This window comes from Labeo rohita, chromosome 8 (assembly GCF_022985175.1).
Source record: "Labeo rohita strain BAU-BD-2019 chromosome 8, IGBB_LRoh.1.0, whole genome shotgun sequence".
Lineage (NCBI taxonomy): Eukaryota > Metazoa > Chordata > Actinopteri > Cypriniformes > Cyprinidae > Labeo > Labeo rohita.
In genome coordinates this window covers 9,453,013-9,741,370 of record NC_066876.1, presented here as the reverse complement: position 1 = coordinate 9,741,370, position 288,358 = coordinate 9,453,013, and the positions used below count along the sequence as shown (strand labels likewise).

The 288,358-nt window shown below is 35.9% G+C and overlaps 8 protein-coding genes across 25 annotated transcripts in view; 5 read left to right on the top strand and 3 right to left on the bottom strand.

The window, feature by feature from the left end:
• Positions 1 to 56,038, top strand: part of LOC127170172 (membrane-associated guanylate kinase, WW and PDZ domain-containing protein 2) — a 101,233-nt gene extending 45,195 nt beyond the window's left edge. For 2 of the 6 annotated variants that reach the window (XM_051117980.1, XM_051117978.1), the window contains exons 4-17: positions 8,622 to 8,741; positions 11,651 to 11,824; positions 22,545 to 22,728; positions 23,235 to 23,305; positions 25,132 to 25,299; positions 28,055 to 28,583; positions 29,658 to 30,228; positions 30,324 to 30,387; positions 31,627 to 32,007; positions 45,567 to 45,767; positions 46,833 to 46,900; positions 47,006 to 47,155; positions 47,814 to 47,952; positions 54,463 to 56,038. In XM_051117980.1, the coding sequence (XP_050973937.1) occupies positions 8,622 to 8,741; positions 11,651 to 11,824; positions 22,545 to 22,728; positions 23,235 to 23,305; positions 25,132 to 25,299; positions 28,055 to 28,583; positions 29,658 to 30,228; positions 30,324 to 30,387; positions 31,627 to 32,007; positions 45,567 to 45,767; positions 46,833 to 46,900; positions 47,006 to 47,155; positions 47,814 to 47,952; positions 54,463 to 55,544 (3,902 nt within the window). In that variant the 3' untranslated portion in view covers positions 55,545 to 56,038. Of the gene's footprint in view, positions 1 to 8,621; positions 8,742 to 11,650; positions 11,825 to 22,544; positions 22,729 to 23,234; positions 23,306 to 25,131; positions 25,300 to 28,054; positions 28,584 to 29,657; positions 30,229 to 30,323; positions 30,388 to 31,626; positions 32,008 to 45,566; positions 45,768 to 46,832; positions 46,901 to 47,005; positions 47,156 to 47,813; positions 47,965 to 50,066; positions 50,171 to 54,462 lie in introns of all 6 variants that reach the window. The other 4 variants (XM_051117982.1, XM_051117981.1, XM_051117983.1 and 1 more) reach the window with 4 other exon arrangements.
• A 5,384-nt stretch (positions 56,039 to 61,422) lies between these two features.
• Positions 61,423 to 161,684, top strand: iqsec2b (IQ motif and Sec7 domain ArfGEF 2b). 4 transcript variants are annotated; one of them, XM_051116892.1, is made up of 14 exons: positions 61,423 to 63,161; positions 145,486 to 145,768; positions 145,854 to 146,180; positions 148,727 to 149,772; positions 149,912 to 150,073; positions 151,120 to 151,242; positions 151,490 to 151,656; positions 151,808 to 151,947; positions 152,118 to 152,243; positions 152,392 to 152,491; positions 155,288 to 155,449; positions 155,737 to 155,934; positions 156,105 to 156,175; positions 158,465 to 161,684. In XM_051116892.1, exons 1-14 carry the CDS (start codon positions 62,716 to 62,718, stop codon positions 159,674 to 159,676), a joined length of 4,563 nt encoding a protein of 1,520 aa, XP_050972849.1. In that variant the 5' UTR covers positions 61,423 to 62,715; the 3' UTR covers positions 159,677 to 161,684. The 4 variants fall into 4 exon arrangements, with proteins under 4 accessions (XP_050972849.1, XP_050972851.1, XP_050972852.1 ...); XM_051116893.1 differs by lacking the exon at positions 61,423 to 63,161 and adding an exon at positions 143,347 to 143,859; XM_051116894.1 differs by lacking the exon at positions 156,105 to 156,175 and having other exon boundaries at positions 61,428 to 63,161; positions 158,465 to 158,629.
• Positions 161,685 to 165,038: 3,354 nt separating this feature from the next.
• kdm5c (lysine (K)-specific demethylase 5C) lies at positions 165,039 to 191,665 on the top strand. 4 transcript variants are annotated; one of them, XM_051116849.1, is made up of 28 exons: positions 165,039 to 165,648; positions 167,620 to 167,770; positions 168,678 to 168,755; positions 168,874 to 168,996; positions 169,542 to 169,712; positions 171,237 to 171,371; positions 173,123 to 173,179; positions 174,787 to 174,907; positions 174,989 to 175,230; positions 175,695 to 175,853; positions 177,343 to 177,462; positions 177,556 to 177,714; positions 177,796 to 177,977; positions 178,079 to 178,241; positions 180,013 to 180,132; positions 180,296 to 180,490; positions 181,288 to 181,469; positions 181,582 to 181,706; positions 181,919 to 182,151; positions 183,416 to 183,801; positions 185,328 to 185,466; positions 185,570 to 185,752; positions 185,990 to 186,112; positions 186,368 to 187,135; positions 187,233 to 187,284; positions 187,381 to 187,580; positions 190,515 to 190,662; positions 190,752 to 191,665. In XM_051116849.1, exons 2-28 carry the CDS (start codon positions 167,624 to 167,626, stop codon positions 190,769 to 190,771), a joined length of 4,731 nt encoding a protein of 1,576 aa, XP_050972806.1. In that variant the 5' UTR covers positions 165,039 to 165,648; positions 167,620 to 167,623; the 3' UTR covers positions 190,772 to 191,665. The 4 variants fall into 4 exon arrangements, with proteins under 4 accessions (XP_050972806.1, XP_050972808.1, XP_050972807.1 ...); XM_051116850.1 differs by having other exon boundaries at positions 165,040 to 165,648; positions 185,573 to 185,752; XM_051116851.1 differs by lacking the exon at positions 173,123 to 173,179.
• A 155-nt stretch (positions 191,666 to 191,820) lies between these two features.
• renbp (renin binding protein) lies at positions 191,821 to 202,084 on the bottom strand. The gene is given in 12 exon segments (XM_051116853.1): positions 191,821 to 192,380; positions 193,616 to 193,703; positions 193,836 to 193,967; positions 196,655 to 196,830; positions 197,024 to 197,105; positions 197,239 to 197,463; positions 197,648 to 197,788; positions 197,791 to 197,828; positions 199,179 to 199,254; positions 199,387 to 199,462; positions 199,804 to 199,909; positions 201,913 to 202,084. Coding segments are annotated over 11 exon segments (1,212 nt in total). The 5' UTR covers positions 199,905 to 199,909; positions 201,913 to 202,084; the 3' UTR covers positions 191,821 to 192,303.
• A 172-nt stretch (positions 202,085 to 202,256) lies between these two features.
• On the bottom strand, positions 202,257 to 207,099 carry si:ch211-218o21.4 (actin-associated protein FAM107A). 5 transcript variants are annotated; one of them, XM_051117630.1, is made up of 5 exons: positions 206,964 to 207,099; positions 206,195 to 206,442; positions 205,999 to 206,110; positions 204,242 to 204,416; positions 202,257 to 202,968 (listed from the first exon to the last, which is right to left on the bottom strand). In XM_051117630.1, exons 2-5 carry the CDS (start codon positions 206,382 to 206,384, stop codon positions 202,852 to 202,854), a joined length of 594 nt encoding a protein of 197 aa, XP_050973587.1. In that variant the 5' UTR covers positions 206,385 to 206,442; positions 206,964 to 207,099; the 3' UTR covers positions 202,257 to 202,851. The 5 variants fall into 5 exon arrangements, with proteins under 5 accessions (XP_050973587.1, XP_050973585.1, XP_050973586.1 ...); XM_051117628.1 differs by having other exon boundaries at positions 204,260 to 204,416; XM_051117629.1 differs by having other exon boundaries at positions 202,257 to 202,965; positions 204,260 to 204,416.
• Positions 207,100 to 210,372: 3,273 nt separating this feature from the next.
• On the bottom strand, positions 210,373 to 234,249 carry zgc:162200 (uncharacterized protein LOC558638 homolog). Its single transcript, XM_051117714.1, has 10 exons — positions 234,093 to 234,249; positions 231,855 to 232,147; positions 227,992 to 228,204; positions 227,094 to 227,246; positions 223,608 to 224,057; positions 219,891 to 220,751; positions 219,219 to 219,398; positions 217,023 to 217,174; positions 214,521 to 214,854; positions 210,373 to 211,593 (listed from the first exon to the last, which is right to left on the bottom strand). Exons 2-10 carry the CDS (start codon positions 232,086 to 232,088, stop codon positions 211,588 to 211,590), a joined length of 2,583 nt encoding a protein of 860 aa, XP_050973671.1. The 5' UTR covers positions 232,089 to 232,147; positions 234,093 to 234,249; the 3' UTR covers positions 210,373 to 211,587.
• Positions 234,250 to 236,462: 2,213 nt separating this feature from the next.
• ren (renin) lies at positions 236,463 to 248,258 on the top strand. 3 transcript variants are annotated; one of them, XM_051116485.1, is made up of 9 exons: positions 236,463 to 236,578; positions 238,658 to 238,808; positions 238,932 to 239,055; positions 239,188 to 239,306; positions 239,590 to 239,786; positions 241,460 to 241,582; positions 242,828 to 242,972; positions 243,714 to 243,812; positions 247,242 to 248,258. In XM_051116485.1, exons 2-9 carry the CDS (start codon positions 238,674 to 238,676, stop codon positions 247,401 to 247,403), a joined length of 1,104 nt encoding a protein of 367 aa, XP_050972442.1. In that variant the 5' UTR covers positions 236,463 to 236,578; positions 238,658 to 238,673; the 3' UTR covers positions 247,404 to 248,258. The 3 variants fall into 3 exon arrangements, with proteins under 3 accessions (XP_050972442.1, XP_050972441.1, XP_050972440.1); XM_051116484.1 differs by lacking the exon at positions 236,463 to 236,578 and adding an exon at positions 237,557 to 237,716 and having other exon boundaries at positions 247,245 to 248,258; XM_051116483.1 differs by lacking the exon at positions 236,463 to 236,578 and adding an exon at positions 237,557 to 237,716.
• Positions 248,259 to 258,132: 9,874 nt separating this feature from the next.
• csf1b (colony stimulating factor 1b (macrophage)) lies at positions 258,133 to 288,099 on the top strand. Its single transcript, XM_051118164.1, has 9 exons — positions 258,133 to 258,407; positions 259,907 to 260,020; positions 260,117 to 260,179; positions 260,651 to 260,821; positions 268,638 to 268,824; positions 268,981 to 269,117; positions 276,115 to 276,161; positions 276,720 to 276,760; positions 284,240 to 288,099. The coding sequence occupies exons 1-9, from the start codon at positions 258,369 to 258,371 to the stop codon at positions 284,293 to 284,295; spliced, it is 855 nt and encodes a 284-aa protein (XP_050974121.1). The 5' UTR covers positions 258,133 to 258,368; the 3' UTR covers positions 284,296 to 288,099.
• The last annotated feature ends 259 nt before the right edge of the window (positions 288,100 to 288,358 follow it).

Genomic DNA, 288,358 nt, shown 5'->3' with positions numbered 1-288,358 from the left:
TCCAGATTTTAAAACAGTTGTATCTCAGCCAAATATTGTCCTATCTGAACAAACCATGCGTCAGTAATTATTTATTCAGCTTTCAGGTGATGCATAAATTACCCTTTGTATGCTGTTAAGGTAAAGAGTACAATTTCTGCAAACTAACACAAAAACAATAGCAAAAATAACACAAAAATAAGTTTCTCCACATTTAATGACACAGATTTCATTCAGCCTATAAATAAATAAATAATAAAGTAAAAAATAAAAAATAAATAAAATAATAAATTTCTCTCACTTCAATACAGGTCATTTAAAAATACAAATTTCATTCACAGTGATATAGTGAATATTGTGATTATAGTGGTGTAATGACTATAATAGAGGTGTTCTGTTAGTAATAATAGCTGAGCTATTGTAATGCAGTGCTGCCAGGCAGGTGTTGTATAAATTTATGGGAACGTTTTTGTTTTGTCAGCAGTTTCTTTTCATATCTTTTCACTCTTTTTGTTACCGTTTTGGCTTTTACGTTTCATATACTCTGAGACCAGCTCTATCAGCTCTACTGACAGCTGAGTATCTTGAATGCTTAATTTTTATCTAGTAGAATGTCCAAGCAGCTCTTTTTTCATGCAATGAAAGTGAGTGATAGTTGTCCCATCTTTAAATGTACCTTCATTCAAGAAAGTAAGTCATACAGATTTGGAACGACATGAGTTAATGGTGACAGAATTAGCATTTTTGGGTGAATTATTTCTTCAGTGTAGAATATAGCTGTGTAGATCACTCAGCCTGACCCTGAAGGGGCTTTAGTGTGGCTAAACAGAGTGGACAGGAAGGCCTGCCGAGTCCTCCGGCTGAGAGCTCTAGTTTCATCTGACAGAGATGGAAAATAGCAGAGTAAACAGTCTGCATGCCTCCAGCTTGGTAGTCATACTTTACCTGTCCAATATATGCAGCAGTAATGTTGACAGTAATTGGTGCGACGTGAATGCATAAACCATCACGCCTTGATCTAAGGTCAAAAATGAAATAAATAAATCAATGCAAATAGCCAGAGTCAAAGCCTGACCTTGAATCTGCTGACAAACATGAAAAATGTTAAATCCTGTGTTGATTTTTAGTGTTATATTGTGGTAAACATATTTTGTTTGTGTCTGCATTGTGTTAGTGGACTTATTTTAAGTCAGTATTGCATATATTGTTTACAGTCAATTTACAGTCCATCCAATTTCTGAATATTCCAAATGGGTTTGATCATAAAAAGGCAGTGTGTATTTACTCTAGGTACAAATTGCCAACAAAAGGTGTTTTTTACTATTGCTCAGATAATTTATCAGCATGTGATTTCTATTAACACTTTGTATGAATATCACATATCAGTATTTGCACTTAGTGTGAATATGATGCTATTTGTATCTGTTTACATTTGGCGCACATGGTATCCAGCACTGTTTACAGTCATTGTAAACAGCATATAGCTTCTTTTGAATAGCTGCTGCCCAAATATAATTATTTAAATAACAAAGAGTATAAAAATAGTTTTTACTAATTCAATATAAACTGTTGCCTAGTATATGGGTTATGCATTTTTGTGCTTAATAGAATCACACTCTGTTAGCTTAGCAACATGCTAACATCTCAACTGAAATCAGATGTGATGCAGAGTTGCTACCGATGTAGAATGTTCTAAATTGGTTACTTTTGAAGTTCTGTTTCTATTAGGATGTTGCCAAAAAAAAGTGTATTCGCATATCGGCAAAATTTCACAGGTAAAAAGTCCATTGTTCATTATCACACTGCTCTTTCTCTTGGTCATTGTGGCAAATTTGTGTGACCAATTTGAACCCGCTGTGAAATCTGCTTGCGGAAGTCTTTCATAACCATACAAAATTCCTATATGCGTTGATTCCCATTGAAATTACTGGATTCATGAAAATTTGCTTGAAGGTGACATGTGGGTCATTCTATAATTAGGGGTACATTTAGAATTTGACAGTGTGAAGAAAAACATTTCCTGTTTTCCAAAAATCCCAAACATGACTTTACATAGCTACTTTAAAAAATCTATATTGTATAAAGTGCTATATAAATAAAGGTGATCTGTAGGAATATGTGCATAAAATACCATCTATGTTTGCTACCGTCCATCATGTTACCTTTACTGGGTACCACAGTTGACAGGTAACTTAGTTGACATTTTTAGTGTTTTGGGCCTATGCTCAACAGTACGACTGAGCCTGGTACGACTGAGCATATGGTATGTTTAGAAATATATTTTCATAAACAAAACATAAGGTTTAGTTAAATTGTCTTGTTAAAATTTGCAGCAGTAATACTGGTGTAACACTGTTGACGGTCAATGAATCCACTCTGACACAGGTTTGCTAGTTTAACCAATATTAGGGGAAAGAGAGAGAACATCTAGTGTTTCATCCACGTACTTCTAGATGAAATATCATCATACTTATGCAAGAATGGGACAAACCATTCCTTTTTGAGGGGGGGTTTTCTAGTGGGTAACTTAATTGACAAAGGTTTTTCGGACACAAATAAAACAAGTTATATCACAATAAACACTTATCTAATCTAACTGAAGGCAAAACTATTAAATTAATTTATATTTTAGGTCATTAAATGCTTAAATGCAGAGTAGAATGAGCAACTTTACAAAATCGGACAGCTGAATACCAGGGTTGTATGTGATATGAATATGATTTTTGAACAAAAGATATGGCTTTTTCAACATATAGTAATGCAATTGGGAATAATATAATTTTGTAGTAGAAAATTAAGCATCGGGGCTTCATATTGATGAAAACGTATTAAAAATATACTTCATGGACATGAGATGTACCCACAATTACAGAATGACCCATATCATGAAAATTTGATTTTTTCCATGTTTAATTGCTATAATCAAGTCTCCAGTGCATCTACCAACCTCCAAAAAACTTTAAACATTACTGCCCCTTAATCTGCATGTTTCCACCCACAGGGCTACCATTATGTTTTCGCAAGCGACAACAGTCTACCAGTTCTAACACCATGGCAAAAGTTCAAGCAAAATACTGTTACAGAACTAGCACAGAACACTATTTAGAGTCAAATTTTAATTTCTATTACGCTACTGCCACACTGATCTAATATAAACATGCAATTTCTTTCCCAGCTGTTTAATTTCACAGTTTTTGTAACTCGTGTGTTTTTAACATGAACTTTTGTGTATTTGACAGTTTAAATGCAATAAGACATGAAAGAGAACTTAGTTTAGTTCTCACATGCCGTGTGACTGCTTCGGATGTGTTTTCAAAAAACCCTATATCAGAAGTTTAAGTGAATATGGGAATAAAACGCATGACTTCAGCACAATTGAGCACAACTGATGTTTTATAGCATAATATCTGAGCTACGAGCTGTAAAGGCACAGCCTTGTTCTGGAAAAGGAGGTGGGGAGCAGCAGCTCATTTGCATTTAAAGAGACATGCACGAAAACACGTTTGTGCTTCCACTCAAAATAGGCATTTTCAGAATGATATAATAAATGATCTGTGGGGTATTTTGAGCTGAAACTTCACAGACATACTCTGGGGACACCTGAGATTTATATTATAGCTTATACCACAGTAAACATGACTGCGGTTTTATACAGCAAGGCAGCTCACTAAGAGAAGAAGTGCGTGTCTAGTCAAACGACTGCAGTATAATGACTGTATTAGACAGTGTATGACTGTATCAGACCATTATTACATAAGGTCTGTCTCATATAGCTGTAGGCAGGAGTAGAGTGTGCAAATATGTTGCAGTAATGCATTCAAAATACAATCTGTATAGTGGAATACTTAAATCTCCAGCATACATCTTCATTTCATATTTATATTTCATTTGATATATATATTTTTTTTATTTAATTCACTTTCTGATTATTATTTTCTGTCTAGATTGGATTGTGTAATGCAGATTATCCCATCATTCCCCATTTCAAGTTAATAAAGAGGTCAGCAGTATGCATACAAGCAGGTTTTAATATCAATTTTTAGTAGAGCAAATTCATTTTCACTATATGTCCATCTGACCCCCACCACAAATGTTTTAGGATGTATTTTCAGATATTAAAGTCATTTTGTATTGATTCCAAATGAGGGCACATTAGAATAAAACAAATATAGCTGCTGTTCAATTAAACCAGAGGCATTGAACAATAGTCATTGACTGGGCCAGTGGGCTGAGAGAGAGTTCACATGGTCCACTGCTAAAGAGGAGCGCAGGACATAAAGGATTAAACCGCTTAAAGGAATTAAGAAACGGTCGGCCGTTTATCAATTATTCATGCAATAGAATCAAATTAAATGGCTTTTATAATGGGTAAGTACAGAGGGGGTCTCTTTAGAGAATAGATTGCACAGTGCACAGATTACTCTGCTTTTGTATGATGTTCAATGAACTTTCCAAATCAATTGGTTTGATTGCGTTTTGAAAAGTATAAATTACTGTAAAATTCTTTTAGATGTCAGTGCTGCTAAACCGATGCTTGAAAGATTGTTTGAAGTTGCATCATTTTCCTTTCGGCGTCATGTGCTTGTCATTATTTTGCTTTTTGTTTGTGCCTTAAGGATAGTTTGTGGTTCTCCACCACAGTGGAAATAAGATGTATCAGTACGCCTTGCTGAATACCCCTGTACTAATGTAGAAGGAAGACTTCTGCTGAGTGTGAACTGAAGTGTCACTCTTGCTCTTGTCTAGCTGTAGGTCTGTCAATCTGTCATAAGAAGGACCTTGAGTATTCTGAGGTCAGCGTGAGGTTATTTTATAGAAGGTCACCATTGTGACACTAAGGGTCAGAAACCTGACAAACAATTAATGAGCTCGTTATTAATTCATGGAGGGAGAGAGCCGTAATGTGTTCTCGATGTCTCTGATGTGTGCTTCAATCACTTAGCTGGAGCTCTGAGAGAATTATTCACACTGAGCTTGTCTGGTGTCTGTGAGGAAGTATCACTGCAATCCTCTCCAACCTTTTGGGAAATTTGCTGATATTTGTAGACTTGTAAAACAGTGGAAGATCTGGAGAAGAATATTTTAGCATATTTGTAATAGTAGCAAGCTGTTGTTTACCTTTCAAGTCTATTTCAGTGACCAGAAACTGTTTTTATGCCACTGACTGTACTGCCATCCCATTACTACTGTATTTTTATATCAAAATATACAAATTTGCAGCTTGATTAAGTAAAACAAAAAAAGTAATAACAAGCTATGTACTAAATCTATAGAGCTTGTTGGATAAGTATGTACAGTGTATAGCAAATATATAGCTTATAACTGTATTTTCATATATATTTTCACTTATTTTGTAATTATTTGGAGTTTTCCTTTGCGTATTATCACTTGAATTTCTGGCTTACAGTTTTTCTCAGTCGCTTTGGTGCATTTTTCAAATCTGAAATGAAATTCTCAATACTACTTTTTCAACCTCCACATCATCTAGTCACTTGTGCACATCATAATAGCAGTTTCTCATTTTTTTGAACAAGTTGCGATTGCTTTGGTACATTCATGCAATTGATTATGTACATTTGTCTGCGTTTTCCTACATTATCAGTTGCTAATGTCATGTTGCTCGAAATGTATTATATAGTTCTCTGTGCAACAGTCTTACCCCTCAAAACATCTAGTCATTAGTTCATCGTATAAGTCATTAAATGCAAAATGGTTGATATAGTTGTCATAAACTGTCAAGTATATTTTCTACACATTCCTGTTAGTCTATTTGTAAATTTGCCATGCATCTTGACTTTCACTAATAAGGGAATGCAGATTAACCAAAAACAAACCTGTTCTCTAAAATTCCTCATACAGTGCTGTATGCAAAAGCAAAGTTCTGCCTAAGGGGTGATTTCTGTGTTTGTCTTTCTAATTTTGTATTTTCGCTTTTGTGCATCTGCCATGTACAAACATCTGACAGACATCTGTAAGATGTCAGTTTTACATACACTCTAAATCATAAACATCTTACAGTAAAGACATCTAATAAAAGTCTATTTGACACCTGGTAGGAAACGTGCAGGTGAGCGAGCACTCTAAAAAATAAATCTTGCAAATGTAAATGTAGATGCAAAATAGACTTCTTAGTGATGTACGTGTACTTTTAGAGATATTTATTTTTCTTGTCTATCACAATGACTCTGTAATGTGTTTTTTTCTTTTCTTTTTTCTTTTTTTTTGTCCTATCCAGTCTCTTTCAATCAATATCTCACATACAGTAATGTGTAAATTTGTACTTTTTTTTAAATGTATATATCAGATACATAAAAATTGCAGCCTTCTGCATTTCAGTACAATAACTGGCATGCAAACTATTGCCATAGTTTACATCAGGTAATGCTAATAGAGTACACTGTTTGATTGACAACATGACTAAACATTTTTACTATCTTGTTTGTGAACAATGACACAAGGACTTTTCATCCTGCAGGCACTGATATGTTCATTGACATGCATACTTACTTTTGATAGATGAACTAAAGATTTTGAGTAAGTTACAGGCTTTTGCAGGTAATCCATTGTGTTGTGCTGTTTGTACGAATTGTTTTGAGAAATGCACATACTTCTTTGCAAATGTTAAGGATGATTTGAGAAATGCACCAAAGCGACTGAGAAAAACTGTAAAGTAAAATATAACGGTATTTATGAGAAAACTGAATAAACAGCATCTTTTCCTGCAATCTTATAAGATGTCAAGTTGCAGTTATGAGAAACAAAGTCACACATTTTGAGATATAAAGATATGACTGTAAAATGTAAAGCACAATTTTGAAAAATAGCCACAAATTTTGAGATACACAGATATTATTGTGAAATATGAAGGCACAATTGTGAAAAACAGCCACACATTTTGAGATATAAAGTTATGAAGGCACAATAATGAAAAACAGCCAAACATTTTGAGATACAGAGATATGATTGTAAAACATGAAGGCACAATTGTGAAAAATAGCTACACATTTTGAGATATAAAAATATAATTGTGAGATAAAAAGACACAATTGTGAAAAACAGTCACAATTCTGAGATAGTAAGGTCTAGTTGTGAAAAATAATTTTGAGATTGGTTAGATATTAGACACAATTGAGATCTGAGATATAGTTGTGAAAAATAATTGCAAAATTAGTTTTTTTTATTTATTTATAAATGCTGTATATAAGATCTATATACAAGTTAAAATTGTGATATATAATTGTCTAAATGGGAAAAATAGTTGCATTTGTGAAACACAAAGATCACATATAAATAATAATGGCAATTGTTTTTAATTGTAAATTTGTAAGAACGTTTGAATTATACTTTTTATGAAATATAAAGTCACATGGTAAAGTGCAAATGCTGTTGTGAGATAAAACATCACTGTTGGGAAAAATAAGGTCACAATTAACTTTTTATTAGTTATTTTATTTTATTTTATTTATTTTATTTTATTATTTAATTTCAGAAAAAGGCTTCCATAAAAAACAAATCTGTTGCAAACAGACTGACATTTCTTACGGAAATTCAAATCAAATCAGTTTACAATGAAGACACAGAGAACATTTATTAAAGAATTTGTCCTCATAATATTTGCATACTGTATTGCATGTGCTCTTCTTTCTGGCATATATTTGTATATTTGTTTGATCGTTTCTTTCTTACATCTATTAACCATCTATCCATCTCGTTACGTGTCCCCTGGCATGGAAGAAATCCGCTCGATACGGTCCAAACAACCAGCGGCCTGCCGCTTTGATGGTGCATCTGCAAAGCGCACAGCAGTGTGCTTGTCTTCACAATGATCTATGATAGTGTCAATAAATTCATCGTGTATATTACTGATTATTAAACGAACATGCAGTTTGCAAATGCATAACACGTGATATGTACAAACCTTTCCAGCGTTCACAGCAGTATCCTGGCCCAGAATCCTCACATTGCGTGTGCATTAGGCATTGCTTAATTTTGTACACACACATATGCTCCCACACACACCCTTGAGGCCAGCCTTAAATTAGACAGACGATGCATTTCGCTCTCCCCGCTCCGAGTGTCCTCTTGTCTCGCTGTGATTGACATGTGGTGGGTGTGGCGGTAAGTAATTCGGTCTAATCATTCCAGCAGGCCCCTGGCTGTGTGAGCCGCGGGTGAATATATCAATACGCACACAAACAAACACACTGCAGAGTGCGGGACCTCCGAGCGAAGCGCTGGGACTAATGTTCATGTTGTGATGTACTGGGGGATTTCGCTTATCAGACTCTTAATTAGAGATATTGAAGCAGAAAGGAGGTAGGATCTGTGTGTGGTAGAGGAGCGATAAAGAATTTGTGATTGATGTTGTGTCAGTGTGGAGCCGTTCAAAGCCTGCGGAAAGAGGGAGGGCCGTGTCAGATTTTCGAGGCTGGATCGCTGTAATTGGTCTGGGCTGTTCATAGCCCTGTTAACTTGTCAGTCAAGGCTGGATGGAGAGGGGATAAGATGCCATCTTAATCTGAAAACGCACACACACATAGAGCTGAAGGCTGTAGTACGGGTCAGCGATCTGTCAATAGTTCTGTAAGTTATTTGGGCTTGCTGTATTTAACATATCCCTTGGTTTTTGATGTCACCCGCAGGTACGACTAGACAGCCACGAGACGGCGAGATCACGGGAGTCGACTATAACTTTGTCTCCGTTGAGGAGTTCTTCTCGCTGGAGGAGTCGGGGGCGCTGTTGGAGAGCGGAAAGTTCAAAGGTCAGCTACATTTATGACCCTGTGCCTGAATAATTTATAAATATAAAGAAGAGGAAATTAATTATGTGGATGCTTTTAAGGTCATGCATTACATCTGTGGTGCTTTTTATCCAGTGTTGATCTATTGATTCACAGTTCTAAGAGCTCCATTTACACACATCAACACGCATCAACACAACTGTTGTGTTGGCAATACTTGTCAGTCCAACAGCTCAAAGTTAAAAGGGATCATTCACCCCAAAATCATCAATTTATTTTGATTCTCACACAAAGCTGTTATGACTTTTGAAGCGTGAGCCTGTTATGGTCATTTTTAGTTCTTTTTGGAGCCTGATCATGGACTTTTGTTGTTAGTAGGAAATTGTTGTCCTGGAATTTGTAATAAATAACTTATTTTGTGTTATATGAGACAATATATATCTGATATCAAGAAAATATGATGATATGGGGCCATAAGTCTGAGACCACTAGTGAAAAAGCTTCAATTTTGCATTTCCCCCCTAATTTAATATTAATAGATACTTAATGTTTTTTATATTATATTATATTACATTATATTATATTATATTATATTATATTATATTATATTATATTATATTATATTATATTATATTATATTATATTATATTATATATTATTATCAAGGCAAGTTTGTTTATATAACATATTTCATACATTATGGTAATTCAGTGCTTCAAATATAAAATGGATTCAAATAATCAAAAAAAAAAAATCACAAAAATAAAAAAAGAATTTTTAAAGTAAAAATTATTTAAAGAAAATATTTAAAATGGCTTAAACACTGAAGATAAAAATGATTATACATAAAATACAGATATACATATACACAAAATACATATTATCAGCGTAATTTAAATAAAAATTTGAATTTGATTTTTTTTTTGTTTTCAGTTTGTTAACATGCCTTTTAATGGTATTTTTTTATATTTTAATATGATTGAAGAATTAAGCTACACTGACAGAGGTCTTGTAATATGACACTAATATCTAAAATACAGTTTTATCACAGATGAGAAAGTCAAAACGATCACAGAATAAGTGACCTATGAATAAGTACACTGTAAAAAAAAGTGTCAGTTTAACTGTAAAATATTGTAAAAATGATACATAAAAGGTTGCTATAGGTTGTTCTGTACATATTTTTACACTTTATTGTATTTTTTACAGAATTATTCTGGCAAAAGAATATTGTATTTATTTATTTATATATTTGTGTTGTCTGTTATTCTTATATGGTAACACTTTACAATAAGATTCCGTTAGTTGATGTTAGTTAATGTATTAACTAACAAGAGCAAACAATGAACAATACATGTATTACAGTATTTAGTAATCTTTGTTAATGTTAGTTAATAAAAATACAGTAGTTCACTGTTCATGTTAGTTCACAGTGTATTAACTAATGTTAACAAGCACAACTTTAACATTAACTGACATTAATAAATACTGTAGAAGTATTGTTTATACTAAAGTAGTTAACCCTTTAACTGTCACTCCCATTTTTGAACAGAAATGAAAATGCAAGCTTAAATTTTTATAATTCATGAACAAAAACATTTTGTAATATGATTTTGATGTACATTTTCCATGGTAATGCAATGTCTGATTTTAAAATGGTCTTCAAATGATGAATTTTGAGATTTTAAGTTTTCAACTGGTACATCATTTCTTATGATTGCTAAAGTGTGATAGGGAAAAAGGCAACGAGAAAAGTCTTTTTGTGACAAAGATCAGACCTTCTGTTATGATGTAGATTTTAGAGGTGCACTCTTGTCATAAATTAATCTACTAATGTACATAATTCGTAACACAAAACAGTGGAAAAATATCTATTTAGGAGTCTTTGCCGTCCCATTGGGGACGGTGACAGTTAAAGGGTTAATTAATCAACCTTAATGTAAAGTGTTACCCTTTATATTTAAACAGCATTCAGCCTTAGCTTTTAAGTCATTTTCTACATTCAGTTTCTACTTTGAGCCACACAGTGTCAGAAAAGCTTATTGTCCATTACACAGGTAATATACCCTCTAAAATAGGCATTTCAGGCCAAATGTATCGTAATTCAATGTTCAGTGTGGGATAGGAAACTCATTTGTCTTTCAGCATCATTACTGAGGGCTCTGTGACACATGTGCCTTTAGCATGAGAGTTATGGCTCTCAGGGGCAGGATCACCTACCTCGCCTGATTAAACGAATAAAATGAATTAGCATAAAAAATGCTGCCGCATTTACAAAATGCCATAAACGCCATTCTCACTTTGCCGACACGGCGAGATATGATTTACTTACCACTGCAAAGGCAAGTTACTCAATCAATAACAGATGGAGATCGGGGTTCAAAACTCTTGAAAGGTCTGAAGATATAATGTTCCTTCTGTTGTAAAGTATTCCATCCTTGAAGTGGTTTCTATGCTTTTAGAGAATATACTATGACAATATAAAGGATTATCATGTGTTATTAAGGTGACCTTGATTCAAGATTTTGTTTAATGCTTGGCTATTTGTATTAAAATAAGGCTATTGATTCACTCTGCAATAAATAATACCTCATATCCATTGCTTTAATCTAGCATTAAATGGATAGTTCATCAAAAATTAAAATTCTGTCATTAATTACTGATTAACCCGAAAGACCTTTGTTCGTCTTTGGAACACAAATTAAGATATTTGATGAAATCCAATGATTTTCTGACCCTGCGTAGACAAAAATACAACTACTACATTCAAGGCCCAGAAAGGTAGTAAGGACATTGTTAAAAGTCCATGAATGCATGCCAGAGGCTAATGCAGAAGAGAAGAAATTGTTAAATAAAGTAATAACTGCCAAGCAGTATAATAACTGTTCCTGGAACACCTGAATGACGTTTTTTTATATTTACTGGATTAGGGAACTACTACGGAACCCCTCGTCCGGTTCACATCAATCCTGATAGTCCTCCCATCACCTACCAGGAGCACCGCAACCTGCTGAGAAACTTCCGCACACGTAGCAAGTCCCTCAGCAACCTGGAGAAAGCAGGCGAGGAGGGCGACAACAGCGAGGAGGACTCAGGTCTATCAGGTAGGAAGAATATATCATTCACAGCATGCACCTTGTGTTTATTAAATGTTTTTGGTACATTTGTTACAATACTTTCATAAACAATCCCTCAATGCATTTGATTAAAATGGCTTTATGAATTATGCAAATGATTATGCAATTCTCAAATGTCTTTATTAGGGGTTTGAGCACATAGTGCTGAAACCCTATTGTAATTGTAAGGATTTTTATTATTATTCCACGCTAAAACTGAATGGGCAGCCCAAACCGTAAGGTCTAGAGAGCTGAAACTTGGTCAGATGGTAGTAGTCTGGCTCACTACTCAGACACAAAGACCTAGAATCGGCCTATAGGTGGCGCTACAGCGATTGAAAACTGCTCATAACTCCTAGAACATTTAGGCTCAAGTGTGTTATATCATTGGAATCCTTGGCTCAATCAAAACAAAATGGCTATCTCCAATTTTATTTCCGGTATGCACATTTTTCCGCCATTTTGAAATTTGTCAAAAACCTACTTTTGCGAACTAGTCCTAGGTTTTTCGCCCGATCGGAACCAAACCACTGCAGAAATATTCTCTGGACAGTGAATATAAATAATTATCAAAAACAAATTGAACTTTCGACTCACGGTCACAAAGGAGTGCCAAAACGTTTGAAAGAGGTGGGGCCAGTTTTACTAAAATGGTTATAACTCATGAACGGAATGAGAGATCGTCATCAAACTCGGAACACATGTGTATGAGATCAATCTTTGGTCAAATCAAAACAATTGTGGAGCTTGACCTCTTGGTGGCGCTATAAGAGCTAAAAAACATGAAAAAGACTGTAACTACATGGTCGTTAGTCCAATCGACTTGAAAATTGGTATGCAGTGTCTCTGTCCAGTGTGCCACAACAGTCTATGAGGACATTCATGTATCTCAAAAAACATGGCTGCCATTGGCCAATGAATTTGAGCACCTATTAGATAAGGTTAACGGAGGCCGATTGGAACGAAACTTGGTGGGCATGTTCGACTCATGGCCCTAAAGGTCTGTAAGAATTTTGAAAGAAATCTGCCAATAGTTGGTGCTAACAAGTTTTTTTGCCTCTGTAATTTTGTGGTGTTTCACACATCCGCACAATATGCATATCATTTGATAAATCTCCACATGGTGAGTAACTTTGCCTCAAGAATCATTGCAGTCAATCCAATTGTTCATTACATATTCACAAATATGTTAAAAACGTACTTTTGCGAAGTACCTAGGTTTCCTAGGTTTTTCGCTCAGTCTCAACCAAACCACTGCAGCGCAGTTCTCCAGACTCTGTAGATCAATAATTATCAAAAAAATGTTGAATTTTGTCCTTTGGTTAGCTATAACCGGGTCATTTAGAAAGGGGAGTGACCAAAAATACCTAAAAGCCTATAAAACCTAAAAAACACCTCAAAACTTTACAAAAATTGGTGAGAACATGTGTCCGGTGACTCTTAACAAGCATACAAAGTTTCATGAAGTTTGGACTATAGGTTGCACTATAACAGTTAAAAAGGCTTCAAAAACACAAGCTGTCTATGGTAAATGGCCTCAAATTGCTAAAAAAAATGCACATATATTCACACAAACACTAGATCTTCATATCATATGATAAATCTCCTCATTCTGAACAACTTTGCCTCTACGACCATTGCTGTCAATCCAACTGTTCTTTAAATATTTGATATTATTTAAAAAAAAACTACTTTTGTGACCTAATCAATAAAACCACTGCAATAAAATTCTATGGACACTTTAGATAAACAATTATCAAAAAAAAAAAAAAAAAAGTTGAACATTTGCATTTGGACAGTGATAACAGGGCCACTTAATAAGATGATCATGATCTACTGTAACCAAAAGTCTAACAAAACAAAACTAAAAGAAAATAAAAGTTAGTTGTCATATTTTGATTTGGACTACACACCCTAAAACTATAGCGCCTCAAAGGCCTTATATGCCCGAACCCTGGTAATTGCTGCTTGCAGCTATATTATTCATATTGTGTTTTGGTAAGTTTGTGTATATGACATATAGTTGTAAATGTAATTTATATTTGTGTTATGTCAAATTATATACAAATAAATATTACTGTAATTATGTAGTATACATTTAAAATGCATAACATTTATATTTTATTATATGCAATTTTATTATATAAAATTATATGCAATTTTATGATTTAAAAACACATTATCTGAAAAGGAATTTAAAGGACTTTAAAGGAGAATTTTCCATTGTATTCTGGTGATGTTGGATTGAGTTTAAAATGACTGCAATATGTGATTTCTATTATATTCTGAAGTTGTATACAGTGCAAGTCCTAAGGCCCGTTCACACCAAGACAGTGGTGTAGCAAGTCGGCCCCGGGCCCATGTGCCAAAAAGTTGTACGGGCCTCCCAATCATTATGGACTCCACCTCGGTTAACTTGTTGATTTTTCTTAAGTACAGTACATAACGCTACGTGAGTAATCACAAGCTGCTTTATTTATGGCATAAGTGCTTGGAAGTAATATTTAACGTTTTCAACTCCATTCATTATTTGTGGCATGCAAGTCTCAGCCTATAAATTCTGTCAATTTTATGATAAAATACAAATAATAAATGTGTTTTTACACTCTTTGTGAGAAACTATGTTCGTCTTTAAATCGATGCTTTTCCTCTTTATTTGCAGTTTATAAACATGAAAAATCATTTGAATGCATGTTTAAAAAATTAATAAAAAACGATGTCTCATGAAATCAATCAATCAGTTTAAAAATAAAACGTCAATAAAACATCTTAAAAAAACAAGATAACATTTGGCCTACCTCAGAAAAGCCAACAAGCCTACAGTTGAAGCCTACATATTTATTGCCAACATTGTTTTATTTGGGGGGTGGGGGGGTGGAGTAGGTGAAATTTTCACATTAACTTTAATGTTGCAATGTATCATGATTTTAGTACATAAATTCTTTCATTTTAAAGTAGTAATTTAAAGCATTTTATAGATATATTTATCGTGTCTGTGAGGCAAATATTCAAGTTTCGGATCATTTTTGTGAAGCATTCCTCCTCAAGAGACGGCAGAACGCGCTTGCTTTTTTTACTTTACGAAAGCACAAGGTTTTGTTGATATTGTGAGTGCACACAATTGGATATGGAACCTTTTCAAATAAAAGAGACCTTTTACAGTTCCAAATGATGTATTACTCTTACCTTTATGAACAAAAATAATGACGTATTTTAGGTTTCCACTGTTAAAAAAAATGCAAGTGATCATGGTGGCACTTTCATGTCCTGCAAAGCGCGCTTTAGCTTTCACTTGCCAAGCAAACGATAGGATATGCATCTAACAGCGCACATTTATCTAAATTAAATGTTTAAATTACTATTGAGAAATGCATCAAGTGTTTTATGTCTACAGATTTTATTTTAGGCGAGTCGTGTTGATTTGAGCATCAGTGCTCAACTCATTGCCGCTGGCCACTTGGTCGTTATTTTAAAAAACAAAAGCTTGAATTTAACAAACATAAAATGTTCCAAATGTATTTCTAAATTAACTTTAATAAAGAAACAAAACAAAATCTAGCCACTTTGCCATTAAAAACCAAAACGGAACTATTTAATGGCTGCAACAGCAGCTGTGTAATAAACATGGGCTCTGTTCTGATAAGTTGTCGGACAAGGGCAGGGCTCGGGCTTGAGCGTCTCAGGCCAGGGCTGGGCCCGTGCAGGGCTCTATCATTTCAATTAAAAGTCCCCCCTCGGCTCAGCAGGCCCTCAATCTGCCCGAATCCATAAGCACCTGCATACCAAGAAGCTACGCCCCTGCATCAAGAAAAAATTGCCCTGAAAGTGATTCCAACAATATAATTTCTCTGTAGCTGTGGTATGTGGTATGCTATTCTTTAATACTGGGAACATGTTTTTAGAACTATAACTTTATTGTTATCTTTATAGTTATCGTCTTTGGTGTGTACATTTCTATAAGTACAAGATACGTAAGTCTTTTACTTATACTGAATCCTCTAGCTTACAGACAATATGGGTCATATAAACACAAAATAGTTATGTGTTTCTTTCAAATTTAAAATATTGAATGAAATCAAAATAAGCTATACAGTTCTAAATAATTTAATTTAAACTTGTCAGATCAAACTGATGATGCCCAGAAGTGCTTGAGTGTGGCTGTAATTATTATTCTCTGTCTTTCCATTGTCTTTCATGCTCAGAGTGACAGCAGAATAGTTAAATAATACCAGCAGCTTGTTTCAGTCATTGTTATCCCGCTCTTTTGTGAGCTCTAACATATTCTCTTTCTTCTTGAGAAACCTGCAAACCTGTGTTCGGTGTGTTATATTTTAGGTTTCCTTGTCCTTTATTATTATTCCACCTTTCCCTGACATTTGGATCTGAGGAGAATGTGTGGGCACAAAACACAATATAATATATCACAGAGGCTTGTCACATCATTACATGGGATTACCTTGTTATGAAACCCACCGATTTTCGATATATTTGATTTTCTTTTTTCTTTTTCGAAGACATGATTAAAGCACATATGATTTGTATTGAAGACAGACGCTGTATAATCAATGTTGCTTGCAAAGCAAATAAAAGGTCAGTGTGGCATCAATCTCAGCTTCTGTTCTCCCTGAATGCTGGAGAAACAGACCTGGCACAGGTTGTTTTGCAATAAAACGAGCTTTCAAGCATAGCTTAAAACTATTAACCAATTGCTCTTGAGAGACTGGTCCTTGAACAGCTCAGATCCCAGTCATAGACCATCTGGGCTTTACTGCAGTCTGCCCACAAGCCACACCGTTGACAGGATGCTGTTCTGACCTACATACTCCACAGGGCATGGATGCTCCCACCTTGAGAAAGATGGCACCACTGCCAGGATGATGTCTGTCTGGTTAGGTTTCATTTAGAATCCAGTATCTTATATTTCCAGTATCTTAACGCCATTCTCCTCTCCTAAACTTGAGATCCAGTTTATGGTGATGCTCCCACATTTAAGAATGCAGACTCCCCTACCTGCCTCAACCACTTCAATAGGTTTGAATCACAAATAATCAGATTTTCATTGATATGTACAGGTAAGTGTTTATTAGAAACCAACCATTTAGCATAATTTCATTAGTGGGTAACTGATATATTGCCAAGGCTGATATATTGGCCTATGTTTGGCATTTTTTTTAATTATCACATCAGCTGATCAACTTTCAGTTGTTTTTCTGTTTGGCTGATATTTCAGAAGCAGGACTTTTATTTTGACAACTTTAAATCCTTGATTTTAAAGTATGCTGCATTATGTCTAGTTGGTTGCTATGTCATATTTATATCATATTTACTATGTGCTGTATGTACAATTAGCATTGGAAACATACTTGGATTACATAATCAAGAAGTCCATATCTAAAGTATAAATCTGTTTTCTATTTATTTTACAGATTTATTTTATAAATATTTCCTATGTAAATTTATTTAGTTTTTTTTTTTTGTGAATTAAATTTTAAAATTGATTCTCATTAATTTGATTTGATTTGATTTTAATCATTTTAATGATATATTTTAAAATGAATAAATATTATGTAAAATAAATATAAATTTCATTTCAGCAGTTGTAATATGGGTGTTTTTATTATCTTTACATTAAATAACATTATGTCATATATATAACTATTACCTATATAAATTTATCTAGTTCATTTTTTTTCATGTAATTAATTAATTAATTCTCATTAATTTAATTTTATTATTTTATTTTATTTTATTCATTTTAATGATATATTTTAAAATGATTAAATATTATGTAAAATAAATATAAATTTCCTTTCAGCAATTGTAATGCGGGTGTTTTTATTATCTTTAAATTAAATAACATTATATCATATATATATATATCCCCAATATAAATGTATCTAGTTCATTTTTTTCATGTAATTATTTTTTAATTACTTCTCATTAATTTAATTTAATTTAATTTTATTATTTTATTTTAATCATTTTAATGATATATTTTAAAATGAATAAATATTATGTAAAATAAATGTAAATGTCATTTCAGCAGTTGTAATGCAGGTGTTTTTATTATCTTTAAATTAAATAACATTATATCATATATATAAATATTCCCTGTAAATATAAATTTATCTAGTTCATTTTTTTCATGTAATTAATTATTTATTTAATTATTTATTTTTTTAATCAATTCTCATTTATTTTATTTTATTCTAATTTGATCATTTTAATGATATATTTTAAAATGAATAAATATAATTTAAAATAAATATAAATTTAATTTCAGCAATTGTAATGCGGGTGTTTTTATTATCTTTAAAATAAATAACATTATATCATATATATTGGCTTTATATGGGCTATGGCCACCATGCTCGCTAAGATATTGGCACCGGTAATCAAAAAATCTATACCTTATCTATCTTAACAGTTCAGCAGGTGCCACATTTCAGCACTGATTGTTTTGTAATTTTTGGTTAAAAGTAGGAGTGTGACGAGTAAATGATATAGCTTTAACAGTTTGATTTATGCATCTGTACATTTATAATAAGAGTTAAATTTAACATTTCAATGTTAGTAGAACGTGTCGGCAGCAATGCAAAGGTCATGGGATCAATTCCCAGTAGCTACTGAGGTACTTATAAATGTAAGTGCAGTGCAAGTCGCTTTGGTTAAAGCAGCAAATGCATAAATGTAACAGTTTATGTAGGTCACTTATTTTAAAAAATTCTCGCTATTAACAAAGCATTAACTACGACTTTTGCCTCAATAAACTACTAATTTGCAGCTTGTTAATAGTTAGTAAGGTAGTTGATATGTTTAGGCATTAGGTAGGATTAGGGATGTAGAATATGATCATAAACAGACAATCTGCTAGTAATATGCATGCTAATAAGCAGCTTAACAGTGTGAATTGGTCCCTATACTAAAGTTACTTTATTTACATTTTGCTAAATAATTCCATATTGCAAAATAATACCATAATTTTTTTTTGTTCTTCTGCACATGAGTTATATTGAATGTACATATGGTATTTGGGGAAAAAAATGAAAAATTCATAGCCATATCCATCATGATTACTAAAATAGCATCTGTATGCCAGAGTTCATAGTATCATGTGCCTCCTGGTAAATATCAGTGCTGTTAAAGCAGATTGAGTGTGTATATATATGACACTCCAGCCAAGGGTGTGTGTTTGTTTACAGCTGGGCTTATGATTCTAGCGGGAATATGCTAATTACCTCAGTACAGAGTACAGGTTGCAGATGTTCAGGTCCCAGCTGGGGATCCTTCATATCCACTTTTCTTTGTATACAAGCACATATGGTATTTCAAGTGATATAAGAGGATGTCTTTATATTAATGAATAGATATTGAATGAGGTACAGGTTTTCCATAGATGATTGAGCAGTCATTTTCAAATATGGATGTTGGCTTTTTACTGCAGTTGCACATTATAGAGGCACAAAACAATTGAAAAAAGCTAGCTAACCTTTGGTAAGCTATACCGAGTTTCATTATTAACCCAAAACTATTTTTGGTTTCGTTTTCCAGCTAAACTGTCATTTTGGTTTTGGTGAAAAATTATTTTCAGTGCATCACGACTTATGCTAGGAAGCAGCACAAAAGTTAGCCATCTGGCCTTAGAGTTTGTCAGACGACATTTTAGAGTTGACAAAACTGTCCAGTCAACTCTTTTATAACTTGTTTGTCTGTGCACTTTTGTCTGGCCCTGGTGTCTTCACCCCATGGGCAGTGGCACAGATGACAGTGGCATCGATCAAAGCATGACATTGAAGCCAATCAACAGAGGAGGTTTACATACCGATCTGTCTCTATGGATTAAATGTACCGCTCTGTCTCTTAGATGCTGACCCGGCTTACAGTACATTTCATAGCTGACAGTGAAACGATTTCCTTTAGACTGTAGAATGAGGAAAACTTGGTTTTGCTTTTTAGCTGAATCAAATTTGTGAGAGAACATACACAAACAAACACCACATACTGCAATGTTTTTGGGAGTGACAAACATATTTAATTACTTCCTGTTTTATCATTCTCTGTGTGTGTACGAAATATAAAAGTTACTTATGAACGGCGATTACTGATATAATGATAAACACTGCAATGTTTTGGCTGTATATGCAAGAATTATGACAGTTTAATGCATTTGAATGTCAGCGACAGATAAAAAAGTGCCCAGAAATTTTAGTTTTAAAATTTAGTTTAAATGTCAAGTGCTTAGAAACTCTTTGTACTGTTGTCGGTTTAAAAACAGTTTTAAAACAGCATGTTTTCCTTACCTTAATCAAGTAATTCATAAACATCATTAAAGTTTTTGGGGATTTGTAACAAATTACAGTAGCACTTTATTTTATTTACATTTTATTGTTCCTCATGTTCCACATACTATGTACTTATTATAGTGATTACAGGTAATACTAACTAGGTAATAACTACTAACCTTAACCCTATCCCTAAACATAACCCTGCCCCATTACCTTATATTATCAGTATTTTCTTAGGTAAGTACACTTTAAATACACTGTAAGTACATGTAAGTACATGTACTGTAAAATAAAGTGCAACCCAAATGACATTTCACAACCTGATCTAACTCAGCTATGACATAAAAATATTAATTTGCCTGATATTTTAAGACAAATCCACTTATGTAATTAACACTTATGCCAGGCTACTTTATTTTTTTCTGATCATGATATGGATAGTAGTATCATCCTGATATGTTCATTTTATGAACAAAAAACAATCAAATAAATAAAAATAAATTTTAATTCTGAAATTAAAAGCATGCTCTTGAAGTCGTCAAGCCATTTTGCATTAATTGTAGTTGATGTACAAATTTTTTGAATAGATTAATAGAAAAGGATGCAGTGTTTAATTACTGAAATGATAAAAAAAAACACCTATTATTGGGACCTTCCATAAACATGATTTTTATACTGTAAAAAAAAAAATTCTGTCCCCTGATCCTAACCCTTACAGAAAACATATATATATATATATATTTTAAATATATAACTATATATAACTTCAATGTTATATATGAAGTTATATAAAAAATATAACATATGAAAAAAGACATTATTTAGCAAGCCTGTAACCACCTATATCAATCATTTTAAAAAGATTTTTTGACAAATCCACGTAATTTACCATAGAAATATTATGTGTGTGTTTTTTTTTTTTTTTTTTATTGTTTTATTGTTATTTTTATGACTGTTATAGGGCCAGCTGTGATCAAGTCTTCTTAAAACTTTGTATGCTTGTTTAGAATCACCTGACGCATGTGCTCACCAGGTTTTATGAAGTTTTGAGTTTTCCTTTAGGCTTTTAGGATTTTGGATAAATTTGGACAGGCCCCTTTTCTAAACAAAAAATAAAACAATTTCAACATTTTTTGATAATTATTGACCTAGGGAGGAATTGTACTACAGTGTTTTTTCCAGATTGAGTGAAAAACCTGGGACTAGTTCGCAAAAGTAGGTTTTTTACATCTTCTCAATCATTTAACAAACATTTTGATTGACAGCAGTGGTTCTAGAGGCAAGGTTGTCCAGAATAAGCATTTCTACCATGAATATTGCATGTATGTGTAAAAAATCGTGCAATGTACAATTGTTTACGCACTTGAAAAATGCAATATCGCCCCCCCCCAGTTGCAGAATTCTTTCAAATTTCTCACAAATCTTTGGGGCCATGAGACCTTAGGGTCTAACAGGCTCAAACTTCATCAGCCAATGACAACCATGTTTTTTTTTTGTTTTTTTTGGAGATAAGCAAATGTTCTTATAGACACTTGTGGTACTTTGGACTACCACAGTGCACAGAGATTTTCATCTTGATTCGACAAATGGTTGTGTAGTTATAGCCATTTTAAGTTTTTTCCCTCTTATAGCGCCACCAAGTGGCCAAGCTCCGAATTTTTTTCCTGTGACCTCAGATTAAGCTCTTACATAGGTGTTAGAAGTTTGGCGACCATATCTCGTTTCATTTTGAAAAGTGATTCGATAATCACTCTCCAGAGAATCTTTCTGCACTGGTCTGATCCCAATTGGGCGAAAAACCTTTGACTAGTTCGCAAAAGTAGGTTTTTTAAAAAATGCAAAATATCCAAAAACTTTGCTATGCCTAAAAGTCGAATCTGAGGCATGTGTTTTGTTCTGTGTGAGCCAAGGATTCCAATGACATTACACACTTGAGCCTATGTTATGAGCGATTTTGTATTTTTGTTTGCTGTGGCGCCCACGTCAAGGCGATTGGGACGAGCCTTGGTCACGTTGTTGGGGGTGTGAGTACTACCATCCCTCCAAGTTTCAAGTCTCTACGACTTACGATTTGGTCTGCACAATCAGTTTTACGTGGAGATTGCTGATTCATGACCATTCTAACAATTACAATAGGGTTTCAGACACACAAACTTGGGTGATATAATAATAATGTAAATGGCAAACTATGAATAGATACCTATGAAATAGTAATACTCAATAATAGTTTCATTTAGCTTTGTTTTCTAGCTTCCCTGTGCCCAATGGGCAAAATAAACCCATTTAGAACTGAATAGAAAAGAGAATGACTTGAAGTAATAATTCAATAAACGTGCAAATCGCAGCTTTCACCCAGAATAGTGTTTGTGTTTCAGTAAGCCGTGTCATTTCACAAGCCTTGTTTTCTGTTCATTGGCGTTTAGGTGGTTCGGCCGGGGCGAGCAGTGCCCCCGCCCCCACATCATCCCCCAGCCAATCACGAGATTCAAGCGGAGGAGACGGCAGTGCCTTGGAGAATGGGCTCGGACCCCGTAGAGGAGCACGGGTGACAGGGTCGGAAAACTGGGAGATGATGTACAGCGACTCAGGGAATGCCTATTACAAAGAGTAAGAAGATTAATGATGTCTATATGAATGATTTATACTGTGTTAGTGACTTGACTAAAGTTTTTAGAGGACTAAAAAGAGCTGATTTTGCTTCAGAAACAAGATTTTACACTGGATATTAAGGGATAGGTTATCCAAAAAGGCAGAGGATAAAAGAAAACATTTTGAAGAATGTTTGTTGTTTTTGTCTATAGAAAAGTCAATAGGGTCCAAAACATTGACATGTTTTGCATTCAACATATACCTCAATTGTTTAAATTTAAATTGGTTTGTCATGTTTTATTGACCTTGCAAAGTTTAGATGTTGGTTTTCCATCAGAACCTCCAAGCGATCAGTTATAGAACAATGTAATGTATATAATTAGAGCCCCCATAAAAATGTACTAGCAACACAATTATTTAAGTACTTGTGTAAAATGATTTGCCTGTAGTCATTTACAGTAGTGCTTTAAATGACTTTCCTATTTGACAACACTGACATCTTGTGTTATGTGTTTGTCTCGCAGCCATCATCTAAAGCCATCCTATTGGCTTAATCGCCGAGCTCACAGCAGAGACAATGTCTGTATGACTGAATGTAAGACTGTATTCTATTCTATTCTATTCTATTCTATTCTATTCTATTCTATTCATGTTGCCCTTTTGCCTTGTTTCCATTCAGGTTTATGTCATGCAACCGTTTTAGATGTAAATAGCCATAAATATTTGGTGTATGCACTGTTTTTATTTTATGCAGCCACATTAGAATATTTTCTTGACAGAGTATTTGAAAAAAAAAGTATGAAGAAAAAAAAAAGTGAGAGTGCTCCCTTGACTCCTTTTTGTTTATATATAAAGTGTATATAGGGCTGTCACAGTGCAATTAGCATGACACCTATTTCAGTATTTAAAAAAAAAGACACCTTTAATGATCATCGAAGCTCAACAGGCTTGAAATATCATCAATGAGCCAAAAATTTCTCTCTTCTAAAAAAACCCATGAAAAATGTTTGTAAGGTAGGCCCATTCTGGGTAATTCTTCAGTTTGCTGCATTGATTAATTCAGGTAGTAGCCTAATATTTGTGTATTTTTTATAGTATCTACACATGAAGGTTTTGACATGTTCTTAAAGGGACAGTTCACCCTAAAATGAAAATCTTCTCATTAATTACCCTCATTTCGTTCCAAACCTGTAAGACCTTCGTTCATCTTCAGAACACAAATTAAGATATTTTTGATGAAATCTGAGAGCTTTCTGACCCTGCATAGAAAGCAATTCAATTTAAATGACATCATTAAACAGTTGATGTGACATCAGTGGTGAAATGAAGCATTGTTGAAGTCGTTTTCTTTGTGCATAAAAAGTATTCTCGTAGCTTCATAAAATTACAGTCAAAACTTAATTAGGGTGAGTAATTAATGACAGAATTTTCATTTTAGAGTTAACTATCCCTTTAAGTATGTGTTTACTTGCTTGCGTAACATGATGTGTGACTGTGTGGCTAAAATGTGATTTTGAAGAATGTACTGGTCATTCTTTACATGCAAATACACCGAATGAACGCTGAAGCTTTTAAGATCATGGCATGCCAATCAAATGCTAACCTGCCAACCAGATGAATAATTTCAGACATTTATTTTAAAAACTCTGTGGTCTTTTAAATATATCAATGAAATATATACTTAGATTACATATTTATGCTTTTTCATATTTGCACATACCTAAAGTGGGGATATATACTAACTTTTTATAATTTATAATGGTATAGTATAATTTAGTGGTTTAGTAGTCTTTAATAAGAAAAGAGTACAAATGTTTGCTGAATGTAAAATAGTATGTTTCTAGTTTATGAGATGCAGTACATCTTTGCTAACTGTAGAGGGCAGTGTGAATGTACATATTTTAAGTTTTAAGAATAAGATGGTCATAACAGCTTCAAAATTGCCTGCTTTAGGTGTTTTATATTTTGTGCTTCCTACCTATTCTTACAGTGCTGCATGCGATTCTGCTGTTTAATATCTTACGCTTGAACATTTTGTACTCAGACATGCATATGCTTACCTTTCTCTGTACTTCTACCTCTCTTTTCCTTCAGACATTTCACATTCATGCATTTGGCAGACACTTAAAGAGTTACAAAGCAACTTACAGTGCATTGAAGGTATATATTTTTGTCAATATGTGTGTTCCCTGGGATTTGATCCTATGATATTAGCATCATGAGCTACCAGCTGAGCTATCGGTACAGAATTTAGATTCACTCGTCTCTGGAAAAATGCTATGTTTTTCGTCACCTTTTACCATCCATCTTATATAATGTTAGTCATTTCTTCTTTTCTTCACTCTGTTGATTCATTTTTCCTAATAACTTGTCTGCCGCCGTATTTAAACTGGTCACCATATTTTTGTTCTTGCATTGCAGTGGCAGAGTTTACAGACCAGCCGAGTGAACTGAAAGGCTTCTCCGTTCACACTCGTCTGGTTAAGGGTTCACGAGGGTTCGGCTTCAACATAGTGGGAGGCAGCAGGCGGAGGGAGTTCCTGCAGATCTACAGCATCACTCCCGGAGGACCTTCCACCCTTCACACAGGTAACAGCCCACATCTTTCTTCAGCCGCCCACTGCAGTACAGCACTGAGTGTAACAAACAAGGGCATATTTATGTTTTCTCTATAGGCCGCTGCTGCTCTCTCGCTCTTTATCGATATTGCACTTTCTGTCCCACAGTGGATTAGTGTTGTGATTGTGTGATTCTGTTGAACGAGTGGCTCGATCTCCCTCTAATCCTAATGGCCTGCATGGAGTAATCCAGCTATCATTTGTGCCGACACACGTTTATAAGAAAAACATGATATTATGAACACGCTCCCTCTCACTTCGCTGTGACGTGCATACCAACATACAACTGCGTGCATATAGGAAGTCTTTTTGCTCATTCATAAAAACACACCATTCAGATTCACAGAGCATTATAAGATCTGTGCATTTTGCATATGACAATAAAACAGTTATGAGAATAGATCACCCACAGGGACATTAAAATATATATATTTAAACTTACAAGTGTGTGCACATGTTTTTGTGACATATTAGGACACTAATTTGTATAATGACATGGGTATGACATAGGTATTACAAGGAGGAGGTGAATTATGAAGGACATTATGAATGTCCCCATAATTCAAAAGGCTTTTAAATCATACAAAATGGTTTATAAAATGGTTTTGTAAAAATACGGTTTATACAGTATAAAAACAACAGAAGTCTATGGAAAGTCTCCACAATTGTGAAATATAGAAGTATGTACGATATGTACAGTATATTTAAATATCCAAAAGTAGAGTATAATATTGTAAAGTGTAGTATAATTTAGAATGTAGTATATACTATATATGCATAGGGTTGCAAAGGGGTGGAAATATTCCGATAAATTTCCTGAAACTTTCCTAAAATCCCTGGAAGATTCCAAAAAATCCTGGAATGTTTCCAAAATTTCTGGAATGTTTTCTGGAAAATTTCCACCTTTTTGCAACCCTATATATGCACTGTAATACCTTAACCTGTAAAATGATATGCATGTTCAAAAGTTGATTTATTTATTTATTTATGAAATTAATGCTTTTATTCAGCAATACATTCAAATGATCAAAAGTGAATGTAAAGAGAATTATGTTACAAAAAAATCTATTTCAAATAAATGTTGTTCTTAAATGTTTCTATTCATTAAAGAATCCATAAAAAAGTATCACTATTTCCACAAAATATTAATATTAACTGTTATCAACACACATTGATAAAAATAAAACTAGAGTAAAGTTCACAAACAAACTTATAGCTGGCTTGAAGCCTTGACTGAAAGTTTGAAGCAGTTGTAAAAGCTTAAAGTTCAGAAGTGTAGTTAGATAATATTAGCATGTTTTTAGCATTATTAGCATGTTGTTAGCATGTTTCTAGCATGATTAGCATATTGTTAGCACATTTTCATGCGTTATTAGCATGTTGTTAGGATGTTCTAGCAGTTATAGGAGGTTCTAGTAGGATTAGCATGTAGTTAGCATGTTTTAGCATTATTAGCCTGTTGTTAACATATTGCTAACATGATTACCATGTTAGCATGTTTATGGCATGTTTAGTATTTTGTTTCTAGCATGCTTTTAAGATTATCATGTTGTTAGCATGTTTCTACCATTATTAGCATGTTGGTAACATGTTGTTAGCATACGTTTACACATGACTGGCATGTTGCTAGGATGTTTTTAACATTGTTAACATGTTGTTAGCATGTTTCTAACATAAGTATGTTGCTAGCATGGATTTAGGTTTGTTAGCATGTTGCTAGCATGCATCTAGCATGATAGCATGTTGTTAAAATGATTAGCATGTTGTTAGCATGTTTCTTGTATTGTTAACATGTTTCTAACATGATAAACATGTTGCTAGCATGGATTTAGGATTGTTAGCATGTTGCTAGCGTGCTTCTAGCATGATAGTATGTACCAGCATACGCTGTTTTTTTCACCAGGGGTTGTTAAAATGATTAGCATGTTTCTTACATTATTAACATGTTGTTAGCGTGTTTCCAGCATTTTGCAAATGATGTTAACATGTTTTTAACATTAGTTAGCATGTTGCTAGCATGTTTTAGCATTGTTACCATGTTGCGAAGACGATGAACATGTTGTTAACATGTTTCTTGCATTGATCGCATGTTATAAACATGTTGCTAGTTTGTTTCTAGCATAATTAGCATGCTGCTGGCATATTTTAACATTTTTACCATGTTGTTAGCATGTTTAGCCTGATTAGCATGTTTCTAGCATGCTTTTAGGATTATCATGTTGTTACCATTATTAGCATGTTGGTAACATGTTGTTAGCATTCTTTTAGCTTGATTATCATGTTGCTAAGATGCTTTTGCATAAGTATCATGTTGTTAGCATGTTTTAAGATGATTAACATGTTGCTAGCATGTTTTTAGCATTATTAGCATGTCGTTAGCACGTTATTAGCAGCTTAAAGATGTTTTTGAGCAGCAAACCAGCCTATTAAAATGATTTCTGAAGGATCATGGGACATTGAATGGAGTCATGATGCTGAAAATTCAGCTTTGCCACCACAATAATAAATGATATTTTTAAACATTTCAAACATTTTAAAATGGAAAACAATTATTTAAAATTGTATTATTATTTCACAGTGTTACTTTAAAAAAGTCAACAACTCAAAATTTTTAAATAGTAGCTTGTCAAATCCATTAATTGAAGATAGTTACTTATAGTTGTGGTTGAACCTTCATAATATGAACTGAATGCAATATAACTCTTTTCGTCTCTTGTCTCTTCCAGCGGACATTCTGGTGTACATCAATGATACCTGTGTGCTCGGTTTCTCACACAAAGACGTAGTGGAAATGTTGAAAGCCATTCCGGTGGGTCACACTGTGGATGTTGTTGTCCGAAGAGGCTACCCCATGCTCTATAACTCTGACGGCTGTCCTAAGATGCCCAATCCTAGGCTAACGGCATCCCACGACCAGTCACTGCATCTACCTCCACCAACCACCACCCAACCCCAGCCCCAGCCTCCTCTCCCGTACGCTCAGCCACACCACAACGGGCTTATGTGGTCTGATTTTGAGAGGGGATCCTCAAGAAATCTCAGAGTACGGGCATCAAGGTTCAGTTTGGATGCTAATGGTAATTCATCACCATTTGCTTCTCCTCCAAGACAGCCATCGTCATACCAATACTCTAACGGGTATGGGAGTGGATTCCTGAGACCACCACGCTCTGCCAGAAGCATCAGGAGGTTACAGAGTTCAGAACTGGCCAGCCAGAGTGACAGCGAGGTGGTGTCTGCAATTGGATCCCATAGGTGAGAGGATTTTATATATGATTGTCATCGTACTCTACCATTCAAACGTTTTGGGTTGGTGTTTGACAGAAGTCTCGTATGCTCACTAAGGCTGCATTTATTTCATTAAAAAAAACAGTAATATTGTGAAATATTACAATTGAAAATAACTGTTTTCTATTTGAATATATTTTAAAATGTAATTTATTTTTGATGCAAAGCTTCAAAGACTTCATAAAACATATAGCACCTGCTAGTTGATACAGGTAAGAGCTAGAAATAGCATTTTAGCTTAGAATAATTCTAAATCTTGGCAAGATGGCAATTTACACTAGTTAAACTATTAATGCTAGTTTAAACTATTTATGCTGCTCAAAATGTACATAAGACCCTACAAAAAAAAGACTTCTTATACTAATTATGGGTGAATTATTTTCATGGAATGAGACAGAAATACATTATTTGCAGCTGTCTATGCAATGCTAAAGACTAAAGCATCTTTTTCTTAAAAAGTACCTCATGAAGAACATCACTTATGAAAATTAACCATGATTTTATAATAGTAAAAGTGTAGTTATTTTTATTTATTTATTTATTTTTGGCGTATTGTTTACCTTCTGTATAACTAGTTTTACTACAAATACCAAATACCATGGTTAAACTATGGTTAATGTTGCAAAACCATGGTTAATTTGTGGTTACTATGGTTTAACTATAGTAACCATGTTTTTTTTTTTTTTTTTTTTTTTAAATAATGTTGAGCTGACCAGCTGAATGAATGACCAGATAAAACCAGCCAACCAGCTTAGGCTAGTTTTAGCTGTTTTGTTGTTGTTGTTGTTTTGAGCAGGGAACAATGCCCTCTGTCTTCTAGTAAGAGTGTTTCAGTGCTGTTTAAATTTGTGTTTTTTAAATTCAACTATATCTGATTACCAATGTTTAAAATGTACCTGAATTCAGTTACTTATATTTTCTATTTTAAATATGTACTGTAAAGCTGTATTCCATCTCCCCAACAGCCCTGATTATGATACATCATGTCTATTGTGAGTTGCTTTGCCTGACCACATGCTCTCTTTCTTTTTATCTTCTCAGGGCCTCGTTTATCCGTAACCACAACAACAACTCTCTGTCCACTCCGCCACCTCTCCGCCTGCACTCCTTCAAATCTTCTGAGAGTGACCTTTCCTCCAGTACTCCACCGCCCATATCGCGATTGCCCCTACCCCACAATGAAGTAAGTCCAGGCCCCATCGCTTTCTCTCCTGGAGGTGGAAGACGCTACTCCCATTTACGCAAACCCCAGCATTCACTGCTCACCCCACCTAGCAGCGCCCATTCTGACGGGCCTTATTTCACCTTCAACGGCACAGCCAGTGCCAGCAGCGGCAGCCCGAACAGCAGCATTCCTTCACCCGGAGCCATGAGCGCTGTGATCGGCAGTGGAATTGGAGGAATGGCTGCAAGTGGGGAATTAGTTCCTGTTGCTTTGGCTAAATGTGAGAGGGGCAGCAATATGGGGTTCAGTGTCACGGCGGGAGGTCACGGAGGAAGACAGACCCTCGTGAAGAAAGTCTGGGAGCACAGACAGTGTAATGGATTGCAGTCTGGAGATGCCATTGTGAAGATCAATGGAGCCGATGTACAGAGTCTCAGCTTTGCACAGGTAGAGATAAAAAGAGAGAATGGTATTTAACTTAAGATTTTTGTTATGGTGTACTTTTATTATTGTATATTTATTGTTGTATGCTTTGATTCAAGGTCCAAAGGATTTTGCAAGAACATACTAAAAAGGGAGAGGTTATTCTTCTGGTTTATAGAGGGGGTAAGTTATATGTTGACCCATTTCATAATACCCAGTGTCCACATTTAAAATATGGTATTTTCCCCATTTTTACCTCTAAATAAAGCAAATATTTCTCTCAGCAAATATTATTTTAATTTAATTTAAATTTTATTTTATTTTATTTTAAAAATTGTAACATTTTATTTTGAAGAAATAAAATGCTTGTCTGCAATAGATAAAATCAAAGCATCATATATAGTGGAAAGCCTTATAGCCTTTCAGCAAATATTTATTTTATTTTATTTTGTTTTATTTTATTTTATTTTAGTTATTTTATGTTTTTTTTTTTTCTTTTACATTTTCAATTTTATTCTGAAGAAATAAAATGCTTGTCTGCAATAGACAAAGTCATAGCATTATATATAGTGGAAAGCCTTATAGCCTCTCAGCAAATACTTAATTTTATTTTACTTTACTTATTTTATTTTATTTTTGAAATTTTAAATTTTATTTTGAAGAAATAAAATGCTTGTCTTATAGGCTGTCAGCAAATATTTTATTTTATTTTATTTTATTTTATGTTTAAAATTTTTTAATTTTATTTTGAAGAAAAAAATGCTTGTCTGCAATAGATAAAATCATAGCATCATATATAGTGGAAAGCCTTATAAGCTCTCAGCAAATATTTTTTATTTTATTTTATTTTTTTATTTATTTTTTACATTTTTTAAATTCTTTTAAATTTTCAATTTTATTATGAAGAAATAAATGCTTGTCTGCAATAGATAAAATCATACCGTCATATACATCATATACATCATAAACCATATAAGCTCTCAGCAAATATTTTATGTATTATATTTTATTTTATTTTTAACATTCAGAATTTTATTTTGAAGAAATAAAATGCTTGTCTGCATTAGATAAAATAAACTTTCTTGTTTGAAGTTTCATTCTTTCGCAATCCATTATTTCATATTTTATTTATTTATTTAGATATAGATATTTTTTGTTTCAGTTTAGTAATAATATGGGGTCCCATGATCATTTGACTGTAATTTCTCAGCCTACATATGTCAGCCTATTTTACAATAATAACATTAAATAGTTACATTTATCTGCCGATACTAATAAATTTTGTATCACTAATCATAAGGTTTTGCTCAAATGGCAAAAAAAGCTGCATTTTTAGATCCAGAATCTGAATAATACTTAATAATTGTGTAAAGTCTTCATCCCTAATCATCAAATATGAATCATTTCGTCCTTTCTTTGTAGGCCCCTCGCATTTCTCCATTTCGCCTAACTCTGTGCGACGACTGACTCCTCCCCCTCCTCGCTCCGCCTCCGATTCCGAAGTCCCTCTTACTGACTCCATGCCATTATCGCGCAGCTCTTTAACCCCACCCTCTCCAGCGCTGGTGCGCTCCTCATTGGTCCAGAGCACCAGCTTCCTGGATTCTGTTCCCGTCACTCTCACATTGGAGCCACGCGATTGGATGAGTTCAGAGGAAGGCGGGACGGTGCTCAGTCCCAGAGTAAAAACAGAGGAGAAAGAACAGCCCCCAGTCTTGAGAGGATATGAGGTGGAGCTAAAGAGGAAGCCAGGTGAAGGCTTTGGATTTGTTATCGCCTCTCAGGATGTGGAGAATGTCAAAGGTGAGTGTAATGCATCAGTAACCTGTTGCTAAAAAACCTGTTCAGAGACTGTAAGTTTTCAATGCTTATATCTTCTAAATAAACATTTTGTAAGTGTCACACTAGCTTATAGAAATCCTTAAGGCTAACATAATCATACTCATTTTTCATGGGGATTTTAAAGTGGCCATAGTCTGTTATGTACATAATTGGGCTTATTCAGTGGCAGCTGTATTAGGTTGACTGACTGACAGCGAGACAGAGGCCTGCCAACACTGAGGCCTGCCAGCAGTCAGGCCCGGATATACCCAGCCCTCCTTCCCCCTCCCACTCTCCCCTACCTAAGCCCACAATGACCTCATTTTGCTCAGTGTTCCTTTGGTTTTTATTGAGGCCATGGCATCACTAAGAGCATCTAAAAAAGTGCCTGTCCCCAATGTCACAGCTGTTTCCATGCATATCAATATCTCAGATGCTTCTCTTCTTTATGATTTGATTTGATAATCTTTTTGGGAGTATGCGCTGCCTTGATGTTTTACACACCCTCAGCATCTAAGTTAGAATGAGAGTTAACATTTGAGATTATAAATGTGTTATATATGGAATAAATAAAAATTCAACTTATTTATATTTTAATTTTATGTTGTAGAAGCATTAAGATCCTGTGTTTTTTCTTCTGCCTGAGCCATAGTTTGTTGGTTAGTTTGTGATGGCAGTTCTGATGTGGGCAATGCAAGATCAAGTTTGTCTAGTAATAAAAAGAAATGAAAAATAGCTTAAAATTAAACATTTGTGCCTACACATGTGCATACATGGCTTACTCTTCCTGTCTTGAGACTGTGATGTCTGATGAAACACTGGATGTGTGTGTTTGTGTGCACGGCTGTGCAGAGGAGCATGAAATACCATCAAAACATACTGTATGATGATTGTAGAGCTATATAAAAGTCATAGATGATGTCAATATAAGAAATGTCAGGGCTGACACTGAGAGAATGATAAAAAGAGAGAGAATTATGTCAGCAAGCAAAACATGAGTTACAAGATCAATGAATCAATAAGAGTGATTATCCTAGTTGTATCACTGCCAGTTGATCTCTTAAAGGGACAGTTCACCTTAAATAGAAATTCAGCATTATTTCTGAACCTGGACCACAAAACCAGTCTTAAGTAGCATAGATACATTTGTAGCAATAGCCAAAAATACATCATTAGGATCATTAGGAATCATTAGGATATTAAGTAAAGATCATGTTCCATGAAGATATTTTGTAAATTTCCTACCGTAAATATATCAGAACTTAATTTTTGATTAGTAATATGCATCGCTAAGAACTTAATTTAGACAACTTTAAAGGCAATTTTTTCAATGTTTTTTTTTTTTTTTGCACCCTCAGTTTCCAGATTCTAACAAACCATACATCAATGAAACGCTTATTTATTTAGCTTTCAGATGAAACCTTTGTTTCTTAGTTTTAGCCCTGGCTACTCATTTTCAAACAGTCCAAGTGAATGGGGACTGAGTCAGTCAAGCTCCAATATGACAAAAACAGCACCAAAAGGTCTCATAAAAGTAGTCCATGCTGCTCCGGACCTGAAGTTTAAGTGTTGTGGAGCCATACGATAACATTATGTTAGAAAATCACAGAAAATCTATTTATTTATTGTTTCCTTTTGCTGAATCTCTATTTACCTTTTGGTGTATTTATCACACAAAGTTATAATATGGCTTCATAACATTTGGAATATTGCAAAAAGTATGGACTGCTTTGTATCTCGTAATGTATTAATAGCCACCATAATAATACAAAGACAACGCAGGGTAACACACCGCACAAAAACAATACAATAAACATTCGCAAAATAACAGAAAATGTAACACAAAACACTCTAATGTACATTACTGATAACTGAAATAAGAAAAATAAAAATAATAATAATGTAAAATAAAATGATTTGTGTGATTTGTCACACTGGGCTTCTTGGAATGTCCCTTTGCTGTTTTTCACTGTAATTACATTATTTGTTATACGTTAATATGTTAATTCATAGTTTTTACTTGCAAATCTTTTTATATTTTATAATATTTTACAGCACACACAACCAGTCAAGATTTTTAATGTTTTTTTAAAGAGGTTTCTTCTGCTCACCAAGCCTGCATTTATTTGATCCAGCAAAAACAGTACAATTTTGAAATATTTTGACTTTTTAAAATAACTGTTTTGCATTTGAATATGTTTTAAAATGTAATTTATTCCTGTGATTTCAAAGCTGAATTTTAAGCATCGTTACTCCAGTCACATGATCCTTCAGAAATCATTCTAATATTTGGATTTGCTGATCTTTTGATCTTTCTATTAATCAAAGAATCCTGTTTTTTTTAAATATGGATAATAATAATACTAAAAACTCTTGAACAGTAAATCAGCATATAAGAATGATTTCTAAAACAATCACGTGACACTAGAGACTTGAGTAATGATGCTAAAAATTCAGATTTGAAATCGCTGGAATAAATTAGATTTTAAAATATATTAAAATAGAAAGCAGTTATTTAAATAAAAATATTTCACAATATTACTGTGTTTGCTGTATTTCAGATCAAATAAATGCAGGTTGGTGAGCAAAAGAGAATTCTTTAGAAACATTAAAAATACTTTTGACAGGCTGTATATTTAAATGTAATGTGATGAAAAATCATTTACAGTTTTGCATTACAGTTACAGTTAACCAATTAACAGTTTTTTACTGTAGCATTTTTATTTTTCTGTGAAAATGTATTTTTAGTGTATTTTTATTGCTTTGTGTCATTTTGAAGCTTGACAGTCCCAGTCCCTATTCACTAGCGTTATACAGGAAAAAATGTGAAGTATGTTTCTTAAAAATCCATATTCTGTGTTCCACAGAAGAAAAAAAGTAATGCAGGTTTAAAATGATGGATAAATATTTACATAACTTACATTTTTGGATGAACATGCACTATTCTCTATTTCATGGTGCACCAGTGCTATCATATGTACTGTGCTGACACAGCATTCATTTCAATCACTCGCTTTTTTCAATCGCTTTTTTATTGCCATGACCAGGATGCATCAGCAAAGCCAAAGTCAGATTACACACATATGTGCATGTAGGTCTCGCTCTCTCTCGCTGTCTTTCCCTGATCGGCACACCCCCCGCTCTGCAGTGGTCCAAGGATTAAATCGTTCGTTTCGTTCGCTCTCTTATCGCCCCTCCTCTTATCTCCATCGCTCTGTCTTTATTCCCTCCTTTTCTCTGCCTGTCCACCCCTCTCCCTCCTTCCCTCCCTCCCTCTCATTCACCGACTCCAGATGCCAAAGGAAAATGAACCCGTTACAGTAAGCGACTCGCTCGCACGGCGAGACACAGGCTCGTTCTGTTTTGTTTTCATTTGCTTGTTTGTTTGTTTATGCCCTCCATTCGTTTTCTCATTATGACCCTTCCGCGTGATCGCTCTCACATGTGTTGGGATTTAAGCGGAGTGTGATCCGGGATCGGGACCCTGCTTCCACACACAAACACACTACCACACACACACACATCAAGCCATGCTGGAGAGACTGCAGTCTGCCTTGAAAAGTGTGAAGGACTCTAAACGTAAATATATATTTTTTGTTGATTTCATCCCTTATTTCTTAAACTAATAACTGGCTTGCTGTCACATTTCTGTTAGGAGAATGTTAGCAGTGATGCAGATGTTTTTAATGGCAGAGATATGTAGTGCTTTACAGAAGGTGATTATTATGGGATTTTATAGGCTTTAAGGCCTGTTAATTTTAACTGTTACGGCATGATATCTGCAGTGTGTTTATAAAGATATGTGTTCATACGTTGAGTAATAATTTATATAGTTTGTTAGGGGATAGAAATATCTTTCACTCAGTATAAAAACAAGTTATTGGAAAGTCCTCACCATCACAGAATAAACGTTATGTGCGTATATTTTGTGTATGTGAAAAATTATTTACACAACAATAATACATGTGTATGATTTTATAGTTGTTTTGTGATGCTTCTGTGTGTTTTTGGCTTGACAAAATTAGTTTGGTGGATTTTAAGGATTCTTAAGGCCCAAAGTGTGACTGAAACATTCCCCTAGACCACCAAATACACACTTACGCACATATTATCGTGACAGTGGAAAAGCCCACTGCGTTTCTGCTTACGGCTTCAGGTATAGCAGTACTGCATTGTAGCTAAATCAATAGCACATCTGCACATCTTCTGTTCATTAACTAGCAAGATAAGTGAGATATTATCTTCGTCTCATTCTTGCCAGTTCGTATTCATGCACTGCTTCAGTTGAGACAAAGTGATATATTTTAGGCAATCATTGCAGTAACTGAATGCTGAGGCTTGTAAGCTTAAATTATGTTTTGTAATTATTGTCTCATATGCATTTGATGAGTAATGTATTTCTTCGACAGACAGCTTTTTCCATTTGGTTACAGTTCCAAGTTTGCTGACTCTGTCAGAAATGTTTGTGTATGCTTCTTACAGGTTGTAAACACGTTCCTCATGTCATGAGTGATTAGTTTTTTGGTGCTTTAGTAATTGTATTGAATATCATTTTTCACTGAAATACATCAGATTATGTAGGCAATGTGAATTGCAAATGTTTTATGTTGACTAAAGTGGCAATTATGCCAACATAAAGCTATAGCTATATTCAACAGCATCGTTAGTCAGCTATGAACAGTTTTCATTATTTCTACAGCCATAACTTGCCAGATCCGTTTTGTTGGTAGTACTGGGAAAATTGCTGCTGCAGTGCAACATGGTACATAATGAGCATCTCACATACACTCTGTGTCTTTCTCTTGTCCCTCTCAGTCTCTCTCTTGTATTTTAGTATGCAGCGCTGGTCTTCTGAAGTGAATGGTGTTACAGTGCCAGCCAGTGCATTTCAGCAGCTGTGGAGCACTTTTATTATTGAGATCAAGATGTACAAAGACTGCTACTATATTAAAAACTTTCATCAGTGCTACTTAAAGGCCGCCCAGTTTGTATCACTGCGCTCGTCTGTGTTTGGTTCAGACAGACTGTCAGTCTGTGTATTAGTTGTGATTTTTCAGTGACACATAATTAGACAGTAGATGGCGACATGTGACTGTCTTTATGAGTGAATGAGTCACTTATTTATTCAACTGGTTTGTTTGAAAACACGGGTTTATTCGGGAACTGAATAAGTAACTGTTTTATGAATCATTGAATCATTCACTTTGATTTATTTTTTTTTTTCAAAAAGAGTAGTTTACTCCAGAATGAAATGCCACTACTGTGTGTTGCTTGGCAACTCAACAGTTCATTCACTTTTGAATTTGTTTGGAACTGTTTAGGTTGGCGGAGCAATAAGTGACAAAGTAACAGACAATATTGCATCTATATTGTGGCGAAAAAATTGTGTCGACTTTGTACGATTTCAGTGACTGGTAGGTTTAGGGGCAGGGTTAGGTATAGGTCATTCGTACAAATTCATACGTATTGTGCAACTCGTAACATACGTACATTTTCGCTAAAATCGTATGAATTTGTACGGGTGAGGTCATACGAAATTCATTCGAATTAGCCACCTTGTAAAATATATAAGAATTGCAGTGAGATCGTGCTGGATTTTACACAATCTGCTTGACGTTGGGTGTCGTGGGGATTCGCAAACAACAATGGGCGTCCGGACGCAAGATTCATGTAGTGTTATAGTGGACGACAACCGATGCCACGTCTGTGGAGCTTCACAACGTCAACACAGGAAGCATGTTTTATTTTTTCTCAGCTGTCCACAACGAGTTCTGTCTCCTCTGTGACACTGGCCAGTAGGAGCACAGAAGTGCCTTCATACATCCTTTCAAACATGCCAAAATGAAAGAGAGACAATGATATCGGTCCTGCTAGGTGGAAATTTACAATGTATTAAATGTTCGTGGAGCTATGGCAATAATATTCCTGCATTTGTGATGTTTCCTAGAGAGACTACTATAACAGAGTTAAAAAAGATGAAATAAACACTATTTTACCTCAGTTCTCTTTGACAGTTCATGCTTTCCTCTTCATGCAATCCAGATTTGTGTCCACTGTCAGGTTTTCTTTCTCATTTGGGCTTTTCTGACAAGACAGGGCAAAATACACTGTTTGCTAGCCATTGTTTGGTTACGCTCATGGTATCTTCTGTCTAGTCCCGCTGTATTGATGACAGCACACATGTTGTTAAAAATGGAAACCAATGAATGGTCGGGTAGTTTATGTTTATAAAAAAAAAATGTTTATTGTTCGTGACGAGATTTTAGGAGTCAAAATAGCATATTTTGACACATCGACTTCTAACCAAAAAAATGATGCAGTCTGAGCCTCGCTTAACTGTGTATAAAAGCAGTGTCACACTGGCAATCTGTTGGTCTGAATATCAGCACAGCTGTGATTAGAAATATTTTTGCTCTGTTTTACTGGAACAACATATACAAACATACAGCTGGGGTCAAAAGTTTACATGCATCTTGCAGAATCTGCAAAATGTTCATTATTTTGCTTATACATCATATTTTTTCATTTAGTACTGCCCTTCAAAAGCTATAGAAGATACTTACATGTTCCCCAGAAGACAAAATAAGTTAAATTTACCCTGAACTTTGAAGTTTTCACCCCCGGCTCTTAATGCATTGTTTTTATTTCTGAAGCATCAGTGAGTGTTCCACAGTTCCACAGTTGTCCTCAGCGTGAAAAGACGGATCTCAAAATCATACAGTCATTGTTGGAAAGGGTTCAAATACACAAAAATGCTGAAAAACCAAAGAATTTGTTGGACCTGAAGGATTTCTCTGAAGAACAGCGGGCAATAATAAATAAATAAATATCTTATTCAGGTCAGTACTAAATAAATAATTGCATGCATTTTGTATGATCCCATTTATGTTGGCAAAATAATTAACATTTTGCAGATTCTGCAAGGTGTATGTAAACTTTTGACCTCAACTGCTAAAAATGATTTTTATTAATGGTCTGGAGAGAATTAGCATAAAAATGGCCTCAAAGCAAACATGGACTAAAAGTCAGGTCTGTTAAAAGTGTTATATTTGTGGATGTGAATGAGAAGTATTTTATGCTGTTCACATGCTTCAGCTTAACTCCATAACTTGCATGCCTGTATGAGGGTGGTCCAGTGTTTTCCAGGATATCAAGACTAAGTGTATGTGTCTGTGTCTTAAAATGTGACCCATTTGTCTGCATTAGTGTAGGAAAGCACAGGCCAACAATACTTGAAGTCTATTCCATGAGGACCTATGATGTTTTGTTTTATTTCTGTGCAAAACAAAGCCATCAAAGATCACGTTCTTAAAGGAATAGTTCACCCAAAATGAGAATTCTGTCACTATTTAATCACCATCATGCAGTTTCAAACCTGTTTCTTTCTTTTGCTGAACACCAAAGGAGATATTTGTAGAATGTTGGTTTTAACTTCCATAGTGTGGGGGAAAAAATACCATGGTCAGTTGTTATCAGCAAATGTTTGGTTATCAAAATTCTTGTCTGGTGAAGAGCCACATGGTTGGAAATGTTACATTTGGTGAGAACTTGCTATAAATATGCTATTATACTCTGGATTATAGAGCGACTCCTTTTGCTTCCTTTATACCAACATTCTTCAAAATATCTTCTTTTTTATCAAAAGAAATGTGGAATACAAAATTTAAGTAATTATAGTTGGTACTTTTTCCCATTTCACTCCCTATTGGCATTAGCATCAAAAAGAACATTTTGGACCCTGACTGCAATGCAAGTATGTTTATAGTTGAATGATTTTGTGCTCTGCATGCAGGTTAGGTTTTCTGGGTCTGATGGCCTATATAATGACTGACTCAACAGAACAGCTGCTTCAACTGAAAGAGTAGCAAAGGATGGGGATGGACGGTTTGAATAGAGAGGTAAATGGAAATGGAAACGTAAAGAAATGAGAGGAAAAGGAAGTGACAGGTGACATTAGATGAAAGGAAGGAAAGTGAAGGGCAAGAGTGTGAGCAATAATAAGGAGAGGCTAAACAGTTGAAAGATTTGAAAAAAATGGTAAGAGGTTATAGGTTGTTAATAATTCATGTACATTGTCTTAGCAACAGTAATTCAGAACAAAAGTAAATGTGGCCTGCTCTTTATACAGACTCACACATATACGTCAGCTCTCTCATTCAGCACTCAAGTGTTTCCGGAGGCTGATTCTGTATGACTCACACTGGATGCGGCATTGTGTGAAAACTAATGATTTTCAGTGACAGCCGTGATTACGACTGTCCTCCACTCATTTTGTAACTCCACTTTCCTGTTTTTCTCAGCTTCACACTCTCTCGTATTGAAAGGACTTTGTTATTTGTTATTTATTAATTTAGTGATTTGTCACATAACAGACCCAACAATAAAGATGTTTTTTTTTTTGGCTGGTCAGACCAGTAGTTCAGAATTTTATCTTCTCTGCCACAAAAAATATATTTAATTTTTATAATTATTATATTTTTATGTCACATAAGGTATACTTAACAAGCAGTTTACAAAACTATGTATTATCATTTATAATTAATTATTACAATTTTGTACCCATTCTGTAATAACTGAACCTTACAAGACCTATCAATCTTTGACCAAAAGATAACACAATTCATGATTTGTAAGAATAATTATCTGAATTTATCTTCCAAAAAGTGACATAAATCAGTCAGTCAAGCCAATTTTTTTTTTTTTTAATTTTCAACCATAGAATGTCGTTTTCTTCCTGAACACATATGTTGAATATTCCTATCATTATGCAGAAATTACAATGGGAAATATGCACAAAAAAGAAAACATTTTTTTTTTGACAAATATACATGCCGTTCAAACATTTAGGGTGGTAATTTTTTTGTAACTTTTGATCAATTTAGTGTGTCCTTGCTTAATAAAAGTATTAATTTGCTAATATTCTGATTTGATACTTAAGAATAATTTCTTTATATTATTAATGTTAAAAAGAGTTGTGCTGCTGAAAATTTTTAAATTAATAAAATTACTAAAATTATTAATTTATTTAAAAAAAATCTTACTAACCCCAAGATTTTGTAGTATACATATAGTGGTAAAAATAAATAAATAAATAAAATAATAAGTTTCATTGTCAGAAGTATTTTGGGCAGGTATGTTTTTGAACAGTAAGATTTTTAAAGATTTTTAAAGAAGAAGATTTTTAAAGAAGTCTCTTCTGCTCACTAAGCCTGCATTTATTTAATCCAAAGTACAACAAAACAGTGAAATGTTGAAATATTTTTGCTATTTAAAATAACTGTTTCCTGTTTTAATATATTTAAAATGTAATTTATTCATGTGATTTCAAAGCTGAATTTTTAGCATCATTACTCCAGTCGCACGATCCTTCAGAAATCATTCTAATATTCTGATTTGCTGTGCAAAATCATTTATTTTTATGTTGAAAACAGCTGAGTACAATTTTTTTTGATGAATAGAAAATTCAGAAGAACAGCATTTATCTGAAATATAAATATTTTGTAACATTATAAATGTCTTTATCATCACTTTTAAATAATTAAAGCATCTGCTAAAAATCCCCCCAAAAAAAAAAAAAAAAGATTCAATAAGATTTCAGAAAAGAGTCAATATATATTTATATATTGACTCTTTTCTGAAATCTTATTGAATCTTTTGAACGGTATATGTGTATAATGTTACAAAAGCTTTTTATTTCAAATTAATGTTGATCTTTGGATCTTTCTATTCATCAAAGAATCCTAAAAAAAATGGTAATGTTTTAAATATTGATAATAATAATACAAAAAATATATGTTTCTTGAACAAACTGGAGTAATGATGCTGGAAATTTAGCTTTGATCAACGGAATAAATTACATTTTAGAATATATTCAAATAGAAAGCAGTTATTTTAAATAGTAAAAAAAAAAAAATTAAATTCTGTTTTTGCTATACTTTTGATTAAATAAATGCAGGCCTGGTGAGCAGAACGAACTTCTTTTAAAAAAAAAATAATAATTCTTTCGACTGGCAGAGTACCTATGGTTACAGCTTAAACAGGTTGTAATCCATTACAACGCATGGTATTGGGTGCTTACCATGTTTTTGTGCATTTTGGAAAATATTGTAAATTATTATAACTGTGGTTAAATTCAAACATCCTATTGTAAGCTGTATTATGAATGCATTATATATAGGCTGTACGTAAAGTGCTACTTTATCCTTCTTTTCCAGAGTGACTTATTTTTATTAGAGCAACAGTCCCTCCAGAGGAATCAGAAGTAAGTGCTTTACTCACGGGCAGATTAGTGATGGAAACTCCAAGCTCTTTTCTCTTCTTATATTGGCCATTATGGGATTTAAGCCTTTGGGTTTACCAGCCTGGACATTTAACCTCTAAAATGCCTCCCCATCCACAAAAACCCAGATCAAAATGATTTATTAATAAATGTGAGCAACCATGAGCACAGTTAGACTATATATAATCACCCATATCATTTAGTCTTAAAGGTACAGTGCAAAAAGAAAGGTCACGTAAGATTAAATTACAACCGCTTTTGGTGCATGAAATCTTAAGTAACATTATAATGTGTAGAGCCTGGACACTTAACATGAAATCCAGACAGCATTAAAAGTCAAATGGTACTTGGATTGTCATTAACATATGGTCTCAGTCAACTCGTGTTTTGAGTAAGAGCAGGATCTGTAATGCGTAACACCTCCTAGGCAGATCTTACATTGGCATCAGCCCAGCCGAGTAATTGAATGTCATGTTAAACCAAGACACTAATGCTAGTTCTTACAGAATGATATCCCCCTCAGGCCGGGAGTATGGAGGGAAATCAAAAGGTTTAGCATGAATTTTTCCCTTTGAGCTAAATCGAGTCAGCATTAAGCATCAATGAAGATTTCTGTTTCTCCACACACTGCTTACAGAGGTTCATCATCCCCAAGAAAAGAAAGAGAGATGTGTGTGGGCATGTGAACATTTGTGTCTCCAACAGAGTGTGCGTGAGTTTGTTTCTAAGTAGGTCGGCACAGGACAAGTTTCTGTTCTCGTTAATGGCGCACACTAATGGAGACAGGCAGATTGACTTAAGGGACAGAAATGTGGACTCACAAGGTCACGTCCCTATAGTGTCTCCACGTGACTTTTGGATTATTATTGCTCTGTGTGTTCACAGCCCATTACCTCTTACTGATTCAAGAAACTTCTGGTTTAAACTAAACAACTGGTTCTGTTTTAATGGAAGGCAAATTTTGTGAACTGCAACTTAACAAATGTAGGTACATCTGTTCAGATACAGTACTAGGCAGAAGGTTGGAAACACTTTTTAATTGGATGGTTTAATAGTTTAAAAGCATCCCAGCATGCACCTCATGAAGGCTGGTTGGTTGTTTGAATGTCCAGAGCTTGAATGTAGACAAAAGACAGCCAGTTAACAGAAGACAGATAAAAACTGTTTGTTTGTTGCTGCATACTCCCCACACTTTTTGTGTTGTTTCAATGTTTAAATAACTATTACAAAAGTAGAAAAATGTTGGTTTCCTTGTTTTGTTTTGTTTGTTTGTTTTTTATGTTGTCTGCTTTTTTGTTTGCATTGGGTTGGTTTCATTTTGTTTTGTTCTCATTCTTGCATTTGTGTTGTTTCATTGTTTGAATTACTATTATAAAAAAAAGCAAAAAAAGTTGGTTTCCATGTTTTGTTTGTTTGTGTTTTTATTTTGTCTGCTTTTTTGTTTGCATTGGGTTGGTTTCATTTTGTTTTGTCCCTATACTTGCATTTGTGTTGTTTCATTGTTTAAAATAACTATTATAAAAAAGAAGCAGAAAAAAGTTGGTTTCCATATATATATATTTTTTTTCCTTTGTTTGTTTTTTATTTTTTTCTGTTTTTTTGTTTGCACTTTGCACTTTTTTTTTTTTTTTTTTTTTTTTTTTTTTTGGTGGTAATAAAATAGACCTAAGCAAACAATAGACTTAAAATACATATATAAACGCAATGAGGAAATAATAATTTGTTCAAATAAAATATCAAAAACAAATAATCATTTGGTTTTATTGAACAAAACACTTAAAATATATCATGTAATAAAACAAATAATCATAACTTTTGAATATTATGTATTATATCAAATGCCTGCAGAGGGCGCTAACAGCCTGACAATTGTTTTTACACTTTACAGGGCGATCTAATCCTTGTTAAATATTGAATAAACAACATTTAATTCAAAATTCCACTTATCCCGCAGTGCATTATTTATTTAACTGAAACACACAACAGCATTATGCTTTATTACGTTTTTTAAGTGGTTTTAATATTTCGTGCATCCTTAGAAAAAGTGGCATGTGCCACTTCTGGTATTTTTATATCACAGGCAAAATGCAAACAAGGATTTTTTTATTATCAAGTACTTGAATTTAATCGAGGAATCGTGACAGCTCTAGCAAGTAGAAAAAAATCAAGCCTCATTTTTTCAAACATGTTTCCAAAAATTAAAATGGCCGAAATTAAATGATCCATATTTCTAATGTACATCATGCTTCAGATTTCACTTGAAGCATATCAGAGGTTTAAAGCTTTGAAAACAATATAATAACTACCAACATGCGGCTTAAAGCATAAACAGTTAATAGTTTCTGGTATTTGTCAAATATTCATAAAATATTTAAATATTTAATAGCATTTATTTCATGTGAATTAGAAGCTATTAATGAAGACATTTCAAGTAAATTGCTACAATGAAATGTTTAAAATGTAAAATTATTTTTTTATTTCTGCAAAATGTCTCATTTCTGAATTTCAGCTCTAGTTCACATGTCTGTAATCTCTTATCTGTCTGTAATCCCTAACATCATATCAGCACCTTTAATGGACTGATGACTGTGATTTTAATGACTGTAAGGATTTGTGTTAAATCTGCATTGATATTCTGCCCGCGCGCTGCGTCACAGGTTTCTGTAGGTGACATTCAGTGTGATTTGCTGAGAGGATCTGCAGCAGCCACAGAATCTCTGATTCAGCCGTGTATTAATGATAGATGCCTTTAAAAGCCACCCTGGAAAGAGTCTGACATTGAGCGAGAGAGAGAGAGAAACTTTTTTTTTTTCCAGCCACACTGATGAATAATTTCCCACTATCTTTCTCTCACAATCTTTCTCTCTCTGTCCCATTTGAATCCCTCCCACTTTACTCTTCCCACCCTCCATCCATCATCTCTCCCGTTCCTCTCCAGAGGGAGAAATCTCCACAGAGGTTTCTTTATCTGCTTTGCCTTAGATAATCCATCTTTATTCCTAACTGTGTGTGTTTCTGTGCAAGTATTTGGTAACTGCTCGTTGTGTGCTTAGGGGTTGTTTATTTAAAAGAAGCAATGTGATTTTTCTCCTCTTGTGAAATGACAATGTATCAGAGGTATAATTTTTGACTCTCTGATGAAAAACTACCAATCATTACCCTGGCAACCACTCTTGCATCCCAACATAGTATTGCGGTGGTGACTTTTGCACAGTCAACACTCATATTAAATGAATGCCATTTATCTCTCTTCGCTCTGCAGCAGCGTCTCTGCTGCCGCACAGGTTTGTGACGGTACGCAGAGGCAGCCCGGCGGCACGCAGCGGTCAGATCAGGCCTGGAGATCGTCTGGAGGCGGTGGATGGGAGATCAGTAGTGAATTTACCTCACAGAGAGCTGGCACAGATACTGAGGAGAGCTGGAAATACACTCCGCTTGACCATTGTACCTCGCGCCAGTGCTCGTGAGTGTATTATTTTATATACACTACCAGTCAAAAGTAAAAAGATTTTTAATGGATTTGATCCAAAATACAGCAAAACCATTATATTGCGAAATATTTTTACTATTTCAAATAACTGCTTTCTATTTGAATATATTTTCAAATGTAATTTATTCCTGTGATCAAATCTAAATTTTCAGCATCATTACTCTAGTCACATGATCCTTCAGAAATTATTCTAATATGCTGATTTGCTCTTGATAATTGTTATTATTATCAAAATGTAAGATTCAAAAGATCAGTATTTATCTGAAATAAAAAGCTTTGTAACATTTTACGCTATACCATTCAAAAGATTGAAGTCAGTATAATTTATTTATTTATTTTTATTTTTTTGGAAAGAAATTATGGAAATTAATACTTATTTTCACAAGGATGCTTTAAATTGCTCAAAAGTGATGCTAAAAACATTTATAGTGTTACAAAAGAATTTCTTTTTCAGATAAATGCTGTTCTTCTGAACTTTCATGTTTCTGAAGAAACATGAAAAAGTTCTACTCAACTGTTTTCAACATAATAATAATAATAATAATAATAATAAATATTTTTGAGCAGCAAATAAGAATATAGAAATGATTCTTGAAGGATCGTGTGACTGGAGTAATGATGCTAAAAATTCAGCTTTGAAATCATAATAATAACAATAATAAATGTTTTTGAGCAGCAAATAAGAATATAAAAATGATTCTTGAAGGATCGTGTGACTGGAGTAATGATGCTAAAAATTCAGCTTTGAAATCACTGTTAAAATTACATTTTAAAATATTTTCAAATAGAAAACTGTTATTTTAAATAGTAGCATTATTTTTAAAAAATGCACTGTTTTGCTGTACTTTGGATCAAATAAATGCAAGCTTGGTGAGCAGAAGAGACTCAAAAAAATTATAAACTTTTGACTGGTAGTGTACCTGAGATAATAAAAAGCAGTAATAGAAAAACTAAGTTAGCATTTCCATATTTTTGTTTTTAAATGAGCCATGAATAACATCACAGCAAAAACTTATCCTAATACCTTTCTCTTGTCAGATTCCACAGAGCGAGCAGAAAATGACACTGATTATAAGAACAGGAAAGCTCACAGGTCAAAACCAAAGGTGAGCAACACCTTCACCTTACAATGCCTATACAAAATCAATGTGGCAAAAAAGACAAAGAATAACTCTTTTCCTCTTTTTTTTTTTCCACTTTGAAACCCAAAGCAGGATGCCACGCGGTACTACAGTGTGGAACTGGAGAGGGGTCCCACTGGATTCGGCTTCAGTCTGAGAGGAGGGAGTGAATATAACATGGGCCTCTATGTGCTGGGGCTGATGGAAGGAGGACCAGCTTCACGCAGCCACAAAATACAGGTGTGCTTTGATCTAGATATACTTTTGGTGATAAAATTATACAAAAATGCCTGAAAATACCACTTTTAGACAAATTTAAAGGGACTAAATAACGAAAATGGAAGGTATTTAGGTTAAGGTTTGAAGCTCAAGAACAATAGAAGTCAAGAGGACGTCCTCTTTTAGATAGCTATATTAGCAGGTGTTGTGTGAGTGTGTTAGAGGCTACAAATTGTTGCAGGTGTGATAGAGTTTAAATATATTAGTAATGCAAGCCTCGCCATCACATCTTTGAGATTTTTAAGCTATTTTATCATATAAATCAAGTCTTATGCTCAAGAAGGCTGGGATTTTATTTGATAAAAAGTACAGTAAAAAACAGTAATATTGTGAAATGCGATTGCAATTTTTAAAAAACTTTCTATTTTGATATATTTTCAAATGTAATTTATTCCTCTGATGCAAAGCTAAATTTTCAGCATCATTACTCCAGTCTTCAGTGTCACATGATCCTTCAGAAATCATTGGAATATCCTGATTTGATGCTCAAGACACATTTTTTATTTTTTTCAATGTTTAAAACAGTTGTGCTGCTATTGATATGATGTTTGTTCTCTGTAAAATATCATGTAAGTAACACAGTTGTGGCTCATTTCTGTGGTAATTGTGTATGTTGTAGGTGAGTGATCAGTTGGTGGAGATCAATGGAGACAGTACAGCAGGAATGACTCACAGTCAGGCTGTGGAGCAGATCAGGACTGGAGGAAGCAGGATACACCTCGTGTTCAAAAGAGGAAATGGATACGTTCCTGACTACGGTAAGACAACAGGTCAGAGATCAGCTGAACATCACATTATCATACATCATCTAAAACATGAGATAGTCAAAATGAGACATCGCTGTTATGATCAGTTTGATGTCACAAATGCTATTATGGGTTTTCAGATATTAAATAACATAATGTGTTTATGTACAAAGCAATAAGCCAATAAGGCTGTACAGTTCCACCCACTAATATTGGCACCCTTGGTATTTATCTTTTTGATCTTTCATTCAAAAAATTCACAAAATTCTAAACTTTCATTGAATTAAAACAATTGAAAGTGGGGAGAAACTCACATTATGAAATAAATGTTTTTCTCCGTTGTCTGTTGGCTACCATTAATGGCACCTCTAGAATTTCTTATGAGTAAAATATCTCATTCATATTAACATTTTGTAGCACAGCAGGGTGACTGATATTGTCCAGCCGTGACTTCCTGTTCCACAGAATTATAAATATTAGAAACACAAAGGCCAAATTTCTTTAGTCATCTATCACAAGGAGTAAAACCATAGAGCATTGAAAATCCCCAATTACAACATCAGGGCAATAATTAAGAAGTTCCAGTCAACTAAAGATGTTACAAATCTGTCTGGAAGTGGACGTGTGTCTGAGGAGGAGAGTTGAGGAGGAGAGTTTGAGTGGCCAAAAACTCTCCAAGGATCACAGCTGGAGAATTGCAGAGATTTGTTGAATCTTGGAGTCAGAAAGCCTAACAAAAATATATCAAACAGCCCCTACATCGCCACATGTTGTTCAAATGGGTTTCAAGAAAAAAACTCCTGGCTCATCCAAAAACAAACTGCTGTAACTTCAAATGGGACTGGCTTGTGTGGTCAGATGAAACATAAACCCACGAGATGAGTTTGCTGCAAACAGGCATAACAAGTACCCCACATCCATGGTTAAATTTACTGCTGGATCTTTAATGTTGTGGGCTTATTTGTCTGCCAGAAGTCCTAGATGTCTTGTTCAGATACATGGCATCATGGATTCTATTAAATACCAACAGATAAACAATCTAAACCTGACTGCCTCTGTTAGAAATCGTATAATGAAACATGTTTGGATATTCCATCAAGACAATGATCTAAATTAAACAAAATCAACACAAAAAATGTGTCACTGAGCACAAAATGAAGCGTCTGCCATGGCTGTCTCAGTTCCCTGACCTGAACCATGTAGAAAATAAGTGGGGTGACCTGAAGAGAAGAAGCACCAACAAGGATCTGGAGCGATTCTGGAGGAAGGAATGGTCTCTGATCTCTTGTCAGGTGTTTTCCAAACTCATCAGACATTATAGGAGAAATCTCAAAACTGTTATCTTGGGAAAAGGACATTGCAATAATTGGGTGCCACTAATTGTGAACTAGAGAAAAACATTCATTTCGCAATTTTTTTGAATGAGAGATCAAAAGGATAAACAATGCAGATTTATTTTCACAGCCACCTTTGCTCATATTTACCAAGGGTGCCAATATTAGTGGGCAGCACTGTATGTAATAGTAGTTTAACCATGCATTGTTATGTGGTTTCTTTATTGATTTCTTTGTTGATGCAGACTTGTGTATAGAATGTGAATGAATTTAATGAACGGTGTGGTTAAAAGTGATTATGTATTTATGACCTCATGGTGCTCGTCCAGTCAAATCGAGTTAGCTTTTAATGTTTATAGTGTTTGTTTTATTACTGCCGCTGTACAGATATTGAATATGTCAACAGTCTTCGGCTGCTTATTAAAATGTATTTCTCTTTGTCTACTAGCTTACTAACAGCTGTTCTCTGTTTTCTTATTTGGACTTTTTCCTTTTCCTATTTTCTTTGATTTCATATTTTGATGTTCCTTATCCACTTTCATTAACAAATAATTTATGTTCTACTGATTTGCTTTTGATTTTGGGTCATCTCATTTGGTTTGCCCTTCATCATTATTTTTCTTTTAATTTTCATGTTCTTTGATCTTTCTTTGTCTTTGTTTCCTATGAACTTTTTTTATTCATTTCACTCTCTTTCTAACTTCCACGAGGAACTTTTTTTCAAACCGTAATGGTTTATTTTCATTCTTTCGGCCTTCCCTCTTTCCCTTCCTCCTCCTTCTCCTCCTTTAGTGGAGCTCTCCAGTCTCTCTCTCTGTATGACCAACTCCAAGCTGGGCGAACCGTGTTTCTATGTGATTGGAAGGACAGAAAATACGCGGTTGGTAGCTGTTCCTGTTAGTTCTCCATTTTACTGTTTCTCTACATCCCTCTCATATTTCTCTGTCGTCTAAACGTCTTTGACTGTGCTTGCCGGTCTATACACCAAGAGTCACTGTGTCATCCTGTTTTTGATGCAGTATAACAGGAGAGGTAATGGGTTAAAAAACAGCTGTTAATGGTTGTTGGTAATTCCAGATAAAGCTAGGTAACTTGCAGTCTATTATATTTTTTAATATGTGACCCTGGACCACAAAACCAGTCAAAAGGATATTTTTTTTATTATTATTATTAAGAATTATACAACATCTGAAAGCTGAATAAATAAGCTTTCCATTATGTATGGTTTGTTATGATAAGCCAACATTTGGCCGAGATACAACTATTTGAAAATCTGGAATCTGAGGGTGCAAATAAATCAAAATATTGAGAAAATCGCCTTTAAAGTTGTTCAAATGAAGTTCTTAGCAATGCATATTACTAATCAAAAATTAAGTTTTGATATATTTACAGCTGGAAATTTACTAAATATCTTCATGGAACATGATCTTTACTTAATATTCTAATCATTTTTGGCATAAAAAATAATAATTTTGACCCATACAATGTATTTTTGGCTTTTGCTACAAATATACCCATGCTCCTTATGACTGGTTTCGTGGTCCAGGATCACATATTATTTTATGACCGTCTATATACTGTAGGACTGTCAATCAATTTAATAATGTCATCAAATTAATGATATGATTATAAAGCAACCAAATGAACATAATTAAGAGACATAATGTTATTTTGACAGATAATTATATCATGCCAAACATGCTTTGCATTTTGAGGGGACGCCAGTTGCTCCGATATGAGAGGAGAATTCCTCACAGAATGGAATGATGATAAGCGGACATGATTAAATGCATTTATTTTAATATTACATTATCTTGGTTCTTTCAAAAATCTGTTCATTAATTTTCAGTGCAGCTCCTTGTTTAATGAGAGAAAACAAATATGATGTAGAGATGTCCTTTGACACTGTAGCACCCCTTAGTTTGCCCTTTCCTTACCATATTTAATTGGTGCTTTTATTTCATACCAGTTTATCTTAAATATATATCTTGGAAATTTATCTTGGTAATTCAGTTCTGTCACATTGAGACTGCAAATGGCTTCACTATTGTTAAGCATCTAATTTGGAGCAATTAAAAATAAGTTAGTTCTTAATTATATTAATCAATTATATTAGTCATTTGACTATTACACTGTCCTGCTAAGATTTTGATTAATCCAAGGGTTTAGAAAGTGTTTAACTATATGAATATTAACAGTGTTAAACATACTTAAAAATTTTAACGTTAACTTTGATAGCCCTAATTATTTTGTTTGCTTAATTGTAAACAGATTTAAATTTTTTATATGTTTGTATTTTTTTTATTGTAGAGTTATGTTATGCTTATTGCATATAATTAAGTGGTTCATTATTAGCATATCAAACAGACGTTTTTGCATTTCAAAGCTTCTTAGCTTTTAGTTTTAATGAGTCAGCCGCAGTTTTAAATGTGAAGCACACCGCACAGTTAGAATGACCTCTAAGTCCTCAAAGAGGGTGACAAAAGACCCGAGTGAAACACTTGAAGTACTCTGGAACATTGGTTGTGATTGGTTTTCAAAAATCTCTAAACCGTAATTGACTTTCCATTTCACTTGAACAAGACTTTGTCCCACACAAACCTGTCCTGTCTTCTAAAATCTAACAAAAGCACTGAACTATTTGTAACAATGTTCGCGATGTTTAAGAAATGCCATTATTTGCACATCATGTTCCAAACCTATATGCTCTTATTTTTCTATGCTCTTTTTCTATAATATAACAGTTAGTGACAAAAAACAAACAAACATAAAAATATATACGATTCATATGCCATATTCCAAATCACATCATTGACATCAAACCTAAAGTGAAGCTTTCAGTGAATAAACAACTTAGATTTTGGTCTGTCTGATAAACTTTGATCATTTGTTTGTTAAATAAATTAATTTGTCCTTTTTGGAGCTTGACAGACATAGCAGGGTTATTGCAGTTAACTAAAAGTATTACACTGCTACATGGAATACTTGTTTCTGATTGGTCAGTCACCACATTCCAAGGTATGTTATTCCTCTATAACAACCGGTAAAAACTAATAACACAGGCTCATCTGGGTAACTGCAGTTGGCGCTATTCGCTTGCTAAGAACATTTTTTCTTTGTCGAAGTTTTAAGTTTGGTTGGCTAATACAATATTAAAACTCAAATCTATATTCTGTGTACAGTTATTTAATTATGTCATTCTGGTATCGCAGACCCTCTCTTGTTTCATACAAACACAGCTGCTGCCATTTTGTGATGATTGTAATGGATTGTAAGATAACCATATCCATCGCCATAATTATTCATGTGGTGAAATGCTGTCTAGTTTGAACTTGCCACTTACTAGCAACTGCTACTTCACAGAAGCTTTGCATTCCAATATTTTAACTTAAGTATTTATTTGAGATTTAATTTATAAAACTAAGAATTTAGTTTTGTGGCAAGTAGCTGTGTTATAAGCAGGATACATCCATCTAGTTGTTATTGCAAAATAAAGCGTGACAGACTTATCAGCAGCTCAACGGGAGGCAGATAACAAGCGGCTGGATGTACTTTATCCCTTACTTAAAACTAAAACATAAAATAACATTTTCATTATTTAAAATTAAATAAACACACTGAAACAAAATGTAAACAAACAAAAAAATCAGCTTCAACTTCATTTTCATGACATTTAACTTGATTTGATTAAATAACTAAAACTAAACCTAAAATAAAATGAATAAAAACTGTGTAGACATATCTTAAAGGGGTCATTGGATGCTAAGTTCACTTTTACATGTTGTTTGAACATTAATGTGTGTTGGCAGTGTATGTACAAATCTACCCTATAATGATAAAAATCCATGCAGTGGTTTTTAATTAATCTGTAATAATAATATTCCCTTTTTCAAATCGAGCCATTCTCAGATGCCTGTCGTTGTGGCGTCACACCCACAGAGGCTGCTCCCACGATAGTTGATTGACATGAGCATCTTACCTCAGATCAGCTGTAACAGTCCAACCTCCATGTTTTGATGCTGGAGCAGGAATGTAAGTTAGACAAGAATTGAGTGACTAAGGTGTTGTGTTGCTGGATGTAATGATCATAGTGGTCGTCATTTACTCCTGACATCTGAGCTGCTAAAGATGCAGTGGATTATGTTTGTTTGTGAAGGGAATGCACCTCCCGATCTACATATATCCGTCTATGTTCACGCAAATCATTCGTAACTCAGCTTCATTTACAGCAGAAATGAGTATAAGGGGTTTTTTTATGAATCTTTGCGATCGCCTTTCCTAATAATAATAAGTTTAGCAGCTAAACGCGGCTAAAGTAAACAGGCTCGTCACTCAACAGAGAGAAGAGAGGGGCGGGGCAAGCAGAGCTCATTTGCATTTTAAGGCAGCCTCGACCAGAACAGGATGATTTTTGCAGAGCTGATTTTGACAAGGTAAAAAGGGTGTTGTTTTACACTACCACTGAGAATTTTTAACCAAAGTATATTATAGACTTTTCATTAAGACCCTAAAGAATCATATCAACTTGTGGAAAATGGGCATCCGATGACCCCTTTAAACTTAAAAAAAGCATAAAAGAATAAAAATTTCAAAAACAAAACAAAATGACTAAAACTTTAAAATCAAAATAAAACTGAAAAAGTAAAAACATTAGTATACTAAGGTGGTGTTTACGCAACACCGTTTTCAACTTTTTATGCATTTTGGCCTTTCATTTCAACGGTCTGAAAACACAAACAGTGTTCAAAGTGCTTGTTTTTGAAAACAATACCATTATCATCTCTGTGTAAACTACGAAAATGTGAATTTGTGAAAAAATCAATAATACAGCGTCATTTTCGTGGATCTATGTGAACAGAGATAATTTTGACAGTGTTGTTGTCTGTACTCAAAACTTTTCAAAAAAATGCAAAGTGAAAACATTTCAATTTTTTTAAACATTGTTATCATGTAAACATGCCCTGAAATTATAGTCACTATAAACTGTCGTTGTACTTAAAATAATGAGAATTTCTTAAAAATGTTCCTTTCAATTTCTATGGAAAAACAAGTTTGGAATGTAATAATCTGACATACTCCGGTGAGTAAATGACTGTTCATTTTTGGATTAACTATTCCTTTAACATTTTTGTTCTCCATTTCTCTTTTCTCTCTACCGTCATCTCTCTCCCATACATTTCACTCTCAGACCGTGATCACGTCACAGCCGTCTCCTCCTCACCCCAGGCCCTGCAGTCGGGTTTGGCTACAGTGAGCCGTCGCCGTGCTCAACAGGATGCCACATCCAGCGTTCAAAAACCAGGGAAGACCAACCGAGAGCGAAGAGAACAGAGGGACCGAGGAAGTGACGGAGGAGACCGCGAGAGCCCTGACAGTCTCGAGGGCGGCAGTCAGGGCAAGGGGCGAAGGTCAAAAGACGAAAGGAGGAGACGAAGGACACAGAGCTTGCCTAGGAACACAGGACATAGTGAAGAAAACATGGAGAGAAGGGTTGAAAGAAATGGGAGAGAGAAGGAAAAAGGTAACGAGAGAAGGGAAGTCAGGTCAAGACGGAGCAAGAGCGAGGAGAGGGTGAAACGGGTGGAGAGAAAGAGGGAAAAAGACGAAAGCAAGAACACACAAACTATCCATAACAAGAGATTTCCTGAGCCTAAACTGCAGTGGGAGGAAGACGAGGAGGAGGACGAGTGGGAAAGAGAAAAAGAACAAAAATGGATGAGAGAGAGAGAAAGGCTGAAAGACAAAGAATGGGAGAGAGCTTCAGAGAGCGACCAGGAATTGGAAAGAGAATACGAGGCCAATAAGGAAGTGCTTGAGTGGGAGCTAAACAAAAAAACTGAACGACGGATTGCAGAGGAATTGAACATAGAGCAACAAAGTGAAAATGGAGCAGAAACGAGTTTCCATAATCGTCTACCTTATTTGGGCATCCGTGTGCTGCCTTCGGAAATTCAGCCCCGCCCACTTCAACCCGTTTCTGGCCTCTCATTGGAGCAGCCAGTAGTAGACTCTGAATTCAATCAAACCCCATTTGCTTTCCTCACATCTGCTGTGCCCGACTATGCAGAGTCTGAATCGGGAGCTAGTGTGTCTGAGTGTAGCGCTTCTGCAGCCAGTATCTCTGGTCTCTCAGCGTATCTGAATGAAAGCATTACCTTTAAAAGAAACACACAAAGGGCCCCGGGGCCTCCCCTTCCAGGCCGTTGGCTAAAACCCAGCTCACAGAGGCTCATTAGAGAGGTTAAGAAAGGTGGAGAAACAGAAACATGATTTACGTTGCAAAGGCAACCATCACTATTACTATTGCTCATACTTAAGTTTAAAGTCGCGATAAAACAGAAGCAGCAGTGACAGTCTTTCGTATTTGTGGCGTACATCTGATTGAAATGGATTTTCGAAGAAAAAAATGTAGGATAGGGACTTGGTAAAATATGTTGGTGGTTGATTGGATGGAGGCAAATTTAAATGTGAGTTTACAGCTGATTGAAAGAAAGAGGCGGAGCTTAAGCAAACAAAATCCACTATGCGTCACTAGTATCAGTCAGTATTGACAATGAACCTTTTTAAACCTCCAAAATTCTATTGAAATTCTGCTAATGTGACTGAGCCTTAAAGGAGAAGTCCACTTCCAGAACAACAATTTACAAATAATTTACTCACCCCCTTGTCATCCAAGATGTTCATGTCTTTCTGTCTTCAGTTGTGAAGAAATTATGGTTTTTGAGGAAAACATTTCAGGATTTTTCTCCATATAATGGACTTCATTGGTGCCGCAATTTTGAACTTAGTTTAAATGCAGCTTCAATGCAGCTCTAAATGATCCCAGCCGAAGATGAAGGGTCTTATCTAGCAAAACGATCGTCATTTGTTTTTGGAAAATAAAAATTTGTCTACTTTTTAAGCACAAAAGCTCATGTCAGGCTCTGGGATGCGCGTCCACGTACTATTGAACTTCATTGGTGCCCTGATTTTGAACTTCCAAAATGTAGTTTAAATGCAGCTTCAAAGGGCAATAAACGATCCCAGCCGAGGAAGAAGTGTCTTACTGTATCTAGCAAAATGCTCAGTCATTTTTTTTTGAAAAATAAATATTTGTATACTTTTTAAGCACAAAAGCATAGCACAGGCTCTGGCATGCGCGTCCATGACACTACGAATCATGTCTAAGTTCATCGTCTGTGTACTCAAAAAGGTAGAGTATGCCGAAAAACTCCACATTATTTTGTCCTACAACATCAGAATCGTCTGGACATTGCTGTATCTTTTTGTTTGTAAACAGCGTTCGACTTACTTGCACTTCCTTAGTCTTTGCACGTTTGCTTTGTAAACACTGGGTCTGTAGTTCTGCCAACGTTCTGCGTGACCTTTTGATGTGATTCAATAGTACGTGGACACGCATCCCAGAGCCTGTGCTATATGAGCTTTTGTGCTTAAAAAGTAGACAAATTTTTATTTTTTCAAAAACAAATGACGATCGTTTTGCTAGATAAGACCCTTCATCTTCGGCTGGGATCATTTAGAGCTGCATTGAAGCTGCATTTAAACTAAGTTCAAAATCGCGGCACCAATGAAGTCCATTATATGGAGAAAAATCTTGAAATGCTTTCCTCAAAAACCATAATTTCTTCACGACTGGAGACAGAAAGAACATGAACATCTTGGATGAAAAGGGGGTGAGTACATTTTTTGTAAATTGTTGTTCTGAAAGTGGAGTTCTCCTTTAAGAGTATGCATTTTTGACTTGGCCAGTAAGCAATTTACATAAATTTACATGTATTCATTCCGCAGGCACTTTTATCCAAGGTGACAGACAAATGAGGAAAATAACAAGCAATTTGTTCCAACAATATTCATAAAACACAATGCCAAGTTGGAAGTATGAAGTAGTTTCATGCACAACCATCCAGAACATGCTTAGAAACACATAAAACACCATTTTTAACCATCCACAGCAATGTAGCATCATAGTGATGAGTTTTGCACATCAACAAACACCACTTAGTGGACATTATTATTATGTAATTTTTTTGAACACTCCCACTCCAGTTTGATCTCTCAAGCCTTTCTCTCTTCTTCTCTTCCACTCTGTCCTCCATAAGGAAAGTCTGCAGTTATCCACACTACATCTTTTACTTTTGTGCCAGACTGTTTGTACAGTATGTTAACTTTGTATGCAACAAAACTATCATGTGAAGGGCCAAATATTCTTTCATGCTAGCTTAAGTCCAGTTGTATTCTTTTATCGTCCGTTTTGCTTTTGGAGTCTTTTTAATCTTTAACAATGCTCCATATAAACCAGCAAATGACTATATGGTGTATGATTACATTTCATTAGCTGCTAAATTATATACTAACATTCAAAAGTTTGGGGGCAATGCTTTTTTAAATCTTTTGATAATTCTATTCATCAAATATTCAGCATCCTGAAAAAAGTTGTATTACAGTTTGCACAAAAATATTAACCAGCACAACAGTTTTCAACACTGATTAAAAGCAATGTTCTAAGAGCATCAAATCAGCATATTAGAATGATTTCTGAAGTATCATGTGACATTAAAGACTGGAGTAGCTAATGATGCTGAAAAATCAGCTTTGCATCACAGGAATAAATTACATTTTAAAATATAGTCACATATAAGTGGGTTATTTTAAACTGCAATAACATTTCAGATTATTGCTGTATTTACAGTATTTTTGATCAGCCTTGGTGAGTGTATAAGACTTCTTTAAAAACATTTTCAAAAGTCTTACCAACCTCAAACTTTTGAATGATGGTTTAGCCCAAGATTTCATGTTTAAAACATGAACATTAACTTTGAAAACTTGTTCAACACCTTGAAATACACATTATTTTAAAGATGACTGCATAATTTAGTATTCTTGTCGATGATGTGTGTACAGTATGCAAACTTACACTGTTAAGAGGAGATATATTTGTCACACTCCCAAGAGTTCCCCCTGAAACCATTAAATTAATGTTTTATTTGTATGCATTTGTTCATAAATTATTTTCATTTTGTGCCCTCTGGGTCTCTGACATCTCAGGGAGCAGATATATAAAGTGTAAGCTTTTTTTGAGTACATCCCCTATTCGCCCTCAAAGTGACCCTTACTGTTGCCTTGGTAATGAAAGACTCTTCCTGTCTGCTGACCTTGGCCTCTGTGACCTTAGAGATCTCAATTAAGTTAAAATGAAATGTCACATGACTTATATTTTTAAAGGTTTTCCTTCTGACATGGTTGTGTGCCATTTACAGGGAATATAATATTTCGACCCAAGACATTTCTCGCAGCTATCAAAGTATGATTAACATGAAGATTAATTGTCAATCTACAAAGAGAAAATACAGTATATATATGAATTTCAGATGAAGTATCTGTGAAAATGTTTAATGAGACTTCACTATGAAATATGAAGTGTAATTTATAGAAAGAACAAAGTTAAGTTATTGTTTATGAAATGGTTCTCTTACTGCTCTGGGCAGGTTTGACCCCATCAACCAAAAAGGACTGAATGTTTGTACTGAAAATCTAAGTTGGAGTTTGCAATATTGAGTGGCGTCGTGCCAAGCCTGCAAAACCTCTTTAGTTTAATGCACCCAGGGTCTTTATCTTTATTGATGAAAGCTTGCTAGTAAACATGAGAGAGAGGTTGACTGTATTATGCTCTTGTTAACTGTAGCTTGTTATTTGTAGATATATGCTGACAATATTTTAGCATTTAACCTAAAAACTGTGCCTACTATTTATCAGTTGTTTTCCTTGATTCATTTTTTGCTGATCATTAAGTTCCTAAAATCTGTCATCAAACCAAAATATCACCTAATATTCTGTATGTCATATTCTCTACCAGAATTTACGCACATTTAAACTATGCATAAAATGTTGCCATTTTAACCCACAGCAGATAATTGGGACAGCAGTGTAATGTGTGCAGCCCCAGCAGGTCTGGGATCAGTTTGTTGAAGTCAGGCTGGTATTGGTGGTCCACACATTTTTAAACATATCATAATATTCAGATGAGCCAATGCCACATTAGCTTTCACTAACAAGTCCAGCGCCTCTATATTTATTACATGTTCGATCTGAAGGGTCAATTTTAGAGTCTCACGTTGTCTTTATGTCTATGGCCATATGTAACAACTGTAAATAGAAATAAATATAAATATATTATAATTATATATACATATAATATTATGTTTCTATTATGATTATATTGTTATAATCCATTGTAACCCAGATGCTGGTAACAAATTATATAAGAGTTATAATAAAGATTCATGTATCTACCTGAGATCGTCTGTGGCCTGGAGTGCTTTTTCTTGCTTGCTTGATAGTGTGTGTGTTTAAGTGTGCACTGCTACATGCGGATGCAATTTCTACCCTGTGCAGTAGATGACAGCAAAGCGTACTGAAAGTGCTTCATATCAAGAATATAGAAATAACAGTGTGGTAATAAATTGAATTTAGTATTTGAGTTTTAGTATTTGAAAACCAAAAATGAACTACTACTACTATCACTGCTGATAATTATAATAATTATTTGTGACCCTGGACCACAAAACCAGTCATAAGTAGCACAGGTCTATTTGTAGCAATAGCCAAAAATACATTGCATGGGTCAAAATTATAGATTTTTCTTATATGCCAAAAATCATTAGGATATTAACCCTTTAACTGTCACCGTCCCCCAGGTGGGACGCCTAAGTTTACTTCACTGTATTACAAATAAATCCTAATCTAATCATGACAAACTATACACTGTTGGAAAGATCTAAGACTCCTAAATAGATATTTTACCATATTTTTGTGATACAAATTAGGTAGGAAAAGTAATAGATTAATATATGTCAAGAGTGCAACTTAAAAAAAAAAACTTTAAAAAGACTTTCTTCGTTGCCTTTTTCCCTGTCACGCAATAGAAATCGTAAGAAATTATATATCAGTTCAAAACTTAAATTGCATTACCACAGAAATTGTACATCAAAATCATATTACAAAATGTTTTCATTCATGAATTATAAAAATTTAAGTCTGGATAGTGCATTTTTATGTCTGTTTTAAAAAATGGGAGTGACAGTTAAAGGGTTAAGTAAAGATCATGTTCCATGAAGACATTTTTTAAATTTCCTACCATAACTATATCAAAACTTTATTTTTGATTAGTAATATGCATTGCTAAGAACTTAATTTAGACAACTTTAAAGGTGTTTTTTTTTCTTCAATATTCTGATTTGTTTATTTATTTTATTTTTTTGCACCCTCAGTTTTCAGTTTCCATCTCGACCAAATATTGTCCTATCCTAACCATGCATCAATGGAAAGCTTATTTATTCAGCTTTCAAATGATGTATAAATCTACGTTTTAAAAAAAATGGACCCTTATGGTTTAGTGGTCTATGGTTGCATTTTATTATGTATTATCATGATATAATTTTGGAATTTTAAAATTATATTAGATACTTATAGTTAATGTTTTAAAGTCTGTATTGGAATCAAAAACATTTTTGGTTAATGCTGTAGTAATAGTGTACAATACTGCCATAATTAGTTCTATTCATTTTCAGCTAAATTTGCTTCATGATTAGATTCTCATTAGATAAATGGTCTGTAAAAAGTGCAATCAACTAATTGCTGCATGTTGTGGCATCACTCTTTACTAAAACTGAACAAAACATAAAATTAAGTTTTCAATTTTAGAGGTTTATAATATTTACATTCTACATTTTCCCCATAACACCACAGTCACTACACTATACTTATTTTACATCATTAATTCCTGCTGGACAATCCAGTTTAAGGTGGTTGCTTTGTTTTAGAGCATGTTTTAGCTGGTAGACCATGTGGAGAAACTGTTTTTGGGAGATAGTAGCTAATGACTGACCTGAACCAGCTAATGACCATTTTAAAACGGCTGGAAACCAGCTATTATTCTCCTAAAAACAGCTAGGGAAATTGTTTTGTTCCACTGAAGGTATAATATTGATTATTTAAAAACAACCGTTGTAACTGTGGTGTTTTGGCAGATATATTGTTACCATGGTAGCCTTATTTTTGTAAGGCTACTGAAATCATTTACATATGTAGCCTAATATGTGTGTGTGATTCGAGCTTCATTTGTTGAAATCTCTCTCTCGTGTACTGAAAAGATCTTGCGTGGGTTGGCTGTGTGACGAGCGCAGGAAAGACTAGTTTAACGCTTCTCTGCCCGCCAGTTGCTATTGGATCTGTCAGGTGAAAAACGCGCTCACGAACCTGAGCATCCGCGAGATCATCTCCAAAACCGTCAGCGCGCCTCCAGTGACCAGCAGTCGGTTACTTCGGGAAATACAGAAGAGCGCGAACTTTACAGCAGGTGGTCCAGCTCCTAGATTCACCTCTGGGGAAAGTCTGTTGTATGAGAGAAAAGACAAACGCCGTAAGTCTTAAACGACGCCGTTGTTCAAACTCGACTGACGTCGAGGTTAAAACAAACAAACAAAACGAGCGAATTGTAAGAAGAAATCGGAGAGCTGGGGATGAACTGAAAGCTACACATGAAAATGGGTTGAAGAAAATAAAACGCCGTTGAAGAGAGGTGTAAGTAGGATTTTTTTAACATGTGGAGCCATATATGTGCATTTTATTTTGAAGATATATATTAACTGACACTATATTGAAGAAGAAGAGCGCTTCAATCGTAAATTCATCTTCTGCTGAATGTCTGAAGGCAGTTTCCTCTGTTGAGATGTTGGACATTACATTTATAGTTGAGTTTTACGAAATGTAACTTTTCTTTTCATTTTAACGTTATTTTTACAAGTATGTTGCCTATCTCAAGCTATCTTAGTGGATTTCAGGGATTAGATTTATATCTTTTTGCTGCTGTTCCCCATTTTCCACTGTGCTACCTCAGCATGTGGGAGTTGTGTGTAGCACAGCAAATCTCAAGATGACTGGATTTTGTAATGACTGAGTTTGTGCAAACAGTGATCTATAGATGTTATTTCTTCTGACTGTAATATAGGCATTTATTTACATCACTTGTCATCACATGGACTCGAAATGTTTTGTCTGGGAAAGCTATAAGCTGATGCCCAGAATTGTCCATGTCTCTTTTTTTCTTTATGCATCATCTTCACTAACTTGAAGTACAATCACTGCAGCTGTGAGGATGCAAATTATTGACCTTTAAACTCATTTGCTGAGAGCTGCGGTTGCCGCCCATACTCCTGTGCAATTGAAGGATTCATGGATGAACTTTAAGACGTAGTCAACGCATGCAACGCTGGTGCTCTAAATGTTCTCCACTGGTGTTTTTCACTTTATGAGACTCAAGTTGCAATATATAGGATAAAAGACTTTTCTATCAAGCTTCTACCTTCAGGCTTTTTTGTTTTATCTCCCCCCCCCACTGAACTTATCAGGTGGGGGGGGGAGGGGGAGGGGTAAGGCCCAAACTATGGAGTCCAACCCAGACAGCCCGAGCCGGGCTGTGGAGTATCTTCTGGAGCTCAATAACATCATCGAGAACCAAGCCAAACTTTTAGAGACGCAGCGTAAACGCATCGAGGAGCTCGAAACGCAACTTGACCGGGTCAACCAGGAGAATCACGACCTGCGGCAGGACCGGACCCCGGGAACCGAGAACTCGACACAGAACCACAATTACAACCAGAGCTCAAAGTCCAACCAGCCGTCATCACTGCCAAACCACAATGCAGGAGGTGTCCATCAGAACAGCAGCAGTAATATACCCTCATCCACGGTGCCTGGTCCAGCTCGACGGACGCACACGAGGCTGACCCGGGGCCTGTCATGTGGGTCAGCTCCTGTTGAGAAAGAGAGAGGCCGACTGGAGCGAAATGACAGCTCTGCGACCAACAACACCTCAACTCTACGGAAACAGTAAGTGCCTTATTCCCTTAGTTAAACCTCATCAGGGTGGATCCAGGTTATTTGATGTTCGGGCCTTTTCTGCTATGTATAGTATCTTTGCTAGGCTATATTTGTGGTGTGAGGAGAGGTTTAGGTTGAGTGCTGATATGAATAACTAATCCTGGTCAACAAAAAAAGTGTGTGACAGAGGTGAGAACTGAAGTCTTGCATTTAAGTCACAAATAAGTTGATTTGAGAATTTTGGACTTGAAACTTGACTTTCCAGCAATTGTTATATGTTATATACTATATACTGTATTTGAAATGTAGACATTTTTTTCAAAGAGTATTATGTATCATATATCATACGGTTACCTCAGTTGCCTGTTTATTTACTATTGGGGACCTTTTAGAGGCATTTTACACTGCCAGTCAGAAGTTTTTGAAAAGTAAGATTTTTTATGTTTTTAAAATAGTCTCTTCTGCTCACCAAGCCTGCATTTATTTGACCCAAAGTACAGCAAAGACAGTAAAATTTTGAAATATTTTAAACTTTTTAAAATAACTGTTTTCTATTTCAGTATATTTTAAAATGTAATTGTATTAATTTAATTTAATTACTTTCATTTTGATTTCAAAGCAGAATTTTTAGCATTATTACTCCAGTCACTTGATCATGCAGAAATCATTCTAATATTCTGATTTGCTGCTCAAAAACATTTATTATTATTATTATTATTATTATTATGTTGAAAACAGCTGAGTAGTTTACAGGTTTCTTTGATGAATAGAAATGTCAGATTTCAGACAATTTTTTTGTAATATTATAAATGTCTTTATCATCAATTTTGATCAATTTAAAGCATCCTTGCTAAATAAAAGTTTTAATTTCTATACATAAAAAACAAACAACAAAAAAAACAAACAACTTCTATATAAAAAAAACAAACAACAACAAACAAAAAATAAATAAATAAAAATAAAATAAAATAAAATACTGACTCAAAGTGTAGTGTAGTGTTTAATGTTACAAAAGCTTTTTATTTCAGGTAAACGCTGATTTTTGGATCTTTCTGTTCATCAAAGAATCCTGAATTTTAAGTATTGATAATAATAATAATAATAATAATAATAATAAATATTTCTTGAACGGCAAATCTCCATATTATCTGAAATATAAATCTTCTGTAACATTATAAATGTCTTCACTGATCAATTTAAAGCATCTTTGCTTTAAATAAAAAGTATTAATTTCTGTAATCCCCCAAAATTATACTGACTCCAAGCATTTGAATGGTGTAGTGTATAATGTAACAAAAGTTTTCTTTTTCTTTTGACCTTAAATATTGATGATAACAATAACAACGACAACAACAACAACAACAACAATAATAATAATAATAATAATAATAATAATAATAATAATAATAATGTTTCTTAAACAGCAAATCAGCATATTAGAAAGATTTCTGAAGGATTATGTGACACTGAAGTCTGGAGTAATGATGCTAATTCTTTTTGCTTTGATCACAGGAATAAATTACATTTTAAAATATATTCAAACAGAAAGCAGTTATTTTAAACAGTAAAAATATTTCAAAATATTACTGGTTTAGCTGTATTTTGGATCAAATAAATGCAGGCTTGGTGAATGGAAGAGAATTATTATTAAAAAACATTAAATATTTTTTGACTGGTAGTGTATATTAGAGACATTTTATATTAAACTGACACTTACAAAAAGAAAAACATGGCTCACATTGCTCAGTGTTTTTTTTTTTTTGCTTATAAATAACAACAACAACAACAACAATAATAATATTAATAATAATAAACTGTATTAATAATGATAATTCAACATCAATAGCAATAATAAGCTAATAAAAGTATTATCATTATTGTTGTTGTTATTATAATGTGCAGTAAAGTGCACAGTAATAAAGTTTAATTATGGTTTTTGATGTGTTACCATATGTGAAATAGGGGAAAATATTTAATTATTATTAACAATAATAAAAATAACAACAACAACAATAATAATAATAATAATAATAATATTATTATTATTACTATCATTATTATTATTATTATTATTATTATTATTATTATCATTATTATTATTATATTACAGTGCAAAGTTTTAAAGTTTAAATTACATTTTTTTTTTTTTTTAAAAGGGGGGTGGGGTTTGTTGACTTGTCATTTTACAGGATTTATAAACTTATCCTGAAACAAAACAAAAATATTATTTAGCAATATATTTAGACTTAATCTTGTAAAACTTGACACTTGTGAGTTTGAGACTTGGATTCTATGTCAGAATGCATTTCTTCTTTTTTGTTTGGTTTTGGGGTTTATTTTTGGGTGTATGGATGCAGTTTGAATAGCATATTGTAAAATACTTCTAACAGAAGTGAGACCTACATTTTTTGTGTGAAGGAAGATGCTCTGAGTATGTTATGTGTTTGGCAAAAGCCCAAACTGTGCATTTTTAGGGGTCTCTGGAATTCAATTAAAATACCCACTTCGCTCATCATTTTGTTCGCTTATTTTCCTCAGGCTTTATGCTTCCTTGTTTTCCCATTTCTAAATAAGCAAACACACAGAGTTTGTTGTTGGTGGGTGAAAGGTTAACTATTCTGCAGATGTTTTTTCTGCATCCTTGGGTGATCCAGGCGTCAACAAAAGCAGCAGCTACAGAGCATCAGACTCAGCGTGTTTCTTCCTCTCTCTGCCTCATTGAGCTCAACCCGCTACCCAACTCATATAATTATGTTTGCTCGCTCATCGCCGGCAGCTGCACAACCCCTGTATTCTGTACTCAAGTGTCTCGAGAGCTCTCAGATCTGTTCATCTTCTGCCTCGTTCATCCTTGCTTGTCTGAAATTATTGACTAGAACAATCCATCACTCTCCTTTCACAATGTTGAATCATCGTGTTGAGAAAAAGCCAAAATAAAACTAAAATAAACCAGGCTGATTGGGGGAACACAGGTTTAGTGTTTCTCACAAGCGTTCAGTGTGATGTTCAAAGTTCAGATTTGGAGCTATAATTCACGTCCACTGCCGTCTCTAATTGGAAGCACTTCTTACAGGGTTGCACATGCCCTTTTTTTTACCAGCATTTCACAACTGTATACATCTACCTTTTGACACAGGGGGATACATGTCATAAGAAGAAATAACAGAACTGATTGACTCTGAAATATCATTTTTGTCTGATTTGCTGATGGCTGACTGATGGTCAAAACTTATTTGATCAGTTTTTGTCAGTGTACAAAAAAAAACAATTCACTGATTCAAAATCATTCCCAGAAGTCGCTATGTGGCTTTTCACTTTTTTTTTTTTTTATCCAAAAACACATTTAAGCTTATAAAAGTGGTGTTTATCAGCTATGTCTTTGTGTTTTTTATGGCTCTAAAGTAAAGGGTGTGTGATAATATCAGAAAAATTATATCTTGATATTTTTCTGGAATTTTGGCAATAATGATAATTAGATGATATTTTTTGAACGTGTTATTGTGCTGGTACTTTGGCTTGGGACTGCTGATTCCCAAAGCTTTTGATATTCTTCACATTCTGTGTGGTGATTAGTTTGGAGGAGTAACAGAAATGGATTTTTTTCAATAAGTTTATTTTATTTTTTTTCCTTTTTATGGGCATTTTTACCTTTATAAGGCCCTTTTTCTAACTTAATTAAATGCATGCATCATCTTTTGTGTCAAATTCTTAAATTTTATGAAAAAGTTTTAATAGTAAGACACTATAGGGCTGTTACCTATCAAATGAAATCAGTATCAACAAAATGTGTGTTTGCAATGCAAAGAAGGCACAGAATCTGTTTCTGAAGTGGCATTTCGATAAATGTATGCAGACTCTTCAATGCAGGACATGAATGCATTTAACCTGCAGTTACAAATGCATAATTAATGTTTGATGTTTTAAAAACAAAACATTCAGTGGGGATATTTAAAATTATTTTTTGATAGAAAAATATAATTTAAATATAAATGTAAAATTGCCAGCAGGTGGCAGCAGTTGCATGAGTGAGTCATTCATTTAACCGATTTGTTCAAACCGTTGATTGATTCCGTAATGAAACACTCTTGTGTTGCTCAGAGATGCAAAACAGTTCTGCTGGGATTTTGTTTGTAATTATTTTCACTGTCAAAATACAGCAAAAACAAGAACTGATGTGTCTAAAATGTAAGTCACTTAATATTAAAGGGGTCATTCACTTTTTCATGTTGTTTGAACATTAATGTATGTACAAATCTACCCTATAATGATAAAAATGCATGTAGTGGTTTTTAAGTAATCTGTAAAAATAATTTAATCAATTTTTTCAAATCGAGCCATTCTCAGATGCCTGTCAGTGTGGCGTCACACCAACAGAGGCCACTCCCACTATAGTTGATTGACATCAGCATCTTAAATCAGATCACAGTTCGACCTCCATTGTTTCGATGCCGGAGCAGGGATGTAAGTTAGACAAGAATATCTCCGATTGAGCGATTTAGGTGTTGTGTTGCTGGATGTAATAATGAACATAGTGGTCGTCATTTACTCCCGACATCTGAGCCGCTGAAGATGCAGTGGATTATGTTTGTTTGTGAAGGGAATGCGCCTCCCGATCTACATAAATGCGTCTATGTTCGCACAAATCATTCGTGATCCAGCTTCACTTACAGCAGAAGTGAGTAAGGTTTTTTTTTATGAATCTCTGCAATCAATTTTCCCAATAACATGCTAGTTAGCAAGTTTAGTGGCTAAACGTGGCTAAAGTAAACAGGCTCGTCACTCCACAGAGAGAAGAGAGGGGCGGGGCGAGCAGAGCTCATTAACATTTAAAGCAGCCTCGACCAGAACAAGATGATTTTTGCAGAGCTGATTTTGGGAAGGTAAAAAGGGTGTTGTTTTACACAACCATTGAGAATTTTTAACCAAATTATAGACTTTTCATTAAGACCCTAAAGAATCATATTGGAAATCACATGGAAAATGGGCATCCGATCACCCCTTTAAGTTTCTGTTTGTTGATCTGTTCATCAAATCAGTTTGCAGTGATGCTGATATTTGGACAAAAATGTCACTCTTCGTGTGATATTGACTGTATCAGACGATATTAAATAGGCATATAAAAGTCAAACGGAGCATTTTTGCCCCCTTATCTTGAATTTTGAAGGAGTTCTAAATGTATTTTAATAGACTAAATCAACATCTCATAGTTTATTCATGCACTCTCTGGGTGTGTTTTTGTCTGTTTTTTTGTCAAAAATGTCAAATCACATAACATTAAAACAACAATTACGATATTATTGTAGACAATATATATTGCACACCCCTAATCCAAAATGTAGTCCACCACAGGAAAGTCATCCCTTACAAATTGATCATACTCTTTCAATTAAGTAAATAAAAAAAGGAAGAAAGAAAGATAGAAAGAAAAACAAACAGTGAAAAACAAAAAAATAGAAACAGTTTTTACAACATTTATTGTATTTTGTTGTGTTTTGTAAAATGTACTTTCAAACTATTGTAATTCAGAAACTGCCTAGTAAATTTCACAGATGTAACTGCGGACCACAAAACCAGTCATTTTTTGAAATTGAGATTTGTACATCATCTGAAAGCTGAATAAATAAGCTTTAAATTGATGTATGGTTTGTTAGGACAATATTTGGCCAAGATACAACTATTTGAATATCTGGAATCTGAGAGTGCAAAAAAAAAAAAAAAAAAAAAATCTAAATATTGAGAAAATTGTCTTTAAAGTTGTCCAGATGAAGTTCTTTTTTAGCAATGCATCTTACTAATCAAAAATAAAGTTTTGATATATGTACAGTAGGGAATTTACAAAATAGGTTCATGGAGCATGATCTTTACTTAATATTCTTATGATTCTTGGCTTAAAAGAAAAATTGTCACATATATATCCATCCGACTTATGACTGGCTTTGTGGTCCAGGGTCACAAATTATTACATAACAAAAAATGAAAAAAGTAACACATTGAAAATAGTTATAGTTAAACAGTTAAAATAGTATTTTTTTGGACTGTAATATCTGTTACTGAAGATGTTATTATACTTGAAAAAATCATTTTTACAGCACAAAAGAAAAAAATCACAACACTAGAAGTGAATGCTAATGCCTAATGGGCTGTAATAAATGTAATCAGCACTTATTATTTGGTGGATTTCTACACTTTCACCCCATTTTGTGTGTTAATTCAAAATCAGTATAGGCATACCTGTATTTAATCCAATTAATTAAAAACCAAGAAGGATTTGTTAGCATGTTCTCAGTTGGAGAATTCATTTGTATGGTATTTCAGGCAAATGGTAGTCACTGACTGACTCTCTCTCTCTCTCTCTCTGCATCCTCCTCCTCCTCTTCGCCTCCTCCCATGGGGCCGTTAGTCATTAGTAAGGAACACATATTAGTTATTTATGTGGGTGTAAGACTGTGCTGATTGGCTGGCCAGTTTGTTCCAGTACTACAGAGATCATCGCGGAGGCAGCAAATGAAACGCTTCCATTTTTGTCTAGATTTATTTGAGATCCTCTAATTAGCTCCTTCACTATGATTTTAATTATGCTTGTGTTCCAGCGTTTAACACAATGACCTCAGATTTATGACCTCATCGACACTTTTAAACCTGATTTAATGGCCATGCTGAAGGTTTCCCTGATTCAAGGATGCTACTGCACAATATTGTTACAATAGATTTTTTTTGTTAAATCTGGATTTCAGCAGGTTACCGTGTGTCACCAAGAGCAATTTTACAGTTGGTAAGAAGCTGTCATGGTAACACTTTATTTTAAATACCAATTCTTACTATTAACTTATTAGCATGCACATTACTAGCATATTGGCTGTTTATTAGCAGTTCTAAAGCACATATTAGTGTCTTATTCTGCACAACCATAATGTACATCCTTTAATCCTACCCCATACTGCCTTACTGACTATTATTAAGCAGTCAATTAGTTAGTTAAAAGTGTGAATTGGAACTTAAAATACAGTGTCACCACTTTTATTTTTATATTTTCAGTTTTCATTTTAATTTTAGTTACAGATTTTAATTTTAGCCATTTTTATTAGTTTTTATTTTTTAAATATTGCTTTATTTTTATTTCAGTTTTAGTTTTAATAATTTTAGTACTTCAGCATATTGTATTTTATTTTAATTTAATTTAAGGTTAAGTTTTTCATCTCATGTTATAATTTAGTTCATCCTTGTTTCATTTACCAAACATGATTTTCAGTAGTTTTAATTAACGATAGCAGATCGGTTGATTCTCTGGGGAAATATAAAAGGATCATTAAATGCACACCAAACATATCAATTTACTCACTCTCATGTCTGCATGTCTATCCCTTTTTGTGAAAAATAACAGGAGAAATTTTGAAGACTTTTACTGGTCACTTTTTTGTTTTTATACAACTGTAATGAACTAGAAAATTTAAGCTTGAGTGAAGAATAGCATAAAAGATCATAAAATAGTCAAAAGTGGTCCATTTGCCTTGTGCGTTATTTTCCAAGTCTTCTAAAGATAGCTTTTTGTGACAAACAGAATGACATTTAAGTAATTTATTCACATTATCTTCCCCTTGAGTGTGCTCCTATGACCTGTTCTGAAACATGGTGCACAAGATATCACTTTTATGACACTTTTATGTGTGTTTTTTTTTTTTTGGAGCTTGACCGCCTCAGTTTTAAAAAATAAACTGTTTCTTCCCCTACCCATAAGAGTGTCATACAGGTTTGAAGGGTGAGTAAATGATGACAGAATATATTTATTTGTAGGTGAATTGTCTCTTCAGTGCATTTATCCTCAACTCTAGTCTATTGAGTTATTTTTAAGAGCACTTTTCCGCCATTAAGGAGTCTTTGTTTTCTTTCCCGAAGCATGAAGCACGTTATCCCTGACATCATTCTGCTTTCTGAATCTTGTCTCATCCCCTTTTCACACTCATCTCTCAAAATCCCAGCATCCTCTTTTCACTGCTTCAGGTCAGAGGTCATTCTTTATTCATATCTGCTCTCTGCTTTTTCCCCTTCCGTGCTCTTTTCTCCCCCTCTCTCATTCTTTTGATTCGGTCTATCCATTTATGAGTTATGAGCTTTTTTTAAACTCTCTCTCCTCATGTTTTTAAGTGTCTCTCTCTCTTTTCATGTGTGCCGCCCTCTCCACCCTCTCTGTGGCCAACAGATGGAGAATCAGTGTGTGTGTTCCACCGTTTCTCTTTTAGAGTCGAACATGCTGAGAGAAGGTCTTTCTCTCTCGCTCTCCACGCTCCTCCATTTTAGCTCGCTCATCTCCATGTAGTCTTACAGTAAACGCTGTTTTTGTTCGTCTCTCCATCTTTCCGTTGTCATCCAACTCTATATATCTGCATTAGGTCAGGGTTATCCAGCAGGTGTTAATTATTGACCCGTGTTGTGCTTTTGGAGTTCTTCTGATGGCTCAGACTGTGTGCCAGCCGTCTGAAACTCTCTACTCCAGCTGACCTCTGCTGTTTGTGTCCTTTGAAATAGCCTTGAGCACTTGTAGTTAGACACCATGAAAATAAATTTGACCCTGTTTACTTATATCCATACTCTTATTGTAGATGATGCATGATCTTTGTTTTCATAATTATTTATCAGCTTCCTCAAACTTTGAAATGGCATTTCTGCTGATATAACCGGGAGGTGAAAAGTAATGTGATCTAATGATATCATTAGGAATTGGTCACAACGGTTGACTAGTCTTTAAATCTGTCGCCTTTAAAGCGTTGCTGCTACAGACATGTTCAATAGTTCTAGTAGGCTGATTTATATTCAGTGAATATGATGTGAAATATACATCTATCTGTATTGGCTTCAATACTTTATCTGACTCCTGAGCTTTTCCCTTGAAAATGCTTGCACTGTAGAGTCCAGTTTTTCTGCGGCCTTGGTACTAGAAGTATTTCTCCCATTCATGTTTCCTATAGGGATTTAAAGAGTTATAAACATGAACCAAACCAACCAGGTATGAGGTGAATCAAAACAATAAAAATTTAGATTTGAAACAAATCAATATTTGAAAATTAGAAGGATAAAGGTACAAGACAATGAACTTAAATGGAACCCTGGGTATTAAGACTTGTATGGCTTAATATTATGTAAATTATGTCTCTTAATGAAATATGTACTGTAGTAGAAAATCCATGAAAGATTTACGTTATTCAAAAAGTCCACATCATTTTTTTTTTTTTTTTAACATATTTTAGATTATGGGGGCACCATTATTTTGATGATGAAATGGTTGCACTCAGTGAGCTACTGATGCTACCTGTTGCTATTTTTACTGCAACACAACTTGAAAAATAAAATACCAATACAATGCCACATTGTGCAATTTTTGGTTGTAATTTTCAGTCGAAGGGCAACAAGAGAAGCGATGCAAGTCTTCACTGCTTTCCTAGCAATAAGAAGAGGAGAAAAGAATGGGAAGATGCCTGTGGACGAATAAAGCTTCCTAAAGACCCACATCTTTGTTCTCTCCACTTTAGCCCTGATGATGATGCCTTTGAGGCTTTTAGTAGACCACAACTACTAAAAGAGCTTACAAATGGCAGAGACAAGAAATGCTAGATGCCATCCTGGCAGTGCAAATTTACTCGATATCCAGGTTCATTTAGACTCCTTGTGGGGAAAATGGATGGTACGGCATTTGGTTTAAACCTACGCTTATACCCATCACCACCTGTAAGCTCTTAAAGTAGCTGTGGTCATCATATCAGTATTTTATTTTCTAAGTTGTGTTGTGGTAAAAAAAAAAGCAACAGGTAACACCAGACTTTGGGTTTTCTACTACATATTTCAATAAGAGACATCATTTAGGTTATATTAGGCCATTCAAGTCTTAATACTGTACCTGGGGCTCCCTTTTAACAACTTTAAAGAAGGAAAGAAATCCCGTGAAGCATTGTGAATGACAGCAAATTCAACTGACTAACACCCTATGAGCTCACAGTAGTTCTATCCTTAAAGGTCTGTAAGGTATCATTACAAATCAATGCTCAAAATGAATGGCATTTTTAATTCTGGAACTCGACTGTTGCACTCTGTTGTAATAAATCCACAGTTTTTTTTTTTTTTTTTTTTCTCTTTCAGAATTGAGGTTATCAAACTAGGTCTACAGGAGTGTCAAGATTTCTTTTCATTTTCTTTGTATTTGGGGCTTCCCCTTCTCATTCTGGCTTCCTCTCAGGTGTCTAGATCAGGGGTGGCAAACTCCGGTCCTGGAGAGCCGCAGCCCTGCATAGTTTTGCTTCAACCCTAATCAAACACACCTGAACAAGCTAATCAAGGTCTGAAGGGTTACTTGAAAGCTACAGGCAGGTAAGTTTTAATTAGGGTTAGAGCTGAACTCTGCAGGGCTGCGGCTCTCCAGGACCGGAGTTCGCCACCCCTGGTCTAGATGGTTGGATCAAATTTACATGTACGATGTTAAGTTCCACTTTATACAAGATATAAATTCTTTGGTACAGTTTGTGCTCCTGTAGAACTTTTGCTGTTATTGAGGTGCAATAGTGGTAAGATTCAGAACAGGTTTCATGTTACGGTTAGGTCTAATCGTGCATTATAACAAATGTTTAATTTAAATTATATTACATATTAGTAAATATATTTAATATAAGTGGATCCCAGTTGTCTGTAATCACATGCAATCAGTTAATTCAAGTGTCTCATGGTTTCATTTGATTACATCTACATTCATGCATTTTGCATGTGCTTTTACCCACAAGAAAAGTACATATTTGCCAGTTTTTGTGTTCCAGTAAGATTTATTCCTAATTTATTTTCAGTTTAAACATTTCTAGTTGCTTTGCATGTTTAAGACTTTTTGCTTGTGTGAAAATAACTTGGACCTGTTAGTGCAAAGCCAGACATTGCATAAATAATGGAAATTATCTTTTAACCCCTTAATCATTGGCTGCACTTTAAAAGGTCAGCGTAAAACAGGGTCAGGGTCATGTTGAAGTTGTTTGAACTTTAAGGGCCACGTTACAACGCATGTTAAAGCGTGCAGTGTGGCGCTCTGGGTGATGCTCAGTTCAGTGCATTGGGAAATGTTGACATGACTCAACATTTGCTATTGCATACAGAATAAGAGCTTCTAGTTCCAGTGAATCTTGTCATCAATGTAAATTTATTAACATCGTAATTTAGTTATTTAATTAATATGTTATATATAGCATCTGAGTCACATGATTACACATTAAATTGATTCTAGAGAGAGGAGCGTGTTCACGTAATTGCCTATCACAGTGCTTCAGGTGTATAAATAGCTGATTATCTCACGTTTACTGCCAGTTCTTATTGCCAACTTCCTATTCAGTCCAACCTCCCGACGCCTGCTCATTATTCAGCAACAAATCACCTTGATGAGCGACAGTGTGAACTACTCTGCTTTGCAGAGTTAAGCCAATCATAACAGAGATTATTTACATAAAGGGTTACACTTTATATTAATGTATCCTTATTAGAGTGTAATCACACATTTAGGTTCTGAGCAATATTGATTAACGACATGTACATACTTTTTGGTTAGGTTTAGGATTAGGATTAGGATTAGTTGCATGTAAATATTCAGAATATACTGTTATTACTGTACTAGTACATTAAATGTGTAACAATAGCACTATTAAATGTAGTGTTACCACTTAAAGTGAGACTAAAATTGCAGAAATCAGCTGGTTTAATTCTGAGAATCAGATGGTGGATAATGGACAATGTTTTTTTAGTCAAGTGTACTAAGTGACTAAGTGCATTTTGTGAATATCCCAGAATGCAGCATATTGAGGATTTCTGTTTGACATTTCGAATGCATTATATTTACTCTCAGGGAGCATTTCACACCACAGGTAACTCATCACAGCTGGTGTGGATATTTAGTTTTACTCTGCATTTAAGCTCACATTATTTCATTTAGTACCACAGGAACACTAACGTGAACAATTATCACCTTTTTTCACTTGCACATGTGCTATTAATGGCAACCAATTTTCCGCAGTCACATTTATATTGTACTATGTAATTCAGCTTGATTCTGCATGTGGGTAGTTATAATCCATAGACTTTATTTTTAAATGCATTTATCTTGCATATTGTCAAAGTGTCTTTTTACTGGTTCATTACATGATTTCTCAGAACACTTTACGTGTCCTCATAATATGGGTTCATAAAACAAGCATGGATGCTAATTATAAAATAATGAGAAAAATGCTGTTTAAAATGTACATGTTAAAAAGTATTTGAGGTCATTTGTGCAGTAAATGGAAAGAAAGAGCGAAGGAAGTAAAAGTGCTTTCGACTCACCTGTATGTCAGACATCCTGTCAGGGAGTCCGACACACGCAGTATGAGAGTGTTTAATTAGTGTGACCTAAGTGTAATTACAATGAGCCAAGGGTGTTAATTACCGCTGTGAACTTTATTTATGTAACTCGTGTGTGCTTGATATGAAATTCAGCTAAATGTTAATTTATTCTGACCTATCAGGGATGGACAAACAGAACTTTTGTTTTATCTACAGTTGAGGTCAAAAGTTTACACACACTTGCAGAATCTACAAAATGTTAATTATTTTACCAAAATAAAAGGGATCGTACAAAATGCTTGCAATTTTTATTTAGTACTGACCTGTATAAGATATTTCATATAAAAGATGTTTACATATAGTCCACAAGAGAAAATAGTAGTTGAATTTATAAAAATGACCCTGTTCAAAAGTTTACATACACTTGATTCATAATACTGTGTTGTTACCTGAATGATCCACAGCTGTGCTTTTTGTGTTTAGCGATCGTTGTTAATGAGTCCCTTGTTTGACCTGAACAGTTAAACTGCCTGTTGTTCTTGAGAAAAATCCTTCAGGTCCTACAAATTCTTTGGTTTTTCAGCATTTTTAATGTTTGATTTTGAGATGCATCTTTTCACACTGATGACAGCTGAGGGACTCATGTGCAGCTATTACAGAAGGCTCAAACGCTCACTGATGTTTCAGAAGGAAAAACGTTAAAAACTCAGGAAAAGCATTAAGAGCTTATTCAAACTTTTGAATAGAATGAAGATATGTACACTTTTCTCATTTTGCATAAATATCATATTTTTCTCATTTAGTACTACCCTTCAGAAGCTACAGAGGATACTTACATGTTTCCCAGAAGACAAAATAAGTTACATTTACCCAAATTCAAAAAGTGTTTCAAACTTATTGCATCGTGTTTCCTTCTGAAGCATCAGTGAGCGTTTGAACCTTCTGTAATAGTTGCATGAATCCTTCAGTTGTCCTCAGTGTGAAAAGATGGATTTCAAAATCATACAGTCGTTAATGGAAAGGGTTCAACTATTATTTTCTCTTGTTGACTATATGTAAACATCTTTTATGTGAATCTTATTCAGGGCAGTATTAAATAAAAACTAACATGCATTTTGTATAATCCCTCTTATTTTGGTAAAATAATGAACATTTTGCAGATTCTACAAGGTGTATGTAAATTTTTGATCTCAACTCTACATCCAAATTGTATGTTTTTGGCATCAATAAAAACATACAAAAATGTACGTTTTGTGCTTCTAAGCGTTGCATATTAATATCTACGTAGTAGCATGAGAAGTGTTCAAAATATGGTTCCTCCTTCAATGCATTTTTGTCTCCTTTATTGTCCTCCAGAAATCTATTAGAAAAGTTATAACACACCTTGCAAGTGGCACGACATTGATTTTGTAGTACAAACAGCGTGGGTGGAATCACACACATATTTAATATTTAAGGTTAATGAGTATTACAGGTGCAAATCAGGTAACAATGTAAACGTGCCCACATAATCTGTGCTGAAGGCACTGTTCTATTGTTATTTTCTAACTCTTAGTGAATTGAAAGAAGCCTAATTACCCAACACTGTTTTTATTTCATGCATTTGCATAATTATGGTTTATTTTCATTTTGGCATTACTGTTTCCTAATGCTGTGCTCACAGCAGGTCAGTTATGCAAGATCTTAGCATGGAGATAACAATCACCAGCAGAAACTCTCACAATACACCAGGGAAGACAAGTTGACAGGATTTGCTCTTTAGGCTTGAGTCTATGTCTTCGAATTTGCTATTTTTATGATAGTTTTTTCCTCCCTATCTGTCTTTGTCCCTCTCACACATATACACAAACACACACCTGTCCTTTCCCATCTCGGTTTATTGAATGTGCGTGGGCAGTTTAATCCTTAAATATATGTATTATCAGATAACAAAAGGCATTGTTTTATTACAGTATCAAAGAATAGCTTTTTTCCTCTTCCATCTCTTTCCATGTGTGTGTGCTGAAGCGATGACTCAGAGTACAAAATAAAATCAAGTTTTTTTATTTTTCCCCACTGTCCTTCTTCCTTTGTCTTTCCTCCATCTATGCATTATCCTTTTCTCTCTACACTCACACATTTTAGTTACAATGCACATAAATAGATTACTACATTTTCTGAAGGAAATATAAGTTTTGTATGGTTGCGGGGTGCTTTGGTCATTTAATAGATGGTTACTTGGTGGTTTTATCCCTAGAAATGCTTTGGTTCCTCCTTCAGTAAGTATATGGGATTTCAGCCTGTTTTCACGTCTCTTCTCAATAAGCCGCACAGTTTGAGGTGTCATTCATGTCAGTAGTGCAAACAGTGTGAGATGAGTATGTTTAGAGCTACTGGATGGGTTTAGTGTTGCTCCGAGGGCCACAATACAAAGAAAAAGACAGCTCTCGCTTAGTCATCGTTCAGTAGGGGTTTGTTGGTAATGTGTTGGTATGTGTGTGTGCCAAACATGAGGAAAGTTCAAATTAAGTTTAGCCGGTGTGAGTACCATTAGCATTAACAACCATTTTAGAGCATCTTTAATGTAAACTGGAGCTGTAGCAGTGAGGCAGCTCTTTGTGGTGTTATGTCTAGACTTCTGAGAAAAAACTATTGGTAATAATACACTTGCTTTAATGGGAATCACTTTAAGACACAAGTACTTTTTGTTCCTGCTTCCCTGCTGTGAGGGATAGAAATACAGTCCGTTCATTATGTTGTACTGCAGTGTACCTGGCTGTCAATCATTCAGCCTTTCAAAATTCTTCAAGATGTTTTTGTCAGAAATGCCAGATAATGTACTGCAGATTTTGTTCTTTATTTGTAATACACTCTTGTAAATGATTTATGATCAGAGGAGAGTTTTTAAATTTAAGCTTCTAATGAATGTAATGAGTTAGGTAGAAAAGGCCATTAATTAATTTTATTTATTAAAATCAAACACTACCATTCAAAAGTTTGGAATTGGCATGATTTTTAAATGGTTTTAAAAGAAGTCTCTAATACTTACCAAGGCTGCATTTATTTGATCAAAAACATGGTAAAATCAGCAATATTGTGAAATATTATTACAATTTAAAATAACTGTTTTCTATTTTAATATATTTTGAATTGTAATTTACTCCTGTGATGCAAGCTGAATTTTCATCACTACTCCAATCTTCAGTGTCACACGATCCTTCGGAAATGTGACCCTGGACCACAAAAGCAGTCATAAGGGTAAATTTTTTGAAATTGAGATTTATACCTTTACTGAATAAATATTTCCATTGATGTATGATTTGTTAGGATAGGACAATAATTGGCCCGAGATACAGCTGTTTGAAAATCTGGAATCTGAGGGTGCAAAAAAATCTAAATATTGAGAAAATCGCCTTTAAAGTTGTCCAAATGAAGATCTTAGCAATGCATATTACTAATCAAAAATTAAGTTTGGATATATTTACAGTAAGAAATGTACAAAATATCTTCATGGAACATGATCTTTACTTAATATCCTAATGATTTTTGGCTTAAAAGAAAAATTGTTAATTTTGACCCATACAGTGTATTTTTGTCTATTGCCACAAATATATCCATGCTGCTTAAGACTGGTTTTGTGGTCCAGGGTCACAAATCATTTTAATATTCTGATTTGCAATAGTGCTGCTCATTATTTTTGTGGAAACAGTGGTAGCTCTTTCAAAATTCTTAGATTAATAGAATGTGCAAAAGACCATCATTTATTTGAAATATAAATCTTTTGTAGCATTATAAATCTCTTTAGCGTCACTTTTGATCAGTGCAAACTTTGCAGCATCCTTGCTTAATTTCTAAGAAGAATTAAAATCTTAGTAACTTCAATGTTTTAAAAAGTATTGTATATTTGTTATACGACAATTCATTGTAGCAGTCATTTGCAATTTGTTTTTTCTTTCAACTTACAAACCATAAATGTCTGGTTTAAACTAAATAATTACAATAGAAAATATGTTAAATGCAAATGCACATCTATATTCTTACCATCAATGAGTTTTAATCAGATATTGAATAATTCCAATGCAGTGTTTATAATTTACATGAAGTTTGATTGTTTCTAATGTGTTATACATTGTCAGAAAAAAAGGTACAGTTCTGTCGCTGGGGCAGTACCCTAAGGTACAAAAGTGAAAAGGTACATTTTTGTAACTTACCTACGCCTAAACAGTACATATTAGTACCTTAAAGGTACATTTTAGTACTTTGAAAGTACATATTGGTACCTTAAAGGTACATGCTGGTACCTTAAAAGTATTTTGAAAGTACATATTTGTACCTTTTCACTTTGTACCTTAGGGTACCGCCCCAGCGACAGAACTGTACCTTTTTGTCTGACAGTGTACAGATTATGAAGACAGTGCTGGAGACTATAAAAATAGAGTAGATCGCACTGTGTAGGCTATATATCCTATCTGCCACATTCTTCTGTATTCTCTTCTAAAACAATGATTTTTTTGTAGTAAACTCCAAATAAAGTTTTCTACAAAATGATTATGTCATGGCAAACAGGATAAAGATGAAGCAGCCAGGCAGTCAGTTTATTATGTTTTGAACTGTTCCCACACAAAAGCTGTTTATTCAGCTTCTCCATTGACATCCTTTCAAACAATTCTCATGGCTGATCGTTCCAAGATGGCAGATGACAGGTGTGTTTAATCAGGGTTGGAACTGATCTCCACAGGACAGCCCGCTTCAGGACATTGGATAGCACAAATGTAAGACCTTAAAACAATACAACACAATGAACAGATAGTACTTCTGTGTACAATTAGAAACAATATCTTATTAAAGGAGTAGTTCACTCCAGAATTAAAATTTCCTGATAATTTACTCACCCCTGTGTCGTCTTTCTTTCTTCGGTCAAAAAGAAATTAGGGTTTTTGAGGAAAACGCTCAGGATGTTTCTCCATATAGTGGATTTCAATGGGGATCAGAGGGTTGAAGGTCCAAATTGCAGTTTCAGTGCAGCTTCAAAGGGCTCTACACGATCCCAACCAAGGAATAATGGTCTTACCTAGCAAAAGATCAGTCATTTATAAAAAAAAATAATAATAAAAATGTATGGGTCATTATATAATTAGGGGTACATTTAGAATTTGACAATGTGAAGAAAAAAGTTTTCCTGTTTCCCAAAAACCCAAACATGACCTTATTGTATAAAGTGCTATATAAAGGTGATCTGTAGGAATATGTGCATAAAATATCATCTATGTTTGCTACTGTCCACTATGTTACCTTCACTGGGTAACACAGTTGACAGGTAACTTAGTTGACATTTTTAGTGTTTTGGGCCTATGCTCAACATGGAAGCCTAGAACTACTGAGCATATGGTATGTTTAGAAATATATTTTCAGAAACAAAATATAAGTTTTAGTTAAATTGCCTTGTTAAAATTTGCAGCAATAATTTTGTAACACTGTGTAACTGTGTAAAACTTGTGTATCACTGTTGACAGTCAGTTAATTGACTCTTGACACAGGTTTGCTAGTTTAACCAATATTAGGGGAAAGAGAGAGAACATAACTTCTAGTGTTTCATCCATGTGCTTCTAGAGGAAATAGCATCATACTGTGCAAATTATACGAGAATGGGACAAACCATTTCTTTTTGAGGGGGGGTTTTCTAGTGGGTATCAAGTGATATCACAAGAAACACTTATTATTTTCGAAGTACACACCCAAATGTCTTGATAACCTGATCTAACTGAAGGCAAGCCTATGAAATGAATTTATATTTGAGATTTTAATGCTTAAATGCAAAGTAGAATGAGCAAATTTACAAAATCGGACTGCTGAATACCAGGGTTGTATGTGATATGAACATCATTTTTTAACAAAAAATACAGCTTTTTCAACATATAGTTGTGTGATTGGGAAAAATATAATTGTTTACTAGAAAATTAACCATTGGGGCTTTATATTGATGAAAATATATTAAAAATATACTTCACAGACATGAGATGTACCTACAATTATAGAATGACCTGTATATACTTTTTAACCACAAATGCTCATCTTGCGCTCACGCATTACGTAGTCAGGCATTGAAACCCTATATGAAAAACAACCTGGTTCGTTTTCCTCAAAAACCTTTCTCTTTGACTGAAGAAAGAAACACATGAACATCTTGTATGACATGGGGGTGAGTAAATTATCAGTAAATATTAATTCAGGAGTGAACTAATCTTTTAAGGCCTGTGGAGTCCACTATGGTGATTTACACATAAAATGAGATGGGCAGATGTTGTTAAAGAGTGCATTAAACATTAATCCGGGCCCCAAGGTCGAACTTTTGTCTTCTGTTAATTTATTTATTTCTTTATTTTCTTGAAGAGTATCTTTAGACAGTGTCCCTGCAGAGCGAGCATGCTGTGGGGTCAGGTTTTTGTTGGCTGTGATGATGTAATCTCGTGCTTCGAGCGATGCAATCGTGCCAGGCCTGTGTGGTTCCTTTTACCTCCTGGCAAATAAACAAGAGCATTTACCATGGGATGAACCAATGGAGAGAGTGAGGGTGAACTGGATTGTCACACAATAGTTCCCGTCCTGACTCATGGCTGAGTGGCTGTTAACGAGAGAGAGATGGAGGATGAATATTAGACGTGGTATACCGTCCCTCCTGGTTATTTGAGTGCACTCTCACCTTGCATATTATATAAGCCTTGCATTTATTTATTAATTTATTTCTCTATTTTTTGCAAACTGCCTTTTCTTCACACGCACTTGCACACACGGGCTTCTGCGCATTACACAAATAGCCCAAAGTGGCATTTCTTGCCAGAGATGTCCAACTCAAACCAAGTTTCTGCACGTATGCATTTATCTGTGGGGGTGTGTGTGTGATCCATTCTGTGTGTTTTGTGTGCTGTTTATTTTACAGCGGGGGTATTCATTTAAATGTACAAAGGTTTCTAAATGCCCTTCCCACCAGAGGTTAAAATAATTAACAGTCCTAAAATAACTTACACAGTTTAAGTTAGTATGTTATGTGGGTGTGAAGCACAAGCAATGTTTTTAAGATGATAGCCATAATGTTCTGTAAAAGTAAGAAATAATGAATCCTAAATAGTCCATTTCTCAAAGAACTTACTAATTCAAACTGATTTAAAAAGATTTTTTTACAAAACAAATCCTTTTGACCCTTGTGAAAAAGAAGCATGCTTATTTAAACCGAATGTGCACTTGCAGTACACTTTAAATCTTATAAAAATGATTATTTAAAAAAAAAACTGTACTTTCAGAAGATCTAATATTAATGAAATAAAAGGCCACTTCAAAAGAGTACACTTCCATGAATGAGGCATTGACATATAAGGATTTTCGACAGGCCAATTGTAAAATACAAAAAATAATAATATAATAATATCTCTTGTACTTTTTCAAACATTAAGAAGGTTGTGTACTTATAAATTCATATTAAAATTTAAAATCAAGTGTTTTTTCATCTCAGTGAATTGGCTATAGCCTTAAAAATTTCATGTGGTGCGACCATGATTTATATTAAAATTAATTCATTTCCTTAACATGCTTACATTTTTTTTAAATGATCCCAGTAATTAAAGTGTTTAGGAACAAGTATTTGCATTTATTTGAGTTACTGTAAATAATGATCTCATATTTTTGAATTTCAGAGTTGCCCTCTTAAATGTAGTTAGCAGACTTATTTTTCTGTAAACTACATAAAACTGATAAAAATGTTTTAAAAATAAGTTAAGTATGCTGATGCAGTGATTAACATTCCAACCTTAGAAATTAGATATTTTATTTTTAATTTAATACATTTATTCCTCTCATTGGTTGCACCAAATAACGAGTGGTCACTCCAAATGATGTAAAGGTCTTGTAGCATTAAAATCTATTTAAAGGGACACGTGTGAAATGTGCAGCATATGGCATAACCTGTAGGCATTTCTTCAGTCCCAGGTATTTCTGAATTTTGCCCAATCATGACTGCTCAATTGACCCCTCACCAGGAGTTTGATTAACAGGCGATCTGACCAATCATAACACCAACTATGCCGTTTTGTCTGACAAACAAACCAAACAGGAGAGTAGATTAAAGTTGTTGGACTTGGTGTGTATTGACATCTTTTTATGGTTGAAACAAGATACCTTCTGATGTTCATTTTGTGCTATAACTAGTAAAGATGAAGAGATGATCTGTTCATGTGTCACTTGTCACCGATCTGTCAGGACACATTAAAGAGCCACAAAACCGTATTTGTTGTTTGAATTTGTTTTTAAAAAATGGCAAAATTTGAACACATAGACTTTGTTTCATACCAAAAGTCCCAAAATGGTAGTTTCTTAATGGTCACACCACATGATATTTCATAAAATGGAAATCATCAGACAAAGTTTGCTTGTAAATTATGATGGAAAAATATAAATACAAATGCTTTGCAGTTTTAAACAGGATTACAAAACACTTTGTAAATCATGCCAAATAGTGCAGAAAATCAATCTGAATAAATTTAGGTTAATTTCAAAGACATTTCCCAAACAACCGTTATAGTCGGACGGTCACACCACATGATATTTTGAATAACAGAAAAATTACAAATAACTAATCTTTTTTGAAAAGTTAAAGTGGGTCTATACACAGGAGAGGTACTTCATGTATATGGCATCTTTTCAATGCATTTAAACAAATTGTTAACTGAATAAATGCAATCAGACAAAAACTTCAGGTGTCACATCACTGACCCATGAATATGTTGATAAACTAACATACTAAAGTGAATATTAAGTACTTGATTATAATTTTAACTGTGTTAAACAATATTACATACTAAATTGCAACCTCATTTTTACAAATGTGTAATTACAATTAGATGACATGCAAGTGTCAACAGAAATTATATTAAGGTATATTTTAGGTTACCACAAATGCTTGTCAGTACATTCAGCAGTATACACTTTAACCACATTTCAAAGACAATAGAAGTAATTATGTAATTACGTATAAAGATAAGTAGGTCAAAAAATGTTCTCTGAAGTTCAGATAATTGCATTTATCTGCATATAAATTGAAGTACAATACATTTTCATTTAATTTTAGTTAATATGCAGTTAACAGAGTTTTAAAAAACATATAAAAACCCTACTAGATTATTGTAATTAGTGTTTCTTTCACATGAGTGGGCACAATTTAGCTTTTTGGACAAAGTAGCTGACTCTAAAAGCTCTATATTGTATTGTATTGTTCAGTGTGCATGTTTGCTGTCTGTTTTGCAAAAATCAACAAGAGGCGTATATATCTAACTGATCATTTGATTCATGTTAATGCATTGTGAAACGTATCTTTCCATAAGGCTATATGCTGTTTTAGATGCACCACGTCTCCATCTGGAGAAAAGCCTGCTGTGGATAATTATATGCATGTATGGTATGTGATTCAGTGATTCACCGTCAGGGAGAAACCACTTTCGCATCCAGAGCTCATACACATATGTAAAGCAGTTCATATTTTAATGTTAATGACACTGTGTGTTGTTTGTTTTATTTTTTGAGTTGTAATCATATGTATCTTGGTTAGAAAGTATAAAAGTCAAATCAGTTTCCCGTATAACTGCTCAGCCTGTCAGATCATCAGAGTTCAGAAGTCAAGCCAGAGTTTGTGTCTTCAAAAGCGCTTGCGTGTGTTTTCCCAAACACACGGTTGCTCTCAAAGCAAAGCAGTTTTCAATTTAGTCTATTCTAATTCCATAAAAGCATTTTTTCACACATGAAAAGCAGATCGTTGTATGAATAATATCGTTGCTGTGGAAACTGAAGATTCCCGCAGGCTGTTCATAGGGTTCGAGCCACCCTTCCGCCCCCTGCCTCCTACCCACAGACGCTTCTCAGAGCGAGTGTGTATGTGTGTGTTTGTGCATGTGCGTGTGAGAGCATCCTCTTCACCTCCGCTCAGAGATGGATTACTCATTCACATCTTTCAAACGCTTCTTGTGTAACCAGTGATGACAACCTTGCTTTACAGAATGACTTGCAAAATAGGGAGCGCTCCAAAGCCAGATGTTCCTGTATACCAAAAAAATATGCTCCACTTTGAAGTGCTGTCCACTAGATTGTTAGTAATAGTGACTAAAACATTTTCGAAAGTTCTCTGAGGAATATTAAATCTTTTTAATGATGACACTGGAAATAGAGATTAAGCCTTTAGAAAATATTTTGTGAAAATATTAGTTGTGAACAGTAATGTCAGAACTGTAAGCTAAAATGCCAGTTTCTAGTTACAACTTGTTGAAAGCAGTGCAAATAATAACTTAAAGTCAAATTAAACTAGATTTGCATGTTATGAAGGAAATACACAATTCTGTATGCAAATCTTTTAAGAGGAATAAAAAAAAAAAACTTTAGTATAGGGACCAATTCACAATGTTAACTAGCTACTTATTAGCATGCATATTACTAGCATATTGTATGGTGACCATATTTTAGTTTGCTAAAAAGAGGACAGTGGGGGCTGGATGCGGGGGGTGGGGTTTTTTAAAAGCCCCCAAAGTAGCGCAATGACCATATCTCATGTCAAAACTCAAAATATTTCATACCTAAAATGTACATTTTAAAGTCACCCTTGTGCAGATTGATCATAAACAGCTAAAAGGCTTCCTTCCAGTGGCCATCACAAAACTTAACATCTTGCATGGTTTTATCACAGGTAGAATGCAAAATGTTTTAATAAAAGCACTTCAGTCAAATGTAATTTTTGCAATATTTCAAACATTTAATCAACGGGAGAAAAACATCCCTTCACAACAGTTTAAAATCAGCTTAATTCCTTGCAAAAAATGCGGATTTGACAACCCTGCCTCCGACACAAGCTGCAGGAATCAGACTTAACTGATCATGGGTCAAGACAAGAGTAAGGAGAGATGACTGACAAATCATGCTGGAGGATTTGCTACTCAGCAGACAATGTGCTTATAGCTGATCTTGTAAGATGTGTTCCCTTTATACAGATTCTTTAGTTATTAAATGTATAAAATGTAAGCTTTTATAAACAGAACATATATATTTTAAGACCCTGCTTTACAATTTAAGTTTACAATCGTAACCATGTCACATCATTTTGATCTGAACTTAAGAATTACATATGTTTAATATCAATAAAAAATAAAGTGCTTACAGGATTCCTGAAGAAAACAAAAGAATTGTAAAACAATAAAATAAATACAGATATTGGACATTCTAAGAACCTTTTTGTTCTGAGAATTTGCAAGTTTTTCAGTTTGTAATTATGCTCCGTGTGGAATCGCCTGAGACCGTGACGTGAGCACCGCCTCAACTAAACAAAACAGCCCCACCACAAGAGAAAGCAGCCGGCAGCGATGGTTGCCGCGTCCTGGAGCGAACGATGCCTCAAAAGCCGAAATGACGCCACACTTGAACACACATGAACTATTCTTTCATCCTCCATTAACGCTAACATTAGCGGCGTGCCGTTATGCTAGTATTTCCTGTCACTGTTTAAGTTCAGAGATAAGAAGACTGCAATCTAGCGGGCAGGATATAAGCTCAGAATGAAGCAACTGTCATGAATCTTGTATGATTTTTTTTTTTTAAATATCAGTGTTCCGTTTTTGAGAATCAATACAGTATCGCCAAACAAAATATTGCGATACACACGTGTATCGATATTTTCTTACAGCCCTATTATACAGAGTCATGAAATTGAAAGTGAAAGTGAATAGCCACTCATTCAAAAAAGATTTAAATACTCTGTATACGATAGCGGCTCCCTGATGCACAAAAAAATTTTTATATATTAGAATGATTGCGAGAGCAGTAATGGCCCAAAATTCAGTGGGAGCCGGATCAAGTAAACAGTCCCACATAGTTCTTTAATACAAAAACGCACACAATGAATGGTGACTGTAGACAGCAAAAGCTGTATCCTGGACATCTTGGGCAATTTAGAAATCCCGGCTGGACGTATTTTTTTTGGTCCAAAAAGAGAACATGTCCGGGGAAAAGAGGACGTATGGTCACCCTAAAGCACTTATAAAGCACATATTCTACATGACCATATTCTACATCCCTAATACTACCGAATACTTAAACTTAATAACTACCTTACTATTAACAAGCAGCAAATTAGAGTTTATTGATGCAAAAGTCATAGTTATGACCATGAAGGTCAATATTGTTGTGCAATTCAATTTAATATGGCCTCCTCTGATACAGTTTGTGGAACTACATCAGGGGTTTTTCGTCCGAGAAGGTAAGGGAGGCAGTGTCTCCTCAAAATATTGGATGAGAAAAAAATTCATAGTACAAAAATAAAACAATGGTAATATTACAAAATATAACATTAAAAAGTATATAAATCACTTGTTTTTCTAAAGAAAAATTGTCGAAGAGGCAAGGCCAAAGGGTAAAGATACAGCAGGAGTCTGTGTCTTTCTCAACTTCTCTGAGCCCATTGAGTTTTAACAGACCCCCTAAAGTATGCCTTGAGTTTGGTGGGGGGTATTGAGAATAAATAGGGGAAAGTCACGTGAAAGGAGGCAATGCCTAAAATCACGATATGATTGAATATGGCTGGTTATGTTTGGCAGTGATTCATGCGATAAATCCCACCTCTTGTGTTTATGTGCGTTCCGCAATCGTGAATCAGTCTGAATGTGGGAATCGTACCTGTGGGAACTTTTTCGCAAGACACGGAATATGTACCAGTAAGTATATACCACTGCAGTTTCCAACAGAAATGAACACTAAAGGTGGTAAAACAGCGAGCACTTGTAATCGTTTTTGTACACAGTTATAATTACATCTCCATATATTTCGTTTTCCAGACATAACAAGCTTGCTCAGTAGCTCAGCCAGCATGGAATTGGACTTAGGATGGGAAATCCTTGGGTATAAATCCTGTGAAAAACATAACTCCCGATGAAAGAGCTGAAAGATGAGATATGGAAAAACAAGTTAAAACACTCTTTTAGCGCCACTCAGTGGACATTTGACATCAACTATGTCGTGAAATGTACATAGGGGCGTAGAGTCTGGGTATACAGGGTATGTAGGTGCATATGGGCCTGGGCAGTCTGGGGCCTGCCGAACCGAGGGGGAACTTTAAATTGAAACAATATATCCCTGCAGATGCCCTGAGATGCTCAGGCCTGAGCCGTACCCTTGTCCGACAACTCATCAAAACAGTTCGTTTTTTTTACACAGCTGCTGTTGCAGCCATTAAAATAGTTCATTTTGGTTTTTAATGATAAAGTGGCTAGATTTTGTTTCATTTCTTTATTAAGTTAATTTAGAAATATGTTTAGAACATTTTATGTTTGTTAAATTCAAGCTTTTTTTTTTTAAAGTAACGAGTTGAGCATACGTTTAATCAACTTAGCCCTCTCAAATCAACACGACTTGCCTAAAAGAAAATCTATAGACATAAAACACTTGATGCATTTCACAGTATTAATTAACCTAGATAAATGTGCGCTGTTAGGCGCATATCCAATCGTTTGTGCGGTGAGTGGAAGCTAAAGCACGCTTTGCAGGACATGGAAGTGCCAGCGCAATCACTTGCCTAAAATACAGTATCATTTTTGCTCATAAAAGTACGAGTAAACTTAATCTCGTTTGGAACTGCAAAAGGTCTATTTCTTTATTTGTGTGCACTCACAATATCAACAAAACGTTGTGCTTTCTAAAATAAAGAAAACAAACACGCGCTTTCTGACATCTCTTGTGGAGGAATGTTTTACAAAAATCTGAAACTCAGCGAATGTTTGCCTCACAGACATGATAAATATATCTAAGAATGCTTTAAATTACTACTTTAAAACGAAAGAATTCATGTAATAAAATCTTGTTATATGGGGTAAAAATATTTAAACAAATTAGTTTTTCATATTTATTTCGTGCTCCAAATATTAAAGAGAAAAAGATCATTGAATTACATGCCGCTTGATCTGAAGCGAATATAGTTATCTCACTACAAATTAAAAAACACATTTATTGTTTGTATTTTATCATAAAATTGACAGAAGTTATACACTGAGACTTGCGTGCCACAAATAATGAATGGACTTGAAAACGTTAAATATTATTTCCAGGCATTTAAATGGAACAGCTTATATACTCATGTAGTGTTATGTACTGAAGAATCAACAAGTTAACCGAGTTGGACCTCATAATGATTGGGGGGCCCGTACACATTTTTTGCATATGGGCCCGGGGCTGACTTGCTATGCCACTGCATGGCGGTATGTATTTCACGTCTTGGGAAAAAGTTTTTATCATGAAATCAAAATAAGATTATAAATTAGCATAAAAACATGATCTGTAAGAGTTTTTTAGTGAGTAATCAGCTTGGTGAAATTTAAAATAAATCTGTGTCTGTGTCCAGTATTTACCAAGCTTTGATGACTAATGATTCAAAAAATGTAAAAATAGTTCAAAGTTAACTAAAAATAGCTGGATATAAGTTCACAAATAAAATATATTGTTTAAATTGTTGCTGCCTTGAGTTATTTTGGGAAAAATGATGAGATTCATTCTTGAATTTAATAACAGAACTGACAAATCTTTCTTTCTGATAGTGTAGGTAATGTTTATTTAACCAAGAAAATGTGACTAGGACATGAATTTACATTTGATATAAAAAAGTAAGAAACTTAGAGGACTTTGCCTCCTCATTTCAGAAGACCACAGCACACCATTGATCTACATACTCTACGCTTTGCATTATTATTTCATTGATATTTTTTGGCTGTAGTGAACACAGGGGAAATAAACCATCTGAAATGGGAATTTCAGAGTAAATATTATTAAATAATTCATGCCCCATGGTCAATGTTTTTGTATTTTACTTATTAGTTTATTTATTTATTTTCTTGAAAAGTGACTCTCTAGAACATTTGTAGATTCTTTTAAAAGGCAGGGTAGCAGTAAGAAACCAAATTTGACCTTGTTTATTGTTTTTATTGCACATGTCTGGAATATGTCACATTACTAAGGATACATGGTTTATGAATGACATTAATGTTACTTTAATAGGCATATTTATTCTGCAAATACTGGTTGACACCTCAGCTTCTGGTTAGAGTGTTTAAAGTGCAAAGACCTTGTTAAAAGTTTCAAAACCCCTAAATAAAGCTGTTAATGGAGTGGACTAATGACTAAGAGCTACCTCTCTAAAAAACTATTCCATATCCCAGTAACAGGTGGGTGTTAGCAGCTAAAAGAAATCATGAAATATGCCTTCAAGCAGTAACTAATAATTCCCATAACTGCATACATTATCTTCCCTAAATTACATGCTTATGTACAAAGCATCTAATTAATCTTTCTAGCTAATGTGTTACAATACCTCTTGAACTATTTATGCATGTTCATGGAGATGCATTTGTATAGTTAATACTGAAGCAGTGATCCTATCCTTATGTTTACTAAAGAAACCTAGCTTTATTCTAATTATGGACTGCTCTTTAAAAGATACAAACTAAAAGGAGTCGTTTCATAGCAGCAATTAACCCTGTGTGACACAGAAAGGAAAATCATTTGTATTTAGAATGATACAAGGGTGAGTAAACGAGTAAAAAATATTTTTACAATACATAGGTTGTAAAAATACATAGGTTTTTTGTAAACAGCAATTCAAACTGTGATAAATGAAAAATCATTGCAGCAGGTCGGTCATGCTGAGGAGGCTGATTCTCCCGCCATGGCAGGAACGCAAACACATACAGTCACATAGACAGAGAAAAAAAGCCATTCCCACCCATTCCTATATAGAGCCGCAAGCTCTGTAATTTTCATACATGCAATGTCAACCCTTCACCTAATAAGCGTGACATGCTTTCACATTGAAAAATGTTATAAGAGTCCCTGTCGCTAGCAACTGCTGTAATCACTTTTCTAGACCCTCTAGACTGTGGATCTGCATTGCAGTAATACATGATAATGACACAGTCTTGTCATTCTGTAATCCATAAGCTGTTTTTGTCATATGAGGTTTGATTGATTGTTCCATTCTGCATGTAGGGAAATTACACGATCACGTTTTTCATTTTCAACAGCTGCTGCTTTCATTTCAGTAGGTCTTATTTCATTTGAGTTCATGTATGTATCAAGTATTAAATTTGGCACAAATGAAAAGTCATCCTATCGACAGTGGCAAGAAAATGTATGTGAAAACACTGGAGTGGGTTGGTTTTCTGAATTGATTGGTCATTAAATTATCTGATTTTCACAAGTAGCACAATGTTCTTAAGCTAACAACACAAACAATTATAATCTGATTATATTTCTCAGCAGGAAATGGAATGCATTAAGAGGCAGGGGTGTAAAATTTTTGAACAGATGATTAGGGTAAATTGCACATTTTGGCTTCTGGGAAACATGTAACAATCTTGTGTAGCTTCTAAAGGGCAGTACTAAGTGAAAAAAGAAAAGAGTAAGAAAAATACACACACACACACACACAAAAATTACACCCCTGGCTTTCAATTCAATGTTTGCTTCTCAGTCCATCAGTCATATTCAAGTATGAAAAGATATGAAAAATCTCAAAATGCTGGAAAACCAAAGATTGTGCCTCAGAGGATTTTTCTTAAGAACAATAGGCAGTTTAACTGCTCAGGACAAACAAACTCACTTGTACTTATTTCCACTGTGAATATTCAGGAAAGACATGAAAGATTATAATTGTCTGATGTTGTAAGCTTAAGCACATTGTGTTTGTCTATACATGTGACTTTGAAAGTGATCAGAAAACATTTTATTTTCAATAAAAAACAACCCATTTCAGTAGGGCTGGGTATCGGGTTCGATACTTTTTTGGCATCGTCTGAAATGCCTCGATACCATCGAGTATCGAAAAACCTCTTGGCTTTTAAACTGAATGCGGAATGCACATCCCTTCAGAGGGCAGCGGCAAAAGTTCAGCTAATTTGAGTGTGCTTGCATGTCAGTGGTGCACTCCGTTGCGCGTGCACTTTGGGCGACGTAGCAACAAACTGTCAAACGCATTTGCTAGTTTACACCGGTCACACTCAGAGATGTGGCTCACACGTGAGGCTGTAGCGTGAAAGCTTATGTAAGGCTACGTTTACACTGGTGTGTTTTTGTTTAAAAAATTAAAACAATCCTCATCCATACTGGCATTTCAGAAAAGATATCTGTCCATACTACACGACCGAAAGTGAGCGTTACGTGGTCATTCACGAACACTGTAGCATGATTCTACATAAGACAATAAATAAGATTTATATTCCGCTGTTACTCAAAACTCATTTTAAACCACCAGCCAGTGTTTGTAATAACTTCCGTTTGCCATCGAATGTGTGTTTTGGCCATGTAATGTTGTTGAAATATGTTATGTCCTCTGAGTCAGAACAGAGATTGCAGAAGAGAGAAGGCATATAACGTTACACATACTGGCAGACAGCGCTGGAAGGTGCTAGTGCTTGTCAGTAAATTAGTGGAAAATAAATAGAAATTATGATTCTATTTGAAGTATGCATTTTAAAACGAATGCACTAGTGTAAATGTTCAGATGTGTAAACTGAAAACTTTTTGAGCTTTATTAAAATTATTTTCACTGATTTATTGTGTTGGATATATTGTGACAGAACGACACACGTCATAGTCTGAAAACCCACTGGAGGGAAATGCAATCGGCGATAGGAAACATTCATTATTTTTAACCATGTTAAAGGATTATTTCACCACCCTATGTGAATCTGAGATGAGGAGATATATTGAGAAACTAAATTTTATTGGTGTATGTCAGTGCTCCTTTTCCTTACCTTCCTTTTGTGGAAGAAATGATCCAACTGAATGGCACAACGTGAAATACCCTGACATCTACAACTATTTGTGTCCTTAAACGCTCGTTTATTGGGCCGACAGCTTATGAAAATGTATTTCTGGGTTTTTTAGCTTGTTTGCTGTACACCTTGTCACATAGCAACTTTTAGACATTGTTCTGTTTTTTGTTATAAATCAGAAATGACAAGGAGGCAGCTTACCACAATACTAAGTCAATGGAGAGCATTGGATTGTTTACTCCCCCGGTGTGGGCGTGGTCTAAATGTGCTCTGTCTCTATTGCCATAGTTACATTATTTGAACGCACGATCGAAAATATAAACATCTATTATTTATCATACTTACAGGTTGTGATTCAGTGAAGCCAGCTGGTTCAAATAAACTGGGTACTGAGCCATCTTTGAAGAGCAAGCTTTTGTGAATCCCACATTGAACTCCCAAAGATTAGATCAGTAAAATTACGTGTTTGAGGATGGATCAAGTTGTTCGCGGTCGACGTTGAACATAGACGGGCATTATGCAAATGTGTTACACCATGACGTGTAGCTGTCATGGAAGTGGGATTGGAATTACTAACGACTCATTTAGGCTGTGCAGTTGATTCTTTATTTTGGGAGAAATAACTTTAACTTAATAACTTTGTAAACTTTATTTATTGCACACTTTTGGCTTTACAACTTTGCAGATCGTTTACATTCAAAGGCAGTACTGGAAATGGCATAATAGGGGCACTTTAAATAATCTTTCCCTCCCTTGATGATCATGGCTCACTTTAAAATGTTCAAACCTTATAAACAGTGTTGGGGGTAACACATTACGTAATATTATTACTTTTTCCAAGTAACTAGTAAAGTAACGCATTACATTTTAATTGACAAGAAAATATCTTTTTACTTTTTTCAGATATGTAACTGCAGATTCTTTCCCCCCCATTTATTGACTAAAATCTTTTCTTTCCCCATGTTGAGAGAAATTGGGAGTAAGATGTTAGTTCTAGAATAAATGTAAACATGCATTAATTTATCTCACTCACAAAAACAGATTCAGTATTCCTCAAAATAAATAAAAACAGTGAAATTCAACTCAGAATATGACACAAACCTGCAATAATTAAATGTGTTAAATAATACAAATATCCTTTATGCATTTAATCCTATTTTATTAACCAATGTCTTTGCTGCCAACCTTTAATGATTCAATTCAACCATAATAATAAGCAAAAATTACTCAAGATAATCTAACATTTGTTTTCCTTTTTTATTGCTGAATAGTTGACATTTTCTTCTTCTGCGGTCTGCTGTACAGAAGTGAATTTACTTTTCTCAAAGCCTGAGGCTTTTGGTGTGAAAACACTTTTACATTTGCCAAAAATAGAACTTTTTATATTAAAAACAAACAAGCAAACCCTGCCCAGATTTAAAAAGTAACGCAAAAGTAAAGTAATGCATTACTTTCTATAAAAAGTAACTAAGTAACATAATTAGTTATTTTTTTAGGGAGTAACTCAATATTGTAATGCATTACTTTTAAAAGTAACTTTCCCCAGCACTGCTTATAAAGCAACCATTCAGTTACCAGCCCTGAGCTTTAGCCTTTATTCTTTATTATGCATTGTAAGTAATCAGTTTAGCTATATATCTTGTCCTGTTAACTGCCTCTTTAAGGTTTAGTATACCAAAAACCTCTTACTATATGAATTATAGTATCCAGAAGCTGCTAATTGCAGTATGTGTGCTTTGTTTATTATTGACAGTCATGCTGAAGATAACAGACTATGAACTCTCATGTTGTACTAACTCTTGCAGCTGGTCTAAACAGGGAAGAATTGCATGTTAGATTTAATTACACATGTGTCCAGTAGGGGTTGGAGAAGCACTTTGGGAAAAAGAAAAAGCATTCCCTCTTCATTTAAATAGCATTTAACTACACACATAACACTCCTGTATAGCAGTTCTGCCATGATTTGGGGAAACCCCTCTTTCGGAGCAATTGAATATTAAATGCAGCACTTTTATTTGATTTTTTGAAGTTGATTCATCGGTCTCATATGAAAACTCGCTCGTATTTTACATCGAGATAATGATAGCTCATAAGCGACAACGGATTCTGTGTGTGTTTGGATTGATGACGTGCCCCAGCCTCAGGAGGTATTGAATATGTAATGTGTGATAAGCCATAACTAGCACTCTCTCGGGTCTCTTTAATAAACATGGCTCTTGAGTGGAGGAGATCTGTTGCCGAGGGAACCGTATGAGCTCAGAGCAACTTGGTGGGCGAAACACAACAGTGAAAGAAACATGGGTGGGAGGAAAGAGAGAGAGAGGGAGAGAGAGAGTAATATGGAGAACAGTAGATTTGGGGAAAAGACTTGTCGGGGAAAATGTGCGGGATATTTTTTTTTTTTCTAAGAAGTGACACAGCATTTGTTTTTGATGACACATGATTACCCGTAGCTGTTTGCGTCAAACGGGACATTTGCTGTTACCAGCTAATTCATTCCTTCCTGTGAATTAGTTTAACCTTAGATTGTTTGTTAAAGTACTGCATTTTTATTCTGTCAGTATTTATTTCCCAGCATGTTCTAAAACTGCATAACTTTCTTCTGTAAAACGCATCTCATTGCGGTAAATCATGACTATTTTAAAGGAGAAGTCCAAACGAAGTCAGAACAAAAATTTACAGATAATGTACTCACCCCCTTGTCATCCAAGATGTTCATGTCTTTCTTTCTTCAGTTGTAAAGAAATTTTGAGAAAACATATCTGCATTTTTCTCCATGTAATGGACTGATATTGTGCCCCGAGTTTGAACTTCCAATATGCAGTTTAAATGCGGCTTCAATCGATCCCAAATGTGGAAGAATGCCGAGGAAGAGGGGTCTTATCTAGCAAAACAATCTGTTATTTTCATTAAAATAAAACAATTTAAATACTTTTTAATCTCAAATGCTTGTCTCGTCTTGCTCACCTTGAACTCTGTGTATTCTGGTTCAAGACAGTTAGGGTATGTCAAAAAACTCCAATCGTATTTTCTCCCTCAACGTCAAAAATTGTTTCAAAATCATCCTACATCACTGCAGAAGTACAGACCCAGTCTTTGCAAAGTGAACATGTAAAGAAGTTCAAACACCCTTAACAAAAATAACCAATCGTTTCGCTGGATAAGACCCTTCTTTCTTGGCTGGGATCATTTACAACCGCATTTGGGATTGTTTGAAGCTGCATTTAAACTGCATTTTGAAAGTTCAAAATCAGGGCACCATATCAGTCCATTATATGGAGAAAAATGCTGAAATGTTTTCCTCAAAAAACATAATTTCTTTACGACTGAAGAAAGGGAGTGAGTACATTATCTGTAAATTTTTGTTCTGGAAGTGGACTTCTCCTTTAAGTTATGATCTCACATAAGGCATGATTATAGCATGATTTTTCGACGTGCAGGGTGCTCCATTTTTTTAAATAAGAAACCTTTGGTATCAATATGTTCTGGGCACTGGGAATTTTATCCTCATGATTAAATGATATATTACGTGTAATAGATGTGTAATAAATGATATATTAGTAGATTAAAGTAGATGATATAAAATAGATTAATTAATTTTATTCCAACTTTATCTCATGACGAAAACTTACCTGTGGGATCTTTTTCACAAGACGTGAAATACGTATCGCCATGTACGTTTTGTGACATATTTTATGTGAAATGTGCGCTGATTGGCACTAAATGAGTATTCAGGTTTTTTCCCTCGTTACAGATGAACGTACATATGGTACGTTTTATGTGACAATGGTTTTGTGCATGTCACTGCAGTTCTGGCTTGAAATGTCCATTGAGTGGTGCTATATCTAATACTCCATGACTTTTTAAAATGATGTACCATTATATATATTATATATATACACCTAAACCTACCTGATAGTATGAACAAAAGCGAATAAAAACGGAATCGCAAGCATGCCGTTTTAATTTGTTTTTCAGTCTCTCATCTTTCAGCTCTTTCATCGTGAGTCATTTTTTTCACGGGATTCATACCCAAGGATTCTGCATCCTAAGTCCAATTCCACAAGCTTGTTACGTCCGGTGTTGTGCACATTTTCGACCACCTGCCAAATGATTACTCCCTCTTGTTGAAAACGCTACATGAAATTGCTCCACACCTAACCCTAAACCTACCAGTACTAGGGGGTAGTAATTTGTCGTGGGAAAGCGAAACATATGGAGCTGTAATCATAACTGTCTATGAAAACGATTACAAGTACTCACTGTTAAACCGCCTGTAGTGTTCATTTCTGTTGGAAACTGCAGTGATATGTACTTATTGCTAAGTATTTCGCATTTTGCGGAAAAGTTCCCAAAGATATGTTTTCATCATAAGATCAGGTAGATTTTTTCCATTATTGTATATATTATGTTTGATTTTTTTGTCAATGTAAACCGTCACAACAGTTTTATTTTACATTACACTGTTTACACATTTATTAGCACGGAACCCAACTCATACCCCTAAACCTAACCATTTGTCAAGATAAAACACAGGATATAACAGGCAGATACAACTACAGTCACAATTTATTCATAAAGAATTAATATTCCACATGTTCTGAGGCAAAACTATTGATTTGTGAGAGGATTAGATGCGATCACCATCTCCATCTTTCGTAAAGTTCAGATTCTGTATGCAGTCTGTGCGCAAATTCAAAGATTGCCACCAGAAGAATCGTTATGTTTGATTTGGTTGTGAAATTCCATTGGCTATTATGTGTCTCATGACTGATTGTGTCACGCTAATGTTCGGGAGTATCTTTTTGAGTGAGATGTGTTTGCTTTAAGGGATCATTTTCAGCAGTTAAAACCTAATGATACTCTGTTCTTTGCATAAATATAATGTATGGCCTCAGAAGACTTGGAATGCAACACAACTTGTTTGTGATACTTTTGTACTGCTTTTTTATGGTAAGTTTAGTTTTTGCAATAAATACCCATAACTGTACTTATATTTGCCTGTTATTGTACAAGTTTTATATTGTTCAGAAGTGTGTAGGTTTAGGGTAGAGGTGGTGTTAAATGCTCCCAAATTTTCTATGAATGTATAAATTTATATAAAATGATTTCCGTTTTTACAAATGCATGCAAACCGTTAAATGCATATTGATCTGACACATAAGGCAAACAACTGTGAGCAATGGAGTACCCTGCATGTTGAAAAGTGATACTGAAGGGGTACCCTGAGTGTGACAAAGTGATGCCAAGGGGTCCTGACCAAGCATCAATATGTGATGAGTTGGGAGTGAGAATGTGTTGCAACAAGATCAGGTTGGAAATTCTGAAGACTGAGGAATGCATTAATTCTTGTTTTCCATTCAACTGCAGTGAAGTACACAAACATGCAAAAATATTATAAAAAGACTATTAAAGTATTATGTTTGAGTTGATTTTTGTAGTTAATTCGGTTAATATAATTAAAACAAAAATCTGAATGATTTGTTTAGGAATCCTGAAACAGATCAACTCATTGACTCAATGAGAATTTCCTTTAGTGAGTATCAGTGAATAATGACTTCAGTTTTAGTTTCTTGCTTACAAATAGTGTATGGCTTTAGAGGATTTGGAATATAGTGCACCTGAGTCATATGAACTACTTTTATTATATATTTAATGCTGCTTTTGTGTTCTTTTTAAAGCTGACAGAATACAGACAGACAGAATTTCTCCTTTTGTGTCCAAAAAAGAAAGAGCCACACAGGTTTGGAATAACAATAAAGTGAATTCAGGTGAAATATTCCTTTAAAAAAGTCATGCTATATTTTTATTCCACATCTAATCCTTTTTTTATCTGAAGAGCGTATCTTATATCAAAAAAAATTCTGAAAGTCATCTTATCATTAATATTAGCAGTCATTTTTAGGTACACATTTTTAATGGAGCCTGCTGTTTCCATCCACCAAAGATTTTGAAGCAGAGATTTAGCAGGCACTTTTATTCAAAGGAGCTTATAGTGCACTTATTACAGCTACAATTCAGGAGGAACCACCTGGGGTTGAGGGCATAATGGTGAAAGCTCATGGCTTCCTTACAAGGAGCAAAGCAGCAGCCTTCCAATTAGCAGACATGAACTTTAGCCTCTACACTAGTGGTTCTCAACCTTTTTTAATACTGAACCCCATCATATTTCAAACCACTCTCAGAATATGCTCTCTGATGTATTGATGTCTTTTTATAATGATTTTGCAGACATCTTTTCAGATAACAACATGCAGCATTTTCTAACTTCAGACTTCCTCTGGAAAGAGAATTTCTGTTATTTAAGTTGTAGGAGTTTGTGCATGTTGCCCTGGAAAGACTCTGTGTGCTTGATACTTTAGTTAAATGAGTAATTTTTATATTTGTGTGCTATGTTGTTAGTAGTGTTTAAAGCTCATTATATGAGCACAACCCAGCAGATTCACCCACTGCTGAACCAGTAACGTAGTGCCACTAGTTATTACTGCAGAGCTTAAGTGGAACTCCTAAAAACACTGCAAAACGAAAAAGGGTTGCAGGTGCTGGCGGTCAGAATGTAATAATCCTTCATCTCGGTCTCTGAACACTGGAATTCATCTCTTGGCACTCCTCATGCTACACCCACACACACGCACAGCCGCTGGGTTGCCAGGCAGCAGGAGTGTGTCCTGGTAACCGGGGGCCGAAGCAATGCCAGTGCAGTGCAGTACCATTTACAGTCTGCCACAGCCAGGAGCCTCGCATTCAGAGCCATGGATTTTTAAAAACTAATCATTATCTCCCTGACAAATATATGAAATTATTCATCTTATTTTTCAATGTGGAAGTACGCCGTTTTCTGTTTATTAGCCACGGTAGCAAAATAACAAGAAGAATCGTGCAGTAAACAGTAAAGCTATTTGCACTACAAACCAGTGTGTTCATAATTAAGATAATACATTAAAATAACATGACAAGACACACCAATTTGCAGTATCAGGCAGCAAAACAAGCTGTTTTGTACAGACAAAAATAGTTGGAAGCGAATGACACCGGAAGCCAGACACATTAAATATACAAATGGCTGCGCCCACTCCTATGGGAAAAATAAGGTGGATAAAAGCAGGAACATGTCTTTTGCAGTTGAATTGATTGCTATACAGATGCTAATAGCCATTTGAACAGTTTTGTAATTACTAAAACGTATGCCACAAGTTTGCAAATGATTTTTCTTCTTTTGATTTTTAAAATATTTTTTAATGATTACTTTTATTTTAAAAAAAATAGTAAACCTTAAGAACAGCTTAACAAAGGGATAATTTGTTCCTAATTTATATGTGGCCTTAACTGCTACTTAAATTAATACTCTGATACAGTGCACTTATTGTGTGCATACAGTTGCATGTGAAAGTTTGGGAACCCCTTGCAGAATCTGTGAAAATGTGAATATTTTGAACAAAATAAGAGGGATCATACAAAATGCATGTTATTTTTTATTTAGTACTGCCCTGAGTAAGATATTTTACATAAAAAGTATTTACATATAGTCCACAAGACAAAAAAAAAAAAAAGCTGAAATTATTAAAATAACCCCTTTCAAAAGTTTGGGAGCCCTTGGTTCTTAATACTGTGTGTGGATATCTGAATGATCTATGTTTTTTTTTTTTCTTTTCCTTTTTGTTTTGTGATGGTTGTTCATAGGGCTGCACGATTCTTGCTAAAATGTGGATCACGATTTTTCCCCATGGGAATTGAGATCATGATTCTCTTACACGATTCTCATTTTTCAACCAAAATTTACTGCACTCAAGTACAAAAAAAAAAAAAACACAGGACATTTAGTACAATAAATTGTTGGAGTAACAAAAAATAGTCTCTTTTCTTTATTTTAGACCCCTTAAAGTGAATAAAAGTAATTTAAAAGTTTTTGAACATACAAGAACATTAACAAATGTGACCCAGGACCATAAAACCAGTCATAAGGGTCATTTTTTTGAAATTGAGATTTATACATCATGATCAAGCTGAGTAAATAAGCTTTCCATTGATGTATGGTTTGTTAGCATACAACAATATTTGATAGAGATACAACATTTTGAATATCTGGAATCTGAGGGTGCAAAAAAATCTAAATATTGAGAAAATTGTCTTTAAAGTTGTCCAAATGCATTTCTTAGCAGTGCATATTACTAATCAAAAATTAATTTTTAATATATTTACGGTATTAAATTTATAAAATATCTTCATGGAACATAATCTTTACTTAATATCCTAATGATTTTTGGCATAAAAGAAAAATCGATAATTTTGACCCATACAATGTATTGTTGGCTCTTGCTACAAATATATACGTGCTACTTAAGACTGCTTTTGTGGTCCAGGGTCACAAATAATAAATAAACCAATAATAAAATAAAGCAGACCATAGGTTTGTATTGTTTCAAATCAAGAAACAGGTTTGGATTGTCTGATAATGATAATAATGATGATAATATTAATAATAATAATATCTATTTTTTGTCACTTAGAAATACACATTTGATAGTAGCTTGAGGATGCAGAGGTAAATTTTTGTTCATTATCAATCAGTAACATCTGTAAAAATTGTAGCAACCTCAGTTTCATATGGTTAAATTTATTATTATTATTTTAAATTAAGCATTGGTCTCCCATAGTAGCAAGCATGCATTTTAAATCATGATAACCTGTTCAAACCACACATAATGGTACCTCAATACCATGGTAAACATATAACTACATGGTTTTATAGGTAGCCTATTTGTATGAAAAACGGTAGTCTAAAATTATTCAGTATAAATGCACACATGCTATAGGTTAATCACAAATACATACATACGATAATTATATACCATTATATACCACAAGTGTTTCACACTGGATCTTACAGCGCTGTTTAGTGCTCACGTGACGGAGCCGTTCACATATTGTGTCTTTTGCGCGTGGAATCAACGCGCACAAGCATTATCTCGCCACATCGAGATAATAAATGCATCTTCTCTAGTGGGCTCGCGCAGCGCAGTAGGTTGAACTTTGGTCCGAGCGGATTAATGGTCTGTGTGGCGCGTGTTTTTTCTGTACCAATATTGTTACAGTACATGCTCACTCTCACCGTCGCTACCAGGATTTTCCACACTGGGGTTAATTTTTTTTCCCTCTTACCGCTACAAATCCACAAAGCAAACTGACTCCGTTTAGGTCTGCCAACTTGTTATACCTCAAGTGAGTGACAACGGAATGTGGCCAATGAGGGAGAAGGAGAGACGTGATCGAGATTTATGATTGATTGGTAAATTAATAGTGTTTTGTTATTGTGTGAGTGTGACCAATAACGCGTGAATGCAGCATGATCTGAATGCAGGGAAATACACGGAAGTGAATCGCCGTCATTTAGAAATGAGATCGCATTTATGTATGAATCGAGATCGTGATTTTTTTTCCGATTAATCGTGCAGCCCTAGTTGTTCGTGAGTCTCTTGTTTGTTCTGAACAGTTAAACTGAGCACTATTCTTAAGAAAAATCCTCCAGGTCCTGCAGATTCTTCAATTTTCCAGCATCTTTTCCATATTTGAGCCCTTTCTGGCAGTGACTGCTCCAGAAGAAAACATGGTGTGCCAGCTCTTAATGCATTGTGTTTCCTTCTGGAGCATCAGTAGATGTTTGAACTTTTTTTAATAGTTGTGTTTGAGTCCCTCAATTGTCCTCAGTGTGAAAAGATGGATCTCAAAATCACACAGTCACTGCTGGAAAGGGTTCAGATATGCAAAAGATGCTGGAAAACTGAAGAATCTGCAAGACCTGGAGGATTTTTTGCTCAGTTTAACTGTTCAGGACAAACAAGGGATTCATGAACAACCATCACTAAACAAAAAAACAGTCATAGATCATCCAGGTAACCAAGCACTGTATTAACAACCAAGTGTTTCCAAACTTTTGAAGTGGGTTATTTTAATAATTTCAGCTAATTTTTGCTCTTGTAGACTATATGTAAACATCTTTTATGTAAAATATCTTACTCAGGACAGTACTAAATAAAAAATAACATGTATTTTGTATGATATTTCTCATTTTGTTAAAATTATTCACATTTTCACAGACTCTGCAAGAGGTTCCCAAACTTTTGCATGCAACTGTACATGTTTTTACATTGTGCTTGTATTTTCAAAAAATACCTGCATGTAATTACATCTGTAATTAATTTCTGTAATTACATGTATAGTTACACTGTTGACCCATCCCTTACACCTTAACCCACCCATAAACCTACATATACCACCCATATCAGACCTCAATAGCAGGAAAAGTGTTTTGCAATACAATATGAAGGCAATAAGTGTGTAGTACTTTTTATGTAAGTACCTAGTAATTAAAGGAACCCTAGTATGCAAAAATCACTTTTATAAGATGTTTGAACACAGTCGTTTGGCCGCAGTGTGTGAAAACCACCAGCCTATAATGGTAAAAATCCACCCACTCATTTTTTTAGAATCCAAATAAATCATAAACATTCTCTCAGAACAAGCAATTTGAGATTCTCCCTATGTACATGTCATTGTATAGAAAAAAGTCCCACCCATTTGTGACAGTCTCTTCTCTATAAGCATAGCCCTGTGTGAGAAGCAGCAGTCCGCTATTACTGGAGACATACAATTACAAGTGTTGTGTTTTCTGATGCACCAACTAACACAGAATTTTCCATAGACTTCCTCCATCTGACCTGCTGAGAACACTGTGGTTAAATTTCATTATCGAAGGAAATGTCCCAGAAAAAAAGTCCCCTATATGTTTAGGTATCAATACCAATGCTTTGAAAAAGGAAATGAAAGGAAAAGAAAGGAAAGGATGTGATATGTGGCCAAGTATGGTGACCCATACTCGGAATTTGTGCTCAGTTATTTGTATTGCGCTGTGCTGTACCTTAGTGTAATTCATAAATGTGTATTTATTATGCACAGTACAATCAGATGACTGACTGTTAAACCGAGTACGTTTTCTGTAGGATAACAGGCTTGTACTAATAGTGGAATGTTTATTTGCATAGGCCTGAGCATGAGCTCTTGAAGCTCCGCCCTCTTCTCCGGGAGCACCAGCACATTTTGGCTCATGCCCTAAAAGTGGCAATTTTAGCAAGATATATAAAAAAATATCTGTAGGGTATTTTGAGCTAAAACTTAATTTACACGCTCTGGGGACATCAGAGACTTATTTCACATCTTGTAAAACGGTACATAATAGGTCACCCTTATGGCCACCTAATACAAAGTGGGACCAAGCATTTTACAACTAAAAAAATCATCTGTACTAACCACTGTCGGTTCAGTTTAACCAAGTGCTAAATGTGCCAAAATAATACTTCACTGAATTTAAATGAAATCATTGACATTGTTTTTAGGATTATATTCTATATCATCCCCAGAATATGCTTGTTGATATTCATTTCTTTGTGCTGAGCATATGCCACAAAAATGATTTGATTCACTACTCATGTCAGCTGATTCGTCCAATTTTTCAACATATTATGCAAGGCTTGTAAACTAGGCAATAAAAAAAATATCAAAGGGAAAAATAGACTGATACTTTACTGGCATGATATACTAATCAGAAATTTTGATTCTGGGGATCGCTTGCAATTGTTGCCTGTGCCACTGCTGAATCGACATCATCACAGAAACAAAATGATGATTAAGATGTGAGCTTGCAGTCTAAATTGAATGTGATAAGGTAAAAAAAAGACTGTACCATACAAAAAAAAGCATCACATCTGTAACGAAGCGTCACTCAAAGTGGGATCCATATGCAGGCTTTATTTAAAGTTGTGATCAAACAGACAAAAGATCCGATACCAGCAAAACACTATGTCAGAGGGCAAACACAATCATAGTCGGTTAACAGGCAGGAGATCAGGGCAGGCAGCTAGCAATCATAAATCAGAAACTTGTCCAATAGTCCAAAAGGCAGGCAGCAGGGAATCAGAAACGAAGTACAGACAGGGTCACAACAGATAGGCAAACCAGGGAATAAATGCTCAGAAATGTTAACCGTAGTAGAACAAAACTTCACGAGGAGGCAGGTAAAACAAACTGCTTATATAGGTCAGTAGATTGGTTACAGCTGGACCAGGTGATCAGTGCCAGGTACAGGGCTGATGGGAGATGTAGTGTGAAGGTGAGTGTGTGTATGTGTGAGTCAGTATTCGGGCGATGGAGCCCTCTGATGGTTGGAGGAAGGAATCATGGAGTTCATCTCTGTGAGTTTAATCTGACATTCAGCTTTATTCTCAAAATTTCTGTGAAAATATATTATATATATACATATATTTTTTATTTATACATATTTCAATAAACATTTCAGCAAAAAAGTCATAAGGCTTTAAGAATGAAGTTGTAGGAAATGTAAGACTTTATGCTGCAAAGCTCAATATTGCAAGACGATTTTTTCAACCCAAACCTACTGGAAATACTTGCGTCTATATACATTTCTGCAACACCATAATTGCGAAGCTTACTGCATGTTTCCCGTCAGTTTCAAAGTGAAATGTCTAGAGAGTGGCGCTAAAACACACATTCAACATGTGACCGTGGCACGTTTTTATTACATTGTTACAGGTACATATTTCGTTTTTATTATGCTGCCTGAGGTACGTATTGCGTGCCACTAAAGGTTAATGCTCTATCATGTTGGAAGTATCCCCTACACCAAACCCAACCCTAAACCTACCAGAATGCAAAAGTGATATAAAAATGCATTTGTTTATGCAGCTGTGCTATTTTAACTTCCTTATGCGGATTTGAGCTGTTTTGTTGAACCATAGTTTTACAGGGTTTGTACCAGAGCTCTTCATGACTTAAGACTTAACGCCATATCGTGTGAGCTACCAAGCAAACCTACTGAATTGGAAAACTCATGCATATGAAGCTGTATATGTGATGACAATGTTCAGAAGTATCAGTTTTTAAATCGTGTAGGATGTTAAAATAGTTTTGAAGCCATAAAATAATATTCTGCAAGTAACTGTGTGAAAATTGGGCGTTATTAATCAAAACTCTGTGTGAATCATGCTTTGTGTGAAAAGGAATAAAAGTTGTCAGCGTTTACTGCCTCTGGTGTTAATTTCAGCTGGAAACTGCAGTGATTCGTACATATAGGTACATTTTTTTTCAGTTTTGCAGAAATTTACATAGAGGCACGTATTTCCAATGAACCTATGTTTTTTTGTTTTGTTTTTTTGTAACAAGGAATGTTCATAGAGATACTCAATATGTGACCCTGGATCAAAAAAACAGTCATAAGGGTCATAAGGGACATCATATGGAAGCTGAATAAATAAACTTTCCGTTGATGTATGGTTTGTTAGGATAGGACAATATTTGGCCAAGATAGAACTATTTAAAAATCAAGAATCTGAGGGTGCAAAAAAATCTAAATATTGAGAAATTGCCTTTAAAGTTCTTAAAATAATGTTCTTAACAATGTATATGACTAATCAAAAATTAAGTTTTCATACATTTACAGTAGGAATTTTACAAAATATCTTTATGGAGCATGATCTTTACTTAATTTCCTAATTATTTTTGCCATAAAAAAAAAAAAAATCAATAATTTTGACCCATACAATGTATTTTTGGCTACTGCTACAAATATACCCCAGCGACTTAAGACTGGTTTTGTGGTCCAGGGTCACATATATGGTTTAATTCTCAAAATCTCTCTACATAAATATATTGTTCAGGCTTATACGTTATAGTCCACTTTAGACAGTCCACTAACTGTAAGTAACTTTAGAAATGCATGTCAACTAATTCTCATTAAAGGAGTAGTTCGCTTCCAGAACAAGTATTTACAGAAAATGTCACCCCTCACCCCATTGTCATCCAAGATGTTCATGTCTTTCTTTCTTCAGCCATAAATAAATCTTTTTTTTGAAGAAACATTTCAGGAATTATCTCATATAGTGGACTTCTATGATGCCTGCAAGTTTGAACTTCCAAAATGCAGCTTCAAAGGGCTCTAAACGATCCCAGCCGAGGAATAAGGGTCTTGTAGCAAAACGATTGGTCATTTTCTGAAAAAAAAAAAAAAAAAAAATTATATACTTTAACCTCAAATGCTTGTCTTGTCTAGCTCTGTGTTCACTCTGTGCTTTTCGATTCAAGACAGTTAGGGTAGGTTGGAAAACTCCCATCTCATGTTCTCCTCCAACTTCAAAATCATCATCATTTTGAAGTTGGAGAAGAAAATGAGATGGAAGTTTTCAACCTACCCTAACCTTGAACGGGAGTACCCATGCGCATGGCAGAGCTACACAAGACGAACATTTAAGGTAAAAAGTGTATACATTTTCATTTTTTTTTTTTTAGAAAATGACTGATTGTTTCACTAGATAAGACCCTTATTCCTTGGCTGGGATCGTTTAGAGCCCTTTGAAGCTGCACTGCATTTTGGACGTTCAAACTCACGGGCACCATAGAAGTCCACTATATGGAGATAATTCCTCAAACGTGTTCCTCAAAAAACTAATTTCTTTACAACTAAAGAAAAAAAGACATCTTGGATGACGACGGGGTGAGTACATTATCTGTTCTGGAAGTGAACTACTCCTTTACATGTCAACTAACAATCAGAGTACTGGTAGAACTGACATGTAGATTGTTACCTTATTTATATATAGATATTTTTATTTTGTGTGCATATATTCAGTCTGAATCAGTGCCCCACTGCCAAACAGTGTACAAAACCGAAACACTGACCTATGGTGTAAAGTGAAACTTGTTTCGGTGGCTTTTCCTTTTTCTAATAGTTAATCTTGTATTGTTGTTTGTTTGTTCCTCTGTCAGGGTGTCAGTATAAATGAATTCTGATAAAGATCAGCCCAACATTTTGTCAAACTGGCAGCTTTGTTAGAATAAAAAGAGTTTTGTTATCTGAAGAAGTTTGCTATCTGTCTTGCCAGTGCATTTCTGTTACCCCTGATAGATGCGAGTTCAACATAAAATCTGGAGCATTGTAACAGCACAGCTTAGCTGATAACATCAAGGACATTTCAGGAATGTATTTCTGTGTTTGAAAGAAGGATTGAGTCAGCTGGAGCGTGCACACCGCTGCTGGAAAACAAGGATGCCACCCCATTTAATACATCTCCTGAAATGCTGGCTTTATTACAGAACCCAGTGGAGCTTTTACTGTAAAAACACATTACATAAACTTTACCAAACTGATTGGAGGGGTCATTTATGTGGGAGTCTTTCAGCGGCTCAATAAGAGTATGCTATATTTTCTTGAAATATTAATGCACAACTTGCTTTCGGATTGTATTGAATCAGCTCTAACAATATTTGATTTAAAGGGACACTCAATATTTTTCAAATTTGATATTGGTGGAGTATGTGAAATAGAAAATAACGTTAGAAATAAATCTAGGATGTTCTGTTTGTGTATGTTATTGTTGCGTATATGAGATGAGAGGCTTGCCGTGCAAGTGCAATAACACTCGTCCTCAAAAACATTTCTCTCGTTCTTCATTTCTTTTGTCCCATGCATTGTTGTTTTTCTCAGCTGTTATTTTTGTTCTCCTCCTCTCGCTCTCATTTTGCTCTCTAATAAGCACAGATGCTCCCACACGTTGACACTGATCTTTAAACATCTATCGTTTTACGAGTCAGGAGAAATATATCCTCTTCCCTCTCTTTCCCTGCCCTCAGCCACCCCCATACTGAGCCTTTTGCACACATTTTTTATTGTATTTTCTGTCTTTCTCCTCCCACTCTCCTCTCCTCCTCTCTGTGAAGTCCTAGTTCTGTCCTTCAGCCACCTCTGTGTCTTCCTGTGAGCTTCCAAACTTCCATCCCGTGGTCTCCTCAAATGCTGGATCCGCCGTTCGCTGTGTAGGTGTTTCTCCAGTTATCCTGCTGCTCATCCCTGGATGCCTCCCTTTCTCCTCACTCGCTCTCTGGCTGTGTCTCAAAACCTAGTGTGCTGCCTGCCTAGACAGCATTTTCGGTTTGGTTCAGTTCGTTTCATTTTAAAAATGCTGGCAGTTCTTTGAGTTTATTCAGTTTCTGCATTTGAACAAGTCTACAATGGCCCCAAAAATGTCTTGGTTGGCAGGTCAGTAGGTTTTAAGTGTGAATGTTTTTGAATCATGAAATGTCAACAATGCCCAAAAATTGCTGAGTAGGAAGGCAGCTCAATAGATTTGGAGTTTGATTGTCTGAACAGTCAAGTGTGCACCTGAAAAATGCCCAAAAAGTCTGTCTCCTTAGACAGATCACTAGGCTTTGAGTTCAAATGTTAAGTTTAAAGGGTTCTACAATACCCAAAATGTTTTTTTTTTTCGGTGGCAGCTCACTAGGTTTTAACTACAAATGTTCAAATTGAATATTTAAGCATGCTAATGATTCCTAAAATGCTGTCTAGGTTGGAGGCTCGCTGTGCTCACTTTTTTTATTTGAATGTTCACTTGTAATATTCGATTGATATCCAAAACTTTTAAGTAGGGTTTAGGTTTTAACTAGGTTTTAGGTTTAAAAGACTAGAGTCAAATAAATGTGACCCTGGACCACGAAACAAGTCTTAAGTAGCACAGGTATATTTGTAGCAATAGCCAAAAATACATATGGGTCAAAACTATAGTTTTTTCTTTTATGCCGGATATCAGTAGGATATTAAAGGGGTCATCGGATGCTACATGTTGTTTAAACATTAATGTGTGTTGGCAGTGTATGTACAAATCTACCCTATAATGATAAAAATCCATGAAGTGGTTTTTAATTAATCTGTAAAAATAATATTCCCTTTTTCAAATTGAGCCATTCGTGTTGTGGCGTCACACCAACAGAGGCCGCTCCCACGATAGATGATTGACATGAGCATTTTTACCTCAGATCAGCTGTAACAGTCCACCCTCTTTGTTTCGGTGCTGGAGCAGGGATGTAAATTAGACAAGAATATGTCCGACTGAACGATTGATGTGTTGTGTTGCTGGATGTAGTAATGTGCTAGTTAGCAAGTTTAGCGGCTAAACGTGGCTAAAGTAAACAGGCTCGTCGCTCCACAGAGAGAAGAGAGGTGCGGGCAGAGCAGAGCTTATTTGCATTTAAAGCAGCCTCGACCAGAATGAGAGGATTTTTGAAGAGCTGATTTTGGCAAGGTAAAAAGTGTGTTGTTTTATACAACCATTGAGAATTTTTAACCAAAGTATATTAGTGACTTTTCATTAAGACCCTAAAGAATCATATCAACTTGTGGAAAATGGGCATCCGATGACCCCTTTAAGTAAAGATCATGTTCTATGAAGATATTTTGTAAATTTCCTACTGTAAAATATCAAAACTTAATTTTTGATTAGTAGTATGCATTGCTAAGAACTTAATTGGAACAACTTTAAATGCGATTTTCTCAGTATTTAGATTTTTTGCACCCTCAGATTCCAGATTTTTAAATAGTTGTAAATTGGCCAAATATTGTCCTATTCTAACAAACCAAACATCAGTGGAAAGCTTATTTATTCAGCTGTCATATATTATATATATTTCATGATATATAAATCTTAATTCCAAAAAAATGTCTCTTATGACTGGTTTTGTGGTCCAGAGTCACATATAATCATACTCATAATGCTGAAAATGGCATCTAGGTAGACAGCTCACTAGATTTCAAGTATAAATGTTTGATTTAAACATTTCTAAATGCAAACATGTCATCTAGTCAGACAGATCACTATGTTTTCAGTTTGAACGTTTACTTGAAACACTGTTATGATGCTTTAAAATGTTGTCTATATAGGCAGTTCACTTTATTTTCAGTCTGGACATTTGAATCAAATGTTCAAACTCGCTTGTGATGTGAAAAAAGATGTCAATGTAGGCAGCTCATCAGATTTTAAGTTCAGATATAACAATCAAATGCTTGAATGTGTTTATGATGGCCAGATGTTATCTCTTGATAAGCAGCTTGCAAAGTTTTGAGTCGAATCAAAATCTTCAAACAACCAGATATGTCTGCAATCTCTAAAATTGCTGTCTAGCTAGGCAGCTCATTTGAGTCTAAATATTTTATTCAACGTTTAAACATGTCTACAATTTCCAAAACAGTAGTGTAGATAAGCTGCTCACTAGATTTTGAGATTAAATGTACAAACTGAATGTTGAAATGCCTTCAATACCTAAAAATGGTCACTAGGTTTGAAGTTTTATTAGAATCAAATGTACACCACCAGTCATTAGAGCTGAATGTTTAAATGTTTTAAAGAAGTCTTGTCTGCTCACCAAACCTGCATTTATTTGATCCAAAATACAGCATAATATTGTGAAATATTTTTACTATTTAAAATAACTGTTTTCTATTTGAATATATTTTAAAATTATTCCTGTGATCAAAGCTGAATTTTCAGCATCATTACGCCCGTCTTTAGTGTCACATGATCCTTCAGAAATCATTCTAATATGCTGATTTGCATATTATTATTAATCTTTAAAACATTTTTTTTCAGGATTGTTTAATGAATAGAAAGATCTAAAGATCAACATTTATCTGAAATAAAAAAGCTTTTGTAACATTATACACTATGCCTTTCAAAAGCTTGGAGTCAGTATTTTTATGGGGAGAAATTATAGAAAGTTTTAACTTTTATGTAGCAAAGATGCTTTAAATTAATCAAAAGTAATGATAAAGACATTTATAATGTTACAAAAGATTTATATTTCAGATAAATGCTGTTCTTCTGAACTTTCCATTCATCAAAAAAACCTGAAAAATTCTATTCAGCTGTTTTCAACAATATTATTAATAATAAATGTTTTTGAGCAAATCAGAATATTAGAATGATTTCTGAAGGATTATGTATACTGGAGTAATGATGCTAAAAATTCTGCTTTGGAATCACAGGAATAAATTAAATTTTAAAATGTATACAAATAGAAAACAGTTATTTTAAATAGTAAAAATATTTTAAAAATTTTACTGTTTTTGCTGTACTTTGGATCAAATAAATAAAGGCTTTGTGACCAAAAGAAACTCATTTAAAAAAAAAAAAAAAAACATTAAAAAGCTTACAGTTCAAAAACTTTTAACTGGTGGCTTATTATGCCTAAAATGTCATCTAGATAATCATCTCAGTCAATTTTGAGTTTAAATAATCGATGCAAACAATTAAACATTTCATCAGTACCCACAAACCGTATTTAACTAGGTTTTGGATTTTGGATATTATTGTCAAATGGATAATCATGCTTATGATGCATAAAATTAACTCTAGGAAGCTAACTCGGTTGAGTTCAAATGCATGATTCAAGGTTTAGAGTTTCAGATATTGTAATAAAATGTATAATTGTGTTCATTATGCCTAAAATGCAGTCTATGTAGACAGTTAATTCAGTTTTGAGTTTGAATGCCTGATTCAAACAATTATACACTCCATTAGTAACCAAAAATCCTTAGTTAGGCAGCTAACTAGGATTTGCGTTCAAATGTTCATTTATGAAAATTATAATATGCATACAAAAGCCAAAAATGCTAAGTAGGAAACTAACTATGTTTTGAATTTCGGATATTACAATCAAAAGTATGAACTTGCTTATGATGCATAAAATACCATCTAGATAGGAAGCTTACTCGGTTTTGAGTTGAAATGCATGATTCAAACATTTAAACAGCCCTAAATTACTCAAAATAATGCTGTCTAGGTTGACTCACTAGGTTTTGAGTTTGAATGTTCAGTTTAAATGTTTTAACATTCTTCTGATCCCCAAAAAATGCTTAGGAGGCAACTCATTAGGTTTAGAGTTTCATATATTATAATGAAATGTATAATTGTGTTCATTATGCCTAAAATGCAGTCTACGTAGGCAGTTAATTCAGTTTTGAGTTTGAATGCCTGATTAAAACAATTCTACACTCCATTAGTAACCAAAAATCCTGTTTAGTTAGGCAACTAACTAGGACTTGAGTTAAAATGTTCATTTTTTAACTTTTAAAATGACTGTAATGCCAAAAATATGTTGTCTACATCGAAAACTCACTAGGTTTTGAGTTTTGGATATTACAATCATGCTTGTGATGCCTTATTATGAATTAAATAAGGTTTAAACATTCAAATATTTCTGTATAACCCAAAAAATGTGGTCTAGTTGTTCACATGTTCAAATCAAACGTTCAGACATATGATGCCTGAAAATGCTGTCTAGATAGGAAACTCACAATGTTTTCAGTTTTGGTTTTGAGTTGAATGCTTGATTTAAACAATTAAACCGTCTATCAGTACCCAAAAATCCTGTTTAGTTAGGCAGCTAACTACACTGTAAAAAACAAAAAACACAATTTGTTGAGTGAGCTTGCAATAATTTGTTACCCTGCTGCCTTGCAGTTTTAAGTTCAGTCAACTCGAATAAGTTTAGTCAACTTGAAATGTTAAGTTGTACTAAGTGACAACTTAGATATTTGTGTTTGTTAAACTTAAAAGCTGGGTAAGTAACCCAGCTGCCTTAAAATTTTAAGTTTAATCAGCTCAAATATCTAAGCTGTTACTTAGTACAACTTAACATTTCCGGTTGAATAAACTTTTTTTGAGTTGACTGATTATTTAACAAATTATTTTAAGTTGACCCAACAAATTTTTTTTTACTTTGATTGTTTTAATTGTGATTTGATTGTTAATTTGATTGTTAATTGTTTTTTATTTGAGTTTGAATATTAACTTTTTTACATTTTATTGTGACTATAATGCCAAAAAATGCTGTCTACATAGGAAACTTATGAGTTTTGGATATTACAATCAAAAGTACTTATGATGCTTAAAATGCAGTCTAGACAGCTTGGTTATTGGTTTTGAGTTAAATGCTTGATTCAAACATTTAAATATCTCTGTATCATCCAAAAAATGTGGTCAAATTAGATGTTCAAATGTTCAAACCAAACATTCAAAGAGTTATGATGCCTAAAAATGCTGTCTAGGTAGGAAACTCCCAACATTTTCAGTCTGGGAGTTCAAACCAAATGTTCAAATGCATCTACAATGCAAAAAAATGATGTATATGTATAGGTAGCAGACCAAATTTGGAGTTCAGACATTAAAATTGAATGCTCAAATGTGCTTATGAGGTCCAAATGTTATCTTCTAGTTTGCAGCTCGCTAGGTTTCGAGTTGTGACATTCAAATAAAACGTTCAAACACGTAAAATGTCTAAAAAATCCTGTCTAGGCAGACAGCTTAATAGATTTTGAGTTCAAATCGATACTCAGAAGTTTCAGTGATGCAAATGCTGTCTAGCTAGGCAGCTCGCTAGGTTTTGAAACAGTCTCTCTCTTTTTTTCCTCTCTCACTACGAGACCAATTTCCTGACCCAACAGCGTGCCAAAGTAAAAGCAGGCGGTGAAGCGCTAGAAAGATTGAGGGATGGAAAAGATAAACGGAGGTGTGAGGGAAGTGGAGAATATAAATAGAGAACTAGAGGATTGAGGCTTTCTTTAATTACAGTTAAGTGTGACAGGAACGAGATGGAAATCAAGCCTTATCTTTCAGCTTTGAAAAGCAATGGCTCGTGCATAAATGTGTGTGTGAAATGGAAAGCGAGACCCCTCAGGTGAGGCTATTACTCGTGCTTTAGCAGATAGGTGCAGGCTGTGGCGTGGGGGTAATAAATGTGGCTCTGTTGAAAAGCTCTTACTGTTGGTGTTGCGTAATCTTCCCACTGGGAGCTCTCGCTCCGGGGACTGACTGTCTCTCTCGCTGCCTTTAATTCAATCTCTGTCACAAAACATTTAGAGAGGTAAGATGGTGTTTAATCCAATGTCTATAATGATCTAGAGCGACAATCCACACGATTTGCATATATACTGTACATTATCAACACTGCGCTGACTTAAAAGCAAAGACTATCTGTGCTTTTAAGTTACTTTCCGTCACAGTGCAGTGAAAAAATTGCATCCAGCCACATAAAACAACCAAGCTGATGCCTCTGCCAGCTAGTTGCTTCAGCAATGGACTGAACGAACATGCAAGTGGTAATTTACTATATCTAGCACCCACTTACCTGCCTCAACAAGGGCTAAGCGACCGTAACGTCTCCTAATTAATATTCATGAACCAAGCTGTTAAGATGTATAATGATTCACTTTTTATTCCTATGCTCCAGTGTATTATCACTGTAAGCATTAAAACATTATGGTATATGTTATGTAACATTTCAGGAAATTTATTAGCTTTTTATTAATTCATAGGCTTATTTACCTCATGATGGTGGTATTTGCATTTTTTTCTCTCCTTGAACTTGTTTATAGGGACTACAAAGGCAAATATTTTGAAAAAAAATTCTCCACATTGTTCAAGGCTGTAATGAATAGATTCACTCATGAGACCAATTAAAGAAAAAGTGTCAAAGTGTTGTGACGGTGCGTGGCTGAATTCTTCTGCTAATGAATATATGAGTTTCACATGGGGTTTTTTTGGATTTACATACACAAACCCTTGCTTCCATGCATACAGTAGATACTGTACATATACTACTATTTAAAAGTTTGGGGTCTATAAAATTTTTTATATGTTTTTGAAGGAGTCTCTTACGTACATCAAGACTGCATCTGTTTTAATGTTTTTTTTTGTTTGTTCTTTTTTAGGGCTGCCCTCGACTCAAGTAGTTTTTTCTGGTCGACTAGTAGTTGTTCATTTTAAGCATTAGTCGACTATTAGTCGCATGACTATAAAATTATAAATCATAATAACAAGCCTTTAATTGCCTACATAGCCTAATAAGCACATGAAAAAAAGCTTGCCACAGTGCACCAGCAGATATAATGATTACTTGTCAGGGAAAAAAGGCAAGGAGGCTGCATTAACGTTTTAATAATTTGTTGATAAACTAGTGCATTCATTGTTTTCGGCTTAAGAGATGAAGTCGGCAACACTGACTCGTCATCTCCGCAGTAGTGATGCGCCTGTATGCATGTTTCATACGGATTACATAATCTGAATATTTGTTTTCTATTTGAATGGATTCATTTAAAAGTAGACATTTCACTCTTTATAGATATTTTTTAATGTCTGTAAGGCACGTATATATGGAGTTTCACGCTCAAGTTCAAAGAGACAGCAGAGAGTGCATCCTGTTTGCTTTATTTTACAAAAGCACAGAGTTTCGTTGTTATTGGGAGTGCACACAAATAAACATAGGGCAGGGCTATTCAATTAGATTCATCTGAGGGCCGTATTATCAAACTGAAAATTTGAAGGGGGCCAAGGGGGTGTCCTGATCTCTTGGGGGCCTGTAAAAAGTTAAATTAATTTGAAATGCATATTCAGCAGTAAAATGAACTATTACCAACAGCAACATCTATAAAAGGTTAACATTAGTGCTGTCTATCAATTAAAAATTAATCATGATTAATCGCATATTTATATATTTATATATTTATCTTGCCATAAATTTAAATTGAACCTCTACATTAATGTAGAAACAACATATAGATGGGACTTGAAATACATAACTTTTAATTTAAGTGTTTCGCTATTTCCCGCCAGACGTCATGACTTATAACTGTCTTCATACCCGGTTAAACTAGAGTTGTAGATATCTCCTAAGTCCCTCATAGAAACACTTGTCAGCACTGCAGTCTATTGATGTTGCGGTCTCTGGTAGATTGTTGTTGTTTTTGCATCTCTTTCTTTTCGTTTTCGGCTGCCCCGGGCCAGTTGCCACCTTTTGGACAAACTAATTAGTTCAAAAACAATTCAAGGCATATGTGTGACCTGCATGTATTTCTCCCTCGGGCCGGATAAAGATGATTAGGACCGCGGGCCACCATGACAGATTGGAGGTGCATGTGCGGTCACTTGCTCTTAAAATAATTTTTGGTCATATGTAGCCCTGATGTAGAGTCTTTACAGATTTGAAAGATGTATGACCAAAAATGATTTTAAGAGCAAGTGACCGCACATGCACCTCCAATCTGTCATGCAGTGAGCACATTACTATTCAGCTTCCACACTGACACTTGAATAGCACACATTTTTCTAGGTTAACATTAGATTGAGCAGCCATGTAAAGCTGCTACTACATACATCTTTCAGATGAAAAGCCATATTTGAGGTTGATGAATGATAGGTGAGCATTTGGATGTCCTGCTCGATGTAATTACCACATAGACTAGCCGTTAATGATCTGTCCGTCACAGACTGCGTGACTTCACCACTTCCTGTGGATTTGGTTTTTTTTGTGTGACCAAGTGACTAATAAGATTTTGGTCGACCAAGCCTCTTCTTGTTGACTAATGGTTAGTCGACTATTAGGGGGCAGCCCTAATTTTTTAACAGACTACCAGTCAAAAGTTTTTGAACTGTAAGATTTTTAATGTTTATTCCTGTGATTTAAAAGATGATTTTTTAGCATCATTACTCCGGTCACATGATCCTTCAGAAATCATATTTTAAATATTTCAAATATTTTTAAATATTTCAAATATTTTGATTTGCTGCTTAAAAACATTTTGTTATTATTATTATTATTATAAAACAGCTGAAGACTGGAGTAATGATGCTGAAAATTTAGCTTTGATCACAGGAGTAAATTACAATTTTAAATATAAATAGAAAACAGTTAGTAAATAGTAAAAAATATTTAAAAAATGTTCTTTTTTGGCTGTACTTTGCATAAATGCAGGCTTACTGTTAATCTTAATGTTATTTTTTTTGGACTGGTAGTGTATATTTTTATAATATATATTTTTTTAAATATTTTTAAATGATTTTATATTCCTGTGATGGCAATGCTGAATTCCAGCATCATTACTCAAGTTTTTGGTGATCTGTCTGAAATTATTATGATGATTTCAAGAAACATTCAAGAAATGTTATTCAAGAAACATTTTTTATTATCAATGTTATCAAATGTTTTATATATACATATATATATATATATATATATATATATATATATATATATATATATATTGGAAACTGTTATACATTTACCTCAGTATTGTAGAATAGAAAGTTCAAAAGAAAAACATTTTTTAGAAATAGTAATTATGTTTTTAAATTATCCTTTTTTCTAAGCCAAATAAATAAATAAATAAATAAGCAAAAACACAATTGTAGTATTGTAAAAGGTAAATTTGTATAAGAACAGAAGAGGACTCAATAATCATTTTTAATATATATATATATATATATATATATATATATAACTACAGACAGAAAAATGCTTGTGTACGGAAACAATATAACACAGTTAATTAATATTTACTGTTATTTCTAACTTATAATACAAAATTTTCATTTTATATTGTTGTTAAGAGTCCACACTTTAAAAAAAAAAAAATCGTTATTCATTTTTAATTATTTTCCTTTATTTAGCCAGGAGATCACATTGAGACAGTACTATCTCTTCTTCCAGTGAGAGCTGGTCAATTAATCCATTAATTTTACAGACATTTCAAACAACACAATGCAGTGCAAAATTCAAAATACAAGTAAAACACCTGTCTAAGATCAACAGAGAAAAATAAGTTACAAAAAGATACGTTGTGCCTTATTTTTACAATTTTTTTTTTTGAGTGCAACTAGTAAATGGTAACTTTGTAACATATTTATTTTTCCAATTAAATACACAACACAAAACGTATTTGCCTAATGAAAAAGTGTGGGGGATCCATTTTAGTTTTATTAAAATTGAGGCAGACACTGCATATTTTAAGCCCTTGAATGAAACATACATTTGTATCACATGATGTTGTTGCCATGGTAAAATGAAAGGGTTTGAATTGGCATGTTTGACTGCTGTGGCTTTAGAGCTAAATGCTAACGTGCTACAGATGGAGTGACTCATGCGGCACAGCTGCTTTATGGAAGAGCATGTAGTGTTTCAGTGAAGACCACTTCACTGATTCTTCATTCTTCTTGGAGATGCTGCAGTGTAAGACTGGAAATCTTCCCAAACTGAACTTGTAAGTGGCCGTTTGCTGTGGAAGCTGACAGAAGCGCTTATACTGCATGTGGGGCGCCTTTGAATGTCAGCTGAATAGCAAATATCATGAGTGCATACAGTATGAAAAGGACAGAATAAAAGCATCAAGGGGGGGAAATACCATACGCATAATGAGCAGACTTACACAATGTGAAGATTTCAGTCACTGTATTGGTTTATGTAAGCCACCACGGTGGTAGGAGTTTTTAGTTTTCTCAAGAGGCCTCACTCTCCATCTTTCTCTCGCTCTACTTCTCATTCACACATCAAACAATGCTGCTTTTTACATTACAGCAGGACGACCATTATTGCAAAGCATGACATTTGAATATCTTTCTTACATCCAGACTAATATTCACATTCAAAGTGCACTCAGTCGTTTCCTTATTTTAAAATTGTACTTTATTTTAAAATATTTTTACAAAGAAAACTTTTCACGCTAGGGATGCACAATATATTGTTACACATTAATAATTTAAAAACAGTGTTAAATCCTATTTATGATGTACATTAAAATGTTGTGATGCCTTAATTTACTTGTTGCATTTATTTATTTATTTATAGATTAGTCTAAGAAGACAGTCAAATCAGACAGCACAACATAAAAAGTGTGCCACTAATATTCATATCCTTTATAGTTCTTTTTCATGTTGTTTATTCCATTATGCTTGCAATGAAAAAAAGTTTTTAAAAAAGTGTGTAATTTATATGAAGTTCAGTTAGTCTAACTGAAACTCATGTTGTCTGCTAAAAGCAAACAACACTCTGCATATAGGAACGGGGAAAAAAGGAACTGTTTATAAATAATAACATTAATATAAGTAACATTTTATTTTATTTTATTTTAATGTCCTTTATTTCATTTCATACATAACAGAAAAAAAGTATTTTGATTTACTTTTACACCAGGTTTTATTTGTATTTATTTATTTATTTTACTTCATTTTAGTACACAACAGAAACATTTTATTTATTTCATTTTAATACATAACAAAAAAAAAGTTTTGTTTTTAATATTATTTTACTTTTACACCAGATTGTTGAAGACATATGGGCAAGCTTTGTTGACTGCAGACATTTATTTTTAATTAATTTAATTTAATTGTATCTTATTTTATTTTTTTTTTATTTTATTTATCTTGTATTTTATTTTATTTTATTTCATTTTAGTACATAACAGAAAAAAATAAACACTTTTGTTTTTAATACTAATTTACTTGTTGATGTGCAGAACACATATGGGTAAGCTTTATTGACTGCACACATTTATTTTTAATTTAATTAAATTTTATCTTATTTTATTTTAATTTATTTATCTTTTATTTTATTTCATTTCATTTTAGTACCTAACAAAATATGCAAATTTGCAAAATATGATGCATATTTTAAAAAGACATCACAAAACTATTATTTCAACTAAGTATTTAAAAAAGAACACTCCTGTCTCTAATCAATTTTAAATAATTATATTTTTGTATAATAAATGATCTTTTTACTTATAAAATGTAAGGTTTGAACTAACCCATAAAAATAATTTGAGAGGGGGAAAAAAATCATACATTTGTCTGTCTGTAACAAATTAGAGTATTTTTGTACCTGTTGGTCCAAATTATCTTTTTTTTTTCAGCATGTTTAATTGTAACTGCTGCTAACACTCATTATTAAGTTGATCTCACATTACTTATCAACACTTCTAACTTTTAGCATCTCATTGCAGTATCTCTCTAACTTTTTCTGTATTGTATGAACTGCTTTTGCTTGTTTGTATGTTTCTGCTATCGCATGCTTATTTGCTTCTTTCTCTGTCCATCTCTGTCCCTTTATTTGCTCTCCACTCGTCCGTCCATCCCTTTCTGTGTCTTTCTCTGTCTCTCTCAGAGGTGTCAGACTACACTCATCCTCCAGCTGCTCCACAATCACTCATCTCTCCTCAGCTTCCACCTTCAGTTCCCATCAGCCAGCTAAAAGCCGCAGTCACCATCAGTTCTGCTGCCCTTCCAGGCTGGGCAGACCCGAGCCGCCCTCCAGCAGGTGCTCAGAGCGGGCCAGGTAAGGGCCAGCAGAGGGCCGACAGATCCAGAATCCCTTAGTTTCATTATCCACAGCATTGCTTAATGCCACTTCAGCCCATTTCCCCTCTTCAGATTCCCACATCACCCTGAAGAGCCGTTCACAATTACAGCCATTTGTAGTGACAAAGCAACTTGAAGTAATTCATTCTAAATGAGAGTAATTTCCGGCAACATTAGCAGCAGCGACTGTTGTCGATGAGACAAAGTAGAGCTCAACCTTATGCAAATGAGCAGCAAAGCAGTGTAAAAACCACCAATGGGAGTGCAGAAGATGACCCACCTCCCGATACTATAGTTTTATTGGTGGCTGCATCACAGCTCATTTGTCTTACCACTACTTTCCTGTCTACACAGTGTCCTATAAATAGAAGTAAACGAAAAAAGACTCTCCACAAATCACCAGCTCTCTTTAAAATATAAAAGTGTTGCTGTAAAATGCTGTCATTGTGAACCCCACTTTACACCATGTGTGATGCAACAAGTGTCTATTATCAAGTAGTTTTTCTGTCCTCATAAAATTACAGTCAGTCTGAACATATTCCACTCTTTCAGAAAAAAAGATACAGGTCTGTCATTTGGGGCAGTACCCTTTCAAAATTACTAATATGTACAATTAATATGCTAATATGTACCTTTTAGCTATTGTACCTTATGGTACCACTGCAGTTACAGGTTTGTACCTTTTTTATTGACAGTGAATTGCTAAAAAATAATGTTTTTTTTTTTCCTGCTGGCCCATTAGTTTAGATTTTCACTTCTCCTAACTACATGCGATGCAACACCGCGTCACACGATAAATCTTTTTCGTGTTAATCAGAGTTTTGTTGTAACTAGCTGCGACGGCAAAATTTCTATTTTAGAAACGGCTTCTAGTCAGTAATGTGTAATACTTTAAGTAATAATAAAGCCCTCTCTACACCTACCCTAACCCTAACTGATAAATACCCGTGAGGCACTTTATTTTCAACTTTTTGATTATTTCCTTCATTTTTATTTAAAGTAAAAGCCTTTCCGTTGTGATATGTCAAAAAGACAATGCTACACACTTTACTGTCAAATCAGTCAAAATTCTGACATTAATTACTCACCCTCATGTCGTTCTAAATCTGTAAGACCTTTGTTCATCTTCTGAACATAAATTAATCCATTTTTGATGAAATCCAAGAGCTCCCTTTCCCTCCGTAGACAGCAAGGCTGCTTGGACTGTTTTGTTGATGTTCTTGGTACCTTTCTGGACCTTGAATGTGGTAGGACCCTTGTCGTCTATGGGGTGAGTAATTAATGTCAGAATTTTGACTGATTTGACAGTAAAGTGTGTAGCATTGTCTTTTTGACATATCACAACGGAAAGGCATTTGCTTTAAATAAAAATGAAGGAAATAATCAAAAAGTTGAAAATAAAGTGCCTTGATGGATATTTATCAGTTAGGGTTAGGGTAGGTGTAGAGAGGGCTTTATTATTCCAATAAGGCGGCATCCATTTAAAATAAAAAATATTAATATTAATAATAAAATAATTAATATGTTATTGCTGCATACTGTTTTATAATGTACTACAATACGGAGGTGCAAATATCTGACACTATTTGCAATAAGTATTGCTATTGCAGTGCAATAGAATCTATAGCTATTTGCACTTAATGTAAATAGCAACTTATATTTGCCAAAAATATTTGGTTTTGATGTTTTTGATGTTTTGTTATGATGTTTTGATGTTTTATTTTTTTATTATTATTTTTATTTTTTTTTTTTTACAAAAGGAAATTATCAATATCAAACTCTGTAAATTCATGAACGTGCTAGAGAAAAATGGCATATAATGCAAAACATTACTGATTAGTTTATAGTTTTATCACATTCTTACTGATTCTCTGAAGATAATCACAATTTTTGCAGTTTTGACAAAACTTCATTGTTATTAGCCAGCTAGAGAATATTTCCTTTGTGATAAATCAGCAGAATTTGCAATAATGGATGTACAGAATCTGTCACACAAGTAAGAGTGCTGTTGCTGAATATCAGCAGGAACTGACAGCTGTGCTATAACTTCAGTATAATTTTGAATATACAATACTGTTCAAAAGTTTGTGGTTGGTAAGATTTTTAAATATTTTTGAAAGTTTCTTATGCTTACCAAGGCTGCATTTATTTGATCACAAATACAATAAAAAAATTAATATTGTGAAATATTATTACAAAGAACTGTTTTCTATTTGAATGTATTAGAAAATGTCATTTATTTCTATAATGCAAAGCTGAATTTTGAGCATAATCACTTCAGTCTTCAGTGTCACATGATCCTTCAGAAATGTCTTTACTGTTAATTTTGAATAATTTTTGAAAGATTAGTTCACTTTCAGAATAAAAGTGTCCTGATAATTTACTTACCTCTATATGTCATCCAAGATATTCATGTCTTTCTATATTCAGTCAAAAAGAAATTAAGGTTTTGAGCAGAAAATTTTAGTATTTTTGTTCAATGGGGATCTATGGGTTGAAGGTCAAATTTGCAGTTTCAGTGAAGCTTTAAATGGCTCTACACGATCCCAGACAAAGAATAAGGGTCTTATCTAGCAAAATGATCGGTCAGTTTCTAAAAAACTTTTTTTAACCACAAATGCTCATTTTGCGCTAGTTCTAAGATGTGCATATACATCTTCACACATTATGTTTTCACATTGGAAAGGTCACACGTGATTAGTTCTTCTGTGTGCTGCGTGTTCAAAAAGGTACGTTAAAGCGAAAAACCTCAAAATTGCCTGACATAGTTGTTTTACCTTTTTTTGTAAAGGGCGCTTTGTAAACACTACGTCGGTACTTCCGCCTATGTCACGTGTGACCTTTCCAACATTGTTACGTAATGTGTAAAGTCAAGCTAGTGCAAAATGAGCATTTGTGGTTAAAAAGTATATACGTCTTTACTTTTTTTAGAAAATGACTAATCGTTTCGCTAGATAAGACCTTTATTTCTGTGCTGGGATTGTGTAGAGCCCTTTAAAGTTGCACTGAAACTACAATTTGGACCTTCAACTTGTTGATCCCCATTGAAGTCCACTATATGGAAAAAAATCCTGGAATGTTTTCCTCAAAAACCTTGCTTTTCCACTGAAGAACAAAAGGCATTAAAGGAGAAGTCCACTTCCAGAATAAAAATTTACAGATAATGTACTCACCCCCTTGTCATCCAAGATCTTCATGTCTTTGTTTCTTGACATGGGGTGAGTAAATTATCAGGAAATTTTTATTCTGGAAGTGAACTAATCCTTTATGTAAAAATCGTACTGACCCAAAGTTTTAAATAGTAGTGTATATATTGAATCAGTAAGGGTTAACATGGAAGAGATGGGATTTATCACTTGTTGCTTTAAAACATCCTGCCTTAGGATGTTAGGACATGGCATTATGCTTGTCTTGCATTGCACTGACTTGTTGATTCACCAGCACTTCTCCTACATGTCTGTGCTTCCACCAGCCTTTTACCAGACACTTCACACTTCCCCTCACCTTTTGACCCTTGACCTGTTGCACTCATCCTAACTGCTGCCCTCACCTGGTTTGTCACATTTTGTTGGTGCCGTGTCCTTCCTCTTGCCCTCACTGTGAAGTGCTAAGAGAAGGACACTTCAGGGTTGCGGAGGAGGAAGTGATCACTTTAGCACTGTCAGACAAGATGCTAGATGAGGCTTGTCAGACAGACACTTGAGGAAGTGAGAGGTACCAATTAAGGTCTTACGGTTTGACGGATGCCTGTCATATACTCATCCCCCATCAATTCTTCATTTATTTCTCTGTCCTTGTCCACCAGTGTCCCTCATTCCGTTTCTCTCTTCCTCCAGCACCTCACTAATTCTGTGTACACGCAAGATCAAACATGGCTGGCTTGGTTTAAGCCTCACAGAACAGCCATGATTGAGAGAGAGAGGAAAAGAAGAGACAGACAGAGTGTGTGAACTTGATCTGTCGCTCTCTATCCTCTTTTCCTTAACTGTGCCATTTAAAGCCTCGTGCGCGAGTCTGCTGGCAGAATGCCTCCCAAAATAAAAGCAACCTCATTACTTTAGACTCTGACAGACTCTCTCACTTTCCCACTTTCTTCTCTCTAATATCATCATTCGCTCTTTAATTTAATTTAGCATCATTCCGAGAGTAATTCACTCAAAGGTTTGCACTATTTAATTTGACGCGAATGAAAAACGGTGTTATGGATTGAACTACAGTCTGTTCAATAGGCCTCATTCATGAAATGAGCAGACTTTTGTGTAAAGCATTCATAATTTTGTTTGTTTAGTTTTTTCAAGCATATTTTTAAAATGTTATCTGACACAAAAAACTCTATACCTGCTTCCTGCCATGCTGTAATGTTGCTTAAAACAGGCAAATGTATTGAGTACATTCGGTTAAGTTTACATACACCTTGCAGAATTTGCAAACTGTTAATTATTTTACCAAAATAAGAAGGATCATAGAAAATGCATGTTATTTTTATTAATTTAGTGCTGACCTGAATAAGATATTTCACATTAAAGACATTTACATATAGTCCACAAGAGAAAATGAATTTATAAAATTGACCCTGTTCACTTGATTCTTAATACTGTGTTTTTACCTGAATGATCCACAGCTGTTGGGTTTTTTTTTAGTGATAGTTGTTTGTGAGTCCCTTGTTTGTCCTGAACAGTTAATCTTCCTGCTGTTCTTCAGAAAAGTCCTTCAGGATGTCCCACAAATTCTTTGGTTTTTCAGCATTTTTGTGTATTTGAACCTTTTCCAACAATGACTGTATGATTCTGAGATCCATCTTTTCACACTGAGGACAACTGAGGGACTCATATGCAACTATTACAGAAGGTTCAAACTAGGGGTGGAGCCGAACCCGAATACGGTATTCGGAAAGGCACAAATAGCGTGTTTTTTACAAATACTTATTTCGAACAAATACTTAAAAAAATATTTGTATTCGGGAACAAGAAAAACTTTATATCAAAAAGCTGCGTTTCCTCATGAGACCGCAGTGCATGCCCGCATGAGCGAGTGAGTGGGTGACATTCAGGAGTCGGAGGGGTTGGGGGCAGGGCATATGCTCCCAAAATTTAATCTGCGCGACCGCAAAATATATTTGGAAGCATTTGTGCGAGTGCGAGAAATCGTTGCGGTGCGACTTGTTTTTATTTCTTTACAAAACTTTCGCTAGCCTAACTACTGCCCAGACTGCTGTGAGCTGATACAGTGACAGTTTCGCCGTTTTCTCCAACATTACATAACTAACTAAACTTGATCTTTACATTCTTAACAGATTTTAGATATTAGCCGTCAATCACTCCCTGTCACTGACACTGCGCTCCGCTGAAACTCGGAACCGGCCGTTTTTTTTCTCTCTCTCTTAACCAACCTCTGTTCCAGATTTGTACAAACTACATTGCAATTAGGGGTGTGTGATATGACGATTTTTGATTGTGGACAATTAAAATGTCTCCACAATCTGCTTTTGAAGAAATATACTATATTTTGTGCTACAGCGCACATTCTGGCATACATTCACATCAAATGATAACTCCACTCACGCAGAGGCGTAATTTCCACTGGGGACACACTTTTCAAAATCCCGTTTGTGTCCCACCACTTGAATAGTTTTGTTAAATTAATGTCTTGTATTGTGGAATGCACGCTCAGCACCGCAGAGAGTTTCGCGCCATCGTTAAAACTAAACCGAAAGTAAAACGCGCGCGGGCGCATTCAAAAGCAATTTTAATACCCCACGTTTAGAGAGCGACTCCCCAGTTCACCTTAGCATAGCTTCCCGTCACTCATTAACTTAGTTGGAACTCCTCACATGGATTTGGGCAACCAAATAGAAAAGAGTGTGGCTGCTGCTGAGATCTCTTGGTCCTCCACCAGCCAAAAAAAGTGTGTAGAAGTGTAACGCAAAAAAACTGGATTTTTACGCCTATTTTGAATTTTACTCGAATACAAATACAAATACAAATACTTTTCTCCCCTCAACAAATACAAATACAGATACAAATACCGGCTGCTTTGCACACCCCTAGTTCAAACACTCATTGATGCTCCAGAAAGGAAAATGATGCATTAAGAGCTGGGGGTGAAAACTTTCGAACAGAATGAAGATGTGTACATTTTTCTTATTTTGCCAAAATATTATATATTTTTTTTTCATTTAGTACTTCCCACAAAAGCTACAGAAGATACTTACATATTTCCCAAAAGACAAAATAAGTTGAATTTACCCTCATCTGAAAGTTTTCACCCCCTGGCTCTTAATAACTATCACTAAACAAAAACAAACAAAACAGTTGTGGATCATTCAGGTAACAACACAGTATTAAGGTATCAAGTGTATTTAAACTTTTGAACATTTTTATAAATTCTTGTGGACTATATGTAAACGTCTATTGTATACGTCTGAAATATCTTATTCAGGTCAGTATTCAAAAAAATAACATGCATTTGTTATGATCCCTTCTATTTTGGTAAAATAATTAACATTTTGCAGATTCTGCAAGGTGTATGTAAACTTTTGACCTCAACTGTATAAATAATTTTATTTCAGGTAAACTGTATTTATTTCAAATAACAAAGATGTGTTCATGGTTTTAGTTTTAATTTTAGTTGGCTATAATAATTTTGGCACATATTACTCATAAATACTCATATACATACTCATATATTTACCGAAGTTTCATGAATGAGGCCCAGTGTTTATTGGTATTGATCGCTGATGGTGTCCTGAAGTGTGTAATTCTCCAATATTAAAAATAAAAAAGTGCCAATAATTGGATAAATAAGCCATTTGTTGGTTGGCTTCCCTTAAAAAAAAAAAAAAAAACTTATTAAAACTTAATAATTACTCGAGAATCCAATCAGCTCAGCACAGAAACAGCTCGACCAATGGTGTGAGTTGGAGGCGGGGCTATCTGTTTGCTGACCAATGGCAAAGAGAGAATTTAGGAAACCTGTTTGGTGGTGCTACATAAACTATACACTTCAGCTTTAATGAAAATTTAAAAAAAAAAAAAAAATTAAAAACGTGTGGACAAAAAAACAACATCAACATGACTTGTGAAATAGTAATTTAAGACAGTACAACATACTGAATGACCCTCATAGCCTAATTTTCATTCACATTAAATAAAAAATGGCGCTTACAGTCACTGATGTTTATACACTTTAGCCAAACAGTAACTGGATGTGTCTACTTACACAGAGAAACTATTTATACATTTTCCTATTAGGCTAAAAGTTGTTGTAGTTTTGTAGTGCTCCAGTGACAATGACGCATGAAGCTGTGACTTAGCAACTAGTGGAATGTGTTGAGTCTGCCATCTAGTGGACACCTTTGAGCAAAGCACTCTGTCTGAGCACTGATTCTAACCTGTCAATGGTGTAGTATTTTCCTTTAGTTAATTTCAAATACATCAAATTAAGTGATTTTGTGTCTGTTTTTCATGTTCTTTATGTGTTTCCATCCCCTTTTTTTCTGACTTTCTGTCACTGTATCTCTCTCTTTCAACTCTCTGACCCTCTTGTCCCTCATCATTAGTGAGGAGGAGGAGAAGGAGGAGGGGGAGAGTGATTCTGTCCATCAGTTCTGTTGCACCGCCTCCGGGTGCAGCAGCCCCTCCTCTCGCTAACCTGCAACCAATCAACATGAGTGGAGTGGCTTGATTGACATTAGTTGGTCAAGCTACTCCTGAACTAACAGGACTGTATGATTCTTTTGGGACAGTTTTTGTAATTGCATGTTGAATAGCTTGCTGTATTGCATAACTGCTGTTACATATGTTTGTTAAGTAATTGAAAAACTTCTTTGCATAACCAAATCAATGAAAATAAACACTGTATTCAGTTTGGGGCAGTGACACATGCATAAATAGGATAATATTCCTTTGTGTGTCTATTAGCCTCTATTATTACTGTACTTCTATATTTCTTTTTACAGAAATATCAGGTACAGTCAGTAATGGTACTATAAAATAAAAGCTGCTTTATGTTTGAGGGAACACCGCACAGAGATACAGTGCTTTTGCAGCCGTGAGATGTCTTTAAATTTGCTTAGTATTATAGAATGCATTTACTATCTGTTGACTATACTATATTATAATATAAAAATATAATACGAGTACAGTTGCTGGTTAATGTTTCCTTTTTATGCTGACATTATAATCCCTATTTCAGACACTGTTCATTGAGAACCTTTTTTGTAAATGAATACTATCCCAAATGTCACTGTGCTTGCTGAATTTGTGTACACTGTGTTAACCTATTGTTCATAATTAATGTTTACACTTGTTGTTTTCTCTTGTAGGAGGCATATATTAGAGCTGAATGTGCCACTATGAATAAAGTTGATCATTATCGGGACACGCTGCCATTTCTGCCTGAAAATTAAAAAAATATAGTGAATTTACAGGAAATCTGAAGCAGGAAGTGTTGGTCAGATAATGAGCAAAATGTCACAACACTGAACAGAAAAAGACATGACATTTTAAAGGGGTCAGAGTCTTGGTTTTGTTTTGGGGGGTGTACTAGAACATGCTCTCATGCTTGGTGATTTGAAAAACGCATTATTTTTTTTATTTTTTTTTTCACAAAAACGCATCGATTCACTACAGGTGACCCCCGGGAGCCGTGTGAGGCACTTTTTATTATGAATGGATGCACTTTATTAGACTTTATTAGACTCTGATTGCATTCATCTGTAAGAAGGAAGTCATATACACCTAGGATGCATGGAGGGTGAGTAAATAATACGCTACGGTAGTGTTGAGTCCCATCCTTTGCCTGCGAGATCACAGATACATGATATTATCGTGCTAATTTATTTAATTATTTTACATACTTAGTTTCATTGCCCGAAACCAGCATAAGGCCCCTCAACAATTCGAATTTCCGTAGGGGGGATTTAATTTAATGATATTCTAATGGACCACGTTGTGACATCATTGCATGCGGAAAACAAATGCTGTAGTTTTTGGAAAGATTTTTAAAAAATGAAATATCTCCCTTTGGAGTGGACTTTGAGATTTGTAACTTTGTAGATCTTTTTTATGTCCAAAGATACACACCACACACTGACTAAAATTCAAAAAGTGAAAAAGCATAATAGCACCCCTTTAATTTCGATAGGTAAAATTTAATGTGCTGATAATCAGATAAAAAAATCTACTTTTTTGCATTACACATGAAACTTACAGTTGAGGTCATAAGTTTACATACACCTTGCAGAATCTGCAAAATGTTAACTATTTTACCAAAATAAGAGGGATCAAACAAAATGCATGTTATTTTTTTTTAGTACTGACCTGAATAAGATATTTCACATAAATGAGGTTTACATACGTGCAGTCAAAAGAGAAAATAATAGTTGAATTTATAAAAATGACCCCATTCAAAAGTTTACATATGCTTGATTGTTAATACTGTATTGTTACCTTGAGATCCATCTTTTCACACTGAGAACAACTGTGGCACTCATATGCAACTATTAAAGAAGGTTCAAACACTCACTGATGGTTCAGAAGGAAATAGTGCATTAAGAGCTGGGGGTGAAAACTTTTGAACAGAATGAAGATATGTACATTTTTCATATTTTGCCTAAATATCATATTTTTGTAATTTAGTACTGCTCTTTAGAAGCTACAGAAGATACTTACATGTTCCCAGAAGAAGTTAAATTTACCCTGATCTTCAAATTCAAAAAGTGGCAATCATCAAGCGTATATTTTGAACAGGGTCATTTTGATAAATTCAACTATTATTTTCTTTTGTGTTTTATATGTAAACATATTTTATGTGAAATATGTTATTCAGGTCAGTATTAAATAAAAAATAACATGCATTTTGTATAATCTCTTATTTTGGTCATAAATTACCATTTTGCAAATTGTCCAAGGTGTACAGTATGTAAACTTTTGACCACGGCTGTATACTGTATCAGTAGTATTACATGTATAAATTTATAAACTGTCACATTTACCGTTGTTTGACAAATTTTTGCAGGCCAAATCCATTCATTGGTCACAGGAATCCACGTAATTGGAAATTTCATGCGAGGGTTAACATGGAACATTTGCACAATTTTCACTAACATTTTTTGTTTGTTTGTTTTTTTAAGTCATATAAATTTTAGGACAAAATGTTCTTAAAGGTACAGTTTACCCAAAAAATGAAAATTCTATCATTAATTACTCACCCTCATGTCATTCCAAACCAGTAAGACCTTTGTTCATCTTCAGATCACAAATTAAGATATTTTTGATGAAATCAAGAGCTTTCTGGCCCTGCATAGACAGCCAAGCAACTGACATGTTCAGCACCCAGAAAGATAGTAAGAACGTTGTTAAAACAGTCCATGTGACATCAGTGGTTCAACCTTAATATTATGAATCTATGAGAATACTTTTTGTGTGCAAAGAGAACAACAATAATGACTTTATTCAACAATTTCTTCTCTTCAGTGTCAGTTTTCAACCATTCAGAAGAGAGTCACGACGGCATTCTTACGTTGAACCGGATGCACTGCACTTTGTTTACAAGCAAGAGACAATGCACACTGTACATAAATTTGGACAGACAGGATGACTTGCAATTTTTTGTCCAGACTTACTTATTTGAACCAGAATATACAAACAATAAACTAAGAGAAACAAAAAGTATTCTTGTAGTTTCATAACATTATGGTTGAACCACTGTTGTCACATGGACTATTTTAACAATGTCCTTACTACCCTTCTGGGCCTTAAACATAGTAGTTGTGTTGCTGTCTATGCTGGGTCAGAAAGAAAATATCTTAATTTGTGTTCCAAAGATGAACAAACGTCTTACGGGTTTGGAATGACATCAGTGTGAGTAATGAATGACAAAATTTTAATTTTTAGTTGGACTATCCCTTTAAGTCATTGTGACACAAAGGCAGCGTTTCCTGAGAATGACAGATGTGTAGTAGTATATCAGTTGACATTTTCATAACATAAATATTTAATGCATAAATGATATTTAAAGGAACAGCAGCACACAAGATTCTCACTTGTAGGCCTCTAGAACTTGTATTTACAAAATAAAAACAAGGTGCTATTATTGAAATGAAACTCACACATGCTGTAGATATGAATAAACGTGATAACTGAAAGCTGTGTGTTTATTTGAATCTTTCACTAGCTTTATTCCTGAAGCTCATGAACTTTGCCACACCCCTTTTTGATTGCACACATGCTGTTCAGGAATGCATGTATGAAATGAAACCCATTCCTCGCCTCTTTGTAGCATTTGCCCCGCTCTCTTTCTGTCGGCTCACTCCTGTCGGTGTTAATATTGCAGCATTAATCACCATATGTACGTCAGGCAGCTATATTTATACACATTGTTTTCCCTGCGCTCGAGCTGTCAAAAGACTGTCAGAAATGTAGTCATTCAACTCTGCAGTATGTGTGTTTGCGTGAGCGCGCTTGTGTGAGGGTGTGGTTGTGTCACATAGGATCAGTGTGAATGGCTGACTGTCTGTACCAGCAACACGGTAAGTGTTCTAAAGTTTGTCATATACAATATTGTCACACAACAGAGTTTGTGTGATATCAATGTAAAAGTTATAAAGAAGTATTAAACATGTTAGCACAGACAGAACATGTTTTTATGTCTGAAGTCCAAGTAACTGTAGTTGTTCATGCTCTAGACAAGTATATAAAGTTTAAGTGTGTAATTTGAGGCAGCTTTTATATGTTTTTGTCTGTATGTGTGAATGGTGTTATTGTGTCAAATATGAGGAAATGCTGTGGTTATATTTGCACTTTGGTCTTTTTATTTTTAGGACCATTATTTCCTGCCATATAATGCAGGTGATTTGAATGTGTTTACTGATTATTTGCTCATTATAGCCAGCAGCTAAAAAACAGGTGAACACGATTCAGGTAGAGCAGAGAAAGACAAGTGAAAGTATTTTTTGTGTTTGTCTGTGTCATAAAGAGATAGTAGGAGCTCCTTTGAGACCCTGAGGTGTGTGTGTGGAGAGAGAAATACAAGGAGAGGGAGGAAAGGAGTGTATATGAGCTTTGAGGATGGATGAGGAATAATCACCAGTATGGGACCTGTCTGAGAGGATAGAGTGAATGCTGGAAAAGAGAAGAGGTAAGCGCTTTATTAATACACACAGACCCTCAGGTGTAGCTCAAATGGATTGTGGGATCGCTTGCAGGCTCAGCTCATAGGGGAAACTTATGATGGTTGTGTTCAGATGCGCTTTGCTGGTTAGTTTCGTTTTATTTTATCTTGTGAAGAGGAAATATGACCGTATCTGATGAAAGTGTTCTGTTTTTGTCTAAAGAAATGCCTTTCTTAAATAGAAAGTTCACCAAACGAAAAAAAAAAATCTTATAATCTCCCTTTTGTCATTGCAAACATGTTTGACTTTCTTTATTCTGTGAAGCACAAAGGAAGATATTTTAAAAATATTGTGACTGTTTTTGTCCTCTGAAGTGAGTAGGGTCCAAAAAATTAAATAATTAAATTAAATTAAATCCTAAATATTTCTCTAAATATCTGTTAACCACTTTTGTGTCCTAAAATATAAAATTAATTAATAAAATGAATCTGTTAATGAAAAAAATAATAATAATAAAATGAATCATCGTATTATAAGCTCAGTTTAACATATTTTAACACATTTAAATCCATTCTGCAATTTTCTCCCATAATAAGAGCAGTTTTTGTATTTTTGTATATTTTCCATTAGAATATATATAATATTCTGTTTTCACTACTATATTCTATTTTGTTTAATTCACATCTTTTTTCTTGACATGTTATTATATTATATTTTATTTAGTGCATATATCCTTAATTCATAGATGGTCCTTTTTGTTGCTTTTTGGGATGAGGAACTATTAGGATAATCATTATACTACATTAATATGCAACCTGATCTCGTGACAAAAATGTACCTTTTTTGCAAAACGTGAAATACGTACCGCCATATACGTTTGTAACATATTCGATGGTAGTCCACTAGCTGGCGCTAAAAAATGTTTTTCCCCTGCAACAGATAAACATACATATGGTACGTATCATGTGACGATGGTTTTGAAAATGTCTGTTGAATGGTGCTATAACTGTAACGTTAATGCTCCATGACGTTTAGTGTTGCAAAGTCTGCGGTTTTCCCGCGAAATTGGGCTACTTTAACGCTGTTGCTGCGTGTTGTTTCTGATGTCTGCGAGTTGAAGCAACCTCAAAAATGTGATATTTACCCCATGGAATGCAAATTTACCAGGAGAACCCCGGCAAAAAAAACGTGTATTTTACATCGCAGGCATGCTATTTTAGCTTGTTTTTCAATCTCTCATCTTTCAGGTCTTTCATCATGAGTTTTTCATGGGATTCGTACTTAAGGATTACGCATCCTACACTCTTAAAAATAAAGGTGCTTCACGATTCCATAGAAGAACCTTTTAGGTCTAAATGGTTCTATAAAGAGCCTTTAACATCCGAAGAACCTTTCTGTTTCACAAAAGGTTCTTTGTGGCGAAAGGTTCTTCAGATTATAAAAAGAACCTTTGACTGAATGGTTCTTTGTGGAACCAAAAATGGTTCTTCTATGGCATCGCTGTGAAGAACACCGTTATTTTTAAGAGTGTAAGTCCGCATCCAAGCAAGCTTGTTACGAAACATGTGGAGCTGTAATAACTGTGTACGAAAACAATTAGAAGTGCTTGCTGTTTTACCACCTAACTTATAGTGTTTATTTCTGTTGGAAACTGCAGTGATATGTACTTATACGTATATATTTTGCGTCTTGCAAAAAAGTTCCCACAGATACGTACTATACTGTACTGTAATGTATACAGTATGTGGCAAATAAGCAACCTTGAACCTTTACATGCTCCATCTGAGTTGGCATGTGGGTCATTTAAAAACGGAAAAAGAAAATTACAGACACTCTGTAATTCCGCAATGTGTCGGGAGTCAGTCAGTAATGAAAGTATTGGAACGGCAGCTGAAACACTTCACTGCGTTTACCCACTCTGCTATGTTTGTATGTGTGTGTGGCGTTTCAAACTGCTTTTTATCAACATGGATTAGCGTGTCTGTATAGCACTGATTACATACTGGCTCTAGAATCTGAAATCTGTGACTTTAAAAGGACTAAATTTGATCCTTTTTTAAGCTGGTCTTGACAGCTGCTTCCTGGTGTTTGCCTCAATAACGTGCTGATTTTCTTTAATAATTCTTTCATCACAGCCCTTTTGACTCTGTGAAGCTACAGAGCTATCAGAAATTATTCAGACACTGTCAGTTTTCCAACACTTTGCTGAAGACTTTTTGCCTTACAGCCTGAAAAGGTTGCAACATCTTACGCATGTTTTTAAAGAAAATGAATATATGGATCCACAACAATCCACAATATATGGTTCCTTTTATTCTAGAACCTTCTTTGGATGACTTGAAGAAGTGTTGGTCAGTTTCTCCTATTTTTCTCTCTCAGACTGTTCAGAAGGTCTTTTCAGGACTTTTCTGTCTTTGATTGGGCCTCTTGAGGACATTCAGACACTTGTCCTGAAGCCACTTCAGCATTGTCTTCAGGTCATGTCATGTCATTCTGCTTAATGGACTGAAATGGACCCTTGTCCATTTATTTTTTAAACCCTAGATTTAAGCATCTAATGAGAGTTCTTGGCTTTGTTTTTGCACTCCTACTTTACATCAAGGGGTAAATGAAGAGTTTTGAAGTTAATCTTAATTAGCCTACAAATGCTTTTGGTGAGCCACTTTAGGTTTAGTCACACAATTAACCATCTGTGTCAGCTGAAGAATAGCTCTGACAGTTATCACTTAAGAATTTAAAGGTGTTCAAAGAAACAGTTTAAAAACAGGCCACATATGTGTTGTCCTAATTGCAGTCAAAACCAGTTTGCAATGTCATCACATAAAGGTGGGCCAGTTGCGTAAAGTTAGTCTGACCAGCTAGCAGTTATTGGGGTAATCAGCCTTATTTTTGGGTTCAACTCAGATTAATCTACATTTTTATGGAACTGAATTTTAAAAATTATGACCAGTCTTAAAGGAGAAGTCCACTTCGAAAACAAAGATTCACATCTCTTGTCATCCAAGATGTTCATGTCTTTCTTTCTTCAGTCGTAAAGAAATTATGTTTTTTGAGGAAAACATTTCAGCATTTTTCTCCATATAATGGACTGATATGGTGCCCTGATTTTGAACTTCCAAAAGGCAGTTTAAATGTGGCTTCAAACGATCACAAATGCGGTTGTAAACGATCCCAGCCGAGAAAGAAGGGTCTTATCTAGCGTAACGATCGGTTATTTTAATAAAAATAATACAATTTATATTTTTTTTAATGTCAACTGTCTTGAGTCAGAATACACAGAGTTCAGAGAGAGCAAGACAAGACCAATGTATGAGATTAAAAAGTATTTAAATTGTATTTTTTAAAATGAAAACAACCAATCGTTTCGCTAGATAAAACCCTTTTTCCTTGGCTGGGATTGTTTATAGCTGCATTTGGGATCGTTTGAAGCCACATTTAAACTGCCTTTTGGACATTAAAAATCATGGCACCATACCAGTCCATTATATGGAGAAAGATGCAGAAATAGTTTTCCTCAAAAAACATAATTTCTTTACGACTGAAGAAACAAAGACATGAACATCATGGATGACAAGGGGGTAAGTACATTATATGTGAATCTTTGTTTTGGAAGTGGACTTCTCCTTTAAAGAAAAATAATAGCTGACTAACTTTTAAGGCTAGTCTTAACCTTTTATGCAACTGCCCCCTGATTACAAGTGGGCAGAAAAGACAAATTCCAATTTTCATCAGAAAAAAATATGTAAAAAAGGTAGCTTAAAAATCAGCTTCTAAATTTTATTCTCAGTATGGACGTGTGGCATGTTCACCTTTCAATCACAGTTGTCAACACAGCACATTATTGAAATATTTCTGATGTTTAGCATGTTATTTACTCTGGCTCAGAGCGCTGAAGTGTAGCACTGTAAAAAGGTGTATTCCCACCCATTAGAATATAATCAGAGACTAATTACGTCAAGGTGTTTGAAGACAATGAATGCAGATCACAGCCCACAGTCTCACCCAATTACACAGCAATTACTGCTCATTATCAGAAGGGATGCCTTTCACGTTTCTGGTGCACTGACCTGTTGCTGAACTAATATGACAGATAATAAAAAAGGATCACATTTGGATGGTGTTACAAAGTACGTTTGAAAATTGAAAATCAGTACTGTAATTGCACATTGTTCTGGAAGCTTCTACACAATGTTATATAGCAGTTTGTTTTTACTTAGTTTTAATGTTATTTTGTTACACAACACAAAAAATGGCTTTGAAAGTATTTGCTTAAAATGCCAATAAATTACATTAGACCTTTTCTCTTATAATTTCACAATCAAAAAGTGCCCAAGTACTTCTCTTCACTTGTCTTTGAACAACATATTTGTTTTATACTTTCAGACTTTTTTTGTTAAAATTTTGTCTTCATTTATTCACCCTCAAGTTGTTCCTTTTTCTTTTGAGCACAAAAGAAGATATTTTAAGGAATAAACAAGCACCATATTTTGAAACAAAGTGATGGTGAGTAAACGACAGAATTTTCATTTTTTGGGAGTCTATTTATGCTGTCTTTCTTTACATAAATGCCACTTAGTTTGCCATTTTAAAACTTGGCTTAAGTGTTCAAGTTCCTCTTGGGGCCGCTGAATGTAAACTGGCTCTGGTGTGTGTGAATGTATTTGCAGAGCAAAATATGCTGAGCATTTAGTTCTTAGAAAAGATTAATTGGGCATATTATGTTTCTGATGCAACCTGCTCAGCAAGTTCCTACAACATTCCTGTCTGTTTAACAAGCACTTGACAAGGCTGAACCACTTCCTTCTAAACTGAAAGCAAGAGTAAAGATAGGTCTCTTATAACACTGGAGAAAAATAGCAACAAAAACTCTTGGATAAATATACTGTATTGACTCGTTTAGCCTTTACCCATTCTTAATAAAGGACTGATATTGATTATTCAGCTTCTAACAGACCAACACATTGCTAAACACTTGATCGGTTGTTGTATTATAAAAGAGAATACTAAAAAAGAAAACATTCACTCATCATAATCATGTGGGTTAATTAGAGGTCACTTGGCTGCTCTGTCAATGTTATACTGTTTTGCTCACTGGAAACTACAACTATGACCTAAATAAAGACAATAAAGAATATTACACTTTGAATAGAATATACATTTTGACTTGAAAGAAAACAGCTAAACCTAAAAAGGAAGTTCCGGAATTTCACTGGTTGTAAAAATGAATAATCTATTCCACTTTACACTGTGGACCTGGGTGATTCAGTAACTGTAACAGGCCTAAAAACAACAAACTAGCTACCACCTCTCATTATAAGCGATGCTGGACTTTTTCTTTTTTGAAGTTGTTTCTAAATATGGCCAGTAGTGGGTTGTGTTTTTGAGATTATTTCCAATACAGTTTCATATTTGGGTCAGTGGTAGTGTTTGGCCCACCTACTGTTCAAGACATAATGCCATTAGTCCTCTTATAGCCTTCCCTAGTCCCTCACCTACACCAAAAGCCAAAATATATTAAATGATTTAAATAGACGGTTATATATATGTAATTACTTTTTGAGAATTTTATTTTTAGATTAAGTTTATATGGCCAAGATGCTTATTTTTCTAGTGAGATCTGCCAACACTCCTAGCCACATCACCAGATTTTTAAAAAAATTCTTTGTTGCTGTGCAGTCAAAAGTTTTTGAACAGTAAGACTTTAGTCTCTTCTGCTCACAAAGCCTGCATTTATTTAATTCAAAGTACAGCAAACACAGTAATATTTTTTTATTTTTTAAAATAACAGTTTTCAATTTTAATATATTTAAAATTGTAATTTATTCCTGTGATTAAAGCTGAATTTTCAGCATCATTACTTTGGTCTTCAGTGTCACATGATCCTTCAAAATTCATTCTAGTATGCTGATTTGCTGTTCAAGAAACATTTTATTATTATTATTATCATCATCATCATCATCAATATTTAAAACAGGTGAGTACATTTTTTCAAGATTCTTTGATTAATAGAAAGATCCAAAGATCAGCGTTTATCTGAAATAAAAAGCTATCGTAACATTATACACCATCATATTATCAAAAGTCTGGAGTAAGCATAATTTTTTATTTTTTATTTTTGTGTGTGTTTTTGGGGGGGGGGATTATAAAAAAACAATATTTTTTATTTATCAAGGATGCTTTGAATTGATTGAAAGTGATGATAAAGACATTTATAATGTATTTATTACTTATAAAGATTTCTATTTCGGATAAATGCTGTTTTTCTGAACGTTCTATTCATCCAATAAACCTTAAAAAATGTATAATAAATGTTTTTGAGCAGAAAATTAGAATATTACAATGATTTCTGAAGGATCATATGACTGGAGTAATGATGCCAAAAATTCAGCTTTGAAATCACAGGAATAAATTACATTTTAAAATATATTCAAATAGAAAACAGTTATCTTAAATAGTTAAAATATTTTACATTTTTGCTGTACTTTGGCTCAAATAAATACAGGCTAGGTGAGCAGAAGAGAATTCTTTAAAAACATTAAAAATCTTAGTAGTGTAAATAATAATTTTAAACTTAATACAGTTAGAAAGAAATCAATAACATGACTTCATGAACCATGATGAGCATAATACACCAGTTTAGAGTTAAATTCATCCTTTTTTTGTCATTTCTAATGCACGTTTTTTCTCTTTCTCCTACTCCTACAAAAAAGGTTTGATAATAAAGATTGAAAGTTTTACATTTTCCTAAAATGTACGCATGTTGCAGCTATATTTAAATATTGATCAAATCTATATTTCACAATTATGTCACGCACATTGTTTTGAAAGGTTGCAGCTACATTTGAATACACTCCTAAAAATAAAGTTTCCAAAAGAGGATTTTAGCAGTGATGCAATAGAAGAGCCATTTTTGGCTTTCCAAAGAACCTTTCCGTGAACAATTCTTAAAAGAACCTTTTAATATAAATCTTAAGAACCTTTCTCCACTATAAAGAAACCTTTTATGGAATGCTAAAGGTTCTTTGTGGAACCACGGATGTAGTATATATTATATATCTGTTGTAACATTCAAAGTCTTACAATCTTACAACCTGCAACTTATCCAGCAACACCCACGGTTACTGTATTAGTGCTCTGTATCTATAGCAACACTCTTTCTAATGACTGCCTCACCTCCCACGGTGGTCTCACGGCAACTGTCACTAAGCAACCCTAGCTCCCTCACTCCTACATGTGTGTGTGAGAGCGAGTGGGTGGGAGGAGTGGGAGGAATGAGGAAAAGGAAGATGTGAGATGCAAGACGACAATTTTATGAGCAGATGTTAGAGCAGAATTCCCAGAATAAAACAGCACTACAGGTTTGTCATTGAATGTGGGCAGCAGATGCCAGATTGCATTGCTACATCATGCTGCAGTGAAGGGCTAAATTAAGCTATGGGCAACTACCTAACCAGTATTAAAGTAAAACAGAAGTAAAACAAGTTTAAGTGCATTGCTATGTGGTTGCTTAAACCTTTGTGATATATCTGGCAGCATTCATTCAGAGGAAGTTTATGGGATGTACCTTAATGCAAATGCAGGTTCCAAGTCACTAGAACTAGAAAGCAGTGCTAATGCCAATAGAAACCCAGTTAAAGCAACTTTGAAACTAATCAATTTACATATGTAAAGTAGGCTACCAGTGTGTATGTTTAAACAGTTGTAGCTACATGTATCAACTGCACTTTTCAGACTGTGGAAATGTGATGTCATCTGATAATCAATATTTGCAAAGAAAACAATTACATCATTGCAAATGCTTGAGTAAATACACTTAGTGTTGATAGTGAATCTAGAATTTGTTTTCAGGTAGTTGTCTGACTATTAGCCATTCAAAGGGGTAGTTCACCTCTAGTGAAAAAATAAATATACTAAAATGTATTTAAAATACATTTTTCTCATGTATACTACAAATACATTTACATATTATGTACTTAAAGGAGAAGTTCACTTCCAGAACAAAAATTTACAGATAATTTACTGACTCTCTTGTCATCCAAGATGTTCATGTCTTCCTTCCATGCAAAGAAGATCAAACACCCTTAACAAAAAAGGTAAAACAGCTATATAGGACAATTTTGAAGTTGAGGGAGAAAATACTATTGGAGTTTTTCGACATACCCTAACTGTCATGAACTGGAATACACAGAGTTCAGGCAGAGCAAGACAAGGCGAGTGTTTGACATTAAAAAGTATATAAATTTTATTATTTTTATGAAAATAACTGATTGTTTTGCTAGATAAGACCCTTCTTCCTTGGCTGGGATTGTTTACAACTGCATTTGGGATCGTTTGAAGCCGCATTTAAACTGCATTTTGGAAGTTTAAAATCAGGGCACCATAGCAGTCCATTATATGGAGAAAAATGCTGAAATTTTTTCCTCGAAAAACATATTTTCTTTACGACTGAAGAAAGAAAGACATGAACATCTTGAATGACAAGGGGGTGAGTACATCATCTGTAAATTGTTGTTCTGGAAGTGGACTTCTCTTTTAAATATGTATAATTGTGCGAAAGTGGAACTATTGCAAGTATACCTTGTACAATTTAAAATATATTATTCTTTAAACGCTAAATATTTAAAGATCATACAATCATCATCAGTAGTGACATTAAAACATATTTTGGGCTTAATATTAAGAAATGTGCATTGTGCACAAGTAGTATTCCAAATAAAGTTTAATTACAATTTTTACATCAGTACGTCTCGAGCGTTAAGTCAGTAAACACGCTAATAGACTTGAACTATACTTAGTATAAAATAAATGCATTTTAAATCTATTACTTTTTTACTAGGGACCCAAAATCAGAAGTTCTGTCATTTATTTCTTCTCATGTTGTTCTGAAACATGTATGACCTTCTTTCTTAAATTGGAGCACAAAAAGATATAATTTAATGAATATTTAGTTATGGAATTCAATACAATGACAGTATATTGTGTTAAATGCTTAATACAGCACACAGAACTAGCAGCTAAAGAAGTGCATATGGCACAAGTTTAATAGTAAAATTGTATTGTTCAATTCTAACATTGCTCTCCAATTCAGTAGGTGGCAGAATTGTTACCTGCTTCTTCTGTCATTTCTGTGTATCAATGTAAAAGGTGTATTTCAACCACCTACTGAAGTGAAGTGATGCGCTGGATGGTGCACAGAAAAGCAATGATGGCCCTTACGATTTCACTATCATGCAGGTTTGGAACAACATGAGTAAATAATGAGAGAATTTTTATGTTTAAACTGTTCTCCTAATAAACACACTGCTTCAGGCCAATGATCTGATCTGATTATTGGAATAAATTTGCAACTATTTGGTTCTGTATTCAAGTTGACTTACTTTGAAGTACTCAGAGGAAAATTATATCGCTGTATATTTCAAGAGATTTAAATGAAACACAACTAAGAACTCAGCTATTTTAAGCATAACTTTTGCCTCAGTTTTGAACCAGTGTGTTCATAATTAAGATAATACATTAAAATAATATGGTAAGACACACCAATTTGCAATATCATGCAGAAAAACAAGCTGTTTTGTACAGCTAAAAATAGCTGGACGCAGATGAGACTGGAAGCCAGACCCATAAAATGTACAAATAAGGTGGATTGCTTGGCTTGGATTATTAAGGATATGAGAAATGACTGAGTTTGTATTTTAAATTCTTTGCTGCCTTATTCATTTTGCCAAATATCAACACAGTTTGAGATTTCTGTGATATTTCTTCTTAAATGTGAGATTACTGGAGTCACTGCTTTCTACGAGAAACATTAAAGAGATCAAATTTATGATTTAGTTTTCCTAACTGCCACAGTACAGCTCATAGGCAATTGCTGTATCTTCCTCCCTCCCTTCAATCTTTTGTCCACTCCATACAAATACAGGAAACCACCCATATTAGGCGTGGAAAATACAACAGAACAGCACAACAGACGGAGAAGTGGGACACTGCTTTTTATGACTGTCATAGATGATTAATACAGTGAAGATGATAAATGGAAGCATCGCAGGAGATCCTAAAGCTGATTGGCGCGAAACCCTAGCCTCAGTGACATATCCGGTCACTCTTTCCGAGCTACTGCCTTCAGTCAACTACACCAGCGCACTTTGTGTAATGTAAATAAAGCGAGGGGGAGAGAATAGGAGGAGGGAGGGTTTAAGCACTGCCATGTGACTATGTGGTGGTGGTGACCTCCTGACAGTCGGTCATAACTGCAGAACGACTCTAAAGCCACAAAGTTCAGCACTTGGTGAATTCCAGGAGGTTTCAACATCTCCTTGCCAAATTTGGACTTAAAGGAAGCGAAACCTCCCTCTCGTTGTCAGGGTGGATGTTCATGTGCGTGGGTTTACGCACCTACTCGGGTCTTTTTAATAAATGTGGTAAGTGTACAGTTAAAGCTTCTGATTTATTTTATTTAACCCTAACATGTGCTGTTGTGTTATAAGCAGGTTGTTTTCCTACATACATTAGAGGGCAAATGGAGGGTATTGTGCTTTTGTACAAACTGGCCCTTTCTGGACAGGACAGGTGTGTAATGGTTACCTGTTACATGTGATAAACACCAAAACAAAGTTTGTTTGCATCCAAGCAAGTGTCTTTGTGTGGGCTTGAGAGTGAGAAATGATTTAAACAAATGAGAAGAGTTTCGTAAGATGTCTGAATTGTGATACATTAGCATTATATGATAATATCTTGCCTTCAATAACCTCCTCTGACTTACACTGACTCATACAGAACAGGAAGTTGCCTGCAGTGATTCAGAAGTACCCACACACTGTCCTGTCAGAAAGCTGTGTCAGGATTATGAGTTCTGATCACATGCTGTTGTGTTTCCCATGGCAAACCTAAGGGGTCAACGCCTCTGCACTGGGGTGACTGACCCTGTAAACTGAGCTCCTGTGTCAATAGACCCTTTGTTGTTATTTTGTCATTTCTTATGCAGTGGTGTTTGCACACTATAAACACAAAGTGTTAAGCATCATTGTATAACTTGTTTGTGCTACCGGCGTAGATGATACATCAAATTGTGTGGATTTCTGAGGATAAGTTTGTTATTACTTTTCCAAGCAACTGGAATTACAACTTTTGCCTGGCAGATGAAAAAATGGGTAAAAAGGGTTTAAATTGCATTTAATTGCCAGGATGTGAGCCATCATAGGCAGGCACCTAACAACAACCCAGAACATCCTAGCAAACACATAGCAATGTGCTAACAACCATTCAGAACACTTTCGCAACCACAAAGCAATGCTCTGGTAACCTCATAGAGTGTGGTAAGTTTTAGACTGGAAAGCACCACCTGCATTTTCCTCAGAAGATGTAGGAATCTGTTTCATGTTATACTTTGGTATGAAGGCCCTTGAGTGAGGTTGCATAATTGATGTCATTATGTATGCTGCGTATGTTTGTTGGTATGTGTATCAACACTTGGTCTGATGGTACCCTGCAGGATAAGTGAGTCACTTATGGCAGCGCAAGACTACAAGTCATTAGGGATGAGAGCTGTGGTGAGAGAAACACAATATGAGGACGTGCAAATAGCGTAGAGATGAGGTAAAAACAGGTTGGATATGATGCCACAGATGTGCAAGTCAAAAACAGAAGCTGATTTGACAGGAAATTCACTGGTGCATTGCAAGTTTCAGACAGGACATACTGATGAATTTAGTTTAAATATAAACTATAATCTTAGATACAGGAAACCGAGCTCTCATTAAGGCACCGACTTGCATGACTCTCTCTAGTTACGAATCTTAATTATAACTAGAATTGCTCTAATTTTCTTGGTGTGATAATTCTAGGAAAGCCTGAGGCTTGTTTAGGACATTTGCCTTGTTTAAAGCTTTCCTCAAAGTCAAAATGCTACGTCAGTGGAAAATGATTAATGTCATGAATTCCTGAGTTGCTTGAGATTTTTATCTTATCCTCTCATTATGGGGGCGTTTTAGACTCTGAATTATTATCTCTCTCTCTGTTTCCCTCTCTCTCTCACCCACCCCTTTCAGTGAGGAAGAAACCCAGAGTTCAGCTTCACGTCCCTTTTCAGAGAGTTCCAGTAAATCTCCTTACGTGCACAGCTCTGAGCGTTACGGAGACAACAGCTGTGGGCCCCCAGGCCCTCGGGTGCCTTTCGTGCCCCCTCCAAGCCCAGCCAGCCTTGCCTGGGCACAGCGTACACGCAACCAACCAGCTAGCTTGGCCCTACGTAAGCAAGAGGAAGAAGAGAACAAAAGGTGCAAAGCTCTATCCGACAGTTATGAACTCTCTACAGACCTACAAGACAAGAAGGTAAGGCATGGAAAAGTAGAATAATGATTCATCATGGTCACAGTCTGTTGAAGCAGATATAACTGATAAAGCTGTTGCTGTGCAGGTGGAGATGCTGGAGAAGAAATATGGAGGTTACTTCGTGAGTAGACGAGCAGCACGAACCATCCAGACAGCATTCCGTCAATATCGTATGAACAAGAACTTTGAGCGCCTGCGTAGCTCAGCTTCTGAGAGCCGCATGACACGCCGCATCATCCTTTCCAACATGCGACTGCAGTACTCGTTTGATGACCGACAGCCTCAACCTCCCACCCCGACTCACTATAGTCACAGTCCAGGAATGGGTCCTCCGCATTCTCCAACCTGCACCACAGAACCAAGCTCCCCACGACCGGATTACACCCACCTAGAGGACTCCTTCTCAAAACAAGTTAGTACTCAGTCTGACTGTATCCGAACTCTCCCCAACATAGCTTAACCAGCAGGATGTTTTTGGTCAACTAGTTTTACCAAAAAGACTACTGGTCAAAGTTCTGCACACCTGTCTGATCAGGGGTGTGTTTTCCAAAGCATTGTTAGTTAACTATGGTGCAGCTCTATTGGTAACGCTGGAACATGGGACTATAGTTGCTTTTGGGAAACGCACCCCTGGTCTTTTCAGTGGGGAAGTGTCCACAGTTTGTGGATACACCTTACGTGATCAGACAGTTTAAATTTTTTCATATTACAGTAAGATTTTCATCAGCAGCATCCCAAAACTGTCAGATGATGGCCAGATAATGCTATGTGAAAGTACCTATCCTGTGGTTGCTTGACTCTTGGAAGAGCTGTGCAAAAATTGTACCTTTAGGAGTACAACAACTTGTCCCCGGGCCAGTACCCTTAAAGGGACAACTTTGTTTACTCCTAAAAGGCTCATAGTAGCTCTGTATAGTATATACTCCTACTCTAAGGTACTAATATGCACAACAAATGGTGCTTTTACACTGCATGGTATGGCTCACTTTTGGGTTTTTTTCCACTGTACCTAGTACCTGGTATTTTTTTAGTACCACCTCGGTTAAGGTTCCAGTCAAGGCATACCAATACTACAATGTGACATGTAAATACTGCAGATCACTGATTGGTCAGCAGCAGCCACCACAGTATTTTTACCACAGCCATCACAGTATATTTGTTTGCACAGCTTTTTAAACAATTTGCTTTAAAGGATTAGTTCACGTCCAGAACAAAAATGTACAGATAATTTACTCACCCCCTTGTCAACCAAGATGTTCAAGTCTTTCTTTCTTCAGTCGTAAAGAAATTATGTTTCTTGAGGAAAACATTTCAGGAATTATCTTCATACAGTGGACTTTAATGGTGCCCCCAAGTTTGAACTTCCAAAATTCAGTTTAAATGCAGCTTTAAAGGGCTCTAAATGCTCCCAGCCAAGGAAGAAGGGTTTTATCTAGTGAAACAATTAGTATTTTTCGAAACCAACTGACAGTTGTATACTTTTTAATCTCAAATGCTAGTCTTGTCTATTCTCTGCGGTGCACATGCGTAGTCTGTAATCAGGGTCAATACATCAATACATTTTACTCCCATCTTGTTTTTCTCCCCAACTTCAAAATCGTCCTACATCGCTGTTTTACCTGTTTTGTAAAGGCATTTGATCTTCTTTACATGTTCACTTTGTAAACACTGGGTTGGTCCTTTGGCAGCGATGTAGGACGATTTTGAAGATGGGAGTTTTTGAACCGGAAAAAAGAGTTCACACAGACCTAGACAAGACAAGCGTTTGAGGTTAAAAAGTATAGAAGTTGTCAATTTGTTACGAAAATGACCAATCATTTTGCTAGATAAGACCCTTCTTCCTTGGCTGGGATCGTTTAGAGCTTTTTGAAGCTGCATTTAAACTGCATTTAGGAAGTTCAAACTTGGGGGCACCATTGAAGTCCACTATATGGAGATAATTCCTAAAAAAAATTTTCCTCAAGAAACATAATTTCTTATCGACTGAAGAAAGAAAGACATTAACATCTTGGATGACAAGGGGGTGAGTAAATTATCCGTAAATTTTTGCTCTGGAAGTGAACTACTCCTTTAAACTACCGTCGCACATAACTTGAAATAAGAAATGGCTGTATCATGGTCAGAAGACGAGGTGGTGGCGCAACTATAATGATCAGTTTGTAATCTCACCCACTTTAAAGTGATACTAGACTGCAGTGGAAAAGCAAACCGAGCCAAAGTAAAGCGAGCCAAGCCATTCTGAGTCGCATCACGCAGGGAAAAAGCGCCAAAAGTTGTACCTTTAAAGGTCCACTGAAGTGCTTTGAAACATGCAGAGTTATTCTATGTGTTGACGTCATTTAAACTGAAACAGGAAGAGAGGGAGGGATATACCCAGTAGTCCCGCCCCCTTTTTTTAATTAGCCATTAACGTTTATATCACAGCTTGGGCCAGAGCTGTTGAGCTCGGTAAAACCGCCTTTGACAGTGAATGACAGCCACAATCTCATCTATATCGCATTGTATATATATAAAACAGCTTTATTTGTAGAATTCAAATGTGTCCGATATGTTTTGTGGTCTGCGCCGATTCGTGCATATGATTGCGCCCTCTAGACCGGAGCAGACTGTACGTGCATTGCAACGGTTCGTGTGACATAAAGCGATATTTACACTGTCTGAATCGTTCAATATCCCCTATATAGTGTAATTCACCGTACAGAAAATACTAATTCTGTGAACAAGTGAGCGATTTCAGCTGCAGCTTTTTATAGTGTAGGGGGCGAGACGCATTGGATTCTAGAGAGCATTTGATTGGACAGAAAGTTTGATGAGAAGCTGAAGTACAGGGTGATGTCATTTGTTGTTTTGGAGCACAACATATTCATACTAAAAGCCAAAAAAATTCAATTTTGATTTCATTAGGACTTTAAGGGTTTTGTATGGTTTGTCTGACAGTATCTATTTCTTTTACTCAAGGTGAAGTCCTTGGCCGACTCCATTGATGACGCCCTAACATGTCGACCACGCAGAGATGATTCCCAGGAAGGTATAGGAGACGGAAGTGGTGTCGTAGATGACTTTGGCGAGTGCATATGGAGTAGCAACAGCCATGCGTCCTTACGGAGAGGTCTTGGAGACAGGGATCGAGGAGGTACAGGGGGCTTGAGCATGCATGAGGATAGCACAGCCACCTCCTACAGCGATGTCACACTTTACATGGACGATGGACTACCTTCCTCACCACTTTCTCTAGACCGGGCCCCTAGCAGCACAGACACTGAGTTTTGGGGGGGTGTTGGAAGCGGGGTGGGTGGTAGGGAAGATAGCCGTGACACGGAAGGAGGAGGAAGCAGCAATAGCCGCCGAAGCACACCTTGCACAGAGTGCCGTGATTATCGTTTACGTGGAGGACACTTACCGTTACTTACGATTGAGCCACCTAGTGACAGCTCAGTGGACATGAGTGACCGCTCAGACCGAGGCTCCCTTAGCAGACAACTAGTCTACGAGCAGGACTCAGCAGGAGGATCACCTCAAGGAACATTAAAGCACAATCCTAATGCTCGTTCAACATCCTCGACAACTGCACAAGGTCAAACACGTCCCGCTAGCCGGTCAATACCGTCACACATCCCGCAACACATGGCTCACCATCATCACCATCACCACCACCACCACCATCATCACCAGTACCCTGACACTCCTTCGTCCTCCTCCTCTCCTCAACAGCCCCCAGCCACACCGCTCTCATCCTCCTCTTCAGCACCACTGCCTCCTGGTGGCTTGGAGCAGCAGTGCTGCTCAGATGGTGATAATGACTCACTGAACTCCACCACAAACTCTAATGAGACTATTAATTGCAGCTCAGGCTCCTCTTCAAGGGACAGTCTGCGGGAGCCCTTGCCCCCATTAGGGAAACAGACCTACCAGAGAGAAAGTCGGCACAGCTGGGACTCTCCTGCCTTTAACAATGACGTTGTTCAGAGAAGACAATATCGCATCGGACTCAACCTCTTCAACAAGTAAGAGAAAATGAAACACTGGCTCTTTTATACAACAACACTCCCACCATTTAACATTAACTATGACTTAAAAATAAAGGAAACTAAATGCTTCTGTTTGAAACATGATTAAACTGTGATAATTTATTTTGGACTGCAGGAAGCCAGAAAAGGGCATTCAGTACCTGATTGAGAAGGGCTTTGTGTCAGACACACCAGTGGGCATTGCTCGCTTTATCCTGGAGAGAAAAGGCCTGAGTCGCCAGATGATTGGAGAATTCCTTGGAAACAGACAGAAACAGTTCAACAAAGACGTATTGGAGTGAGTGCACACAATAGATTTTCTAAAAAGAAGTGAAATTGTTTAATGGTTTAGTCTTTTAGAAAATGACAAATGGTCAAACAACCCAGCAGGCACTGGACGTCAATGTAACGTCAGGTTGACGTTGGACCCCAGCGTCAGACAGACGTTGCATTTTGGTTGAAAATGAAAATCAAGTTGACGTCAGTATTTGATGTCAGTTTGACCTTGACTTAAAATTATATTTTGGTTACACAATCTAAAAAGAACAAAATATCAACATCAGCTGATGTCGGTATTGGACATCAAATTAATGTTGACATTAGACGTCGAACTGACATTGCAACCGAAATTTAACCAAATATCAGTGTCTTATAAAGTTGTGTGCCTGCTGGGCAAATAACTTTTTAAAAAATTTGGTAACAATTTCTAACAATCCTCAGTTATCTCATGCTAAACGGAAACATAGACTTGCGTTTTATATTTTAAGTATACAATATAATACACTTGATTTAGTTCGCAGTGGAATAGAGCAGGGGTCTTCAACCTTCTAAGGCCAAGGACCTGTTAGTGGATAGAAAGACTGGGGACCAGTAAATATACTATAAAATTTGTTGCATTTGTTGTGTAGGTCTGGCATGTAATAACATACACGGGTTATTAATATTAATGAATGTACTGTACATTGTTAAGGGTGCTAAAAATACAAAGTCTTTAAAATAATTATTATTAATGTACATATTCTACATTTTAATTTTATTTAGTTCATTTGGATCCTTTTGGGAAAATTATATATTTAGCTTCTTACCTAATAATGCACTTTTGTTCCATGCATGTTTTCATTTTTGAGACCATACAATAATTGGTGGATTCCTTTGGGGTTTGTGGAGCCTAAAGACCCTTGCAATAGAGCAATACAGTATTCTGGACAATACTAAATAAAAAAATGCACAGAAAATAAAGACAGACATATTTAGCTTTTTCTTGATCCACAAACAAATAAATGCATGTTTTGGCCTGAGCATGTATAGACGTATAACATTTTCTTCTACTTTTGTTTTTCTCAGTTGTGTTGTGGATGAAATGGACTTTTCCGGAATGGATCTCGATGATGCTCTGAGGAAATTTCAAGCTCAGATAAAAGTCCAAGGAGAGGCCCAAAAAGTGGAAAGACTTATTGAGGCTTTCAGGTATGTGAATGTGCTTAGTTAAACACTTGAGAGACTGTAGGTTACAATGATTTTTAACATAATTAAGTGACCTTATTAAAACAAAATTGCTATTGATGTGTGGTCAATGTGGTTGCACATATATCAGCTTTTTAACAGTGGCATCACAGATTTCAAATCTAGAACTACATGTTTATAAAACAGGTTTTATCTATCCCTCAAATATTTGGACTCAAATGCTATATCTCTTTCTGCATCTGTCTTGTAGCCAAAGGTACTGTGTTTGTAATCCAGCTCTGGTAAGACAGTTCCAGAACCCAGACACCATCTTCATCCTAGCTTTTGCCATCATCCTCCTCAACACAGATATGTACAGCCCCAACATCAAAGCGGAGAGAAAGATGAAACTGGATGACTTCATCAAAAACTTAAGAGGTGGTTTTCAAACCTCCTTCTCAAACTTCAAACACTGGCACAAACACATTCTCAATCTGCTTTCAAATATTGCACGTAACTGTCAAGGATTTTGCAAGTACACTAAAATCTCTTCTTGTATGCATGACATTTTTTTCTCTCTCTTTCTCAGGGGTGGATAATGGTCAGGACATTCCACGTGACTTACTTGTTGGAATCTACCAGCGCATTCAGAAGTGGGAACTGAGAACCAACGATGACCATGTTTCTCAAGTCCAGGCGGTGGAGAGAGTCATAGTGGGCAAGAAACCTGTGAGTTCTACTGAGGCGTTTTTAAATCTTTTTAGAATTGTTGAGAATACCGAATCTTTGAGACCTGATTTGTTACTTTGAGGTGTTCTTGCAGTGTAAAATCATACTTTTTGAGCTGCGTGATGAACTGCTTGTTCTAAAGTAAATGTAAACATCTGCTCTGTGTGTAGGTCCTGTCTCTGCCCCACCGCAGACTAGTGTGCTGCTGTCAGCTCTATGAAGTCCCGGACCCCAACCGTCCTCAAAGGTCTGGAGTTCACCAGAGAGAGGTCTTCCTCTTCAACGATCTGCTTGTGGTAATGCAAATAACATAAATAAATTATTCATGCATACAAATTGAATTGATCTCAAGCAGTTTTAGCAACATCTTTTCAGCATGAATGTGTATTGTTACTACACATTAAAATGCCTTGTGGTTATTTTTCTGTGTTATTATATTGCAAGGTTACAAAGATCTTCCAGAAGAAGAAAACCTCCGTAACATACAGTTTCAGACAGTCCTTTCCTCTGGTCGAGATGCAGGTTCACATGTTCCAGAACTCCTGTAAGATTTTAAGTTGGTTAATTTTTGTATTTCTTTGTTTGAAGTAATGCTTATTTAAAAAAAAAAAAAAGTGCTTATTAGGGCTGCCCTCTACTAAAGTTTTTTTTTGGTTGACTAGTAGTCATTCATTTTAAGCATTAGTTGACTATTAGTTGCACATTTATTGATAAACCATATAAATCATAATAATGAGCCTTTATTTGCCTACGATTAATAAACACTCAAGCGCACGCAAAAAAAGCTTGCGCCAGCACACTGGCAGATATAATAATTATGAATGTGTGTGGGAAACACAGCAAGGAGACTCCATTACCGTTTTAAAAATGTATTGGTAAACTAGCTCTTTCTAGTTAGTTTATAAATGAAGTCTGTGACACTGACTCATCATCTCTGCAGTAGTGATGCACCAGTATGCACGTTTCATACAGATTACATTACCTGAAAATATTTGTTTTCTATTTGAATTGGTTTTATTTGAAAGCAGACATTTCACTCTTTATAGATATATTTTTTCATGTCACACAGAGTTTGAAAGTTTCATGCCCAAGTTTACAGAGACCAAGACGGCAGAAAGCGCATCCTGTTTGCTTTGGTTATTTTACAAAAGCACAACGTTTGGTTATTGTTTGTGTGCACAAATAAATGTAGAGTTATTACAGATTCGAAAGATGCCGATGAACTGTATTACCACATAGACCAGCTGTTAACGATTTGTCTGTCACAGACTGCGTGACTTCAAAACTTCCTGTGTAATTTTTTTTTTCTGTGAACAAGAAAATTTTGGTCGACCAAGCATCTTTTCGTCAACTAATGATTAGTTGACCATTAGGGGGCAGCACTAATGCGTATAGTCTTTTATGCTCACCAAGACTGCTTTTATTTGTTCAAAAAAGCAGTAAAAATAAAATTTTAAACAGTTTAAAATATATTGTCATAGAAAACTGGTTTTAAATTGTAATATATATATATATATATATATATATACACATATATACGTATATATATATATATATATATATATATATATATATATTACAATTTAAAACCAGTTTTCTATGACAATATATTTTAAACTGTTAAAAATATTTAACATTTATTCTTTTGGTGCAAAGCTAAATTCTTCATTCTTCAGTATCACGTGATCCTTCAGAAATCATTCTAATATGCTGATTTGCTGCTCAAGAAATATTTCTTACTATCCACCTTATTCTTCCTGTAAGAGCGGGCACACCCATTTGTAAATTCTATGGGTCTCATCCGCCTTCAGTTATTTTTAGCTGTGCAAAACACCTCGTTTTGCTGCTTGATTTTGCAAATAGGTGTGTCCTACCATATTATTCTAATGTATTATCGTAATCATAAACATGCTGGTATGTAGTGCAAATAGTTTTACCATTTACTGGATGTTGTTATTGTTATTTCCCTATAGTGGCTAATGAACCAGTCTCGCCCATCAGTTTACTTCCGTGTTGAAGAATAAGGTGGATTACCACAGTTAAAAACAGTTGTGCTTCTTAATATTTCTGTGAAAATCATAATAAATTCTTTCAGGATATTTTGATGAATAAAAAGTTTAAAAGAACAGCATTTATTTGAAATTGAAACATTTTGTAACATAAATGCCTTAACTAAATTACACATGTGATCAATTTAATGCATCCTATTAAGACTTTCAAACAGAAGTGTATTTAAAAAAAAAAATCTGACTACCCAAGTTTAAGTTACAATTTTCTCAAAAAGCTGGTAATTATTATAACTTTGGTGTCAATGATCATGGAAAACCTAGAAATATCAGGGAATTTAAAATTTTTAATTTATAGACCTGAAAAAGTGCATCAATACAGACTGTTAATATAAATTAGGGGTTCAAGCACGTAGTGTTGAAACTGAACTCCTAAACCAGGGGTCACCAAACTTGATCCTGGAGGGCTGGTTTCCTGCAGAGTTTAGTTCCAACTTGCCTCAACACACCTCCCTGGAAGTTCCTAGCATACCTAGTAAGACCTTGATTAGCTGGTTCAGGTGTGTTTAATTAGGGTTGAAGCTAAACTCTGCAGGAAACCGGCCCTCCAGGACAGAGTCTGGTGATCCCTGTCCTAAACCGTCAGTTGCAGGCTATGTCGTTGGAATCCTTGGCTCACGCCGGACAAAACACATGCCTCAGATTAAACTGTGAGCCACATGGTTTTTCGCACATACGTGCCATATTCATGTCACACAATAGAATTCCTCATTCTGGACAACTTTGCCTCTAGAACCACTGCTTTTAATCAAATCATTTGTAAAATGATTGAGAAGATGTCAAAAACCTATTTTTTTTTAAACTGGTCCTTGGTTTTTACACTGCAGTACAATTCTCTGGACTCTCTAGGTCAATAATTATCAAAAAAAAAAAATAATTAATGGGGTTGCTTAGAAAAGGGGCCTGTCCAAATTTACCCGAAATCCTATAAAGCCTAAAGAAAAACTCAAAACTTCACGAAACCTGGTGAGCTTGCAAAGTATTAAGGAGATCAGACCATAGCTGGTGCTATAACGGTGATAAACGCTAAAAAACATAATACTTTTATGGTAAATTAACTGGTTTTGCTAAAATCATTGATTTAGTTGGTTACAAGCTTGCTAAATAACATCTTTTTTCATGCTCTTAAATGCCTTAAAGCATTTGAACCCTGGTAATCACTGCTTGCAGCTATATTTGCTGCTCTAAAACATCATTTAAACCATTTAATTCAAACCTGTAGTACCAAAAATGTCATAGTAATGTAATATAATGTGTTTGTCTCTCTCCCCCAGACTACCCTCATGGTGTCAGACTAACATCAGCTATTCCGGGCGGTGAGCGTAAAGTCTTGATTGTGTTCACGGCCCCTAGTCAACAGGACCGTACACGTTTTGTCAGTGATCTGAGGGAGAGCATTGCTGAGGTGCAGGAAATGGAGAAATACAGAGTGGAGTGTGAGTACAGTGCCCTCTGCTGCTCTCATAAATCAACTACACTTTATTCTGGCGCCCTCTACTTGTGGCTTACCACAACATTACCATCATAGATTTACAATTTGCTTATCTGGTCAACCCCATGACTCACAGAAAACACAGTAAACAAGATTAAAATAGCACATTGTAAAATTGCTTTTAGGATGTGTACAGACAAATTACCGGATGCTGGAAATCTTGTGCCTGATTAGGATTTAGGGCGTTACTGCATTTACCATCCACTGATGTTTCTTTTCGTCCACCTGCAGCTGAGTTGGAGAAGCAGAAAGGAGTAATGCGGCCCAGCCTGCTCACCAACAGTATTATGACAGGAGGAGTGGGTGGGGTTAAAAATGAAGTGGTGAATGGCACTATGGGAAGGCCTAGTATAGATGACAACTATTCACCAGGAGAGGGCCTCAAACGTACTGCTCTCAGCTCCTCACTGAGGGACCTGTCTGAATCAGGTGAGACACTTGACTGGAAACCAGTTTAAAATGTAATTTTTGGGTGTGATAAACCAGATAGACGTCAACCAGAAAATAAAAATTCTGTTAACACTGACTGCCATTAGATTACACTCACTCACACCTGCACACACTGCAGTTGTGACTGACATCTGCTAACTGGGTAACAGGGAAACGCGGCCGCAGAAACAGCGTTGGTTCCCTTGACAGTACAATGGAAGTAAGTCTGAGTGAAGCAGAGGTCTGTATCTTTAGCTTTAGTCCCCAATCCTGAACCACCCGCATGTCTGCCTGGAATTCCCACACAAAACACGACGCCATCTTGCATGCGTCCTAACCATAGACAAAGAGCCATGTGTGTGCATTTTGTTTGACCATGTGTGGTCTGTGGAATGTTAATGTACACATGATTGAGGCAATGAATCGATAACATCGGCCATTGAGACTGCATGTGAAGATCTGCAGTCATTCGGAACATTGTTGAATATCTCGTAGACCGGAAGGACTGGAAGACATCTCATTGACCCAGAATCAAAGCATGACATTGCGATATGTAAATACATCTCGTTTCTGTTTTGTTGTGCATTTTATTGTTTTGAACGTGGTTCGTGCATATGTTTGGTTTGTGGAGTGCGATGCATGGACTAGTGACTGTGTGATATCAGTTTTGTTGATTTTAATATTGAGACCTACTTTATATTATGTGTCTCTCATAAATCTAAGCCAGTATGAAATCAAAATAGACCTTTTTTTATTTTTTTAATACACACACATTGTTTTATTATACATAAATCATCAGTGCTCTATGTGGGCAGTCATGAAATGATTTACACATGAAACAGCATCGACCAAAGATAGCTTCTATTATAGCACCAGCAGATTGGGTGCCACTTCCTCGTTCAGCAGAAAATCAATAATAGGGCAATAGATGTTGAAAAAAAAGTGTTTAGAAGAAGTAATATAAGCCTACTTTCCATTTCTATTTATAATTATTATTTACTCAAGTTGGTACATCCAATATTGCAGTTCTGTTTGGCTATTTATCTGCATTTTAATTGATTATTTTTGATTGTCAAATAAAAATAATCTATTGAATTATGTAATATATCAACACTATCAGCCAAAAGTTTTTGGACAGTAAGATTTTTAATGTTTTGATGTTTGTTAAGTCTCTTCTGCTCGCTAAGCCTGCTATTTGATCCAAAGTACAGCAAAAACAGTAACATTTTGAAATATTGTTACTATATATAGTTTAAAATGTAATTCATTCCTGTGATTTAAAAGCTGAATTTTTAGCATCATTATTCCACATGATCCTTCAGAAATCATTCTAATATTCTGATTTACTAAAAAAAAAAAAAATTCTGAAATAGAAGTCTTTTGTAACATTATAAATTTCTTTATCATCACTTTTGATCAATGTAAATCATCCATGCTAAATAAAAGTATTATTTCTATCATCAGGGTTTGTACTAGGTGCTTAAAGTGTTTAAAGTACTTGAATTTGATATTTTGAAATTTAAGGCTTGAAAAACCCTTGAAAATGGCAATATCCCCAAAGAGGTACTTGAAGTGTGCTTGAATGAATAAGAAACTGAGTTTTTTTAAACTCTGAACCAGTTAAACCATTGTGTCGCAAAGTGATTGGAAGAGACTTGTGCAGACTGGTGCAGGTTCATGAATCATTTGATTCAGTTTGGGACTTCAGATCATGTATCACGAATAATTTGATTCAAACTGGAACTTCAGATTTTTATTTTTAGATAAAGATAAGATATTTTTTATTTCAGATTTTAAATATATATATATATATAAAAAATAACTGTTTTGTTTTGGTGAGCAGAAGAGACTTCTTTAAATAACATTAAAAATGTTATTGTCCAAAAACTTTTGACTGGTACATGTTCTTAATTTTTTCACCATTTCTCCATTTCACACTTGATTTATTGATTTCTTAATTGCTTTATGATTTTCAACTGATTGAAACAGCGTTTGAGGACTCATATGAAACCATTTTCAATTTCAGTTTTCTGAAGTCTTTCCAGTAAGAGAAGTGACCTCCTTTTTTAATCTCATTTGAATATTCTGTCTGACTGATTACAGAAGCAGAACGGGTTACAATGCTGTTTCATTTTGACGTTAATGGCAACTACACAGATGAGTCATTTCCTGTTAACACAGGTTTTGACCATTACACAAAACAGAAATTAAATCCCCCTTGAGTTTACAAAAATATAAACACTGGCATTATTGGCATTCGGGACACATAATAGATAGTTGGCTGCATGTGTTTGTATTATTATGTTCTGAATTATGCTGCCGACAGAATGTTGTTTCATTACCCTAATCAACTCACCCCTGTTTTTCCTCCCCACCCACTGAAACAACCATTCCCTCTGTATCCTTTTTACTATATTTTTCTTGTCTTTCTCATTTATTGCCTACATTTCCTTCCTGGTTTTTGGCTCTGCCGCCCTGCTCTCTTTCCTCCTTTCCCCCAACTCTCTTTGTCTTAGGGTTCCATCATTAGCAGTCCGCGGCCTCACCAACGTTACCCAGTAGCCACTGTGCTCCCGGGATGCTATGGCACAGAAGACTACCGGCCTCACCGCCCCATCCTGAGCCCCGGAGTGGGGGTGGGGGGTGGGCCGGGGCAGCAACACACACCTGCGGTGACTGGCGCTGGGCCAGTCTCCAGCAGCAACGAGAGAGGAACGACTGGGACTGGGAGCAACAGCAACAACAGCACCGGATCCTTCCTGGGCTCCCTGTTTGGGGGCAAGCGTTCCAAAGCGCCGGGCCCTATTATCCCCCCGGGGCCACCCTACCCCGCCCCTGTGGCCCCGCCGACTACCGGAGGGCCGCCGCCTCTGTCCCCGTCCTCACTGTGCCCGGGCGAGGGCGGGGGGCCTTCCAAGATCCAGGCCCTGCACGCCCAGTACTGCCACACTACCAGCAACAGTGTCAGTGGGCAGCCTCCGCCCCCGTACTACCACCACCATCGCTTCCATACACAGACCGTACCCTCATCTGGGCAGCAGGGCCACCATACGCTTCAGCGGGTCACCTTGCCACGACGGCCGCACCCCAACCCCTCCGTGCACTCCCCGTACCAGCCGATCTCCCAGCATACTTTGCAGGGTCGCTACGGGAGCATGGGCAACATGGGCTCCGGCCTCCCTCCCCCCCCCTTTCTCCTCACTCCCCACTCTCCCCTCATCCGCAGTTTGCGCTATTCCACACGCAGCCCACACACTCGGCCAGAGGGGGCGCCATCAGCAAGCCCCCGCTCACGCTGTCGCACTCGCAGCCGCACCCGCACGCACACTCCCATCCCGCGCACGTCCACACGCCGCACCCGGGCTCCCACCCCGTGCACCAACCTCACTTCGTCTTCGCCAGCCCTCCTCCTCCGCCCTTCCCTGCGCCCACTCAGCCGCCTCCAGTCTCCGCGTCCGGCACTGTCCACCACGCGCCGCCGGCCGCCCAGTATCTGCCCCAGTATCCTCCGTTGTCCTCCATTCCCCCTCCCCCCCCCCACTCCCCTTTACCCCCCCCTTCCTCCCCCCTTACCCCTCTTACGCCTCTCTCCCCTCTCCCCCCCCAGCACCAAGGCCCCCCTTCACAGGCCGGGGCCCAGCAAGGGCCCTCGCCGGCTCAGACTGGAGCCGTACCTGGGGGGACGGGCACGGTCGAACGCGCCAAATCCAAACCTACCAACCGGATCAGCACGGTAGTGTGAGCCGGGGGAAGTCGCGAGGCTGGGGGTCGCTGAGGGGTCCTTTGGTGGTTGGAGGGGGGGACCGCCGCGAGGCTGGAGGAGGCGGGCAGGGCCAAAGGCGATAACAACGCCAGTGGGAAAAAGAAACGCAGCCTGCTGAGACTCTGCTACTTTCACCTGCGCTTCCCTCAAGTGTAACCGAAGGCACCCACCAAGGCGAAACAGCACAAACACACATAGATCATACCGATGGAGGCTCTCAGGTAGATCAGTGCTGTTGGATACATACCCAACAACAATAATGAACATTTAAGACACAATTTAGCTATTGTAGATGTCATTGATTTGGCTTCTATAAGCATGTAAAGGGACTACAAACGTGGACACACAAACTCAAACATAAAATGTCCACAAGCTTGCTTCAGTTGCATATAGCCATAGCTCAAAGTTAAGATAAAATGGTTGCATTTTGCATTCATCATCACAGGCATTGGAGAAACTGAGTACCTTGCTTTACCTGAGAACTTGTTTTAGGAAATAAGAAGACCAGAGACCATACAAATAATGCTGTGCTGGATATGAAGATCAAAGCACAGTATAATGATTTCAGACATTCCACTAATCATGTTAAGCATTAGTCATTAGCATTTGCAGGATGCAATAATCTTTTCACTAAATTGATGTCCAGCTTCTACTTGCGAAATAATTTTAAATGCTCCACTGCTCTTTTTGTATACATCTACTATAACGGCGATATATTTGAGTGTTAATAGAGATATATCTACAAAGCAAATATCTTACACCTGGTATGATTGTTTGAAGTTTGTCAGTATTGGCCTGACCACTCTTCCACTCCTAAGACTAGTCAGCTGTAAAAAGCCTTGTACTGTATGTGGATGTGCCGTTTGTAATCATCCTAGAATCAACGTCCATCGGAATTATTAACCTATGTATATAAAATACAATATTTTAACATAAAATAATATATCGGTAATATTGTATTACACTTTATCTATCTATCTATTGGTTGCACCAATACCTTGTTTCAGTTCATGATTTGATCTATAACAAGCTAATTTATTTTGTGTTAAATTTCAAGCATTGTGCCTAAAATCTAAACATTTTCTCATGACAACATTGTTTTTATTCTACATTCTACAAGTTAGTGACCGTTATCATCCATATCTAAATTCTTAGTACATTTATAGTAATTTTCCAGTGAAGTCGTCAAGGCCCAGAATGTGAAAACAAAAGGCACTTTATAAACGAATGTGTTTTCTGATCTATATTAAATTAATATATCTCTATTAAACAAGAAACATTTTCCAGCTGAACTATTTTTACCTATATGAGGGCTAGTGACACACGTATGAAGGAAACATTCCACGAAAGATTGTTGCCTCTTTATTTGTCATCAATCTTCTCATCTGAAATGCCTGTATTATGCAGTTTCCTTGCATTAATACTGCCAATCATACTTTACAAGGTGTTTTTGATTCTATTTGACGCTGTTATATGAATGTTTGCTATGAATTTCAATTTTATTGAATATATTCTTCTTTTATGTTATAAAATTACAGATATTATAAATTTGAGAAAATACAAGAGATACTTGTAAATAAGAAAAGTTTTCTCATGCTTTGACATTCAACTGTGAAGTGTCAAGGATGTGTTTTATTGTTATTGATGATTTTTATGGACAAACACACTTGTCTTTACAAGTGTCCTTGAATGTTGGAGACTTTGATATGGGTATTATTTCATTTTTTTTAAACAGAAGTTATGTACCGGTCAAGATGTTTTGTGTGCTGTTGATTTTAGGGTTTGGGCTGCAAGGCAGCCTGTTTTGACATGCTAAAAACATAACGCCATAGTTTAGTTTTCAATAACCTTCTTCTTTTTTTCCTCTGTATAATGGAGGAGAGGAGGAAGATGTCAGAACCAATATAAATGAATTCTCACATCAATACAAGGATTTCAGTTTACCTTTATGAGAAATCAAAGTAATTTAGCCTTCAGTAAGGCCTTAGTGTACTGCTTGAAGTTTTTGTTTGTGTGGATGCATAATGTGATCTCAAGTGCTGTTATATATTTCTGGACTGGGCTTAATGCAGATGCTCAGTATTATTTGTCTTGATGTGATGCTCAGTTATTGTGTGTAAGATATTTATGCCCTTTTGCTACCCTTTCAAAACGCCATCTCTTTCTATGCTAATTACATATGATCAGCGCTCCACAGTACTAAATAAAGTGGAAATGGGGCTCCGGTTAAATATGGTTACACACATAGCCACATACTGATGTGAAATGAGACAGAATGTAAAGATTAGAAATCCATAACTTATTAACCATGTACTTTATTTGATTAATAATTCCCATAATCTTTTTCATCAACTGTTCGTCTTCCCGCTGTGAATTTTATTGCATGAGTATGTCTGTATTTACTGAGCTCTGTAACAAACTGTACATAGACTGTCATAGTATGATTTAATATTGACAGTGGAATGGGAAGTGTCAAAGGTGTGTGTATGAGTGTATGTGTGTGTGTGGGTACGTTTGTGTGAATGTGTATGGGGAGGTGGCATTACGTGTAGATGATTATTGCATATTTATTTTGATCGAAGACAATTTTATCTGTAAACTTGTACAAGTGTGTATGTCAAAGCAGAAGTGTAATTTTGAAACAACAAAAAAAGGTATATGAAGTCATCTTATTTGTGTACAGATAATATATGAAATTAAGCAAATTTGGAGAGATGTGAATATTTATTGCCTAATATTATGAATAAAAATATATATAAAGTGTCCTAACACAACTCATTGTTCTGTGTGTCTTAATTTAACCTTTTATACCTGTATCATTTTTTTTCTGTGGAACACAAAACACAAGATGCTAGAGACTATCAGCCTCAACTTTCATTGTATCTTTTTATGTGCAACAACATGAGGGTGAGTAAATGATGACAGATTCACAGTCATTTTTGGGTTAACTATCCATTTAATAGTTGGTACTACTGCTTATTCCGTTGTTTAAAATGTACATAACCGGAAATAACTGAGCCGTAGCTTTCTAAACGGAAGTAGTCCATTGCGTTGTTGTTGTTTTTGTTATTTTAGCATGCTTCTAATCATAATGTTGTTTATATATTTCAGTTTTTACTTGGAGATGGGCAAATACTGTAGATATCTATTTATCTACACATATGGAACTTTCTACAGATTTTCTACAAACTGCTGTCTCATAAAAACACATTTCCACATTTTCATGTCATTACTGAAACAGTGTATTTTTAATCTGTTGGCTGAGACTGATTTTAACTACACCCCTACATTTATGATCAGGAAATATTTATGTGTCACTCTCTCTCATATCCACATGGTGAGTAGATAGGCCTCAACATATTGAAGTAAGTGTGTTAAAAAATCTGAAAATCTGTGTGTAACTTATAAGGAACGTCACTACCGAACACCATTTTTCTGCAGTTAAGCACACTTTTTTGGGAGTTATTTCATAACATTTACTTTTTATATGTATACAACTGTTCAGACCTGTGCTAGCTAACCATGTGCTGATTAGCATCTTTGAGCTAGGTTCAAAAGTATCTAAAACTGTCACGACCGAAACATTTGGTGAAGTTTCAGTAGTGACATCATCGAGTTTTTGGGTGTTATTTCATAAATATGTCACTACCGAAACAGTCATGACCGAACATGTCATCATTGTTTCAGTAGTGACGAAAGGGAACACATAACATTCATATTTGAGGAAATAAACTACATTTAGTACAGTTACTACTAAAACATGGGATGTTATGTCAAAAATAAAGTATACTGAATTATCAGCTAAGATGTTATGATAGTGTTTGGTCCAATGTATATTCAGATTAATGAATCTTTAAGTTTGAAATCACTATGATCAACTTTTTGCCTTTTACAAAGAAAATTTGGATTCAAAATACAACAAATCTCATAAATCACACTTATAATATTGTTAAAATTGTAATTGTTATTGATTTACCTGAAAACGTTTTAATAAAATAGTGAAAAATATATTTACATGGCACATGTAAGCAAAATCTTAATAGATTAATGACAACTGACTGCACAATTACCAGAAATGTATACCTTGGATATTAAACAACTTGCATACATACAAAATCTGTGGAAAAGACACATTTTTTATAATATGTTTCCAACTCTGACTTTGCACCAGTTCTGTAAAATGGCCCATATATTTATCAAAACAGTAAAAGAACATATTTTATGTGCAAAACTTAATTTAACCCTATTATAAAAAAACCTAATTAATAAAACATTGAATAGCCTATATTTACAGTTGGCTATGCTACAACTTTATATGCTTAAAATTGTTTAAAATTAAATAATACATTAATGACCATGAAAGTAATGCATGTTTAAATGACCAGAAATTACACACTGCCTAATTTGCAGAAAAAAAAAATATTTAATTTGAATCATTTATTAACTATCTTATCCAATTTTTACTGATATTAATCATTACAGACTTCATCACAAAACTGAATTGAGTAAATAATGATAGAATTTATTTATATATATAGAACATGTTAAATCATTTGTGCAAAACCTAATTAATACTGAAATACTGAATAGCATTATATAAGATTTGTATTCATTTTAATATTATTTCCCAGTATTATTATTATTATTATGTTTACAGTATATATTACATTTTTATATTATAGAAAAAATATAAAATATAAATTCATATTTAAATGTAAAATATGCATTTTATATAAATAATTTAAAAAGGAAGCAATGAATCAGTCTTTCTTAAAGTGTACCTTGAGAAAAAAAAATAGTTTGTGTAATAGTATGTATTTCCAGATTTAATTATAATCTGATCCAAATTTTAATTTCGATTATTTGTTTAAGGGGGCAACGCATATTAATAAACATTATTTTTCATCTATAGACCCTTGACAGAATGTTAAAAAGTCACCCTAAAAACAAAAACAGAGCATCTTACACACAATACACACCTACAAAAAAGAATAGGATTAAAAAAAAATAAATACTAAAAACACAAATACTGATAAAGTTTTATGAGATGTAGAAAATCCAACCCAACTATTAAAAATGGCCTGAGTAAAATGATGTCAGAGATGACTATCCCTTTAAATGTATGAGTTGTTTATTTTGATGTTTTGCCACTAGTCGTCGCTACCCATTTTGTTTATCGCATACATCGCTTGACCTCTTCTGCGCAAATTTTACTCACTGGAACTACTTCTCCAAGAAAGAGGTGAAATATCACTCCGCGTCACGTCCGCACGTCTACCTGCATCACTTGCACAACATACAACTACTCACTATACGACAAAACACGATAAATAGTGCACTTTAACACACGCGTGAAATCGGTAATCGTTTTCTGTTATATCCAGTACGATAATGTACCTCATTCTGTGTTAAATCCGACAAGTCCAGGGACTAGTTTACATGTTGCGAGAAGCGTGGAGGGATGAGACCGTGCTCGCATCCAGTCAAGTGCGTGTTTTCCCAACTGAGATCAATGGATCTTGAGAGAGTTGTGCTTAGGTCGTGATGAAACCAAGATGGCGTGTAGTTCAGACAGGATGAACGGTGGATAGGTGACGAGGAAAGAAAACATTGGAAACAACGCGTATTTGGTCCACGCGGGCGAAACGGTTATTATAAAGAAAACGTCAACTTACAGGAGACTTTCAGGACTCAGTTGAACAGAAGATCTCCGCGATCATCATCCCTCTAACCGACCGAGAGAGTGTGTATGTGTGAGTGTGTGTGCTGGGATGGGCTGATCGAGGAGGCCGCAGAGCCACTGCCACCCAGAGACTGACCCTCCACCGAACAATAGACCCCTTGATCATCAAACAAGACCCCGAAAGACACAATTAATAAAACACACCGGCTCACTAATCATTCCGAGGCGACACCGAAGAATAAGAAGAACTCAGACCAAGTGCAAAAATGTAAGACTGGTGCTCAGATTCACAGCACTGATGGCTACATATATGTTGGTTTAGCGCAGGTGTTTATATTTAACCTGGTATATCCGATCAGATGATCCGTTTAAATGCCACACATCATATGCCTGCGACCCGAGACAACTACACTGTCTTCTCCCCTTGTGTGTTTTCACAACTCAGCCATTCTTTGGAATAGAGTCCTCATGTTTGGCCCTGTTACTGGATTTATAATCTGTTTATGTCTTCATACTGTCGGATATTTTGAGGTTCGTTATACTTTTGACATCAAATCAATCGTTTGTTGGATTTGGCGTGAGTGTGCTGACAAACGGATGGTGAGGCTTTATTGTTTTGATCATTAGCCGAACAGCTAACGAGCTACTTTTATAAAACCGCTTTCTTAGCAAGCCCCCAGTTCACGTAATTTCCCCAAACAAGTCTTAAAAGTGTCAATTCATCACATTTTAATGCTCTCTTTACTATTATCTGTCAAATTAAAAGCGGTTCTCGAATCTCACGTCAGTTGAGGCCGGTTAGCAGGCTAAAGCTACAGGAAATTTGGGATTATAGCTGTGTCTAAAACCGTGGTGAGCTATATAATTTACCCTAGAAAGCAGTTTTGACCCTCACATGAATGTGTTTTTGTTTAGCTAGGCAGCTTACTAGGATTTGAGAGACAGCCGCTGTCAGCAATATTTTATTTATAACTTGTCTGTCACGACATTGTCAGAAGTACATCAAATTGAATAGACAAACTTTAGATAATAGTAACAGCGTTTGAACGAGATAGGTGGTGTTTTTGATTCTGTTTGTGTCTATTATTAATTTATAATTATTCATCCGTCAAAACGAGAAGTTAATGGCATCGTTATATGCTTGGGAAATGAAGTGTGTGAACCGTTTTTAGTCACGTGATCTGTTTTTGTTGTTTTCACAACATGGAAGCTACCAGTATACAGTATAAACCCTTATAGTATGTTGAGTGGCCTGTCATATAAGTCATTTTACTGTATTATAAGACTAACATTTGGTTAAACCAGTGGCTGGGTATAAATGCATAGGCTATTTGTGTTTTCCAGACAAGGCCTAAATGAACAATGTTTCACTCCCTCCCCCATTTTGTCTGGTTTGAGACTGAGAAGTAGACAAAGTCAAACGTAGGGGATTTCTGAAGTCAGAAAGGGTATGGTGTTTAAGTAGAATAGTAAAAGGTGCATTTCCAGACCTGCTTCTAGACAAGAAGTTTCTGTTCTCCAATTCCACTTATCAAAGTGCTTGAGGAAGGACTTTTTCCTTTGTGTGCTAAACTTCCAGATTAGTTTAATGGGTGCATCATCAAGGCCTGTTCATTAGATTTATTTGGACACGTATGCTTTTTGGCTGATCATGTATGGATCAAGCATTGTGACCGTTGTCTGTTAGGGTGAACTCTGAACTTGAAATTATATGGGTTAAACCTTCTCATGGACGATAGTGGCATTAGTTCATGTTAATGTTTAAAAACACAATGCTGAAAAATGTATCACAGTAAATAAAAACAAAAAAAGACCAGTGGATCTTTTTAATAACAGCAAGAATGATTTATATGATTGTTTCATGCAGAAATGTATTCTGCTTGTCTTCTATGAATGGCGTCCACTGTGATTGTATTTGCTTTGAGTTTACAAGTTATAGGCTGGGTTTCACAGACAGGGCTTAACTTAAGCCAGGACTAGGCTTTAGTTAAATGTAAAATATTTAAGCAGTTTTTATAAAAATGCTTTAGAAGAAAATGTTACAGGTGTGCATCTTAAAATAGAACAACGGCAATGACTTATTTTAAGAGATGTCAGAGCAAGATATTTTCAGTTGAGACAGCTCAAACATGCATTTTAGTCTAGGACTAGTTTTATGCCTTGTCTGTGAAACCAGGGGATAATGTTTGTTTTAAATGCACCCAAGCGTTTAATTTTAACAAGAATTGTTTGCTTTCAGAGCGATGGATGGAGGGGAGGAGTTTGTTCCGCCGCCGGAGTGTCCAGTGTTTGAACCGTCATGGGAGGAGTTTGCGGATCCTCTGGGATATATCGCCAAAATCCGTCCAATAGCAGAAAAGTCTGGAATATGCAAGATTCGCCCACCACCTGTAATCATCTGTTGCTTTTTTGTGATGTCGTTCATGTGACTTTATACAATACCAGTCAAAAGGTTTTGAACAGTAAGATTTTTAATGTTCTGAGTCTCTTCTGCTTGTCAAGACTGCATTATTTGATCCAAAAAGCAGAATTTTTAGCATTGTTACTCTAGTCACAGAAATCATTCTAATATTCTGATTTGCTGCTCAAAAAACATTTATTATCAGCCGAGTAGAATTTTTTTTTTTTTTTTCAGGTTTTACTGAATAGAAAGCTCGGATGAACAGCATTTATCTGAAATACAAATCATTTGTAACATTGTAAATGCTTTTATCATCACTTTCGATCAGTTTAAAGCATCCTTGCTAAATAAAAGTGTTACTTTCTATAATTGAATGGTATATATAGTATACAATGTTACAAATGCTTTTTATGTTTTGTTATAAAAATGTTTCTTGAACAGCAAATCAGCATATTAGAATGATTTCTGAAGGATCATGTGACACTGAAGACTGGAGAAAATTAAGCTTTGATTACAGAAATAAATTACATGTTAAAATATATTCAAATGGGAAACAGTTGTTTTAAATAGTAAAAATAATTCACAATATTACTGTTTTTGCTGTACTTTGAATCAAATAAATGCAGGCTTGGTGAGCAGAAGAGAATTTCTTAAAAAACATAAAAAATCTTACTGTTCAAAAACGTTCAATTGGTAGTTTATCTTTTGTAAAACATAACAGACTTTTCTAAAATGCATCTCAGTGGTCAACAAAACTTTGTTTAGCAACATTCTTCAAAATATCTTCTTTTGTGTTTTTCAGTACTTCCGTTGTGGGGTAAAATATTCCCTTATGGTTAGACCATTATGAAAATATTTGTTTCGTTATTTAAACAGCCTTTTTCTTTTCATTACAGGACTGGCAGCCACCATTTGCTGTGGAGGTGGACAATTTCCGGTTCACACCACGTATTCAGAGGCTCAATGAGCTTGAGGTCAGAGCTGCATCCTGTTGAACTCATCACCCACTTGTGTTACTCTATGTAGCGTGACCCACATATTCTTATATTGACTAAGCACTAACATCTGTTTTTATTCCTCTCTGTCTCTCAGGCTGAGACACGAGTGAAGCTAAATTATTTGGACAGAATTGCCAAGTTCTGGGAGATCCAGGGATCCTCTCTGAAGATCCCCAACATAGAGCGACGTATTCTAGATCTGTTCAGTTTGGCCAAGGTGAAACCAGCTGTCTTTGTATGGAATTGACAGAGTTGTTTGATATAATTGTACTGATATTAGAAAAATAAGATAAGAGATGGTCAATAGAAGGTTGGCATTCATGTTAGAATGTTATTCATTGGATGGGGTGGGATGGGATTTTGGCACAATTTAGTAGAATCTTTGATAAAAGATAAGTTCACTTCCAGAATAATTTCCTCATAATTTGCTCACACCCATGTGATCCAAGATGTTAATGTCTTTCTTTAGTTGAAAAGATATGAAGGTTTTTGTGGAAAACATTCCAGGATTTTTCTCCATATAGTGGATTTCAATGGGAGCCAACGAGTTGAAGGCCCAAATTTCAATGCAGCTTTAAAGGGCTCTACATGATCCCAGCTGTGGAATAAGGGTCTTATCTAGCAAAACGATCTATCATTTTCTAAAAAAATCTTAGGACATTTTTATTCTGGAAGTAAATTTATTCTTTAATACAGCATACTGTAAAATGTAAACAAAAAATTAAACCGTCTGTAATTTATGTTGTATATCCTGTGTGGTAGATTGTGACAGAGGAAGGGGGTTTCGAGGCTGTGTGTAAGGAAAGACGCTGGGCACGTGTGGCACAGAAACTCGGTTATCCTCCTGGCAAAAACATTGGCTCTCTTCTGAGGTCACACTATGAGAGGATCGTCTATCCATTTGAGTTGTTCCAGTCTGGAGCCAGTTTACCGGTATATTTATCGTTATTGTTTGAAGAGATTCACATGTTCTGCATCATGTAAGAGCTATGAAGGAGTGGCAGTATATTTATTTTATTTTTTTTATTGAACAAAAATATTCCAGTATTTTAGATTCCAGTTATCAGAATTTGGTCACATTTTGTAGGGCCCTATGAAATCCGTTTTATTTTTTCCCAAATTCGGTTTTATTTTTTTCCAAATTCCGTTTTTTCTGTTTTAATTTTTCTGGATTCTGTTTTTTTCTGTTTTAATTTTTATCAACTCCTTTTTAATGGTTAAATTAAATTTTGTTAGTCAAAGAACATGTCTAATTAATTAAAATCATGAAACTTATATAATTTCACATCAATTTAATAAAGGTTTAACAAAAATGTCATGTTTAGGGCCCTATGAATTATTTTATTTTTTCTTACCATATGTTTTATTGTTATCAAATTCTGTGTTTTAGCATGTCTAATTATTTGAATCTTTTTTTATTTAAATTTTTTTTTTTTTTTTTTTTTTTTTTAAACCCTCAGAAATTCTGTGTTGTGTATTTAAAATTTTGTGGTTATCAAATTAAAAACATTAATTATTAATTATTGAAAATTAAGCAAACTATTTTTGGCAAAAAAAAGGGGAATTATTATTTACTATTATAATTAAAACATGGAAGAAATGTTGTGTGGTTATACCCTAAAAAATAATTTTTGTTTCATTTTAGTAGTAGTAGTAATAGAAGTAATATATTTCTGGCACAGTGTCTTCAAGTTAAACTGGACTTTTATTTTTACATTTCTGTGTGTATATGATATGACGCTAGTTTTCCTAAAATGGAACGGTCAAATGCTGAAATTATTTCACACACTTAACATGCAGGATTCGCATTTAAATGGTATTTTTGCAGCGTAATATTTACAGATACTAGTCCATATTGCAGTTTGATTTAAGTGTAATGACCTACTTTTGATTAATTCATTCAAACTTTGACAAATTCCGTGACAATCCGCATTATTCAGTAAATTCCGTTTTTATGACTGGATTCCGCGATTCCGTCTGCGTCGTCCGCATCGCGGAAATCATAGGACCCAAATTTTGATTATGTGAGCATCAGGTCTATACATGAACCTTAATCACATTCCCATATTAATCACAAATTTGGATAAACACCTTATTTGGAATAGCTACCGTAACTGTACATTCATTTATATCAGCTCCTACTCAAACCAAGGCAGTTCTGTGGAATATTGCATACAGACAGTTTTAAAACTTGTTATTTTAAATGGCTTGATTTTTCACAATAATTAAAACAGAAGTCATGACATACATTTTGTAGTTTGTCTCTGTGTTCTGTTGTTAAGGACATAAATGAGTTAATGAGTTGATTAAATTACTGTCTGAAATTACAGAAGAGATTTACAAGAAAGGAATGTGAATGTCTATTAATTCAAATTTGCTTATTATATATGCACCGTAATAGCAAGTATACGTCTTTTACACACATAAAGCTGACCCATGTGTGTTCTGTATATCCAGCCATGTAAGCCAAAGCCGTATGACAGTGAGGAGATAGACAGGGAATACAAACCCCACTCCATTCCTCTCCGCCAGTCAGTCCCGCCATCCAAGATGAGCAGCTATGGACGACGAGCCAATCGCCTTAAGCCTGAGGTGAGTGACATTTCTCAACCAATGTGTGTCAGGTTTTTTTTTTCGTCCCAATATTTAATTGTGGCGTGTTTTGTCACAGTATTTGATCAGATTTTTTTTTTTCTAAATTGGAAAAACAACAGTTGTAACAAAATAAAAAAACCCAGTGCAGTGATTTCAAAAACAGCAGAATTTCATGTATAACATTTACAGATAAACGCAGTTCATTTCTGTTATATGTTAAAATCATTGTTAACATTTTACAATATGCCCTATTAACAAAGATTCTACTAAATTGTGCCAAAATCAGCTAGTCTAATTTTTGAATAATCTTTCTAGTTGCATACTGATGACTTTAACCTTTCCCATGAATGCATTTACAACTGTCTAGGGGTTAATGGATCCATCCAAATGTGCTTTGTCTGTTTTTCCTAAGATGTATGAACGCTTTTGGATCAGCACTGACCATGCTTTCAAGGCACCTCCCAGCATGCTTTGTTCCCTGTGCTATAAGCAATGTGTCCATCTTGCCCTCATCCCTCTGCCTTCTTTCTGTCACTTTCTGCCTTTCATTTGTTGTCAGTTTTGGCCATAATGTAAAATTTTCATGGTATCATAATGCATATCTCATTCCATTCATTTCAAAGATGCAGCATTTTCCAAGCATTTATTTGTGGGTGTTTGGCTTTTTAATTTGCCTGCCCATTACATTGGCTTGTTCAATGGATTCATAGCATTAGTGATAATAAGCTAGTATCAAATAACCACAGACATCTTTATAGTTTTCATAGTTGGGTAAAAACCCTCTGTGGTTCCCTCACTACTGAATCACTAAAATTATAAGGATATGTTAGAACATTTAGTTAACTCCGTTCTCGTCCCTTGAATCAGACCCTTCTCTTTCTTTCCTAATATTTTGTTTAAAACAGTTAGTCTGTTGGTTTACATCCCAGATCTAACGTGAAAATGAAAACTAAAATATTTACACTACCAGAAAAAGTTTGGACTCACTTGACTGAATTTTTGATATAAAAGCATGTGTTTGAATGCTTGAAGCAAGTTTTGTAAGCAAGTATAAATTGTGCATCCTTTAAAATGTTACAACATTCATTAAAATCTTTTTTTGTATCATAAGTTGTAAGTTAGTTAATAACGAAATTATGAAAAATAGCCAAAAAGTGTCCTACATGTGTACTTCTAAAATCATCCCAGGATGCACTTGAAGAAGTTGGTTTGGTAGAAGGTCTAGAATGTGTAACAAACGGAACTCAAATGTAATATAGTTTGTATTTGTTTACTGTTATATTTTTATGTAATTCCCATACATCAACTTGTGTTATTTTGTAGTTTGACTTGTCACTTCTTTTAAAAAAAAAAAAAAAGTGTGTCCAAACTTTTGTTTGGTATGTTATGTAAAATATAAAATGTTATTTTAAATATATGGAGCAAGTAATGTTATCCGTTAAACAATCATGTGCAATTGAAACAAATAAATAAAACTGTTGCAACTGAATGGTTGTACAGTTTCACACTAATATGTGAATATGCAATTTTATTTTTTTTTATTTTAATATTTTATTTTTTTATAATTTACTTTATATGAATCACTTATGCTATTGTTATGCTTGAAGTATGTAATCATACTTCGGACATTAAAAAAAATTAGGCTACTGTTCCCGATTGACTCTGTCCTGTCGCACATGGTTGTTGTTTTTTCCTTCTGTCTCTCTCTCTGGAATCCATTTTGTTTTGGTTGTTGTCTCCCCATGCAGGGTCCAGAGGATCCAACTCACCACCCTCTTACAACTGGCTCTCAACACATCTCCTCGGTACTGCCTCGCTCTCTCTCTCTCGCTCCTTCTGTTCTTTGCTTTTTTCTCTATCCCTCACTTTCTTTCTTTCTTTCTTTCTTTGCTGACGTTCTCTCATGTTTAAAAAAAAAAAACCCTTGTTTGACCTTTTGCTGTCGTTCACGCTTAGCTGGGTGTCTAATTTCACGTAGAAGCTTGTTTCTCGTCTTTCAGCTCTTGCTTTTGCTTCTCTGTGCATCCATCCCATCTTCCTCCGTGTCCTTCAGTCATCTAACACATTTCACTTGGCTTGCCTTGCCACACTTTTAGCAATGCTGGCTTGCTTACATTTCCTCTTTGGTGGTGGACTGGTTACCCCACTTTGGGCTGCATATTACTACTAATCTATGATTGCTATAATCTGTTGTCACTGGTGTTCTCTTATGGCTGGTTCATATTGTGCTCATAACTTGCTGCAAGGCAGAAATTAAGTGTTTGCGCTTAACGATGACACACCGAAGCTTTGTTTTCTGAGTAACAGATTTCAGAAACGGAACAGAGAAACACTGCTATTGACGTGTTCGGCAGCCGTCAATCTGGACAGTCTTGCTTCAGCATATTTGAGGCATTTTACAGTTAGGGCTGGGTGAAATTTCAGCTATTTATGATATATTTGCATTGTTACTGGTGTAAAATTATGCAACATAATCAATATTGGACCTCCTTAGACTGTCATTAGATTATTTTTCACAAGTATGAGAACATTAAACTGTTTTAATAGTGTTTTTAAAACTGAAAATTGGTGCAGTTGATTCATTTTAATTTTCTACAAAGGGATTCAGAATTTATGCATTTGTTTCAGTAAATTAATTCAAAAGATTTCTTTTGAGTGCGCAATCCGCGCATACGATTTTTTTTTATGAAAGTTGATTTTTTTTTTTTTTTTTTTTTTTTTTTTTTTTTGTAGTATAAGTATATGAAGGTGGGTGGATATTGACTTGTTTGCTGGTTTGATTAGGAAATATCAGTATGGAAAACATAATTTCGACTGTTTATACTTCTTGCATTGCACATTTTTAATATACTTGGCAGCAGAGGCTATTTAATATTTAACTGATTGAAGACTGTTATTTCAGAGTAAGTATTTAAATGTTGAGAGGTTTATTGAAAATAAATAAAGGCCCAGTTTTATTGCCCAACCCTTTTAGCAGTGAGTGGTTTCATGAGAGACTTTGCCATTAAGCAGTGCAATTCAGTATTAATTATGTTTGAGTGAATAATTACTACTTTTCCTCTTGATAGCAGTCAAATCTGGCACAAAACTAACTTCTTGCATGTTTGCTCTTACTTTAACAGTCTGCACTGGTGTCTCAACCATTGTTGCTTTATTTCAATAAATCTATGGTTTTCAATCAGTTTTGTATTGTAGTTTAAGCAACAAAATATTTGAATGAACTATTTAAGAAAAATGATTACTATGATCTTTCTGACAAATTACAACAGTGAGAAAAGTAGTAAAAAGCCTGAACAGTCAGGGGTCCCTCATGGAAAAGCTGTGTTTAGTGTAGTGGAAGGAGAACCCTCTCTCTGATATCGTCACTTCTGTTCCTGTAGTTCACTTACAGTCTTTCACTTACGCCCATTAGCCGGAGCCTACAGAGGAAGACATAGAGAAGAACCCTGAGCTGAAAAAGCTGCAGATCTACGGGGCTGGACCTAAAATGATGGGGCTCGGTCTGGTACCTCGAGACAAGACACGGAAAAAAGGTTTGTGTCTGGAGTTTTGATATGATTCTGTTCTTTAAATGTGATAAATGTTTAAAGTGTCACATCATGCATTTTCACCAGATGAACTGCCACAGACAGTAATAGTGCGAGACAGCGCTGCCAGTGCATCTGTAAAGGATGAACCAGGAGAGACACCGGTTACAAAAGCAGATCCAGACATTCCCCCACCACCCCCAAATCTCATTGTCAAGGAGGATGTTGATGATGACAAAAATCACACTGATGATCCTAATGACTCCGGTGATGAACCCTGCACCAAGATGACCATGAGACTCAGGCGCAACCTCAGTAACCCACAGTTTGTAAGTTTGAGAGAGACGTATGAATTTAAGAGTTGGCTTTTTTATGCTTCTGAGACAAATGCAACATGCAGTCGTCTTAGAAGCTTTATGCAACTGAATAATCTGATAGTAATGGATAGTAAATGACTCAGTCGGACTGAAAATCCTCCATGTGAACACCTCGATTGATCCGACTGAGCTTGATCAGAATTAAATAATAGTCAGATTGGAAGAGGTGGTGTTGATCTGACATAATCTGATCAACAGGATAAATGAAGCATGTAAACGTTTGAACTTGACTGTTTTTCCAGTCAGATTTAAAATTACCTTGCGCACATCCAAAATGTCACAATGCGTTTTATTTACATCTAATGAGCTGGCTGACCTAGATGTTATTTTAAGATAAACCACCATGCTAATGATTTTTGCCAACTTCAGACCAAAGCACTTGAGATTTTGCATGCAGTAATTGAAATTTCTGTCAGGTGGACTCGTTTGTATGTCGGATGTGCGGACGTGGGGACGAGGATGAGAAGTTGCTGCTCTGTGATGGGTGTGATGATAATTATCACACATTCTGCCTGATACCTCCACTCTCAGACCCACCCAAGGGCAACTGGCGCTGTCCCAAATGTGTAGCAGAGGTGAGAAACCAGACTGAAATAACCTTCATTATTCTGTTGCAATATACAGGATATTTCGGTAGGTAAATGACTACCAAACAGGGTCGGTAATTAACGAGGGCTTGTGGCAAATATGCCACCAAAATGAACACAAATGCCCCATAAATTTAAGACAATGGGGCAAAATTGTCCCTGCACAATTAAACAATGTATTACGTCTGTTGTGATTTAAAATAAAATGTGAATATGAAAGAAAAGTGTCAATTTGCAGAATTCCATTCAGATTCAGTCACACTTTTATGCACTGTTTTGTGCAGCATTGAGCCTTATAATCAATTAAACGTGTTTCTGTTGAACTTGCATTGGCTAGAGGCACTTAGATTAGTCTGCACTGAAAACGCTGGAGCTATGTTGAGTGTAAGCTCACAAATTCCTTCATTATAAACAACACAGTACAGATACGATGCAAACGAAAGATTAGTTTTTGTAGCTTAAGTGATTATAACGGCTGTTTTTGCATATCTTGTGCCAGACTAGACTAACGTTATGGGCCGACATTCTGTGAAGCCAGAATGTGACATGCCCAAAATGCAGACACCAAATAAAAATGTTTTTATTTTGTTTTCTGTATCGATATTAGTAATCATTATTACAATATAAAGAGCAATGATCTACACTAATGATCTTTGTCATAATGTTGCAGACCTATGAGCTTCTGTTTTTTTTACATGTATCATTTATATAAAATTTTAAACAGTCTGTTGTTATTGATGATAGTTTACAATATTGATTAAAGACACAATATGTAAGATTTTTTCAATTAAAATATCAAAAACCACTAGAACAGTGTTATATATTTTGCTGACTTGTGTACTTGCATTATCCCAGATGTTTCGAAGAATGTTGAAATTCAGAGAAATAAGCTGTTTTAACTAATGTAACAGGTGATGTCTCATTGTGTCGCCTGCCAGTGACGTCACACACTCGATTTTTCTGATTTTATTTTGTAGAAAACATGGAAAGCCCAAAGACACTTCAATGCGTTATGCATTTTATTAGACCGGTGACGAACGCACAGAGTAGCATTATAACACAACTTTCAACACTCAAATGTATCTAGTATGATAAAACAGTGGTGCTTTTTCGGCATAATAAAAGCTCTGCTGTTTTCGAGCCGTGTATCGCGCTCATCCTTCATTAGCAATAGCTGCAACATAGACAACGTAGTATGTTTATAATAATACAGTGATTATAAACATTGCCTTCATGAATGTAAAAAATGCCAAGGGCAAAAATTGCTGCTTAATGGAAAAGTCAATTTTTGACCCTGCTACTGAAGTAGGACTGTTTTGGTCAGTTATATCTGCTTGGGGTATTTAAGCGTTGATGTGACTTAAAATATGTTTTGCTGTTCAATGCATGTGTATTATATAAACACTCTTATACTTTCTGAATGCTGACTTTGTTTCTTAATATAGCAATCAACTATAAATGTGTGTTGTCTGTGTAGGAGTGTAAAAAGCCAACAGAGGCGTTTGGTTTCGAGCAGGCCACGCGAGAGTATACGTTACAGAGCTTCGGTGAGATGGCCGACACTTTTAAAGCAGACTACTTCAACATGCCTGTCCATGTGAGTGTTTTTCCTGTCTTTAATCAATCTTCAACACCACAGACTCATATTGTACACATACAAATCATTTCATTGACATTGCATTTTTTTTAGATGGTGCCGACAGAGCTGGTTGAGAAGGAGTTTTGGAGGTTAGTCAGCAGTATTGAAGAAGACGTAACTGTAGAATACGGTGCAGACATTCACTCAAAAGAATTTGGTAGTGGTTTTCCCGTCAACAACGGCAAGAGACATTTGTCAGATGAGGAAGAGGTCGGTTTATTTCACTTTTCATTCCTCCATGTTTTTGTTTAAGAAGAGCAAATTAACATCTTGGTTCTGTTCCTGTTACAGGAATATGCCCGCAGCGGTTGGAACTTAAATGTTATGCCAGTGTTGGAGCAGTCAGTATTGTGCCACATCAATGCCGATATCTCTGGCATGAAGGTGCCATGGTTGTATGTGGGCATGGTGTTCTCTGCTTTCTGTTGGCACATAGAGGATCACTGGAGTTACTCTATTAACTATTTACACTGGTAATGCTTAGGGACTACCACATGTTTTTTTTGTACTGTAAGCGCAATTTAATGCATTTTGGACAGCACTGAAATACTGGTCTTGGTTTCTCTTTTTTTAGGGGTGAGCCCAAAACATGGTATGGTGTGCCAGCATGTGCTGCAGAGAAGTTAGAGGAGGTGATGAAGAAACTCACACCTGAGCTTTTTGAGTTCCAGCCAGACCTGCTCCACCAGCTTGTCACCATCATGAACCCAAACATACTCATGACTCATGGAGTGCCGGTTCGTCTCTCACACATACACTCTTTATTATAATTAGTGTGCTTAAGGTAATCAGGTTGCATCATTAAGCCGCTACTATTTTAAGAATGTGAAATGAGGCCTGAGAAAAACACCCTGTGAAAGTCTATAAAAGCGCTTTCTGTTAAGCTATGTTCACACTTGGTGTATATTTTTAAACTGTCAGCGTCTGTTTTACATTATAATCCTATGGAGTAAACCGTGTTTTCAAAAAAGTCCTGAGCGCCACCGCCGCCGTCTTTTTCTGCAGCTCGGAGCGTCTTTTCAAGTTGAAAAAAGTTCAACTTTTCTGAAAGAAACGGCCTATGTCAAGTGCCTTTTTGACAGCTGACCAATGACAAGTGAGTAGCCAGAACTGATGTTTCCATAACAAGAAGAAAAACAAGAAAAAGTGGAGAAGGTGCTGGTAAATAGACATTTATTTTATTGTTGTGAACCAACATTCTTCTCCCCATTAACTTCAAAAACCGACATGCAAATTGAATGCCGTTGCGCTTTGGGAGTCCCTTTCTCGAGTCCCAGCTTGCAGACCCTTCCCGATCCCGTCCCCCCTCTCTTTCTCTCCCACTTTGCTTCCTGTCTAAATACTGCCCTACCAAATAATGGGCAAAAATGGCAAAAAGTAAAACACCAGCGCAAGAGCGAGCTTCCTCTTCTCTCAATATTCATACTGTTGCCACAAAAGACGCCCTCGGCTGCAACACTGCCAGATGATTTTTTTTTTTTTTTTTTTTACTAAAAAAAAAAGTGCCCTTGTCAACTTTTTCTTGTCAAAAAAGATACCAAGTGTGAACATAGCCTTAGTTCGGCTTTTAGGGCTGTTTCCTAAAGGCCTGTCAATACATAAAATGTATGATCTGTGCCCTGAAAAAAACAAATGCAATCTTACTGTAAAAGGTGTTTTCTGAAGTGTTTTTTTTTTTTAATTTGAACACATAATTAGAGGTGAATTAGACCGATCGCAGATCAAAGGAAGCCGTATCTGCCGATCCAATCACTGATACCAATCTTTTTAAAGCCTCCTATTAATCATGTAGAATTATTTATAGAGATACTCCAATCAGGATATTTATACACTTATTCAGGGCCTGATTCGTTAGCATGAGTGTGGAAAAAATGCGCAAACAGAGGTATGTGATTGTGACGTTATGTGTTTACACTTCAAGTGTGCATGAGCACCCAGTCTTCAGGAGAGCACGTGAGCGCTGAATGGTTAAACACTGGAAAGAATTAAAAAGAAATGCAGTTTACAAACTTTGGTGATGATGCAACACTTATTTTATTGTGCAAGTAACAATTCCTGGGTCAACTGTGCAGCTCGCTTATAGTCAGACGCAATGTGGTGATTGGAAATCATTTGTGCACTTTTGAGACTGAAAGAGAGAGAGCGCGGTCATTCACTCATGCTGTTTGTGAAATTACATCTCACATAAGGTTTTCAAATGACTTAAGTTATTAAATGAAGAAATATGAATTGTCCCTCACATTAAGCATTATAATTGTTTTACTCGTGCCGAAAAGTGCCTGAGACAGTGTTGCTGCACGTTGTACCAAACCTCTCCCGGCTGGCGCATCATCAGCTTTAGATCGGTTTATGAGATCGGCCTTTTTAGAGGCCGCTGATCAAACATGCCCAAGGGATTATCGGTCGATAATGATCAGTAGCCGACCAGTCGGAGCACCCCTAGTGTGAATAGTTTTGTTGGTGTCATGATTTTATGTGATCTGATTTGCTATAATTCTTTATTGACAGGTGGTTCGGACCAATCAGTGTGCTGGGGAGTTCGTCATCACTTTTCCACGAGCTTATCACAGCGGTTTCAATCAGGGATATAATTTTGCCGAAGCAGTCAACTTCTGCACTGCAGACTGGGTAAATGAATACAGCATGCACACATAAATGCACCTTCATTTAAATCTATAGTATCCAAATCAGCATGGGACCAAATAAACTGCATCTTTAAGGAACTACCTTTTAAATGTAGTCATCCTGTTGTGAGGTACTGAGGCTTTTGCTTTTCCTGTCTCTGTGTTAGCTGCCCACAGGGCGCTCTTGTATTGAGCATTACCGGCGGCTGAGACGCTACTGTGTGTTCTCTCACGAGGAACTCACCTGCAAGATGGCGGCCTGCCCAGAGAAGCTGGATCTGAACCTGGCAGCCGCCACCCACAGGGAAATGTTCATCATCGTACAGGAGGAAAGGAAACTACGCAAAAGCCTGCTGGAAAGGGTGAGCGGAGACCGTATGTTTGCAGAATGAGAGAAAAACATCTGGGATTGGGAGACTGACAATTTTGATTGACTACAGATATTAAAAACTTATTTTAAGAGTAGCTAAGTTTAATTTACGTTTACATGATCTAAAAGGCATAGTTCACCCAGAAATAAAAATTGTCGTTAATTTCTCACCCTCGTGTCATTCCAAATCTGTAAGAACTTCGTTCATCTTCAGAACACAAATTAAGATACATTTGATGAAATCTAAAAGCGTTCTGACCCTGCATCGACAGCAACGGAACTGACACGTTCAAGGCCCGGAAAGATAGTAAGGACATTGTTAAAATATTCCATGTGACATCAGTGGTTCAACTGTGATGTTATAAAGCTACAAGAAGAATTTTTGTGCACAAAGAAAACAAAAAGAACATCTTAATTCAACAATTTCTTCTCTTCTGCATCAGTCATAAGAGGACCACAATGCATGTGTGTGGTGCTGCTGATGCCAGAACTGGCATTCTGATGTAGAACGTTTATCTCTCTTTGTTTATCATCTGTATATTCTGGTTTAGATAAATAAGGCTGGGCAAAACATTGCAAGTCATCCTCTCTGTTGAAATCTTTGTTCAGTGTTTGCACAGACTGTTTATGTACAGCGTGCATCTTGGATGTATTAATATACCAAAACTTCTGCTTTTTGACCAAAACCACAATCACCTACAAATAAAATTGCTGATGAAAATTAAGTTGACAAACTTTTTTTTGATAGCTGATTAACCTATGTTTTTGTACCATGTTGTTATCTCTCAGGGCATAAAGGAAGCAGAAAGGGAAGCATTTGAGTTGCTGCCTGATGATGAAAGACAGTGTGACAAATGTAAGACCACCTGCTTCCTCTCAGCCCTGGCGTGTTCGAACTGCCAAGAACGTCTCGTCTGCCTCTACCACGCCCAGGACCTCTGCTCTTGCCCCAGTGAAAAACTCTACCTCAGGTAAACCAGCACAGTGCTTTTTCTGTGGGATCTTACATATTATGTTCTTAGCTACAGATCTGTGTGAAGTTTCTTATGTGTTTTATGTGCTTTTGGTCCCTTTTCTATTAAGGTATCGCTATACTCTGGATGAACTCTTGGCCATGTTGCATCGGCTGAAAGTTCGCGCCGAGTCTTTTGACTCATGGGCCAACCGAGTGAAGGAAGCCCTAGAGCAGGAAGAAGGCAACAAAATAGGTAAACGCGACTGTCACAAGCTCTTTTCATAAATAGTTCTTATTAGCCATTTTAATAGGTGCTGGGGATGTGCAAAACAGAACGCAGTTACAAAAATCAACTCCTTAGAGCCTTAGAGCCACTGACCTAGCCTAAGACCAAATTTAAGAATAGAACAACAAGTTAACTTCCACCGAAAGTCCATTTGAATGTCCATTTTCTTCTCTCTTCAGACATTAAAGAACTGGAGGTTCTGAAAGAAGAGGCAGCTGATAAGAAGTTCCCCAATAATGAGCTGCTGCAGCGCCTCAATGCCATTCTTGTGGACATACACAAGTGTGAGAGCAACAGCACAGAGCTTCTCAGCAACAGCCAGAGCAGGAGAATGAATCTGGAGGAGCTGAGGACTCTAGTGGACACCATGCAGAACCTGCCCTGTGTTATAAAACAGCTGGAGGAAGTGCAGGTAAAAAGGAGGGAAATTAGTCCAACAATATGGCACATGAACAGGGCTTGTACAAGGTGCTTAAACTACTTGAAGTACTTGAATTTGACTTTTTGAAATGTAAGGCCTGGAAAACCCTAGAAAATACTAATATTCCTGAACAGGTGCTTAAAAAGTGCTTGAATTGTTGAAAGACAATGTAACTAAGAAGTATTTAATTTTGTCTATAAGCACATACATTTTTTGCTTATTTCAGGTAATGTCAGAAAACAATCGAGCCAAGCCAGTAGTAGTACCGACTGTGTTGTGTAAACATGGCTGAAGACTCAAAAAGAGGAACAGACAAACCGAATCAGTCGAGTCATTTACGCTGGAACCGCTCTGATTGCTTTAAACTCGTGACATGATCATGAATTTCAAGCACTTCACTAGCGATAACCAGAGCAAATTAAAAGAACTCTTTTTGAATTTTGTCATCGCTTGTAACGATTTTAAAAAGCACGTAGTGATGGGTGAGATGGAGCTTTTCTAATTCCAAATTAGTTAAACCGTTATGTTGCAAAATGATTCACTATTTCAAAGCGCTCCAATCAGATTGCGTATTGTGAATCATTGGATTCAGATCAGGACTTTAAATTGTGTATCACGAATCATTTGATTTAGATCTGGACTTCGGAGTGTGTATTGCAAATCATTTGATTTAGATCGGAACAGGTTTGTGAATCATTTCACGTAAATGATTCAAATCAAATGAATCGGGATATGCAATTTGAAGTCCCTTTCTAAATCAAATTATTCACGATACTTGAAGTTCTGATCTAATTCAAATGAATTGCTATCTGTGCTCTGAGTCCTGGTCTGAAATGATATGGTTGTTCAGAACATGGAACGAGAATCATTTGATTTAAATTGGAACTTTGAAGCAGGTTCGCAAATCTTTTAGTTTAGATCGGAACTTCAGAGTGCAGATCGTGAATCATTTGATTTAGGTCAGGTATTTATAAATACCTTTAAGGTAGTTATAAAAACAAAACAAAGGAAAAAGTATACACAAATACAAAATTAAATAAAAAAAATTATTAGTATATTTTTATCTATTTCTCTTTTTTTTAGCTTTTGAAATGGAAGAAGACATTGTTGGATAAGTGAGATCTCTGATTGAAGTCCTTGAAAATCAAAAAAGTTGTGCTTGAAAAGTCCTTGAAAGTCCTGGAATTTCGTTTTACAGTATCTGTACGAACCCTGTATAAAGCTTGAAAATCATCCACCGTTCCTTCTTTTCCAGGCGGTGTTGCAGAAGATAGAAGAGTTTGATGCACGTGCTCAAGCTCTGGTTGACAGCACAAAAAGCGAGTGGAAGCAGGACTCTCCTCTTCCCGCGGCTGCAGAGATCCAGGCCCTGCTGGAGGAGGGAGCGTCACTGCCCGTTATTGCCCCAGCATGTGAGCTCCTGAGCGGGCTGCAGGAGCAGGGTCGATGGCTGGGAGAGGTCAGGCGGACGTTGGGGCCGGAGGGAAGTGAGGTCACTCTAGCTGTGCTGAGGAACTTGATGGAGTCAGGTTGTAACGTACCACAGAGTGTATCAGTGGAGACCGCAATGGCTGAACTGCAAGAGCTACTGACTATAGCCGAGCGCTGGGAGGAGAAAGCACAGATCTGTCTGGAGGACAGGTGAGCTGGTTCAAGTGAGGGCTGAAATTAGGGCTGTCACTAATGATTATTTTAGCAGTCGTGTAATCGGTCGATTATTCTGATGATTAATTGAGTAACTGGATAATTATAATTATTTCTTTGCGTAATTAAGGGTGTGTTCACACTGGTAGTTTGTTTGGATAATTTGGTTCATTTAGTCCGGACCAAAAAGGAAAGTGGTACATTTGGTCCTGGTCCGCTAAGCGTTTTCATTGGCATTTTAGACAGCGAATTTAAAGATGCCAAACCTAAAGGTGTAGAGATGCATTCACAACCTGATTGGTTAAGTTGAGTGTTGTATATTTCATGATGAAATTCACAAAACACTCAAAACAAAAGAAAAAGGTACATTCAACTTAAAGCAGCAATGAACAGGTCGATCAGTGACTGATCAGTCACTGTGTCACACACCCACAGCGGCGCTTTAAGTCGAATACACCTAACGCCGTCTGCTGGACTAAGCACGCTCGTTGCGTGCATATTTTATTTTCTTCACCTGTGAACTCACAAAGAGCTCATAAAAGGCACTTTACCTCCTCGTTACTCCACTTTTGCCCTCTGCTCATTTTGCTTCGGATACACCGATTGTCCCCTTCATGAAATCATATCATATAGCATCGCATCTTGTCATTACTTCCTGAAGTATTTGATCTGTGTTGCATTCATATTTCGTTTAAAATTGCACCAGAGTTCGTTTGGAAGTGAGAGACCCATCTTTTTAGCATTCTTGGTCCGCTTGTTGAGTCCGCACCAGGGTTCAGATGGCAGCGTTCACACTCCACACTAATGGAACAATCGCACCAGAGTTCGTTTTAATCAAACCAAACATGACAAGTGTGAACACACCATAAAATAGACCCAAGTGAACCGTAACCTTTAAAATTACTTAACATACATGTAGCAATGAGGCAAGTGGACATCAGCGCGTGTAAACTTTTATTTTAAAATTGTGATGAACAGTTAGCATACTGACAAAGATAATGATATATTCTCCTGTGTTTGTGTAGTTTTATAATAAATGATTTACCTTACAAATCTGATGAAATGGCACATGTTGTGCTCCCAGATGAGCGTTATAATAAACACAATCTTAAATATATATTGAGATGGGTGTTTGAAATGCTCCACACATAAATGATAACTGTTTGTGTGGAGCAGCATTTACTGTGAACATAGCTGTTCTGAGACGCAAGCACATGCAATTAAAGTGCATATATTAAACCGACATCACATATATTTGTGAATTCACAATAGCATTATGGTTTATGATGATTTTTTTGTTTTTTATAATTGGTTTAATATATCACACAGCCTTGGAAAACTATTCATTTGTGGAATGCATCACTTTCTGTATTTTGCTGGTTACTCGACACAAAATGGAATCAAGGATTTTTTCCAAATAGAGTATTCGAATTGAATCAAGGAGTCATAGCAGCCCTAGCCTGAATGTGTCATTACACCTATGTAGCCTCCATTTTCATCTCTCAATTGTTTCTTGCGAGCAGGCAGAAACACCATCTGTCGACGCTGGAGGCAATCGTGAACGAGGCGCAGCTAATACCAGTGCAGCTGCCTAACATCCTGTCCCTGCAGGCCTGCTTGAGCAGAGCTCGCGCTTGGGTCACTGATCTGGAGGAAATTCAGGTAAGAATAATTTAGCTGAGTTGATCTTGTATATCAACCAATATGGTTTGAACATTCAGAGTGGTTGCTTAGTGTGAATGTGTCCCTTCTTTCTATTTCTGAGAAGAACGGTGAGCACTACCCGTGTCTTGATGACCTGGAGGGTTTGGTAGCCATTGGGCGGGACCTGCCAGTGAAGATGGAGGAGTTGAAGCAGCTGGAGCTGCAAGTGGCCAGTGCCCACTCTTGGAGAGAGAAAGCCAGCAAAACCTTCCTGAAGAAGAACAGCCAGCACAGTTTGCTGGAGGTGAAGAGACCATCTACACCATAGGTCTTCAGCCCTAGGGACCCACTGTCCTGCAAAGTGACCCTGAAGTGTTTGATTAGAGCTGGAGCTGAACTCTGCAGTACAGTGGGTCCCCAGGAAATGGGTTGAAGACCTATGTTGTACACTTTTGACTCTGAAATGTTATTCAAAGTTTCTTACCAAAAATAGCCACAATTTAGTTTTACATGGCCATGTTTTACCTTCAATTCTGTGTAGGTGTTGTGCCCATGTGTTGAGAAGAGCAAGAAGAGGGAGGAGAACTCATTGAGTACGGAAGCAGATTCAGATGTCAATGTATTAGGCCTCACAGCTCAGGACCTCCGAGACCCAGGAGCCATTGTGAGTTATTGTTTACTCATAACTCTTCCATTTATCCTTTTTGAGTGTTCACACATCAGACTGCTAGTTTATCCTAAGTGTATGTCATAAACTGGACAAACCCTAGTGAGCTGCCTGAAATTGGAAACCAGAGTGGAAGACAGACATAGGAACTACATTTTGGAACACAGCATAGATAATTGCACTTTTCCTCAATCTCATTGTTAGTTGATCAGGTTTTGCATATTTATGTAACTTTTATGTCATCAATATCAGGTGATGGCATTCAAAGAAGGGGAGCGTCTGGAGAAAGAGGCCCTCCTCCGCCTCCAGCAGGTTAATTTAACTAAACCCGGTGTGGAAAAAGGAGCAAGCGGTGAACAGAATGGCATCAAGACAGAAAGGAAACAAAGTGATTCCATGGATACAGACACACCCCTCAACTCGGACAGTGCTGTGCTGCAAAATGGTGGCTCCGCCCCTTCCCTCACCCCTGGCCAATCAGTGTGTGTGTGCAGTGGCCCACCCCGCCCCTTGCTTCACCGCTGCCATCTGTGCAAAGACTGGTTCCACGGAGGTTGCGTATCCTTTCCATCACTGCTGGGCTCCTCTGACGTAAATCTCTCAAAGCCCCTCTGCTGGTGGGACTGGAACACACGTTTCCTCTGTCCGCGTTGCCAACGTTCCAGGCGGCCACGGTTGGAAACTATTCTAGCGCTGCTGGTGGCGCTACAGAAGTTACCTGTACGCCTGCCAGAGGGAGAGGCGTTACAGTGTCTTACAGAGAGAGCCATTAACTGGCAGGGTCGAGCCAAACTAGCACTAGATGCTCCGGAAGTTCAGGGAGCGCTAGAGAGACTCCAACAAGTGGAGGAGGAAATGAGCAGTATAAAAGAGGAGGAGCCAGAGGAGAAAAACAAATGGAATGGGGATACTGTAATTGTGTTGTCTGACTCGGAGGAAACAGAAGATGGTGTTATTGATCTGACGGACGATGTGAACTCGCCAAAAAAGAGTGAAGAGAAGGCTACTAACGGTTCACAGGTGAGAAAGTGCAGTTTATGTACATTTATAAAAATCTGGGTGTTTTTTACATTTTAGGCGCTTTTTTAAAAAACTACTTTTTCTTCTTCCTGTCCAGTCTGGGTGTCAGAATGGAGTTGCTAAGAAGTCAGGCACTCATGACATTACAGGTTAGTTGCTTCAGTCATTCACATGAGTAATCAAACTGATATGAGTAATTAAGCTGTTTTTATTCATTTTTAACCTATTGGCTGTTGTCTCTTTAGGGGTGGAGTCTCTGTTGTCACTAGTGCCGTGTCTTAAAGGGTCGGTGATCGAGCTGACCACATCCACCAGAGCACAGCTGGAGGAGCTTCAGCTAGAAGGAGACCTGCTGGAGGTCACGCTAGACCAGACACACACTATTTACCGGATCCTACAGGCGGCATCACAGCCGCCTAGTGATGCCCTGCACACGCTCATTCAGGTGAGGGAGGAGTCTCAGACTATCAGATTTATACTGTGAAGATAATTTTTGGTGCTTCTAGGGCTTGTAATTTCTGCATTGTGGAAAATGTTGTCGTTTGAGGAAAAACTACTGTCATATCAAATACAATGGCAACCTGTCGAAAAGAAGAAAACTGACAAAAATATATTACTTAATTAAACGATAGTAGTACTACTACTAATGAAATAGTTAAAACTTTTTTTTTTAAAGAATATTTACCAGAAAAAAATATTTACCAGAATTTATTTAAATGTAAATACACAACATTGCATTTCTGAAAAAAAAAAAAAAAAAAAAAATATATATATATATATATATATATATATATATATATATATATATATATATCTTATTTATTCATTCATTCATTCATTTTATTCTAATTAAAATGTAATGAAACCATTGAAATGGAATCCAGAGAGTTGGCCTTGGCAACCAGTGTCCATTTTGAGACAAAACAAGTGCACTGATATATTTTAAGATCAGTCGGTGCAAGTTTCTTTTAGTTTAAACATTTTAGTGTGGGACTAGGCTTAAGCCTTGTCTGTGAAATGGGGGGGCAAATTTGGTAAGAAAAAAAAAAACTCAATGTGAGCAAAAAAAAAAAACAAAATATGTCATAGGGCCTTAGAAATTTAATTTGTTACACAATTTACCAGCAATATATTAAAAGTTTATGTTTCATGATTTCGGTTAATTAGACGTGCTTTTGTTTACTTTTTAATTAATACAATTTATTTTAACCATTAAAACTGGGTATAGAAAAATGAAAACGGAAAAAATGGAATCTGGAAAAAAATAAAACAGAATTTGGGGAAAAAAATATGATTTCATAGTCCTTCATAACTCATACATATGTGGAAAATGTAATGTCTTTAATCGTAGATCAAATTACCAGAACTTTTCCTTACCATTTAATTTCCTTATTCCATTCATTTACAGTTGAAGTCAAAAGTTTATATACACCTTGCAGAATCTGCAAAATGTTAATTTTACCAAAATAAGAGGGATCATATAAAAATATAAAATGCATGTTATTTTTTTTTATTTAGTACTGACCTCATTGAGATATTCCACATAAGACTTTACATATAGTCCACAAGAGAAAAATAATGATTGAATTTATAAAAATGACTTAAACTTGATAGGTTTTTCAGCATTGTTGTGTATTTGAACCCTTTCCAACAGTGACTATAGTTTTAAGATCCATCTTTTCACACTGAGGGCAACTGATGGACTCCTTTGCAACCATTACAGAAGGTTCAAACACTCACTGATAACACAGAAGGAAAAATGAGGCATTAATAGCCAGGGGATGAACAATTTTTGGATTTATAGATCAGGGTAAATTTAACTTATTGTCTTTTGGGGGAACATGCAAGTATCTTCTGTAGCTTCTGAAGGGCGACACTGAATATATTATATTAATATATTATATTAATAATATAATGTTATTTATTATATTAATATTATTAAAAATAAGGAAAATGTACACATCGTTAATTCTGTTCAAAAGTTTTCACCCCTGGCTCTTAATGCATGGTTTTTCCTTCAGTGAGCGATTAAACCTAATAGTTGCATATGAGTCCCTCAATTGTCCTCAATGTGAAAAGATGGATCTCAAAATCATACAGTCATTGTTGGAAAGGGTTCAAATACACAAAAATGCTGGAAAACCAAAGGGAAATCTGTGGGAACTGAAGGATTTTTCTGAAGAACAGCACACATCTTAACTGTTCAGGACAAACAAGGGACTCATGAACAAAAATCACTAAACTAAAAACAAAACAAAACAAAAAAAAAAATCTGTGGATCATTTAGGTAACATGGTATTAATCAAGCATATGTAAACTTTAGAACAGAGTAACCTTTCTTTCAATTCAATTATTATTTTCTCTTGTGGAGAGAAATTTATTATTTTCTCTTTTCTAAAATGTCTTTTAAATAAAAAAATAACATGCATTTTGTGTGATCCTCCTTATTTTATTAATATAATTAACATTTTGCAGATTCTTCAAGGGGTGTGTGTAAACTTTTGAATTCAACCGTGTTTTCCTTTCTTTGTCCATGGCATTTCATTTCCCTTCTTTTTCCTATTTCTGTCTTATTCCATTTCCTTTTATTTTTTTCCCCCATAATTGTTTCCTGTTCTCGTTATATCCTTTTTTCATTTTCCTGTCCTGTTTTTGTTTACTTTTCCTTACCATTTAATTTCCCTTCCATTGCACTATATCCTTTTTGTTTCTTGTCTTATTCATTTTCCTTGCCTTCCATATGTCCTTTTATTTTCTGATCCGTTTCTTTCCCGTTTTATTTTTTTCCCTGACTCATTCCTTTCGTTTCTTTCCCTTTATTTTCCTGTTTTCTTCTTTTTCTTGAATTTTATTTTGCTTTCTTTTGCCTTTTTGTATTATTCCCTTCATTTTCTGTTTTTGCCACTTTTGTCTCTCATTGTTTCCTTTGCCACTTTTCTTTCATTTCCCGTCCTTACTTTTTTTTTTTTTTCCCCTTTTTTTCTTTTTCTCCCCCTTTTATTTCCTCTCATTGTTCTTTCCTGACTTGAACTGTTACGACAACAGACCTTGTCCTATCTTTATGGCTTTTTCTCACACAGTATCAAACTCAAGCCGGTTAATTGGGGTTGATTTGCATATAGTGAAAGAATCCGGTTATAAGTAACTGCTTTTTCCTGTTTATAGGTCATGTGACATGTTTGTCAATGACTGTTTGAAAGTGCTATGTTTGCAAAAATATTAATTCCAGTTATCATGCATATGAAGTAGTGGAATTCATTTGAAACCGTGTTAACTCTGCTCTAGGCACAGTTTCTGTTTGTCATAATTCAGAAATGTTTATTTTGCTGCCCTTTTGAATCTCTCATAATCAGGCCTTGATTCATTCGGTGTGTTTCAGATTGAGCTGCAGGAACAGAGAAGCTCAGGTCGTGGCAGCAAGTCAAAGGACTCTAAGAGGAAGAGAAAGAGCCAGAAAACCGAAGGCGAGCCTAAATCCACAGAGGCTTCTGAATCCAAGAAGACGAAATCCACAGATCAACACACAGGTACATACTGGTCTCAAGCACACATTGTATTCGTCAGAACGATCAAATGTGTACGATCCGAAAAAAACACGCTTCCTCTTCTCTTGCAGATCTTGTGATGATTTCCTGAAGCTGCAGAGGAGCAGATGACGTGAATGACAGAACCACAGAGACAGAAAAACGCAGGCCTCAGGCTCATTTCCCCACATAATAAGCTCACATTAATTTTTTTTTTTTTTTATTTCAACCCATCAAGTGGACGCTCCCCACCATACTAACCACTGCACTTTTTCCTGTTTTTCTTCCTCTTTGCCTCTGTTTTCACCCCTCGTCCTGAACGGTGCACTGGTGCAGGCTGCAGATCTCTGTTCTCTTAGAAGAGGGATAAAATGGGATTTGCCCTGCTGTTAAGCTGTCTGTCTTTACAATGTAGATGTACCAAACTGTTCTCAACGCAAATGGCGTGTGCCGCATAATATGACTTGTCCAGGTATTTACATTCGACGACGGGCAGAAGGGGGCGTTTAGCAGGAAACCGGCGTTGCTGCCACAATGAAACCCGTATTCTTTTTGTACCGAGTCTCGCGTTTTGTCAGGGAGATTCGACATTGTGAATAAACTAGTATAATATTTTGAAAGTGTGATGGAAAATCAAAGGCATTTACGTTCTGGTGCTACTTTCCTAAGATAGGTTACCACATAGTCCTTTCTCTCTTTTCCTCTGAGTTTTGCTGTCTTCATTGTCATTTCCTTTCAGTGATTCTGTTGTCTCTTTTAAGCTACCTGCTCTCTACCCCTCTTCCTCTCCAGAGAACTGTACAAAATCTCACTTTAACTCCCTTTATCTCCATTTTATTTTGTCGCTGGGGTTCTAATAATTCTATTATATTATTATTATTATTATTGGTATTGCTATTGCAGACACGCATTGTCGTGAGTTTGTGTATAAACATTTTCATTTCAATGTTGCCTTTGTTTCTTTTCACTCTTGTTAGAAAATAAAAGTTTAGACTTGTTTTAGGAATCTGTTTCATGACTTGTTTAACCAGTTATTATTAACTCAGTTTATTACTTGTTTATTTTTAGGTAGGGTGTTTTTGAGTTTCGGAGGATCTTTGTTTCCAATGAGCATAGTCAGCGTTATCATAGTAAGGTAAGCTAATATCAAAGACGACTTCAGTGGACATATCAGTTTATTCAGTACATTTGGAATGAATTTGTTTTATACACTAACATATGAAAAAAAAAAAAAAAAAAAAATTATTAGATGGACCAAAAGAGGCAATCATAAGAGCAGCACCGTGATCATCAGAGTAGTGGTTTAAAGTTCAAGAGCATTTTTATAAATTCACATGAATAAAAACTTTTTATATTAAGAAAACCTTTCCAAGACAAACAAGCTAGTAAACATAAATCTAAACAATCAATATGGTCCCTTTTTCATTTAAGTATCAGATGAATTGCTTTAAAAAAGAAAAAAATTATTCATGCGAACCCATCAATATAAATGTGACAGTTATAAGGCCCAATTAGAGTAGAAAAATCTAAATCTGTATGATTAAAATTGTATAATTTACTGCATTTTATGCAATCTGATCAATTACAAGAACATCAGTTCATATTTCCTGTCACACTTGGGTTGTGGAGTGCAAAATGTCAAGTTCAAGAATCCTGCCTTTCAAGAAGACCGTCCAGAAGCTTCTCACACATGTAGAGACATCGAGGAACATGGAAGAACCCTGGACCAATGTTAGAGTAAAAGTGTCAGATTCAAAACTGATCAAATAAACACATTCAAAGTGTTCACTACTAAAAAAAAATATATATATATATATATATTTGTACTTTTACAACATTGCACGTCTTTGATCAATTTAATATATCACTGTTGAAGAATAGTAGTTGTGAAAAATTCCTATTTCAGTGATGTTTATTTTAATCAACAAATAGATCACCGTTTCCACAAAAATGTTAAACTGTTCTTAATGTTTCCTAAGCAGCAAATCAGCATAATTTCTGAAGGATCATGTGTCACTGTAGCCTCGAGTAATGATGCTGAAAAATCAACTGTGCATCACAGGAATAAATAAAAATTTTAAATATATTCAAATAGAAAAGAGTTGTTTTAAATTAGTAATACTATTTCATAATATGTGACCCTGACCACAAAACCAATCTTAAGTAACATGGGTACATTTGTAGCCAAAAATACATTTTATGGGTCAAAATGATCGATTTTTCTTTTATGCCAAAAATCATTAGGATATTAAGTAAAGATCATGTTCCATGAAGATATTTTGTAAATTTTCTACTGTAATTATATCAAAACGTAATTTTTAATTAGTAATATGCATTAATTAACTTAATTTGGACTTTAAAGAGGATTTTTTTTTTTTGCACCCTCAGATTCCCAAATAGTTGTATCTCAACCTAATATTGTCCTATCCCAACTAACCATACATTCAGCTTTCCAATGATGTATAAATCTCAATTTAAAAATATTGACCCTTATGACTGGTTTTGTGGTCCAGCGTCACATTTTTGTGTTTTAGTGTATTTTAAATAAAATGTGACCTTGGACCACAAAGCCAGTAATAATAATGTAAAAGATTTATGAATAAATGACACATTTGGCCAACTATTTGAAAATCTGGAATCTGAGGGTGCAAAAAAAAAACCAAAAAAAAAAAAATCAAAATATTAAGAAAATCACCTTTAAAGTGTATAAAATGCATATTACTAATCACAAATTAAGTTGATATATTTGCTGTAGGAAATTTACAAAATATCTTTATGGAACATCTTAATATCCTAATTATTTTTGGCATAAAAGGAAAAAAATAATTTTGACCCATACAGTGTATTTTTGGCAGTTGCTACAAATTTACCCGTGCTACTTAAGACTGGTTTTGTGGTCTAGGGTCACACATAAATTCAGCATTAAGCAAGACAGCATTTCTCCACAGCTACTTACCTTTGAAGGGTCCTCCTTTGAAATCCAGCACAACTTCTCCCTGACGACTCAGATACCCAAACCACTCGCCATGTTCCTCATCAGAAAACTTGAGAAAAGAATGAATAAAATTCAGTATATGAACTACTGTGATTAGTGTGAGCATTTACAAAAACTGAAAGAGCCTTACTTATGCTGTAAATGAAATGTCTAAATGAAATGTCTCAAACACATCTCTTACATGTTTGAAGGTGTAGTCGTAGATCTGCTTGAACCGCTCCAGTAGCACAGGCTCTCTGTTGTGACTGTAGGCCATCAGGTAGGCGATCAGAGCTTCACAGTGAGGCCACCACAACTTCATATTCCACTCTAACTGTACACACACACACACACACACAACAAAAGAAAAAACATAAAAACCAGAACATTACATCCACTTAATGTAGTCCTACCAGCAAGAATATCATGTTTGTCATTGATCTAGCATTCATGTTAAAGGATTAGTTCACTTCCAGAATGAAAATTTCCTGATAATTTACTTAGCTCCATGCCATCCAAGATGTTCATGTCTTTCTTTCTTCAGTCAAAAATAAGTTTTCTGAGGAAAACATTCCAGGATTTTTGTCCATACTTCAATGGGGATCAACAGTTTGAACTTGCAAATTGCAATTTCAGTGCAGCTTCAAAGGGCTCTACATGATCCCAGCTGAGGAATAAGGGTCTTATCTACTGAAATGATCACAAACATTTGTGGTTAAAGGAGAAGTTCACTTCCAGAGCAAAAATGTACAGATAATGTATTCACCCCCTTTCTTTCTTTCTTTCTTTCTTTCTTTCTTCAGTCGTAAAGAAATTATGTTTTTTGATGAAAACATTTCAGGATTTTTCTCCATATAGTGGACTTCTATAGTGTCCCGAGTTTGAACTTCCAAAATGCAGTTTAAATGCGGCTTCAAACGATCCCAAATGTGGCCGTAAACAATCCCAGCTGAGGAAGAAGGGTCTTATCAAGTGAAAGGATTGGTTATTTTTATAAAAATAATACAATTTAAATACTTTTTAATCTCAAATGCTTGTCTTCTCTTCCTGAACTCTGAGTATTCTGGTTCAAGACAGTTAGGGTATGTCGAAAAACCCAGTCTTTGCAAAGTGACAAACTAAGAAGGTAAAACAGCGATATAGGAGAATTTTGAGGTTGAGGGAGAACATGAGATGAGAGTGTTTGGACATACCCTAACTGTCATGAACCGGAAAAAACAGTTCAGCCAGAGTAAGACAAGACAAGCATTTGACATTAAAAAGTATATAAATTGTATTATTTTTATGAAAATAACCGACTGTTTCTCTAGATAAGACCCTTCTTTCTCAGCTGGGATCCTTTACAACCGCATTTGGGATCGTTTGAAGCCTTGGGGCACCATATCAGTCCATTACGTGGAGAAAAATCCTGAAATGTTTTCCTCAAAAAACATAATTTCTTTACAACTGAAGAAAGAAAGACATGAACATCTTCGATGACAAGGGGGTGAGTACATTATCTGTAAATTTTTGTTCTGGAAGTGGACTTCTCCTTTTAAAAATACATACTTTTTTTTTTTATATATAAAGAAAATGACTACTTGTTTTGCTAGATAAGACCCTTACTTCTTGTCTGGGATCATGTAGATTCCTTTAAAGCTGCACTGAAACTGCAATTTAGACCTTCAAACTGTTCAAGCCTCCACTGAAGTCCACTATATGGAGAAAAATCATGGAATGTTTTCCTCAAAAATCTTAATTTCTTTGTGACTGAAGAAAGACACGAACATCTTGGATGACATGGGAGTGAGTCAATTATCAGGAAATTTTTATTTTGGAAGTGAACTACTCCTTTAAGGTCATGATCGACCAAAGCAACGTGAAAGAATGATTGAGAAAGAATCAGTGGCGATAAAAGCTTGCATCACGACCATCTGGGCCAAGAAGTTGTGCTTGAACACACCACATACAAATACTACAGTCGTTGACTTTATCGTTGACTCACCTTCATCACTGACATTTTTTTTTCTTGTGTGCTGGTTCACTAAACTGAGCAGCCAATCACAGTGACTTTCCTCGGTAACTGTCTGATGTTGGTTTAAAGGGGTCATCAGATGCCCATTTTCGACAAGCTGATATGATTCTTTAGGGTCTTAATGAAAAGTCTCTAATATACTTTGATTAAAAATTCTCAATGGTTGTGTAAAACAACACCCTTTTTACCTTGTCAAAATGAGCTCTACAAAAACCATCCCATTCTGATGGATTCTTCCTGTAAATGCAAATGAGCTCTGCTCGCCCCGCCCCTCTCTTCTCTCTGTGGAGTGACGAGCTGCTCTGAGAGATTGTTTACTTTAGCCACATTTAGCGTGTTTAGCCTGAAACTAGCACTTATTAGGAAAGGTAATTGCAGAGATTCATTAATCCCTTATACTCACTTCTACTGTAAGTGAAACTGGATCACGAATGATTTGCGCAAACATAGACGCATTTATGTAGGTCGGAAGCCACATTCCCTTCACAAACAAACATAATCTACTGCATCTTCAGCGGCTCAGATGTCGGGAGTAAATGACGACCACTATGTTCATTATTACATCCAGCAACACAACACCTCAATCGCTCAATCTGAGATATTCTTGTCTAATTTACATCCCTGCTCCGGCATCAAAACAATGGAGGTCGGACTGTTACATCTTATCTGAGGTAAAACGCTCATGTCAATCAACTATTGTGAGCATCTGAGAATGGCTCGATTTGAAAAAGGGCATAGTATTTTTACAGATTAATTAAAAACCAATGCATATATTTTTATCATTATAGGGTAGATTTGCACATACACTGCCAACACACATTAATGTTCAAACAATATGTAAAAGTGAAGTTTGCTTCCGATGACCCCTTTAAAAAAAATTTCAATTGGCTAAAAACCTACAGATGGGGTTTATTAGTGCCTAGGGTTTAGAAAACACGCCAAAAAAGTTGATAGACGCTCAATGATGGCCGACTGTTATCTTGGTGCGTCTCAGTGTGTAATCTAACCTGAGTCGGACAATGATTATCTACATCCAGGAAGTAGAAAAGGCCACCATGTTGTTTGTCCCATCCGGTATGGAACGGGATCTCCATGAACTTATCCACTGCTGTCTTCTGCAGCTGCACGTCCCCTTTTTTCTGTGCGTACTGCAGCAGGAACCAGCCAGCCTCCAGAGCGTGACCTATAGAGAGACACCACAGACAGAGATACTGAATTCATATGGAAAGTGACAGGGAGGTTGGATTTAATCTAAGATTCTTTATCAGATGCAGATAAACAAGCGAACAAACTGATCTGAGAATTCATAAGGAGGTTTCATTCATATTGCAATCAGCAAGTCACTGATCCTGTTGTATTTTGAAATGCTCATTTACCAGGGTTCTGCAACCGCCCTTGACAGCCTGGAAGTTCCTTTCCATTCAATGTGACATTTTCCAAAATGGCTTTTCCATCTCTCTGAGATGAAAAAATTTAGTGTAATGTATCATTTGGATTTTTCTTCATCTCCGAATTTTTTTATTTGATGAATTATAGGCACATTTTAGGCTTAGTGTTACATCACTGAAGCTTGTTTACTATGTTTGCTCACCTGTATATGCTGCAGTATCCGTTCCACACACCACATGCTCAGGTCTTTGTACTTTTCTGCAACATCAGTTCTACCCTCAGTCAGCTGATCCACCAGGCACAGGAGCATCATGGGAACTGCCATGCTGTTGATTGGTGGATCACCAGGAAGTTGAGGACGACCGAGTTCTGACGAATCAGTCTGAACCCAGAATATCAACCGATCCATCATGCTCTCAGCATCCGCCTGAGCACAGACAAAACATAACCTGACATCAACCATGAGATATATAAAATATACTAAATCAGAAGAGAGAAAACATTTAAACGCATATATTAATGTATAAGCATGACCTAGTTTGCAGAGTTGATTCTGTATTATTATTTAACCTCTTTTAAGTTCTATTTGAGATATTGACTAATAGTTTTACCTGCATCTCTTTGTCTTGTGTAATCCTGGACAGCTCATCCATGGCCATCACATAAAAACACTCGCTGAATATCGTTCTTTGAACCTTCACTGCTCGCCCATCTCTCGTCAGGCAGAAGGCACATTTCCCCCCGGGCCGCTGGAGGCCTGAACCCGAGCAAATTTTTGCAGAAATGCAGCACCTAAAAGTCAAGACTAACTGAGCATCACTGCATATCTGTGTGATTACCAAGTTCAAATGAAAGTTGCAAAATCAAATATTGGCACGTAGTCAAAAATGAAATATATTATAAAAATAAAATAAAATGTTTGACAGTTTATAGTTTGTCAATAAAAAGTGGGAACCCTTTTTATGTTAAATGATGTTTTTCTGAAGCTTTAGTTTAAAAACTAAAAAAAAAAAAATGTTACATACATATGTATACACGATTATATACAATACTAGTCAAAGGTTTTTGAACAATAAGATTTTTAATGTTTTTTTAATGTCTGCATTTATTTGATCAAAAGTACAGGAAAACAGTGACATTTTGAAATATTTTTACTATTTAAATATTTAAAACTGTTTTAAAACTTTAAAACTACTATTAAAAACTGTTTTCTATTTAAATATATTTTAAAATGTAATTTATTCCTGTGATTTTTATAGCTAAATTTTTAGCATTATTATTCCAGTCACATGATCCTTCAGAAATCATTCTAATGTGCTGATTTGCTGCTCAAATTAAAAAAAAAAAAAAAAAAAAAAATCTTATGTTGAAAGAGTAATATTTTTCAAGTTTCTTTGAGGAATAGAAAGTTCCTCAAGCAGCATTTATCTGAAATAGAAATATTTTGTAACATTATAAATGTATTTATCAGCACTTTTGAGTAATTTAATGCATCCTTGCTAAATAAAAGTATTAAAACCAAAAAAATAATAAATAAATAAATTATATTGACTCCAAACTTTTAAATGGTATAGTGTACAATTTTACAAAAGCTGGAATAATGAAAATTTAGATTTAATCACAGGAATAAATTACATTTTAAAATATATTCAAATAGAAAACAGTTATTTTAAATTGTAAAAATATTACACAATCTTATTGCTTTTGGTGCATTTTGGATCAATCTTACTGTTCAAAAACTTTTGACTGCTGAACAGGGTCATTTGGGTAAATTCATTTATTTTGTCCTGCGAACTACTGTATCCGTTTCATGCAATAATTTTCATAAAATGCATTTATGATGACCTTTTTTAATTAAGATTTTTACAATTAATTTTCTTTTGTAATTTCTGCAGATGCAGTTTCTGCATATAAATCTTTCTCTCTCTCTCTGTTCACTAAGGCTGCATTTGTTTGGTCATAAATATAGTAAAAATAATATTTTTAAATATATATTTTTTAAATATAATTTAAAATACGTTTTTTATTTAAATGTATTTTTATATATAATTTACTCTCGCAATGACAAAGCTACATTTTGTGCAGTCATTAGTCGAATGGATGGATGAATAGAAAAAGCAGCTAAGAAACCGAATCACAAACCTAATTTAGCAGCCTCAAGAATCTCAGGTCTGTGAAATCTTTCCATTGTACAATACAGCCTACTGTACATCCAGACCTAGTGGATATATTAGACATCAGACACTCAATTTAACAGTTTTCATTAAGACAAAAAAATAACCAATTAATGATTAATATATAAATAGAAAGAACTTGAAAATAAAAACTAAAATGGAAAAAAATCTCTAACCTGTCTCCCTTGTAACCACACATATTTCAGCTCATCATAGACCTTCCCATCTTTTCCAAGGCAGTTAAAATAACCACTAAAGTCAATAAAATGAAAGATGTATTTAACTGGGGCATTACATTTAATCCACATGTTAAATAAACTACGTAATTGTTAAATTAACTTTAACGTTTATAACTTAACACATGTATGTACATATGCCTTAAATAATTGCTCATTTAAAAAAATTTACTAGTCTTATCAATACTGTTGTAACAATGGGTGTCCCTCAGTGTTCAGTGTTGAGAACAATTTCAATGCATCAGCATTTATGTATGTTAATCATTCAGGCTTACACAATACACATATTTTAACATCCAGTTAGATATTTAAAGAATTGTCAGGGAAATTCTGCTAAAGCCATGTGAATCATTTCACCCGTGTTCTTTGTCATGGGAAAATTTCAGCCAGAAATCCACCACTCTGTCCAGTTCAGTCCGGATTCTCTCTCGATACTGTTCCAGCAGTGCTGCAGTCATTTTTCCTTAAAATAAAAGTGACTGTTTAGTCATTATAAATGCATGATGTTTGTTTTATAGTAAGACTAATAAAGCTTAAATATGAAGAAGCTGTGGCTGTTGATCCTGTGATGTCAAAAACTGACCCTTGATCTCTTTCAGTGAATCAGTGTTTATTGTCCATATGTTAACTTTTTTCTTTTTAGCCTGCCAGTTATCATACAGCCAAACTTTTTGCATAATCAATAACTCAGCATAAGCAATAAGCAATGCAAAAATTAATTCAGTGTTGCTAAAGTCTCCTAAATATGGGCCATTCCACAGAACTGGTGCAAACTGCTATTCACAAAAACACATTTAAAAAGAGTTATCTTAGATGTTTACTAAGATCCTTGTGTTATTTACCGAAACCCACAATAATATTTAAAATATCAGCTTAATATATATAAAAATCATCATTTATTGGGTATTTTCAATTGGGAGGTGGCTGTCCCAAACTCTTACCCCTAAATTTCAACTTATGAAAATGATATTGACATTATTTTTGCATTTTATTCCATTGCTGTTTTTAAAAATATATAAATGTATATTTTAAATATACATTTTCTATGTAAATTATGAAACTTTATGTAAAACAGCATCTTTGTTTTTTTAGGTGTTATCCCATAAAATTGTCACTACCACAACAGTCACGACATATTAAGTATGTCATCATTGTTGTGGTAGAGATAAAAGGTAACACAATTTGCTTTATTTGGGGGAGTGTTTTAGTACGCAAGTTAAAATTCTATAACGTGATGTGGTCGCTAACAACACATTACTGTCACTACCAAAAATGTGCTGTCACAAGCGAAACATGGGATGTTTTGTCAAAAATAAAGTGTACTGAATTATCAACTACGAAGTTATGATAGTGTTTGGTTCTAATTTAGTTCAAACTAATGAATCCTTAAGTTTGAAATCAGTATGATCAACTTTTTGCCTTTTACAAAGGAAAATTGATTCAAAATACAACAAATCTCATAAATCACACTTGAAATATTGTTAAAATTGTAATTGTTATTGACGTACCTCTGACAACTTTTTATTGAAATAGAAAAAAATTATTTACAAGGAAGATGCAAGCAAAATCTTAATAGGTCAATATAACCCTTCTTATTAAATTATTATTAGTGTTTCGATAGTGACAGATTTGGGGAGAGAACAAATATTCTGAAACTTTCTAAAAATACAATGAGAAAATTAACTGCACAATTACTAGAAATGTGTACCTTGAATATTACACAATTTGCATACATACTTTGCATACAATGTGGAAAAAGACACTTTTTTTTTTTTTCAAGATGTTTCCAACTCTGACTTTGAACCAGTTCTGCAGAATGGCCCATTATGTGAAGCATGTTTTTGGTATGCTACTTATGAATAATAATATGACAGCATCTTAGCCAATCAGAAAACTAAATCTGAAAACGAAACTAAAAAATAAAATAAAATAAAACTAAATACAAATGAAATTCATTGTTTTTTTAATCCCATTTATTTTAGTATTACTTTGTTATTCCAGTTGGTGCCTGTACTGACGACAAAAGTGCTTACAGCAGCTATTTCTACCAGATTAAACCTTTATTTCACATGCACTAAAGTGCATTTCTATAGCAATTGCTGACAAAAACTCAAATGGGAACTCAATTCCACATTGAAACAAAATGAAACTAAAGAGGAACAGCAGCCACTGTCAGCGGTTCGGGTCATTTATTAAACACAAGCTTTTGCTTAGTGCACCATTAACATTATCTGCTCGAACGAACTAAAAGCTTTTAGTAAAGACAAAGTGTTTGCTGACTTTCCACTAAAAGTTCATTAGTGGAACAGTTTTGTATAATCTGTGATAGCTGTTGCTATTATTACCGTAAAAACTCTCCGCATTGCGTGCAGTGCAACACAATTTCACGAGAAAAACAAATCACGTCTAAACTTGCGTCCTCTTGACAGATTTTCCCTGCGTGCAAAACACTTTATAATCACTCACCTGCTCCTCCAGATGAAGAAAACCCCTCGTCTATACCTGACTGTTTTAAAAACGATCTTCTTTTTAGTGACAGTAAATATAAAAGCGCTGTTCATTCGACTCTTCCTTAATTTTGCAGAGACAGTGAAAAACGGCACATCATATGACCAACATCCAGACAGCTGGTCCTGTTTATTCCCACTTTCCTCTAAGATCATTCGCCAGCTTCTGTCCCGGATCATCCAATCACAGCGCAGGAGAACAGGCGAGGGTGTGTTTAGTGGGCTCATGTATGCGCTGCAGTTGCGCAACCCGCATTAGTTTCGCAAATACTGCTACTATTTGATGACTGCGCAAACAGTGCGTATTTTCACAAATGGATCGTTTTATTGCAAACACAGGAAGTTTGATATTTGCAGAATGTTTTATCAAACAAAACCATGTTTATTTGTTTCAATAAATAGGGTTTGATATATATATATATATATATATTTTTTTACAATAGGACAAAACTAAACGGTACAATACTGACATTTATAAATACTTCAACACGGAATTTTACCACAGTAATAATTTACCCTGTTATTATTATTTTTTTTACTAAACATAGATGACAACCATTTGGTTGAACATGTAGCATGGTAGAATTGTGTTATTTATTTAATGACCTTGTGGTATTACAATAATGCTGATAACTTTTACAGGCCTCTTCTTGATTTTAGCAGATTTCATATGGTTTTACAGTACCAGGGCCTACCAATAATTGTAGTAATAATAATGGTATTTGAAGGAAACTATAATTACCAGGTGTGTGCTTTTTTTTTTAACATTATTTAATTATTGCAGAACACAATGAAAAGTATAGTGAACAGACTGTGAGAAATGCTAATAACAAGGTAATAATGAATATAATGAAACAATTTGCAAATGAAGCATGTCTTTAGTCAGATCTGGTCAGATTCAGGAGTGAATGTTCTTCTGTAGAGCTGTGTGAACTTTCTTCAGGTTCTGTCTCACTCGGACAAACTCCAAAAGCTGAACCTCCTCACGTACCCTCTGCTCCTCTTCCTTCTCCTTCTGAGAAGCAAAAAGACAAATCGCAAAACACTTAAAGGAATAGCTCACCCAAAAATTAAAATTACCCCATGATTTACTCACCCTCAAGCCATCCTTTCTTCTTTTAGATGACTACATTCAAAGTTATATTAGAAAATGTCCTGGCTCTTTTAAAGCTTTATAAAGGCAGTGAATGCCTGTTGAGATTTTGAAGCAAAATAAAGTGCATCCATCCATCATAAAATGTACTCCACATGGCTCTGGGGGTTGGGGGGTCAATGAAGGCCTTCTGAAATGAATCGATGCATTTCAGGATTTTTCTCCATATAGTGGACTTCAATGGTGCCTGTGAGTTTGAACTTCAAAAATATAGTTTAAATGCAGCTTCAAAGGGCTCTAAATGATCCCAGCCAAGGAAGAAGGGTCTTATCTAGCGAAACGATCCATTCTTTTCTAAACAAATTGACAATTTATATACTTTTTAACCCCAAATGTCTTGTCTAGCTCTGCAATGCACCTGCGTGCTCTATGCACTACAGTTAGGGTATGTCGAAAAACCCCAATCTCATTTTCTCCTCCAACTTCAAAATTGTCCTACATCGCAATTTTACCTTTTTTTGTAAAGGGCTTTTGCACGTTCACTTTGTAAACACTAGGTTGGTACTTCTGCAGCGATGTAAGACAATTTTGAAGTTGGAGGAGAAAATTTGAGTTTTTTTTACATACCCTAACTGTATTGAATCTGAGTGCATAGAGCACGCAGGTGCATCACAGCGCTAGACAAGACAAGCATTTGAATAACTGATCATTTCACTAGCTCAGAAGCTTCTTCCTTGGCTTCCTCGGATCGTTTAGAGCCCTTTGAAGCTGCGTTTAAAATGCATTTTGGAAATTCAAACTCAGGGCACCATAGAAGTCCACTGTATAGAGAGAAATCCTGAAATCCCTGAGCCGTGTTGAGCACTTTTTATGATGGATGGATGGATGCACTTTACTGGACTTCAAAATCTGGACAGCCATTCACTGCCATTATAAAGCTTGGAAGGGCCAGGACATTTTTATACAACTCCAATTGTATTCGTCTAAAAGAAGAAAGTCATATACTCCTAGGATGGCTCTAATAACACAGCACAAACAATAAATGTGGTAGATATGCTGGAAACCATGGTTAACATAGTCTAGAATTAGGCACCATTCAAAGTAAGAAACACGCAATACTAACAATGTCAAAAAAAAAAAAAAACAAATAAAATACAAATAATTTATGTTTGATTATTAGTTTCAGCGCACACACTTTTATAAGGCTGCTGACCATCATCTCCTGATGTTTCTGCTGGCGTTCGAGGAGCACCTGCTCCAGAGGACTCCTGCTCTGCTCTCCCTCCTCTCTCTGGGTCTGCTCTCTCTTCCTCCTCTCCAGAACCATCTGAAGCTCCGGCTTACAGCACACCACCAGCCCTCTGTCCCGCCCAAAGGGCCCAAGCACAAACAAAACATATAAAAGTAACAGTTTACCAGTGTTATTTTTTTATTTATATACTATTTTATTTGACATTTTTAGTCATATGCTTTCGTAATTTTTTATTAAATTGCAATTTTTGTCATTTTTACATTTTAAATATTTCTATTTAGCTTTAATTATTTATTTTTATTTCAGTTTTAGCTGTTTTAGTGCTTCAACTTAAATTTATCAAGGCAACATTTTTTATAAATAATAAGTTGTTCATCTAATCTTTATCTTTTATTTTATTTCAACTTTATTTCAATTAATGAAAATGTTTTTAATATATTTAGTTAACACCAACAAACAAACAAATAAAATCCAGTGCTATCTGGATGCTTTTTTGGCCCATTTCTATTAAACAATCATGGACCAAACCCCAATAACTATCCCTAAAATCAGACTGATTGACAGGAATATTGATCCTACTAGGGGACAACATCTTTTAAAAATACAGCACACCAACTGATGATAATGTATCTAGGTGAAATTTACATTTAAGCATTTAGCAGACACTTTTATCCAGTGTTTTAAAAACAATTAGTTAAAATAACTGAAGAAAATGCTAAACCATTTTTCTTGTATAATCAAAATGTATTGTGACATCATACAGTATGGAGATTCTAACCTGGAACTTCTGCACGCCCTGAGAAACACTGCATTCACTTGCAAAAGCGAATTTAAATAGTTTTTCTTCCCACCTCATATTATGAACTTTGTGACAGAACGCAAAAGTTTTGCGAGTGAAAGTAAAGTTTCTCAGAGGAACTCTAAAGCTTTGTGTTAGAATGCAAAAAGTTTTGTGGGCGAATAGTTTTTAGGGGGAACAAATGCTTTGCAAGCGAACGTGACGTTTGAAGTTTTGCAACAAAATCATGAGACAATGCAAAGTTTCTTGGGGAACGCAAATTTTTTGCAAAAGAATGCATAGTTTTGTGAGAAAATGCGAAAGCGCTGAAATACAGTTTTCCTCCCATCTCATTGTTTTTCAAGAGGATAAATTATACTTCAGTGCTTTTACATTCTCTCGCAGAAGTTTTGCATTCCCCTGAGAAACTTTGTGCTTGCCCACAAAAGAATGAAATATACTTTTCCTTCCTAATATTTAGCAAGCAAACACAACGTTTCTAGGTGAACACAAATGTTTTTTAACAATGTTTTACTTTTTGCCATCACCAGGAAACTTAGGGACACCATAGACATCATGAGATTTGACTGTCATTTTTCAGCCAATATTTCTCTGCAGTACCCGCCAAACTGACAAAGCTATTGTCTCATGGCAGGACAAGGCAATAGTGTCAGGAGGCTGCACAGCAGCAGGCCTATCATTACAATGTCTGCCACAGTGTGGCCTGAGCACAGGATGCTGATAATACCGGAGGGTGTACGATTGCAGCCTGTGTGTCCACACATGACTGCCTGACACAAAAGACCAGAGAGAGAGAACGAGGCATCATCAATATTTCAACAACCCACTTAAAAAAAAGCTTAGCCATTTATTAAAGTCTACATGACAGTATCTGATTTGGAGCGTTTTATGGTGATCTTACTTTTTGTGGGCCAGTAACAGCTCTTTGTGAAGCTCCTGATGGCTCCTTGAGGCTTTCACCGGGTTATTCAGGTTCCAGGGGCCCTCGGCAACATCACATTTATCTGCATTTTCTTAGACACAAAAGTTATTTCTGCAGGATTCTACAAGACACACTTTTCATGTCACTGTCTGTGAAAAACACCAGGACAACACACCTCGAGTATGGCCATGATGATGCAAAGAACTACAATTAGATGCGTCTGTGGACGTCTTTGTTCTGGACTGTGCTGCAGGTCTGCTGGAGTTGGAGACGTGGTTGTGTCCTGCGATACTGTTGGATAAGGCATTTCTGAGTTCTTCTTCGGACGGTCTAGTCGGGAGTGTTTGTGCAGCGGCCGATCTCATTGCACACGCAGGTATCAAGAAGAGCCCTCAGCCAAAGCTCCTGCTGCATGCTGGGAAACTGTGTTGGGGTCGTCAACGAAAGCAAAGAGAGTAACAAGAGGGGAGAGATTGAGTTTCACCTAAGTGGGGATCTATAATTTATCAGCTGGACGAATGCCAGCTCGCTCAAATGATTTATTTGTCATTTCAAGCAAAATCAAAACAGATTGCTGACTGGAAGATAAATGCATGTATTACATTTTCATGCAAGAAGATATATTAGAAATCTTGACTAAAAATACATTTATATAATGTAAACATCTGTATATAGGATTAGACACACTATAATATTGTTTTTAAAGGCATTAAAAAAAAATCACAATTACAGTTTTGACTCACAAGGCAGTAGAACAACATGAAACCAACCAAAATGCAATGAATAATTCACACTCAGATATTGATTCCAGTCTAGACACGTTGTGAACCTCATCATCCAGGGGTGATGGCATTATAGTGGAAATAAAACAAACGCTGTGGCTTCAAACGCAATTTAGCGGATAAGCTGTGCTAAAAATATCGAATGCGTAGTTCTGAACTCACCGAAAGTGTGTCACCGCTCCATGAGCGAGGTCCCATCTGAGCAGCAGTGAGTAGAAGCTATCTATTTACCACACAACAACACAGGAGACACCTGAGAAAGGTGCCACTGGATCTCGCTGTCCGTCAATGTGAGGCGCACTTCACTTGTCCGCCGCTTGAGGGCAGTGAGTGAACGACAAATCCAAACTCACAATCCATGTGTAGTAAATAGGCAGAAATGTTGTCATTTATTACAAATATTTTACACATAAATAGGTGAACAGCAGGATTTTTGGAGGTGAAAAAATTAATTTGTGTACACTTATGAGGTGATGGACTCCAGATATATCAGTAACCTAATAAAAAAGCTACTTTATTTTGAAGTGAGCGGGTTGCCTCATGGAGGCAATCACATGATCAGCGCGCTAATTTATGGGTGTGGCTTCCGGTCTCATTCGCATCCAGCTAATTTTAGCTGTACAAAACAGCTGTTTTTTCTGCTTGATATTGCAAATTGGTGTGATTTATTGTTATTTAATGTATTATCTTAATTACTAACACATTTTGTAGTGCAAACAGTTTACTGCACGTTGTTATTCTTCCCCTTACGAAAATGAACCATGGATTTATTCTAGTAAAAGTAGTAACCATGTTTTTTTTGGTGCATTGATTACCATTTGTATAACCATAGTTAAACCATATATATTTGTATGTCCATGGTTAAACTATGATTGGTGTAACCATGTTTTTTTATTTTTTATTTTTTTTTATTTGTAGTAAAACCAAGATTATTTTCGTTAGGGTGTCTTTATTTCCTTATAGCAGATAATGAACCGGAAGTCTCACCCATAGGCTTACTTCCACGTTGAAAAAAAGTGGATATAATTACATAATCATGGCTGCAAATGGAGCATTTAGCTGAAAGACAGATACCATTCTTAAGTATGTCTGTTGACTTCACTACATTTTGATGAGAAAATGAATACTCTGCTGCATTTTTTCAGGCCCTTTCGTTACATTTGTGTTGAGGGAGTATAGTCGCAATGACGAGCGCTGGCTCTTTGTCAGCTGTGTAACCAGAGTCGTCATACTGAGCTCTGGGATCTTTTTACTTCAGGATGCAATGACAAAAATTGACCCCTCCGACTAAAGATGGGCAAATGTCAAACTAGAGGGCACAAAACTCTCAAACCTGAAATATGATGCTGGGAACTCTGAGAGAAGTGAGTATTTGATATGTGATGAGTGGAAAGCATTGAAATCAAACAGGGTGACTGGTTATTAAATCTGTCAAGACTAAGAGAGCTACAGTAGTAGTTTAAAATCTAATTGAATGTGTTTAATTATCTAAAAGTTTAAAACCTCTACAAATACAACTAAGCTACATTAGTTTTAAATGCTAGATAGATTAAAGCACATTAATTTGCAGTATAGGTAACAGACAATGATAGAAAATAGGATAATTTTGTTTAAAATTTAAAAAAGAAAACAAAAAGTTAAATGTCACCAATCACCTTTTTTTTTACTGTCAACTTGCTGCAGGGTTATTATTACCAAAGTTAAACTATATAAATGTTCATGAATTGAAATAAATTAAAGATTAACTGAAATTAAATATTTCAGCTAGTTGCAAATGCAACGATTCTCATTTTCATTCCGTTTAAGTACTAAAATAACAACAACTAAAATTAAAACTTAAAAAGCTAACCACCTTATTTTTCTCATAATAGCAGGTAATTTGTAAATTTTATGGGTCTGACTTCCAGTCTCATCTGCGTCCAGCTATTTTTAGCTGTACAAAACAGCTTGTTTTGCTGCTTGATATTGCAAATTGGCATTTCTCACCATGTTATTTTAATGTGTTATCATAATTATGAACACACTGGTTTGTGCATCTCAACAAATTAGAATATGGTGACATGCCAATCAGCTAGTCAACTCAAAACACCTGCAAAGGTTTCCTGAGCCTTCAGAATGGTCTCTCAGTTTGGTTCTACACAATCATGGGGAAGACTGCTGATCTGACAATTGTCCAGAAGACAATCATTGACACCCTTCACAAGGAGGGTAAGCCTCAAACATTCATTGCCAAAGAAGCTGGCTGTTCACAGAGTGCTGCATCCAAGCATGTTACCAGAAAGTTGAGTGGAAGGAAAAAGTGTGGAAGAAAAAGATGCACAACCAACCGAGAGAACCGCAGCCTTGAGAGGCTTGTCAAGCAAAATCGATTCAAGAACGGTGAATTTTGATTTGGGTGAACTTCACAGGGAATGGACTGAGGCTGGGGTCAAGGCGTCAAGAGCCACCACACACAGACGTGTCAAGGAATTTGGCTACAGTTGTCGTATTCCTCTTGTTAAGCCACTAATAAACCACAGACAACGTCAGGCGTCTTATCTGGGCTGAGGAGAAGAAGAAATGGACTGTTTCCCCAGTGGTCCAAAGTCCTCTTTTCAGATGAGAGCAAGTTTTGTATTTCATTTGGAAACCAAGGTCCGAGTCTGGAGGAAGGGTGGAGAAGCTCATAGCCCAAGTTGCTTGAAGTCCAGTGTTAAGTTTCCACAGTCTGTGATGATTTGGGGTGTAATGTCATCTGCTGGTGTTGGTCCACTGTGTTTTTTGAAAAGTCACTGCACCCGTTTACCAAAAAATTTTAGAGCACTTCATGCTTCCTCCTGCTGACCAGCTTTTTAAAGATGATGATTTCATTTTCCAGCAGGATTTGGCACCTGCCCACACTGCCAAAAGCACCAAAAGTTGGTTAAATGACCATGGTGTTGGTGTGCTTGACTGAGGAGCAAACTCATGTATTGTCAAGAGGAAAATGAGAAACAAGAGACCAAAAAATGCAGATGAGCTGAAGGCCACTGTCAAAGAAATCTGGGCTTCCACACCACCTCAGCAGTGCCACAGACTGATCACCTCCATGCCACGCCGAATTGAGGCAGTAATTAAAGCAAAAGGAGCCCCTACTGAGTAATGAGTACATATATAGTAAATGAACACATATACAGCAAATGAACATACTTTCCAGAAAACTAACAATTCACTATTTTTTTTTTTTAATTGGTCTTATGAAGTATTCTAATTTGTTAAGATAGTGAACTGGTGGGTTTTTGTTAATTGTGAGCCAAAATCATCACAATTAAAAGAACCAAAGACTTGAACTACTTCAGTCTGTGTGCATTGAATTTATTTAATACACGAGTTTCACAATTAGAGCTGAATTACGGAAATAAATGAACATTTCCACAACATTCTAATTTATTGAGATGCACCTGTATAGCGGTTAATGAACCGGAAGTCTCGCCCATAGGGTTACTTCTGTGTTGAAGAATTAGGTAAACAAAATTGCTACAATGTAAAAACTGAAATGTAAAAATATAACTGCTTTAAATCATCCTCAATATGGCAAACAAAGGACAACAAATACACGAACATTGAAAACTTTATTTTCACTACTTATTCACAAGCAAGACCTGATATTGCATTGAAATCACCATTCTGTAGGGCTGAACAAAATAATATAAAAGAAAATTAGGTTAAAAAATTTACAGAACAATAAAAATACAATAGGAAGCATTCTTTTTCAATGTGGAAATATCATGAAAGACTGAAAACGAGATGAAAGTGTTGACAGGCAGGTCGACACGACATCTTACAAATACACACACGGTTCTGACAAGAACAGTGAAATATTGTTTTTTAACAGAACGAGCCTATTGCAGGAATGTAACATTATCTGTACATGCATAAATTTTCATAATTAGTTTTAAAACTATCTAAACCCTTACCATCAATAAACAAAATATTAAATCAATTATCTACAAATCACTCAAAACATAGGTTTTAAGGCACTATATTAAATCTCTTTCTCTTTCTTTTCCCAGTCAGTGTGTTCCCTTTGACATGAACACAACCATTACAACAGTTTACCTCTGTCCTACTTTAAAATTAATTACATTTGTCTAACAGTGCTGTTGATTAACTGTGTTGTAGACTGAATAAACTGGCAGTTTGGAAATTGGATTTTTTTGCATGAGCTAATTAGCAGCAAAAGTCTTTGTACCTATGCATAGTTGATTGTTCAGTTTACTGGTTATATGTTTGTTTTTTCTTCACTGTAGCAGTCTTTTAAGGCCAGGGTGAGTTACATGTCAAAAACAAACTCTGTAGACTGCACAACTGGTCAGTTATACTAGAGGAATGTCCTCCATGATAGCTTCAAATTTTTTTTTAATGGCTAAAACCAAAACAAAGTGTGTTTATCTATGGCTAGTATAAGAAAAAGGTCAGTCATAGCCAGTTAGACTAAACAATACTGATCTCCAGGAGTTTTTGGTTTGGTACGTGTGTTCATGAACAAGGAAAATCTGATGATATGACATGACTGTGTTCAGCTTTCAGTATCTTGAAGCTGAATGACTTGATCCAGACAAACGGAGGACAACCATATGGAAAAAACAGACGAGAGAGAGGGTGGGAGGAGAGGCACGAAAAACATGACGAGAGATCCAATGAGGTGTGGTCTGATGAGGAGGTAGAGAAGGATGCTGGGACAGGTCTGCAAGGTAAGGGTGTTCATGAACTGGGCATGAACATGGTCCATGTGTACTCGAGCACAGAGGGAGACACAAGGAGGATTTCATCTCTGCAAAGACAGTGAGATACAGTAAGTCAAAAGTGTTCATCCATATAAATGCAAAATGCTGAGCAGATATTAGAGACAGGAAAGAATAAGATAGGAAACAATGACAACAGACTGACTTAAATTATGAAGTAAATAATCACAGATAAGAAGTATGGTGGAAAGCTTAACAGAATGTCATGGGCAGCGTTGGAGAGTAACTAGCTACATGTAACGGAATTACGTAATTTAATTACAAAATAAACGTAACTGTAATCTGTTACTGAGGAAAAAATATGTAATGCAAACAATTACAAAGGGGTTACATCTGAATATTTTCACACACAAAGATTTGATTGACTGCTCTAAAACATGAGACACCAAAGTTTCAGTAATTTAGGACACAGAACAGGACACATTTTTATTTTTTACTTTTTTTTTTTACGTTTTCCAAGGCATTGTTAAGATGCTAGTGTTTCCTGTCATAGCTATGCAGAGTTTTGATTTCAAAAACAGTATCATAGCTACTAAACTATTTCTAAGGATTTAAAATCTGTATTTAACCTCAGAACGATCTCAAAGTAAAAAGAAGTGCTAAAGTCTGATTTTGTGGTGGCTGTGCTTTAAAATTAAATTATGATCTTAATTGAAGTGATTTTGAAAGCCTGACATCAGTGTTGAGTTTTACTGTAAAGTTAACTCTGCCTGCTTTAAATGATTACCAGTAAAAAAAAAAAAAAAAAAAAAAGGGGGAAAAGAGTCATTAAATGTAATCGGTTACATTATTTCAAGTAATTGAAATAGTTACACTACTTGTAATCAGTAACCCATTACATTTCCAAAGTAACCTTCCCAGCACTTGAGTTTCATATAAGCTCAATTACCCAAAACATTATTATAAAAAGACTGCTGTATTATAAACTTCCATTTCAAGTAAATTTCCACCAGCATGTTTCTCCTTTTTGTTTATGCATAATGTATAAAGGGTACCATATTATTTATCAGCGATATTAAATATTTTTAATTGATCCATATTAGCGGATACTGCATATTTAATTGGACCATTTTCACAATTCTTACCTTGGCCATCATCTAACGCTCATTTAAAGTAAATCTTTAAAAACCCAAGTAATTTCATAACACAAATATTTACCAAAAAATACATATTTTTACTACGTCATCATAATAAATAAATCATAATTTTGAGATGCCTATATTTACTTGCAGCATTTAAAAAAAAACAACAAAAAAACGATTTTTAGTTGGATCTATTTAGCTGATCTATTTAGACAAAACTTTAATGTCATTAGATATTAGCCATAAGATTAAAATAATTACTAACTAATAATTTTAATATATATCAACCAATCAAATCAAAAGATGGATAATTTGTATTTCTGAAGGATCATGTGACAATGAAGACTTAGAAGTAATGATGCTAAAAAAAACAAAACAAAAAAAATAAATAAAAAGCTTTTCAGCACAGGAATAAATTACATTTTAAAATAGATAAAAATAAAAAGTTATTTGAAACTGTAAAAATATTTCACAATATTACAATACAATACAATATTTGACTCTATTTTTGATCAAATAAATATATAGCTTGGTGAGACGTCTTTCAAAAACATTTTTGAATGGTTTATGTCAAAACCAGCAAATGGGAACATGATTTAAAACAAACAAAAATTAATGTAGAATCTGTGACAGACAAAACACAAGAAGAATTTTGTGTTTTTATACAGTTAAGTGCTTTAAAAAAAATGTTTTGTTTGCCTTATCAGAGTTGGCTATAAAATTTTGTGGGAACACTTTACAATAAGGTGTCAATTGTTATCATTAGTTAATGTATTAAGTAACATGAATAAACAATGAACAATACATTTCTTACACTATTTATTAATCTTAGTTAATGTTAGTGAATAAAAATACAGTCGTTCATTGGTAGTTCTTGTTAGTTCACAGTACATTAACTAACGTTACCAAACACAACTTGTGATTTTAATAATGCATTAATAAATGCTGAAATTAACATTAAGATTAATAAATGCTGTAGAAGTATTATTCTTTCTTAGCTCATGTGAACTAATGTACCTTACTGTAAAGTGTTACCATTTTAGGTTACAACTAGGCAGTTACGTGGCTCCGAACTTCGTCTGGTGTGTGTAAGTGTGTGTTGACCTTTTTGCTGCATCAGCACTTTTTTGCTGTTTTCTCGGTTGATCTGGTTTCCCTTTAATCTCACGACTAGGATTAGAGACCATTTCCTGAACAAAGTCCTGACATGAGTTTGAATGGCTCCCTAACCTAGAAGATGCTCTTGTCCTACCAGTACATTTCTGGTTCTTATCTGATGCACTGCGTGGAGTGGTTTGATCGCTAGAAGATGCTACACTTGATGCTCTCTGAGGGAGAAATTTAGATTGCGTTGTAGACGCCGTATTTGAATAAGCAAAACGACTAAAAGCAGTTGCCTCAGCAGAATGGGATTTACAAATGTTAGACTGCTTTTTGAGAAACGCACGATCTGCGTTGGACTTTTTGGAGGGTTTGGAATCATTCTCCTCCATTGTAACTTTACGTCTTTTCTCTGATCCATCAGTTCTGCCTGATTGTGCGTCAAGGGCTTCGACTGAACGTGAACCAACTTTGCTCACAGGTGCAGATGCACGGCGTGTTTTAATAAACGTGTTACTGCGCAACGGCGCTGACACTTTCAGACTATTACCCCGTGATTCGTTAACTTTAGGTTGTCGTGACTGGATAGCAAACGGTCCCAACCCTCCAGTAGAGTCATCTAATGAGCGAGACGAACCTGACCCGTAACTACGAACGAAAGTAGTGTCACGCACAAGACCGATAGAAGCTAAACTCTGTGTGGACGTAGAGGACTCGGGTTCATTAGAGGCAGAAAAAGACGAGCATGAGGAAGAAGAGGACGGCGCTCTTACGGGACTGCAGTGAAGGCTGCGTGAGAGCGTCCTCATGTGGCTGCTCATGTTCTGCGAGCCAGCAGGCACTAGCACCGGACTGGAGCGAGGACTGTTTCTCATGGGGCTCCGTGGGGCTCGGCCGGATTTGGTCAGATGCTTGGTCCGGGAGTGGCGCGGGCTGCTACCATTACTGAGAGGGGACAGAGGGGCCTCCAGGTCCTCCAGTCGCTGGGTCAGTGCCAGCTTTTGTTGAATGGCCATGCGGAGGAGAGAGTTGAGCGTCTTTTTCTCATCCTCAGCGGCGGCGAGCTGTCTCTGCATCTCATCTAACTGAGTTACGTACTGGTCACATCTGTAAAAACGATAAGGACACAGGAAACAGGAACGGAGATAAATATGAAATGAAATAATGAAAGAATAAAAGGGATTACTTTTTGCATAAACATCCCTTAAGAAAACAGTTTAGTTTTTATTAGAAACTGATGCAAGAATGTGTAGAAGAGTGCTGTCCTCAAGAGAGCGCCACACACACATACACACAAACACAGAAACTCCCTGGTGCCTGAACAATAAAATGCTTCACTTTAGAATTGATGTATATGAGCAAAAACAAAACCAATACACAGTTAATAACCTTCATCTATCTATCTATCTATCTATCTATCTATCTATCTATCTATCTATCTATCTATCTATCTATCTTTTATTCTTGAGCAGCAAACTGGCATATTAGAATGTTTTCTGAAGGATCATCTGACAATGAAGGCTGGAATAATGATGCTGAAAATTCAGCTTTGACATAACAGGAATATATTAAATTTTACAATACATTAAATAGAGCAAAAGCATAAGAGACTTCTTTTTAAAACATGCGGCGATAACAAATAACATGCACGTCAAAACAGCTGCACTATACAGTTGAGGTCACAAGTTTACACCCTCCTTTCAGAATCTACAAAATTAATTATTTTACCAAAATGAGAGGGACCATACAAAATGCATGTTATTGTTTATTTAGTATTGTCTATTTAGACCTGAATAAGATATAAAAGACGTTTACAAATAGTCCACTAAAGAAAATAACTGAATTTATAAAAAATGACCCCATTAAAAAGTTTACATCCCCTTGATTCTTAATACTGTGTTGTTACCTGAATGATCCACAGCTGTGTTTTTTTGTTTAGCGATAGTTGTTCATGAGTCCCTTGTTTGTGCTGAACAGTTAAACTGCCTGCTGTTCTTCAGGTCCCACAAATTCTTTGGTTTTCCAGCATTTTTGTGTATTTGAACCCTTTCCAGCATTGACTGTATGATTTTGAGATCCATATTTTCACACTGAGGACAACTGAAGGACTCATATGCAACTATTACAGAAGGTTCCAACGCTTCTGATGCTCAAGAAGGAAAAAATGAAGCATTAAGAGCCGGGTTCTATTTTGAACAGAATAGAGATGTGTAAATTTTTCTTATTTTGCCTAAATATCATATTTTTTCATTTAGTACTGCCATTCAGAGGCTACAAAAGATAGTTACATGCTTCCCAGAAGACAAAATAAGTTAAATTTATCCTGATCTTCAAATTCAAAAAGTTTTCAGCCCCTGGCTCTTAATGCATTGTTTCTCCTTCAGATACATCAGTGAGCGTTTGAACCTTGTGTAATAGTTGTGTATGATCCCCCTTTTTTGGTAAAATAACTAACATTTTGCAGATTCTGAAAGAGGGATGTAAACTTTATATTTATTTTAATATTTTCTAAAGTCATTAAATAACTGTAAAAATCAACTGATAAGTGTTTGAACAAGTTATGCAGTTGGTTGCAATCTTAAAAATCTGCATTTATTTGTAATGAGTTCTAGATTTTTCTTTTTACAGTCACATGACTGAAAACGTTATCCTCGCTTCCACTGCTCTCTGCTCCCTTGACACTTGATCTATGGACTTCAGGTCTGAGTGAGCTGCCCTCATCTGCACATGGGATCAGAGAGCGTGCACGTTAATCGGCATGTGAGAGGAGCTCGTGGGAGACCGGGCCTTGAGATTATAATCTTATTAGCTTGCTCTTAAAACAGGGTCACGGCTGTCTAATCTCTGTGGCTCTCTAACCAAAGGCCTCTCATATGTCTTTCTACAAATGTAAACAAACACTCCCTGCATATCTTTCACCACAGTGAAGGTTGCACTGTAACTAAAATGTCTCTATAAATCCTTACATCGTGTCAGCTGATGATTTAGATATTGTTAGACAGCCCAAGACAAACTATCAGCAATATTCTAACTAAAATTGATTAGTTTTTCCTCAGTTTGACAAGGGAAAGATGGAACTGGGAGAATCTACTTGTCCCATGAACTTATCTGCACTCTGTCTATAAATCAAACCAGTTTACAAACAACCAGTTTAACCTTTAAACCCCATAATCACTCATTAGAAATGAGTAATGTACTGTACGAGCAATGACCTGAGAAACTCCCATGGCCTGTGAGCACACAAAGCACTTGACGCACGTGTAATCCCATCATACCTGCTTGCAAACATGACGCGAAGGGAGGAGAAGGTGGCTGCATCCTCCTTCAGGGCCTTCAGTTCATTTCTTAGCTTCATCATTGTCTCTGTCACCATACTCTTCTCAGTCTCATACTTTGTTTTCAGGTTGGTTAAAGCTAACTCCGCTGTCTGAGAAGAAAACAAACAAACCAAAAAAAAAAGTAAATGAGTCATATGATCTGATTAACATCAAAGGAAACCATGTACTCGAGTTCAAAACATTCTCCAAACTGTATAGAGTAAAAGGTACATTTAACAACTATTCAATCAATTTGCAATAAACAGTGATAAACTGATACACTGCACTAGTCAACCTACAGTATATTTGGCCATTTATGACCCTGGACAACAAAACAATTTATATCATATTACATCTAAAAGCTAAGAGCTATAAATAATCTTTCCATTGATGTATGGTTTGTTAGGATAGGACAATATTTGGCTGAGATGCTATTTGAAAACTATTTGAAAATCTGGAATCTGAGGGTGCAAAAAAAATAATAATAATAATAAAATAAAAAAATAAAAATTAAAACATCGAGAAAAATCAGCTTTAAAGTTGTCCAAATGAAGTTCTTAGCAATGTATATTACTAATCAAAAATTAAGTTTTGATATTTCAATAGGAAATTCACAAAATGTCTTCAAGGAACATCATTAAAAGTATTTTTGGTTATTGCTACAAATATACCCGTGCTACTTATGACTGGTTTTGTGGTTCAGGGTCACATTTCAAGTGTATTAGCAATGGTCATAAATGATTCCCGCTTAAAGATTAAACAGAAGTGTTAGTTATTTTTATATCTGCTCTGAAACCTATCCTTGTCAGTGATAATGTACATTTTCTGGTAAAATATTTTCAATAAGTGTCAACTACTTTAATTACATGGAAATGAAGCAGTTAACCATCACAACTGGCTACTATGTTAAAAGAAATAAAGGTTCATGAAACTTTTTCTGAGATTTTAGCAGAGGTGTTTCTGTTGCACATCATAGATGACAATGTTAGCATGTTTATTTTAAATGTTGGAGAAAACGGGTTAATTTTGGGCTTTTTTGCGCTATTTTCAAGTGCGATTCATTCAAATATTGAGTGTAATAGCGGTTTTTACAGCTCCCTGACACAACCAATTAAAAGGATTATACACGCCGCAAAATCAGCCTTAAAAGTTAATAGAGGTGCAAAAGCGCGTTCATATATATGTTTTCGATGCAGAGTGCAAATGGCTGTGCATTTACTTGCGATGTTAACTCAATGGGAGTTCACTCTCTTCCCTCTTCCCCCTTTGCTCCGCAGCGCACCACGCCCACTTTTGCAGCATTTTTTAAAACTGTGGTGAGAACTAACCAGTGCTAAACAGGGGGCTTCATGAAAATTCCTTTTATTTTTACTAGACCTTTAAAGACTTTTTAATAGTTCACCAGAAAATGAAAATCTGTCATCATTTACTCCCCTTCATGTCGATCCAAGCCCATAAGACCTTCATCTTCAGAACAAAATTAGGATATCTGATTAAATCCAAAAGCTTTCTGACCATGCATAGAAAGCAACGCAATTCACGGCCCAGAAAGGGACACATTTAAGGCCCAGAAAGGTAGTAAAAAGCTGGCATTCTCACGTAGAACCAGGATGTGCTGTGCTTTGTATACAAGCAGAGGAAGACACACACTGTACATAAAACAGTCTTTGTAAACATGTCTGAAGATTTTGACAGAGAGGATGACTTGCAATTTTCTGAGCTGGAAAATACAGAAGATGAACTAAGACAGATGGACATTCCACGTCAGAATGCCAACACCTGCGTCAGCAGAACCACACACGAGATGTAGTACTTGTGAACACATGAACACATCAAAGACTGACAGGAAAGAGAAGAAATAGTTGAATAAGGTCGTTACTTTTTTGTTTTCATCGTGCACAAAAATATTCTTGTAGTTTCATAAAATTATGGTTGAACCACTGTCACATGGACTATTTTAACAATGTCCTTACTACCTTTCTGGGCCTTGAACATGTCAGTTGCTTTGCTGTCTATGCAGGGTCAGAAAGCTCTCAGATTTCATTAAAAATATCTTAATTTGTGTTCCGAAGATGAACAAAGGGTGAACTATCTCTTTAAGTACATTTTTATATTTAGTATGCATTCAATATCTTACATATCTAACATCTGTACCTGTTTATTGGCCTTTAGGACAGTTCTGAGGGTGGCTATCTGCTCTCTCTTGGTGCTCAGGAGTGACTTAAGTTTTAACACTTCCTCAATCAGTGCCTCTGTGTCACGGTCTGATTCAGTGCTCCCTCCTGCTGCTGGAGAGGACAACAGGTTACGTTGCCTGCACAGGTCCACCGCCACCTGCAAAGGTTTCAAAAATAAGTAATTTTTATAGCACATTTAAACAGTGATGGTGACTGAAATGCTTGACAAAATTAATTACAACACAACATAAAATGCATGACATACAAAAATAATCATGAGCATAGTATAAAAACAAAAGCAGAGCAAAACCTTAGATACTGACATGATTTCAACATTTTCTTTTCTTGAGTTGACAGAGCAAAAGTGCAGCTATAATCAGAGTTTTGTTGTTAAGACGGATACAGGCAGGCATCCTAAGGCAGCTTGGTCTAATCGGTTCATATTTTATGCTCTACCTCCTCAAAAAAAAAAAGCTGCTTAAAGGCTTAAATGAAATGTCCCAATGAGAAGCTATCATTTTATTCAGCTGTCTTTATTTATGAAAATTGTTGTGTGTACACTTTCTTATATTACTATATCTTATATTATCATATTTCTTTTCATCTACCATGAAATCAAAAAGTGTTTGTGGCCCTGGTGTAGACATACCTGTAAATGTTTAATCTGGCAGCGTATGACAGCTACCAGATTGCGCACATTGGTTGGATCCCTAAAGTCTAGCGTAGGAGACCCTGGACAACTCCCGCAGCTGGATGACGTGTCTCCGCTCCCTCCGCTGCCCAGGTCCAACACTTCACCTGACCGCCTGTGCCTGCGGAGCGATCCACGGAAGTGGTGTTGCTGCGAATGGTTGTGCATTCTCCCGGCTTGTGCTCCTTCACGATAGTAATCCAGTGTAACGCGACTGGGCGTGAGATTATTACAGACACACACATGATGGTAAAGATTAGCCAGCTCCTCAGAGAAGGCCAGAAGTTCCTCCTGTGCGGCACTGAGGTGGCCTTCAGAGTCTGTGGCGACCTGCCGCGTGGCGCCAATTTCACGTTCCAACTGTCCTATTCGTTCCTGGTCCTGTCGGCTAGCAGCGATACACTGGCGTATTTTATCAGCGAGTTCCTGCGCCTCGCCTCTCCAGCGTTCTTTCTCCTGCTTGTAGCGCTCCTCCAGGGCTTTGGAGCGTTCGCCAACCTCTTTCAGCTCCTCACGCAGATGCACAAGCTCCTCATTGGCCGCTTGCATGCGGCACTCTAGTACCTCTGTGCTTTGTGCATCAACTTCATAGTAGGTGATGCCATTTTCAGCATCTTGGTTCTGAAGGGACCTTGGAGACGGGCTCATTCCATTCTCTTGTTCAGCAGGCCTTTTTAAGGCCATACTCTGAAGGGTCTCCAAATGTTGGGTCAGCTGATCCATCTTCACCTGTTGTTCACTGAGAGCATCTTTAGACTGGGCTAACTGCTGCTGGAGGTCATGTACAGTGCTGCTCAGTGTGGCTTTCTCTCTCTCCACCTGGACATGGGTACACAAACAATATGGCTCTCAATAAAAGTACTGTGACAAGATTTATTTAGAGCCTCAAGATTTCCGTTATGCAGAAAGTTTAGTGTATAATGTGGAATGTTTCAGAATTTGCCAAATTTTGGATGAATAATCAAAAGTAGGTCAGTACACTTGAATTAAAATATGGTATGGACTACTATCTGTGAATATTATGCCACAAAAATACTATGTAAAAAGAAAATCTATACGTTCTGCATGTTTCTATGTGAATGAATGGCTGAGACACATGGATTAATTTACTACACACATAACGAAGCGCATGTGACGCCTCAAAATAATTAGTCTAAATCTCTAGAACAGTCACTTCATAAGAATTTTACCATTTCTTTCGAGAAAAACTCATAACAGTTATCTTGATCATCTTAACACAGAGGTCTCAAGCACAATTCCTGGAGGTCCACAGCTCTGCAGAGTTTAGCTCTAACCAGCTCCAACTCACACCTGCTTGGAGTTTGATTTTGAACTTACAAAATACAGTTTAAATGCAGTTTCAAACGATCCCAAATACAGTTGTAAATGATCCCAGCCGAGAAAGAAGGGTCTTATCTAGCAAAGCGATTGGTTATTTTCATTAAAAAATACGATTTAAATACTTTTTAATCTCAAGCCCTTGTCTTGCCTTTCTCTCCCTGAACTCTGTGTATTCTGACTCAAGACAGTTAAAGTAAAAAAAACTTTGTATGACAAGACGAGCGTTTGGCATTCAAAAATATATATATAAATAGTATTTTTTTAATTAAAAAATAACCGATCGTTACGCTAGATAAGACCCTTCTTTCTCGGCTGGGATCGTTTACAACCACATTTGGGATCGTTTGAAGCGGCATTTAAACTGCATTTTGGAAGTTCAAAATCAGGGCACCATATCAGTTCATTATATGGAGAAAAATCCTGAAATGTTTTCCACAAAAAACATAATTTCTTTACAACTGAAGAAAAAAAAGACATGAACATCTTGGATGACAAGGTGAGTACATTATATGTGAATCTTTGTTTTGGAAGTGGACTTCTCCTTTAAATATTTTTAATAAATTGCTGTTAAATTGTACAAGTTTTAGATTTTGATTAAATAGACATGCTTTCTGATTAATATATTTTAATTTAACCATTAAAACAGAGTCTAGAAAAATTAAAACTAAAAAGAATTGAAATGGTAAAAATGGAATTTTGGGAAAAAAAACAAAAAAACAAAAACAAAAACAAACAGAATTTGGTGTCGAATAAATACATTTCATATTTTTCATAGGGCCCTATTCATTCTGATCCAAAAGTTTTGGATAGACAAAACTTGAGAGAAACTTCATACAGATACTGTAAAATTTAATTCCAGGACTTTCAAGGGCTTTTTTTTTTTAATTTTAAGGACTTGAATCTCACTCATCAACCAATGTTTTTTCATTTCAAATTCTAAAAGAGAGAAAAAGATAAAAAAAAAACAAAACCCTAATTTAAAAAAAAAAAAAAAAAAAAAAAAAAAAAAAAAAAGGCAAAATAAAGAGAAGCACATGCAAAGTATTGCTACTACAGTAAAGCATTACAAATAGTACTACACTTTTACTATAGTAAAACCACTGCTAATTTTCTTAAGGGATTTGTATTTGTATATATATATATATATATATATATATATATATATATATATATATATATATATATATATTTATAACTGTATTGTTTTCTACTGGTAAAAAATAAATAAATAAATAAATAAATAAAAGATGTGCAAAATCACAAGCATTTTTTAAATCCCTCTTTAGGAATTTTCAAGTCAAATTCAAGTACTTCAAGCACCTTGTACGAACCCTACTAAAGAGACTAGAACTACACTTAAGGAAGGACCACTTTAGACTGATTTATGCTAATTAAAAGGCTTGAAATTTCATTCACAATTTTCTAAGGTTTGAGTAAGAGTCCCATTCCCTCTCTTTCCTAACTTTCCTATAGAACAAGGACAGAAAGACCAAACCGTAATTCAAAAAATAAATAAACAGAATCTATTAATTATACATTAAAAAAAGTAAATAAATAAACAAAACAAACTGGACTGTCTGGGTGGGTGAAAAAAACTTGTTTCAGTAACTGACTGAGCAGGAAGTGGTATGAAACAGGAAGTAGTTCATCTGTCAGATGTTCATCTGGTTTTATACACGAAACTGCTAAGTTAAAAATAAAACACCCCACAAGATGATTTTACAGGCCTTTACATCACAGGGTTTGAATCATCTCATTCTTGGTCAGAGATTAAGATCTGAAGAGAAGGGCATCAGGCAATATGAACCTGGCTACTCATCAACTTTACTTGCTCTCCTGACTTATAAACGTTCCTTAAGAATAATGAAACCAGTGAAACCACTGTTGGATGTAACTATATGGGATCTTTGTTATTTGTTTACTTATTACTTTAGAAAGTGTTTTTTTTTTTTTTTTCCACAAAACCTTGCTAGGTATATGTAGTAAATCTTCCATAAAAGAAATAAGCCCAGTGATGCCATAAATTACAAGAATTTTAGCTATTAACACCCCTTAGCTGTTCCAAATTCATTGCAAACCACTGCTTCATGATGACTGACATGGCTGTAGAATTTGCAATGCAACATTGTGCAGATCTGGTCCAGTAAGAAAAACATGCATCTGACACTTAATTTGCAAAGTTAAATTTGTATGTCAGCGTATGCAAAACAAGGTCAGGAAGGAACACACAAATAATTCTTAGAAAGTTTTCAGTAATGAACCTTTGATGTAAAACTACTGCAACAGCTTATGAAGTAAGTGATAATCATGTAGGATGTAAAGATGTTTCCTCACCTGCAGCAGCTGTTGCTTAAGTTTCTGGCTGTCTGATAGGTGCAGTTCACTCAGCAGATCGGCCACCAGTCCAGGAGCCTGAGGTCTGAGGAACATGTCGCTGTTTCTGGGTGTGGAGCACCTGTTTCTCTCCATCCCTTTGGAGTTATTATACCCACTGTCCATCTCCTCCTCCTCCTCTCCAACCTCCTTGTCTTTCTCTCCATCTCGGCTGTCGTCCAGCTGTAGCTCTAAGTGGCCGATGGAGTCGAAGGGGTTGAGGGAAAGGGCGGTGAGCTCTCGTCTCAGGCTGTTCTTTTGCTCCCTCTCCTCTTTCAGGGCCTCAAGTGCCTCGTCCAGCTGACGCTCTGCAATCTCCCTCAAACGCCCGGCCTCTTCTAGCTGCGCCCTCATCAGCTCCAGCTCCTCATCTTTATGGGTCAACTCCAACTTCACTGACTCAAACTCCACCTGTGGACATAAATGTAAAAGTTTGGTATGTGATAGTCGAGTCTGTCTCAATCTAGTTGTAGTAGTAAAGCACATATTACTACTACTTGTTGGAAAACTAGGTATAAAGATTGAAGAGACTTGATTATTTAGCTTAAATTAAAAAAAAAAAAAAAAAGTTTAAACATAAAAACCAGTGATATTACTTTTGTTCTATTACAGTATTTATTTCATATTCTGAAATAGTTTCTATTAAAAAATATCTTTTTAATTAATATTAATTTAATCATTTAAATAAAATTGAATTTATTAATATTATAATTTTGTTGTGCCTTTGTGTTTTTTTATTTTTTAAACATTTATATATATCTTAAATGTATTATTTTAGTTTTAATCTAGTAATTTTAGTGAAATTTTGCTGTGACAATTACTTAAAATATTTTTTTCTATAATATGCATTTTATTTTTAGCTTTATTTCATTTTCTAAAACAATCTTAATAGTTTTAGTTAATAATAACAACACTGGTGAAGACACCAAGACAATTTTGACTAGGTTTATGAGATGTCATACACTGCAACTTTCCACTTGTCTACATCCTATGTAGCTCCCTGCCCTCAAAACATACCGGCACAGTACTAACTTGTTAGGCTGGATTAGCCTGCCTTTACTGATCTGACATCATATAACTAATGACCACAGTAATAAACAAACAATACCATAATATTTCCATTTTTATGAACACAGATTACAAATTACAGTAAACAAAGCCAGATCTTTATCCACTTCATGACACCACAGCCATTGCCGGACTAATACTATTACACTCTACAGGTGAGTTCACACCTGTAAGTGACACCCATATTTACACTAATATCACAGTGTTTAAACACCAATACTGAATAACTAATTCAATGCAGTGCACTGTGGCAACAATAATATCAAAATATCTCCAAACCAATTTAAAGTAATAGTTTACAGCCTCAGGTCATCTAAGATGTAGGTGAGCTGGTTTCTTCTTTGTAAAAAATTTGGAGAATTTTTTTAAGCTGTTTGGACTTTCATTCTGATGACACCCATTCGTTGCAGTGGATCCATTGGTGAGCAAGTGAAGTAATGTTAGATTTATTCAAATCTGTTCTGATGAGAAAAAAAAAAAAAAAATCTCAGATGGCCCGAGGGCGAGTAAAATTCAGCTAAATGTCATTTTTGGGTGTACTATTCCTTTAACACCAAACAGGTTTAACTGTTAGCATTCATAGTGTTACACTGCAGTGTCAATCACAAAATGCTGCATGTAATGAGAACTGATGGTATTAACTCACAACTTGCTGTTAAATTCTTGAGACATGACACATATTTGTTAATAGTTAATTCACTATAACTAGTCTAGTTACTGAAGTCAACACTTAAGGACAACTCAGCTTAGCTTATTTGTATATTCACAGTCTAAATTCACCCTGAGCAAACTGGTTTTTAGTCCAACAGGGAAGGCGTTCCAGCCTCTGACCGACTGAATATTCATGCGGGATGTGAATAAAACCTCTCGTGTGCAGTCCCTCAGAAGGAAGGCTTTGTTAAAAATCAGCTGAGGCCGAAGCACTACAACAGAAGTGTTTGTACTGCTGTGACAGCAGCTGCAAAAAACATTCAAAGTCACAAGACATCTCTACCGAAGCAAAGACTTATGTCCAGCAAACACTAAAATAAAGTGCTTAAAGGACACCTATTATGCCTTTTGTTAAAATATGTAAGTCTCAGGTGTCCCCAGAATGTGTCTGTGGAAATTTCAGTACAAAATACCCCACAGATCATTTATCATATCATTCTGAAAACTTCTATTTTGAGTGGAAGCAGAAACGCTGTTTTTGTGCACGTCTCTTTAAATGCAATTGAGCTGATGCTCCATCCCCTTTTCCAGGATAGAGCTGTGCCTTTACAGCTTGTACCTTGGATATTCTGCCAAAAAAAAAAACCTGTTTGGTTTTGATTATCATGTCTATCACACTAAAATCATGCATTTTAAAACCATATCAGTTTAAAGGTGCCATAGAATGCATTGATACAATAATTTAAATTATCCTCTGATATCTACATATAAATCCTCCAGAAACAGTTGTACATGTTCATCTACAACCCAAAGATTTGTCCCTAGAACAAAACGGTCTGTTATTACCTTATTTGGAAGGGTCATGAATAATAATGATAAGCTCTTCTCTGATTGGCTGTTTCACAGTGCGGCTCATTTCAGTAGCTCACACAGCAGGAAGGAAACACAGGGAGGAAAATATATATTTAATCAGGGAGCCGCTATTAATATGCAGGGCATTTAAACTGCTTTCGAGTGCACGATCACTTTTTACTTTCACTTTCGAAATTTGCGTTCACAGGTGCTCTGTGTATACTAGAGCAGCAGTACTTCCCACACATCTAACAAGATCAGATGCTTGTCAGTGGTGCTCAGGATCTGTAAATCATTCGCCATTGTCCTCAGTCATCTCTTCTTTCTATAATGTAACAGGCTACTACCGCTAGCAAGCAGCTAACCATGCCCCTTTAACGACTTGTGTTATTTTTTTAGAGCACGTTATTTGTTTTCCGTGCTTTTCTGAATACAGACACCAACCCATCCCTGCACAGCCTAAAACATAAAATTTATCTCCATGATCTGCCATTTTCGCTTTTGGCCTTGCTTATGTCTGGTATATGCAAATGTTGAGAGCGTAACTATTAATGATCCTGACTATAACGTCACAGTCTGTGATATGTTGGGATTCACCAAAATTCTTTTGCACACACGAGACTTACATTGAGGAGGAGGAAACAATAGTGTTAGGGGCTCATAGCGGTATCGCTTGTGAAAGCAGAATTATAATAAGATCCTCTTCCTACGTCACGAGGTAGAGCGAAACCTGAGCGGCTCGTTTTTTCCACATGCTTGCAGAAAAATTTACTGGGTTGTTCTTTTTAACATTTTCTGGGCTGGTAGATGCACCAGGGACCCGATTATACGACAACACAAACAATACCTAAATATGAGATTTGTATTCTCACACACCTGGTTCTCCTTAAGCACTGAGACTTGTTTCTGCAGGGAGATGTTCTCCTCCTCCAGCTCACTGTTATCCTGAAGCTGCTGCACCTCTCGAGTCTTGTACTCCTTCATCTCCTCTCTCATGTGGGTCTTCTCCACCTCCAAACACTCACACTCCTAGAGTCAGGAAAAGTAGTCAGACAGGGCAAGTCAATAAAACACAGAATAAAGTGATGAGACATTAGCCATTAGATCTGCAAAAATCTCATGGTGGTAGCTTCATTAATACACTCTCTTTGTTCCATTTAATGCAAATTCTCTAAAAGGATGGTTTAAACAAATTTAATTTTATGGTGTCATGATTTACATGTCCATATCCCATTCCAGACCTTACTTTGGAATACAAAAGGTGAAGTCTAGCAGTCCCAGGTGCATTTTCTCATACAATTAAACTGAATGAAACCAGCCACTGAGGTCAAACCTGGCATGACACATTTTAATGCACTATATTTCCACAGAGATTGCAAGCTGATTTAGAATAGATAACATCTCATCTCTCATGAGAGGTCAGAGAAGATTTTATTATTTAAAAAATAAGTTCAATAAGTAGTTCACTGTGGCCTTTCTTCTCTTCAAGCTGACACTGAAACTCAACCCGGTTTTGTCACATGATCAGGCCTCATGAAAACAAGGAATCTTATTTCCACTTTTACTTTGATCAGCAAGCGAGCCAGCAGAGTGCATGTTATTCAGTGGCATTTCGGCTTAGAGCATTTCATTTTTCTGATGTCGTTACACACATTGTTTTTTTATTTAAGAACATGAGTCTCATTGTACAGCTCATATAACAAAGGCAGACTTATGGTTATGAATGCACATTTTATGTAAACACTAGCCTTCTGATTGATGTTGGTGTGTGTACCTTCTTCAACTGGGTGGAGAGCCCGGCCAGTCTCTCGTTTTCAGCCGAGGTATTGGCCAGCATGACACGGGCCTGTTTAAGCTCCGCCTGCAGCTCATCCATGCGAATCTCCATGGCTGCCTCTTTAGTGGCCGACTCCTGCAGGAGCCTCTCTTCTCGACTCTCCCCATCTGCGGCTGCACGCTTATGGCTGCTCACAGAGTCTGCCAGAGCCTGTAAACATATACACGGACATGAATCAAACACTCATCTTCATTACACTAGCAGAGGTTTTGCCAATTCCCAACACAAGAAGAAATAAAACAATTCAGTTGACTGACTAAATGGACAACCATCCAACCCTGACACAGTTTACAGCCCCTGCGCTACTTTGTGTGAATTTCTGAAATTCTTCAAATGAGAACAGCAGAGCTGTTGAAAGTTAAGTTGTCAGTCTTTAATTATTTTGAGTAATTTGTTTACTTGCGTAGCCAATAAACAACGACAACTGTATTGAGAGCAGGCGAAGCGAAACTCTATACGTTACCCGTGACACTACATTACATTCCAGCTTCATTGCCAAACAGAGGGTGTAATTACAATGGGTTTAGTTCATGCTAAGGCTGCTGTGGTGCTTGGACAAATGGTGACAAATATACACCAGATTGTCTCATACTGATCTGATTTGTTACAAGATGAATCAACGCTGGCCAGGTTGTCATTAACGTAGCCACACTCTTTTCTCTGAACCTTATAATTTGAGTCATGTGAAAGCATGTGGGAAAAACATGCTTGTGCTACTCTATAATTAATGATGAAAGAAAGACTGCAGAGGGGGAAGTGAAGTGTGCATGAGAGAGCCTGTAAGAGATGTGCAGGGGAATTTATACCTCTGTTCAGTACACGTAAAAGCAGGACATGCTGTTTAAAAGACTAGTTCACTCTAAAATGAAGATTTGCTTTCCCTCATGTGCCTCAAAATGACCTAAGGCCAATATAATAAACAAAAAGTATCCAAAGTGGTCCATGGTTCCAAAGCCATGTGATGATGGCTTTGTGCAAGACACTAAAACCAAATATTTACTGTAATTCATAGCCTTTATTCCAGGGTCGGAAATTAACGAGGGCTTGTGGCAAAAATGCCACCAAAATGAACAAAAACGAGACATTCCAAACAATAGAGGGAAAAAAAATGCCCCTGCACAAATAAACAACGTATTACAGCTGTTGCAATTACAATTAAATGTGAAAATGAACGAAGTGTCAATACTTGGAATTACATTTAGATGCTCACACTGCATCAGATTGATTTCACACACTGTTTTGCGCAGGGTTGAGCCTTATAACCAATCAAACGCGATTGTGTTGAACTTAGAAATGCATTTGCCAGAAATGCATCAGACGTCAGAATCATGTTCCATGAATATAAGACGATTTTCTCAGTATTTTAATTTTTTTGCACCCTCAGATTACAGATTTTCAAATAGTTGCATCTTAGCCAAATAATGTCCTATCCTAATATACATCAATGGAAAGCTTATTGATTCAGCTTTCAGATGATGTATAGATGTATAAATCTCACTTTAAAAAAATTGACCCTTATGACTGGTTTTGTGTCACATATGAAGAGCAATAATCTACAATAATACAATAATGATTTTTGTCATATTATTGCAGGCCTATAAGTTCCTGTTTGTTTTTGCAAATATTGCCCCTTAATGGAAAAGTTAATTTCTGACCCCGCTTTATTAATATTGTATATTTTCATATTTTATATTTTTACTGTTTTCTTTTTCAGTTAAATTTGTAGTAAATTGTGTTGTTTGTAATTTTTATTAGTTTTTTTTTTTTTATGTGTCTATATAATTTGTATACATTTTTATTTTAGTTTTAATCGTTTCAGTATGTCAAGGTAAACTAAATGTAAACTAAATGATTTCATTGTATATAAATTAACATTTTCTACTAGTTTTAGGTTTAGTTAACTATAAAAAGCTGCTTAGACATTCTGCCTCACATCACCTTATATACATGAGGACAGAAAATAATACTGGTTTGGAAAAACACAAGAACAGCATACACTTCTACTTTTGGGTGAACCATTTCAGTGAAAAGATTTATTTTTCAACAAAAATATTCATTAGTAGAATCCTGGAAGACTAAACATGAAACGACGATGCAATGTGTACATCTCGAGTTGTACATCTAGATGTTACAACTGTCAATTTCTTTTTCTAGCACGCTAGACTCAGATCTGTGCATTCCAGGCATCTCACTCTACCACACTCACCTACTTTGCCAATTTCATGCTCTACTAATCAGACACACAGAGAGAGACATACACAAGCCTAATCTTCATACCAGAGGGCTGGGTCTACAAATGTGCCTCATGTGTGAACTTCACATAAAAATGAGTGACATGTTAGATGAAGGCAAACCCATAATATGTGCACATATAATGCTCTTAAAATGTTGCTAATTTTAAATTGTTGTAAAAGGCTAAAAGCATGGATTTTGGGGAACAGGCTTATGTAATAAATCGGCTAACAAAAAGCACCGAAAGGGCTCATTCATATCAGGCTTACAGCATATTTGTTTTCTACTTTGGCCATAAACCACATAAACTGATCTGTCTGAACAGTACTATCCCAAAATGGTAAAGTCCGAGAAAAAGCAACGGTTTTAAAAGAGACCCACACAATCTCCAAAATATAGGAAAATAGATGTGCTTTTTTCAAACACTAACCAAAACATCTGGAAAATGACAAATATATATATATATATATTTTTATTTTTTTATTTTTTATTTTATGGGAAATGGACAGCTAATATTTCACAAGGGCTCAGAAATCTACAGGTATTAATTTATTATTTCAGCCAAAAAAATTTATATTATCAATATACTTACATACAGGCCACTAGATCAAGCATTTTGCTGGCTTCATGAATCATCACAACTAAACCTTTTTTCTTTACCATCATGTGTCTGCAACTGTCAAGCAGAGGGATATAAATATCTGACTAATTTCAGTTACTCCCCTGGGTCCCATAGAAGTGTACATGTTATGTAATTAACATTTCATGTTCATTTTAACCCCCAAATTGAATGTTTAACCTAAAACGAAATGACAAGTTCTACATGACAGTGACAAACAGGGAAAACAGGTCACTGAAAGTAAAATGTACTACAGTCCAGACAAAACATTTGAGTATGCAAACTATCCATGTGTAAGACCACAACGATATTAATCACACAGGGAAGACAAAGCTTCAGATTATTCACCAGAAGAAAGGCAAAGAAAAATATCCCCAAACTGACTGTGTAATAGCTAAAAGAAATGCGTTTTCTCAATGCTTGATTGTTATGGACAAAATCTCTTTATGGGAAAAAAAAACAAAAACAAAAAAAAACAAAATGCATATCTGGTTGCAGGTCTGTTCTGACCATGTAAAATAAAGCAGTGAAACCCATATTATTATAACTCTGATGTGAAAGGTTGTGTCCAAAATAAACAAATTAATGTGTTCTCAGAAGCCAACATGAACATGCTTTGATGCCCTGATTCTCAAAAATGATAAACAAAACTATTCAAGGTAATAGGAAATAAAATCCAGATTATATTTGATACATGTTCACTTGTTTCAATAATAAACATGATTTGTGTTGACCACAGTATGTTTTGTGTGACAAATTATTAGCCGCCGTAAGCAAGAAAGACAGAAATTCAAGAGACATTTAGAGAACAAATACTTTAACCTATGCCATAACGAACCATTTGCAGAAACAAATAAACTACAAATTCTAGTACAATAAGCCAGCTATTTTTCAACTCCTTAATTTCAGCTTCTACCCCTCTTTTCCTTTTAGCTGTCTATTGACTGACCTCTCTGAGCTGTTGCATTTCCATCCTAAGGGCTTCATGTTCTTCCTCCAGCTGGCCGTGTTTGATCTTCAAGGCAGCGCTCTCCTCCAGAACGGCTAGGCCATACCGTGCAGCCTGTAACTTCTCCTCATTGGCTTCCTGGAGTTCTGCCGTCAGCCTCTCCACCTCTGCTTGAAGCCCCCCGTCTCCTTCTCCTCCCATCCCCTCCAACTCTCCATCGCCCTCCTCCAGCATCCTTTGCCCAACCTCGCACTCCCGACCAGAACAGATACTTCACTTCTGTCTTGTCATGTCTGTGAAAAGATAAATGTTAAGGCCCATTCGCATGAAGAATAACGACTATATTAGCAAACTGTAACAATAACTATTTTACGATAACATTGTTTATTACAAGTACATGTTGCAGTTATGTCGTCTGCTGGTTTAAATGCTCAAGCTTGTTAAAACTCAGGTGGATTCTGACTGGCTGACTGTCAATGTTTTTATTATTCACCAGCTGAAAAAAATCATTCTGAAAGTGTTTTGGGACACTAATATTATGCATTCGTGACCCTGGACCACAAAACCAGTCATAAGTCAAAATATTTGTAGTATTAGCCAACAGTATTGTATGGGTCAAAATTATCGATTTTTCTTTTATGCCAAAAATCATTAGGATATTAAGTAAAGATCATGTTCCATGAAGATATTTTGTACATTTCCTACCGTAAATACATTAAAACTTAATTTTTGATGAATATGCATTACTAAGAACTTCATTTGGACAACTTTAAAGGCAGTTTTCTCAATATTTTGATTTTTTTACACCCTCAGATTCCAGATATTCAAATAGTTGTATTTCAGCCAAATACTGTCCTATCCTAACAAACCATAAATCAATGGAAAGCTTATTTATTCAGCTTTCAGATTAATCTCATTTTCAAAAAATGTACCCTTATGACTGATTATGTGGTCCAGGGTCACATTTGGGAATGCAACATCAACCACCTTCCCAAAAAGTGACAGGTGACCACAAATGTTTCTTGGTCATCCATATTTCTTGCAGTAGGACAGAGCAGCTTCGACATTGCGCTAAACATCTCCTCTTCTGTGCCACAGAAGAAAGTAAAAAGTATGGGTTCAGAACAGCATGATGACATTAACTATCACTTACAGCAACTGTAATTTTCACATTCATTGTTTTAAATGTGATATGTATAAGATTACTATCTGTCCTAACGTGACAAACCGATTAGCTTCTTCAAAACCTACAGCACAGCTCAAAGACCTCAGACGTAACATTGTTATGAGATTATCAGAGCTGCTAATCTGGCATTCAATGAGACGGTCTCGCATCAGAGCAGCAGGACATAGTCGAATGCGATTTAGTCCAGCAGCTTAAAAGACTTCTGCACTTTCACTACAGCAGGCAATATGTCATCTAATGACATCTCGGTCTTACATGGACTATAAGGGACAGCTCACCCCAAAATGAGAATACGTCATTGCAGAAAACAACATGAGTTTCTTTTTACTGAACAACACACAATGACAGTCTGAGTCACCATTCACTTTAACGGTGGCGGAATTTTCATTTTTTGGTGTACTGTCCCTTTAACGGCATCCGATGTTAGTGTGAACTATAAGCGTTTTAAAATAACAGACACACTGACAGTTCTTCCTTTACTTCTGCCTCACAGAGTCACATATTAACACAATCAGAGCCAGTTTATAGACATAGGTTCCGGTTTTGTCAGAAAGCGTCTGTATTTGCTGGTTTATTGACACTGTTAGTGCAGGAAGTATTTGATTACACTTTATTGTAGCTATATGATTACACATCATTCCAATACACGAATCCGGTTGGCCAGGCTATGAAAGCAGATTGTTATTAATATAATGTCTAAACCTTTGTGCTTTTTACAAGGTGACTTTGAAAGTGACAAAACCCTATAAGCTAGTTTGTCAACAGTTTGGTGTAGCCACAGTGCTAACTAACATATTAACGTAAATATTACGGTTTTCCTGGCGTTAGCAACACGTTAGAAAACACCCTTTCTAGTAAGGTAATTGTAAACGCGGCGACTGTTGTCTAAAAATGAGCAACGGTTCAGTTGCTGAAGTGTCTGTGCAAGCTTAACACATCCGCCTTATTTCTTCATTTGCTACAGGGTTCGGTTTAGCTGTGATGAAACTGGCGGTCAGCTGGCGGTGCCTACAGATAAAACGATAAAACGGTCGCTTTTAATCGTTTCTTACCTTTATATTTTGTTGACAGAATCATGAATAGACGGATGAGACATGAATTTGAGCTCGAAGGAGATCAGCCCTTTCCTTGCGCGCGCTCCAGAAGTCAGCCGTTTGAATGAATGCACGAGCACAGCTCTCTGAAGAGCAGCTCAACAGCCAATGACGCGAGTCCACTTCCGCCTCAGGAGCGCACACTCGCGCAACTTCAGTGAACATCTTACAGGATGTGGTTGTGTCGATGAATATAGTTAATATTACGTTGTCATGTAGAATACAAACGTGAAAGATTTAAACGTATATTTTAAAATGATGTGTTTATGTAATTTTTCTTATTGGGCGTCCTAAATTACACTGATTACAACATAGTACCAAAGAATGTACCTGAACTGTACCTAAACTACCAACCACAAACAAACTACCAACATGGCCACAAAACATCTAATTTTTTTAGTCAGTTAGTTATTTGAGAAATGATGACAGAAATATGGGCCTGCTTCATACTATGCATTTGGGAGTTTCACATGTACACTACCAGTCAAAAGTTTTTAAATAGTAAGATTTTTTAAATGTTTTTTTTTTTTTTTTTTTTTTTTTTTTTTAAGAAGTCTCTTCTGCTCACCAAGCCTGCATTTATTTGATCTAAAGTACAGCAAAAACAGTAAAATTATGAAATATTTTTACTATTTAAAATAACTATTGGAATATCCTTTAAAATGTAATTTATTCCTGTGATTTCAAAGCTGAAAATCATTACTCCATTCACATGATCCTTCAGAAATAATATTATGATTTGCTGCTCAAAAACATTTATTATTATTAGTATTATTATGTTGAAAACAGCTGTGTAGAAATTTTTCAGGTTTCTCTGATTAATAGAAAGTTCAGAACAGATATAAAATTATCTGACTCCAAGCTTTTAAATGGTGTAGTATATAATATATAATGTTACAAAAGCTTTTTATTTTAGATAAACGCTAATCTTTGGATCTTTTTCAAAGATTCATCAAATAATCCTGATAGAATGTACTGAACTTATTAAAAATTGATAATAATAATAACAACAATAATAATAATGTTTCTTGAACAGCAAATTAGCATATTAGAATGATTTCTGAAGGATTATGTGACACTGAAGACTGGAGTAATGACGCTAAAAATTTAGCTTTGATCACAGGAATAAATTAGTTATTTTATTAGTTAAAGTAGTTTTATTAGTTATTAGTTAAAGTAGTTATTTTATTAGTTAAAGTAGTTATTTTAAATAATAAATATATTTCACAATTGTACTGTTTTTGCTGTATTTTGGATCAAATACACTACCGTTCAAAAGTTTGGGTTCAGTAAGACTTGTAATAGTCTTTAAAGAAGTCTCTTATGCTCATCAAGGCTGCATTTATTTGATTAAAAATATAGAAAAAAAAAAAAACAGTAATATTGCAAAATGTTTTTACAATATAAAATAATGTTTTTTATTTTAACATACTTTAAAATAAAATGTATTCCTGTGATGAAAAGCTGAATTTTTATCAGCTGTTACTCCAGTCTTAAGTGTCACATGATCCTTCAGAAATCATTCTAATATGCGGATTTATTATTAGAATGATCAGTGTTGGATAATATCAACAGTTGTGCTGCCAAATATTTTTTGGAACCTGTGATTTTTTTTTCTTCATGAATAACAAGTTCATGAAGAAAAAACTTTTAATCATTAACTTAATACATCCTTGGTGAATAAAAGTATTAATTTCTTAAAAAAAAAAAAAAAAAGAAAGAATAAAAATGTACTGACCCCAAACTTTTGAACGGTAGTGTAAATGCGGGCTCAAATGTTTCAAATGTTTTGTGAAATGTGTTCAATGTTTCAAAAACCTTGAAAATCTGGTAATGTAGTTTCCCCAAATTATGTATATGATCTGGCCATGAAAGGAATTTGACTTTAAACTAGTTTTCATTAAATAATTAAATCCAGAGATTACTGCTTAATAAGACTAGCTTTGTTAAATCTATTTATCAGTGTGTGGTCCCATTTTGCTCTGAAATATATGGCAAAATCAAAAGAATGTAGTGTAAAGTGGCATGTTCACAGGCAGAAACTATATTTATTAATACACTGTTCATTTAACAACCCAACAGACACTGTTTATATTATATTTTGAATATGTGTACTGTGCTGAGCAAAGATAATAAGACAAAACAAATAACTATTTACAGCAAAGTTAAATCCATGTTGAATTAGCACTTTTGTTGTTCAGTAATTAAATAAGTTTTAATTCAAATTTTGAGTATAAAATAATTGATTATATCAGTTGATGCTCTCTGTCTATTTTCCAGGACACTAATGTGACATCTAGTGGTTGAGGAGGGTAAGGGCAAACACTGCCTGGCCAACATAAGCAGCTGTTTAGCTGAATAGCGCCAGCAAGTGTCAAGAACCAATTGTGATGGCATCATCATATTAGCTAAATTGTGCATAGAGTGGAATCCAACAGCTGACTGTAAGTTTACCTAATTTAATTTTATATAAATATAGATGTAATATTAGCAGTGCCAATTGCTGTATGGCAGCTGCAATACAAGCTTTAACGCTGAGGTCAAATAATGCAATCAGTGGGCATCTGTCAGGGCTGTCTAATGTTACCTACTGTATGTTTAAACCAAAATGGGATATTTCACAGGCATCTGCTGGGCCAGCTGCTGGCCCAAATAAGATGAATATTGCCCTGGTTGGTTGGTGCTTCTTTCCAACTATAGGCCTACTTCATATCATCACACTGTGAAATATCATTGTGCAGGTATAGATTATCTTCAGTGTGGAGTCTAAGAACTAAACCTGCTAGTCCTTCAAAAAAGACCAGTCAAAAAATACTATCTTACAAAAAGCTCCACATTACTAAAACACCTTTAAAAAATGAGTCCAGGGAAGATAAACAGCAAAACAGTTTAAGACGTCAAATATGACGTCCCATGAGGGAATTTCAACGGAAGAGACTGGCATTACTGTGGGAAATCCAGTTCTACACTGCCCCTAAGTTTAAAGGTCAAAGGTCATTAAGAGATGCATGACCTTACAAACAAACCAAAAACGTCAGTACTGAAGTATATATTGTAGAGCAACACACTTCTCTCTTATAATATTAGTTATTATATGAAGGATATGTGTTGCTCTTTGATATGTTGATAATATTATAATATTTTTGCCCTGTTCGTACACATTTTGTCAATTTTCTTTCTATACATCTGCATCCATCGTATACAATGATGATTTTATTAAGTAAAGTGGTCTTAAATCACTGTGTGTGATGTGGGTCCCTTGACCGGGAGGTCACTGTGTTCAGGGAGCATTTATCACAAGGAGGGGTGAGAGGAGAGAGAAAGCCAGGGGTTTGTGTCAAGGTCAAAACAGAGCGTAGGAGAAATAGTATAAAGCCATGGGATGAAGTAAAGTCTGTTAAATAAAGCACAGTACAAGAGGAGAGAAGTTTGCGAAGGAGTCAAGGCATTAGACGTGTGGCACGTAGTTACATCATTTTTTGGATAGTTGAAGTGATTTGATCCATCTGTAAGAATGAAAGTGCACTGCTTGGCTCTTCTAGTTCTGTCACTCTCAGCAATCACCACACAGGCCTTATGGAGGTAAGTCAACACACTCCTCAATGGAGAACTAATATTTTGCTCTGCTATAATACAGCAACATGAAAGCCATTTGTTTAATTTGAGAAACATGTCTCTTTTGTCAAAAAAAGTACTAGTGCATCTTTATATATGAAAATATAGCTGCCTTTATATTTTAGATTAGTCAAGTCACCTTTATTTCTACAGTGCTTTATACAATCTGCAGCTTTATAGACATAAACAGGAAAACAGCAAAATCAGTTATGGAAACTAAACTATGGAGACATTTCAGATTCTGCGTTAAAGCAGCTCTAAAAGGCAATAGTAAATGTTATTTAGCTCAAGTCAGTGCAGACAGGGTTGTAGTTTAATTGTGGCCACAATTTTTGCATTATTTAAGCACTAGTAACTAAAATGTAGCGAAAATATATTTATATAAAAATATATGGTAACACTTTATACTAAGGTGTCATTTGTTATCCTTATTAAATGTATTAACACGAACGAACAATGAACAATACATTTACTGCACTATTTATTAATCTTTCTTAATGTTAGTTAATAAAAATACAGTCATTCATTGTTTGTTCATGTTAGTTCACAGTGCATTAACTAATGTTAACAAACAACTTATAGTAAATACTGAAATTAACATGAACTAAGATTAATAAATGCTGTAGAAGTATTGTACATTCTTTATTGTAAACTAATGTAATTAAATAATGTCAACTAATGAATTTTACTGTGAAGTGTTACCAAATATATTTTAAAATCTATTTTAGTAGTTTTGAAATATATGTATTTTTGCTTCATGGGGATGACATATGTCATATATAGAAATGAAGTAAAATGATCATAATGAAAAATGATTTTAAAATCAGATAAAAGTATCTGATGTTGCTGTTTTATCAGTTGTACAAACAAATAATAAATGTAACAAGAGTCTTTTCTCTCTTCACTAGGGTAAAACTGAAGAAAATGCCCTCCATACGAGAAACCCTAAAGGAAATGGGTGTCACGCCAGCTCAAGTGTTTTCTGAGATTATGTCAAAATATGACGAACCATCACCCACAAACGGCACAGCTCCGACTCCTCTGATCAACTATTTAGATGTAAATCAGTCTTAAAATTGGAGAAGTACCACAATTATGAGCAATTTTGTATTTTATTAGTCTGTTTTATATACAGTAGACAATTTCAAATTTTTAATTGTCTTTTTCTCTGTCTATTTCCAGACGCAATACTTCGGTGAGATTAGTATTGGTTCACCAGCTCAGATGTTCAATGTTGTGTTTGACACGGGTTCTGCCAACCTCTGGGTTCCTTCACACAGCTGTTCCCCTTTATACACGGCCTGCTGTAAGTGATCATGAAAAACATAACAATTTATCTTTAAAAAATCATTATCTACACATACTTCTTACAAAGGGAAGCAAAACCTGCATTTTTTCTCTCACAGCTCAGTCTGCCTTTCTCCATTTGTCTCCTTAGTCACACACAACAGGTATGATGCTTCCAGATCCCTCACGCATATTTACAACGGCACGGGATTCTCCATCCAGTACGCTTCTGGAAACGTCCGGGGATTTTTGAGCGAGGACGTGGTTGTAGTGAGTAACAAAAAGCCATTGGTTTTAGAATCTTAAGCACTGGAAATGAGTTCAAAAGGAATATCTTTACCAACATATGGAGATGGTATTTTAATGACCGAGGCAAAGTATTTTTAGCCATCCAGTTTACCATAGAAAGTCAGGCACAGCAAAACATTAACGGGTAAACAAGTCCAGATGCTTGTGCACCAAATTTTACCTGCAATAAGGCAAAATACATCAACCGTATAAGTGCACACAGTACATGATGAGCTGTTTGACCTCTGACCTTTATCTTCTTTAGGTGGGTGGTATCCCAGTGGTGCAGGTTTTTGCAGAGGCCACAGCTCTTCCTGCGATCCCGTTTATCTTTGCCAAGTTTGATGGAGTGTTAGGGATGGGATATCCAGATGTAGCCATTGATGGAATTACACCTGTGTTCGATCGCATCATGTCACAACATGTTCTAAAACAGAACGTCTTCTCTGTGTACTACAGCAGGTGAGTGTCAGCATTTACTGACATACAGTGTGAGTGAGCAAAGTGTCATGATTAAACGCAATTTTACGTAATTATATGGCTGCTGTCCCACAACACATTTAAAAAGCATTTAAGTATTAAAATCTTAGATGTTTACTAAAATCCTTTTATCTATTGAAACCCACAATAATATTTAAAATATCAGTAAGCTTATAAAATCGTCATTTAGTAGGTACTTGCAATTGGGAGGTGGCTGTCCCGAACCCTAACCCCTAAATTTCAACTTATGAAAATGATGTTGAAATAATTCTTGCATTTTATTCCATTGTTGTTTTTAAAAATATCTTTGATTTTTAAAAAAAGTAAAGTAAAAGAAAAAAAAACAATATTTTTTTGTAAATGATAAAACTTTGTGTAAAACAAAAACAAAAAAGACTACCCAAACAGTGTATGTTTTAGTCCATTGACATTTAATTACACCCCTGCATTTATGATCAGGAAATATTCATGCATCACTCTCTCTAATAGCTACATGGTGAGTAGATAGGCCTCATCATTTTAAGGTAAATGTGTTAAAAAGTATGAAAAATCTGTTTTTAACTTTAAAGAATGTCACTACCAAACACCATTTTTCTATAACTAAACACACTTTTTGGGGGAGTTATTCAATAACATTTAGTTTTTATATGTGTCCAACTGTTCAGAACTGTTTTAGCTAACCATGTGCTGATTAGCTAGGTTCAAAAGTATCTTAAATTGTCACTACCAAACCATTTGGTGAAGTTTCGGTTGTAACATCTTTGTTTTTTTTTGGTGTTATTCCATAAAACTGTCACTACCGAAACAATGATGACATCACAAAAGGGAATACGTAATCCTTTATTTGGGGGAAATAACCAAAATTTTAGTACAGTTATGCAAATTTTGAGTATTTTAAAATGTTTTAGTAGTGTTTTAGTACATGGATAAAATGTGGGATATTTTATGTGGGATAAAATCCTGTAATTTTTTTTTTTTTTTTTTAAATAAAGTATACTGAATTATCAACTAAGATGATATGATTGATGATATGATGATGTGTTTGGTTCAATGTATATTCAAACTAATGAATCCTTAACTTTAAAAAATGAGTATGATCAACTTTTTGCCTTTTACAAAGAAAAATTGGATTCAAAATACAACAAGTCTAAATAAATCACACTTGAACTATTGTAATTGTTATTGATTTACCTCTGAAAACATTTGAATGAAATAGAAAAAAACAAACAAAAAATTACTATGTTTTACTACTACTTATTAAATTATATATTACTGTGTTTTGGTAGTGACAAATTTGGAGAGAGGACAAATATTTCAAAACTTTCTGAAAATACAATATGAAAATTAACTCCACAATTACTAGAAACGTGCACCTGGGATATTATACAATTTGTATACATACAAAATCTGTGGAAAAAAAACCACACACTAACACAACGAAAACTAACATTAAGAACCGACAAGGAACGAGGAACTGAATCAAACTTATATAACCAGGCCAATGAGACAAGGACAGGTGAAAGTGATTAAACAATGACAATTCTAAACACAAATTCTAAACTTTATCACTGTATAGTAGTTTAATACATGTATTTATACAGTACTAGTTGATTACAAGCCATATTTTTCTATGTAAATGTGTGTGTATCTATAAGGGACCCAACACACGTCCCTGGTGGAGAACTGGTGCTGGGGGGCACAGACCCGAACTACCACACTGGATCCTTCCACTATATGAATACCAAAGAGGAAGGCAAGTGGGAGGTTGTCATGAAGGGGTAAGGATATTATCATTATCAATTTTACAGAACCATTATGATTTCTTCCATGTTGCTTTTTCTGCCATTCTACATCTGTTTTACATCACCGTTTTCACAAATACTCCTAGATATCCTATATCAGTTTATACAAGATATCCGGTAGCCATCCGTTTTTAATTTTGAGCAGAACCTCAAACCATTTCCAGAGATGCAATCAATCCTTGCCCTGTGTCCTTTAAAGGAATAGCTGACCCAAAAAATCAATCACACGCTCATGTCGTTTCATATCCATATGACTTTTTTTTTTCTCGCTTGGAACGCAAGAGTTGAGTTTTTGAAGATGACTGTACCATTTGTCCTTTTCCAGTTCCTTTGCAGTAATGGAGCTTTCAAGTTAAAAAGGGACACAAAAGCATTATAATAGTATCATACAAATATCCATATATCCACTTCTCCATGTGTGTTTCCACAGCTTTAGTGTGTGTGTGTGCAATAAGTTGGATGGGACAGATGGGTTACATATCCACCTAAATATGACTTGCTCAATATATTTCAGGCCAATAATAGAACATATCAATAGATTTAAAGATACTGTTGGGCAAAATATTATTGGGTAAAACATTTAAAGTAATTCTTCACTCCAAAATGAAAATTTGCTGAAAAATGTATTCATTCTCAGGGAATCCAAGATGAGTTTGTTTCTTCATCGGAACAGTATGTAGCATCACTTGGTCACCAATGGATTCACCCTGTAGTGAATGGTTGCCGTCAAAATGAGAGTCCAAACAGCTGATAAAACGTCACAATAATCCACAGGTAATCCACATGACTCCAGTCCATTAATAAATGTCTTGTGAAGAGAAAAGCTGTGTGTTTGTAGGAAACAAATCGATCATTAAGACATTTTAACTATTATGAACTTATTTATTTACAACACAGCTTCTTACAAGATGTTAATTTATGGACTGGAGTCGTGTGGATTACTGTGATGTTTTTATCAACTGTTTGGACTTTCATTCTGACGGCACCTATTCACTGCTGAGGATCCATTGGTGAGCAAGTGATGTAATGCTAAATTTCTCCAAATGAGTTCTGAAGAAGAAACAAGCTCATCTACATCCTGAATGACCTGAGGATGAGTACATTTTGTATGAACTATTCATTTAAGCCTTAACAAAAGTAGGTAAACCATGAGTCTTTTTGAAACATAATCCGTTGCAATGTGTTTGATTTACCTCAATAATACCCTTTGTTTTTCTGCAGAGTGTCTGTGGGTGCAGATATGTTGTTTTGCATGGACGGCTGTGCTGCTGTGATTGACACAGGCTCCTCCTACATCACAGGCCCCGCCTCCTCCATTTCCATTCTGATGAAAACAATCGGTGCTGTTGAACTGGCAGAGGGAGGGGTAAGTTTGGTTAGCAAAACCAAAACATTTGTTTAAAAACTTATCTTTATTTACAGGCATACTACATAATCTGCTAAGTTAAAACATTGATTTAAGGGATTAAACCATGGAATTTTTTTTCTGAACTAAAAATATGAATCCACTACTTAAGCAAGAAAGGATATTAAAACTGAAGGAGCTGAAATTTAAACTGTAAAAACAATATTATGAAATCTTAGCAGTGGTGGCAAACTTTCAAACTTTCTAGAGCCGTAAAAACTGAACAATGTGTTCCAGTTGTACATAATAACAGTAATGCATGATAGACCTTCTAAAACATTCAGCAGTGACAGCTGATTGTAAATTATAATGCAGTTGATTATAAAACTCATCACCTTCATGTCGCACAAAAACTCAGGGTGATTGATCATGAGCCAATTAGGCATCCCGTATACATCCCATATACAGTACTTCTATGTTCTGCATTAAAACCTGTTTCCTTTTCCTGTTGCACAACTCCATGGGAACAGCTGTTTTGGTCTATCATGTTTGGCTGTGTCTCATAAATAATGTCTGAAGAGTAAATGGAATGATTGAAGCTGATGTTTTTTTTCATTGCCACTGTGGTGGTTGGTGATATTTAAAGTGGAAAAAAATGTTTTTCTTTCTTTTCAAGTTTAATGTAATTTCGGTTTTCATAAATGATGCAGCACACTGTTGTCTTTGAATGTTTTAAAGTCATCACTTATTTTATGTTTACAGTATACTGTAAATTGTAATCTGGTCAAGTTGTTGCCCACTGTGGCTTTTCATCTCGGTGGTCAGGAATATTCTCTCACGGAAGAGGACTATATTCTCTGGGTGAGGACTTTATTTCATTACAATGATAGTAACACAATAACACAATATTAATGTGTTTATATTATTATTGATATGTCACTTCTAGTGGTGCTGATCTGAAAAGGCTTTAATTTTCTCATGTACACACTGACATGAAATGAAGACATTCAGATTATTTATTTTAGTGGGAGGCTTTCACTTTTATATCACATGACCGGTGGATTGCTACTCACTTTATCTCAGTAACCTCCTGTTATTGGACAGTTTTGCTTGTGGAGTAAATTCATCATAGGTAACTATCATGTTTTTTTGTGGAATGCTACATCCACACCACTAGATGTCAGTATAAATATGAAGACTGGCATATAAACAAAAAAGTACTGAGTGCACCTTTAATGTAACTAGGCTACTGATTATATCACAAACTCAGAGGTTCCCATAAGCGTTGTTCCCTTAAAGGAGAAGTCCACTTCTAGAATAAAAATTTACAGATAATGTACTCACCCCCTTGTCATCCAAGATGTTCATGTCTTTCTTTCTTCAGTCGATAAGAAATTGTTTCTTCACTGCAAAAAACAAAAAAAACACAATTTGTTGAGTCAACTTAAAATAATCTGTTACCCTGCTGCCTTAAAATTTTACAGTCAACAGTCAACTCAAATAAGTTTAGTCAACTTGAAATGTTAAGTTGTACTAAGTGACAAGATATCTGAGTTGACTAAACAAAAAATGTGGTTTCTTAAACTTAAAAGCTGGGCTTGTTACCCAGCTGCCTTAAAATTTTAAGTTGAATCAACTCAAATATTTAAGTTGTCACTTAGTACAACTAAAGATTTCAAGTTGACCAAACTTTTTTGAGTTGACTGAACTGAAAATTTTAAGGCAGCCAGGTAACAAATTATTTAAAGTTGACTCAACAAATAGTTTTTTACAGTGTTGAGGAAAACACTTCAGGAATGTTCTCCATATAGTGGACTTCAACGGTGCCCCCATTTTTGAACTTCCAAAATGCAGTTTCAGTGCAGCTTTAAATGGCTCTAAACGATCCCAGCTGAAGAAGAAGGGTCTTATCTAGTGAAATGATCTGTCATTTTCAAAACAAATTGACAGTTTATATACTTTTTAACCTCAAACGCTCATCTTGTCTAGCTCTGTGTTAACTCTTTGATTCAAGACAGTTAGGGTCGAAAAATTCCCATCTCATTTTCTTCCTCAACTTCAAAATCATCCTACATCGCTGCAGAAGTACCAACCCAATGTTTACAAAGTCAACATGCAAAGATCAAACTCCCTTCAAAAAAGGAAAAACAGCATAGTAGGACGATTTTGAAGTTGAAGAAGAAAACAAGATGGGAGTTTTTCGACATACTCCAACTGTATTGACCCGGATTACACAGACTATGCATTCGCGTGGCAGAGCTAGACAAGGCGAGCCTTTGAGGTTAAAAAGTATATCTTATTATTATTATTATTTTTTCTTTTTAAAAAATGACAGATCTTTTCACTAGATATGACCCTTATTCCTCGGCTGGGATCATTCAGAGCCCTTTGAAGCTGCATTTAAACTGCATTTTGGACGTTCAAACATACTGCTAAATATGCTGGCATGCATTTATAATAAACATATTAATGTATTACAATGTAATTAATATATTTGTAATCACATGTTTGTAAAGAATTTTATGTTACACTATTTTAAGGTGTCCTTGTGACACTGTAATTATACGTTTAAGTACTGAGTAATATTAAATAACTATATGTACTTACTATATAGTTAGAGTTAGGATTAGGGTTTGTCTTAGGGTACTTGCATGTTATTTTGCATAACTAATTATTATTATAATAGCAAGTACATGTAACATGTAACAAGGACACCTTAAAATAAAGTGTAACTGAATTTTACAATGTTTAAACTTGAAATGTTGAATAACAGTTCAAAATCAAGTAGTGCACTTATTTAAAGAGCAACAAAAGATTAGTTTCAACTTTAATTAGATTAAACATAATTATTTAAAATGTACTTATAAAACTTTTAACTTGGCGTTATTACAAAGTGTACTTACATGTGTTGAGAAACATAGTCATGAAAGTGTACTCTTTATAAACTGAAATAATACAAATAAGCACACTTATTATTCCACAAAGATTTTTAGTCCAATTTAGCTATTTTTTAACAATTACCTTTCCCACACATTAACACTTTTAAAAAACATGAGTGGGGAGACTACTGGTCTATTTTATGCTGTAGAACAAAATGCGAAAATATTGTGAACTTGGGTTAAACCATTGGTCTCAAACTAAATTCCTGGAGGGCAACAGCTCTGCACAGTTTAGCTCCAACCCTAATCAAACACACCTGAACCAGCTAATCAAGGTCTTCAGGATTAGTAGAAACTTCCAAGCAGGTCTAAGTTGGAGCTGGTTGGAGCTAAACGCTGCAGAGCTGCGGCCCTCCAGGAATTGAGGTTGAGACCTCTGGGTTAAACAGACCTTGCGTTAACCATTAACATAAGACAGCTGATGTTTTGACCAGCACTACATCAAGAAAAAATATTGACTGCACCATTAAAGGGATAGTTCACCCAAAAATGACAATTCTGTCAATAATTACTCACCCTCATGTCGTTCCAAACCAGTAAGACCTTCGTTCATCTTCAGAACACAAATTAAGATGAAATCCAAGAGTTTTCTGACTCTGCATAGACAGCAACACAACGTTGTTACTATTGTTTTCTTTGCACACAAAAAGTATTCTCGTAGCTTCATAACATTACGGTTGAACCACTGATGTCACAGGGACTATTTTAACAATGTCCTTACTACATTTCTGGGCCTTGAACATGTAAGTTGCATTGCTGTCTATGCAGGGTCAGAAAGCTTTTGGATTTCATCAAAAATATTTTCATTTGTGTTCTGAAGATGAACGAAGGTCTTACGGGTTTAGAATGACATGGGAGTGAGTAATTAATGACAGAATTTTTATTTTTGGGTGAACTAATCCTTTAATGTAACTAAGTTACAAATTATTTCAATATTTTTTGTTTCAAAGTTGCATTAACTGTGTAAATGTGATGATAAAAATTTTAAATCTATCTTACTTCACATGATGGAGACCCAGGTAGATGCCAAGTTATCGTGGTGGTATTTTTCACAGCTTCACTCAGATAATGCTTAGCACTGTCTGAAGTGTTGTTTTCATTACAAATACTATTGCTGACTCTGTACTACACTGTCAGTTTGGCATATCATTTAGCATTGAAGTCTGGGATCTATTCCACTAAGTGACTTTTTCATTAAGTACGAAATGCCACATGTTGTATATGCATGCTATTTTCCAGATGACTTCTGAAGTGTAGCATCTGTTCTGAGATTCATCAATCTATGTTACAGATATATGGACTCGCCTTGGGATTTCTAATGTCTCTTTTTCATCTTTTGTTCTGCCTACAGCAGTCAGAGTTCGGGGAGGACATCTGCACTGTGACGTTCAAAGCGTTGGATGTGCCACCCCCTACTGGTCCCATCTGGATACTGGGGGCAAACTTTATAGCTCGATACTATACAGAGTTTGATCGGGCAAATAATCGCATCGGCTTTGCTCGAGCAGTCTGAGAAACACTGTGTTGTCTGCTATCCCATAATTAGATAGCTATATTACATGCACACAACACATAGGCTACTTGATCTGTCACATTAATAGCAGGCAACTTAAGATTACGGTTGCAAAGGGGGTGGAAAATTTCCGGAAAACTTCCCAAAAATCCCAGGAAGATTAAAAAAAAACCCCAGAAAGTTTCCAAATTTCTGGAAAGTTTCTGAAATTTACTGGAGATTTTCTACCTTTTAGCAACCCTACCTAAGATATTGCTTCCTTTGTGAACAAGAAGTACACTTTAAGCATAATTTTAAAAGTACTCGTATTACTATAATTTAAAAGAGTATATGTAAACTGAATGTAATGTTTTCGGACACTTAATTGCATGTTATTTACATATGAAGATGCATTATAGTTTAAATTTATATTAAATGCAGTTAGTTGAGTGTTAGTTAAGAGTGCTTTCTGACCCACTTAAGTAGGATTGAACACATATTATGTGTAATTTTAGAATTTCATGTAATATTATAATTCTACTGTACTTCCAAATGTACTTATAAGAATTTATAGTAAACTAAAATATACTTTAATGTCATTTCAAGTTTTTAAAAAATTGTTACACATTTGTAATGATGAAGTTAAAATTTAGTACATTCAGAATACTTTTTATGGGCGTGCTGGTCTGAAAACGATGTGTGTTCAGACGCATTGTTGGCACATTGCTAGAGAAAAAAATGTGCCGTTGACCAACTAAAACCTGGTCTAAAGTCAATGGCGCAGTATTTTTTAAAAAAAAAAATATTTAAAGGAGATGTCCACTTCCAGAACAGCAATTTACAAATAATTAACTCACCTCCTTGTCATTTAAGATGTTCATGTCTTTCTGTCTTCAGTCATAAAGAAATTATGATTTTTGAGGAAAACATTTCAGCATTTATCTATATATAATGGACTTAACTGGAACCCCCGATTTTGAACTTCCAAAATGTAGTTTCAATGCAGCTTCAAAAGGCTCTAAACGATCGCAGCCAAGGAAGAAGGGTCTTATCTTATTGTCTGTGTACTCTGGCTCAAAAAGGCGAAAAACTTTTATTTTTTTCTTATTTTCTCCTACAACTTCAGAATTGCCCGAATTGTACCTTTTTGTTTGTAAACAGCGTTTGACTTACTTGCACTTCCTTAGTCTTTGTGCGTTCACTTTGTAAACACTGGGTCTCTAGTTCCGCCTACCGTCCGCTTGACATTTCGACGTGATTCAATAGTACATAGTGTTGTGGACGCGCATCCCAGAGCCTGTGCTACACATGCTTTTTGACTTAAAAAATATACATTTTTTAATTTTCCGAGAAAAATGACAGATTGTTTCGCTAGATAAGACCCTCTTCTTCGGCTAGGATCGTTTAGAGCCCTTTGAAGCTGCATTTAAACTACATTTTGGAAGTTCAAAATCAGGGCACCAATGAAGTCCATTATATGAAGAAAAATCCTGAAATGCTTTCCTCAAAAAACATAATTTCTTCACGACTGAAGATAGAAAGACATGAAAATCTTGGATGACAAGGGGGGTATAATATTTTTCATTTAGTACTGCCCTTCAGAGGCTACAGAAGATATTACAGTTACATATTTCCCAGAAGACAAAATAAGTTAAATTTACTCTGATCTTTTCCTTCTGAAGCATCAGTGAGCGTTTGAACCTTCTGAGTCCCTTAGTTCTCCTCAGTGTGAAAAGATGGATCTCAAAATCAAACAGTCATTGTTGGAAATAGTTTGAATACACAAAAATGCTGCAAAACCAAAGAATTTGTGGGACCTGAAGGACTTTCTGAAGAACAGCAGGCAGTTTAACTGTTCAGGACAAACAAGGGACTCATGAACAACTATCACTAAACAAACAAACACAGCTGTGGATCATTCAGGTAACAACACACTGTTAAGTATCAAGACGATGTAAACTTTTGAACAGGGTAATTTTTATAAATTCATCTATTAGTTTATCTTGTGGACTATATGTAAACATCTTTTATGTGAAATATCTTATTCAGGTCAGTACTAAATAAACAATAACATGCATTTTGTATCATCCCTCTTATTTTGGTAAAATAATTAACATTTAACAGTTAGGGTAGGTCAAAAAACTCATTTTCTCCTTCAACTTCAAAATCGTCCTACATCACAGCAGAAGTGCAGGCCCAGTGTTTATGAAGTGAACGTGCACAGAAGATCAAACGCCCTTTACAAAAAAAAGGTAGCGATGTTGTGACATTGTTCTGCAATTTTGAAGTTGGAGGAGAAACTCTCTTGAACTGGAATACACATAGTTCATGCAGAGCTAAGATGAGCATTTGAGGATAAAAAGTGTATAAACTGTACATTTTTTTTAGAAAATGACCAATCGCTTCGCTAGATAAGACCCTTCTTCCTCGGCTGGACTTGTTTACAGCCGCATTTAAACTGCATTTTGGAAGTTCAAACTCGTGGACACCATAGAAGTCCACTATATGGAGAGAAATCCTGAAATGTTTTCCTCAAAAAACATAATTTCTTTACGACTGGAGAAAGAAAGACATGAAAATCTTGGATGACAAGTGGGTGAGTAAATTATCTGTACATTTTTGTTCTGGAAATGAACTTCTCCTTTAACGTCAGTGGACTTGAACTTGAAAAACAGTGTGTATTGATGTCTTTTGACGGTTAAAACAAGATACCTTCTGATGTTCATTCATGATTATTTCATGCTATAACTAGAAAAGAGGAAGAGATAATCGGTTCACATGCCGCTCAAACTGGGGCAGTCATGACACATTAAAGAGCCACAAAATGGTATTTATTGTTTGAATTTCTTATAAAAGACTAAATTTGACAGCTGAGACTTTCATAGCAGAAGTAACCTGCTTTGTCTTGGCTGTCGACATGTTGTCTTCTTTGCTCCGTGATGTATTTTTTGAGAACATGATGTGTGGTGAAGGGTTTCATAAGGGTTCACATGGTCAGAGACCATAGCTGATGTTACTAAAACTCATTCTAAAGTCTGATTTCAATAGAAATTAATTCAATTTTTTCCCATGATCCACAAGTGAGTCTAGACAGGAGGCTGTTCTTCAGTCCTTCAGTCAGATGTGTTGTCCTCTGTCATAAGAGTTTTGCAACACCGGAAGAAATGTTTTTATAATTCCTTTGAACTAGCTCAGACACTGAGAGAGAAAGAGAATAAAATGTTACATTCCCTTGAAAAAACTCATTGTGGGTTTTACTAACCATGACATTTGGTTTTAGTTTTAACTGAATGTGTATTAATGGCCTTGACAAAAAAAGAGAGAGGAGTAACTCAAAAAGACACACCCTTTGGACTGCCCCAATAAAGTTATAAAACCAATAAAGTTACATCATATATATTTATTATAGTTATATCATTTTCTAGTTACATAGTCTGTGTAATTATGATTGCTAGATATACAAAATGCATCTGAGAAATCCACTTGCATTCAAATGTTCGACTACTAGAATCACAACATAGTGGCTGATGATGTTTTAATTTGTACTGATATAAGATATATGATATAAGATGCAGTATGAACTGATTTGACAGGTTATTATCAGTGACCTACAATGTGTGAATACTGTGAACATGGAATAAACCAAAAACAACTGGAGGGTTTTTAGTTGGCAACACATCTTTCACCTCTCAGAACAATACAATCCAAACATATGAGGAGCATATGAGGCAAACCGATTGTCAGGATGGATAGAGATAAAAGTGTGATATGGCCTTAAAACGTTTCCCCCGTTTTGATCATCCTTACTGTTTGCCCCGTTATGTACTCTGGAAGCTTTTACAAAAGTCTGGGACTTGTGAACAACCGCAACACATCTCTATTACGCCAGAGTGCTCATCCTTATGAACATATTGACTGAAGACATGCTCTGCCTCTTATTTTTGATGTTTTTGTGTCTCTATCCCAGTCTGTGTGTGTTTAGAAACTTGCTTGCGTTTCTGTTGAGAAGGTTGTGAAATGGAATGTGAGATGTGATCTCCTGCTGCTACAGTCATGCTGAAGACGCCTTCCTCAGCAAGAGCTACAGATTTTATCACTATTTTGTCTCTATCTTTTTCTCTTTCTCTCTCCCTCCATTCCTGACGCACATTCTTTAGCTGCTGTATTTTTTGAAAGCGGTTATATCAGCTATAACGGATGTCCGCATCATACCAGATTTATTCAATCATAGTATTCTGTTGGATAAAACTTAGAATTTAGTTTTTTCAAAATCACTTTTCATTCTTTTCATCACTTTAAAAAAAAGAGTTACTTAACAACACTATCCTCCAGGAAGTGACACCAACAGTTTTGGTGGGAAAACAACAGCACAGACATAAAGGTTTAATTCATTCTGGGATTTTTCTTTCTTTCCTGAAGTTTGGGATCATCCACTTTTTAAGAAGTTAATACTTAAAGGAGAAGTCCACTTTCAAAACAAAGATTCACATATAATGTACTCACCCCTTTTCATCCAAGATGTTCATGTCTTTCTTTCTTCAGTCGTAAAGAAATTACGTTTTTGAGGAAAACATTTCAGCATTTTTTCTCTATATAATGGACAGGTATGGTGCCCCGATTTTGAACTTCCAAAAGGCAGTTTAAATGTAGCTTCAAACGATCCCATATGCGGTTGTAAACGATCGCAGCCAAAAAAGAAGGGCTTATCCAGTGAAACGATTGGTTATTTTCATAAAAATAATACAATTTATATACTTTTTAATGTCAAACGCTCATCTTGTCTTACTCTGCTTAGACTGTTTTTTATTCCGGTTCATGACAATTAGTGTATGTCAAAAAACTCCCATCTCATGTTCTCCCTCAGCTTCAAAATCATCCTATATCGCTGTTTTACCTTTTTTGTTAAGGGTGTTTGATCTTCTTTGCATGTTCACTTTGCAAAGACTGGGTCGGTACTTCTGCAGTGATGTAGGATGATTTTGAAATGATTTTCGAGGTTGAGGGAGAAAATACAATTGGAGTTTTTCGACATACCCTAACTGCCTTGAACCAGAATACACAGAGTTCAGGGAGAGCGAGACGAGACGAGCGTTTGAAATTAAAAAGTATTTAAATTGTATTTTTTTAAATGAAAATAACCGATCCTTTCGCTAGATAAGACCCTTCTTCCTCGGCTGGACTTATTTACAGCCGCATTTAAACTGCATTTTGGAAGTTCAAAATCGGGGCACCATATCAGTCCATTATATGGAGAAAAATGCTGAAATGTTTTCCTCAAAAAACATAATTTCTTTACGACTGAAGAAAGAAAGACATGAACATCTTGGATGACAAGGGGGTGAGTACATTGTGAATCTGTTTTGGAAGTGGACTTCTCCTTTAATATGATAATCTTTAGCTAGATTGCAATTAAATTGATCAAAACTGTCAATAATGACATTTATAATGTAACAAATGACTTATACTATAATAAATGCTGTTCTTTTGAACATTCTGTTAATCAAAAAACTGTTTTCAACAATAATAATGGCAATAAATGTTTTTTTGAGCAGCAATTAGAATGATTTCTGAAGGATCATGTGAAACTGAAGACTGGAGTAATGATGCTAAAAATTAATCACAGGAATAAATTGCATTTTAAAAATATGTTAAAATAAATAAAACAAGTCTTACTGTATTATTAATCAAATAAATGCAGCCTTGACTTCAAAAACATTAAAAAGTTAACAGGCCCCAACATTTTGAATGGTATTTATTTTTCAGTGTTTTTGGGATTATAACAGGTATGACCCATAAATCAAATGACTCTAATTAGGGCCTGAGCACTGATGATGTGAGGACCCTACTGGAATTGCTCAGATTCTTCTTCTTCTCCAAAACGAATCACATTTTTGAGGGCCTAAAAACTCTAGTTCCCGTTTAAAAGCCCTAGTTCCTGTTTCCTTGTATGCTTATGTTTCCTGTTCTTGTCTAGTTCATTTGATTCCAGGTGTGTTTTGTGAATTACCTCATTTGTAATGTATTTAAGCCCAGTGTTTCCAGTGTCCAGTGTTCTGCGCTAAACGTCTATGAAAGTCTTTCTGTGCTCCTTTTGTGTCCCTGCCTGCCCTGTATTTCTGTTTTGTTTTATTAAAAGTCTTTTATTTTCCCAGTTTAATCCCACGTCTCTGCATCCCTCTCTCCTTCGCCATCAACAAAACATGATATTTGTAATGTTTTATACATTTGATTACTTAGAATGTATGTAGAATTTCTTATTTATTTGTTCTACTGTAGTTCTGTCATGTTGCTTGTAATTAGTTTCTTATTCTTATGTAATTGCTTAGGGTAGTACTTTTTTTTTTTTTTTTTTAAATACTTTTAATACTGACACTGGTGACAAGAATTATGACATTTCTATGGTATCAATTTTCAGTCTAGTATTTTTCAGTTGCCATAGACCTTCATGCGTTTTTACTGTCATTTAATTGACATACTATATGATTCACAGCTCATTTTGAAATATGAACACCTACAGTTGTGACAATCTAACAGACGTGGCACCAGGACAAGAACAATTAATTTTCTCGGGTCAAAAATGGCTTGTACATTTACATGTCATCATTTCCACCAGACAGTAAGACAGAAACTTAACTAGAGGAAAACTTTGCTGTGCCGTGAGATGCAGGACAAAACCAAAAGATAATTATTTGCTTTGATAAGCATTTTTCCAAAAAACAAAAGCAAATTCTGAAGAACAATAAGGATAAGAGTCATATGAAGACAAACCTGATGAAATTTGCCCTGGTGTCACAGAACAGGCAGACACTGAGTATCCTTCCATTGTTCCTGTACTTTAAAAACATAACCAAAGGTCAACCAAAAATCATCTGAGGTCTCACAACATGCATTTATTGACTACACAGCTATTTTTGAAAGAAGCTAGATATCTGTAAATATTTCAAACTAGATGATAGATATGCTGTTTAGTCCATGCATGTGACATTCCCAAAGGCATATTCTATTCTCAAAGGAGCATTCCAAGAAAATATCAAGCAAAGGTTTATCCAAATCATTTTAAAATTAAAAAGTCTCTTCCCCTTAAGGCACCTGCATTCATGAAATGGTTAGATATGGATAGTAGATCTAAACTCACAGTCGGCTACTGGCTTTTGTTCAGGTTAGATATCTGTTCATCAGTTTATTGTTGGTAGTTGTGAAAAAGCAGTAAGTTGTACTACAAAGATGTACTACAAAGTTCTTGGGTTCAAAGTCAAAGAGCCAAATGTGTCTTTGTTTGCTGATAACTGATAACCTTAGTGCACTAGATCAGTTTGTCCTTAGATCAAGCACACATGCAAGACATATGATCTGCTCATCTCATGCTCTGAAGTGCTATACACAGCATTCTGTGTTCTCATTTGCAAAATTATATTCTATGAACCACTTTTCCTAGGTTGGGGGATTCCAAAACATTATATTATATTATATTATATTATATTATATTATATTATATTATATATTATAGTACAACCTGGTTTCACAAACATGGTTTAGATTAAGCCAGGATTAGGCCTTAGTTAAATTAGATTTTTTTTAAATAACTGGTGCATTTTGGTCTGGTACTAAGATTAAAAATGATATATAAAAATCTAACTTTAACTGCTGTAACTGAATCCCTGGTGCAACTACCAACCCAAAAACTGTGAAAAAGGACAACCCAGTAACTTCTCCTTCTTTCACTCCTTGTGACTTAGGAAGAGGATCTTATTATAATATTACCGCCCCTTAATCTGCACATTTCCACCCATGGTGCCGTCATTTTGTTTTCGCAAGCGACAACAGTGTGTACCAGTTTTAACACCATGGCTAAAATTCAAGTAACGCATACTAACTGTTCTGCTGTTGGCCGCATAGACGAGCACAGAACACGGTTTAGAGTCCCAGCCTCAGAAGAGACAAGAGAGCAGTTGATTTATTTGATTATTTACTGTTTATTATGCCACTGACACACAGATCTAATATAAACATGCAATTTCTTTCCCTGCTTTTTACCTTCACAGACAGATTGTTTTTGTAACTCCTGTGTGTTTTTAACATTAACTTTTGTGTATTTGAACTTGGTTTAGTACTCACATGCCGTGTGACAACTGCTTTCTTTGTGGGTGCGTCAAATGTGTGCACTTAGAAAACCAAATATCGGAAGTTTAAACAGATATGGCTTCAAAGCGCATGATTTCAGCACAATAGACATGATAATCAAAACCAAACAGATGGTTTTGCACGAAAACAGAGTGTTTCTGCATCCATTCAAAATAGCCATTTTCAAAATGATATAATCAATTATATGTGGGGTATTTTTAGCTGAAATGTCACAGACACATTCTGAGGACATCTGAGACTTACACTGACCAAAATTATAAATGCAACACTTTTTTTTTTTGCCCCCATTTTTCATGAGCTGAACTCAAAGATCTAAGACTTTTTCTATGTACACAAAAGGCCTATTTCTCCCAAATATTGTTCACAAATCTGTCTAAATCTGTGTTAGTGAGCACTTCTCCTTTGCCGAGATAATCCATCCACCTCACAGGTGTGACATATCAAGATGCTGATTAGACAGAATGATTATTGCAAAGGTGTGCCTTAGGCTGGCCACAATTAAAGGCCACTCTAAAATGTGCAGTTTTATCACACAGCACAATGCCACAGATGTCGCAGGTTTTGAGGGAGCGTGCAATTGGCATGCTGACCGCAGGAATGTCCACCAGAGCTGTTGCCTGTGAATTGAATGTTCATTTCTCTACCATAAGCAGTTTCCAAAGGCGTTTCAGAGAATTTGGCAGTACATCCAACCGGCCTCGCAACCACAGACCACGTGTAACCACACCAGCCCAGGACCTCCACATCCAGCATCTTCACCTCCAAGATCATCTGAGACCAGCAACCCGGACAGCTGCTGCAACAATCGGTTTGCATAACCAAAGAATTTCTGCACAAACTGTCAGAAACCATCTCAGGGAAGCTCATCTGCATGCTCGTTGACCTCATCAGGGTCTCGACCTGACTGCAGATCGTCATCGTAACCGACTTGAGTGGGCAAATGCTCACATTCGATGGTGTCTGGCACTTTGGAAAGGTGTTCTCTTCACGGATGAATCCCGGTTTTCACTGTACTGGGCAGATGGCAGACAGCGTGTATGGTGTCGTGTGGGTGAGCGGTTTGCTGATGTCAACTTTGTGGATCGAGTGGCCCATGGTGGCGGTGGGGTTATGGTATGGGCAGGCGTATATTATGGACAACAAACACTGGTGCATTTTATTGATAGCATTTTGAATGCACAGAGATACTATGACAAGATCCTGAGGCCCATTGTTGTGCCATTCATCTACAACCATCACCTCCTGTTGCAGCATGATAATGCACTGCCCCATGTTGCAAGGATCTGTACACAATTACTGGAAGATGAAAACATCCCAGTTCTTGCATGGCCAGCATATTCACCGGACATGTCACCCATTGAGCATGTTTGGGATGCTCTGGATCGGAGTATACGACAGCATGTTCCAGTTCCTGCCAATATCCAGCAACTTCATACAGCCATTGAAGAGGAGTGGACCAACATTCCACAGGCCACAATCAACAACCTGATCAACTCTATGCGATGGAGTTGTGTTTCACTGCGTGAGGCAAATGGTGGTCACACCAGATACTGACTGGTTTTATAAGTTTATAATTTTGGTCATTGTATATTACAAATTGCAAAAATAGCATAAAAAAGCATAATAGATCTCCTTTAAGCCTTTTCTGTGAAATCAGTTGGCGCCAATAGCCTTGTGGTTAATGCCTTGACATATAGCGTCATTGCGCTGGGGTGACCTGAGTTCGAGTCCCAGCTCATGGACTTTTCCTGATCCCACCCCCTTCTCTCTCTCCCACTTCACTTCCCATCTACACTGTCCTATCCAAAATGAAGGCATAAAAACACCCAAACAAAAAAAGCACACTTAACAACTATGATAATTTAAAAAAAATATATGAAGCAACACAACTATTTTCAACATTGATGATAATGTTTTAATTACATTTAAACTGTAATATTATTTTACCATATTACTGTGTCTATTGTATTTTTGTCATGTACTTAATATAGATAACATGAATTCAGTCAACATTATATATCACAGATCCACTGGAAACCAGCTGTCATTTCATGTCTCACGGATGTAAGAAAAAAAACGCTGGAAATGCCAGCTCAGAAGCATTTATGATTGACACCTCATTCTTTAATCTTAACGAAGCCTGTGGAGAACAGAGTCTTCTTCCCTCCCTTGAGAGCAATGACTTTTGTTCTGACAGTTACCATGTTAAGTCTCTCAGCAGGCTTCAGAAGGGACAAATCTATCCAAGGAACATGGAGAACATCTCATAAAAAATTTGGTGTGAGAACTTGGATCACAAGCAGATAGATGGTTTAGATTTATAGCTGGGTGAGTCTAGAGACCATAATATGTCTCCTAAAAGGAGTAACAGTGGGTTTGTTTGAGGGATAAAAAAAAGATCACGAGTCTAAAAATCAAATAATCCATTGCATCATGTTTAATACACAGGCATGCCAAGGATTTAAATTGAAAAAGACATAGTGAGCAGGAAGCCTTGCTTTCATAAACCCATTATGAAACATGAGAACGTAAGAAAAAGAGAGGAAGAGAGAGGTGTGGGCATGAAAAGGCGGAGAAGAAGTTAATGAAAAAGACAAAAAGAGGGTGAAGGGAAGGGACAGAGAGAAGTCCTGTGAGATGCAAGTTGTTTAATCACTGGGCTTGTCAAGAATACGCTATAAATTCACTGTCTGCATGCGTTGCGTTCGTTTTGATGGTGGACTGATTGGTTTATGAGCTTTTCTGTCATTCTGCTTCAACTCTGCGTTGCAAAACATCACTTGGATCTGCTCAAATGCATCTAACTGAGGATTGTACACTTCTCCTGCTGGATCGGTGAGCCAGATGAACAACCCGACACCCCTACACTTCTACAAAACAAAGGTAGGCTTGAAAGTCTTAAGTGGAGCAATACTCATGGTCATTATAAAAGCTGGAAACTTTAAAAAGAAGAATCAGTAATGCTTTTTTATAAATTCTCATTTTCTGGAGTTCGTAAGATGATTTAGAGGTGTTGAAGTGGTAGTATTTATGCATTTCTCTGCTCCAGGACATCTGGCATGTTCTCAAAGATGCTTCTTTTGGAGATATTTTCACATTCATGGTGACGTCACCACATCAACTGATATAGTACATCTGCTTGTGCTATACTGTCAATAATGATTCTGTTTACTTTCAGTTCAACAGCTAAAACATCTCAGATAAAACAAATTTTATTCAAGTTTTTGTATTTATTGGCAAAACCCAGTGACCAGACTGTGGTTAAATCAGTCTCTCTTTATGGATCTTGATCAGGATTAAACAAAAGTTACTGTTTAGTGTTTGCTGGCTGTTAATGGTATGGCATGAAATCAAAAACATTTCCAAACGATGGAGCAGATGGAGCAACAGCAGGATGCAGTGCTGACAGACAGATAAAAAACAAAGATAAAGAATGAAAGAGGAAAGATATATTGATGGTGAGGGAAAACAGTTGCCAGTGGCATACCTGGCAAAAAAGAGAACAATTCCTCATTTGACTTTACAGCAGTGAGCCCAACTTGCAAGAATAGTTCTCATGATAGTAGTTTAGTAATTTATTCCTGAATTTTCATCATCATTATTCCAGTCATCAGAGTTGCATGATCCTTCAGAAATCATTCTAATATGATGATGTATTATCAATGTTGGAGACAGTTGTGATGCTTCATTTTTTTGGAACCTGTGATACTTTTTGCAGGATTTGATTTTCTTTTTGATGAATAAAATGTTTTTCAAAATATAAATATGTTCTAACAAAACAGGTCTTTAATATCACTTTGTATCAATTTAACACATCCTTGCTCAATAAAAATATTAATTTCTTTCAAAAAAAGAAAGAAAAACAATTACTGACCCCAAAATTTATATTTTAATAGGGTTTTTTAACCTTTTAATAATCAAAGAATCCTTAAAAAAGTATCAGTTTCCATAAAAAATAAAAAGCATCACAACTGTTTCCAGCATTAATAATAAATCAGCATATTAGAATGATTTCTGAAGGATCATGTGACACTAAAGACTGCAGTAATGATGCTGAAAGTTCACCTTTGCATCACAGGAATAAATTATACTTGAAAGTATATTCAAATAGAAAACCTTTATTTTAAATTTCAATAATATTTCACAATATTACTGTTTTTTCTGTATTTTTGCTCAAATAAATGCTTCCTAGACGTGGAGATGAGACTCAGTGAATATTTCATAAAAATATATTATATTTCATAAAATTATGAATTCATAGTTATATTTATCAGACAATTGCCACAAGAAAATTGGTTTAAATCAAAATAAAATGTAAAATGGTTTATGTGAGAGGTATGCTTAGGTTTAATGTATAAAAAGTTCTTTGCGTGTCACTATAGGGGAAGAACGTGTGTGTTCTCATGCTACTGTGTGTTCCCCTCTCCATGATGGACATCCCTGGTCCTTGCAAACATGCCATAACTATGGACCACCTACTTCAACTAAAACAACTGGTGAGGAACCAGATAACAATAAAGCCTCATGGAATCATCTTTTGATTACAAATGTAACACTCATGTCTCTTAACTATTCGTCTTTTTACTCTTCAGATCAGCAACCAGTTGCGGACTGGCTGTTCAATCACATATACATTCATAGAGAGAAAACACCTGGTAAGAGGATTGTTTAAACACTGTATTCCTCTGCGCTCTGTTTAAAAACAGATTTGTGCTTTTTCCGTAATACAAGCTTATATTCCAAAGTCTTCTGTTTTGAATCTGGCTTTGGAAAACGGCAAAGTCAGAGGTGTGTTTTAGATTAGATGCTCGCTCCAAATTGTCATCACTCATTGCTGAGATTTCCATTATGGCACTGACATGGTTGAACTTGGTCATCATTTTTTCTTCAGAACTTTGGTTTAGACTTTTAAATCTGAAGCATACTATCTTACAGAATAATTCACAAAGTACGTAGTAGTGCTGAATTCAAGTCAGTCACTGATTCACCAAACCTGCTACATAAACAGCAGCAAAGCCAACTGCTTGATCTCTTTTGAAAGCAAAGTGAACATGCTAATGTGCCAGATTTTGTTCTCCAGGTTTTTCCAACCTGTTTCTTGCTCACTTATCTTCTTTGTCTTTTAGAGCGTGGTGTGTTATGTCAAAGCTGCTCTGCCAAGCGTGCTTGAACTGTTTAACATCCACTTCAAATACACGCGGGGCTCAGGAAGTGCTCAAGCAGTGGCCTCCATACAGAACCTCATTTTCAACATCTACTCCCAACACTGCATACCTTCACTGAACGAGGAACTGGAGGTGTGTACACACTCATACTCAGTGTTGGGGAAAGTATTGCATTACAATATTGCGTTACTCCCTAAAAAAGTAACTAATTGCGTTATTTAGAAAGTAATACATTGCATTACCCGTGTGTTACATTTTGTGACCTGGGCTGGGGTTGCATATTTGTTTTTTAATAACAAAAAAACCAAAAGTTATCTTTTTGGCAAAGTTTCATAAAACGTTTGAACCTCGAATGGTCATTTTTATCTTTTCAAGTTGAATATAAGTCATGACCTCTTTAATCTATCTATTGTGTGTTGGATGATCAGCCCTTTTCCACTAAACGCCTCTCTGAAAGTGAAGGAAAGGAACTGCGAACATATCCTTTTTCTCCCTGAAATAGATTCAGGGCCAAGTCAAGGGGTCAAGGATCAACAGTAATACTGTAAATACCATAAATACTTTTATAGAGCCCAAAGATCTCCCTCCAAAAGTCTTCCAACCTGGGACAAAACTAAAATGTACGAGCTGTTGTAGCAGGCGAGTGCAAGCACCCATTATATGCAAGACTAACATTGGGATGCGTAGTTTTATATCATATTAACAGGCAATAAATATTGTATTTACCTGCTTTAGAAACATTCCAGTAAACACTGTTAATAGGAATTAGTGAAGAAAGGGAAATAATTACATTTTAAAGCATCCATGTGACAACAAAACAGCAAGGAGGTGTAATGATTTGGGAAGAAAAATGAGATTCATTCCAGTGAATTCCAGTGAACAATTCATGGGATATAATTGTAAATCAAATAACGAGAGCAAACCACAAACACGCAAAAGTAAAAAGTAATTGAGACAAGAATGCAGCAGACTGAAAAGAGCTCTTGCCATAGATATTCTTGTAGAGATACTAGATTAAAATAGCAAACATTAAATTATTCTCCTAGTGTCTGAATATCGATCATTCTGTTCAACTAAAAGATAAGGATTATTTGTATCTTAACCTTATAATTGGATTATTAAAATGTTCTTCAATGGCATCAGAAAGCAAGCACCTTTATTCTTAAAGGGAACCCTGGGTAATAAGACTTGTATGGCTGAAATATGTAGTAGAAAACCCATGCAAGACGTTATTAGCATCAGAAGAAATGCAAGTCTACACTGCTTTCCTAGCGATAAGAAGAGGAGAAAACAATGGGAAGATGCCTGTGGATGAAGAAAACTTCCTAAAGACCCACGTCTCTGTTCTCTCCACTTTAGCCCTGATGCCTTTGAGGCTTTTAGTAGACCACAGCTACTGAAAGAGCTTACAAATGGCAGAGACAAGAAACGCCAGATACCATCCTGGCAGGATGCAAACAAGCTTGTCATGATGCCGCAGTTTCTCAGCGTGGATTTTACTCAATATCCAGGGGTGTTTAGACTCCATGTGGGGAAAAATTTGATGGTATGGCATTTGGTTTAAGCTTACATTTCAGTAATGTAATAGTCTTTCAATAGCTGTGGTCATCTTATCAGTATTTTATTTTCGGAGCTGTGTTGCGATAAACATAGCAACAGGTAGCGCCAGTAGCTCACCGAGTGCAATCATTTCACATCAACAAAATAATGGCGCCCCACATAGTCCAAAATATGTATAAAACAATGTCGATTTTTAAAATAAGGTAAATCTTTCATGGGTTTTCCACAACATATTGCAGTAAGAGGCATCATTTATGTTATATTAAGCCATACAAGTCATAATACCTGGGGTTCCCTTTAAAAGTGTACTTAATAGAAAATATTACACAGCTCTCTGGAATACTCAATTCTGGTCAATCGTATTCAGTGGTCTGATATTTTGTAATACTGGCTGTTGTCCAGAATTTTAGACAAATTGGGTGAGTCAGTGATTCAATGACCAATTTGTTCTTTAATTAGTCAACTATTTAGAACAAATCAGTTAAATGAAAGATTAAATGACTCATTTAGGCAGTGAACGTAAATGCATATGTGACCCTGGACCATAAAACCAATCATTGTCACACCCCTGGACTGATTAGTTGGTTTCTCCCGTCATTTCCCCCTGCAGCCTTGTGTGTTTTGGTATCGCCCTAATTGTATGCACCTGTGTTTTTATCAGTCTGAGTGTATATATAGCATGTGTTTCCCATCCTTCCTTGTCGGACGTTAATGTTGCTACCCTGTGTTCCTGTGTCTCCTGTGTTCCCTATTGGATTTATTAAATACCTTTCGTTTATTTTACGTCGTTGTTCGTGTGCTTCGTCTGAACGTGACAGAACGTCCGACCGATACAGTTTTTTTTGCGTTTTCCTCCCCGTTTTGTTTGTCGTGTTTTTTCAGTCTTTTTGTTTCCGTCGTGTTTTCACCAGTTACCATGAAACTCGCTTCCATCAACGTCCCCCCAAGGAGGGGAGATGCCATTCTGGGAGGGAAAACCATCTTTATCTTCCAGGATGGCAGGGATCTTGAGGACTACGTGGAGGAGTTTATTAGCATTTGCCATCTTGCTAGCTGCGATGACGTCTGCCTTATGGAGGGATTTTGGTGTGGACTGGATGATGACCTCCGCTTCGTCATGCCCAAAGGTGAACCATGCTGGACCCTAACGCAATATATTAACATCTTACTGAGTACTTGGGGTTCAGAACTCTGTCTGGACGAAGCGGAGGAGGATTACGACCCCATCCAGCCACACCTCGCAGACGTCTCGCAGCACGACCTGGAACCCAGCCAATCACCGCCCCGACCCGCGGAGCACGAGCCCGAGCCCACCGATGACGGAGAGCTACAGCCCGCCGCGACCAGCGTGCCATCGCTGAAAGGAGCGACAGAGCAGCTGATCACCACGGAGCCAGAGTTGCACGAGCCGTCAGATCAGGTGCGTGAGCCGGCCACAATGACCGCGACGGTGGAGGGGTCAGTGGAAGAGGAGAGTGCTGTGGACAGCACTACCCACTGCACCACCGCTGAGGGTGAGCGGAATGGGGTTTTGGGACATTGCTCAAAGAACAACTTACCTGATGATAATTCTGAGGATGTGAATACTGGACCTGTTGTAATCTCCGAACTATCCACCGGCTCTAATTTCCCACCCACCCTCCCTCCCTCAGTTTCCTCAGTTAAATAACCATAAGGTTTCAGCCATGCCACCTATGCTACCTGTCAGTCCCTCTGCTCACCCTCAGCTCACCATCTGTGCGGTGGGTTCGCCGCAGGTCTGCCAGTCACCATCAGCGTCATGGCTGGAGGATCCGTCATCTCCGCCTTCAGCCTCTGAATCCTGGACTCCACCTCGGTCCTCCGAACCTGCGGCTCCACCCCATCTCTCAGCTCCCTCGTCTCCACCGTCGCCCGTCAGTCCACCAGCTCCACCGGGCGCCATCGTCCCTCCGGCTCCGCCCTGGTCAGTCGTCGCCCCACTTTCACCTCTGGACTCCACTCCTCCGGCTGCGCCTCGTCGCTCCGTCCCTCCGGCTCTGTGGACCTCCTCCCTCCCGCGGGCACAGCCTCGGTCCTCTGTCACTCCGGCTCCGCCGCAGACCTCCGGATCTCCGCCTCCGCCTCGGTCGCCAGAGCCTTGGGCTCCGCCTGGGCCCTCCGGATCCTCGGTGTCACCCAGGATCATCGGCTCTCCGTCTCCGCCTCGGGCTCTACCACCACCTGCTCCGCCTCCGTCAGTCGGCCCCATGGTGTCGTCAGCCCTTCCTTCACCATGGCTCCTCCCTCCATCGGCTCCACCGTGGGGTTCCATCATGGCTGCGGTCTGGGACTCCTCCTGCTCCAGCCCTCTCCTGTCTCCTCTTTGGCTCCTCCCTCCATCCTCACCTCCGTGGACTGTTCCATCACCACCCTGGACTGCATCTATTGCCCTCCTCCCAGGAGTCCGTCCTCCGCCGAAGCCCCCTCCTAAGAATGTACATTTTGTTTTCCCTGTTTGTTGGCGTGAGGACGCGCCTTCCGGGAGGGGGAGGTAATGTGTGTTTTGGTATCGCCCTAATTGTCTGCACCTGTGTTTTTATCAGTCTGAGTGTATATATAGCATGTTTCCCATCCTTCCTTGTCGGACGTTAATGTTGCTACCCTGTGTTCCTGTGTCTCCTGTGTTCCCTATTGGATTTATTAAATACCTTTCGTTTATTTTACGTCGGTGTTCGTGTGCTTCGTCTGAACGTGACAATCATAAGGGTCAGTTTAAAAAAAAAAAAAAATTAAAAGCTAAATAAGCTTTCCATTTATGTATGGTTTGTTATGATAGGAAAATATGTGGCCGATATACAACTATTTGAAAATCTGGAATCTGAACTTGCAAAAAAATCTAAATATTGAGAAAATCACCTTTAAAGTTGTCCAAATGAAGTTCTTAGCAATGCACATTACCAATCGAAAATTAAATTTTAATATATTTACGATAGGAAATCTACAAAATGTCTTCATGGAACATGATTTGAATTAATATTCCAATGATTTCTGGCATAAAAAAAAAAAATCAATAATTTTGACCCATGCAGTGTATTGTTGGCTATTGCTACAAATATACCAGTGCTACTTATGCCTGTTTTTTTTTTTATGGTCCAGGGTCACATATTTAAAAATATAATTTCATATTTCTATATTTAAAACTCTATATTTATATCTCAACAATAGTTGCAGTGTACATTCATACCACCTCTTAGCTGCATTTACCCTTTATTTAATAAATGCGGTAAAAGGCTATTGTTCATTGCATTATCTGTTGTTAATATACAACATATGCAACTTTTAACATTAAAAATCTTTTGGTAATCTATAAAAATTAACATTTAGCAATCAAGATTAATTAATGATTTTTGAGTTCATCGATAGTTCATATTGCCTATTGCATTAACAAATATTTCTCCACGTTGTTGTAAAGAGTTACCTTTAAAGGTTATCAGAATGCTAGTCAGAGCAGCTTGAAGGCCTACATTTCAATTGGCAGTCAGATATGCAGGTTTGCTCTGCACAATTGGAATTACATAAATTGCAGAGGCACTTCAAGTGTGTTTGTACTTATGTGGGACAAACAGGTTTTAAATGCATATCGCAGTAAAAAATAAACACAATTTGTTGAGTCAGCTTAAAATAATTTGTTACTCTGCTGCCTTAAAATTTTAAGTTCAGTCAACTAAAATAAGTTTAGTCAACTTGAAATGTTAAGTTGTACTAAGTAACAACTTAGATATTTGTGTTTGCTAAACTTAACAGATGGGTAAGTAACCCAGCTGCCTTAAAATTTTAAGTTGATTCAACTCAAATATATAAGTTGTCACTTAGTATAATTTAACATTTAAAGTTGAATAAACTTTTTTTGAGTTGACTGAACTTTAAATTTTAAGGCAGCCAGGTTAAAAAAATTATATTTAAATTGACTCAACAAATTGTTTTTTTACAGTGATAGGGGCGACATGTCTGAGTTGGTCGCACTATCCATGTAATATTTCAGCATGAAAGGCTAAAACTGACCTACTCTGTGATGAATTGTATTCAGAAACTTCACTGAAGCACGTTCTGGCCGTTATATGTGATCGAATCTGCATTCCTTCAGATCTATAGTATAGCAATCTGACAGATCTATAGTAAATCCCCTGCAGTAATGTAAAGCTTGATGTTAAGCTTATTAACCATTGTTGATTGGTTTGCTTACAACCGTTGTGGTTATTTTCATTTATGTTATATAATATTTCTTAAAAATTCTGCTTGAGAATTTTTCCATCTGGCAGCTGGTGTCATGTATCAGCCGTGCGTGAGAAATGTGGTTCAAGTACAAGAAGTACAAAGAAGTCATGCTGTTACTTTGTCATACTTCTAATGTGAAAAAGGCATTTTAAAAGTCTCTGCACCTATTTTCAACATACTTTCTTTTTCTTTTATCCCAAATAAGGAGTGTAATATAATGCTTTTATTTACCGTGTCTTTCCTAATTGAAACTGCATGCACTAAAGTGTGGCATGAGAGAGAAAATCTCCTTCAGCAGCCTCTTCATCAAAACATCATCTTTAATGGCATGAAGCAAAGCATGGGGATTACGGGATCCACTTAAACTACAGTTGCTGGAGATAATACTAAACAGACAATTTGCCATGGGATTCCCCATTCAGGTCAAAGGAAGAAACATACCAAGACTTAATTTATAAACCAACTACTTTCTTGAAAATCTTCTAAAAGTATTTTTGCATGTATAAATGCAGCCTTGCATCAGAGAAAAAAAAAAACCTCACCAACCCCAAAATGTTTTACAATTATTATTTGCTTATTTATCATAAATAAGTTGAAAAAAATTATTTGTAATGATTTACTCACCCATGTTGAGCCAAGTGTGACGTTTTTCTTCTGTGAAACACACAACAAATACATTTTAAGGATATAAACGTATCAAGAAAGTTGTCCAAGTTGTCCAAGTCGTCTGAAGTTGTAAGATTTCTTTGATAAAACAGGCTAAAAATTAAAGTCATTAATCAATTTTCCCCCTCCAGTCCAGTAGGTTAGCTGAAAGTGAGGTCCACATAATTTTTGAACAAATCATTCAGGCAGATTTTGTGAACCGTTTGGATTCAATAAATAGATCTAAATCAAAAGAATGATTCATTCACCAAACTGACACCACTAGTTCTTTCTCATGACTCAAGTAGAAAAGTGCAGATGTTAAGATGTTTAATGAAAAATTACTTTAATTTAATTTCTGATCCTCAAGTGAGTCATATCCTTTCTGAAAAGGAAGTACACTTCAGCATATTTTTAAAAAGAGCACGTATTATGGATATATTTTAAAATAATACACTTAAGTGTAAACTGAATGTAGTGTTTGTTAAATGAAAATTTATTGCAGTTTACATTTCTATTAAATCCTTTTGACACACTAAAGAACTTCAGTACATCTTTATATGCAATTTCATAATTACTTCTATTGCCATATTGTTAAAGTACTGATAAATGTACTGACAAACATTTATGATGAATTGAAATATTCTTTAAATGTTATTTCTATAGTGAAACTTGTATGTCACGTATTTACATTTGAATTTTATTTAAAATATATGAATGTTAAATGTAATAATCAAGTCTCTTACGCTCATCAAAACTGCATTTATTTGATCAAAAATACAGAAAAACTTAATATACATTAAAATAGCATTTATTTCTGTGATTCAAAGCTGAATAAAAAGTTTAAAAGAACAGCATTTATTTAAAATAGAACTATTTTGTAACAATATACACTACTGTTTAAAACGTTGGGGTCAGTTTTTTTTTTTCTTTATTTTTTTTAAGAAGAAATTAATACTTTTATTCAGCAAGGGTGTGGTAAATATACTTTATTTATTTTTTATACATTTTACATACTACTTTTATATACTAAGTTTACTACTAATATTGTTACAAAAAAATCTATTTTGAATAAATTTTTCTTTTTATTCATCAAAAAATTGATGAAAAATCTTACTGATCCCAAACTTTTGAACAGCAGTGTAAGTGTTTTAGTATGTTATTCAACATATGAAAGAGTACTTCTTTAAAAATAATCATTTAAAAATGTACTTTCAAACTCACAAAGAAGCGGTCACGAAAAGTCAAGTAATATTAGATTATCTGCAAATAGTTAAGTGCAAAGAATGGACCACATTTATGATTCTTTGATGGTGTTTTTGTGTTCTTTTTGAAGCTTGAAACTTTGTGCCCTGCTGAAATAAGTTTGATTTGATGATGATAGAATTAACATATTTTTGCAGAACAATCCTTTTAAAATCCAACAACAAAAAAAAAGTTAAATAGAACCGATCCCTATTCCTTGTATTTTATTTTTGTTGTTCTGTTTCACTCTCACCCTCCGCAGGAGGACCCTGTAGCATTCGAGAGGCAATACAATGAGTCTCCTGTCCAGGCACTTCAAAGAGTCGAGGAAGTTCTAACCCTCTACTTGCACCTCATTACAACCACAAACACGCCTGTTAACTGGACCTGCGAGCAAGAGTACAGCAGCAATTTACCCCCTACCGTAACACAGCTAACCCCCAGCACAGGTGAATGCACATGTACATTTAGTTTCAGGAAAAAGAAACAGGTACAACTAGTACAGCTGTAGGGAAGACTGAAATGATTTTCAAACACACACACACACACACACACACAGAGATCCTTCCAGCGATGATTAAAGCCACATGTTTGTCTTTTGAAAGAGGCTGCGGCGGGATTATTCGGGCAAGATCCTCAGGAGTCCTTCAACGATGATTTCTACAGGCTGGGCTTCATTGTGGTCTCCATCTGTGGAGGATTTCTTCTCTTACTCACTGCCTACTGCCTCATAGAGAGAAAGGTATGCTACTCCTTCCTAAATGTGGACATAAATGCCATATGAGCATTTGGGTCCAGAGCTTTTGTACACAATGTGTACAAAACATGTGGTAGGTTTCCATGAGTTCAAATGGGCAAAGCAATGATTTTCACACTATGACATGCATTTGACCACGCACTTCTCAGCAGCATTATACAGTGCTGCTTAAAAGCTTGTGAACCCTTTAGAATTTTCTACATTTTTGCAAAAAGAAAACACAAAACATTATCAGATTTTCACACAAGTCTTGAAAGTTGAACCAATCAAACAAATGAGAAGAAAATATATACTTTGTCATTTATTTATTGAGAAAAATGGTCCAGTGTTAAATATTTGTGAGATGCAAAAGTATGTGAATCTCTAGGATTAGCAGTTAATTTTAAGGTGAGATTAGAGTGCATTTGTTCAGATGTGTTATCAGTTAATAAGATGACTATCAGGTGCCAGTGTATGGCCTGTTTTAATTAACGAACAGGAATCTATCAAAGTTTGATCATGTTTGTGGAAGTGAATCATGGCATGAACAAAGTAGAACTTCAGAAAAAGAGTTGTTGCTCATCTGGCTAGAAAAGGTTACAAAACCATCTCTAAAGAGTTTGGACTCCACACATCCAGTCAGACAGATTGTTTACAAATGGGAGGAAATTCAAGACCACTATTACCCTCGACCAACAAAGATCACTCCAAAGCGAGACTTGTAATACACTGACCAAAATTATAAACAGAACACTTTTGTTTTCGCCCCCATTTTTAAAGCGCAAAGATCTAAGACTTTTTCTATGTACACAAAAAATTACAAAATGTACACAAAACTATTTCTCTCAAATATTGTTCACAAATCTGTCTAAATCTGTGTTAGTGAGCACTTCTCCTTTGGCAAGATAATTCATCCACCTCACAGGTGTGGCATATCAAGATGCTGATTAGACAGAATGATTATTGCAAAGGCCACAATAAAAGGCCACCCTAAAATATGCAGTTTTATCACACAGCACAATGCCACAGATGTCGGAAGTTTTGAGGGAGTGTGCAATTGGCATGCTGACTGCAGGAATGTCCACCAGAGCTGTTGCCTGTGAACTGAATGTTCATTTCTCAACCATAAGCCGTCTCTAAAGGTGTTTCAGAGAATTTGGCAGTACATCCAACCGGCCTCACAACCGCAGACCACGTGTAATCACACCAGCCCAGGACCTCCACATACAGCATCTTCACCTCCAAGATCATCTGATACCAGCCATTCGGACAGCTGCTGCAACAATCGGTTTGCATAACCAAAGAATTTCTGTACAAACTGTCAGAAACTGTCTCAGGCAAGCTCATCTTGCATGCTCGTCATCCTCATCGGGGTCTCGACCTGACTGCAGTCATGTGACACTGCGACTTGAGTGGGGAAATGCTCACATTCTACGGTGTCTGGCACTTTGGAGAGGTGTTCTCTTCACGGATGAATCCCGGTATTCACTGTACAGGGCAGATGGTAGACAGCGTGTATGGTGTTGTGTGGGTGAGCGGTTTGCTGATGTCAGTGTTGTGGTTCGAGTGGCCCATGGTGGCGGTGGGGTTATGGTATGGGCAGGTGTATGTTATGGACAACTAACACACGTGCATTTTATTGATGGCATTTTGAATGCACAGAGATACTGTGACGAGATCCTGAGGCCCATTGTTGTGCCATTCATCCACGACCACCACCTCATGTTTGCAGCATGGAAATGCATGGCCCCGTTTTGCAAGGATCTGTACACAATTCCTGGAAGCTGAAAACATCCCAGTTCTTACATGGCCAGCATACTCACCGGACATGTCACCCATTGAGCATGGGATGCTCTGGATCGGCGTATACGACAGCGTGTTCCAGTTCCTGCCAATATCCAGCAACCTCGCACAGCCATTGAAGAGGAGTGGACCAACATTTCACAGGCCACAATCAACAATCTGATCAACTCTATGCGAAGGAGATGTGTTGCACTGTGTGAGGCAAATAGTGGTCACACCAGATACTGACTGGTTTTCGGACCCTCCCGGACCCCCCTAATACAGTTAAACTGAACATTTTAAAGTGGCCTTTTATTGTGGCCAGCCTAAGGCACACCTTTGCAATAATCATGCTGTCTAATCAGCATCTTGATATGCCACACCTGTGAGGTGGATGGATTATCTCGGCAAAGGAGAAGTGCTCACTAACACAGATTTAGACAGATTTGTGAAGAATATTTGAGAGCAATAGGCCTTTTGTGTACATAGAAACAGTCTTAGATCTTTGAGTTCAGCTCATGAAAAATGGGGGCAAAAACAAAAGTGTTGCATTTATAATTTTAGTCAGTGTAGTTTGCAAAGTTGCAAAGGACCTAAGGGTAACTTTTGAGCACACAAAGGCCTTTCTCACACTGTTTAATATTAATGTTCACGAGTCCATCATCAGGAGAACACTGAACAACCATGGTATGAATGACAGAGTTGCAAGGAGAAAGCCACAACTCTCCAAAAAAAAAAAAAAAAAAAAACACTGCCGGCTGTCTGCAGTTTGCTAAAGATCATGTGGATAAGTCATAGGGCTATTGGAGAAATGTTTTGTGGACAGGTGAGACCAAAATAAAACTTTTTGGGTTTAAATGAGAAGTGTTATGTTTGGAAAAAGAAAAACACTTCATTCCAGCATAAGAACCTTATTCTATCTGTGAAACATGGTGGTGGTAGTATCATGGTTTGGGCCTGCTTTGCTGCATTTTGGCCAGAATGGCTTCCCATCATTGATGGAACAACGAATTCTAAATGATACCAGCAAATTCTAAAGAAAAATGTCAGGACATCTGTCCGAGAACTGAATCTTAGAAGAAAGTGGGTCGTGCAGCAAGACAACGACCACAAGCACACAGGTCATTATACCAAAAAATTGGTTAAAGAAGAATAAGGTTAATGATTTGGAATGCCTGAGTCAAAGTCCGGACCTTAAATCCAACTGAAATGTTGAAGAAGGACCTGAAGCAAGCAGTTCATAGGAGGAAACCCACCAATATCACAGGGTTCTAGTGTTTCTGTACTGAAGAATAGGCTAAAACTCCTACAAGCTGTTGTGCAGGACTGATCAGCGGTTACAAAATACATTACCTGCGGTTACTGCTTCAAAAAGGGGTCACATCAGATACTAAACGCAAAGATTTACATACTTTTAGAACTCGCAAATATTTAACACTGGATCGTGTTTCTCAGTAAATAAATAACAAAGTATATTTTTTGTCTCATATGTTTGATTGGGTTCTCTTTGTCAACTTCAGGACTTGTGTGAAAATCTGAAAATTCTAAAGGGTTCACAAACTTTCCAGCAGCACTGTATATGTACGTTCTGGTGCATTTGCTAACATATATGTATGACAAACATATTTCTGAGTTATTGCAAAGGCCTGGCAAGCTTCTTTGTAGTGCATCACGATGAAAGACCTCCAGCCAGCACAATGTTCTTCACCTCAATCTGGTATTGATTTGTGATGCTGTGTATGTCCAACACTAGAAAGCCTTTGGTTCTTATAGAAGTTGGGTTGGACTATTAATATCAGATGATATAGCAAAACAGCCTTATGTGATGAATTTTAGTAGATGAAGTAGAAACAAAAGTCATTTTTTTAAAAAGATGAAAGCGATTTTTTAAAACATAAGTGGTTTATTTGAAGAGACATGCAACTAATTATTTTTAAATGGTTTTTATATTATTCTCACTTATTCAAAATGAAATACTACATTCTTCATAAGTAACTATGCAAGGACTAAATTACCTTGTTGCAGCAGTTAATGAAATCTTTTCAGGTAAATGTGGACCAGAAAATCACTTCAGATTATTCATTTAAAAAAAATCAGACCAAAGAGTGTGTTATTTAGCAAAACAAAACAGGTTCTCTTGCAATATATACTAGAGCCTGCTGATAAAAAGCAGTCCCACAGCATGATTCTATTATCGCCTTTGCGAAATTCTCTGTAGATATCAGATGTAGAGGTGTTGTATGACTGCGAATTTTCACTAAAAAGATTCCTGTCTTCAACTGAACAAAGAGTCTGTTCTCACTTTGGAATACTGCACTGACTGTGGGTTAAAAAAAAAGGTCACTTAAGTGTATAAAGAGAAAAAAATATGAGCAAAGGCAGCTGTGGAAATAAATCTGCATTGTCTATCCTTTTGATCTTTCATTTAAAAAATTCACAAAATTCTAATCTTTCATTGAAGTAAAACAATGGAAATTGGGGGGGTAATCCCATTATGAAATAAATGTTTTTCTCTAGTTCACATTGGTCACAATTACTGGCACCCCTAGAAATTATTCTGAGTAAAATATCTCTAAAATATATTCCCATTCATATTTAAAAACTTTTAGCACACCAGGATGGAGCTAGGAGCATGAAACTGTCCAGCCGTAACTTCCTGTTCCACAGGATTTTAAATATGAGGAATACAAAGGCCAAATTCCCTTAATTGTCCATCACAAGTAGTAAAACCAAAGAACATAGTTCTGATGTGCAGGACAAGATTGCTGAGCTTCACAAAATAGAAAGTGGCTGTAAGAAAAGAGCTAAAGCATTGAAAATCCCCATTTCCACCATCAGGACAATAATTAAGAAGTTCCAGTCAACTAAAAATGTTACAAATCTGCCTAGAAGAGGACGTGTGTCTATATCGTCATAATGGATGGTGAGGAGGAGACTCTGAGTGGCCAAAGACTCTCCAAGGATCACAGCTGGAGAATTGCAGAGATTAGCTGAGTCTTGGCGCCAGAAAGCCTAAAAAAAAAAAAAAAAAAAAAAAACAGAAAATTCAACAAAATTAATTCAATAAACTGCTGGATCTTTAATGTTCTGGGCCTATTTTTCTGACAGAGATCCTGGACATCTTGTTTAGATACATGGCATCATTGCAGTGTTAATTTTGACAGGCATTTTTTATTTAGTCTTAGTCTTTATCTTGAGAATAAAATGCTTAATAGTCTTAGTCACATTTTAGTCATTTGAGTCTTTCATAGTTTTAGTCTAGTTTTAGTCGACGAAAAGCCATTGCATTTTTGTCAACTTTCAGTCATTACTTTTAGTCAAACTGCAATTACCAACATTTATTTTGGTAGCTACTTTAGTCTTCAAACAAAAATAATCATTAATTCTTCTCTCTTTAGACCAAACCAGTTAAACTTATGATAAATTTGAATCAAGGACTGAATCTGGGAAAACTTGATTTTCATTTTTGGGTGAATTTATAGCGAAAAAGGAGCAGCTTATAAAATGATAGTTGTTCATTTATATATATGCCTATGCTTATAATTTATAATTTCTGAAAAAGAAGCACAATAAGACAAATACGATACAAATTAAACAAATTTTTCAGATACAGGAGGTTTATTTAACATGTAGGCTGTACATTTATTTGACATCTTTTGTTGGTTAACATTAATGACACAGATAGGTTTTTAATTAGGAATGCTGTCCCTTTAAGATGGAAGCCATGCATGTAATACTGACACATTCTCAGTTTTCACCCACCTGTTTACGTTTACTTAAGCCATAACCTACTGTATTTACGACATTTGGCCTACCGTGTGTGTATTCGAGCACTGAGAACTGATCACGCGCTGTCTGAGAACTGAAGATGTGGGGCGGGCGTGCGTGTGAGAGAGAGCACTTCTGCTGTGTCTGTTTGATAGATTTCGTCATACTTTTTATCATCGGGTAATTTTAGCTCGTCAACGTCTCGTCTTCGTCACAGAAAAAATGTTCATCAATGAATATTTTTCGTTGTTGTTTTCGTTGACGAAATTAACACTGCATCATTGGCATCTTGTTAGAAATCTTACAATGGGCCGTGTTTAGATATTCCATAAGGACAATGATCCAAAACAAACACAAAAATGTGTCACTGAGGACAAAATGAAGCTTCTGCCATGGCCGTACCAGTTCCCTGACCTGAACACTATGTAATGTTATTTCTCACTTTGGAGCCAGAGAAAACAGGCTGTCTAATTGGCTGACACAGTGTTCCAGTCAGCCTTTATTGGTAAAGTAATTCTTCTCCATTAACAGCTATTAAAAGCTGTAGCTGTGTAATGTGATCGTTTTGTTTTTTTCAGAGGTTTTGCCAGTGTTTATTATTTGCAAGCCTTGTAATTGCATGAAATAGATTTGGAATGGATATTTATTAAGTCTTCTGTCTACTGAAAAATTAACACTGGAGCCAAAAACTGTCCCATGTGGTCCAAGATGAAAACAAAGATGATGAATAAAGATCAAAACGGGTTTATTGAAGAACTACAAGATACTCAAAATAGCGTAACAGTGTGGTCATCCACAAGCAATACCAAACAACTAAAGAGCGTGCAGATGGGAACTTAAGTTCAAACCAGATGAATGAAATAATGATTAACACCTGAGCTGATTAAATGAATTACCATGACAACTAAAGAGTGGTGGGAGAACAGAACAAAGGAGAACGTGTGACTAAAGATAAAGAATCAGAAGTCCATGAAGACAAAACTAATAGACTCCTAAAAATAAAGGTGCTTAAAAGTTTCTTCAAGCGATGCCATAGAGGAACCATTTTTGGTTCCACAAAGCACCATTCAGTCAAAGGCTCTTTAAAGAACCATCTCTTTCTTACCTTTTTATAATCTGAAGAACCTTCTTTCGCACAAATAACCTTTTGTGAAACAGAAAGGTTCTTCAGATGTTAAAGGTTCTTTATGGAACCATTTAGACAAAAAAGGTTCTTGTATGGCATCGTAAAGCACCTTTATTTTTAAGAGTGTAGTCCATGATGAAAATAACTGAAAGTCTGTGACAAAAACAGCTTAAGCCAGAAACAAACTGATTTTTACTTGTATCTTACATTCATCATTTTTAGGTCAGATTAAAAAAACCTAAAACAAACAAACAAACAAAAGTATTTGTTGACCATGTGATGTCACTTGTGCATATAATTTCATCTGTAATTCTGTTTTCTTAACAGAAGCTGAAGCATCAGCTTCACAGAACAAGAATGTCATCAGATTGGGGGTAACTTTGTTTTATCCTGCTATTATCTTGAACAGTTTTTGCTGCAGACTGTTTTTATGTTATTATGGAAGCCCGTTTTTGCCACTGAATAAAAAATACAAATGTAAATGTGACTTTTTATGTCATAATTCTGACTCTTTTTTTCTCAAAATTGGGAGTTTGCAGAATAGTGACACAAACCCGCAATAACGAGATATAAACTTGCAATTCTGACAAATGAATACAGAATTGTGTAATACAAACTCACAATTTTGATTTTATTCCTCAGAATTGAAATGTTGAAAATGTTGGCTTTATTTATTTATTTTAGTAGTTTTCTTATAAAACTGCAATTCTGACTTTTTCTCAAAATTGTTTTATGTCACGCAACTGTGAGAAAAAAGTCAAAATTGTGTGATAAAACGTTGCAATTACCTTTTTAATTTTTTATTCAGTGGCAGAATCAGGCTTCCATATGTTGTTGTATACAAACTTTATATTTTTAAATGCTTTGTACAAGCTATGACCTATGTCAAAACTATAGACTATAGCCAAAGAATATATAAATTTCTCTTACAGATTACAAGTTGTCGAAAACGTTGAAATCCAAGAGGAAGTATGTAAGTATATGATTAAATAGTCAATCTTTAATTGAGTTCAGAACATCACAAGTACCAATAAAAATAAATTAATAGTGATACACACCCCTCAGTACTTAGAACAGATGTGATATTTGGGTTGGTATTTAATTTATCAATATTTCTTTCTTGACTGAGCCTCTTACCTGTCCTGACTTAACGGGGTCATGAACAGCCTTTTTTATTATTATTTTGTACCTTTTTTTGATGTCCACTTATAATGTTATCAAGATTTTTACATCAAAAAACATCACAATTTAGAAGTAATAGGTTAGTTTCTGTCCTGTTTTGATCCCTCTCATCAGAACGCTTTGTTTGAATAGACGTGACAGATCGTAGACTCGGGATGTAAACGCCCAATGCTATGATTGGCTAACAGTCTTGTATGTTTCACAGCCTACATGCTTTACAGATGGACGCTGATGTGATTTAGATTAAAAACGCATAAATACTCAGTAAATATCAAACGATCTGCAACAACAGACAAAGCATAAATGAGCACAAAATAAAAACACTTGTGTGGTTTGACATTAGTGTTGGATCCAATATAGTCGGTACAGCATTGTATTTTAGTTTCAATCTTTCTGAAAATCCTGTGTCTAATTGTGCTTTGTTTGTAAATTAATCCACGGTAAAATGGAGTAAACAAAGGACTGAGTTGTGACTGATGTAGTCTGGAACTTTTTAAAAATAAAGTTCATCCACACGTTCACAATGTTGGGATCAGAAGGAAGGCAACGCAAACACTGTGTTTTTCTACAACTTGGAACTGCACAGCGTCTTGTTGTCTTCTGAGCCATATTTATCATTTGGTTTCTGCATAGACCTGCATTTGCCTCTCTATATGTGTGAATTGGTGGGCGGGGCTAAACAGGCAGTGATTAGTTGATCTTCTGTGGAGGTGATGGTTAGCCACACTATTGTAATGTTATGTTATTATAATATTATAATCATAATGTGGCACATTCCACAAGCTGTCATTTTGGCAAATTGGCTTCAATATAAGCTGTTTTTGAGTTCTAAAATGTACAGGATGTTTTATAGTACAATGACCTCTACATGTCAAAAGATCTTGATTTCTCAGTTTTTGACCCCTTGACCCCTCAGTTCTTAACTGCTGATGCTCGTAATTTCAGCTTATCTTGAGTTGATGAAAATAGATTAATTAAATGTAAAATAAGAAGAAATAAATATAATAAGCATACTAAAATATTACATTGAGTATTATTACAGTCTTTACACTTCTTTAAAATAACTATAGCGCATGTGCGCTCATATACTTGAAGGATTAGTTCACTTCCAGAATAAACATTTACTGATAATTTACTCACCCCCATGTTCATGTCTTTATTTCTTCAGTCAAAAAGAAACTAAGCTCTCTTTCAGTCAGTCACTTTTGATGTCACGTCAGTAATGTGACCAATAAATTGGGATCTTGCTTAGAGAGACTGTGGGTTACATCCATGATAGGGAGTTATGCAAAGGACTGATGTTCATTTATTAATCCTTTTAAGCATCATTTTGGTGCATATATTTGTAAAAAGACAGTCGCTGTGTCATTCTGTGAATTAAGGGTATGTTCTGTAGAATAAAAGGATTTAGAAGGAATCTTGGCCTGGTCCTTGTCTTGGGTGGGGGAGGACCACCCAACAAAGTCTCCTCATGTGATGGTTCCGATGTGCTGTATCTTTGACCATTAATCTTGGGTTTCTTACCCAAAACTGACAATTTCCTTCCTGAGTTAGGATTATCAATAATTGTGTTCTTTTGTGTTAATGTTGCAAGTTGTTCAAAACTGTGAAGGAGTTGGTTGGTTGCTTCAGGCTGGCGCTAGGGCCTGATTTACAATCATCCATGTTGTCTTGGGTCTCTTTGTGGAATTCGGACTCAGGTATCAACAATGTTCTGATGGAATCTTAATTTGGACACTACATCACCAATCCACTTCTAGTGTAAACCAAATGAGCCAATGCACATTGGCATGCGATGATTGCATCCAGCTGCCGCTGATCACAGCGTGAGTATAATTAGGTAGCAGGTGCAATGCATACTTAGCTTTTTGCTTAGCGGCTGAGCGGTTTAGTATCGTTCTGCTCTTTACAGTTCAAAGAAGAAACTGAACAAGTTCAGCATGCTCTTTACAGCTCGTGTGCTGGCAGCATGGAGCTTCAGCGGCGGTGGTCTCCAGTGTCGAGTGGGATTGCACACATTAGGCCGCACTACCCCCTTTTGTGTTCCAGCTGCCATCTCCCCTGTGCACCTCATGACAATAAAAGAGCAGTTTTCTAAAAGAGCACTCACAGGTGGAAGTCTTTATAAAGACACGTCTTTCAAAGATGCCCTTCCACCCGTGTGTTTCTGGATGCAGTCGTTACCTGGCACTGGGTGATTGTTGGCTCACGTGTCTAGGCGTTAAGCACACTGAGGCAGACTTTGTGGACGAGTCATGCTGTTATTGCGGGAGGATGACCATTGCGGAGTTGTGGACCAGACTCTGTTTCAAAGGGGCGGGGTGCCAGTGCCTCTGCCTAGATCTAGTGTTCTGGCAAACATCGAAAGGGTGTTACTTCTGGCAGATACCTGACTGATTGTATGGTGACGGTGAGAAGTTCCCCTTCGAGGAACCAACCTCCGAGGGCTCCTTCTTCCACCGGCACTACGCAGCCAGTGGTGCTGCCCAAGGAACAGGCTGGACCCACCAGAGGGGTACTTATTCTCCCTCACCACCCTCGATGGTGGGGCAGCACGGGAGTACATCATTCCCCTGCAGGGCTTGTAGGCACTTGTCGGCCCTGATCAGCAGTGCCTATCCAGAAGTTATGAGAACTTTGAGGTGAGAATTTTGCCCAGCAGTTCTTCACCGCACAGAAGCCAACATGAGTCCATCAGACACATTGGCCCCTGGCGCGCAGCTGCCTGCCTCCGCTCATCGCCGAGGATGGCCCTTTGCCTCCACCTCCACTCCCGTGCAGCAAACCTGGTGGCAAACGGAAGAGCAAGAGGCCCTGAGACAGGCTACCCAGAGATGGAGGAAGCTGCTCTTCAGGAGATGGTGAATGCACCACTCCCTCCCCTGGAGGAGGGCTGGGTGGAAAAAATTCTTTTGTTTCGTTTTTCCCTGCCACTGACTTGACGTCAGTGGTACCCAAAATCTCAACAAAAGAGCAGTTTCCTTTGTATCTGGTCTCACCTGGTCTCTGGTATCTGCACTCACCCTCCTCTCTTGCCAGTGAGCAGTAGTGGGTGGTTGGAGAGTGCTATCAAACGTATTACTCACACACCCTTTGCCCGAACGCAGGTGAGTGTCGCACACACTCAACAAACAGACACTCAGACCCTGCTTCGGACCGGCTAAGAGACACCCAAGTGGGGTTCCCTAGTTCCCCTTCACTGCCCCACTGCGGGTAGTGGTGCGGTTGGTGCCACTTGTACGGTATTTGGGGGCCTGGCTAGCACTCCCCAGTCCTTCTCGTTGGCTCCTTCTGACATTAGACTCGGCTATGCGATTCAGTTTGCCCGGCGCCCTCCCAAGTTCAAGGACTTTACATCAATGAAGGCAGCAGATGCCCCTGTCCTACGTGCAGAGATCGCAACTTTACTGGCGAGGGATGCGATAGAGCCGGTCTGTCTAGCTGATATGAAGATGGTGTTTTACAGCCCTTATTTTGTACCCAAGAAAGGCGGTGAGTTATGACTAATCTTGGGTCTGCGTGTCTTGAACCGGGCCCTTGACAAACTACCCTTCAAGATGCTTACGCAGAAGCGCATTTTCAGCTGCATCCGTCCCCAAGATTGGTTTGCAGCGATCGATTTCAAGAAGCCGTACTTTCGTGTTTCGATCCTTCCACGCCACAGGCCATTTCTGTGGTTCGCGTTCGAAGGTCGGGCATGTCAGTACAATGTCCTGCCCTTTGGACTGTCCCTGTCACCCCGTGTTTTCACGAAAGTCGCGGAGGCAGCCCTTGTTCCCCAGAGTAACCGTGCAGCCAACAAGCTGTCACGAGCTGCGCTCCCTGGAGAATAGAGACTCCATCCCCAGATGGTCCAGCTGATCTGGAGACGTTTCAGAGAGGCTCAGGTAGATTTTTGTTTGCTTCTGCAGAGACCTCTCACTGGCACACGGCTGGTCGTGGGGCCTGCGCAAGTATGCGTTTCCCCCAATGAGCCTTCTTGCACAGACGCTGTGCAAGATTAGGGAGGACAATGAGTAGGTCATGCTTGTGGCGCCCTACTGGCCCACTCGGACTTGTTTCCCAGAATGAATGCTCCTTGTGACAGTCCCTCCTTGGCCTCTCACCAAGAGGAGTCATGCTGTCCTTCTTGCAGAAAGTGTTGGAGTGAAGGCTATCTCCCTCCACCCTCAAAGTCTATGTTGCTGCGATTGCTGCGTACCACGACCCTGTGGAAGGGAAGTCAGTAGGGAAGCTCATTATCTGTTACAGAGGCCGGCAGAAGGGGAATGCCGTCACCCTGGCTTATCAGGCACAGGATGTGCCCTGCCCGTTCAGGTGACAAATATTTGTAGAGCTGCGGGCTGGGCGACCCCTAACATTCCTAACACCCCTAAAGGCTAGATTCTATAGCCTTTGTGTAAAGCCGGTATCCTCCTGTATTCTCAACTCAAACAGGTAGAAGCACTGAGAGGCCCCGGCTCAGGTCAGCGTGCTAAAACCGCTCCAGAGAGTCTGTACTGTAGACCCTGTGGAGCTCCTCCATCACCTCAGCAGCCAGATGTGGAGGAGCATCCAGTGCCAGGCCTTTACTCAGTGAATCTGTGAGAACCAGTAGAGGGCTGTGTTCCATATGAGAGACCTAAGTGGATCCCGTATGTGTAAAATTCCATGGTATAGCCCAGGGGTGGTGCACATCGGTCCTGGAGAGGTGCAGCCCTGCAGAGTTTTGCTTTAACCCTAATCAAACCTGAACAAGCTAATCAAGGTCTGAAGGGTTACTAGAAAGCTACAGGCAGGTGAGTTTTAATTAGGGTTGGAGCTGAACTCTGCAGGACTGTGGCTCTCCAGGACTGGTATAGCCTCAGAGCCCTGAAATAGCCTCAGAGCCTGTGTTTCCCCGGCAGAGCTTCTGCCATTTCCAAGAGGGTTAAAATCTTCTCAAATCTTCCATATATTCCTGAACAATTAGTCATATGTGTAAATGCTTCCAAAACCTTCTACAGTAAGGATGGGGCCTTCCACATGTTCTGGTTCCAAGTTGAACAGGTTCATTACCCAGTGTTATCCAATGTTACTGAGTGGGTAGTGCTATGATAAACAGTGGCTGGTCTTCTTGTTGTGGGCCCGGCCTAGGCCAAAAAGGGGGAGCAGGAGGCTCGCTCAGGACACTGGAAGGGGCAGAAGCGCTTTGGTAGGGATATATACAGTAGTCAACATTTGAAGTGGATCAAAACCTTTCATCAAAGTTGTCTTAAAACCAAAACATGTTCTAATGTTCTTGTCTAAGGACAACTTCGATTAACTTTTTTGATCCACTTCAAATGTTGACTACTGTATATATATATATATAAGTGTGTGTGTGTATACCAGAGGTCGCATTAACCTAATTCTAATTATGCCATTTTTAAATTTTTTTATTCTAATTAAAATATGAAAACTATAATGATGGGTAATAATAGATTACGACAGATTTTTTTACAACCCTGTCCGTCAAACTGATGGACAATGTTAAAGTCTAGCGCAACCTCTGATATATACACACACTTTTTAACCAAAGCACATCATCTGGCCACTGGGGTTCCTCAGGGATCAGTTCTTGGACCCCTCCTCTTCTCCATTTACACTACATCACTGGGGCCCATCGTACAGGCACATGGCTTCTCTTACCACTGCTATGCTGATGACACGCAGCTCTATCTTTCATTTCAACCAGATGATCCAACAGTAGCTGCACGGATCTCAAGCTGCTTGGCGGACATCTCGGAGTGGATGAAAGAACATCATCTACAGCTCAACTTGGCAAAGACTGAGCTCCTTATTTTCCCTGCCACTCCAACTCTACAACATGATTTTACCATCAACTTAGGTACTTTAACAATTACCCCATCAAGTTCTGCCAGAAATCTTGGTGTTATCTTTGATGACCAGCTGACTTTCAAAGACCACATTGCTAAAACTGCTCGATCTTGCAGGTTTGCCCTACACAACATCAGAAAGATCAGGCCCTTTCTAACAGAGCAGGCCACACAACTTCTTGTCCAGGCCCTGGTCATCTCCAGGCTGGACTACTGCAATGCTCTTCTAGCCGGTCTTCCCTCATGCACAATCAAACCTTTACAAATGATTCAGAATGCAGCAGCACGACTGGTCTTCAGCGAGCCCAAAAGGGCCCATGTCACACCTCTCTTCACCACCCTGCACTGGCTCTCAATTGCAGCTCGCATCAAATTCAAGACACTGATGCTTGCTTATAGAACAACCACAGGCTCGGCGCCCACCTACCTCCACTCACTGCTACCAATCTACACTCCCTCCAGAACTCTGAGATCCGCCAGTGAGCGACGCCTCATTGTACCATCACAAAGAGGCACAAAATCACTTTCCAGAACATTCTCTTACACCGTTCCTGGCTGGTGGAATGATCTTCCCACCACTATCCGGAATGCCAACTCCCTAACAACTTTCAAGCAACTGCTGAAAACCCATCTCTTTCGACACTACTTGACTAAAAAAAAAAAAATTCCTTTTCTACTCTTTTCCCTTTCTAGCTTGTACTTAATTGAACAATGCCTGTTATATGGTATTTTGAGCACTTTGTAGGTCGTTTTGCTTCTTTAGGACAAATCGCTTGATGCATTCCCCACCTGTAAGTCGCTTTGGATAAAAGCGTCTGCTAAATGAATAAATGTAAATGTAAATGTAACCACAAATGCTCGTCCTGCAGTAGCTCTGCGCAATTAAGTGGGAAAAGTCATGTGCAGTTAGTTCTCCATCTTTGTACTATGGTTAAAAAGGTAGGGTAGGGCAGAAAAACTCAATCTCATTTTCTCCTCTAACTGTAAAATTGTCCGTCATCGTTGTTTTACCTTATTTCGTAAAGGGCATTTGACTTTCTTTGTACATTTGCTTTGTAAACAACCTACATCATGCGTGCGTGATTACATAATGTGTAAGGTCAAACTAGTGCAAGATGAGCATTTGCGGCTAAAAAGTACATGCATTATCATATTTTTCTTCTAAAGCGACCAATCGTTTCACTTGATAAGACCCTTTTTTCATCAGCTGGGATCATGTAGAGCCTTGAATGGCATTTTGGACCTTCAACCCGTTGGGAACCATAGAAGTCCACTTTACGAGAAAAATCCTGGAATGTTTTCCTTAAAAAACTTAATTTCTTTGTGATTAAAGAAAGAAAGAGATGAAACTTGGATGACATGGGGTTGAGTAAATTTTCAGGACATTTTTATTCTAATCCTCTAATCCTAATTTTCCTTCTCATCTTTCATAGACCAGATGAATGACCAACAAACACAGCTTGACTCACATCTCTCCACTGCCTTCTAACTGATTTCATCTTTCTGGATGCTCACAAGAGAGTATAACAGTGAAACAGACTGCCTTACACTACAGAAAGACCACAATCATCATCAGAGGAAACAGAATGAAGATATCTGTCCGGTTTGGCAAGATAACTCATACGCCTTCGACCCTGTACATATGTAAATATGCATATTACTACAAACATCTATTTCTGGACTACTGGAAAAATCAAAGTATTGCACGCTCAGTAATGCTACAGTTACATCAATCCTCAATATACCTACTGTAAAAACTAGAAAAGGTTTCATAGTTGGTTTCAGTTGTCAGTGTACTATACTGATGTTATTGTTCATATGTGAGCAGTATCTTACAGTAAAGGCTTAGTTTGTCGATACAGAACCGTTTCTTAATTTCTTTCCATTTCCAATATAAAGTAAACAGATTTTTTACATTTTAAAACAATTATCAGCCAAAGTGTTTAAAGAAACAGTTCTCCAAAAGTTTGTTTATTCATCAGAATGGATTTGGATAAATTTAGCATTACATCACTTTCTTACCAAGGAATCCTCTGCAGTGAATGGGTGCCGTCAGAATGAGAGTCCAAAAAGCTGATAAAAACATCACGATATTTTACAAGAAGACTCCAGTCCTTCAGTTAATGTCTTGCAAAGAAGAAAAGCTGTGTGTTTAGAAGAAACAAATCCATAATTTTTAAAACATTAATTTTTAAACATTAAACTGGCCAAAATGTTGTGATGCCTCAGCCTTTCCTGAATCTTATGTTCCCTCAACCCAAACTCTGCTAGAAGCAATGACTATCAGTCCACAAAAGCAATATATGATGTCAAGTCACACATTTAGTATTTATACATTATTAGAAAACAAAATTTTACAGTTAATATAATCAAAAATGACTTGAAAACCACAAAAATATGATGACTTCACGAATGTCATTGGCCAATCACCACCGTCAGACACATGGAGTTCACATAGTAGCCATGTAGTTTTCTCTGTTGATGCTAGATGCTAAAAGAACCTGCTTCATGAGAATAACATGATCTAAACATTTAAAATAATTTCAGAAATTGGAAGAGGGTGTTGACACATCATGGTTGTGACACAGGAAATATTAACATTAGGATTTAAAATATTCTAAAACTATAAAACTTACCAGAACCTGTCTGACGTTGATGTACTCTGCAGAGACGCAATGTGGCAAGTGGGTCATTTAGAGTGACAGCTGCCCCGATATTCCCTGACTGCTTTAATATGAGATATTATAAAGTGTTGCTTTTGATAAAACAAGCTCTTTTTCATCATTAAGAAGCATTTTTATCAATTTTATAGAAAATGAATGTTTGAGCCCTTCTCTGTGGACACTGTTTGTGATGTAGTGACAGCAAGTGTCATAGATTTCATGTAATAATGGTAAAATTAAATTGAAGGGGATTTTCATTTTCAAAGTATTCTCATTTTTAAACCTACTAGCAGTTACAATTGCTGGACATGTTTTGTCCCATGTCTCCTTCAATTTCAAAATCATCCTACATCGCTGCAGAAGTACTGAGTGTTTACAAAGTGAACATGCAAAGAAGATCAAATGGCCTTTACAAAAAAATTAAAACAGCGATATAGGACTATTCTTAAGTTGAGGGAGAACATGAGATGGGACTTTTTCGACATACCCTAACTGTCATGAACCGAGAAAAAAAAAAGTCCAGAGTCCAGGCCAAGATGAGTGTTTGACATTAAAAAGTATATAAATTGTATTATTTTTAAAAAAATAACTGATAATTTCACTAGATAAGACCCTTCTTCCTTGGCTGGGATCATTTAGAGCCCTTTAAAGCTGCATTTAAACTGCATTTTGGAAGTTTAAACTCACAGGCACCATTGAAGTCCACTATATGCACTTTTAAAAATAAAGGTGCTTTAAAAGGTTCTTCACATTGATGCCATAGAAGATCCACTGGTGAGCAAGTGATGTAATGCTAAATTTTTCCAAATCTGTTCTAATGAACAAACTCAACTACATTTTTGATGTATTTTTATTTTTGTTGAGCTATTCCTTTAAAGAAGTCCACTTCCAGAACAAAAATTGACAGATAATGTACTCACCCCCTTGTCATCCAAGATGTTCATGTCTTTTTTTTCCTTCAGTCGCAAATAAACTATGTTTTTTGAGGAAAACATTTCAGCATTTTTCTACATTAAATGGACTGCTTGGTGCCCAGACTTCGAACTTCCAAAATGCAGTTTAAATGCGGCTTTAAATGATTCCAAATGCGGTTGTAAATGATCCCAGCCAAGGAAGAAGGGTCTTAACTAGCAAAACAATCCGTTATTTTCATTAAAAAAAATACAATTTAAATACTGTTTAATCTCAAACGCTTGTCTTCTCTTGCTCTGCCTGAACTCTTTGTATTCTGGTTCAAGACAGTTAGGGTATGTTGAAAAACAATCGTAAATCAAAATCATCCTACATCGCTGCAGAAGTACCGACCCAGTCTATGCAAAGTGAACATGCAAAGAAGATCAAACACCTTTAACAAAAAAGGTAAAACAACGATATAGGACTATTTTGAAGTTGAGGGAGAATGTGAGATGGGAGTTTTTCGACGTACACTAACTGTCATGAACCGAAAAAAAAGACAAGACGAGCGTTTGACATTAAAAAGTATATCAACTGTATTATTTTTATGAAAACCACTGATCACTTCGCTAGATAAGACCCTTCTTCCTCACCATAGAAGTCCACTATTTGGAGAAAAATGCTGAAGTGTTTTCCTCAAAAAACATAATTTCTTTACGACTGAAGAAAGAAAGACATGAACATCAAGGATGACAAGGGGGGTGAGTACATTATCTGTAAACGTTTGTTCTGAAAGTAGACTTCTCCTTTAAGATAACACTGTCTAACATATCTGCCTACTTTCCAGAAAGAGGTCAAAAGGTTATTATTTTTTGAGGGGGTGACATGCTGACATGAAAATGCAGTTTGAGCTGACAACAGTACATTTTACAAAACAGTTTTATTTTAAGATGGCAGTTTTCCCAATTTAGATATAGTTTGATAGTATAAGTTGCTATATGGGAACTTTCTTTTGGTTTGCCACACAAAGCTAAAATCCAGCAGGATGGATATTATTGGTATTATCTACTATAACAAAACAGATTAAAACAATTCCAGACACAAATGTTTCCGGGTGACCCACTTGAGCTTTCAATTTGCATTTTGTTTCTGTCTAAGTTTCTGAGTGTGTGTCACCATTTGGCTAAGGCATTAAACATTCACAGACGTCTCTCCAAATTAAAAACAAAGAAATGTGGTAGAGATTTTCGGACGTCTGCTAAAGATTAGAACAAGCCAGTCTTAGTAAAAAGGAAGAGGTTTATTTAGTAGAAAAACAGCACGCAGCTTCTTGTGAATGAGATTAAAAACCAACAGCTATTACAAAACCAAAATGAATATTCTCAAAACAAATCACATGCACCAGCTACACATGGTTACTTATGAAGTGTTCTGCAGTGAAATAAAGGTTGTATCAGTTTGTATCTAAATGGCACAACAGACAGTGGCACTAATGCATGTAAAAACAAGAGAGAGTAATAATTAATTAGTTAAATACTAAATTAATTGATAAATAAGAGGAACCAGGGTTGGTTGGCACATGGTTAATTTCTTAATTTCTGGGTCCTGTCACAAAAATATATCCTGAATGTAACAGGTCAAAATGTGGACAAAACCTGTCAATTATTCTATGGTAAAACAACACTCTTCTCCAAAACGTAAAAACATATTAAAAAAAAAAAAAAAAAAAAAAAAAATGATGTTACAAAAGATTTCTATTTTGTATAAATGCTGTTCTTTTGAACTTTCTATTCATCAAAGAATCCTGAAAATAAATCTATCATGGTTTCCAATATTAAGCAGCATAACAGTTTTAAGAAATGTTTCTTAAGCAGCAAATCAGCATATTAGAATGAAACTAAACTGAAGTGTGAAACTAAAGACTGGAGTAATGACTGATAAAACGGACTGATAATAAAATATTAAACAGTCATTTTATATTTGTAACACAATTTA

What these genes read in the sequence shown, in the direction of transcription:
- zgc:162200 (XM_051117714.1), bottom strand. Translation starts at nt 232,088, where the DNA reads ATGCTGGAGGAGGGCGATGGAGAGTTGGAGGGGATGGGAGGAGAAGGA. An exon ending in TCTCCACCCAGTTGAAGAAG is followed by an intron (nt 227,247 to 227,991) that starts GTACACACACCA and finishes TCCTGACTCTAG; the next exon opens with GAGTGTGAGTGTTTGGAGGT. An exon ending in TTAAGCAACAGCTGCTGCAG is followed by an intron (nt 220,752 to 223,607) that starts GTGAGGAAACAT and finishes ACCCATGTCCAG; the next exon opens with GTGGAGAGAGAGAAAGCCAC.
- si:ch211-218o21.4 (XM_051117630.1), bottom strand. Translation starts at nt 206,384, where the DNA reads ATGAGATCGGCCGCTGCACAAACACTCCCGACTAGACCGTCCGAAGAA. An exon ending in TCATCATGGCCATACTCGAG is followed by an intron (nt 206,111 to 206,194) that starts GTGTGTTGTCCT and finishes TTTGTGTCTAAG; the next exon opens with AAAATGCAGATAAATGTGAT. An exon ending in TGGTCAGCAGCCTTATAAAA is followed by an intron (nt 202,969 to 204,241) that starts GTGTGTGCGCTG and finishes TTTGCTTCTCAG; the next exon opens with AAGGAGAAGGAAGAGGAGCA.
- csf1b (XM_051118164.1), top strand. Translation starts at nt 258,369, where the DNA reads ATGAACAACCCGACACCCCTACACTTCTACAAAACAAAG. An exon ending in TCATAGAGAGAAAACACCTG is followed by an intron (nt 260,180 to 260,650) that starts GTAAGAGGATTG and finishes TTTGTCTTTTAG; the next exon opens with AGCGTGGTGTGTTATGTCAA. An exon ending in CACTGAACGAGGAACTGGAG is followed by an intron (nt 260,822 to 268,637) that starts GTGTGTACACAC and finishes CACCCTCCGCAG; the next exon opens with GAGGACCCTGTAGCATTCGA.
- iqsec2b (XM_051116892.1), top strand. Translation starts at nt 62,716, where the DNA reads ATGGAGTCCAACCCAGACAGCCCGAGCCGGGCTGTGGAGTATCTTCTG. An exon ending in TCATAGTGGGCAAGAAACCT is followed by an intron (nt 151,948 to 152,117) that starts GTGAGTTCTACT and finishes CTCTGTGTGTAG; the next exon opens with GTCCTGTCTCTGCCCCACCG. An exon ending in TCTTCAACGATCTGCTTGTG is followed by an intron (nt 152,244 to 152,391) that starts GTAATGCAAATA and finishes TTATATTGCAAG; the next exon opens with GTTACAAAGATCTTCCAGAA.
- ren (XM_051116483.1), top strand. Translation starts at nt 237,649, where the DNA reads ATGAAAGTGCACTGCTTGGCTCTTCTAGTTCTGTCACTCTCAGCAATC. An exon ending in ACCACACAGGCCTTATGGAG is followed by an intron (nt 237,717 to 238,657) that starts GTAAGTCAACAC and finishes TCTCTTCACTAG; the next exon opens with GGTAAAACTGAAGAAAATGC. An exon ending in TGAGCGAGGACGTGGTTGTA is followed by an intron (nt 239,307 to 239,589) that starts GTGAGTAACAAA and finishes TATCTTCTTTAG; the next exon opens with GTGGGTGGTATCCCAGTGGT.
- kdm5c (XM_051116849.1), top strand. Translation starts at nt 167,624, where the DNA reads ATGGATGGAGGGGAGGAGTTTGTTCCGCCGCCGGAGTGTCCAGTGTTT. An exon ending in AGACAAGACACGGAAAAAAG is followed by an intron (nt 174,908 to 174,988) that starts GTTTGTGTCTGG and finishes CATTTTCACCAG; the next exon opens with ATGAACTGCCACAGACAGTA. An exon ending in AACAGCTGGAGGAAGTGCAG is followed by an intron (nt 182,152 to 183,415) that starts GTAAAAAGGAGG and finishes CTTCTTTTCCAG; the next exon opens with GCGGTGTTGCAGAAGATAGA.